This window comes from Labrus bergylta, chromosome 21 (genome assembly GCF_963930695.1).
Source record: "Labrus bergylta chromosome 21, fLabBer1.1, whole genome shotgun sequence".
Classification (NCBI taxonomy): Eukaryota; Metazoa; Chordata; class Actinopteri; order Labriformes; family Labridae; genus Labrus; species Labrus bergylta.
The window spans coordinates 17,818,757-18,091,144 of NC_089215.1; the positions used below are offsets into that span (position 1 = coordinate 17,818,757).

Here is a 272,388-nt window from a genome sequence, read left to right on the forward strand (position 1 = left end):
CTCTACCTTGACAGTGAGGATCCAGCCGAGTGGACCACTGACGGAGATCGAACTTCTCTCTCTCTTGACGGTGAGGATCCAGCTGAGTGGACCACTGACGGAGATCGAGCTTCTCTCTCTCTTGACAGTGAGGATCCAGCTGAGTGGACCACTGACGGAGATCGAGCTTCTCTCTCTCTTGACGGTGAGGATCCAGCTGAGTGGACCACTGATGGAAATCGAGCTTCTCTCTCTTGACAGTGAGGATCCAGCTGAGTGGACCACTGACGGAGATCGAGCTTCTCTCTCTCCCCTGACCACTTATGGAGATCGAGCTTCTCTCTCTCTTGACGGTGAGGATCCAGCTGAGTGGACGACTGATGGAGATCGAGCTTCTCTCTCTCCCCTAACAGTGAGGATCCAGCTGAGTGGACGACTGATGGAGATCGAGCTTCTCTCTCTCTTGACAGTGAGGATCCAGCTGAGTGGACGACTGATGGAGATCGAGCTTCTCTCTCTCTTGACAGTGAGGATCCAGCTGAGTGGTCCTCTGATGGAGATCGAGCTTCTCTCTCTCTTGACAGTGAGGATCCAGCTGAGTGGACGACTGACGGAGATCGAGCGTGTCTCTCTCTTGACAGTGAGGATCCAGCTGAGTGGACCACTGACGGAGATCGAGCTTCACTCTCTGTGGACAGTGAAGATCCAGCTGAGTGGACCACTGACGGAGATCGAGCTTCCCTCTCTCCTGACAGTGAGGATCCAGCTTAGAGGACGACTGACGGAGATCGAGCTTCTCTCTCTCTTGACAGTGAGGATCCAGCTGAGTGGACCACTGACGGAGATCGAGCTTCTCTCTCTCTTGACGGTGAGGGTCCAGCTGAGTGGACGACTGACGGAGATCGAGCTTCTCTCTCTCTTGACAGTGAGGATCCAGCTGAGTGGACCACTGACGGAGATCGAGCTTCTCTCTCTCTTGACAGTGAGGATCCAGCTGAGTGGACCACTGACGGAGATCGAGCTTCTCTCTCTCTTGACAGTGAGGATCCAGCTGAGTGGACGACTGACGGAGATCGAGCTTCTCTCTCTCTTTACAGTGAGGATCCAGCTGAGTGTACCACTGACGGAGATCGAGCTTCTCTCTCTCTTGACAGTGAGGATCCAGCTTAGTGGACCACTGACGGAGATCGAGCTTCTCTCTCTCTTGACAGTGAGGATCCAGCTGAGTGGACGACTGATGGAGATCGAGCTTCTCTCTCTACCTTGACAGTGAGGATCCAGCCGAGTGGACGACTGACGGAGATCGAGCTTCTCTCTACCTTGACAGTGAGGATCCAGCCGAGTGGACAACTGACGGAGATCGAACTTCTCTCTCTCTTGACGGTGAGGATCCAGCTGAGTGGACCACTGACGGAGATCGAGCTTCTCTCTCTACCTTGACAGTGAGGATCCAGCTGAGTGGACCACTGACGGAGATCGAGCTTCTCTCTCTCTTGACGGTGAGGATCCAGCTGAGTGGACCACTGATGGAAATCGAGCTTCTCTCTCTTGACAGTGAGGATCCAGCTGAGTGGACCACTGACGGAGATCGAGCTTCTCTCTCTCCCCTGACCACTTATGGAGATCGAGCTTCTCTCTCTCTTGACGGTGAGGATCCAGCTGAGTGGACGACTGATGGAGATCGAGCTTCTCTCTCTCCCCTAACAGTGAGGATCCAGCTGAGTGGACGACTGATGGAGATCGAGCTTCTCTCTTTCTTGACGGTGAGGGTCCAGCTGAGTGGACGACTGACGGAGATCGAGCTTCTCTCTCTCTTGACGGTGAGGATCCAGCTGAGTGGACCACTGACGGAGATCGAGCTTCTCTCTCTCTGGACAGTGAGGATCCAGCTGAGTGGACCACTGACGGAGATCGAGCTTCTCTCTCTCTTGACAGTGAGGATCCAGCTGAGTGGACGACTGACGGAGATCGAGCTTCTCTCTCTCTTGACAGTGAGGATCCAGCTGAGTGTACCACTGACGGAGATCGAGCTTCTCTCTCTCTTGACAGTGAGGATCCAGCTGAGTGGACCACTGACGGAGATCGAGCTTCTCTCTCTCTTGACAGTGAGGATCCAGCTGAGTGGACGACTGATGGAGATCGAGCTTCTCTCTCTACCTTGACAGTGAGGATCCAGCTGAGTGGACGACTGACGGAGATCGAGCTTCTCTCTACCTTGACAGTGAGGATCCAGCCGAGTGGACAACTGACGGAGATCGAACTTCTCTCTCTCTTGACGGTGAGGATCCAGCTGAGTGGACCACTGACGGAGATCGAGCTTCTCTCTCTACCTTGACAGTGAGGATCCAGCTGAGTGGACCACTGACGGAGATCGAGCTTCTCTCTCTCTTGACGGTGAGGATCCAGCTGAGTGGACCACTGATGGAAATCGAGCTTCTCTCTCTTGACAGTGAGGATCCAGCTGAGTGGACCACTGACGGAGATCGAGCTTCTCTCTCTCCCCTGACCACTTATGGAGATCGAGCTTCTCTCTCTCTTGACGGTGAGGATCCAGCTGAGTGGACGACTGATGGAGATCGAGCTTCTCTCTCTCCCCTAACAGTGAGGATCCAGCTGAGTGGACGACTGATGGAGATCGAGCTTCTCTCTCTCTTGACAGTGAGGATCCAGCTGAGTGGACGACTGATGGAGATCGAGCTTCTCTCTCTCTTGACAGTGAGGATCCAGCTGAGTGGTCCTCTGATGGAGATCGAGCTTCTCTCTCTCTTGACAGTGAGGATCCAGCTGAGTGGACGACTGACGGAGATCGAGCGTGTCTCTCTCTTGACAGTGAGGATCCAGCTGAGTGGACCACTGACGGAGATCGAGCTTCACTCTCTCTGGACAGTGAAGATCCAGCTGAGTGGACCACTGACGGAGATCGAGCTTCTCTCTCTCTTGACAGTGAGGATCCAGCTGAGTGGACCACTGATGGAGATTGAGCTTCTCTCTCTCTTGATGGTGAGGGTCCAGCTGAGTGGACGACTGACGGAGATCGAGCTTCTCTCTCTACCTTGACAGTGAGGATCCAGCTGAGTGGACCACTGACGGAGATCGAGCTTCTCTCTCTCTTGACGGTGAGGATCCAGCTGAGTGGACCACTGATGGAAATCGAGCTTCTCTCTCTTGACAGTGAGGATCCAGCTGAGTGGACCACTGACGGAGATCGAGCTTCTCTCTCTCCCCTGACCACTTATGGAGATCGAGCTTCTCTCTCTCTTGACGGTGAGGATCCAGCTGAGTGGACGACTGATGGAGATCGAGCTTCTCTCTCTCCCCTAACAGTGAGGATCCAGCTGAGTGGACGACTGATGGAGATCGAGCTTCTCTCTCTCTTGACGGTGAGGGTCCAGCTGAGTGGACGACTGACGGAGATCGAGCTTCTCTCTCTCTTGACGGTGAGGATCCAGCTGAGTGGACCACTGACGGAGATCGAGCTTCTCTCTCTCTGGACAGTGAGGATCCAGCTGAGTGGACCACTGACGGAGATCGAGCTTCTCTCTCTCTTGACAGTGAGGATCCAGCTGAGTGGACCACTGACGGAGATCGAGCTTCTCTCTCTCTTGACAGTGAGGATCCAGCTGAGTGGACCACTGACGGAGATCGAGCTTCTCTCTCTCTTGACAGTGAGGATCCAGCTGAGTGGACGACTGATGGAGATCGAGCTTCTCTCTCTACCTTGACAGTGAGGATCCAGCTGAGTGGACGACTGACGGAGATCGAGCTTCTCTGTACCTTGACAGTGAGGATCCAGCCGAGTGGACAACTGACGGAGATCGAACTTCTCTCTCTCTTGACGGTGAGGATCCAGCTGAGTGGACCACTGACGGAGATCGAGCTTCTCTCTCTACCTTGACAGTGAGGATCCAGCTGAGTGGACCACTGACGGAGATCGAGCTTCTCTCTCTCTTGACGGTGAGGATCCAGCTGAGTGGACCACTGATGGAAATCGAGCTTCTCTCTCTTGACAGTGAGGATCCAGCTGAGTGGACCACTGACGGAGATCGAGCTTCTCTCTCTCCCCTGACCACTTATGGAGATCGAGCTTCTCTCTCTCTTGACGGTGAGGATCCAGCTGAGTGGACGACTGATGGAGATCGAGCTTCTCTCTCTCCCCTAACAGTGAGGATCCAGCTGAGTGGACGACTGATGGAGATCGAGCTTCTCTCTCTCTTGACAGTGAGGATCCAGCTGAGTGGACGACTGATGGAGATCGAGCTTCTCTCTCTCTTGACAGTGAGGATCCAGCTGAGTGGTCCTCTGATGGAGATCGAGCTTCTCTCTCTCTTGACAGTGAGGATCCAGCTGAGTGGACGACTGACGGAGATCGAGCGTGTCTCTCTCTTGACAGTGAGGATCCAGCTGAGTGGACCACTGACGGAGATCGAGCTTCACTCTCTCTGGACAGTGAAGATCCAGCTGAGTGGACCACTGACGGAGATCGAGCTTCTCTCTCTCTTGACAGTGAGGATCCAGCTGAGTGGACCACTGATGGAGATTGAGCTTCTCTCTCTCTTGATGGTGAGGGTCCAGCTGAGTGGACGACTGACGGAGATCGAGCTTCTCTCTCTCTGGACAGTGAGGATCCAGCTGAGTGGACCACTGACGGAGATCGAGCTTCTCTCTCTCTTGACGGTGAGGATCCAGCTGAGTGGACCACTGATGGAAATCGAGCTTCTCTCTCTTGACAGTGAGGATCCAGCTGAGTGGACCACTGACGGAGATCGAGCTTCTCTCTCTCCCCTGACCACTTATGGAGATCGAGCTTCTCTCTCTCTTGACGGTGAGGATCCAGCTGAGTGGACGACTGATGGAGATCGAGCTTCTCTCTCTCCCCTAACAGTGAGGATCCAGCTGAGTGGACGACTGATGGAGATCGAGCTTCTCTCTCTCTTGACGGTGAGGGTCCAGCTGAGTGGACGACTGACGGAGATCGAGCTTCTCTCTCTCTTGACGGTGAGGATCCAGCTGAGTGGACCACTGACGGAGATCGAGCTTCTCTCTCTCTGGACAGTGAGGATCCAGCTGAGTGGACCACTGACGGAGATCGAGCTTCTCTCTCTCTTGACAGTGAGGATCCAGCTGAGTGGACGACTGACGGAGATCGAGCTTCTCTCTCTCTTGACAGTGAGGATCCAGCTGAGTGTACCACTGACGGAGATCGAGCTTCTCTCTCTCTTGACAGTGAGGATCCAGCTGAGTGGACCACTGACGGAGATCGAGCTTCTCTCTCTCTTGACAGTGAGGATCCAGCTGAGTGGACGACTGATGGAGATCGAGCTTCTCTCTCTACCTTGACAGTGAGGATCCAGCTGAGTGGACGACTGACGGAGATCGAGCTTCTCTCTACCTTGACAGTGAGGATCCAGCCGAGTGGACAACTGACGGAGATCGAACTTCTCTCTCTCTTGACGGTGAGGATCCAGCTGAGTGGACCACTGACGGAGATCGAGCTTCTCTCTCTACCTTGACAGTGAGGATCCAGCTGAGTGGACCACTGACGGAGATCGAGCTTCTCTCTCTCTTGACGGTGAGGATCCAGCTGAGTGGACCACTGATGGAAATCGAGCTTCTCTCTCTTGACAGTGAGGATCCAGCTGAGTGGACCACTGACGGAGATCGAGCTTCTCTCTCTCTTGACAGTGAGGATCCAGCTGAGTGGACGACTGACGGAGATCGAGCTTCTCTCTCTCTTGACAGTGAGGATCCAGCTGAGTGTACCACTGACGGAGATCGAGCTTCTCTCTCTCTTGACAGTGAGGATCCAGCTGAGTGGACCACTGACGGAGATCGAGCTTCTCTCTCTCTTGACAGTGAGGATCCAGCTGAGTGGACGACTGATGGAGATCGAGCTTCTCTCTCTACCTTGACAGTGAGGATCCAGCTGAGTGGACGACTGACGGAGATCGAGCTTCTCTCTACCTTGACAGTGAGGATCCAGCCGAGTGGACAACTGACGGAGATCGAACTTCTCTCTCTCTTGACGGTGAGGATCCAGCTGAGTGGACCACTGACGGAGATCGAGCTTCTCTCTCTACCTTGACAGTGAGGATCCAGCTGAGTGGACCACTGACGGAGATCGAGCTTCTCTCTCTCTTGACGGTGAGGATCCAGCTGAGTGGACCACTGATGGAAATCGAGCTTCTCTCTCTTGACAGTGAGGATCCAGCTGAGTGGACCACTGACGGAGATCGAGCTTCTCTCTCTCCCCTGACCACTTATGGAGATCGAGCTTCTCTCTCTCTTGACGGTGAGGATCCAGCTGAGTGGACGACTGATGGAGATCGAGCTTCTCTCTCTCTTGACAGTGAGGATCCAGCTGAGTGGACGACTGATGGAGATCGAGCTTCTCTCTCTCTTGACAGTGAGGATCCAGCTGAGTGGTCCTCTGATGGAGATCGAGCTTCTCTCTCTCTTGACAGTGAGGATCCAGCTGAGTGGACGACTGACGGAGATCGAGCGTGTCTCTCTCTTGACAGTGAGGATCCAGCTGAGTGGACCACTGACGGAGATCGAGCTTCACTCTCTCTGGACAGTGAAGATCCAGCTGAGTGGACCACTGACGGAGATCGAGCTTCTCTCTCTCTTGACAGTGAGGATCCAGCTGAGTGGACCACTGATGGAGATTGAGCTTCTCTCTCTCTTGATGGTGAGGGTCCAGCTGAGTGGACGACTGACGGAGATCGAGCTTCTCTCTCTCTGGACAGTGAGGATCCAGCTGAGTGGACCACTGACGGAGATCGAGCTTCTCTCTCTCTTGACAGTGAGGATCCAGCTGAGTGGACGACTGACGGAGATCGAGTTTCTCTCTCTCTTGACAGTGAGGATCCAGCTGAGTGGACCACTGACGGAGATCGAGCTTCTCTCTCTCTCTTGACTGTGAGGATCCAGCTGAGTGGACGACTGATGGAGATCGAGCTTCTCTCTCTCTTGACAGTGAGGATCCAGCTGAGTGGACGACTGACGGAGATCGATCTTCTCTCTCTTGACAGTGAGGATCCAGCTGAGTGGACCACTGACGGAGATCGAGCTTCTCTCTCTACCTTGACAGTGAGGATCCAGCTGAGTGGACCACTGACGGAGATCGAGCTTCTCTCTCTCTTGACGGTGAGGATCCAGCTGAGTGGACGACTGATGGAGATCGAGCTTCTCTCTCTCTTGACGGTGAGGATCCAGCTGAGTGGACGACTGACGGAGATCGAGCTTCTCTCTCTACCTTGACGGTGAGGATCCAGCTGAGTGGACCACTGACGGAGATCGAGCTTCTCTATCTACCTTGACAGTGAGGATCCAGCTGAGTGGACCACTGATGGAGATCGAGCTTCTCTCTCTCTTGACGGTGAGGGTCCAGCTGAGTGGACGATTGATGGAGATCGAGCTTCTCTCTCTCTTGACGGTGAGGGTCCAGCTGAGTGGACGACTGACGGAGATCGAGCTTCTCTCTCTTCACAGTGAGGATCCAGCTGAGTGGACCACTGACGGAGATCGAGCTTCACTCTCTCTGGACAGTGAGGATCCAGCTGAGTGGACCACTGACGGAGATCGAGCTTCTGTCTCTCCCCTGACCACTTATGGAGATCAAGCTTCTCTCTCTCTTGACGGTGAGGGTCCAGCTGAGTGGACCACTGATGGAGATCGAGCTTCTCTCTCTCTTGACGGTGAGGGTCCAGCTGAGTGGACCACTGATGGAGATCGAGCTTCTCTCTCTGTTGACGGTGAGGTTCCAGCTGAGTGGACCACTGATGGAGATCGAGCTTCTCTCTCTCTTGACGGTGAGGATCCAGCTGAGTGGACCACTGACGGAGATCGAGCTTCTCTCTCTCTTGACAGTGAGGATCCAGCTGAGTGGACGACTGATGGAGATCGAGCTTCTCTCTCTCCCCTAACAGTGAGGATCCAGCTGAGTGGACCACTGATGGAGATCGAGCTTCTCTCTCTCCCCTAACAGTGAGGATCCAGCTGAGTGGACCACTGATGGAGATCGAGCTTCTCTCTCTCCCTTAACAGTGAGGATCCAGCTGAGTGGACGACTGATGGAGATCGAGCTTCTCTCTCTCACCTGACCACTTATGGATCCAGCTGAGTGGACCACTGATGGAGATCGAGCTTCTCTCTCTCCCCTAACAGTGAGGATCCAGCTGAGTGGACGACTGACGGAGATCGAGCTTCTCTCTCTCTTGAAGGTGAGGATCCAGCTGAGTGGACGACTGACGGAGATCGAGCGTCTCTCTCTCTTGACGGTGAGGATCCAGCTGAGTGGACGACTGACGGAGATCGAGCTTCTCTCTACCTTGACAGTGAGGATCCAGCCGAGTGGACAACTGACGGAGATCGAACTTCTCTCTCTCTTGACGGTGAGGATCCAGCTGAGTGGACCACTGACGGAGATCGAGCTTCTCTCTCTACCTTGACAGTGAGGATCCAGCTGAGTGGACCACTGACGGAGATCGAGCTTCTCTCTCTCTTGACGGTGAGGATCCAGCTGAGTGGACCACTGATGGAAATCGAGCTTCTCTCTCTTGACAGTGAGGATCCAGCTGAGTGGACCACTGACGGAGATCGAGCTTCTCTCTCTCCCCTGACCACTTATGGAGATCGAGCTTCTCTCTCTCTTGACGGTGAGGATCCAGCTGAGTGGACGACTGATGGAGATCGAGCTTCTCTCTCTCTTGACAGTGAGGATCCAGCTGAGTGGACGACTGATGGAGATCGAGCTTCTCTCTCTCTTGACAGTGAGGATCCAGCTGAGTGGTCCTCTGATGGAGATCGAGCTTCTCTCTCTCTTGACAGTGAGGATCCAGCTGAGTGGACGACTGACGGAGATCGAGCGTGTCTCTCTCTTGACAGTGAGGATCCAGCTGAGTGGACCACTGACGGAGATCGAGCTTCACTCTCTCTGGACAGTGAAGATCCAGCTGAGTGGACCACTGACGGAGATCGAGCTTCTCTCTCTCTTGACAGTGAGGATCCAGCTGAGTGGACCACTGATGGAGATTGAGCTTCTCTCTCTCTTGATGGTGAGGGTCCAGCTGAGTGGACGACTGACGGAGATCGAGCTTCTCTCTCTCTGGACAGTGAGGATCCAGCTGAGTGGACCACTGACGGAGATCGAGCTTCTCTCTCTCTTGACAGTGAGGATCCAGCTGAGTGGACGACTGACGGAGATCGAGTTTCTCTCTCTCTTGACAGTGAGGATCCAGCTGAGTGGACCACTGACGGAGATCGAGCTTCTCTCTCTCTCTTGACTGTGAGGATCCAGCTGAGTGGACGACTGATGGAGATCGAGCTTCTCTCTCTCTTGACAGTGAGGATCCAGCTGAGTGGACGACTGACGGAGATCGATCTTCTCTCTCTTGACAGTGAGGATCCAGCTGAGTGGACCACTGACGGAGATCGAGCTTCTCTCTCTACCTTGACAGTGAGGATCCAGCTGAGTGGACCACTGACGGAGATCGAGCTTCTCTCTCTCTTGACGGTGAGGATCCAGCTGAGTGGACGACTGATGGAGATCGAGCTTCTCTCTCTCTTGACGGTGAGGATCCAGCTGAGTGGACGACTGACGGAGATCGAGCTTCTCTCTCTACCTTGACGGTGAGGATCCAGCTGAGTGGACCACTGACGGAGATCGAGCTTCTCTATCTACCTTGACAGTGAGGATCCAGCTGAGTGGACCACTGATGGAGATCGAGCTTCTCTCTCTCTTGACGGTGAGGGTCCAGCTGAGTGGACGATTGATGGAGATCGAGCTTCTCTCTCTCTTGACGGTGAGGGTCCAGCTGAGTGGACGACTGACGGAGATCGAGCTTCTCTCTCTTCACAGTGAGGATCCAGCTGAGTGGACCACTGACGGAGATCGAGCTTCACTCTCTCTGGACAGTGAGGATCCAGCTGAGTGGACCACTGACGGAGATCGAGCTTCTGTCTCTCCCCTGACCACTTATGGAGATCAAGCTTCTCTCTCTCTTGACGGTGAGGGTCCAGCTGAGTGGACCACTGATGGAGATCGAGCTTCTCTCTCTCTTGACGGTGAGGGTCCAGCTGAGTGGACCACTGATGGAGATCGAGCTTCTCTCTCTGTTGACGGTGAGGTTCCAGCTGAGTGGACCACTGATGGAGATCGAGCTTCTCTCTCTCTTGACGGTGAGGATCCAGCTGAGTGGACCACTGACGGAGATCGAGCTTCTCTCTCTCTTGACAGTGAGGATCCAGCTGAGTGGACGACTGATGGAGATCGAGCTTCTCTCTCTCCCCTAACAGTGAGGATCCAGCTGAGTGGACCACTGATGGAGATCGAGCTTCTCTCTCTCCCCTAACAGTGAGGATCCAGCTGAGTGGACCACTGATGGAGATCGAGCTTCTCTCTCTCCCTTAACAGTGAGGATCCAGCTGAGTGGACGACTGATGGAGATCGAGCTTCTCTCTCTCACCTGACCACTTATGGATCCAGCTGAGTGGACCACTGATGGAGATCGAGCTTCTCTCTCTCCCCTAACAGTGAGGATCCAGCTGAGTGGACGACTGACGGAGATCGAGCTTCTCTCTCTCTTGAAGGTGAGGATCCAGCTGAGTGGACGACTGACGGAGATCGAGCGTCTCTCTCTCTTGACGGTGAGGATCCAGCTGAGTGGACCACTGACGGAGATCGAGCTTCTCTCTCTCTTGACGGTGAGGATCCAGCTGAGTGGACCACTGACGGAGATCGAGCTTCTCTCTCTCTTGACGGTGAGGATCCAGCTGAGTGGACCACTGACGGAGATCGAGCTTCTCTCTCTCTTGACGGTGAGGATCCAGCTGAGTGGACCACTGACGGAGATCGAGCTTCTCTCTCTCTTGACGGTGAGGATCCAGCTGAGTGGACCACTGACGGAGATCGAGCTTCTCTCTCTCTTGACGGTGAGGATCCAGCTGAGTGTACCACTGACGGAGATCGAGCTTCTCTCTCTCCCCTAACAGTGAAGATCCAGCTGAGTTGACCACTGACGGAGATCGAGCTTCTCTCTCTCTTGACAATGGGGAACCAGTTGTGTGGACCACTGACGGAGATCGAACTTCTCTCTCTCTTGACAGTGAGGATCCAGCTTAGTGGACCACTGACGGAGATCGAGCTTCTCTCTCTCTTGACAGTGAGGATCCAGCTGAGTGGACCACTGAAGGAGATCGAGCTTCTCTCTCTCTTGATGGTGAGGATCCAGCTGAGTGGACCACTGACGGAGATCGAGCTTCTCTCTCTCTTGACGGTGAGGATCCAGCTGAGTGGACGACTGACGGAGATCGAGCTTCTCTCTCTCTTGACGGTGAGGATCCAGCTGAGTGTACCACTGACGGAGATCGAGCTTCTCTCTCTCCCCTAACAGTGAAGATCCAGCTGAGATGACCACTGACGGAGATCGAGCTTCTCTCTCTCTTGACAATGGGGAACCAGTTGTGTGGACCACTGACGGAGATCGAGCTTCTCTCTCTCTTGACAGTGAGGATCCAGCTGAGTGGACCACTGACGGAGATCGAGCTTCTCTCTCTCTTGACGGTGAGGATCCAGCTGAGTGGACGACTGACGGAGATCGAGCTTCTCTCTCTCTTGACGGTGAGGATCCAGCTGAGTGGACGACTGACGGAGATCGAGCTTCTCTCTCTCTTGACGGTGAGGATCCAGCTGAGTGGACCACTGATGGAGATCGAGCTTCTCTCTCTCTTGACGGTGAGGATCCAGGTGAGTGGACGACTGACGGAGATCGAGCTTCTCTCTCTCTTGACGGTGAGGATCCAGCTGAGTGGACCACTGATGGAGATCGAGCTTCTCTCTCTCTTGACGGTGAGGATCCAGGTGAGTGGACGACTGATGGAGATCGAGCTTCTCTCTCTCCCCTAACAGTGAGGATCCAGCTGAGTGGACCACTGATGGAGATCAAGCTTCTCTCTCTCCCCTAACAGTGAGGATCCAGCTGAGTGGACCACTGATGGAGATCGAGCTTCTCTCTCTCCCCTAACAGTGAGGATCCAGCTGAGTGGACGACTGATGGAGATCGAGCTTCTCTCTCTCCCCTGACCACTTATGGATCCAGCTGAGTGGACCACTGATGGAGATCGAGCTTCTCTCTCTCCCCTAACAGTGAGGATCCAGCTGAGTGGACGACTGACGGAGATCGAGCTTCTCTCTCTCTTGAAGGTGAGGATCCAGCTGAGTGGACGACTGATGGAGATCGAGCGTCTCTCTCTCTTGACAGTGAGGATCCAGCTGAGTGGACCACTGACGGAGATCGAGCTTCTCTCTCTCTTGACGGTGAGGATCCAGCTGAGTGGACCACTGACGGAGATCGAGCTTCTCTCTCTCTTGACGGTGAGGATCCAGCTGAGTGGACCACTGACGGAGATCGAGCTTCTCTCTCTCTTAATGGTGAGGATCCAGCTGAGTGGACCACTGACGGAGATCGAGCTTCTCTCTCTCTTGACGGTGAGGATCCAGCTGAGTGGACGACTGACGGAGATCGAGCTTCTCTCTCTCTTGACGGTGAGGATCCAGCTGAGTGTACCACTGACGGAGATCGAGCTTCTCTCTCTCCCCTAACAGTGAAGATCCAGCTGAGTTGACCACTGACGGAGATCGAGCTTCTCTCTCTCCCCTAACAGTGAAGATCCAGCTGAGTTGACCACTGACGGAGATCGAGCTTCTCTCTCTCTTGACAGTGAGGATCCAGCTGAGTGGACCACTGACGGAGATCGAGCTTCTCTCTCTCTTGACAGTGAGGATCCAGCTGAGTGTACCACTGACGGAGATCGAGCTTCTCTCTCTCTTGACAGTGAGGATCCAGCTTAGTGGACCACTGACGGAGATCGAGCTTCTCTCTCTCTTGACGGTGAGGATCCAGCTGAGTGGACGACTGACGGAGATCGAGCTTCTCTCTCTCTTGACGGTGAGGATCCAGCTGAGTGGACCACTGATGGAGATCGAGCTTCTCTCTCTCTTGACGGTGAGGATCCAGCTGAGTGGACGACTGACGGAGATCGAGCTTCTCTCTCTACCTTGACGGTGAGGATCCAGCTGAGTGGACGACTGACGGAGATCGAGCTTCTCTCTCTACCTTGACAGTGAGGATCCAGCTGAGTGGACCACTGATGGAGATCGAGCTTCTCTCTCTACCTTGACAGTGAGGATCCAGCTGAGTGGACCACTGATGGAGATCGAGCTTCTCTCTCTCTTGACGGTGAGGGTCCAGCTGAGTGGACGACTGATGGAGATCGAGCTTCTCTCTTGACGGTGAGGGTCCAGCTGAGTGGACCACTGACGGAGATCGAGCTTCTCTCTCTCTTGACGGTGAGGATCCAGCTGAGTGGACGACTGACGGAGATCGAGCTTCTCTCTCTCTTGACGGTGAGGATCCAGCTGAGTATACCACTGACGGAGATCGAGCTTCACTGTCTCAAGACAATGAGGATCCAGCTGAGTGGACCACTGATGGAGATCGAGCTTCTCTCTCTGGACAGTCAGGATCCAGCTGAGTGGACCACTGATGGAGATCGAGCTTCTCTCTCTCCCCTAACAGTGAGGATCCAGCTGAGTGGACTACTTATGGAGATCGAGCTTCTCTCTCTCAAGACAATGAGGATCCAGCTGAGTGGACCACTGATGGAGATCGAGCTTCTCTCTCTCTGGACAGTGAGGATCCAGCTGAGTGGACGACTGATGGAGATCGAGCTTCTCTCTCTCTTTACAGTGAGGATCCAGCTGAGTGGACCACTTATGGAGATCGAGCTTCTCTCTCTCTTGACGGTGAGGATCCAGCTGAGTGGACGACTGACGGAGATCGAGCTTCTCTCTCTCTTGACGGTGAGGATCCAGCTGAGTGTACCACTGACGGAGATCGAGCTTCACTGTCTCAAGACAATGAGGATCCAGCTGAGTGGACCACTGATGGAGATCGAGCTTCTCTCTCTGGACAGTCAGGATCCAGCTGAGTGGACCACTGATGGAGATCGAGCTTCTCTCTCTCCCCTATCAGTGAGGATCCAGCTGAGTGGACTACTTATGGAGATCGAGCTTCTCTCTCTCAAGACAATGAGGATCCAGCTGAGTGGACCACTGATGGAGATCGAGCTTCTCTCTCTCTGGACAGTGAGGATCCAGCTGAGTGGACCACTGATGGAGATCGAGCTTCTCTCTCTCTTGACAGTGAGGATCCAGCTGAGTGGACCACTGATGGAGATCGAGCTTCTCTCTCTCTTGACAGTGAGGATCCAGCTGAGTGGACCACTGATGGAGATCGAGCTTCTCTCTCTCTTGACAGTGATGATCCAGCTGAGTGGACCACTGATGGAGATCGAGCTTCTCTCTCTCTTGACAGTGAGGATCCAGCTGAGTGGACCACTTATGGAGATCGAGCTTCTCTCTCTCAAGACAATGAGGATCCAGCTGAGTGGACCACTGATGGAGATCGAGCTTCTCTCTCTCTTGAAAATAAGGATCCACCTGAGTGGACCACTGATGGAGATCGAGCTTCTCTCTCTCTTGACAGTGAGGATCCAGCTGAGTGGACCACTGATGGACATCGAGCTTCTCTCTCTCCCCTAACATTGAGGATCCAGCTGAGTGGACCACTGATGGAGATCGAGCTTCTCTCTCTCTGGACAGTGAGGATCCAGCTGAGTGGACCACTGATGGAGATCAAGCTTCTCTCTCTCCCCTAACATTGAGGATCCAGCTGAGTGGACCACTGATGGAGATCGAGCTTCTCTCTCTCCCCTAACAGTGAGGATCCAGCTGAGTGGACAACTTATGGAGATCGAGCTTCACTCTCTCAAGACAATGAGGATCCAGCTGAGTGTACCACTGATGGAGATCAAGCTTCTCTCTCTCTTGACAGTGAGGATCCAGATGAGTGGACCACTGATGGAGATCAAGCTTCTCTCTCTCTTGACAGTGAGGATCCAGCTGAGTGGACGACTGATGGAGATCGAGCTTCTCTCTCTCTTGACAGTGAGGATCCAGATGAGTGTACCACTGATGGAGATCGAGCTTCTCTCTCTCTTGACAGTGAGGATCCAGATGAGTGGACCACTGATGGAGATCGAGCTTCTCTCTCTCTTGACAGTGAGGATCCAGCTGAGTGGACCACTGATGGAGATCGAGCTTCTCTCTCTCTTTAAAGTGAGGATCCAGCTGAGTGGACCACTGATGGAGATCGAGCTTCTCTCTCTCTTGACAGTGAGGATCCAGCTGAGTGGACCACTGATGGAGATCGAGCTGCTCTCTCTCTTGACAGTGAGGATCCAGCTGAGTGGACCACTGATGGAGATCGAGCTTCTCTCTCTCTTGACAGTGAGGATCCAGCTGAGTGGACCACTGATGGAGATGGAGCTTCTCTCTCTCTTGACAGTGAGGATCCAGCTGAGTGGACCACTGATGGAGATCGAGCTTCTCTCTCTCCCCTAACAGTGAGGATCCAGCTGAGTGGACCACTTATGGAGATCGAGCTTTTCTCTCTCTTGACAATGAGGATCCAGCTGAGTGGACCACTGATGGAGATCGAGCTTCTCTCTCTCAAGACAGTGAGGATCCAGCTTAGTGGACCACTGATGGAGATCGAGCTTCTCTCTCTCTTGACAGTGAGGATCCAGCTGAGTGGACCACTGATGGAGATCGAGCTTCTCTCTCTCTTGACAGTGAGGTTCCAGCTGAGTGGACCACTGATGGAGATCGAGCTTCTCTCTCTCTTGACAGTGAGGATCCAGCTGAGTGGACCACTGATGGAGATGGAGCTTCTCTCTCTCTTGACAGTGAGGATCCAGCTGAGTGGACCACTGATGGAGATCGAGCTTCTCTCTCTCAAGACAGTGAGGATCCAGCTTAGTGGATCACTGATGGAGATCGAGCTTCTCTCTCTCTTGACAGTGAGCATCCAGCTGAGAGGACCACTGATGGAGATCGAGCTTCTCTCTCTCTTGAAAATGAGGATCCAGCTGAGTGGACCACTGATGTAGATCGAGCTTCTCTCTCTCAAGACAATGAGGATCCTGGTCTAAGAACTTGGTCTGCCCTTAGCCACGCCTTTTGCCCAGATCAGGAAGTTCTCTCCCCAACATGCACGTAACTCAAAAGAAAGAAATGATTAGTACAAGTGAATTGAGTGTTTACACACCATTGTATAAACTGTTTACCCACCAAATTATAACAACAAGGACTTTAAAGGAGGCCAATTTAATCTAACTTTCAATGAACAAGATGAAAAATAAGGTATGAACTCAAAAAACAGCCCTGATACAATTCTTCTCCTTTTTAAAAAAAAAATGGCATGTGGCAACTAGCTTTTAAGGTGCATTACCGCCACCTAATATGCTGGAGTGTGGGCCAGAATACCTATGACTATTACATAAATAAAAATGTACACAAAAATAAAAAATAAAAATAAAAAAAATATTTTAACTAGTCTAGTTTCTTTCAGAAATTTAAACAAGGCTGTATATTTCCCTTCCTCTTTATTCAACACATTTCTAAGACTCATTATTTTCTAGGTAGGTGTGGCATACGGTGTAAAAGCGCTTTGAGTAGTCAGAAGACTTCAAAAGAGCTATACAAGCTCAAGTCCATTTCCCAAGTCCATTTTTCTGTCTTCCAAAAGTTTTTCTATTATTTCCCCATTTCTATCAGCTTGTTCCCCTCCCACAATGTGCTAAGCGAGTTAAAATCTCCTCTCCAAACAATATGGTGTTTAAAGGGATACTTCACCCGTTGAAACATGAATCTGTATTGACATTGGGTCATATATGTAGTAGAAATGTGAAATAAATGTTGAAGTTGGTGCCTTCTTGGCTGAGAAAAGGCAGAAAGTGTCTTTTTGGCTCATGTGGATGAAAGACACCAAATTCCAGAATGCACAACACCGCAGGTCACTCCCACTAAGGTCCTCTATTTCAGAATCAGTATTAGGAATATTTTATTAATCACAGAGGGAAATTTAATCGTTGCAGTTGCTCTAAAATATACAATATAGCAGTAGAAATATAGTAATAAAAACATTTACAGACATATTGTGCCACGCCTTTTGCCTAGATCAGGAAGTTCCCTCCCCCAACATCCAGGTAACTGAAATGAGTGTTTAGTCTTACAATGTATAAACTGTGTGCAGTAAATTTAAACAATGCATGACTAAATACAAAAATAAACTCATAATAAATCCAATTAAGTGTGTCAGCTGTTTGTGTGGTTGACTGCAAAATAATCATGTGCTGGTGAACAATGAGGTGAGAATGTGGGTGAGTGATATTATCCCTGTGTGGCTCAGGCCATCACAAAATCTCTAAAATAAAATTCAACAAACTTCCTTTGTGATTGTGTCTATGTTGACCTAAAATCTCCAGGTCATAGAATAGAGTTTCAATCTGTGAACAGGAACACACAATGTTCAATATTTTGACCATAGATCTATAACACATGGTGAGAGTTAATAAACCATCTTTTGACTTAAAAAATAAATATTCTGCCCTCGAACCAACGGCACTGTTTTGAACTTTGGGGCATTGACTTGTTATCCATAATCCAAGAGATGAAGTCAGTATAAAAAACACATTACATCACACTCTGAAGAATCGAAACATGGAGGGTTATAACTCCAACAAACTGAAACTGTCGACCCAACTATAGTAACTAAAATATGAATTGTAATGATGACAAAGTAACTTAATAAGTGTTTGATCTTTGGACTCTTTAGTGATTGTATGACTTATGAGTTCATGTTCACTCTTTCTCACAAGGTTTAAACAAAGTGGGTTTATATGTGCACTATGTCACGATGTTACACAGGAGTCAATAATCAAATGGTCTGATCAAAAAGTATGAGAAAACACGAGGGAAGGAATAAGACCAAGTGGTACATCTGGGAAACTGCCTAACACACTTCAGATTTCCAAATACTATCAAACCTTATTTACTGCATACTGATACAGCATACTACGTTGCTGATTATTTCCCGTTACGATGGTCGTTTCTGTCCGTCGTTTTGATCTCTGACCTGACGATTTGAAGTGTGGGAAACAGTACTCGAGGTGAATATTTCTCCTGAATCAGTACGACATCCGGGTATTTTTGGCATACTGCGGCTCTCGCATTTGTTCGTATACTTCATACTGCGTTTTTGCCAAATCAGTACGTACTGCTTAAATAGCAGGCAGTTTTGAAAACAACCACAGAGACTAAATACTGAAGGGAAGTAGAAACAACTAGACACAGGGGAAACACATCAAGTAATCACACACACAGGAGACACCTTCTTAACAGACACCTGTTAAGAAGCTGAAGATATCCCGACATGGTTAAAGAGCATCATCTTGTGCTAGCTTTGTTCAGCAGTGAGATAGCTGCAGGTATAAAAGAGTTCCTGTAGTGTTTTTGTTCTCCTTTTCGGAGCAGCAAATCGACAGCTAGAGCAGAGGAGAAGCTGAAACTCCCCGTTTAAGGGATGAGAGTGGGCGTTAAAAATAGTGCTCACCACACCCTGCAGCTGTAAAGAATAGAGATCCATCAGGTTGGATTGAGACTCTCCTATAAGTTTGCTCGCCCACTTGACAATTTGATTGAGAGCGTTTTTGTTTTGAAGAGTCAGGTTACCAAACCATGAAACAAGAGAAAAAGACAGGATTGATTCAATGAAAGCTCTGTAGGAGAGCTGTACAGAGCTCGTAATAAACAGAAGAAAGGGAACAACCAATATCAGATTCAGCAAGTTAAATAATATAGCTAAAAGCAGAATTTAAACAAAACATAGCTGAATTATTTGTATCTAATTTTGCGTACTCAAGTATAACTGAGAATTTGAAAAATGGGAACAAAACAGTCAGAAATGTCGTAAAAGAGAGATTTTTTATACATTTTTAGTTAAATCATCAATTACATACAATCCATGTGAAACGTTTTAAAATCTAATCTAAACTAAAACAATTAAAGTTACACATTATTGGAGGAATATATAATCACTAGAGAAAGAAGGCGTGGTTTAAATTGTGTACGAGGGAAAGAGATCATCTAACAAGTCAAGTCATCAAATTCAGTGCTCAGTATGTTCTTTGCATTTTCAGAGTAAGGCACATAAAGTTAGTCAGTGTGCTCTAATCAGACCACAGACGTGGCTGGGCCCTCCTCAATCGTGATTTCTTTATGTCAGTGCCTGTGTGTTGGATCAGTGGCATTAGCTTCCTTGGTAACATTCCCTTCTCGGCTGGCTCAGATCTATTTTTGTAGCTGACTGAGAGAAGTTTGTCGGGGTCAGATGCCCGGGTCAGACTTACAGTTCAGCTCAATGGGCCCGTCCATGAAGCCAACATTGCAAAAAAACAAACATAAAATGTTATAACATTTCTTAAAGAATCATTTCAAGAAGAGGGGGATTATGTTTTGAATCACACCACATTTCTCTGAGGAAACATAGAAGAAGCCAAGGTCATTAAAATGTGTTTGTGTTGCTTTGATTAGTTCGGGTGAGTATTTAGGTTTTCAAAAAAACATCGGTAATCATTATGGACTGCGTATATTTTAGCTAGTCAGAAATCAGAGGTCATGAATGTGTTTCAGGTTCAAGTGAAACATTCAGCGTTGATCTGACTCAGGAGCGACCGAGTGTTGAAACAAGTCTGTTTAAAAGTGAAACATCAGAATGTTTTCACAACCACCAACTAAACGATTTCATCTCTGTTCAAGTTTAACGATCACTGTCCGTGTGAATACGTTCTCCAGTTTCAAAATCAAAGCAAATGTTTTGGATGTTCTCGAATTCCTCAAAGTTTAGAATGCGTTCTTCCCTTTCATAGCCTGCCATGTTTTGTTTTTTTAATGAACTAATTTCTGGATTGTATCATAGAGTATCAACATTTAAAAAAAAAGAAAAACTACATATCTTCTGTGTTTTTTTTAACCAAATGCTGCATCGAGCGAACAAGACAGACCTGTACAAATTATAAAAATACACAAACTTTTCTTGTGTTTGTGTCATTTGGATAATTTGCTTAAACGAGATTAGGCTCCCCAATATTGGGTAAAAGGAAATTAATACGGTAAATAATGTAAAGAAGGTAATTGTCCAGGATATAATAATAATAATAATATAATTTTGAAACACTTAACGGCATATTACTTTAACAATTGAGTTGCTATTTCATGTTATTCTTCCGTCCTCTGTAAACCTGCTTCAGTTTCTTGGACCACATCACAGGACTCTGGTCTACTGATCAGACAAACAGCGCCCTCTTGTGGTGTCACCTGCTCACTACCGTTTAATAACAACAATAGCAGAAGAAGAACAACGGGAAGTAGGCACATTTAAACCGGAGAACAGGCGGCCAAATGGATCTACTGAGATGATATTAACTGGTTAAATTATGCATATGTGACATTTTAAGTCAGCAGAAGCAGTGTTTTGTTTTTTTAAATTGTTGCATCCAGCGTCAGGAAGCACCGCGGGGTTAAGACCAAGAAGATGTGTGCAAGATGTGAAGTGTTGACGAAGGCTGCTGAGCAAAGCAAGGGACTGAGACCATAACTTAAAAACAGAAAGGTTTCGCTTTGGCATAGAGGAGGAAGCTTTACGTCTCGGTGAGTGCAAGTCTGCGTTTGGCGCAGTTTGTTTTGATTCCGCACAAAAACAAAATGGAGGGTAGTAAGCGGTAGTAAGTTGTGTGGTGAATATGGACCTGTGCTTTGCTCTTCGTTACAACCGCGGACTTCAATGCGAATCATTTCATCAAAGGACTATCTCTTCTGCACAAAATAAAAACATTTTTAAAGGACAAGACCCAGTGAGGAGAGCCGTGGAGTAAGGAGTAACAAAGTAGACCCCCTTCAAAACACCGAATTTGTAACATTTTACCCTCCAGAATTAAGCGCTATTATTGCCCATTTAGTTGTATGCACATGAGGAGGTGTCACCTACAACCACATGCAAAGTAAAGAATTGATTAGAGGATAAGTAGGAGGAGGGTTGGGTACCACAACATGACTGACTCAGATACAGCAAGTGTTCCCGGTACCTCCGGCCTGAGCAGCGGGGCCGGGCTGGCTTTTAAGGCGGGCAGAGGAACACTCCCTGGGCGGGTCAGGAGCCTGTCCTCTGCTGCTCCACCTGGAAGACTGACATCCCTCAGGAGCAGAGACCTCACACTGGGAGGAGCCCTCAAGAAACCCAAGGTAATGAATAATAACTCAAAGGTTGACCATATGAATTTAAAGCTTGATATTAGAAATTCACAACTGCCCAAAAGGTGAGGAACTTGAATTTTGAAATTGAAATTGAAATGACTTTCAATGTTAACATCCCCAAAACAATACATCAGTGCAGCATGGGGGCTTTGTAGGCAGAAATATGGCACTCTGATACCAATCACAACATGGGAGGAGGATATAGGATGAGAAATTATAAGGAAAACACAATAAACGCATCATATCTGAGAAATTTCAAATGAATCAAAATCAGCTTTATTGACCAGGTATATACCAGCAATTTGACTGCGTACCTAAATTACAAATGAAATACTAAATAAAATAAACTAACATAATTCATTCATTTACAGGAAGTAGATAGATTGACAGTATTTACATTAAAGCAGGGTGCATAGATCAGATGAGGAGGATAAATACATAACGTGTGAGACCATAAAAAATCTGATTTTTCTAGTGATTACATTTAATATCAAACATTTAAAGGTCACATATTATCCTCCTTTTCAACAAGTTTAAATAAGTCTCAGAGTCCCCAAAACATGTCTGTGAAGTTTCTTGTTCTAAATCCACTCTGATCCTGTATTTGATCATGTCTATAAACCCCTCTATTTCAGCCCTGCTCAGAACAGGCTGTTTCTGTGTCTGTAGCTTTAAATGCAAATGAGCTGTGTCTGACCACGCCCCCTCTCTGGAAGGGCTTGGGTGGCTCTGGCTTTCTCGCTCCATGCACAAGTGTCTACAGTGATAAGGCAGACTTTTTTTTACATCAAGTCTTACCTCAGGAGACCCCTCCCGTCTGACGGGGATAGTCTCCCTCGCTATGAGGAGCATATAGAATAGAATAGAATAGAATAGAATTACTTTATTGATCCCAAACTGGGAAATTGTGGCGTTACAGCAGCAGGTTGTCCAAACACACAATATTAGCAAAAAACACAATATTATCTAATCTAAACACAATATAATATTAAATACAAAGTAAATAAGCACTAAAAATATCAAAACTAAGAATGAGAATATATACAACCAGGATTTAACTTAGCATTACTAGTCTTAAATAGGAAGATTAAATATGAAAGATTAAATGTAAATGTGCAAAAACAGAGTTGTAAATGGACAGTATTGACATAGGGAGCTGTGCAATCAGTGATACTCTAAGTTAAAGGCAATCAGTGTGAAACAGCTTAACTGAGACATGCTTTTATTTGTCAAAACGTACAGCAACACCAGGCCCGTAAAAGGGACGAGGCTTTAAAATGGGATGAGCCTTTATTTGAAGTTTTACGGTAACGCTGTTTGTATTTCTGTCTTTTCAAAGAAAACTTTTGAGCCAAACATCCACACTGTGAGGAAAAGCAAAGACGAGTAAGTGACCTTCATTAAAACATTTAAAGTCTCCTTTTTATTGAAGGTTTTGAAAACTGAATGTCTGTACCATATGTTTTTGAGTTACTATGCATTTCCCATACATCCTCAGGTTAAAGGAGGAGGTCCGTGCGCCTCCAAAAAAGGAGAGAAGAGAGAGGGACGAGAGGAGGAGAGAGAACAGGGGGAGGAGGAGAGAGAGGCCTCCCACCATACAGTCTCACTCCATCTTTGAACAGGGCCCTGCAGACACCATACGCAAAACAGGTGCGCAGACGTTTCTCGCTTTCCCTGGAGTGGACTGAACGTTCAGTTAAATTATGAACCCGTCGTTCTGTTCTGTTCAGGCTGGCGTGGTGCTGTTGACCCGTACGACTCCACCAGCTCTCCTGTGTGCAAACTGGTGAAGAAGGAGAGGACCGAGTCTGAGGACGATGACGATGAGATTCTTTCCAAACTACAGAGAGATGATGTAGGTATCTCCTGCTGTGTGCTTGACTTAAGAGGAAAGATTCTAGTTTAGTCAGATAGCAGACATTAAACTTCGATCCGATTTTAGTCCAAACCAAACGACCAAACAATTGATGCCACTGCAACAAAACTAAAAGTCCTAGTCACCCATTATTGGGTAATCTCTTGTTTTTAAAAACATAAAATTGCATGTAATCAAAAAGTTGAAGATGTGTTTGTGCAATTTAGAAACAGTGCTCTCTCTCTCTCTCTCTCTCTCTCTCTCTCTCTCTCTCTCTCTCTCTCTCTCTCTCTTAGTGGCAGCTTTTGGTTATAAATACCACTGAAGAGCTAAAGTTTTGTTTTCCTTCTATGATTGGCGCTGATATTACTAGGTTTATTCATCAGTCAAATATCATTTCATTTGAGTTTCATTGTATGACACTAGCAGTTTTCATTCACCAGCAGAGGGCGCTACATGGATCACAGCAAGCATTATTACTCTCCAGAGGGTCAAGCAGTGACGCAAAAACAATCCCATATCGGTCGGGCCCTGATAATAATCACCCATAGCTTAACAATGTTCTTATGTAATGTTTTATTTTCCTACCACAGTTCATCGATGATCCAGGTCTGAGGAACGAACCAAAGCTGAAACCCATCCAACTGCCCCTCTGTCAGTCCGTCATATCCTCGTCAACATGTGAGTAAAGCACCTCTTACTACTGCCGCCTGACACACTTCATACTGTGTATGTTGCAGTTCGAGCTCGGATTCATTTTGCGTTTGTTTGTTTTGTTGGCAGGTCCTGAGAACCCTCCACTGTTCAGACCTCCGCCCTGCAGAGCTCAGAGTCGGTCAGCCCGCTTGGCAGCAGAGTTTCCCAAACAAGAGCAGCCCCCTCTGGCAGAGTTGCTGCAGGATCTGAGCCTTTCTGGCAGAGAGGAGCTCTTCTTTATGCAGTTACCGGACTGCATGCCTGGCAGAGCGTCGGGACAGAAGGGGGACTCTGCACTTGGATCTACCGCAGAGAAAGCTGCCAAAAAGGAAGGCAAGGCTGAGGACAAGAGGCCTGCATATCTACAAGCACAAGTGGGTAAACCAAATAAAAACTAAAGCCTGGCATACACTGTACGTCTGTAGAAACAAGTATTCAATAGAAAACTCTAACAGACGGAGGTTGAAGGTTGATCTGTGCATTTCAGTTGTCTCATTTGTTCGGCTCTAATAGACTAATAGGCCTGCAGATATTTCCTGCCAGTGTTTCTCTCCTGATAGAAGGGGGAAGATAGATTAAACAGGCATGCCTTCGGTTGTCATGGTGATTTATGACTTTGTGTGTCAGTTTGTGCAGGTAAAGTCAGTGTGGAAAGTCCCATATTCAGGAAATCAGCTCATCGCTCTGCTCTCACCGTACGAGTGTGTAGTTGCCTTATAGATATTTAATAGGACAAAAGATTAAATAGTGTGTGTGTGTGTGTGCGTGTGCGTGTGTGTGTGCCCTCAGGAAGCTGCTGGGAAGGAGAGCTGTCCAGTGCTGTCACAGTTCCCAGAGGGGTTTCTGGGTAAACTGCAGATCAGGAGGTCGGGGAAGGTGGAGCTGAAGCTGGGAGACGTCGTCATGGATGTCTCAGAGGGAGCTGCTTTCTCCTTCCTGCAGGTACTGTGCGTGTGCGTGTGTGCGTGTGTGCGTGCGTGCGTGCGTGTGTGCTGGGTATCTGTACATGTCACTTTGTGCAATAAAAGTAAACTTCAGTCAGACAGGAGAATGTGGAGTGATAAAAAACTCTTCTCATTCTTGATTTTGGTAAACCAGTTGATCAGTCTGTTAAAGGTTTCCAACACAAGTTTTTAGAGCCTAAGGTGTCAATCATATTACGTCCAAGCTCCAAAGATATTCAGTATCTGACAAACTTCCTGTCAGCTATGGCTGTCCTGTAAATCAACAAATATTGTCAACAACAGTAGAATTTGGTTCCTATATATACTGAGAACAAAAAATTGAGCGTAGTGTTAGCTCAGGCAGGCCACGGAGTCACTCTCTGCTATCATGCTAGTGTTTTTGATAACAGCTGATCTCATGCCAGCTGATTTGCTACAAAGCATCCTAATGGCTAAACCACTAACAGCACCCAGCTGCTCTAGCCTGCCTACTCTTTGCTGCTCCCTCTGCCTCCACCCAAACCCTCCTCCCCCCAGCTCCTCCTATGTATGGCTATTGGCATTTATTCCTTCTCTGTTTTAGTTTTTGCTGCTCCTCTCCCTGCCTTGGGGCTTTCCTTGTCTGGATAGGAAGGGTGCCTAATGCTTTCCACGTAAGCAGGTGGAAGGGCAGGAAGATCCCAGAACAGAGCCATATACCGCCAAATCTAAATAACTGCAAAAAAAAGTATATTTATTGACAAAAAAACTGACTGAAAAAAACATTTGAGGTACACCTAGTGGGTATGTCTGTTTGGATTATTCTCCCATTGATTTAAAGAATACTTAATATGGAAAGAGACAACTCGCACCGCTTTGAATAGAACCGTTAAATGCAGAATCAGTGGGTGGGTTTGTGGAACAGCCTGAACATAAAACTCAAAAATGAAAATGTTAAAAAAATGATTTTTTTGGGTCAAATAAAGCCAAACAAACTGTGAAACACCACAAAAATATCATATCCACCCACCCTCTATAAAAGTATTTAAGTGCAGATAAAGCAGATATAAACATGTTTACAAAGAGGAGTTGATTTTTTTTAATGAATTCCAGTTTCATCATTACAATATTCACATACTGACAATCTGTCCTTCTCTCTGCTGCAGCAACTGGTGTCAGTGAATCTGTCTGACGGTCGGACCGGGGACATGATGGTGTTGGGGAACGTCAACCACAAGCTGGTTCTATCTCCGGACTTTCAGGCTCTACTGAGACAATCTTCAACACAGAAACAACAAGGACCCTGATTCATGCCACAAGACTTTACCCCCCCCTTCAAGACGTTACACACTCTGTGATGTAACCATTTCTTTAAACGATGATGTTATTACTGATGCGGTAAAGGTTACTGCACAAACTCATGAACGTGGAGGGGAAATGACAGCTAGTCTTAAATCTGTTGACTTCAACTGTGAGGTTAATAAGGCAGCTATGTGACCCTCGGTATCTCACCTGTTTGATTATCTTCACCCTTAAAATGTTGCCGTTTTGTACGAAAATCTTATTAAGCTTTTCAGAGAAGATATATATTTTAGAACTATACAAATCGTGTTTAATACGTGTTAAAGAGCACTGATAACCCGCTACCAGAGGTCAGATTCTTTACTGAGACTCTGTCCCTATCAGAGACTGTATATAAGAAGTGGACGTTACCTATTTGTTTCAAAGGTGAAGCTTATTTCAGAAGTGCCTTAAACGTGCATTCATTTTATTGGCCATTAGGGGGCGCCTCAACTGGTTAGAAAAATAAGTATTTTTAACTTCTGAAAACTGTTATCTAATAAGTTTATGTAGACTGTTTCCTAAGTCTTCAGTAAAAGTTAATGAGCGTTTTGTTAATGATGGGTGATAAAGCAGAGTACATTTTAACGTGTGGTCACTTGTTATTTACAGCTACCTCAGCGTCCTGTCGACAAGGCGTAGGGGAGACAAAATTAATCTGTTTTATAGATTCTGGTTCAAAGAAAAAGGTGAAGCCAACTAAATGCTAAACTCATGGCTTCAAAATGGTAATCCAAAAACAAAGACGGACTCTTCTTATCTACAGTCTATGGTCTCTACAGACAGAACATCAGCCTTCGGTAATAATCTGATTTAAGTTACGCTCTGACCCCTTCAATACTTTTAGATACCACATGTTTTAAAACAATACAATCCATGATTGACGGTACAAAGAAGTGCCAATGTTTTTTTGCTAATGCTAACATGTGTCCCTAGTCCGTCCACAAACCCCCCAATTATGAGAAAAGTCCATCCTCTCTCTGTCTTTTGCCTGCTCCACTTTTCAGAAAATGTGCTCAAACAGGCCGTTTGGAGATTTTCCCTTTGTGACATCACAAAGGGCAGTAAGCCCTCCCCCAGGTGGGTGACGCTCCCACAGCTAGGTGTTTGTGAAGTGATCCCCCCCCCTCTGTACCATCTTCAGAGATAGTAACAGGAAGCGAGACGGTTTCAGCGGAGCCAGCAGGGGGAGTGCAGCACAGTGTGTATGTGCATGTGTGACTGTGTGTAAACGTGGTGCTCCCGCTGTGCCCCACTCAAACACAATGTGAATTAACAGACTGGGACACCAATATTACAGTCTGAAAAGCACTATACTGTATTGGGTGTGTAGGATTTCTACGTCAGTGGCCGTGGTTTGGAAACAGGTATCGATACAATTTTAACATGCATCACATCAGAGTCTTAAAATAACCTCTAATACCATCCAAACACAACAACACAACCGTTATCATGTTACTGAAGATCCATTATTTGTTCCAGCATAGAAATGAGCGACTGTGTTTTGTGCTTTAATATCCAAATCCTCACACGTCTTAGTGTAACAGACTGAAGCTCCCTTTTATTCACATTGTATATAAAGGTTTGGTTTGTTAAGTGGTTTTGATGTTTATTCCTCGACTGCTCAACAACTAACTGCACTGATGTACAGCTTGAATTTGTAACTTTTGTATCATTTAGCAGACTTCAATAAAATGCTATTTTTAATACGTCTGTGTCATGTTCTTCTTTGTGATCCTGCATGTTTCTCTTATCATAATCCGGTTCTTTTTCTTCAGAGAGCCACTGAACTGTCACAGCAGCTGTTATTCCAGATGTTGCCAACCTCCAGTTGTTTTTTTCATGCTCAAGGGAAATTTCAAGTAAAGTAGCATAATATATGTTCAGTTAGGACAGAGAGGAGTAAAGGTGGTTAAGTATGGTGCTTAATCATAACCTGGAAATAGCAACAACAAAAAAAAGGCTGATATATAATCAGGCATCAGGAGCTATCTGTACAATTCATATATGAATTTCATACATATGAAGTTTATACATATTCTGTGTTTTATATGATAAAGTCGTAATATCGTAATAGATCATTGAGACAACTGTAGAGAACATGGTATCCTTGTGGAGCTACTAAGAGAGGGAGAGGAAATAAGGATGACTGTAAGAGTTTATTCTCTTTTATTTAGGTAATAAGTAATATGATTATATATTTGTGAATGTATCTGGTTCCATGTTTCATGAGAGGGGGAGTAAATAGAGTTTGACATTTGCTCTAAACTTAGTAATGTTTCAAAGGTTTGTAAAAGCCAGAACCTGAGTTTGTGGAAGCCCTTTCAATAAAGTAGCAACTGATGAAGCAGTCAGAAGATATCGACAAATTTAACATCCCCATAATTGGGATTTCTTTTGCATATCTTGCATGTAGCCTAATAATCATTCTTTGCTCCTGACAAACACTTCCTGTATTGTTCCTCTTAAAGTCAAATATCCTCAAACTTGCAATTCATCACCATCATATTCTTCTCATCTCTGTTGTTTGAGGTTCGTGAATTCCTGTACTACGGTGCTATAAATGCTGCTGTAATGCCGTGAATTGTCACATGACAAAGCAAACCCCCAGAAAAAAATGTAATAAAAAACATTGAACACTAACAAGACCGTGTAGATTTGGGAAATTCAAAATAAGTGTTTTTATGATCTTAAACTTTTAAAATCTAATTCAAGACTTATACTGAACACTTTCTTCATCATGAAGAGGGAAGTGATTCTTCATACATCAGGACCGGAGAGAATCTGCATTTAGGATCATTAAGAGAAATTCAGTTAGCGTCATTTGTTTCACAAATATTTCATGAGGGTAAACAATAAGTTGGAAGAAGCCACGCTGGGAACAAAAAGAACGTTTTATTATCCGCTATAACAGTTTGTTTTGTTTTTACAGCTGATAACAGAAAAAAAGCAACTCATACAAAGCTCGACCAGTACCATGCAAAATTCTTAAAAATACAAAAAAAGTCAGTCAAAATGTGATTGATGTCCTGAAAGACAAACGGTCACTTATTCACAGTTCAGGGGTGTTGCAACAGGACAAGCTTACGCTGAACTTAAGGATGAAAGGTTCGACTAGTTGATCCTGGCTGCATGATGGGAATCCATGATTCTATCTGCTCTGTAGAGCAAGTGCGGTCTGAACCTTTACATCCAGGGATACTGAGCCGCTGCCCTGTGGAGAGAATACTTACACAGCCAACACACACTTTCTAGATGCTGGTATTTACTTATTATTTCTTCATGACCCCAAAATACATCTTGTGTTTGCTAAAAACTAGCATCAAGCTATTTAGGGAAACGCCTGGACCTTCTTTGCATATGTGAGGAGTTCTTGAGATGTTTTTTCTCCAGTAGGAACTTGTGTGCTCGAAGCTGAGAGCCACAAACCCAGATTACCTCCTGACCTTTTCTCTGCATTAACACCCAAAATAGAAAAGGTTTGATATTTTTGGGATGGAAACCGTTAAATGTTATTTTCTTGAACGTTTTTACAGTGGTTAAACCCAGATCTATGAAACAAAAAAAAAAATAGATACAAAATGGTTATCAGTGCCTTCTACATTCACGTTAACACTTCTCCCTTACATTTCATCAGGTCACTTGTTTTCTTAACCAATCAAACAGAGCCAGTGTGTGTTTATGTTGACTGTATTAATCTTGCTTTCAGGTTTTGTTTTCTTTGTCTGATTAGATTTCACTGAATGAGGCATTAACAGGGAGTTGTAGTTTTATCTGTCTGAATTTGGTAAAAGCTTTGTCTCCGTGTAACCTCCAGCTGGGATCCAGGTGGAAACAGGTGGAGCGTCGCCCTGCGTCATCTCAACTTTCCTCTAGCTGTCAGTCAAACACTTCTTCTCTCTAAACTCAGTAGACTTTAACACGTTACTTCTTCTTTGTTGTCCTGACAGTTTTTGCGGTGCTACTTTTGCTTGTCTTCCTTGTCGTGTTGGACTTCGCTGCAGCCTTCTGCGCTGGCTTAGCCTGAGCCGTAGCTTTCTTCTTCGCTGGCTTGCTTTGAGCGGTGGCCTTTCTCTGGGCGGACAGCGTCTGCTCTCGGATCACGTCCTCTCGTCCGATGTCCACCATGTGCTCCTCCCACGACTTCATCTCGTTCTTGTAGCGGACTTTGTCGTCCTCGGCCAGCTGCGTGTAGACCTGAGACGGAGAACAAACAGGAGGGGGGGGGGATGAATACTGAACTTCTAATTACCGGTAACCGTGTGCACAGCTGGGTGAAGGCCATTGTCAAAATGTTCGATTCTTTTCAACACCAACCACATGCTGTAAAGCAATACTATATCCATGACTTTTACCATAACGTTATGCCTGCTGGAGCATGTGGTTGGTATCCGAGAGCATCAAGAATTTTGACAACCTTGATAGTACCATCGCTAATGAACTGGCAGTCATCAAATCTACCAAAAGCTACCACAAGTAAGAGAGAGAGAGAGAGAGAGAGAAGCGGTGGGCGAGTTAAATACAAACAAACTAAAGAGAGCAAGCGACGCTAAGTAAAGGTTTGGTTCTGCTGAAGTTTCGCTCCTCTTCCTGCCTGGTGTGTCTCTGCTCCGCCCCCTCCGTCACAGCCACACCACCACAAACACTTCTCATCCACAGGTGGGCAAATGCTGATGTTGTGTAAAGTCATTTAGGCATTTCGTAAAGTGCTCGAGTTATGTTGTTGTCTGTTGCAGACGAGACAGAGAGCAGAGGAGAGAGACAGTAATGTCACCAGGTACATTTATTTAAGTTCAAACCTCTCTCCCTCTGCTCAACGATTGAAGTTATAAAATGTCCAAAATAAGATTCATGAGACAAGTTTTACTCGTTAGTATCTAAATTCCCGTATGGTGAAAACTCTTGGCCCGACCTGTTTCTGATGATTGAACAGATTCCTCCAGTCGTCCCTCAGTGACTTCATCTTGTCCTGAAGAGACAACAACAACAAAACAATAACATTAATGACCAGAATGAAGAGCTACAGACTGTACTAAACAGCTACAGGGTCGTGTGCAGTGTTATCAGTCGTGACGTCATATAAAGCGCAGGAGGAGAGAAACTAAGCTTTCTGCTCTGGTGTTGATATTTGACCTCACAGGGATTAAAGCAGGAACCTTTCACATCATCAGCTTTATCGTTTATCGTCGTATAGTTGACTGCTTTTGAGTATTTTTAGTGAGTGCTGCATCAGGGTGTGATTTTTACTCCACCTTATGAACAAAACAATAAACTGTCCCTTTAAATGTTACGTCATTGCGCTGTGTGTGTTTCTGACCTGGATTGTTTTTCCTCTGGCTTCCTCAAAGTGCTCCGACATGAAAATGTTGAACGAGGATCGTGGACGTTTCGGCTTCCCAAGGTTGGTTAACTCCTGGGACACACACACATACACAGGGAGGATTTATTAAACACTGTGAAAGATGAAGTGATCAAGTTCAGTGCTTAGACAGCTGATTGGGTCTTTAACAATAAAAAGAAAAAGTCACGTTTAACGACAATAAAAAGACACATTGCATGTGAAAACATTTAGCAAACAGTAGCCATGTTCAAATGTGGAAAATTCCTTCAATCTAATTGGAGATTCCAACTTCACTGTTTACATGGACGCCAGATGAAGTGATGTGATTATGATGTGCTCGTAAATGCATCAAAAGAAGCTATAAGTTTATTTTCTCTTAACATACATAAAACCATGCATACCTGTGACCTATAGATTGTATTAAAAAGAGTATTATCGAGGCGCTGGTGGCGCAGTGGTTAGTGCGTGCGCCCCATGTATCAATAAACAGGAGCAGGCAGGTCAGCAGGAGGACCTTAAGACATGTGCAGCTGAAGAGAGGGGCAGACATGCTCGGTAAGAATAGTTTATCCCCGACCAGGAAATCACAATCTGTTCCAAGTGCGTACCTGAATATTGATACCAACACCCCTCTCGTTCGGAATAACAATTCTTTCTGAATGAGCCTGATCAGATCAGTCTTCTATTACTTGTGTCCATGTGAACATACAGTAGCTACATGGAGAGTTGTAATATAATGTCGATTCAATGCATTTCTAAGAGCACAGAAATAAAAATGAATCGTGAAGCTCTTGACAAAACTTATCCAGGCTATTTTTTTTTTTTTTTTTTTTTACATTCTCTCTCACCCTCTTTTTGCGAATGGCCCTCCTCTTGGCCAGTTTCTGCTTCTTCTCCAGGGTTTGTTGCTGGAGCTGTGCTGGAGTCAGCTGGGCCTGGTAATGCTGAAGGTCCATTTTAAACTGTTCCCTGGCCCGAAGAGAGGCGTCCTCAAAAGGCTACAAGGAAGAGAGAGAGAGCCAGAAGAAAAAAAAAGACTGACAAAACTGTTTGCCAACAGAAGATAGGTTACTTAGCTAGTACCACTTCATACACTCAAAGCTAAATCAAAGTTAAATATAAAGGTTATAAAGTTCATACTGTTTGATAGTAAAAGACTGTTATACCCGTTTCTGCTCTGGGCTCAGGGTCCTCCACTGCTGGGCGATCTTCCTGATGATGTCCACTGATTTGACCTCTAAAGGCAACAAATATAGCATCATCATTGTCTACTATTTGGAGGAGTACCTAAAAAATACAGTCCAAGAGCCACACACCCTTACTACTTTAAAAGAGAAGACTAAAGCCCTTTTCATATATGTACTCCTGAAAATATCTAGATAACTTCAGGACTGCTCCTGATATTCTCTTGACCTAGTCGTTCACATTATGCTCCTCACAGCAGGAGACTATCTCAGTCAGAGGGGAAGGGGAGGGGGGCATGGGGTCTCCTGAAGTAAGACGTGATGTAAAAAAAAAAAAAGACACAGAAGTAGCGGAGGAAGCAGCTAAATCCGCTATGAGATGATATAATGAGGATATCTGCTTTTATATCAATGCTACGTGTAGCTCAACTGAATCCCAACATCAACAAAAGAGCGGAGAACAACAAACAGGCAAACAGAAAACGTAATGCAGCCGTTTAATTACGTGCACGGAGACCGTAGCGGTCACATGCATGAAAAATGTGGATGTTTGCGTTCACACGTGCAGCTCCTCCAGGAAATATCAGAAGTATTTCTGGAGTTTTTCTGCAAGTGTGAAAGCCCTAATATAGTGTTTTCACACTTAAAATAAAACTCTTCGAACTTTACTGAGATTTTTTTTTCCGTCAGTGCCCGAGTTAAATTTTCTACATGAAATCATGGTGAGCTGATGTTTGAACACAGCAGGTAAAGACACCACAAGCGAGCAGGCGGGGGTGATAATGTGACCGACCAGTGCGACCATCGTGTATACATATAGAAGCTGCCTCCTGCTCTTTTCTGCAAGCAAATACTCTTTTCAAGTCATTTCTTGATACTTTAAATATGTCTTATTACATATTGATATAAAAGCCTTCGTCGGCCACTTCCTCGTCATGTTCTGCCTCAGCTAAGTGTGCGATGAGATTTTTTTTCACACTGCCTGCTTACAGCAGAACAACGTGTTGAAGCTTTACCTGGGTGTTGTCTCGTCACAACTGGCTGCTGTTGCAGAACAAATCTCATGTATCCATTCAGAGGTCTCTTTGGAGGCCCACTGGCTTGAGAACTAAGACACTTCACGTGGTTGAAGAATGAAGTCTGGAAGACACTGGTACACCTGCAGTGGACACACACACACACGCAAACACAAAATATAAATCAGATCATCCATTACTTCCAAAAGAGAGCCAAACATAAACTTTCAGAGGAGTGATTCTAGAGATGAAATGGTTGATCAAAAAAAAATAATACACAAATAAGCATTTACTGTGATACTCGAGGATTCTCGATATGTCCAGAAACAACCTCCCATTCACTTATTCTTAGGAGAATTACTACAGCTTGTAAATTAGTTTAAATACCCGGGGGTCATCCTGGATTCTTCACTCTCTTTCAAGAGCCACCGTCAAATTTAACCTGTATCATTTTAATGCAATTAGGACATCTCTGAAACCTGTTGAATCTCAGTATAAAGTCCTGCGTGTGCTGGCACCGCCTCCGCTAAATGATGACTTCAAACAGAAAGCAATCAGTCACTCTCCAACTAGAACCACCAGAGCCACTGCTAGAGGTGACTTTGACCTTTGTTCTCCTTAGAAGATCCACATTTTGTCAAAAATGTTTTGTCGTTCAAAGGGAGAGCATTATGGTACAGTTAATCACTCTCAGTCGGTGGAATTCTCCACCTTAGCCACTTTCAAGGGTCATCTGAAGCTGTGGTTCAGAACAAACCAGATCTGTGACCGTGTCCTATCATCTGTTCAATAGTATGTGCATAGTGCATACGCATGTCTGTATAAAAAAATGGTGCAATAGGGCTATGTGCAATCACACCAGCACTTTAAAGTTACAGGGAAAATGTGCAATCTACATCTTTACCTTATAATCATGTGCCATATAGGGCCCAACCGATATGAGATTTTGGGGCTGATGCCGAAATGAATATTGGGGAGTAAAAAATATCTTTCTTAGATCTATGTTCAATCTGTAGAGATAGATATAGATATACATGTTTATTGCGTTGAGCGCTCAAATGCAGATCAAACACTTGTGGAAAAGATATACAGTGTAAGGTAGAAGATGGTCACTCAACTGGAAAGTGACAGTGCATGTACGTGTGCATCAGTGCTTGACACTGTGGAGAGTGATAATGCTTGTTGTATGGCACACTCTACTGGTGAAAGAGAAGAGCTAGATTAATACAATGATGCTCAAATTAAATGATATGTGACTGGTGAATAAGTCTAGTGATATCAGTGCATATTGGAGATAAAAATGAGGCAATACTGATAGTCACTGGATAAGCTAATATTGGCCGATATTATCGACTGGCTGATTAATCAGTCGGGCTTTAATAATCCAGAAATGAAATACTCTGGTGACTTTAACTCTGAACGTCGCTTCATCCTGGTTTGTTTTTGTCAAAACTGCACAGCCACATTTTAATATGCAAGTAATAGTTCATGTTGTTGTTTGGTTTTTGCTCGTCAATGTGGTTCTATGTACATTTAATTATGTGTGTACAACCAGCCTGCCAAAGGACAACAGATGGAAATTAGACTACGGCTACAATCTGATATATTTACATGTTTATGTTCAATGTCCTTATTTATATTCTAAATATATGTCACACTACTTTATGCAAAAGTTGTTTAAAAAAATACTTCACTATCTGTTCCCTGCTACTATGGATGATTAACTACTGTTTTAGTTGTATTATTTTTATCATCATTTATTATATTTGGGTTATGACCTTGACTTCAAACAAAAAACTAAAAATGTACATCACATGGACTACAACATTATCAGCAGATCCACAGATAAAACAATAAATTCCTATTTTCTCCCCCTCACATTTATACTAGTCAACAAATTAGATTAAAAAAAAAAAAAAAAAAAATCTACGATCATTATAGGAAAGACATGTTTTCTGAATCTAGGCATCAAAAAGTGTCTTAAATTGACTGAACATTTGGCTGAAAGTCACAGAATAATTCACCAACCTTCTCATTCACATATACACATTTACAAAATGCTAAATCTTGTATAGCATTAAAGGTTATTTCTCAAGACACAGATACGTGTGAACTTGGAGGAATGCAACATGAGAACATGCAAAAGCTAGCTCTCCTTGTCAGCATGAGCTAAAGCTACATAGTAAGTCATGTTGTTACCTCGTCAGGGTGCTGGTGCTGGAGAACACATTGAAGGACTTCGTCAACAAGCTAAAGCTCGCTGACATGAAGCTGAACGGAGCCATGTCGGCCTTCAGGAACTTTAAAAGCCTTCAAAGCGAACAAACGAAAGACAAAAGATCTGTCCCAGGAAATACAGTCTTGTTATATTCATGCATGGGACGGTTTTAAATGAAGCCGAGTGTCTCTCCCCCTTTTTGCTTGTTGACATGCAGGCGCTGCAAAAGGCGCCTTGAGTCCCTCCCGGTGCATTGTGGGATAAGGTCTTCGTCCGTCTCACTTCCGTTTCCGCTTCAGATTGCTTCTGTTTCTTTATTTTTCCATGTAGTAAAAACAATCAGGGAAAATTAATTAGACAGTAAATGATAACAGATTAACACAATTATTTATTAACGTAAAACAGGAACAGAATTAATCAAATAACTTTGCCATAGGTTTTGCTAAGTAATGTGCAGCCACCAGGGGGCGCCATCGTCATCTGTTTCCCTTTAGTTACTTTATTACCATATACAGTCTCTGTCTGTCATCCATTGTGCGGAAATGTCATCCCAGCCTGTCTTCTTCCGTCCACAATAATATACAAGAAAAAGCCTACATGTGTGACGTGATTAAAACCAAATTGGTGTTTGTTTGGGATGGTTTTGTCAGGTCAAAGTGGGGTCACAAACAAAACAAGTTTGGGAGCCACTGGACCGTAAAGCGATACAAAAAATGTTTCAGTGAGTAGCTTGTTTTCTTGTGTAACAAACCACTTTTTATTTACATGATTAAGGAGAAATATGTTTAAATATCTGCCATATGACATATAATTTCAGCACTGATAGACTTCTGTTTTTTTGTTCCCAAAATGGGGGTTGAAAGACACTGAGAGGGGGGGGACAAGATATTCTTTACAAAAATCAAATTGAAAAAATTATTTAAAATAGCATATTTTACCCATTATTGTGAAAAATGAATACAAAAAGTAGTTCAATTTAAAATAAAAAAAATAGTCGTTAAGTTAGATTTATGCTGAAATATAAGCAATGTGTAAAAAAAACCTTTAAAGTGTAAGTTTGCACATGACTGCAACAATGCAGCACTCTGCACACATATCACACAGACATCACACAGTGTGTCTGTTTATCAAATTGTATGTTCTCAGTGCTACAGTATAAACATGGCGGTTATTTGTGATCTCCTTCTAGCATTTATTACAATAAATTATTATTATTATACAGAACGAGAAGCAGGTAAACCCTGCTTTTATTATAGTCATGGTTTTGTCTTGCTCGGCAGTTTCAGCAGACGGCTGTTCATCGTGAGTCTGGTTCTGCTCGAGGTTTCTGCCTCTTAAAGACAGTTTTTTCTCTCCACTGTAACTTTGCTTAAAGCTGCTTAATGCTCATGATGGATTAACGTTGGGTCTTTGTAGATAATATCGCCTGCTCTTTTGTAAAGCGTCTTAAGATAAGATATGTTATGAATTGGAACTATACAAATAAAAGATTCACTGATTGAATGTTGTGCCGGTAAACTCTCTTCGTCTGTACTTTTCCAACGTTTTATATTTTAACATATACCACTGATATTTTGAGTATTTTCAGTTTTAGTTCCAGGAAAATTATTTAATTTCCTGTTAAGCCATTTTTAAAGTTTATTTTTGTTATTCATGTCAGATTCTAACATTTAATGCTTTCCACCGTAAACTAGGCGGTAATAACTGAATCAGACCAGATTAATACTGAACAACACGATGACTACATCACCTCATGTCAACTGAAGACGTTTGCATAAATATATGAACGGCTTTTCAATTCATAATTGAGCTAGACCCTTATGTGATGATTAAGAAAACAACGTACCAGTCTTGAATTCAGTATAAAAGGTGCCACACAGGACTCAAAGACACGAGTAAGAGACTGTTTACACAAGAGCAACAAAAGAAGGATTTTTTACCTTTTTTTTTTTTTTTACTTTCTTTAGAATGATCGCTCTACAAACAGACTGAGACCAAACAGAGGAACATACTTAACCCTTAAATAAATTATATGTTGGATCTTTTTGCCTGTGTAATGGACTTTTCTAGTCTTCTGATTACTCAAAGCGCTTTTACAACGCATATCACACCTACACATTCACACACTGATGACAGAGGTTGCTATGTGACCATCAGAAGTAACTAATCGTGGGGCGCTGGTGGTTAGAGCGCACGCCCCAGGTATGGAGGCTGTAGTCCTCGAGGCAGGCGGCCCGGGTTCAAATCCAACCTGTGTCTCCTTTCCTGCATGTCGTTCCCCAATCTCTCTCTCTCTCTCCCTGATTTCCGACTCTATCCACTGTCATATATCTCTAATAAAGGCACAAAATGCCCAAAAATAAATCTTGAAAAAAAAGGGAAAAAAAAGAAGTAACTAATCCGATACGCTGCCAACGAAGCAACTTTGGGTTAAGTGTCTTGCTCAAGGACACATCCTTGATTGATCGTGATTGGTAGACGACCGAGCCACTGAGCCACAGCCGCCTCCTGTGTAAAGCCAACTAAAATAAAACAACAACATGAGAGTTATCCTCAAAGGGAAAGAGAACATCAGTTTAATGACAGATTAATGTGACGACGATAGAAATGAAACAAAGTTAAACAATAATAGAGTTCCAGAGGATTTTTTTTATACTATACAATGAATCATTAATAATATTGTTAATAAAAACAATGATAATAACAATAATAAGAGATGAAGAACACAGTAATACATTACTTTTCATTGCTCCTGTTTTTTTTTTTTCCCATTTCAGCTTTAACAGTACATTGTTCTTTATATTCGACCTGCTACAAGATGCAAAAAGTACTCGACAGAAACCTCGATCGCCCACTAACATGAAGGGAAGGGTGAAGATGGGTTATTAAAAAGGGGGGAATGTTTGAGTTTAGTTTGATGGACATGTGTCAGGATGACAGGCTTGTACTGTGTGTTTTTGACACATTTCAGTAATTCATTATGTTCCGAACCGACCCGAGTCCGACTTGTGACGATCCCAGACTTTCAACCTTCGATATGATACTAGTCAAATTCAAACAATATCCATACCTGTTCCAGTATCAGAAACAAATACCAACGTTATAGGAATCAAAGATTGTGTCTTTTCTTGCTTTTTAAATTACCAAAAAATTGCGAGCAAACTCCTGCACTCTGTCTGAATTGCACAAATGCATAAGCAAAGTGACAGCACCAAAACATCGACGATGTACTCGTGCGTTTTAGACCGTTAAAAACATGACTGAAGATCTGTAGTTGTGTCGCTTTTTTACACTATCACTATCCTTTACTACGTTATAGTAAAAGGAGATTCTGTTGTTTGTACACATATTGTATTGAAACATTTCAAAGTTTAAAAACTGGGACAACCTTAAACCTGGTGGGGGGGGAGGAGAGATATCCACATGTGGAGCTGCAGCTTGTTCAACATATATGATAGCATGCTGCGCTCTTAATCAGCTCCTTTATAAAAGAAAAAGGCTTATTGCTGACACGTCCCATGATGTGATTTCAGTCCCAGCATTCACCGGCTCAAATAAAGATTACATGAATTAATTTGTTAATGAATGTGTGTTATTCATGAACATTTCCTTGATGCAAAAACAGCGTGACAGAATTTCAGAATGTCACTGAGTCAATTCAACGACCTTGGACCATCTTTGCTCACTTGGAAAACGCAGACTGATCTATACGTCATGGACTTGTTATAATGTTGATGACAGTTAGGTTGAAGTTACCTTACATTACTTAATGATTCCTGACTTTAATTGACAGTGTGTTGTGACTTTAAGAAAGGAAGGAAAAAGAAAAAAAAGATCTCCGTATGCTTTTTTTTTTTTTTTTTTCCCTATGTTGGAATCTTTTTTTCTTTACATGGCATACTTGCTGGTCCAGTCTTTTGCTATTCTGTTGTATCTGAGGACAGAAAAGAAAAAGAGAGAGGGTTTAGTCAGGAGATCATAAGCTACGAACAACATGTTTCAGAAAAGATAAATGATGACTGATCCTAACACCGTGTCCTAACCGCACATTAGATATTGCGTCGCATCGCGCATGATCTCACACTGGCTGTCCACACTGCATCCGTTAAATATTTCAGTCTCTGCTCTGTGAATTTCAGTTTCCCCTTGTTAACAATATGACATATTGTCTTGTGCTTTTACACTGAAGGTGTACAAACGGATGTGTGTTGCTTTGTATGGAGGATTGACTCAAATCACAACACTCAAAGGCTCGTTAATAAACGTCTCGGTTAGCCGGAAAACAGTTTCTCTCCGATATTGACAAAAGTCAAAGGTCAACATTTCATCACAATGTGGATATCATTTAATACACTGTTATCTCCACTCAGTTGAACAAGCTCTGTTGAATGAGAAATCAAGTGTCAGTGCCTTGCAGAGCCCTCCCCTTCCGGCCCCGCCCCCCTTAAACGCAACAATTCTCGCGCCCCATTCACCCCTGCCTCGCGTCTCGTGCGACTTAGGGCAAAGGATTATGGGATGCTTGGCGAGCAGGCGCTTGCACCAGATGCGAGGGAAGGGGTGGGACAAAAGTTCAACTTCGGTGAACAATATTCAAATGAGTAAGATGCGAGCTGCGGGATCCGCCATTTGATTGGCTATTCTGGATTTCCCGTGATTGACAGGAGAGGCTTTTTCCCCCCAGCATTTAAAGCGGAAACAACATGGCAGCATTTTCTTAACATAACAATATACATAAACAGTGCGCTGAAATCTCATCCTGAAAGCATTTGGTGCGTGAGATTTGTAATGCAGTATCTGAATCTTGACCCATTTAGCCTAAAAAAAAAAAAAAAGGTTTGTTTGAGCTTCATGGTGAATGCTCTGCGGTGATTGACAGCTGCTTTTTCGCGCCATGGTTCACGCCCACAAGAAGCAGGGAGACTAGGCGACAAGCGAGGTCGTGCGTGAAATTTCGCGACTTGTCGTATGCAGTGGGACCACACCGTCGCTGACACTCACACGACGCGTTGTGCGCTGTTAGGACAGGCTGTGAGGAGGGGAGGCGTGTATGCCCATTTTGCAGCAGCACAAAGACAGAATGAGATAAGAGGATGAAACAATAGATAATCAAAGGACAAAATAACAAGGTATCCTTCACTTGAAGTTGAGATTTAGATCATTTTGGTCGATAAAGCCCAAAAGGAGGCAGTGTGAGCGTGAACTCACCTGAGTTTGTCGTTCTTGTAGATTTGTGCTATGTCTGGAACTAAGGGGTCGTCTGGGTTGGGATCACAAAGCAGTGAACATATAGACAAAAGAACTGTAAAAAAAAAAAACAACAAACAAAGGAGTTAAAAAGATCACCATGGTGATCAGATGGATCAATGGAGCCACACAGATGAGATTATTTGTGTATTAGTTACACTCTGAGAGCGGGTAACACGATGATGTAACGATGCACTGATGTTACCTTTAGACACTGTTAGTGCTGGAGACCACTGTGACCGCAGGATGTCCAAACAGATGCTCCCATTGCTGTTTATGTTTGGGTGATAAATCTTTGTTGTGAATGCTACCTGTAAAAAAAGAAAAAAAAGAAAAATTGTTCACACTGGTGTGTAAACGGTACACAAGTTGCACCTCCACTGATACTGTAGTAGTGATCTACTCAAACACCATCTGTTCTCTGCAGCCTACAACCTCCCTTAACTCTGTCCTCCATCGGCCTCCCATCATTTTGCTACCTGTCTCATTTAAGTTTTTGTCTGGTCCCTCCACCATGTAAAGCGTCCTTGGGTCCCTTGAAAGACGCTATATTAACCCAATCAATTATCATTATTATCATCCATATATTTAAAACGGTGAAGTGAGGTGTAGAGCTCAGTGCGTTACTTTTCCTCTTGTGGTCACTTCATGTTGTATTGCTCCTTACAAAGATTAGAAACATTGAAGTACTGTTTTTAATGCCAGTTTGAAAGAAAAACTAAATTACATAAGGTCACTTTTTACTAAATAGATTTTTTACTTTTTAAATATACTAAAAAAACAAGTTTAAGAAGGGGATATAACCCTGAATGTTGTTTATAAGATTTAAGAGGTTATTGGTACAAAGTCACTGAATATTCTGAACTCTAGTTGGCAAAGAATATGTGGGTACAAGATACGATCCACAGGTTACAAAAATTGAGCCCGACCAATTTATCGGCCAGCAAATAATATCGGCAGATATTAGCATATCCAGTGACTATCAGTATTGGCTAATTTTATAGAAGATATTACTAGATTTATTCACCAGACAAATAGCATTTAATCTGAATTTCATTGTATCACACTAGCTGTACTCTTTCACCAGCAGAGGGTGCTATATGGATTATAAAAAGCATTAGCACACTCCAGAGTGTCAAGAGGTGAATCAGGTACATGCTCAGTGACATTCCAGTTGAGTGACCATCTTGTCTTCATTATATATCATTTCCTTATGTGCTTGATAACTGCATTTGTGAGATCAACACAAAAAAAAGTGTGTATCTATCTTTACCTACGGATTGAACATAGATCTAAGAGAGATATGGGTCGATATTGGATCAGAACTGAAGAAAGTGGATCTGTGCATCAGTAATTAGAAGCTGAATTTGACCTTCTTGTTTAATGACTGTTATGGATTCTGAGCGGGAAAAAACTCCCTCTGCTTTCCAAAACATCATCAATCAAAATAATGCATTGTACAATTTGTCAGGTATTTTACATAACTTATAAGAACAAATATGTTTTCCTCCTGACTTTATGAATGACAGAACAACGCTTTGAGTGGCTAAAGCAGCTCGTACCTTTGGTGGCTTAAATGGGTAGTCGGTGGGGAAGTGGATTGTGAGGAAGAACACTCCTCCTTGGTAAGGACTGTCACCCTGACAGAAAGACATGAGACACATTGCTGTTAGTTGAAAGGGTACCAAAATATAGAAGCAAAATACAGGGTGAGAGTTCTGTCACACTCCTCACTCTGCGTTACACAAATCATTCAGTAATGTGAGGGGATGCAAAACCAATGCAAATTTAAACAAACTCATCCCAGCTGTGATCTTAAAGGTATATACACTAAGTGAATACACTATACTGAAAGCTTAAAGTGATGCTGGGATACTCACCGGACCCATTATGGTCGCCTGCCAGTGAAACACTAGAAAGAGAGACACAGGAGAACGTAAGCAGCACACCTCGCACAAGCTGATGCCTCTGTCCTGCTTTCTCTATGCAAAGAACAAGTGAAGCTAGCGTCTCTGACTTAGAGCAGGTACACCTCCTGTCACTGCTCCTGGACTGATAACCCGCCCAACCGACTGCATGTTCTCTTCTCACACCAACTGAAGACTTGATTATTGTCCTCGCAGTAAACTCCTTGCTCATATTTACGACTGACCAGCCGTAGATTTGCAATTGCAATAAGTCACAGCAGAACTGTCTTTGCAGTCGTTTTCAAAGTGTCAGCAGGAAGTAGACGTTGCAGTCAGTATTGATTACAATTACTGAAGTATTATGTTCTACGTTTGTTGTTTTCTCTGCTGTACAGATAAAAACATGATCCTAAAACATGAGGCACACACCTAACTGTGAGTATGGTGCCTCTTAACATCTACATTTGAGAGGGGACAGATGGAAACTAAATGCTTTCCTTCATCACGTATTTGGACGTTCACACTGATTCTGCGACGGTGGTATTGGTGTCCCAGTCTGTGAATGCACATTGCATAGCGTCGTGAAAGTACGGCACAGCAGGAGCTCCACATACACACACAGTCACACACCGCTGCGCTCCGTCGCTGGCTCAGCTGATCCTGTCTCGCCCCTGTAACGCCTCTGTTACTACCTTCAGAGGCGGTACAGGGAAGGGAACACCTCGCCCCCCCCCCCCCCATTACGCCCAAAAGTCACAGGGACGTAAATATTGTGCCTTGAAACGGCAATAAGAATAGGGCTTAAGAATGCAAAGCTTCACAAAGCGTTGTTGTGGTATTTGGGTTAAAAATAGCAACAACAGCAAATTATGAAAGCATGTAACAATGACGAGGTATGAAAAGATGCTAATCATACTCAGGAAGGTTATTTTTACCTCTTTACTGAAGATTTCATTAAATACTTTCTCAATTTTACAAAAAGAGCCAAAAAACATTCGACACAAGAAAGACCTGCAATAAACTGCTTAAAGAAGTATTAAGAGTGCTGTTTTCAGCCTAAACTCTGAGCATCCTGCTTATCAAACCAGATGAAACAATCAACCTGAAACTTTCATGTTCCTGTCTCTAAATTTAGCACAGCGTGTATTTGTACAATGTCTTATCAGACACGGCTTGCAGAATCAGTGACTTCTTTTAAATCTCTTCTTAAAACCCACTCATATAGACTTTTATCTCTGTTGATTGAGTCCAGTTCCCTTTAACTTCTTCTATTGCTTTATGTTTTCACTGCCTTTTCTCTGTCTAATGCTTCAGCTGATTTTATTGTTATTTCAATTTATAGCTAATATCCCCCTCTTATCGTTTTGATCTCCTTCTCAATCAACTTTAAGATATCTCATATAGCCACTTCCTATTGTTTCTTACTCAGGTGTCTCACCCGTGGGTTGCTTTGTTGTCGAGGTGTTTTGCTGTTGTTTAGGTTCTTGCGTTTCGTTGTCATGTATGCTTGCGTAGTGTCAAAACACTTTGTAAACCCTTGTTTTTCAAAGTGCTATACATATAAAGTTATTAATATTTGTTAGATGTGTGTCAATTATTGGGAAAACTGGATGAACGCCTTTTAAAAACTTTTTTGTCATGATTTGTTCATAATAACGACATATTTAAACCATAAAAGGCGCAGACAGTGGGACGCAAACATGTCAGAAAACATCCTGGAGTAAAATTGTGACATGAAGAGTGTGTGTGTGTGTGTGTGTGTGTGTGTGTGTGTGTGTGTGTGTGTGTGTGTGTGTGTGTGTGTGTGTGTGTGTGTGTGTGTGTGTGTGTGTGTGTGTGTGTGTGTGTGTGTGTGTGTGTCTACTCACAGTCATCCCCCACTGGCCCAGCAGAGCACTGAGCTGGAGGGTCTTTCTGCAGGTCCTGTAGTTCCTGTTTAACAAGGCATAACGACTGTTATCAGTTTGTTAAGAAAGGGACGAACACAGTTTCACTGAAGCAACAACTTGAGTTTGCAGTAGTAAACTCATTTGGTTTGGTAAGTCAAAGTGACTCATTTAGTTCATTTTCAAAAGTGTTTGGTTTCCCTAAATCTGAGTGTATTCCTCAGTGGATCGTCTAATAAAGGAGACTCTGCTTTGGACTTCTTTTTTGTCAAATGTCTGCCACTCATGTAGAAAAAAAAGCCTTGTAGTTCTTATTCTCCACGACCTTCGCTGATTTTAGAACCACAATAAAAACATCAATATATTAGTTTTTGTAATGTTTTTATGGCCTTCATTTGTTGGTAATAATCTAAAACTGTATTAATACTGATGGACACTTTAAATAGTAACCTCTGCCATCAGTGTATGAGTGGGTTGACGTGACCTGCGGTGTAAAAAGCACTTTGAGATCTATTGAAGTCATTTAGGTCGGATATCGGACTGGCCACGCCGATCCACATCACAGATCAAGAAAGATGTTTTGGCACTTTAACCGTTCTCAGCTCGCACAGTCTCACTTTGAAGACGTTCAGACTAAACTGTACGAAATGCCCACAAAATTGTATCCATGACGACCAAAAGGAAAGTGTTTTAAGTTATAGGATCCTTATGCCTCTGCTGTTATTCTCAACAATAAAGAACGGCTGTTGCAGTGAATTCTGTGTAGGACATGGTCATTATCTAAAATCAATAATGATATGTATCGTATCGTGGGGTTGTGGGAAATAGCCAGCCCTGCTTCCTTTGGAGGCGGCTTAGTTGTAGAGTCTCTCTTCTCTCAACCAGGTCGGGGGTTCGATCCCCAGCTCCTGCAGCCACATGTCCGATGTGACCTTGGGCAAGACACTAAATCCCCAAGTTGCTCCCCCTGCTTAGATGGCGGTGTTAAGGCATATGAATGTGTGTGAATGGGATTAGTAACTTCTGATGGTAGCTTTTACATAGTGTGTGAATGGGCAGGTGTGACAGGTGTAAAAGCGCTTTGAGTAGTATTATAAAAGAAATCGTTTTAACTTCTGCCATTAACAAACAGATCAACGATAAAAATGTCTGTCAGCAAGTACGCTTCAGCGTGTTAGAAAGGTTTTCTCAATTACTTTTTTTTAAGTTAGTTTTGGAAACAGTTCTTCACAGTTTTTAGTGAGTTATTGTTTTCATTTTAGTTTCAGTCAACAAAGTTTTACACATCTTGATTTTTGTTATTTTTCGCAACGATAATAACCTTACCCTTGTCTACCTCCTTAACCATGAATCTTGGAAGGTTTTTTTTTCCCTGTGAGCTCATAAAACAGTTTTAAAGCATGAAATATACAGCAAGGAGTCAGAAGAACGAGAAGGAAACTTAAATGATCAACACGACAGGTTAGGGCTGATGATAAATAAGAATTAGCAGCATCAGGTAAAGAAGGTGTGCAGACTTGAGAGGAACAGTGAGTTAATAGAAAACGAGTGGCTTCATTGTGATATTGGTCTTTAGATATACTTCCACTATTAGAGGACATCCCTGCTTGATGTACTTGTCCACTGTAGCCTGCTCTTTCCCTCCTCTACAGTTCCCTTCCTCCTGTTACTTCCGGGTTAGAAAAGGAGTGGCGTGAGTTAAAAGAGCTTTTCTCGATCCTCTCTTAAAGCTACACCCAAAATGAACCATTCAAGGAGTGCATGACTTATTGCGTAATAAAACTATATCTCATACCCATAAAAAAAAAAAACAATGGCCTAGTTGTTAAGAAAATGCCTGACACTGTCCTGGTGTCACTTATAATAAACAATCAGGGCTGTTATGTTTGTTTGTTTGTTTGACAGCTCAACATCGAATAAACAGACAAAACAGTGAGAAATAGAGGTAGTGAGTCTCTAACATCAACATGAGAATAATACAACGTCGGTGGGAGTTATCTGGTTACAAAGAGAGACGTAATAAAGAGCACATACGGAGTGGTTACAAAGCTATCTTTGGCTACATGTTAGCAAGCTAGCACGAAACTTTGAAGTTGTCATTCTCTGATTATTTTCTGTCCTTGTAGGTGTCAGCAGGTATCTTGTTTCTAAAAACGTTTCAAAGTCCCCCCGAAGTTGTTCTTCACCGGGGATGGCGTTGAATTTAAGGTAAATAAGCGGTTTAAGTGTGTGTGTGTGTTTGTGTGTGTGTGTGTGTGTGTGTGTGTAAGGAAATGGGATTCTTACGTTAGCCTATGCTAGGCCAGTTAGCTACCGTAGCTAAGCAGAGAAACTCACCTTGTTTATTCTCTTCAGTGCCATGTTGACTGCTGCAGTTAGATCCTTCAATAACTCGCGTCGCTCTGTGTTTCAGTTTTAATATTATTGCCGGTAAGGTCAATGATTTTAGTTGGTTCCCTGAGTACTTCGACAGCCGGGGATGTGTTTGTGTTTTTATAAAAACCCCTTTTGTTTCCGCTTTCTTATTTACGGTCATTCGTCCGCGGTGCATCATGGGAAAGGTAGTTCTGGGTATTTCAACTGGGTGTAACGAATAATGCCGTACTTCAATGAATTAAAACTGGTTTGATTGGTGTCAATTATTTCAGGATTCATTAGATGACTAATTGCGGTTTCTGTGCATTTAGCAGCACAATAACAAACGTATCCAACAATGCAATGCTATAAATAAAAAATAAAAGAAAAACTTTTCTAAAATGACAAGGCCTACATATTGTGTTAAATTAAAAACATCACCTGAGTTGGCAATTTATCTGGCGGCCTATTTCACTCTTATTAAGCTATATCTTATTTACATAGACCTGAAGTAGGCTATGCAAATTTCATTTTAAGTAATTTCATAGTTTTTTTTTGTATGTTGTTATTTGTCATTGTTGTGTCATTATTTAATATAAAGGATGAAGGAGGAGATTTGTTGTAATAATGTGAATATTAGAAAAGGGGAGAAGAAGCCAGGCTTGGGAACTGGAGACTCTATTTTACACAAAGGTGTTTCTCTGACTGGTATCCTTTCCAGAGTACGCTGCCTCTTACGAGATGTCCACTGGGGCATGCTCTGTACCCTATGCATGGAGAACTGATTGATTTTATGTATTAGCTTTTACATCTTAGTTCCAAATTTATTGTGATAATTTAGAAATTAATGTCTCATTATTGGTGTTTAAAAATAATAGAAAGAAGGTAGCACTTAGAGATATGAGCCTCTAAATTGATGTTATATAATACAGACAGTAATCATGTGGCCAATCAGAATAGTGATAGTGTAATTTAGGCCTACAGCATACACTCCATAATTATGTTGTTACAACGAAGAGAACAGCACTTCATTCCACTGTAAACAGAGTTGCAATCTGTTTACAAATCCCACTATTTCTGTTTATGGAGCTTTATGGGAGCGATAGCACAAACTTCCAAAAAGATAAGTGTAATTGTTGGCGCCATTGGGGACAAGGACTTGTCTGGAAATTTCCCAAGGGTGGGTTATTTGATTGCAAAACCCTCAAATAATTTTTTTATGTTAATGCATTCCAGATCTTGCTCGTCACTTCATTTTAACAAATTCTCACATTTTCATGAAACAAACAGGTCTTTGTTTTTTAAGCACATCCGAATGGGGCACAACCTACTGTATCAAACAATGAAATGTATAAAAGGGGCTTTCAATGTGAGGGACAAAGTTGTCTGGTGTGTTTGATGGTGGTTGAACCCAAGAACCACTGGAACAGCAATATCCACAAAATCTTTCCCAGGGCTCCATTGTTAATCAGGCTCCCTCAGCCGCACAAATGCCTGCTGGTATTCTACTCCCAAATGGAATTTCACTGCCCTTTGAGGCCCGACGTCCCATTGATAATCCCATTCCTACCGTTGTGTCACTGTCCAGTGATTGACTATTATTTCCTCTTTACAAACCTTTTGAGGCATGTGACCTAAGGCAAGCCCACCAATTGGCATCCCATTTTGCTCAGAAGCCACAAATTATTGTTCCCACCTCTGTCTGCTGCAAAACAGGACTTCTGCTGCAGGTCTTTGTGGTACATGGGTTTCCTATGTGTTAGTTGTTGTTGTTGCTCTGTTTGCATCCTTCTCCTTCTTCCTGCATCTCCCTCTATCCTGCTTTCCACGCCCCTCCAGGCCAATTTGTGAACTTGTATTGTCATATTGTAAATAGACACCAACGAGGAGAGGGAGCAAGGAACGATAAGATCTCTTAAGAATCTCTTTACTATAGTTGACTACTGTTGTAAACCACTATATTTGTTTTAATCGGGACTCAGAAGTACATATCGCCCACATTAAAAAAGGACAATAATAACAGATAAACAAATAAACATTGCCGAAGGGGGAGGCAGAAATCAAAGCACAAAAAAAGAAACAGTTTCAGTGGAGTTATTACAGAATGAGCAGTTTGTGTTTGTGTTGATGTTGTGTTTATACCGCTGAAGGTAAAATGTGTGAACCCCAAAAGAAGGGGACCATTGGGACCCCCAATGTCCCTTGAGTTGGTTAAGTCACAATGTGCACTGCCACGGCCACACACATGCACTACGCCTTTCCAAACACTGGTATTCCAAAAGAACAATACAACAACAAAACTATTTCCATGTATAGACTTTAGCACTGAGTGGAAACACAAAGCTTAATAAATAGACACACAGGTGTTTTCATTTATGTTTAAAGTGCAGCAGACAGCTATACTGTTGCTGTCATGTGCAATTAAGTTTAAATTAATAACAATTTCATTTCACTAAATGACATGGTTACATTTGAAATAGATAGATTTTAACAATAATGCGCAACTTAAATACGATTTTAAATTTGTATTATTTTGTTGTGGTGTGTTAGGAAGGCACCTCGCAACCCCCCCCCCCCCCCCCCCCCACTGTGGGAACCACTGAACTTGGCAACAGCTCTGCCGTAAAGGAAACAAGGGTCATTTTACGACGCTATATGGCAAGTGTCGCAAAAGTGTGGGAGGCTTTGGGCGCTGTTCGTTACGTAGAAGCAGCAGCCGCCTACACTGACCTGGATATTATTGCTGAAGAGGACAATACCGATCTCTTTAAATATCATGGATTATGGGACCATAATACATCGTGTATGTGCATGTTTACAGCGGCTAGAAGGCAATGGTAGGGCAAACGTGAGGTCCCTCTGCCCTGGTGACGAGAGGAAGGGACTTGCTTGGGAACGTATTGGACAATATCGATAAGTAAGCAATCAAAACCTTGACCGTAAAGCTTATTTCTGCAATTTAAAGGATTTCGGGTCTCGGTTTACACAGCCTGCGTCTGTGACTGCTCCCTTTAACTGGGTATCACGTCTGAGTGGGTCGTAACATCATTACACGGAGACTACACTTCTCTGAAGTGAGGAAGAAGTAGAGCTGCGTCAGGCTAACTCAACCGCGCTACACATAAAACAGGAAGTTTGTTGGTTTCGCCTTCAAGATAAGACACTTAATACATCGGTTTGACTTTTAATAATGGAAGCTGGTGTTGGTTAAAGCCCCTGACACCCGGAGGAAACATTCGTAGCCTTTTTAGTAGCACCAAGAGTCACTTTCTCTTTAAGAACCGCGGAACTCTTAAGTATAAACAGTTCTCCGTTGGTTTTATTGTGGAAGGTGAGAGCGGAAGTCGTGCTCTGGTCTGCCAGCATTTGACACAGGTTGGGAGAGGGATGTGGCCAGGGTGTATTTATGCTGCTGTTCAAGATATGAAAATCATTGAATTAGCGCTGCTCCGGGAGCCCTGCTTCACCACAGGACACGACGGGGGTGACAACTGTGTTGCTGTCCGTCAGTGCAGTCGTTGTCGGCGGTCGGAAACAGTGGACACGACCGAGGCTGCTGCTGCTGCTGTGCTGGTTTCGTCTGGACTGGACCATTTCCATGAAGGCTTCTCAACCTCACGCCAAAACAATTCACGTGCGGGGCTGTACTCTGTGCTTAGTTACGCAATAAAAGTATGTGAAACTATGCGGTCACATTGTTGACTTTTTTTTTTTTGTACAAAGACTGTGGTTTTACCTTTTTTTTTAAAATTTAATACACATGTCAACAACTCAGCGTCAAGTGATGATGGAGCCCTCTCTAGCACTCGGCAGACTGGAGCTGACCCCCAGTTCAGCCGCTGTCGGGGTCAGTTTGACCCCGCGGCTGTCCGGCGGGCCCCCAGCGAAAGAGAAATGCGGTCAGGGGCCACAAGGACAGGCTCACCTGAACGGCTGCGTCCCGCTGTCACATCAGGTTGCGGGTCACAAGTATGGAGTGGATAAAGTGGGTGAGTACACCTGTCTTCTTTCTTTCTTTTTTTATAATAGCCTATAGGAATAAACATTGTTTCGGGGGGAAATTAAACAAACAGATGGATACAACTTTCACAAACTTGGAGCAAGAAAGTTATAGTTAATAGGCAAAGCATGGGCAGTTACAGGAATCCAAACAGACCACACTTACAACTTTCTCAATCATTTAAAGGTAACCCCTTATGACACAAAACATGACTCCCATCATTTAAATTCTGATTTACACATTGGGCTTGAATATGGGTTGTTGCCCATAGACAGTAGCTGTCTCAGTACATTATATGAATTGTCTCTGCCTTAGAATAATCCCCCAAGCAGTTTCATATCATTCATTCATTCTTATCACTCAAACTGCTTGTCTTACACCCATGATTATTTATTGGAAAAGATAGTGGGAGGCATTTCCCTTCCTTGAATATGAAAGCAAAAGTCAAAATGTGGCTTTTATTTGGATTGTCACAATATCATAATTTCAAACTTATATAGGCCTACTAGTAAAAATCGAATGGTATAGACATGTTTGGACAACAAAAAATAATATTCACCCAAATATGTAGTTTTTTTTTTTTTCAAATAATAAATCTTCAAAAACATCTTAGCTGCTTACCTTGCTGTCAACAATTGGATATTTTGTAGCGTAATAGAAGTTTGACTCTTTTTGAGAGCATCATGCTATAGAGGTAGGCTTCATACACCTGTGTCAATTACAATTCTATCCTACAACTATGTCTTCAAACAAACAGGCATTCATTTTGTTTTTATGACCACGACCTCTCCGCTCCACTCTCTCTCTCTCTCTCTCTCTCTCTCTCTCTCTCTCTCTCTCTCTCTCGCTCTCTCTATAGTCTAACGCATATAGGACACCATGGCATTATCAAAGCATTCATTGTGTGTTATCAGGTGAGGTGTTGACCTGATTTGATTGTGTATGATACACTCAGCAGCTGGTGTTAGTTGCAGTATCGGCTGATCAGTCGGTCACCTTGATGAGCCTATACTGTAAGACCCATTTTTACGTTGTGGACAGCACGCAGTCAGCCAGCCAGGACAAACCTGTTAGTTTCTGTTAGACCTGACAGGGAGTGGAAACCCAGTGTTTTCTTTGTTGTAATCCAATTGTTGGTGTCTTTGCATTTAGCTCATCTTTATACAAATTGTTGATTGTGCTAGGTTTATATAGGCAAAATGAATAATAGTCATGAAAGGTTTTCTATAATAATCAATCAAAATATCTAACTTTATGACAGTTTGACGAGTACTCTTGTAATGACAAAAGGTTGACAAAGACAGCAGATTTAGAATATCTATTAATGCCAATTGAAAATAAAAAGTTGATATGATCAAAAAAAAAGCCCTAAAAATACAAACAGTCTCATGTTACTAAAAATATATGTGAGTTCAGGCTTTATCCCCAGGGTGTATAAAACATGGACATAGTCTCAGTCATGGCACTCACAAGTTTCTGCAGGTGACTTTTAAAGCTCAACGATGGCACTCTGCCATATTGGAAATACTGTTTCAAACTAACTTTCAGTCAACAGCAAGAGGGAAAGAGGTGCAGCTGAGGTGGCGCCATTAGCCTCCTGGCAAACAGCTTCTACATATCCCCTTATCAGTCGACTCAGCCCTGCCCATGATTATGCATGTTTATGAGTAGCTCTTATAGTCAATATAGCCCAGTGTTAATCTTCACACCATTTTCTAATTTAGTCATAGTCTCCTGACGACAATGTCCTTTATATTTAGACAGATATTTGTCATTTTTTTATTGATTACATTTAGTCAATTAGTCACTGACTAAAATTGCTGTTAGGTGGGGGTTGTTTCTGTTTGTATAAATCCAATGAAGAAATCGTGAAACAGACTGTAGATTATAACACCATTTAATCGGCCGAGGTCAGACAACTTCATCAAACAAGCATGCTTCTAAATCACTTGACTGACAAAGTGCTGACAAAGTAACAGTGTTCACAGTGCTGCTTATATTCTGTCAAAAAGGTGCAACCCACAAATTCCTTTCTATTTGGGTGCATCACCATAAAACAATGAAGATGACATGACACTGATTTGTATACGTAACAGATGTAGACTAAGCTTTTATTTTTATTATCAGAAGCTTCAGGGGGCGGGGCTTCACAGAACTGCAGGGCGAGAGGCTCCAGGGGGCGGGGCTTCACAGACCTGCAGGCGAGAGGCTGCACATTGTTGCATTCACCACACACGCACACCTTTGATGAAGTCTGCTATGGTTTACAATGATTTTGGAACAGCTGAGGGGGAACGTGATAATCCTCACTTGTAATGTAGTTTTCATTTTGTCACATTTTCGTCAATTAGATGAAATAATATTGTTTATCAAATCGTCAAATAGGGGAGCTTCGTCTCGTCGTTGTCATAGTTGACTAATTTAAAAAGACATTCGTCGATTAATATTTTTGTCATTTATTTAGTTGACGAGATTAACACTGATATAGCCTAATATAATCAACTCAACACAACCCCCATACAATGTGCGACAATAAAGACTTGAACTATTGACACCACATTAGTGTGTTTGCTGTAATCTTGTTCATTTTGCTGTAAAAAGTTACATTGGTTTAAATGGGATTTATAGGTTTTTTTCAGCCAACCTCCAGTGGGCACTCGAGGAACTGCAGTTTTTAGCACTTAGCATTGGCTTCATATTTCATCACCAGACGTTTCTGCTTGGTTTAATGTCAGGATTACTTAACAATCTTTATGTTAGTAGCTGAATTATCCACAGGCATTTCCCTTCTCTAAAGACCCGACCAACCTGCTGACCAAAACCAGTAAAAACACTGCTTAAAGCCCTTGCACTGCCTGCTAGCTTAGCTGTGGCTTACATTATCTCAGTTTGGTTCTATCCTAATTGACAGACATCTGAAATCCATCGTTTGGTCACATTAAGGAGTTAGACATGAACAACACTTTCAAAGGAATATGGCGATTGGACTTGGAATAGTAAGAACATTTTCAGTTTTAAATGTTTTCATGCTAGTTCTGCACGCTAAAAAACATTTTGTCCACATCTAGTAAAAAAATCTCCAAACTGCAGCATTGTTTTTTAAAGGCTTATTTTTTGGCTCTTTGTTTCTTTATTTAAAGATAGGACAGTTGATAGAGTCAGAAATCTAGGCGACAGAGAGAGGGGGACGACATATGGGAAAGGAGCCACAGGTTGGATTGAACCTGGGCCGTCCGCTTGGAGGACCACAAGCGGGGTGCGTCCTAACCACAAAGCTACCAGCGCCCCCTTCAGCATTGATTTTGGCTGATATTTTATCACAATGTAGAAATCAATTTAAAGGAACAATATGTAAAATCTTATTAGAATATTACACTAAAATATACTTTAGTTAAATATTGACTAAACCTATGTTATACTGTATATATTTTTGTTGCTAAAATATTTCCTGTGAAATATTCCAGCAGTTATCCAAAGGAATCTGGAATTTTGTAGTTGTAGCGTGACGTGTCTTGGATACATTAGCTAGTCGGTAAACATATTCTCTTCCTCAGGTCTGTTTCGCCCGTTCGTCTTGACTACGGTCAACATGGAGTTTTTCGTCCATCGGGGATGGTGTGGAGTAGCAGACAGACTCACTCCCAGAATTTCTCGTCTGCCTTGACGCAATCTTTTGTCATTGTTTTGATTGAGCGTCCCCTGGTGGTGGAATTTATATTCTGTGCAAGTGTGCATTTAATCACATAGCTCAGGTCCAAACAGACTGGATGAAGACGTATCATAGCATAACTTTCTTTTCATGGCTCGTTAATAGATGTGTTGGAAGTGTCCATCGACATCGACGTGCAGCATTCTTTGGCACCATGATCCAATAATGCATCTCGTTCATTGCGTCTCAAACTAAAGTTCAGGGAGATGTGGACAAAGTGGTAAGACTCTGCGCTCTGTTAGAGGTGTCCCAAAGTCAGGTGTGGTCCAAAGCATACTGTCCTGTGTGATGAATCATAGTTATTATGTATTTTGTTCATCCATCTGCTAATCTTGAAATATTGCAAAAGAGGTCTGAAATAACCACACATAGTCATGCAAGATCACGCACACCATGTGAGTGCACGGCTTTACCCCCCAACACGTCAGACTGTCTGAATCAGATAAAACCGATGTGTGTAAACTTTATGTTAAATGCCATCCAAGCAACAATCATATTAAATGCTTATTCATAGTTAATTCATTCTTTGATGAATGGATTTGTCATTTGGTCTGTAAAATGTCAGCATATGGGAAAAATGTTAATAAGGGATACCAAGAACATGACATGTCATCTTTAAATGTCTTCCTTCGATACCAACCAAAGACATTTGTTTTATTGTCATAGAGGAGAAAGAAAATCATAATGTTCACATTTAAGTAGCTGAAATTAGAGACCTGACTTTTTTTTTTTAAATAATAAATTAAATATCGAGTTAAAGATTGAGTCAGTAGCTTTTTCTTAAAAATTAAAATAGACAAAAGTAATGTTGCTCAATCATCCCTGCCTCCATATATGTTTGAGAAATAGTCAATGTGTTTGCCGAGGATTTAAATAAAATAAATGATGAATGATGAGTCACAGCAGCTCAAGGAAACAAACATGTTACATTAGCATCAGAAATTTAATGTGAAAAGCTAAAGAAATTAATTGGCTGAAATGCTTTTTTTTTTTTTTTTTTTTTTTTTAAGCTGCTGTTGTTTTTTCCCCTTTAAAAGTTACTTAGATACTTTATTGCAAATGATGCCATCTTTTTGCTTACCCTGTTGTCACTCAGTAGCAACTGAGTTTTTTGGGGTAGTGTTGTTTTGAGCATAAAAACGAGTAGAGTAGAAAGAAAAGGTAAAAATGTCTCCTTTTAATTAACGAAATGAGTTCAATGATTGCCAGAAGCTCTTTGATAATCAGTAACACACAAGTATTTTTTCAAGCAAACATGTTGGACATAAGACAAAGAAAGAGGCCTTTACTGAAGCAGTGCTACAGGCTGTTTGACATTAAGATGTAATGACCTTATCTCAGTCCCTCCTTGGGCTTGGTAGTGAACAATCATTAACATCGGCTACATAAGATCAAGCCAACAGGAAGAGGATGGTGGTATTGACACAGTGTAAGGACTCCATGGCAGTGGTGGAACAAGCTCAGGAATCCTGTTTAGCTTGTACTGCTGCTGTGCTGACTGAGAATGATCCTGCTCACTCCTCCTCCCACGGCCCTGTTTCTCCTGGCCCTCGGGCTACTCCTGCACTAAAGGTCTTTGTTTGAATGTATATTAGTGATGTGTAGGATATCAACAGCTAAAGCTGTCAAGGGTAGTCAGAGCAGGGGTGAATATAAACACTTCAACCAAGCCCCCATTCGGTGGCCAAGTAGATATTTGATTGTCAAAATTAAACCTTTGATGTCAAACAAAATCTCCAAAAATGTAGTTTGACTTGAGATTGAGTTTGGAGCTGGTTATGAAACATTGTGGTGCCTTTGTTTCAAAGCAAATAAGATATATAGTAACTTTTAAGACCTGTACAATCTACATGGTAGGTGTCAGAGAAGTACACTACAGAAAAAAGCCTTTTGTTTTTAACATTATTCACATAAAATATTCATGATCAGTGATACATGTGAATGTGTAATTATGAAAAGTACACTTTAGCATGGTTTTCTAACATTAACATGTGTCCCTAGTCTGTCTACAAACCCTCAAATTATGAGTCCAACCTCTCCGGCTTTTGCCTGAAAAATGTGTGCTCAAACAGGCCTGTTTGGAAATTTTCCCTTCATGACATCACAAAGGGCAGTAACCCCTCCCCCAGGTGGGTGACACTCCCACAGCTAGGTGTTTATTCTGCCCTCTGAGTCTGCCTTTCCACTTTGAACAATTAGGCATGGAGTGGGAAGCCAGAGTCACCCAAGCCCTTCTAGAGGGGCGTGGTCAGACACAGATCATTTGCATTTGAAGGTACAGACACAGAAACAGCCTGTTCTGAACTAGAAATAGAGGGGTTTATAGGCATGATAAAATACAGGATCAGAGTAGATTTATAACAAGAAACTTCAGACATGGGTTGGGGACCTTTTGAAACATATTTAGACTTGTTGAAAAGGAGGATAATATGTGACCTTTAAAAACAGCAGGATGACTGTTTTGTCAGAAAGCTACTTCCACATCAAGTACAGGACAATAACACTTACGACTTTGTCCACAGGGGTCATCGAGGTCAACACAGACCTACAGTTCCTCACAAGTCCTTTATATTAAGGATAACAACTGCTTGACACAGAATGAAGCTGCTTGGACAAATAATATGTTATTGGATCATATATCTGGTTCAAACAGGAACTTATACAGCATACAGCAGATTTAAAAAAAAATAGTCCTCATAAAACACCTCAATGATTGCCTTAAAGCAACAATATGTAACTTGTCCACCTTTAATAGTTTCAAAGGTCGATTTAATAGCACAGTAACCTTCAACAGGGAGAATGGCGTCTCTCTCATTTCCACAGGTTGGTCTGATCACCTGTTTACTTCAGTATGTAACTTTGGTAGTGGGCTGAGGTAATCTTGCGGGGAGAGCGTACAATAGCGTCGGCAATAGTTCACACACAAGCCTTCAGTTATAAAAAGAAACCAGTTAGCCCGTCTCTGTACGGTTTGAAACTATGGTTGAGCATAAGAGGAAGTGGACGGTGACAGATGAAGCTAAAAAGAGAAAATGAGAGGGTGACCAAGCAAGAAGAAGAGTGTATCCCCCAAGCAGATATTATTCATAAGGGATTGCGACGCTGTATGCTATCCCTTATGACATGTGTATGGCCTCACTCATTTTTATCTGAAGAAAGATGGTCAACACAACAACAAATCAACCAAAATAAGACAAGACAACTACATAATTGTTAACGATTATCAGCAAATGAAAACATCTGTTTAGAGCTCAAATAATGACCATCAATGTTCTAATAATGACTCACAGTAACCAAGACCTGTCAGATGAACATTTGCATGTTTCCATACAAAATGTAAAGTTGACCTGCATTCATGTCTCTCTTTCACACCATCAGTTCATCATCCAGTGTCTCATCACGTCAGCTGACCGTGTGTGTTTGTGTGTGTTACACAAGTGACACACTTGTACTGGGCAGCCTGACTAACTGGCACAGTGATCTGACTGACTGACTGACTGACTGGCTTTAATGATTCATTTAACGTGTCATCGGTTGAGTTTCTGTCGGTAACTCACTGATCATTAACTTGTTTGAATCCACACTCAGGTTTGCAGCAGCGCCCTTTGAGATTCACATGTCTACATATCTTAGATCGTATCCTATCCAATCGATTTCCACCCCTCATTGTATAAAGCTCTGTTATTACCTTACGTACCAGGTTTTGAAAAGTGTTACGTTTTGAAAACAAGTTCACCACATTAGTTGCCCAGTTGGGCTTAAGTAGCAGCAACCTCTGCTCGCCTTTGCTCTGCCAGGAAAATGTCCTGTATGTAAAATATCTACTGAATTAAATCATTAAATGGCCGTACTATATCATCAGACATTAAGGATAACATGCTTTGTTGAAATGCTGGCTTCTCTGACAATGAAGTAGTCAGTATGTCCTCCTCCTAGGTTTAGATTCTGGTCCTGAATGGTCTGTATTTGTTTTGACCAGAAAAGGTAGGCGGTTTTAAAGCACCCCCACACGGCCGTTTTGCCCCTTGCCCTCGTTTAGCCAGGCAAATTGCAAAACCAACAGGTGTTACAGATATTACTGATTCTACCTGACAGAAAAAAGCCTCAGCATTTTTCTAATAAGCTCCACGAGCAGAAATGTGGTAAATCCAGTAGATGCTTTTTTTTTTTTTTAAATGGAGAGAGGCTGAAACGCAGAAAAATTTCAAGACCGATGCAGAGCTTGCTAAACACAGAAGCTTCAGTGTCCGCGACATGGCAACCTGCGTGTACATGGACTCTAGGGAGGAGGAGGCGGGTGGAGACAGCTCTCTTCAATGTTATGAATTTGAACTTTAGTACCCACTTTGAACACCAGGTGTCAGAGTTACATATCCTTACAGGTCCTTTAATCCTCTTTGGCTTTCTCTCTAGTAGACTGTAAAAATTCCATAAAGATGAGATTTGCCAAAATGGGAATCACTTGTCTTCAACCTAAACCTAAATGTATCCTATGTAAACACATAAACTGTAACGAGTATGGACTATACCTGCTCTTTTCGTAAAGGATCTTGAGATAAAATTGTTTATTAATTGGAGCTACCCAAATACAGATTGATTGGTTGATTGATTGACAGATGAAGCACTTCAGTGTGATTTCTCTGAGCAGCAAAGCCCAACCAGTTTATCATTTTCATGGACATATCACAGATAAATGTGGCGTATCTGTTTTCACCAAAAGTAAACACTTTTTAAGAATATATATAACTCAGAAAACAATGCTGAGGATATTTAAGAAATGGTGTTCACCCAGTTCATCCAGCAGAGTGGCCTCCAACTTTATATGTCTGCAGCACATGTAGCAACTTAGCAGATGATGGTCTGTTGGAGAACTATGCTCCTGTGCTGCTTTGCATCAGTGCATCAACTCCTACAAACATGTATTTTTCTGCCGCTGAACATTGTACTTCATGGTCCTCCTTATCAATCATCTTTGATGTATTTCCCTCCGCTAATCAATATAATATTGTGTGTGTGTGTGATGAGAGTGTGTTTCTACATCTGTGTGTTCTTAGAGGAATCTAGAGATCAGCCAAAGAGCAGACTAATCCTCTCCATCTGTACTCAGCTGTGGTCAGCATGCGATGATGTAACAGGACACTTCTCGTTTCCGCTTAAATACTGGAAAAGAGGATGGATGGAACAAGCTCAGGGCTACATTTCGGGGGCATCTTCCTTCTTTAAATGAACCTTCAATACAAATTTCAATACAAAAGAATGAATGGGATGTAACTTATAAAAGTGCTCACTATAATTCTTCAATAAAATACAGGAGGATAGAAGTAGTACATAAATATCACTTCAAATTTGGATGTGATTTGGCGAAAAGACATCACATTTTGCCAGGTCTGTCTGCAGGATGAAACATGCAAACATCATTTGGGGTGCTTCACTGCTATATGATCTTAAAAGTCATGTCATTTCTCTTCACCCTTTTTTATTTTATTTTTTTTACTTGTGTTAATATGCTCATGATGGGCAATTGCTTATTCTCCTGCATTTCTCATTTGTCTCCCTCCTCCACCACCTCTTTTTATCTTCCTCCTCTTCATCCTCCTTTTCTTTCCTTAAAAAAAAAGCCCAGACTCACTTCAGTGCAGTGGCTATATTTGTCAGTATTCTTTCCCTTAACATCTCTCTTCCCACCGTGTCTTTGCCTGACTCCTACGTAGCTCCCGGTAAAGCTCTGTTGAGGCCTGCACCTAATCATAATTATCAGTTAATAACAACATGAACCGCTTGAAAAATACTGCAAAAAATGTTCATACTCACTTTCCAGAATACCAAGTGTCAGCATATAAAAAAAGAGTAAAAGAATAAGAAGAAAAAGAATAAAAGCCTTATTTAGCCTCAACAGCTATCATCCTTCCTGTGCTTGAACTGTGTGCTAATGTTGTGTGGTTTCTTTTTTGGCAGGTATTTTACAGCATCCGGATGGAACAGTCCTGAAGCAGCTTCAGCCTCCGCCCAGAGGTCCCAGAGAGATGCAGTTTTATAGCATGGTAATAAACATTTGTTTCCTTTATACTCATGAAACAAAAACATGCACAAGGGGTCATTTCAACAGGAACACAAACATGTCTCTCTTATGATATAAATATGAGTGATCATGGGGGAAAGTCAGATAATAGTAACTATGATTGTGTATTGGTTACTGTATGAAACGTATGACACGACTAACATGTCTAACAGGTTTTACATTGCTATACTGTAATCAGGGTGGTATATGTAGTCTTTAATAGTGTTTGCCATAGACTGTCTTAAACAGCAGTTTGAATTCACATTTAGGGAATGGGTAAAGATGTATTCTTAATATAAGATGTCAGACGCTCTATATGGTGCTGCTGTGTGATCACATGTGCGTGCTGCTTCAGAGCTTCAGTCTTTGATTTGGAGCTTAGCAGCTCCGTCAGCCTCAGCAACTCTCATACACACAGGAATGAGTCATGGCAGCACGTCAGCCTGTCTCTGATCACACACACACACACACACACACACACACACACACTCTCACTCATGTCAGCTAGTGCTGCTTGATTATGAGTAGATAGAGCCAGAAATTTGGCAGAGAGAATGGGGAACGCAATGCATGGAGCGACAGGCCGTACCCTCCACACATGGGGCATGCGAACCAACCACTAGGCCACAGTCGCCCCTACAGTCATATTTTTAACCCAAAGCTGTTGCTGATCAAAGAGAGAGGGCAGAAGTGGTCCATTCAAATTCAAAGGTTGGCAAATAATGACCTTCATGGAGTCTTTTTGGCATACTGTTTGATAAAGATGTAGCTTTTCTGACCCTTTCAGACGGAGAGCAGAGACAAAAAAAACTGCATGAAATACCTTAAAATGTGTTTTTGCAACTAAGACTGTGTGCAGGAGTTTGCTTGCAAATAATTGAAATAAATGAAAACATTACGCCTTAAGTATTGTCCAATACTACACCTCTCATTTCTGTGGCTGGGAATCTTTGGGTGTATCTATTTTTGAGACAAAATGATTCTGGATTCATGATTCAAAGTCTATTTTTGAATTAGTACATACTTCCAGATCTATACTCTAGTAATCTGTGAGACTGGCTGAATTTCTTGCTGCTCCATTTTTCACTCTACTGAGTTCAAGAGCTAGCGTTAGCACTCAGCAGGGAGTGGCTGATTAGCTCATTGATATTCATAATGATATTTTTTGGATAAAAGAAGAAATTTCAAGACAACAAAGGATCTTTACTGTGACACTTTACAGAGAAAATCATGAACATCATATTTAAGGAGCTGGAAGCAGAACCAGCAGATGTTTGAGTTTTTCTTTTTGAATGGTGACTGAATGGTTCAATTGTTCAAAAGATGTGTTATACATTTTTTAATTGGCTAATCATGATTAGGAGTAATTGTTGCAGGTCAAAGGTTGGGTAAGTTGATGATGATGATGATGTAAATGGTTCTGTTTGTGTCTCAGGTGTACTCCGAGGACTGCTGTGATCCATGCCTTCTGGAGCTCCAGAACCATCTGCCCAAGTACTACGGCACCTGGTCTTCTCCAGACAGCCCGAATGGTAAGAGTCGGAACACCTTTCTAGTCCAAGCAGATTATCCATCCATTATCTGTACCGCTTTTCCCATTAGGGGTCGCGGGGGGGCTGGAGCCGATCCCAGCTGTCATTGGGCGAGAGGCGGGGTTACACCCTGGACTGTTTGCCAGTCAATCACATGGCTGACATGTAGAGACAGACAACCAGCCTCACTCATATTTTAGAGTGGACTGTGGGAGGAAGTTGGAGTACCAGAAAAGGACCCACACATGCAGAGGCAGAACATGCAAACTGCACACAGACAGGTCCGCCCGTCCCTGTCCGACAGGGATTCCAACCAGGAACCTCCCCGCTGTGAGGTAACAGCGCTTACCACTTGTGTTCTTTAAGGAGATGTAGCACTGTGAAGCCCAAAAAAAGACAAAAGACAAATACAAATGTTCAAAAACATATTGAATGGTATGAAAGAAATGAGAAAAACAGCTCTACTCAAACGGAATTAGGCTCATAGTACTTTCAAAAAGTACTTCCACTAGGTGTGGTGCCCCGACAAGGGGGGGCCAAGACACACCATGAAAAAGTCATGTTTTAATATAAATGACAACAACTATATGCATTTACATAAACAAACATTTCTGTGTCTTTCCTGTAGAGATAGGACAGTGGACAGAGTCAGAAATCAGGGAGATAGAAAGTGGGGACGGATATGCGGCAAAGGATCCACAGGTCTGACTCCTGGGCGGCCCTCTTGGAGAACCACAGCCTCCACTACACTACCAGCACCCCTCTGTGCTGGTAGTGTAGTGGAGGCATCATTTTTTACTAGGGATGTAACGATTCACTCATATCACTATACAATATGATTCTCTCCCCGCTTGTCGTGTGGTTTGGGTCTTTTAATGAACAAGGGGAAGTGATTGAAGCTTCTCATTGTGGTGTGGATTAAATGCTGCATCATGTTGGTTGTATTATTTGTGTAGTTCCCTGTCTTCTTGTAATATTTGCACACAGTTTTTGTCTCATCTTGTTATGTTATCTTCTCACCTCTTTCATTTTCTGTCTTGGGGAAGCCAAAATGCTTCCACACCTCCGATTTATCCCGATTTTTACGATGAATCTTTACGTCCCTATTTTTTATAAAAAGAAATTCAACATCAGTGTCTTCTGAATGAGTTAGTAATCACTCTTCTCGTCTTGTGTCTGTTGTCACCGTCTCAGACTTGTACCTGAAACTGGAGGATGTGACGCGGCGCTTCGTCAAACCGTGCATCATGGACGTGAAGTTGGGCCAGCGGAGCTACGACCCGTTTGCCTCGCAGGAGAAACGTGAACAGCAGATCCGAAAGTACCCGCTGATGGAGGAGATCGGCTTCCTGGTCCTCGGCATGAGGGTGAGTTTGACCTGTCGAGGATTATCCATCTCAAACCTTTATGTTGCTGTTTATCTCTGAGTAAGCTGGTGGACTTTAAACTTGGAAAGTATGATTGGATACTTGATGATAACAGCAAGATATCCATGTTCGCAAGCCCTTTATAACCATAATGCCTCTTACTGAATGTTTAATTCAAACAGGTTCATGTTTTAAGACTCTGAAGGTGCAGCTGCTGAACTGCTGCCAGATACAGTCAAGTATAAATGTAATGTCGGGCACAGTCTCAGTCCTCTGCAACAACTTCAACCATAGTTATAATACGACTTCAGAGGAGTGGTGTTTTTAGGAGTTTCAGCTACTAATTAAGATCAATTTAACAACAAATGTGTGCATAAGATGCAGCAAAGGGCCGAGTTTCGGATTCATAACCATGGCCGCTGAGATGAGCACTACAGCCTCTGTACAACATATCTGCTAGGCTTTACGGCGGCTGTTGCTCAGTTGGAAGGTTGAGGGTTCGATCCCCATGTCCGATATGCCCTTGGGCAAGACACTTGACCCCAAATTGCTCCTGCTGCTTCATTAGCGGTGTATGACTGTGTATGAATGGTTACTATATTATTAGTTACTTCTGATGGTCTCACTACATAGATGGTTCTGCCATCATTGTGTGAATGTGTAGGTGTGACATGCGGTTTAACTAAAAACACTTGGAGTAGTTAGAAGACTAGAAAAGCGCTATACAAGCTCAAGTCTGTTTACCATTTACAGCACCCGTTTAACAGAATATTTTAAGAAACAAAAGAGGTCATTCCAGGAATTATTTGCTGAATTTCAACCCAGGGATTAATCAAGTATTTCTGATTCTGCAAAGGTCGATTCATGAAATGGAAATGTCCAGAATAAGATTAACATATATTGTTTTTTAGTTATTTTGATTTCTATTTCACAGATTCACTATTTTCCTTAAGATATCAACAGCTTTTGCCTGGCATTTTCAACCAATGAAAAAATAACATCAGGTTGTCAAAACAAGTTAATCAAAGCTGGTTATTCTACATCCATGTGCATCCTGTCGCCCTCTAAAAGAACATTTACATTTTTTAATTATTTTTGTAATGCTGCCAATCGAAGCTTTAAACCCCTGATATGACCTGAGAGTATCACAGTAGTCTCTGAGATTTTCAGTTTCATCAACATCACTATCTAAAGCAGAATGAGTGAACACAGCGGCGGTGATTCATCACACGGCCCACCGATGAAAATCCTTGATCTAGCTTGAATGCCGCAGAACTAAATCTGAGAGAAACCCTCCAGCTGTAGTGACTCATCACAGAAGTAAGAAATCATACACATCACATATGCTGTGAGGTTGGGCTGTCACTATACCAGAATGTTCGACCGCTTGTTAACGGCTGTTTCACAGTAATGAACAACGAGTGCTCTTAAATGTCAGTAACTGTAACGGCTGTATTGAATTGAAGTAACTCATTCGGTACTAGTTACTGCAGATAGCAGTGGTGTTAAACTAACGCGTTACTGTTTCAGTACCACGGCAACAAGGATAAAGGTCCTAGACACCAGATATTTAGACATTTCTTGTTCTCAATGAACAAAATCTGCAAACAAACTCCCACACACTTTCTAAAAGGCACAAAAACCTTGGCAACATTTACTGAAACATTTCCAATGTTTTGTGCTTTTTAGAAAGTGTGCAGGAGTTTCACTGCAACTTTTTTTTTTGTAATCAATTTTTTGTTTAGAAATGTACAATCATATATTACAACTGTTTTCCCCTTTACCTCCCCCCACCCCCCTAGAGCACATACATGTATAAAAGTGCACATGTGCAAACATCAGGATCAATCAAACTTCCAAACCTTCCCCCCATCCCCATCCACCCTGTGGCGACCGCACATACATCCCCACCCCGGATCTCTCAAGGAAAACATAGATAATAAAAACGCATTTCAGGTCAAGCACGCCGCACACTGTCCTTAACTGTATTGTAGGCTACATCCCATGCTTTGAGGGTCTTAAGGCTGGCCCCATGCATTCGGGCCACAGACCATTCCATCTGAACACTTTCAAGAAGAGAGTTGGCCCAATGTTGCCAGGTGAAGGAATGTGCGGTTTTCACTGCAACTTTTGATGGATTCATTCCTCGTCAACGCTCAAGTCTTATAAAATAGATGTTGGATATTAAATGTCTTGATTCTATCAAACATTGAAATAGCAGAGATTGCATCATTTTAAAGCACAAGGTATTGAACAACATTACCGTGTGGACCAACATGACATATGACATAATGGCTCAATGGTTAACCCTTGTGATCTGTGAAGTGTATTCAGGTTATTGACTGAACTTAGTTTTCCAATTCCTCCTTCCACACACAAACAGACACAAAACGTTCATGTCAGCAGTAAGTAGCTGTTGTTTATCTGAAGGAGTGTGTTGACTCTCTGGAGACTCCTCTCCCTGGCTGCAGGCTGTGGAGGAGTAAACACGCATCATGTCAGCGCCTCATTAGTTTGTTTTACAGGAAGGAACTGAAGAAGCTCTTCTCAAACATCCAAACCTTTTATCACTTTGATCAGTTTCCATTGCAAGCTGCTGTCAGCATCATCTTCAGTAATTGTGCTGGTTGAAGTTTCCTGTCTGCAAACAGAAGACACCCAGCTAATGACCTGTTTTCTGATTGAGATCCGGGGTTTTTCAGGAAGTCCAGTGTTTGGATGAAGTATAAATTCAGTCATCTCTTTTAAAGGACAGAAATGGGCTTGATTTTGAATACTTACTTTTTAAATTAGTTGTTTTTTTAAGGTAACCGAGTGTAGCATCTACTGAAGGCCCTGACACACCAAGGAGATCGTACGCCGTTAGTCCTAGTTGGACTGAAAGTGCATCTTATAACTCACAGTCTTTCTAATGTCTGTTATTCTTTATTTTTTACCCAACACCTATGCAACAACATTTCCTGATCTAATATCAATCCAAAGAGCAGTTCTTCTTCCCAATGAATCGTCACCATTTAACCTGAGGGTAGCTAGCTTGCACAAAACACAGCGAACACAGAGCTGCTTCCAAAAGGTCAAATGTACACATGCATTTTTTACATACAATCGTTTTTTATCCACTGGGATAAGTTCTGACTTTCGCTATGTGTTTCTTGTGAATGGTCATATTGTGATATGATGAACTTGTCATTCATTGCACAGCCCTCCACAGCAGCTTATCTCTGCTGTAATGGAGTTGATTGTGGGAGGGGTGTTATGGCATAGTAAAGACATTGAGTGTTTGTCCTGACAGGCCTGGTGGTGTTTGTCTAACCCACCCTCAGTACAGATGAGTGTACTTAGTGGCTGTGTGTCTACACCCTTTGTAAACGCATCGTAAATGTACCTTACACTTCTGGACATATGTGCGTGTGATTGCTATGGAAATGAGCTGAGGTAAATTTCCAAAAGGTAAAATTCATATTTGATCTGTGTTAAAGTTCAATGGACGTCTTTCAGGCCTCACTCTATAGAAAGCAAACACTCAGGAGGGTTTTGTCTGACTCTTTGACAGGAACTACATTCCTGAGTTTTAGCTGAATGGATGCTATGATGAAACCTACTTTTCAATGTGTGGGTATAAAGGCGCAGTAACACTAGGCAAAGTTGTCCTGTACCTAGCTTTAGCATGATTTACCCCCTCCCCCCCCCCCCCGCTGGCCTGCACTCACACTGCTCCAGGACTAACGGGGTCTGAGTACAGTCTCTGTCTTGTACATAATGTCGTAATACATTTAACATTTATTTATTATCATGGTCTTTGAACTCTTCCCTGGCTGATAATGGACTAAGCAGCTTCAGGCGATCATCAATCTCAGCGGCTCTCTGATTGGATGATGACAAACTGAGGCAGTCTCTTTGGTTGTGTATATACATACTGTACATGGAAATGTTTTCTTTCTGCCATTATACCTGATGAAGGTCGGTTAGACCGAAACGTTGTACAATCAAATAAGAGCCTTTTTAATAGTCTTGGACTTGAAGCCGCACAAATGTACGTTATACTTATACACAGAGCCTGACTGATGTGGGATTTATTTTGAGTGTTCAGAGTTTAGAGGGGTAGGCCGTTCCTCTTAGTCCCACTTTAACTGGATTTAATTAGATTTTATGTATTTTCAACATAATTCATACCATAGTCTGTTTCATTGATTGACATCTAATCCTATTCTATTCTACTTTATGGATTAGCTTTCAGTGTGTTATAATTTTTTATAGCTTTATTGATTAGCGTATGGTATTTTGTTATTATAATAATTGTCTAATGATGATTAAAGCAGTTAATAAGAGTTAAAGGAAACCAATAATTGTTCAATGTCACTTTAGCCCAAGTTTAAGAACAAAGACATCAGGAGTACGTTGGGTTCTTTTGTAACAAAGGGTTCAAACCAGAACATGGCCCTGAGCGAGGAAAAACTCCCGTCCTAATCTCAGCTGTGTGTTTAGATACAGAGGAAACTAATTAGTGGACATGATCCTCCTGATGGAGGGCTGATAGCAGCTGACTCTCAGTCTTCTGCACTGAGCTGGTATCATGCTGCAGCTTAACCTGCAGGAGACTCTCAGACCCACTTTAATGTCATGTGGGGGCAGAAGTGGGCGTGATGTTTAACAAGTGAGAAAAAAAAACAGATTTATTTTTCATTTGCACTCAGTTTACAACAAATGATCCTAAACTGTTTTGACACGTTATTTATTTAAAGGCTTTATATGCGATTTCTTTTTGATCCAGCAGATGTCGCCCTTGAGCATTGTGGGTTAGCATGCTAATGCTAGTGATCTTTATTATGCTCGTATCTTCACACTGCATGTAAATTTACCTGAAATGAGCGTGATCTAGAAACACAGTTAAGCAGTGAGTACAGTATGTTGTTCTTCTTTTCTCTAGTCCCTCAATTAAACAACTTTTATATGTGAAGGGAGGAGAGAGTCAGCCGGCCGTCCCAGAGGATATACTTTCTATTACATTTAAGTGTGAAAAATTGCATATAAAGCCTTTAAAGGGACAGCACCTTAACATGAATGTTGTTGTTTTTCAGGTGTACAAGGTGTGCAGTGACACGTTTGACTCGTACGACCAGCACTACGGGAGGGGACTTGTGAAGGACACCATCAAAGATGGTACGTGTGATATTATTTGTCCTTTCACAATCAACCTTTTGTGTTTAGATTTTAGGGTTTAATTTTCTTTTCATGTATAAAAGTTCATGAAGAGTTTTTGGGTTTGTAAAATTTGGGCCAAAATCTGCTCAGAAGAATTCAGCCCTAACTCTTTAATTCAAACATAAAGCTACAAACCTGTATTCTATATTATCGCCAGCAGAGGGCAGCAACACTACTTGTAAAAAGAAGTTGGATTGTATGATACTACTAACCCAAATCACACTTATTTTATTCCCTAAAAAACACTTTATGAATAAGTTCAGAGTACTAATGCAGGTTACAGAATGAGTAGAGAGGTTACAGTAAGAGTAATAAGTAATCGAGACAAGCATCAAGATATACAATCCAAAAAACAGTCTTATCAAGATACATATAAAGAAAAAGAAAAGTTAGGTGAGCAAATTGAGCTCGTCAGTGGCATCAGACTGGAAGCAAATGAAATCCTCCCTGTCCTTAAATATGGCTCCAAAGAACAAAGATGCTATGCTTGGGGCTTCAGAATGATTTGATGTTACGGTGTCATTAGCTGTCCTAACATGGACGACATATAACTAGAATATTTGCCTGATCAGAATAAGAATGCTTCATGTTCAGTTTTTTTATTGGTCAGGGTAGCTAAAGAGAGACAGGAAATGTGTTCAGGGAGAATGGGGGGGGGGGCGACGACGACGACAAGGGCCGAGACCGCTGCAACGAGGACTGCAGCCTCTGTACAGAGGACGCACAACATAACCGCTAGGCTATCTGGCGCCCCTTTATGCTTCATGTTAACACCTCACTCGTAAGAGACTAGTCCGGTCCGCCCATTCAGATAGAAACACTTGATCTGACTGCTCCTGATTGCTGATACGATTACTGTTACTGTACATGTCTGCCCCAAGTTTAAACACTGAGGGAGCAAAGCAAAGCCGGTACTTTTTTTATACTGGAGACATTAAAAGATCTCTGGATTACTACATGCAGGAGTATAGAAGAGAAAAAAACATTCTTTTAAGTAAACAATGAAGGTCCATTTTAGAGAAATGAAAGGAAAAAGTTCAATGACAGACATCCTGAAACACAGACAAGAGAGAGGAGGAGAATGAAGTCTCTGGCCAACAGCAAGGGGGCGACAAAGGGGCAATATGTGGAGGCGTGCAGCATTGATTGTTTTTAAAACAGGCAGCTTTTTCTCCTGCAGATTAGACCTGCCGGATAACTGTGGGTTTATGTAAATGTTTTTATTCTGAGGAAATGCTTGATGCATGTATTAACAGGATATTTTATTCAGGGTACGTGAAACAGTGAAGTTTGAATCTCTAATCAGAATGCTTTTAACATGGTGAAGTATAAACATACGTCGTCTTCTTATGTGTTATCTTTGGTTTTATGGATATCTTAAATGTTCACAAGCTTCATCGTTTGCATGCCCGGAGAGGAGCAGCCAATAGGACAGAAGGTTTTATTCCTCTTCTCTCCTCTCCTGCAGGCCTGGCAAAATTTTTCCGTAACGGTGTCAATCTGAGGAGGGACGCCGTGTCGGCCAGCATCCGCAGAGTGCAGCAGATCCTCCGCTGGTTCGAGTCCCAGCAGCAGCTCACCTTTTACGCCAGCTCCCTTCTCTTCGTCTATGAGGGTCTCCCCTCCTCTCGCTCCCCATGCTCCCTCCCCTCCCCTCTCAGCACGCCTTCCATCAGCCCAACTGCAGAGAAAACCAGCAAGCTGACATCAGCGGCCGACAGCGGCGTGGTCGTCGAGGGGACGGCGAGACAGGACGGGGCGGGGCAAGATGAGGAAGTAGCCGAGTACAACAACAACAACATTCAGGCGCCTATGCCCTGGGATTACAGCCTGGCCACCATCTACGCCAACCACACGAAAGGGGGCCACCATCACTGTGCTAAGGGTCATCTCCATGGCAACAGCGGAGCAAGTGACACCATGGAGACGACAGTGAGCGCGGACTGTGGAGATAAAACGTCGGCACTGTGTGAAGAAGACAACTCGGCGTGGAAACGGACAGGCGAGTCGCGGCAGGCGCCAAACGGAAACGGAAACAAATCCCGACTGGAAGGGTCGGACGAGGACGGAGAGAAGGAGGACAGTAGCAGGAGGAGAACAGGGGAGGAGATACTGAAAGGAGAAGGAGGTGACACAACAGAGGGGAGCGGAGGAGAGGCGGAGGTGGAGGTCAGGATGATCGACTTTGCCCACGTTTTCCAGAGCGAGAGCCCCGATCACGGATACGTCTACGGCCTCAAAAACCTGCTGACGGTGCTGGAGCAGATCCTCTGCGACTCCGCCTAGAGCTCCCCCTCCTCCCCCCTCCCTCTCCTCACCTGCTCCCCATTTCTCCCCTCTGCCCCCACCATCCACCCTCCCCCCCACCCCCCTCGCCTCCTATCAAACCTCACTCCTGTCTTTTCAAGAAACTTTCAGAGAGGAGAGGGAAGAATCAAAGAAGTGAATATTAAACTAGAACCGTCATCGTCATCATCATCATCTCACCTGGTTTGATGGTCTGTCAGTCGTGTGTGTGTGTGTGTGTGTGTGTGTGTGTGTGTGTGTGTGTGTGTGTGTGTGTGTGTGTGTGTGTTTGTGTGTGTTTGTGTGTATGTGTGGACACGGCAGAAACTGACTGCTGTGTTTTTACCTGTGATCAGCAGAACTACATGATGCACTAATCGATTCATGAAGGCATTTGGACCCTCGGCTTGAACACAACATCTTCAGCTGCATGATTTACAGAAGCTCAGACAAACTCTACAAATTCTCAGATCTATAGTCAACTTCAAATGCAATTGAAGAAAATGCTGTTTGACAAAAAGCTGCTAGGTTTCTGCTTAAATTTGACACAAATGTACTTATTTTAAACCCCTTTTTTTTATTTTATCGTGTACTCTTTGTCTCTAAAGAACACCGACCTCCATTCAAATTTAAAGTACAGAGACAGATTGAAAAAGAAACTGGAGTTTAGAATCATCGTCTCCATCATCCAACCAATGAAGCCATCGTTGAATAGTTCAATCAGTGTTTTCACTGGGATCCTCTCTAGGTTTTCTCTGCACATATTTTCTGTAAGTGTTTGAGCTTTGAGTAAATTCAAGAAACGCTGAAAATGTTGTGTTTAAGTCGGGTTTCCATCTTGTTTTTTTTTTTTTTTTTTTTTTTTTAAAGTTTAAACCACTGTCTACAGGTATCTAACTCAGGTAACTTTACTGTAAGAAAACATTACTACTTATTATCCTCTCAGCAAGCCGGTCGTCACGCTGCGTTGGTTGTTCAGCTCTAAGCGATCGTTTTTCATTTTTGTCTTAATCCGTGTATTTGATCTCATCGTCGACCTTATCTCGTAAATGTTGAGTGTTGAACCGCTTGACCCTTGACCCCGTGACCTTACATGTTGTGTTATGTTTTAACCATGGTGCACATGTTTAGCTGCCAAATCTTCTCCTGTCTGAAGCTCGTGCTCTTTGCTGTGTTTGGTGCAGTCATTCGGTGCCCCCCCCCCCCCAGGCTCCACACCTTGCCCTCGTTTTAGGAACAGGATTATACCTTGTACTTCCATTCTTTCCTTTAAGTCAGAGGCTACATTGCTCATGATTGGTGGCCATTGCTTTGACAATAACGACGTGTTATGATATGATTTTAAGTTATTATTATTATTATTATTATTATTATTATGTAATTCATTGATTATTAGCTCGGCCGGAATATGAAAATCAACAGTTTCCCTGTTAAATTCTTTTATTTAATTTTAAATGACAGAAGTGACATGTGATACTGTGATAGGCTAACTCGTGTTAGCGTGACATGAACTAATATGACCGAACTTTGCAAAGGGTGTTTGATTGTAAAGACATGTTTGCTGCTTTAACGGGAGTCGACTGACCGACTCACCCGAGAGTGACAGAATGCTAAAGTGAGTAAGACAGCAACTGAATGGTTTCTTTATTCTTTTAGATTTTTTTTTTTTTTACTTGGAGCAGATAATCAGGCGCTTTCTCTTATAAGAGACATCAGTTATCTATTTTCAAGTGGTAACAACTGCTTAATGTTGCTTTTTTCAACATTTTGTTTAATAGTAGGGTCGACTAAATGTTTGAGGCTGACGCACAGACTGACGCTGAAGATTTCTAGTTTGCTTTTATAAAAATGTGAAACTGTCCTAAACCCAAAGCTTTAAAATAGAAACCATCAACTCAACGATAAGAAGTGGATGTAGCCCGAGGTCTGAGAAGCAAAGCCAAAGCTGAAGTGCCTTTTATTGGCCAGCAGGGGGAGATCAGAAGAAAATGAGCCTCCTTCTCCCGTGATTTATTACCTCAGTATCGTTTTTTAATTAGTCTCAGTCTTCAATAAAGACAAGGAGTCTTTATTACAGAAGACCTGAGCAGACATGCATCCACACGTTTAACTTAAACTCTGTTCCCCCGTGATAGTGACTCATTTAGCCGAAGGACCCAAGACGATCTCCAGCCAAATTTTCAGATATTTTTCAACCCATCCGATTTAATTCATGAAAGTTTATGCAGGTTGGACGTCAGACGGTACAAACCGGGACAGAACAAAGAAACGGATCAATACAAACGTGTTTGAACAGCTCTTTTGGGTCCCGACCCACCGGTTGAGAACCCCTGTGTTAACCCCTTTTGATTGAGTGATTTCTACCCCAGATATCTAAAATACAATCTGGATACGATTCAGGAGAACTAACACACCCTCTGAGGAGTCGGCTGCTCTTTTTTTGTTTAATGCCCGTTTATTGAAAAAAGAGAGGTCACATTTCAAATCGAAGTAACTGTGAATTTTAAAAGCACCTTGTTGTCAAGCTAGCGCCTTCTTAGCACTTTTATTCTCGTCGTCTAACCTCAGTCACTGCTGGCTAAAAAAAAAAAACCAAGATGGCAACGGTAAAAAAAAAAAAAAAAAAAGCCAAACTGGAAGCTTCAGTCAAACCAATAGGTGAACTCATGGTTTCTATGTCCACTTCTTATACACAGACTTTGGTTAAAATCAGTGATCTTCATTTAGCTGTGAAGACCCAAGGATAGACAAATGGTTTCCTTGCATTCGTGCCCTTTTCATTTCATCCAGACCAAATAGATTCTCAACGAAAGAAGGTGTAAATGTTTTTATGAAATGACTCTTCAATGAAACGTCCACTGAAGACCAGGACAGCTTGAATACAGAAGACAGCGTGACAGCATTTAGGACGTAATAACCCGTCCTCATGTCAGTCTGATGTGCAGTCAGCCTAAATGTTAGTCCACCCCTACATTCATTCAGCAGCTGAAATGCTTTGTCTCACATATTAGAGATGATAAAAACAGACATTTTAAGGATTTTTATCTCGGCCTACAACGTTATCTTCAGATCTTTGTTTGTAATGTTTTTCATGTATCCTGCTAAACTGCTCAGCCGTTGCTTTGAACGCCCCTCGCGTCTCTCCACACTAACACTGGAGCTGCTTTTGAAATGTGGTGCTCCAGTTGGCCACTTTGATTCTAACCGATAATATGCACAGGCCTCTTCAGTGTATGTAGCTTGTAAGATATTATGAATATAATGAACAATAAGTGACTCCTGATCTTTTTGTAAATTAACCTCGGATTAGATGTTCTATGATTTGTACGGAAACCAAAAGAGACGATGAACTATAAGAATATCATATTTTTCTCTAACGTTGCTTTATATAAACGTGATTCTTTGTTTTTGAATTAATCGATATGAAAAAGGATGTTTACAGGAATTAGAGGACAGACTCTTTTTATGTTTTTGTTTTATTTTTGAAATCACTGCCTTACGTTCTGTGGATGTCTCCATGTCGTCTCTGTTTTTTAAAATGTTGATTTATGATCATTCCGGCAGCTTTGTGAATCTCCTCTCTGGGTTTTAAGCCTGTTGTTGTTGTTTTTTCTTCTCTCTCAGCTAACTCACAAAAAACCATATCATGCAAAACTGTGTACAGGGCATTGGTTTGATGACTGGCCGACTCATGATGATGCATCTCGTCTCTTTAAACTCCTCTGATCAGTCTGCTTTACTGAAACGTTTGATTTCAGGGAAGGTGGGCCCTTTTACAAACATCCACAGCTCGCTCAAGGCACAGCAACACAAAGTGAGTGGATACAAGTCCGCCACTCAGGAAATAGAAGTGTTACATGGCATATATTTTTTATAATATATTTTGTAAAGGATACATTTATCATAACGGAAACTCTGTTGAAGTACTAAAGTATTCCAAAGGCCACCTTTTGGGATAGATGATCAAAAGTGTGCACTTGACTGCCTAACCACAGTGAGATGGATAGACTAACAATGGCCGCCCGGGGAGAAAAAGAAGTCTAAATCATCAAACCGATAATATGCAAACAGTTAACAAAAATACATGAACGAGTAATTTGGTAATTCAGACCTTTGTTGATTAAAGCTAATGTAACAGAAGTGCTCCAGCCCAAAAAATATTGTCAAATTATAATTTCACATTAAAGGCAAACAAAACTAGACTTAGCATGTTGCAGGTTGTTCTTCAAAGTCATCAAAGAGTTCCACGGCCCACCTCCTCTGCCATCACAACGTCTCAGTACAATGTCTGGATGCACCTTGTACTCGTACTGGAAACCAACATGAGGCCGTCACATTGATGGTTCTGTCACTTTACTGAACACGCTGCATCCCGTCAGGAAGGAGCACACTGAGCATGTGCAGTCCAGATGTTCTCAGCAGATGTTCAACTGTGCTTCTGACCTTTTTCCACTGCTGATGGTTAAGATGCAAAAGTGTCCGGTTGACTCTTTGTTGCCTCTTTGGCTCCATGTTGCTTTTATGCTCTATACTCGTTTTGTTTACATTGCAGTTGCTCTCTTTACGACCACGAGGGTTTAAGTCAGAACAAGATTTATTTTCTGTCTCTCTGAACAGGTTTTTTAAATGTTGTTTTGATTTGTCCCTTTTGATCTCATTAATAAATGTAATTTTTTTCTCATGTGATTTCAAACCGGTCTCACTCATCCTGCAGAACCAGAGAGGGCGTGGCATGTTTTCAGCCACAGATGGATGTACTGAACATTACTGCAGGCCCTTTCAAAGCGTTACCAGAGCGTTCAGAAACATGTCCTAATCAGTTCTATTCAACCAACTCTTTTCTTTCCAGGGTCATATCAGCTCAGGTTCAAGCAGCCCATTAAAAATAAAAATAACTTCATTCATATATCACCTTTAAAGACGGATGCTTACAACGTGCTTTTATAGAGAAAGAAAAGGCAGGAACTCAGGACAATAACAGAATAAACATCAACAGCCAGGCCGAACAGAACAATGCACACAATTATTGTCAATGCAAATACAAGGAATAAGAAAGATACAACAGTCAGGTCTCAAAGGGCAGTTAAAGCTGTGAAGCAGTACAATTAAAGAAAATTCAATCAAAGATAAAAAGTCAGCAAGAAGACGACATCACATCACAGGGAAATTAAAACAGAAATGACGATAAAAAGGGGCGACTTCATTGTAGCTTGTTACGAAGAGTTTATAAAGACCGACCAAGGCATTACTCTTAGAAAAAAGATAGATATATATTTCTTAATGGTCAGAAAAACATGGTAAATTGTATTGTGCATAATGTTCAACACTAATAAGTGTCCCTAGTCTGTCTACAAAACCCCCAGTTATAAGAAAAGTACATCCTCTCCGTCTTCTGCCTGCTCCACTTTTCAGAAAATGTGTCCTCAAACAGGCCGTTTGGAGATTTTCTCTTTGTGACATCACAAAGGGCAGTAACCCCTCCCCCAGGTGGATGACACTCCCACAGCTAGGTTCTGCCCTCTGAGTCTGCTTTCTCACAGTAAACAATTGACCAAGGTGCAGGACAGTCCGAGCCACCCAAGCGCTTCCAGAGGGGGCGTGGTCAGACACAGCTCATTTACATTTAAAGCTACAGACACAGAAACAGCCTGTTCTGACCAGGGCTGAAATAAAGAGGTTTATAGGCATGATCAAATACAGGATCAGAGTGGATTTAGAACAAGTAACTTTACAGACATGTTTTGGTGAGCTCTGAGACTTATTTAAACTTTTTGAAAAGGAGGATAATATGTGACCTTTAAAGGAGTTCTTCCCGCATTAAACTATCTCCTGAAGTAGGTGCGTAGTCTACATAAAATTCTGCCCACTACTCTGAATGAAAACACCTGATGAAGGTACAGAGGGATTGAAACTTTGTGATCTTTACAAATAAATTAGGGATGCCGAGCAAAGAGTAGTGTGCAGGATGTTTTTCTTTTAAATGAGTGGAGAATATTTAAAAAATGGAGGATGGTTAAATTATTTTTTTTAAAGCTGTTTAGACCTTTTTTTGTACATGAATGACTATGCAAAGGTATACAGAAGGCTATTTCTGAAACAAAAAAACTCCATTAAGAATATTTAAGATCATTATACACATTGTAGTGGGTTCATTGTGAGGCTCTGTAATGTGTGCAGCAGACCATGCTGAGAGTATTGTTACCTGTGGAGTTGTCCAAAGATGCTCCTACAAAGAAGCCATGTTTGTATGTGAAGAAAAATCATATTGGACATACATTTTTAAAACCCCATGGGATGCTTTGAAAACATGGACAGCAGTAATGTGAGTACATCGTCTGAGACGTTGGTGTCTGTTTGATCTTTCAGCTGCATTTATGTCAAATCGAAGAGGAACAGTTCAAATCCTTGAGTGTTTATAAGAAGTGGACAAAGTCTCTTTGATTTAGAAATGAAGCCAATGATGAAGTGCCTTAAACCTGCATAATCTCTGATGGCCAGCAGGGGGCGACTTGTTGCAAATAGAAGTAAGATATTTTCTTTTTTTTTAAAAGGTGGTGATTAAACAACCCTATTTGTAGTTTATTTCTTACCTCAGTAAAATGGTCCCATTAAAACTAATAAGGTGGTGGTGGTGGTGTAGTGGTCAGTGCTGTTGCCTCACAGTGGGCGGCTGTGGCTCAGTAGTAGAGTCGTCTTCTCTTAACCGGAAGGTCAGGGGTTCAATCCCCAGCTCCTGCAGCAACATGTCTGATGTGTCCTTGGGCAAGACACTTAACCTCAAATTGCTCCCGCTGCTTTGCGTATGAATGGGATTAGTTACTGCTGATGCTCTCCCTACATAGCATGGGAATGGGTGTGAATGTGTAGGTGCGGTGTAAAAGCACTTTGATTAGTCAGAAAACTAGAAATAAGACTATAAAAGCTGAAGTCCATTTACCAAGTGGAGTTGGCATGCGTGGGTTCTCTGGGGTACTCCCACTGTCCAAAGACATGCTCGTTAGGTTAATTGGAGACTCTAAATTCCCTGTAGGTGTGAATGTGAGTGTGGCTGTTTGTTTGTCTGTATATATATATATGTCAGCCGTGTGTTTAACTGGCGACCAGTCCAGGGTGTACAGATCACCCGATCACAGCTGGGATAAAAAAAAAAAAAGAAGCTATATATAAATGAAGAACTAATTCCCAAACTCAAGGCTACGTCCACTTCTTATATTCAGTCTCTGGTTCAAACAAGCTCACACACTGAATCAGACCTGCCACTGCATCTGTCTGATTAACTTGAGCTTCATTCATTAAGATTTTTTTTTTTTTTTTAACAAAAATTATATTTTTATAGTTCACAAAAAAAGCCCCTTCTCTGATTAGCTGTGATATCCTCCTATACTCTTCTTCTGGGTGATCCCCCTCTGTGTCTTTAATGTGACGCCTGAGGGAAACGGTGTGTAGGTGGAGTTTGAAGAGGAACTGAGCCCGGTGCAGTGCGCTCCGCTTCGCTGAGCCCTGTAACAGAATCTGAGCTCTGAAAACTTCTCATAGTGGATTTTGAGGCGTGTTTGATTTTTGATATGCTGGATTTAACATGTCTTATAAATGAGCCTGAAACAGAACAGGAAATATCATCAGTGTACATAAGGAGAGGAACTGAAACTGTCTAAGTCCCTCCACAACTATAAACCTGATACTCATTATTTTTTCAATAATAAAAATATTAATCAAACTGTTTGATGAGTCCTCTTGTGTTCTGCTTTCTTCCACTTGTAAATGGTAAATGGAGCACTTTTCTAGTCTTCTGTCTACTCAAGGCGCTTCTACAGCGCAGGTCACACCTACCCATTCACACACTGATGGTACTATGTAAAGAAAATCATCTTATATGCAAATATAAAGAATAAGAAAGATACAACAGGCATGTCTCCAAAGGCAGTTAAAGCACAAAACAATACAATTAAAGAAAACATTTAAAAAGTAACAGAAATGATGAGAACATTATATGCATCAAAGAAGAAAATGACATCACATCACAAAAAAAAAATGATGATGGTAGTGATAGATATTTAAATAAATATAAAAAAGCAAGAGAAGACTAGAACAGAAGAAGGATTAGAAATTGATAAAAGATTAAGAGCAATAAAATGAACAAAAGAAGATTAATGAAAAAAAGCATTTAAAAAGATCTGTAAAAGAGAGTTTTAAGAAGTGATTTAAAAGATGTCACTGAATCTGCACACCTTATTTCCTCAGGCGGGTCGTTCCAAAGTGTGACCGGGCTCGAGCTCACGTTAACTAGCAGTAATGAAAGGCAGCTGGGCTCCGTCCAGCACAGATCCAAACAAAGTAAGGACGGTTCAGGAGCAATTGGGACTTTAAAAGCCATTAAAAAGGAGGCAAAGTGTTGTTTAAAGATGACATAGTGTTAGCAGATTGGTTTTCAGTGAGTGTTTTGGTAGGCAGCTGCTTTCCCTCTTGACAAACCATTACATCGTCTGTCAATCAGGTCAGCTACGCACCTTATTGTGAAACAATGTGTCTGTTGTCTATTATCTTTATACACATTTGCATAATACAAACTAGCTCCATCTCAAAAGCTCCATCAGTGAAATGCTGCTCATTAACAGCTAATTAATGCACCAGTGTTGAAAAATGAAATGCTTGTCTGTTTTAAGACTTTAACTTTTGGTGCATCAAACAGATTTTGCTCATCATACTACTGAAGGATTTTAAATGTTTGGCTTTTCCTCTAAAGCTCCTGTGAAGAACTTTTCAATTTCAGCGGCCCCTAAAACAAAAACTCTGATCCTGCTTTCTTTTAAGAGTAACATTTACCAATCTTTGACGTGGAAAAAGTAAAAAAGACAGCTTCTTCAGCGTGCTGTAAATTACTTCAGTTTAGTTGCTGATATTCTCTTTGCATTTAGAAGTCATATAGAACCATCAATTTTAATTCAGTCTGTATTATGACCAGCCAAACACTCCTCATAGAAGCTTTAAGTATTTCTTATCACACTTTTAGATTGAAAATTCTCTGTGAGGAAAATATTTGTTATTTCAGGGTTATGGCCAGTTAAAGGAGCCGATATGTGTCTTGATTAAACCTATATGAAATTGAAATGTGCAACTTGTGTTTGCATCTGTGAATTTTTCATCCAGATGCCCCCGTTTCCTCACCACAGCCCAAACAAGAGCATGATGGGAAACTGTAAATTCGGAGTGTAAATGGTTGCCTGCCTCTTACATAAATCGGTGTAATGTGCGAGTTCTCCGCTCTGTAAACGGAGCAGGTAATTGTTTGGCGCATTCATAGAAAGTGAGTGAGCGTGGTGATGACGTGCATGACATTCCACTGAGTTCAGTGATGGCATATGCTTTTCTACTCGCCTGAACATTGCGTCCCAGTGTTTATTTGATGTTGCAGAAACCCAGTTTTTGTCATTCGGTTTTCTGCATGACTTTTGACCTTATCAGGTGTACCCTGCATCTCAAGCATGCTTTTACACTCTCCATCAGAACCCAGAAGATATTGTGTTCCTGAGATTGATCAAAGCAAAAAGTCACAGATGACCACTATAGTGTATTGTCGAGCTGAAACAAAAGGATTACAATTTGCAAAAGATAGCCGATATATATAGACAATATGAAAATACCACATTACTCTGAACTAAGGTTGTCACGATACCAGATTTTTAAAGCTCAACACTTGTAAGTGTATATTCTTGTAAAAATCAAATGATATTAATACCTCTTTGGATACCAAGGCTATAAATAATAGAAGTACTCTGTACCCAATATTGGGTAATTTCTTGTTTTTAATAACAGCCAATTTCTTCACCCTGTCAAAATAAAATGACTGAATATCTGTTGTTTTCACTTGGTACTTTGTAGTACGGTGGATCATATATGTATTGTATTTGGTGATGCTCTGCTGTTTGTACAGCAGAAGGTGCTGGGAATAACAACAATGGAATCAGAGCGCACTCTGCTGGACACACTACTGTTGTTATCAATGACATTGTTTTCTACATTAGATAATATTCATTTAAAAAAAAGCAATATTGTAATAGACCAATACTGGTAGATACTATGAGCTGATAGAAAGGGGCGTGTCCAGGCTCTTTTGACTGGGTTGTCCCAACTGGGGCACTGATGAGGATGGCATGAAGTTTGTGTTCATAGACCAAGAGGCAACCTCCAGTGTTGGGGCTAAATGAAGCCATTGTGAAACTGCAGTACAGTTCGACAGTACTACAGTTCGTCAAGAGTCTGCTTGAGGTTGCAGAAGCACTGGACGTCACATACACACTCATTAAAAAAAAAAAAAAGCCTTTTTTTTACAGCAGAAATTAACATGTTTACAGCCTTGTGCAAAAAAACCCCGAAATTGATCTGATTTGAGCACACACTGTAGGGGGGGCGGTAAATTTTTGGATAACTCATTCATTTCGATTTTATGAAGGATTAGCGTTGTTCACAATAAGACATGTAGCTGACCTGATTGACAGGTTGGGCTGGATGTAACGGTTTTCCAAGAGGCTCAAAACCCGCCTCAGCTCCAGCTCTAAACTTGTCATTAGGTTGTCTGAAATTTAAAACGAGTCCGCATTTTCAGCATGGTGACCGCCGCCAATGGGACTCCAGCGCCCCCTGCAGTATCAGATGGGTGATGTCACTCAGGCTTAGTCCATTCAGATTTACAACCTACAGCATCTACACACCAATAAATAGCTACTATTTACCCTTTCTATCTCCACTAATCAAATGTACTTTAACCACTCATGTTAAACTATCATAACACATATGAATGATGCCCATGACGAGGCACAAAGCCAATCACAGTTAATGATTTTGAGGGGGGCCCATGCCACCCCTCTGAATCCACTCCTGCTGATAGATATAAAGTTTGAGTTCCTGTCTTCTAGCCTCCAGCCCTAACATGCACAGGAGTGCAAGAGCTGTAATGGATACATGTAGTAGTTACCAGGTTGATTTCTACGGCGGCACATTGCATTCACCAAAGAAAAATAATTAGACACATTATCTCCTAATTACGAGACCAGGATCTCATAATTATGAGTTCAGGATTTTGTAATTATGAGATCCTGATCTCATGCACACAAAGCAAACACACGCAACACAGAGCTAGAGAATAAAATAATTGTATTAGCCACATAGCCGTAAGACTTTTATGACATGCCTGAGATTAAGAATCACAGTTCAGTTGAACATAATACATTTAAAAAAACATTTGTACAAAAGGACACAAATATTGTGCATCATGAAGTGTTGGTTGGCACATTGTGAACGTAAGATGTAGTGACCGCTAAAACAAAGAAATAATCATAATCCTGGCAAAGTATTTTAATTGTTCTTTACTAAAACTATATCTGTAAAAAAAAAAAAAGAAATATCTCATCTACACAACAGTAAACAGAAGATTATAGGGGCCATGCTAATAAAAACATAAGAGGAGAATCAAATCATAATGTCAAGAAAAACAGTAAAAAATCTCAGTGATATGTTCAGAGATAAGGGAAAATATGATGCCAAAAACCTTTGATTTGTTTTGCATTTTAGGAACAAAGTTAAATTGCTGAGAATAAAATAAAAGTCCCAACAATTATTTCTTGTATGACTTCCTCACTTACACGGCATTAATATTGAAAGTTATCAACATTTTGTTTATATTTAGACTGAAAATAAAGAACAATGTCCTCCTTTTACTTCCTTAATTTACAAATGCAATGTGACTCTTAAAAATCGACATTTTTCCCCGAATATGACATCTATGAATCCATACAAAAATATATTTTTTAAGTTTGAAAAATCCTGTAGCAACAAGGCAAAAAAAATATCATCTAAGGTGCACCATGAGCCATTTTGTTCAGAGAATCATATTTCCTAAAACCTTAAAAAATGTTGCTGCGTCATGGTCCAGTCTCACTGAACAAATCAGCATTGAATTTCAAGTTAAGTAGAAAATTGCTATGAAAGATCAAACACATCCATACTGCTTGGTAGTTATTACTTTTACCAATTAATCAGCCGGCTGATAATTTCGGCCGATACTAGCATTTCCAGTATCGGCTAATTTTATCACAGATGTGTGCCGGTATATCATTGTATTACACTAGCATTTCTCTTTCGTTCTGTTACCAGGAGAGTGTGCTATATGGATTACAGCAAGCATTATCACTCTCCAGAGTGTTAAGCGGTGATGCATGTACAAACATGCGCAGTTACTTTCAAGTTGAGTGACCATCTTTTCTACAAGTGTTTGATAACTGCATTTGAGGGAACAACGCAAAACATGTACCAGTATATATCTAAATCTATATGTATCCATCTGTACAGATTGAAGATAAATCTAAGAAAGATATCAGCCGATATATCGTTATCCTAATATCGATATCGGCACCAAATATCTCGGGCCCTAGTGTTTACAAGGCACACACCACTGTCAATTATTCTGCCAAGAAAAATACACAATTTTCCCGATTAAAGACACTATGCAACATTCTGGACATTAATATGGCAAAAATCTAATATACACTATAGCGGCTTTCCTGAAGATGAAGCCGCTGAGAGGCTAAGGTTGGGCCTAATATATCTGTCCGACGCGCTTCCAAAAAATACTGTGATACGTAAAAATAAATTTGACTTTTTTTTAAAGGTAAAAAAGATAATCAACTTAACTTATAATAACGTGCATTAACTCATAATCACAGTGAACTAGAAACAATAGCAGTCAACAAAAAATAAGGCAAACCCAGCTGACCCCCTCTCTTCCACTGAGAACAAAAAATGAACAGGTGAGTTAAATCAACACATCTCCGACCATACCCATGTGACCCGACATCCCCCCACTCAACACAATCCTGATAAATGATATAATAATCAATAACCCAAAACACCAATATATAACAGACTACCTCAACCCTAAATAAATACCACAAAAGACAATTATATCCATCCATGGCTCCAACATACACTACACATTTATTGTGGAGTAAAGACATGTTGGAGCTGAGCTTGGAGGAGAGCATTTGTTTGGATGTGAAAATTGTCTCTGGAAGTAGCATAGCAGTCTTTAACTTCAAACTGATGACTGACATGACAGTTTTCAAAACTGCAATGCCCACCTGACGTGTTGTTAATTGTGTCGTTGCTTCTTTGCAAGCAACAGCACAGTTAACTGCAGTTTCTCATACTGCATTGGCTTCATTATTCAACAATAGATGTTGCGGCTTGGTGGAAACTGCTTTACAATGCCCCCTCTCATCCTATCTATTGATGCTTGGCTTGGCCAACCATCTTTCTTTCCTTTTCTTATATTACAAAAAAATGTATGGGTATATTTGGTCATTGTGAATGTTAAATGAAATCCTTCTTTTTCCCTCCAACATGCAGAACTATCCATAATTGACTACAAGTGCAAAACAGATTGTTCCTGTTAACCCAGGCCGTAAAATGTTCTATATCAAAAAATGTTTTGGAATAGCCATGAAGAACCGGAGGGGAAAAGGTGGGGGACGACATTCTTCTTGCTGCAACTTGTTTTTCGACATGATTTTACAAAGCATAGTCCCTGCTCACTATAGCGTCTTTAAGGCCTGTGGGTAGTACTTGAGGAATATCTTGTGGGCTATCTCGTAAGTGTCTCCTTGAGGCTTGGTTGGGTATTTTCGGCTATTGTAAATGAATCCCCGTTCTACCTGGAAAACTGCCTGGTTGAAGGTGTCCTGTTTGAACGGTTGTCCGCTGTCCAGACACTCTACCAGGGTGTGAACAAACAGCCCCCATCGTTGGGCATAGTAGTCCTCCATGAGGCCTCCCCACTCTTTGTTAGCATAGTCAATTATCTCACCACTGGGACCCCATAGAGTAAGCTGATTCCTGGCGTTCATGTCATAAAGCTCTGCCTCCTTGTCATCTATGGCTAAAGATCGAGCCCGGTCCAGCCATGTGCCCAACAGGAAGTTGGGGTCACTGTTCAGTAAACGATTAAGCTCAGGTAAGAGATCATAAACCAGAACCCCGCCTGCAGTCAGAAGCTCTGGCAGCTTCTGGTTGTGGTAGGCCGCCACGATATCCTTGTAATAGGATGTTGTCAGGACTTGTAGGACCTGCCGAGTCACATCCACGAGATCATACCTAAAGGTCTCCTTGGAGATGAGAGATGGAGCTGCCTCAATCATCATTTTCCAGGCTTTGTACAAGTCAGCAGGGTCATACCAAAGGTCAGTATTCATACGAAAGGAAGGCCGGCGTACCAGTGGGCTATGGTTGTGATTCCGGTAATGAGGCACTGTGCAGTTGTAAACACTTGATAACAAAAGCCTCCATGCCGTGGTCAAGTTGTTATGAGAGCTGCCATAGCGGCGTACTGCATACAGCGACACCCAACTGGACAAGTTGACTGGCTCCTTGCGCCAAGCCAGCTCCGTCATCAACTCGTACATCAAAGGATTCTGTTCAATTCCCTCAGGTGTCATACCGAGACCCACAAGAGTGGAGTTTGGGAAATGTAAGGCTTTGAAGGGCCCTGAATTGACACTCTCCACTGTTCCAAAGAACCCACTGTTGCCCCCAAAGTTTTGCAACATGCACCAGATGAAGGGCTGTCCATAGAAAGACTCGGTGTAGGAGAAAATTGGCTCGGTCTCTGCAAACAGGTCCAGCACGATCATTCTTCCGAGGGGCACCCCGTGTAACAAGGCCTGAATCCGGGCTGGCTTCCAAAACACTGCATCACTGAAGAACAGCCAGCCTTGCATCAGCCAAATTGCCTGAGGATCAACTGGGGAGACAAAAAAAAAAAAGAGATTTGAGTGAGGGACAAGAAGGTGACGGTTTTGAAAATGAAGGCCAGCAGGGAGCATGAGGGAATGGGGGTATGTTTGTGTAATAGAGTTGGACAACAGGTCATCCAAGGGGAATCTAACTAGGGCAATTATTGCACTTGTTGCCCAGAATAACAGCATTCACACAGGCACTGTTAGTTTTAAAACAGGATGTTAGACACCCAGGCACTGACCTGCCGTCATCGAGGCAAAGACTGATCGACTGACTGCAGACAAGTAGGCCAGGTCAGATGAAGGTGGAGTCATCTCATTGAAGGTGTCGGTGTTGTAGATGTGATCTGTTCCAAACTGCTTTACCACCTGCGACAGATAGAGGGAACCTATGTGGAGGAAAAGTGGGTCCCGAGGGTCTAAGATGTAGGAGCATGACAAGCTGCAGTTGAAATGAGCCCAAGGCCCCAGTCGGGTAACATTGGCTTCTGGATACAACCTAAAAATAATAATACAAGCAACACTTCAGAGACGGCTTTGACCATAAATTCTGTGTTCAACTGTAGCACTGCTGTATCTTCTCAAGCAGGTTAGCTTAAACATATACTAGGTGAACTGAGATATCTTCAGGTTAAGGTGAGCTAAAATTAGTTCTCACAAAGTTGTGTTGGACAATGTCAAAGACAAGAACTGTTTCTTCCTGTTCTGTATGGTCGCACTTGGAGTTGAGGTAGAAAGTCTGCAACATGGTTGAATGGGGGAACAGTTCACATTTTCAGACAGTCTCTAAATGACAACATTTCAGACACTTCTGCGGAAGGATCATTACCGGTTGAGATCCCCGCACCCGAGGCCGCGTGGCCCCTCGGTGCTGGCGGCGGCTCATCACTCAGAAAAAACTCTCCCATAGCAGACAGTAGTTATGTGCAGAATTAAAAAAGAACGCCTAATGCTGTTAGTAGAGAGTTATGGCAGTAGCCAATTACCAAGGCTATAGCCCCGACTAGTGACTGCCAGCTGCACAACAGCTTAGACACAACATTAGACTGACATGATCGCCTGAATTAGTACAACTTAATTACTTTAGCAGACTAGTAAATCGGGTGCCAACTATCGAGGGCAACAGTGTTAATAATTTAGTCGACTAATGGTGCACATCCCTACCAATTGCCCTACACATTATGTATCATTATGTAAATAGAGCCAATTTTCAGTTGTTCACCTGAGGATTCCCTTGGGAATATTCCCAGAAAAGGCTGGCAGCACAGGAATCATGCCAAAGGACCTCATACGCTCCAGGATTTTAAACTGTAAAAAGACAGAAAATGTCATGTGGAAGGATTTTTTTCAGAGCATGGAAGTTTTATTAGAAACGTTTCAAGATTTTAAATCCTATGGGGTTTTGATTACTTGGCCAACTTGGGTATTAGTGGTTTGTTGCGGCAATATCACTGTGTCTCAAGAGATCAGCAATTACGTTTGAAAATGTAAAGTTATCACAAACAATTGGAATGACAACCGATTCTAATGGCTTAAGTTTAGGTTTGTTCTCTCAGTGTTTGATTCTAACAAAGTAAAAAATGTCATAGTGCGATTAAATGTGTTGACAAGCATAGAGGTTTCATTACTTGGAGTAAGAGCTGGTTCACATGCCAAGACTGTGGTAGAGGCCCACCAAACTTGAACATGTTTCCCATTCGGTTCCAGGCAAGAAACGTGGGGCCAGAGAAGAACTCCTCGATCTCTGACTGGTTCAGCCCAAGAGCTCGATAAACCTAAAGGTATGTAACAAGTGACTGAGTTGTTGTTGCACATCATCATTTCATCATTTTAAAAGTAAGATCTGTTACAGAATATGTAGAGATGGGTTCGTACCTCTTGCCACAGGGCTTCTTGGCCGGTAAAGGCCAGTGGAAGATTGATTCCATTGAGTGCCATCCAGTCGATCTCCCTCTCCCATCTAGGCCAGTCCCACCACACAGAGGAATAGCTAAATGTGCAGACGTTCTGGTAATACCGGAATCTAGATATGAACCACAAATATAGTTATATGATGAATGAAATAAGAACAAAAAGAAATGATACTGTAAGAGCCCAATCAATGGATTTATCAAGTTGATGTGGGCCTAGGACAGATGTGTCACTGTAGTATGATATTACAGAAGACCATGGGGATAAAGAAATGTAGTTGCAGGCAGAGAACACTCAGACTCCATTGACTAATAATTTTTGTTGATTCCCAACCTTTTTCTTTGGAGTTACTTGTATCCAAGAAACATTGGATACCCCCCCAAGGACCCACACGGAAAAAAGCGATCCATTTCTGTCAAAAATGGTAAATCACAATACACCTACTCTCACTTGGTCTTACCAGAAGACCTTCGTATGAAACTATTCAACTGTTTTTTAATCATTATTTTAGTTCATGTGCATATCTTATTTTGACAACCTCAGAGCAGAGAAAGCCTTGCGCCCCCCTTGAGATCTTTGGTTCCCCCCCAGGGGGTTCCGGACCCCACGTTGAGAACCAATGGTAGAGTACCACCAGTGGTGGTCGACACTACAATTGGTTCTCAACATAATAATGTTACATATTCCTTTATATGTTACCACCAACAGGGCGGCAGGGACCTATGTAGGAGTAGGTATCTGATTTGACCCTTCCTGCTATTTCGTGGTGAATTTTTCTGAATATTTTGTGCTTCCTTCTGACATCGAATCAATCCGACCTTTTGCAGGAATTTTAATTGGGGCTTGCATGAAGTATTCCAGATAAAGTTTGGGTTTGGCAGTTGGAGTTCACATACAGCCCCCCCTGAATATTTTCACGTGTTTTGTGTACGTTTGAAACACAAAGGAGTTCCCTGAGAGAAATAAAGTTCAGCCAGGACCTCTTTGTCAAAGAAAGAATACTTTATTTGAAGTTATTCAAATTTGGCGGTATGGCTCGGTTCAGGGATGCTTAGTCAGAAATGGCACACATTACTGCCCTTCCCATGCATTCAAGGAAAACCCCACTGCTCGGAGAGGAGCAGCCAAAACCTCGACAGAGCAGGCATCAGTGACAACATCATGACACTGATTTAGTCTGACACAGCATAACGGGAGGTGCAGAGGGAGCAATAAAGAGTAGGTAGGCTAGAACCGCTTAAATAAGGCGGCATGACTGCAATTAGCCAATTGGAAGCTTAGAGGCAAATCAGCTGGCCATCAACTGATGAAACACTGGCAAGAAAGCAGAGCATTACTCTGTGGTGTTCCCATACTATGCTACAGAGAACATCTCATCTGACCGATGAACAGCGGTCACTCTGGAATCTCCCAGGAAGCGCTGGAACTAGGGGTGTGAACGGTTACACGACGTCATTTGTTTCGTGTACACGTTTAACCTTTTTTTTTTTTATTAATAAAAATAAAAATAAAAGTAGACCACAATCACGCTATACAACCAATGGAGGGTGCGGCCGTTTTTAGAAAGATTCCTCCGCATCACTGCCGCCACTCAAAGTTGTCAGACAGATACAATTGTGCTTTATAAAGTTGGCTATATAAGTAAAACAGAAAACTTGCCATAGAATTTGTAAAAACAAATACCTGTATGTATTTATTTTAGGCCTATAACAAGGCTATGACAAAACAACTACCATGATGAGTATGAAATCTCTATTTTTTAAAAAGGACAAGAGACAAAGGATTTCTGCGTTAGTTTCTTTTCCTCCGCTTAGTAATATGCTTAAATTCAGTGGGTAGTCTCGTCTGATCTGAGGTCGTAGTCGAATGGGCCTGACCTTCGGGACTGCGCAATCCCCCCTACCCGGACGAAGCGGAATAGGGCGGAAGGGCAGCTAGGGGTGTACACGTGTAACAGGTTAGTAAATCATAACCGTTTAGGAAAAATCAGTAAACGAAAACCATTTATTTTTTAATTTATTTTTTAATTTTCTTTATTATTTTAAAATGTTTTAGAGACACGCATTCAATCATCTCTGATCGAAAATAACACATACTATTTATTTAGAGATGAATAAAGCTACAAATGTTCCACTTTGACAACATCACTGCGCTCACAAATGCACGTGATAAATGTTAGATAACTGGGCATTACGTCACGTAACAAGTAAGTTTCACTTTTGACTTGTGATGGCAGCCAAGACTACTCAGCGAAGTGCGGCGAGGAAGAGCCGCACTCCTGGGGATTGACTCTGGTTTTGGGCGATTATTTGGACGTGCCTGTGCGGGTTCTGGCTTTCCATGTCGCCCTTTCGCAGCTGCGGTAACCGGTTGAATGCTAGTCTGTGAGCCTCTCTCACCCCACCTCTTCAGAGGGGGGTGAGAGCAGACCTCTCAGTACCTCTGGATAGATACACTCACCAAAAGTAAGTACGTTTATTATACTTCCATAAGGAGGGTAAACTGTGAACTTTTTACCTCTGAAATAATTGTTGGTATGCTCAGGTGGAGAATCTATTCTCTCTTTCTTTAGCTCCAATTCATGACAAATGTTATCTCCAGGCACTCTAATAAGCAGGTTAAAGACTTTACTCTTTGTTATATTACAGAGACCCAATGTTAATCCATCATGAGCACAGCACTAAACCACATTTAGAAAAGTTACAGTGGCAGGAAAAAACTTCCTTTTAACAGGCAGAAATCTTGGGCAGAACCAGGCTCACGATGAACAGCCATACGCTGAAACTTTGCCAGGTTTGAAAAAAAAAATGAGGATAGAGGGAGGTGCATCCTCCTCTGCTGTAGCAGAGGAGAATTATTACAACTAAATGAAATGCCTGATCTGAGTGACATTCACTCTGCGTTTGCTCTATGTTTAACCATTGAGACACGCAACGTAAAAGGTACAGCAACACCACTTAGACAAACCGAACGCAGACAACACACAGTTTATTGTCTTTCTGGTCAGATTTAAGAAAAAGAAAAGAAAATCCAACAGCTGACTCCAGAGCAAAAGCAGCGAGTAACGAGAATATACATCGAAATGGAGTGAAGTCGAAAGTACGATATTTATCATTAAAATGTAGTTGAGTGAAAGAATAAGAAAGAAATAACACTCAAGGGAAGCACAGACACTCAAAAAAATAAACTTAAAGGAAGAACGCTTACATGAATGTCATGCAAGCGTTTTTAGATCATGGTCATTACGTGTAAATTTACATGCAATGTGAAGCTACGAGCAAACTAAAGAGCGCTACTATTAGCTTGCTAACACAACAAGGCAGCTTGAGATGAGGAGAATTTGGACTGCAGCTTGCGCTTAGTGCTTAATTATGGTGCGTTCCAATTTGATAACTCCTTTATGCAAACGAAAAGGGAGGGGTTGGAGGTGTGCCGCTGTAAGAGAGCGGAGGATTCAGTATAGTAAAGGTGTCTCCAAACAGAAGTTTGTTTGTTTCATGCTGGTGCTCAAGGGCGACATCTGCTGGAGCAATAAGTTGCACATTCCAGCTAGAAAACTTGGTAAAAACTTTGACCAATGTCTGCCTTGAGGTGCCAATCTGATGAACCAATCACGGCCTCCCTGTCTCTCTACCCCTGGGCCAACACTCAAAGCATGAGCTGAGGTCAGCTTCTGGACCAATGGCGCTTGTGCATGTAAGTGAGAGGCGTGGCTTTTGAGGGAGCACAGAGGGGAGGGGCTGGGTGCAGACGGGGCACTGAGGGAATGCTACTTTCAAAATCAGAAAAGTTTTTCGAATGTGACCGACCCTGCCTTTAAGTAAAGTACTCAAGTACATTTACTTTGTTACTGTCCACCACTGCACTTTATATTGAAGACATTTAGCTGAAATTTGTCAGTGAAGCTGTCATATAACTTCAGCTGGTTGAAAACATAAACCTCTCCATACTTGCTATAAGAGTATTAGTCATGGGAAAACTAAACCGTGCTACTGTATGCTTGCCGTGGCTTTTTCAATCTAGCCACTGTGCACATCACATAACTGAAGTGAGCCGATGCGGCTCTAATGCACAACAGATAATTGAAAAGAAGGGTCTTTTAAAGGGCCAGGCCGTGTTACAAGTGTCCATAGTGCTCAGAGTAAACAATGAAAAATAATGTGTGACAACGCTCCATTTATCATGCACCCATGAGTTTGGCTGTGTTGTGTTGCAGTGGAGGGGGGTGGAGGGGTGGGGGGGTAGCTGGGGTATGCCCACTAAACACTGCCATCATAGAAATCAAACACAACATGCCATAGATTCATGTTCTGTACGTTTGTTTGTACTCTCTCTCCCAAAATATAAGTACTTTGTATATTCGCTGAGCAACATTAAAAAAAAGAATGCTCCTTGCTGCTGATACAAACTATCTCCCCGTCAACGACCATGACACGCTGTCATGGTCGTTCAGTAATTCTAACAGGACTAATAGAGACTGTGTAGTGAAGCTCTGAAGCTGCCGCTGAGAGGAGCTGGCACACATCCAGTGTACAGCAGTGTGAAACAGGTTTGGTGGGAAAAGAACATTGAACAACATACATTGCTGATGTACAGAAATGTGCACCGTCAGGTAATTCAACAGAGAAATTCCAAAGGTCATACAACAGAAGTCAGAAAGAAACAACAGACACACTGATCTTCTTTGCCTTTGACTAGAGAAAGCTTTTTTACTGGTTTGAAATAAAATGCATTCATTTGTTGTTTGGATTTTTAAAAGAATTTAAATGAACATTGACTTTGGTGGGTTGTTATTAATTAATAGCATGTGTTTTACAAAACATTTCATAAACCTCTTTCAAAATAAAACTTTTTATTTAAAAAAAAAAATGTTTCCAGATATTTTACTTCAGTTTCAGAAGCACTTCCTCAAAGGAAAAAAAAAAATCATGTGCATCACTGAGTTAATAGTTTCATTTACAGAAGCCCTGAGCCAGTGGTTCCCGAAGTGGGGGTCAAGCAACCAATAGGGGGGTCGTGAGAGACGATCCAAAAAAAATAAGATTTAAAATACTTTAAAATGGTCGTAAAATTGTTGTAAAAATATCTGAAAAAAGTTTGCACATGGCAGCAGCAACGTATGTGTCTGCTGATCTTTTTACACACACACTTATTTTGGGGGTTGCGAGCAGATTAGTTTGTGAACGCCTGCCCTAAGCGGACATACCGTACATCCATACATCTTATTTTACTCCGTTCCCCCATGACAATAAGTAAACGCTGGGTGTATTCTTGAGATCTCAACCTATTTATTGTGTCTTCTTAGGACAGTGGTGTCCAAACTTTTTTTCTTGAGGGCCAAAATTGTCGTGTTAGAATCGCTCGCGGGCCACAGGTTTTGTTTTTTAAAATATAGTTGAAAAAATAGTAAGGCTTTGTAGATCAGAATCAAAAGGCTCGCTAAAGAAGCCCTTTAATAAAAGGAAATCAAATATTTTGATTTCTTCGTTCTACTTTATTTGTTTTTTTTTCTCAGAATCAGGCCTGTAACGTGGTTCATTTGTTTGGAAAAGCTTTCTGCATTTAGCTCAGGTCATTAAATGTTTAAACAACAGTCCGCTTGTTTGCAAAAACAAAGTTTACAAAAAAATGTGAAAAATAGTAAAAGCTGTAGATTTAAAAAAACAACAACATATGTAACTGAACATTCTCTATTTTAGGAATATTGTTCAGCCCTTGTTAACATGAAAAAGAAAAATAAGATAATGTGCCAAACTTAATCAAGGCATCGGGCCAAAATCTTCTGATTCTTCATTTGAAGTCACGGGCTGCAAAAAATCCCCTCATGGGCGGCAAATGGCCCTTGGGCCGCACTTTGGACCCCCCTGTCTTAGGATAACAACGATGGTTTCCCCGTGATAATGAGTTAATTTCTCAAGATCTCTGGAAAATGTGTTAAATCAACTCATAATCATGCTGCACGGTGGAGCAGTGGTTAGCGCTGTAGCCTCACAGCGAGGAGGTTCCTGGTTCGAATTCTCATGGGACAGGGCCTCTCTGTGTTCTCCCTTTGCATGCGTTGGTTCTCTCCGGGTACTCCGGCTTCCTCCCACAGTCCAAAGACATGCTCGTTAGATTAATTGGTGACTCTAAATTGCCCGTAGGAGTGAATGTGAGTGTGGCTGTCTACAGTATTTGTGTCAGCCCTGTGATTGACCAGGTTGTACTCATGGGCATTTGCTCCAGACCCCCCCCCCCCTGCGACCCCAAACGGGAAAAAGCAGTATAGATAATGGATGGATGGAAGTCATGATCATGTCAAATCTGGAATTTTTATCCTGAGAAATTAGGACAAATAAGTTGAGATCACGAGAAAATAACCCAAATTTACTTTATTTCTTTTAATCACGGAAAGCAGAGAAAAATTAAATGTATGTAGGCCTATGAATGTCCTCTTAGGGCTTCCGTAGATATAATCTATCCGCTGCAGAGAGGTTACTTTTTCTTTTCTATAGCCTATACCAGGGATGGGCAACTTTGGGGACAGCAAGGGCCACATTCATTTAATTCTCACTGCCAGAGGGCCAAATTAAACGATTGCAGTCAATCATATCTCAAATTAACTCAACATATACCAGTGATCAAATATCATTATGGACATATTTCTGGTTTTCACGACTTCATGGCAGATTTCGTCATGTTTTTCTTCATGTTTCCAATTAACTGATGTGTAAAAAAATGAACCTGAGGGCCACGTTGAGGGTTGATGGGGGCCGCATGTGGCCCCCGGGTCGCCAGTTGCCAACCCCTGGCCTATACAATGAATCCTTAACTGAAAAGAATAAAAAAAAGTAAGTTTGCATATCGTCAGTGAACATGAATGATAGTTTATTAACTAAGAGAAACTCAGCTTGGTGTAAGCCGAATTAAAAAGCAGCAGCTGCTGGTTCTGTGCATGGAGGGTAACTGTCCCGGTGTAGTCCCGGTGTGACACTGACCTGTGCTGGGTGTTGATACGCAAAACGCCGGTGAGCCTCGGCAGGGGACGGGGGAGGTCCAGCTGGTCCCCGGACCAGGAAACATGGCAGTTGCAGAAATATTTCAAATAGTTGTAAATCCCAGAAGCCACGGCCACTCCCGAGCTGCCAGTCGCGAATATCTTATTGTTTCTAGTGGACCTAAGCTCACACACATCCAGGCTGTCATTGGAAAGGCTCCTGTTGACTAACACTATGAACTCCGTGGATCTGTTCCCGAGAAGACGCTTCAGCAGCTCCACCACTGCTCTCCCCTGAACCTTGTTGCTGGCTTTCGGTTTTATGTGGTCCAGAGAAGGAAACTTACAGTAGGCGGCCACGACTAGACACAGCACGACGAGCAGAACCGGGCTACTTCTGGGTGACATTTTCAATCCCGAGTCAAACGGGGGGCCAGTTTCCCACCGGAGCGCAGGTTTAAAAACAACTTAAATTGTCCATTTGCAGACAACCAGGAAGCGGGGGTTCACACAAGGGCTGCGGTCCAATCAGAGCCCGAGAGCGGCTGTCTCGAGCAGAAGTCACAGCCAATCAGACGATGCACTTTCTATAAAACCTATTCTTTACGTCATGTGATTATTCTGTCACATGCTGGTAAGGTTACAGAAGCAGTTTGAGTTCAGACATGAGAAAGGTTGTTGTAATAAAACACTTTAACATCAGTGCACCACTGTGGAAATGATTCACTGATTTGCTTGTAAACCTACAGACCTTGTTATGTTCCAGTGACTCACAGATAACACAAACCTTGTTTACAGTAATATTCAACCAAGGTACAACAAACAAAACATGTTTACTGTAGAGGCTGCTATCTACTCATTGCCAAAAGCACCCAAATCTGATATGGTCAAAAGTTCCAAAGTTGCTCAACAGTGAATTAAAGTGTTGAGTAATTCACAAAAAACACACAACAGCTCATAGCACACCGGACCACAGACTCTCTATTATTATGGACAATGCTCTTAGTCTTTTTCTGTTGGATAAAGTAAAGCAGAAATGCCCCTGAATGGGAGCTGACATATTGTGCTGGTGATGTATTTTGGAGCCAGATAATGTGCAGATTGAATATGGCTAGTGGAACCACATATTTGACGTCCCGCCCCTTCCTTTAACCAATGCACACATTTAACATACCGATAAAAAGTCCCTCAGGTTGACACTGTCCAACATATCAGATTCTTGTGCTGGTTTCAAACAGACACTCCTGTCTGTGGAAAGTTCAATGACTGGTTTGTTAGTTTTTGATATGTTTCCTCTCACCTTTCCCTAAACTCTTTGCTAATCCTGTTACTGTAGCAACGCTGCAGGAGCTGCATTTGTCTGTAAATCCTGACGTAACATCCGCTATATTTTTGGGGGTCAAACAACGAATTCAAACAAAGACACTCCAAAAAAATAGATTAACATGAAGCTGAAAGGTAATCTGTAGAATTTTTACACTAAAATATCTAGATTCATTTAAAATTGACTAAACCTGTTATATATTTTTGTCTTGTTTCTTACTTACATCACCTCAAATATTTCCAACAGTTATCAAAGCCAGAGACATCCTGAATGTTATAAATGTAACAAGACGTTTCATGACATTAACATTCACATGATATCTTCATTATGACCTTGCTCCACTTAAGATTAAATCAGTCTGAATTATTTAATTACATTTTTCATTAAATCAGGATTTTGCCTACGAGGCCGGATCTTGCTCTTATAGATGTGAGCTTTCAGGACAGAAACACACACACACACACACACACACACACACACACACACACACACACACACCTTTAATCAACAGTCAAATTGAGTCATGAAGAATAAACATTGATGCAATGGGCCAGAACGTCCTCCACCTCCCTTAAAATCTCCATAAATAAAAAAAAAAGTCGATCAGGGGACAATCATTCCAGGTTCAGGTTTGAAGAAACTGTCCGACATCCCGGCCCAGAAAACATGAAACAGTTACTGATCTTACTGGCTGTACTCTGCGCTGGTCATGCTGAAGAAAAAGGTGAGCGATTACACACTGCAGTTATTCAGACAGACCTAGTTGATCTTAAAATGGAGTGTTTGATGGAGACGTCAACAAAGCTCTTCATCTCTTTAGTGTAATCTTTCGTCTGGAGTTTGTAGTGGTTGTCAGTTGGATAACATTCATTAGAAATCTATTTTTAATCTTTTCTGCAACCCCATAAAATATCGTAATTATAGCAAAAATGTGTCACGTTAAAAGACAATTTAGCCTTTGCCTTAAATTATTTACGGTATGGGTAAAGTGTGCTTTTAATTCTTTTATTAGCTGAATTTTTCTTTAAATTCTCAAAATTTTTTGAATATTACCAGCTTGACATTGTTGTGATACCAGAATTTTAAACTTCTGTAAAAATCAAATATTGATACCTGTGTTCGATGCCATGGCAACAAAAACAGGCCTTACAAGTTGGGACCAAAAACTGCATTCAATGTCCTGCAACCGATTTAAATTACACAATCACATTCGCTAAGTTAAGGGTTAGGGTAGTAGTTTTGCAATCCAGACAGTGCTCTCTCTCTTTCAATCAGTGCGGCTCATGGATATAAATATGACTGAAGATCTGAGTTGTTTTTTTTAAAGTTCTGTATTGTATCTTGTTATATTAAAGTTATATAAAAAGTATCAGAAATGTTGATAACCTTAATTGTCCCACTACCATCAGTCCTAAACACGTGTCATCTCTTGCTCATTTGCAGATCTTTCAGGGAAGGTTTTTACTTTCCCAGTTCAAAGTGCAACTTCTTCTGTTCAGCTCATTGCCAACGTTGAGCAGCCCCTCACCGTTTTGACCATGTGCATGAGGTTTTTCTCGTCACTTACCCGAGCTCAGTCGCTGTTCTCACTGGACATCCCGTCTCAATCTAACGCCTTCCTGCTCTTCAAGCTGTCTGTGGGTGTGTACAGACTGCACGTCAATGGGGCTACACTCAAAATAAGTGGACTGCCCGATGACATCAATGAATGGAACTCTGTCTGCTGGACGTGGGACTCCACCAGTGGCTTGACAGCTCTGTGGGTCAACGAAAAGCGCAGTCCTCGGGCAATCATGGGTGCCAAAGTATCTCTCACAGGGGTTCCCAGCATCATTTTGGGTCAAGATCAAGATACTTATGGTGGAGGCTTTGACCAGAGTCAGTCCTTTGTTGGGGAAATTTCAGATGTCCACATGTGGGACAAAGTCATCTCTCCGTGTGAAATTAGGTTTTATATGGATGGTAGCGGCTTCACCCCCGGTAACCTTCTCAACTGGAAGAACCTAAGGTTCTCCACCACGGGCACTGTGTACGAGGAACAAAGCGACTTCAATAAGCTGTCATGTTTTTAGCTTATTTAACTGGCAACTAGAATGCAAAGCTAAACCAAATAAGTGGAATCGAAGCTTAGTCCAAGGGCAACTGGTGGACGGAGCTAGAGATCCGCAGAGGCTTACATTTCTATCTCTGTCCACCAGTTAGTTTAGTACTGAAGAAGCCTTTCGGAGGAGAGGTGAAACATGCTCAAGATCTTCAACTTAGTCCAGTTGCCTTTGGATTAAGCTTCGATTTACCATGACGACCTGGATAAATGAGAACCAACATAGACAAACAAGTGACGACCGCCTGTTTTAAATCTTTCATGTCTCTAATTCAGCCTTGAACACATTGTTTACAAAATAAAAGTCTTCCAGTAACTTGGCACAGCAATGTTTTAATTGTCTTTTTTGTTTTGTTTTTAAAACTATTGAAAAATATATTTATTCACGTCTAAATGTAAATAATGAAGAAAATAGACTGATTCACTTTTGCTCTGAACCTCTTTTCTACGGAAGCGCATTGCATTCACCAAAGAAAATGCATCTGCCAATCAGGATATTTAGCAATAAACAATAAAAGTTGATTCTGACTCGTAAATCTTTAATGTGACTTTGAGTTTTCTTGAGGTTCAATGTGTTAACTTTCATTCTGGGTGAGTTGTGTTTTCTAAGGGATTAGACATTAATTGGTGAGCCTGGTGGTAGCACAGTGTGAATCACAACAGCACTAAATTCTCTTGTATGGAAAGTACCGCCCCTTTCCTTTTTTTTTTTTTACATGCCATGGGCTCTTCATCACTAATAAGTAGAAAACATTATTTTAACTGCTCTAGTAGAGCAAGAAGCTACAAGATCGGGTCCATTGGCTGCAAATAAAGATTCAGGGCAAGAGCACCCAATTAAAAGTACATCCACTAAAAAGTACAACATTTTTTCCCTGAAAGGGTCAGATTTTTATTCCAAGTATCTCCCAATATTACAGAGGGGATGCCTACTAAGATTTGATTTGATGGCTCCTTTCAGAGCCATCAAACTTTATTTAAAAAAAACCCAGTGATTTTACCACATAAACAAATAAGTCTGAGCTCAACCGCTGGCTTGATCTCAGATTGGTTAGTGGTTAGTATGCACTTCCCATGTACAGAGGCTCCAGGCAGGCGGCCCAGTCTGGAGTCTGACTTGCAGCTACTTGTATGTAATTTCCCCACTCTCTGTCTCCCCGATTTCTGACTCTATCCACTGTCCTAATCTCTTAACTAAAGGCATACAAACACATAATAATCAAGAAGAGAGATGCAGTGGTAAATGAGCGATTCTGATGTTCTACAAAGTTAAATTGTTGGTTTTTGTTAATGCAGTCTGGAGGTTGTACAGGCAAGGAGCACTTTCTCTGAAGGGATCCTTTCTGGAATGTTGAAAGACACTTAGAATAATCAATCAATCTTTTTTTGCACAGCCCTAATTCATCGCAATTATTATCGCAAGACACTTTACAAAAGAGCAGGTAAAAGACCTTACTCTTTGCTATATTATTTACAAAGACCCAACATGACTCCACCATGAGCACAGCACTAAGCAACATTTAGCAAAGTTACAGCGGCAGGAATAACTGTCTTTAGTCAGGCAGAAACCTCGAGCAGGACCAGACTCATGATGAAAACACGTCTGCTGAGACTGTGATGGGCTTAGAAAGAGGAACAGAGCAACAACAACAATGAACAAAAATGATTCATAGCTACAATGCTAATACTATTGTGAGACTGTCAGTGGTTAAAACAAGCACAATTCTATTGAATTTTTCAAACAATATAACAGTTAAAAGACACAACCAAAAGGACTAAAATCAACCGCGACAAAAAAACAAACCAAAACAGACAATCAAATTAAAACCATAAAAGGCAAATAAAATAGGACATAAAAAACCACATTTCCTCATCATGCTCACTTCAAGGTTTTATTAATCTGCCAGAGTCCATTCAATTTAAATCTCAGCCTGAATGGGAATGTCCAGTGCTCGTATTCAGTCCAGAGGGCTTCCAATTCAGGTAAGAGAATCCTTTTGACAATAAATCAAGACTCTCTGCAGGGAGGTAGTCCATGAGTGGTTGCCAAGTGATCAAGAATAACTGTCCATTGCCCTTCAGCACTGCACTAATCCTCTCGTGTGGAAGTACACATTGTAACAGTGGGAGGTTTGTCCTTGATCCACCTCAACAGTATACATTTTCTTGCCAAAAGTAACAGTTTATCCAGCAATTTAAATTGAAGAGAGGGGAGAGACACAAACTTCGATGGCAGGCCAAGTAGGAAGAGGCCGGGATCCTTGGTTACTTTAGTTTTGAATATGCCACTAAGCTCTTTTGCTTTACAGGACCAGAACTGTGATATGTATTTACACTGCCAAAGATGAATATAGTCCCCTCTCTCTCTGAGACATTTCAGACATTGTGGTGACAGGCCGGGGTCCATCTAATTCCAGATGGAAGGTGTTATGTATAATCTATGAAGAATTTTATATTGAGTTTCCCTCAGTCTATTTCAAGAAAACACATTTTTGATACAATTCAAAGCTTCTTGCCAGTCGTCTTCTATGTACTCATTATCTAGGTCCCTTTCCCATTTACGCTGGACATTAAACAAGCTTATTGGACAAGTGTCTTGTAACAAGTAGTATAAGGAGGAAATAAAATGGGTGGAGTTCTTGCAGTTAATAAGAAAGGATTCTGGGGTACTTAATTTAGGGATTTAGTGTTGAGGGAGGGGAGACTCAGCTCCCTAATAAAGTGACGAATCTGCAAGTACCCCAAAAAATGCTCCTTGGGAAGGCCATACTGAAGTTGAAGTTGCTGAAAAGACATGAGAATACCATCTTTAAATAAATCTCCACTAATCTTAATGCCTCTGGACTTCCAAAACTCCAAAATTGAGCTGCTAATAGCTGGGATGAAGTCAGCATTCCCACAGATAGGTGTCAGCATAGAGACCAAATCCTTCCTCCCAGAGAAACTAACGTTATCCCTGCCACACAGAATTGTAAACTATCAGGTTAGCTTGGACCTCTTTCGCAACGTTTTGCCTTTTGCAGTTAATCAGGCCCCACATACATAAAGGCGAGCAGGCCCAGGAATCGATGCAGAAGGTTGAGTCAAGATATGAGCGAAGCCAACCCCAAATTATCCGAGAATGGCAGGCCCAGTTATAAAAAAGTTTTTTGGGCAGGCCAAGACCACCAGCATTGGTTGGCATTTGTAGAATCTTAATTTTTTCCCTCAGCTTCTTACCATAAAACAAGCACTTTTAAAGTACATACTTTTAGTCATATTTGATGGCTGATGGCTGAAGTAATCTTCTGAACAATTTCAAAGGTTTTTGTCATTTAGAACATTAAAAGGGGCTTTGTGTTTTTCAATGTTCATTTTGGATCCTCACAGCGAGAGGGTTCCTGGTTCAAATCCCTGCCAGGGCTTCTATGTGTGGAGTTCTCCCCATGCATGCATGGGTTCTCACATTGGTGGTTCAGGATGTAAAATGACTGGTGGTAATAAAGGGAGCACTTTCTCTGGATCCTTTCTGTTATGTTCAAAGACAACTGGACTAACTATCTGAGCCTGTCAGAGGACAGACTTTTCATTCAGTGGCTGCCAGCTGAAGTAATCTACGAGAGCAATTACAAACGGTTATGTTGGGCGCCCCATGTGCAGAGGGAATTAGTCCTCGTCCCAGCAGCCGTGGGTTCAAATTCAAAGTGGTGCTTTGCTGCAGGGGTCATCTCCTGCTCTCTCCTCCAAACATTTCCTGTCTGTCTTCAGCTGTCCTATCCAATTCAGGCAAAAAGACCCCAAAAAGACCTGTTTCTTAATTTTTTTAGTTTTAAGTTTTTGACACAAACCTGCTTTTATTTTGAATAAAAATAAGGAACCTGTTGGATTTCACTTTTGAGTTTTTTTAAATTAGAAATGAGACATTCAAAGAATACAGATGTGTCGTTTCTTCCATCACCCAGACTACAGGGAGACTCTGCTGTCTGTTCGGGGGCTTATGTGTGCCTGAAGACGTCGGCATTAACGTGTTAATGCTCACAGACCTATACATTATATTTAGATGAGAACGCAGATGTAGCCTACTTAAGGGTCTCTGTTTTGAGATCAAGCAGTGACTATCACAGTAAATTCAAAACTTGTTTCACTGTATTTTTGTTGAACAAAGAGTCTGAGAAGTTGACTTAAGGTTTTTTGTTCAGTATTTTATCTTCACAGCCTGTTGAGCATCCCAAATAAGACCACAGTTATCATGAATAAACTGAGATAGTGCTTGAATCGTATATGAAACATATTTTGTTGGCTCTGTTGCTCTCTCTTTTTTTTTTTCTTTCTCTTTTGTGACCCTGAATATAAAAAAATGCAGCGTCACTTGAGCCCATAATTCACAACATTAACGTATGTTAGAACTTTTTTATACTTTGAATACTTCAACAGCCACCCCCCGGTTTGTCCCCATCCCTCTTTCAAGGAAAATGTTCTTGCCTCAGTACCTTTGCTTAATGTGGCATACTGCTCATGATGGATTAATGTTGGGTCTTAAATAATATAGCAAAGAGTACGGTCTTTTACCTTCTTTTTGTAAAGTCTCTTGAGATAACATTTGTTACAAATTGGCGCTATACAAAGAGAAACAACATCTGCGATTAGTTCATGTAGCCACAGGAGCGTGACGGTGTTGATAGAAATGATTTGGCCATTCAAATTGAATTGTGATCATATTTAAGACTCTTAATCTTAAACTTAATCTGGTGGACCGGTAAACCCCACAGATGTGTTTAATGATTTTATCTGTTAGGCTATAAGGTTCAAATAATGACCAAACATCACTTAAAAAGTTACTAACATCTGTATTTTAAACTCAACTTAACAAAGTCAATAAGCAGTTATGGACTGTGTGAGACCAAATAATAGCACCAAAGACTGAACATGTTGCTGTATGACTGTGTAATACAGGGAATGACTGTAAACAATACAGTTTACAATATGGAACAAATACGATACTCAAGCACTCTCAATAAACAGACACAGATGTACAATCCCAATCGCATGACTTCAGGCTACGTAACATGTGAACAAAGACATTGAACAAATCTTTCTCTTACAAAAAGTTAAAATCCCAGGCAATAAACTCAGTTAGGTTCAGTTGAAAACACTCGAGGGTTTGACTGCTGGAGTCGAGATGGAGCAGCAGCAGGTTTTGGCTCTTCTTACATGATGACTTTAGCTTTACTGTTTTCTGAACTCCCCGCTCAGCATGTGAGCAGCTTAGCTTTTTATTTAGACTCCGGCTCAGAGGTTTAACTCACAGCTGTGTGCCTATTTAAACCTGACTGCTGTGTCAAAATGATGGTGAATGAGGGAAACTCAACGTTATCCTGCTGAATGTTTAATATGAAATGGTACTTAAAGCTCCTGTGAAGAACTTTCAGGTCGGATCAATACCGACGCCCCCTGTGGACAAAGCACTATTTATTATCTCTTCGCTCATCTTGTCCTGAACATCATGTGCAAGTTGTGTTTTCTAAAGAAAGGTCCCCCAACAAGGCCATTGGACGCCACTCCAGTTGCCAGGCAAACGACCAACCAACAGGTGTTGCAGCGATAGAAGTGTGTAAGAGAACTGATTCTACATTACCTAAAGAGCTTCTGCATTTTTCTAATAAGCCTCACAAACACTGCATATGCTTTTGAAAAATAGACCAATTCAAAGCTGGCTAAACACTGAAGCTTCAGGTCTGCGACATGGGAACCAACGTACACATCCACTCTTGGGAAGACGGCTGACTTCAATGTTTTGAATTTGGACTTCAGTACCAATTTCAAACGCTAGGTGTCAAGAGCTACATATTGCTCCTTTAATCACTTTGTATGACACTGACCCCGGTGGCAGCGGTTACAGGCATTAAAAATTACTATCTTGTTTACTTTTGGTCCTATGGAGCAGCGGTTCTCAACTAGTGGGTCAGGACCATAGACTGTAGGGTCAGGACCCAAAGTGGGTCAGGGTACCAGTTTCAGTGGGTAGGGAACGTGTGCCTGGACAAATGAACAGTGAAAAAAGTCTATGAAGTGCTTTTTAAACATGTTTGTTTTGTTCCGTTTTAATATTCTGTCACAGTTTTTACACCATCTGAGGTCAAAGTCAAACCTCATAATTTAAAAGAGAAAGATGTGGCCTGTTTAATTTAAACCTCATATGAATCAGGTGTGCAGCATGTTTAAAGGTATCCTGCAGTGTATTTACATTGACTTTTTGTCACCACCACAATGTGTGCGAACTCAGAATTGCGACCCTTGCATTTATTTTATTAATCCTTTTGAAACCTGCATTGTTCACATCCCTGCAGCAGTCTTCTTCCTCGTCTTTGCTGATTCCTCTTGGAAGGTTGAAAAGTTGAAATTCAGGTCTGCTGACCTCTGGTGGATTCTTTAACGGGGCACTATGGCTGTCACAATACCAGATACCGGTTTGGATACCACAGCAACAAAAATAGAAGTCCTAAGCATCAATTAGGGGTTCATTTCTTGTTTTATAATAACCAAAGAATGTGGAAGAAAACCCCTGCTCCCTGTCTAAACTCCAAAAATCCTAAAGTTTCATAACATAACCACCAGTAGTTTCACCAATATGTGTGATGATCTGTCAATTTTCCCAACACTATCAATGGTTTAGAAAAAAGAAAATGCGTTGTTTTAAAACGGTTGGTGGATGTTTTAAAAATGTTGACACCTCATTGGACACAGCAGCCGGGTTTAACTGAATCACAGGTGAAGTTTGAACTCAGAACACACAGAGCATTTGTTTTATTTATAACAACGCAGATTTAATCCTGTTCTGTAGCCACATCTAAGCTTTTTTTTTTCTTAATACAGAGCAATAATAAAACCAATGTGCCTGACTGGAAGACAAGAGTGTTGTTTAATGGTTGCCTCTCTCGTTGTACTTTCTCTCAGTCAGTCTGTATAACAACCATGTCCTCAAAGCAGCTGACTCAAATACTGTTTGTCTTCACAGTGGCTAATGTTCAGTAAAACATACATGATCTCATTTGAGGATGTAGCAGAAACTAATAACATCACATGACAAATATTCACTGTAATACAAGGGGATTCAGGTTGTTGACATTCAGCTGCAATAACTGACGTTGTAACTGTGTGGACGGAAATCTTTTTTTTTTAAAAACATTGAAAACAAAGCTTGTGTGTCTTCTGTGCATTTTTATACAAAAGTCTCCCAGTTCCAGCTGAATGCTCTTTAGGCACGTTTGAATAAGGGTTTACATAAAACATAACATCAAAATCACTTCCGGGACACATACATAGGCAAGAAGAGGGCTATTAAAAAACCAGACCTGTATCTCCCAGAGCTCCTGTAGGAAGCTAAAACTGAGGCGGAATAGAGACTCCTGAAGTGCATCATGCTAAGGTCGCAGATAAATGACGGGACATCTTGCTGTGGGGACAGTCCAGTAGGGATTTCAGGTGTGTGTTTGTGTCCGGACCTGAAGGTTTGCAGCAGGTTTTTATTTTTTTCGGGTTCAGGACTGCTGACTGCTCCACTGGTTGGCCATCGGCCGGCGGAGCAGCTCCTCGACGTGGCGTGCCACGTCCATGGTGTCGTCCAGGTCAAAGTCTCCGTCTGCGTCCAGCATCGTGTCAGGTCTGAGGGGGACAACAACAGAGCGGGAAGGTTAGAAAGATCATGAGAACACACAACATTCATAACATCTCGGACATGCACAAAACAACTTAGGCTCCCCCTTAATATTCAAAAATTTCAAAAAGTTGATAGGACCCTGAATTTACAACTAAGGACTTAAGTCAAATCTTTTTGCCGTGTCATTGTACATACAGAAATGCAAGAGGAATAACATGGTAGGGCTGTGTCTACAGAATTCAATACACCCAGAGGATTTTCCTGAGCAGGAATACAGAGCGGAGGAAATACGGCGTGTAGAGAAGCAAGAGACCGCTGCAGCAGAGGGTGAAGCAACACCAGTCAGTGAGGAGAGAGAGGAAGAAGAGCCAGCCTCGAGTGCTGGTATATCCTGTAGAGAATGTCATCGGAGTGGCCTTGGCTTGCAACAAGCCTAGGGCATTCTGAGTGTTGAAGTGTTTTAGCCCTTTGGGCAGAAGGGAATGACGAAGCCCTTTTCCTGGAGTTTTGCTGGCTATGTAGCATCAGTTTCAAAAAGTGTTTCACCTTTCTACTGCACAGATGATCGTGTTTTATTAAAGTCTATCTTCCCCCGTGACAAATGTCTTCCTGAAGATTGTTACATAATGTTACATAGTCCACCTTAAAGTTAAAGGGGCAATATGTAACTGACACCTAGTGTTTAAAATGGGTACTGCAGTCAAAATTCTTAACATTGTAGAGAGCTGTCTCCCCCCGCCCCCTCCTTCCTAGAGTCGATGTGCACGCAGGTTTCCATGCCGCGGAAGCTTCAGTGTTTAGCCAGCTCTGCATCCGTCTTGAAACCTTTCTGTGTTCTAACCACATTTCTGCTCGTGGAGCTTATTAGAAAAATGCTGAGGCTTTTTAGGTCGAGTAGAATCAGTTAAGTCTAAACCAGTTTGCTTGCCTGCTTCATCCCTGCAACACCTGTTTGTTTGCCGTTTGCCTGGAAACCTGAGGGGCGTCCAAAATGGCCGTGTGGGGATGCCTTAGAATCACCTACTTATCTGGTTAAAACAAAAACAGATCATCCGGAACGGAATCTAAACGGACGACATACTGGCTGCTGCGTTGTCAGAGAAGCCAACACTTCAACAAAGCATGTCTCCTTAATGTCTGATGATATAGTAATGTCATTTTGTGATTTCATTTAGTATATATCTTACATATTGATTCGTTAATAAATGAAATAAAGGAGAGTACTTACATAGGAAAGACACTAAAGTTGTTGGGGTGGCTGACAGAGGGAGACGCTGTCTGGTCCATGAATGCAGGCGTTCCTCCACTGGGTTCAGGGTTCTGGATTGTGAATCTACAAAGAGACACGAGCCTCACTTTACTTCAGCAGTTAATATGATGTCTGCTACAGCTCTACCGACTGGACACATCTGATAATAACTTGTATATGGAGAATACTCATGTCTATATGGCTGGTGATGTTAAAAACAATCAATTCCTTCATTGAATGCCAGGTGAGCTTACCAGTTAACTCTTACTGGTGAAACTGGACACTGGCCGTTTATCATGGTACATGGTATTTACCAAGAACATCTCTGGTCACTGTATATGCACTTCTACAACTCTGATTACTTTATTGTATTGACACCTCTACCATCTGGATTATATTCTAGATATTTCTTCTTCTAATGTAGTGCGCTCAAGCGGCCACACTTCCAGTGTTGAAAACTGAAGCAGATGCGGAAGTGCCAAAAAACTGCAGTTCTTCAAGTGTCCACTTGAGGCTGGCTGCAGATGCACCCAAAGTCACATACACACCCATTCAAAAAAAAGACAGTTTTTTTACAGCAGAAATTAACATGTTTACAGCCTGGTTCAAAAAACAAAATAGGACTGATTAGTTTTTGTCTTCATCGGCACACACTGTAATGGGGGTGATTCAGAAAAAAGATTTAATCTGTTTTGATTTTAAGCAGGATACGAGTTATTCTTAGTTATGTGCGTGTCTGACCTAATATCGGGCAGGTGGGCGAACACAAGAATTTACCTTATTGACACTGTAACCGTTCTGATATGACATAGCACTGTATGGGAGCTAAAATGCTGTTTTGATGTGGGGAAGACAATGTGGAAGAAAAAGGAAAACATTGCTGTTCCTCGAGTGTCCACTACTTATCTGCTCTGATTTGATCAAGCCTAAGAGTTATTCATAAATGTATTTAATTATAGGTGTGGCTGATTTGACTGAAACATGGACACGTTGTTGCAGTTAGCCAGGAAGCTTAATGCCTGCCTCAGCTCCACCTCTTCGCCCATTTCTAGATTGATAGAAAGTTAGTGTGAGATATCATTTCCAATATGGCGCCCACCATCATAAGGCTTCAAAACGCTGCTTTTAGAAACTAATGGGTGATGTCACTGCGACTACGTCCATATTTTATACAGTGTATGGCTGTAACTGAGGTGTTGTATGGCCAAATTCACCATCCATTGTTGTTAATGATTTGTAAGTTTCTCTTTAAATGTACGATTGAACACAGTGACATGATGACAGCATGTGAGCCTTGAATCATCAGTGTGGCTGCTGCTGTGTCATTATAGTGAATTCATCCCAGAGTCCTGTTATTACATCAAAATAATCAAACAGTGTGACAGACCCAGATATTTAAAAATGACTAAAGGTTGAATTATATACTAGACAGTGCAGAATAAGACATCTGCCTACTACATTAGTGAATTATTTCCCTTTTTTTTTTTAGTTTCACTGCCCTTTTTCTGGTTTTCTGAACAAATTTAACTTTAGCGCCTTCTTTTTTTTCCAGCTCTGTGCATCTGAAATGATTTAAGTTTTCTTTAGCAGCTTAAAAAAAACACAAAAGAACAACTTACTCTGGCACAACTTGTTTGATCTGTGGTTTTACGTATCCATCCACTGCTTTAGCTGCAAGAAAGACGAGCAGCATTAAAAGAATACACCTCAGAGTTATTTTAATGATAGTCTTACCTTTGCAATGGATTCAGACGCCTGCAATGACTTCACAGAGTAGTGTAAATACAGAGTTAAGAAACCATCTCTGAGGAGAAACATCTGATTTTTAGACGAGGCAGTAAAGCCTTGAATACAAACACGTACAGAGTGGAGGGGTGTAGTACTTGGCGAAGACCTCGTCCTTGGGCCGGTCGGGGTACAGAAACAGAAGGTGGTTCAGGTCGCTGATGCGGTCTGCCAGGGAGCGAATGGAGAAGTCCTTGGTTGTATAAGGCAACAGATTCCAGACCAGCCTCTCACCTTTCCAAGAGACAGGAAGAACCAACAGTTACATTCACCGTACTGATACACTCGTTCAGAGAATCACACTTATAAAACAAAGAGCTGAACTGATTCAGCTTTCAGAATCGCTCTCCTTAAGAGCACTGTCTGCAGTTTGATACCTGGTTTGTTGGGGTTCTCAGCCACCCAGGCGATGGTGATGCCTCCGATTTCTGAGTCGCTGAACCGCAGCAGGAAGGTGCCGTTGGGTTTGGACAGCAGCATGTCCTGTGCCTGCTGCTTGTTAACGAAACCCAAGATGGCCCTGCACACAAACACCATCGTCAGTCAGTGCATCTTCTTTGTCACAGTGCCATGGCTGAGTCACCAAAACTTGAGTTGAGTCTTGAGTCCCGACTGCTCAAATCTGAATTGAGTCACCAAAGATGAATCAGAGTAAATCCAAGTTGAGTCCCCATTGTTTGAGTCCTAGTCCAAGATGAGTCCAAGTCCTTAAAGGTGCACTGTGGAGTTTTGGTGGTGAAATTTTAAAGTGGGAGAAGTGAAACAATTCTATGCTATATTTTCTGAACTAAATACACAAACTTTACTCAAAGGAAAAAAGGGTCATTGGAACACTGTTTGGAGCGGAAAAGCGACCAGGAGAGTTTCAGTCTCGCTGTTGAGGACCTCCCCCTTATAACTTCTCACGTAGCATTTTATCTTCAAACAGTGCTCCAGGGAACAAATGTTCCTCTGAGGACAGTTTGTGTAGAGTTATGAACATACCACAGAAACTGTACACTTCTCCAACTTTTACATTTCTCTACCAAAACTCCATAGTGCAGTCTAACAAATCTAAGATGGGCTTCAGTTTAGTTGATTTGATGATGGAAAATGCTTCTTAGCTGAGCTTTATCTTTCCGTCAGTCCTCCGTATTAGAGGTTGTGATAACATTCAAACTTAAAGCCAAATTATCATTTCATTACAATTAAGTGAAGCAGTTGCAAGCCATCAGCTGTTTTTTTTTATCCTGTTTTATTGATGTATGAATGTCTCCTTCAACTATCTATAAATGATTAGAGAAGCTGTTTACAGGAACTGATAGATGTCGACCCCCCACTCCAAGCTCAATAAATCATCAGGGCCCTACACAAACAATAACACAGTCTTTAACCCCTATAGTCTATAGGGGAGCGCACACACAAGCAAAAAGCAATGGAGCATGTTGCTAGGTGACCGAAACAATAGTCAGGAAAATAACTACTTTTTGGATGCACAGTATGTTTGTATCCGTCCACTATTCAGTAGAAAGCCTTGACCTTTCTTCTGCTGAGGAGGAGGAGACGAGCAGCACAGGAGGAGAAGGGGGTGTTCATGAAATCCTCCGGGCTCGACAGGACTTTAGGCTCGCCCAGGAGCTGCAGCTCTGTAACGAACGCTTCACAAGCACGACACACATTTCTGCTGCTGTTTTAAACACACCTGGTACGCCCAAACTGTCGGACGTTTCTTTTCAATCTAGAGATTTCTCTCAGATAGGTAGGTCTGTAAACCAGATCTCAGGAGAGTGGGACATCTTTTGTTTTGATCGGATCTCCCCTCCTATTGGACGTGCGGGGGGTGACGTCACAGAGCGCTGCGCCCATTTTTTTTTAAACGGCAAGCGAAACCTTGCGCAGATACGCTCAACACAACGACAATGAATGGGTTTGACAGCGGCATGAATCGCCCACCGCGTCCTATCGGAAAGGCCCTTAAGTCCGAGTCATCGGTGCTCGAGTCACAGTCAAGTCTCCGGTCCTTAAAATAAGAACTCAGGTTTGAGTCCTAGACTTGAGTACTACAACACTGCTCTTTAATATCATGCTAACATCAGGAGTTTTTAACTTGTGCTTTTTTGTTATATGCAATACATGAACCCACTCTTCAAAGCTGAAAAAAAACACAGGACTTCATGTTGTCACAAAGAAACCCACAGCGCCCTAGAAACAATTCTTCTACTTTATGTTTGAGTTATCTAGACCCTTTATTTTCAGAGCGGAAGATGTGAATCAGACCGTTTCCTTTTCTGTCTTATCTGTTAGGTGCTCATCAAGGTTGCAGAGTTTCCCCTAAGATCTTGACGAGAGTTTACAAAAGTCAGAGAGCTTTTTACACTTCCCTGTGACCTTCTTTCTCCACCGCACGATGAAATGAAACTCATCTGAACCAGCCACTGACGACTGAATATTTTCTCTTCACTTTTATTTTCAATAGCTGCAGCTTCACCTTCCTGCATCAAGTGTTTGCTGTTGTCTAAATTGACATAATTAAATGAGTTCCAGTGGAAAAACAAGTCATTACCCATCATTCCAATGAGGCTTGAGATGTTTCTTCATGAGCTCCACGACGCCATCAAACCACTGCCAGAAGGTGAAGTTGCGTCCAGGTAAGCTCTCCTGTAAAATATCAACACGTTTAATATGTTCAGTATGTGCACATGCACACAGGCAGTTTTCTTATTTATTGATCTGTGTATGTGTGTGCGTGTGTGTGTGTGTGTGTGTTTCTGAGCGTGAGACAGCAGGCCTCACCCGGTTAAACTGGGCCCAGGATATAGGCATGTTGCGGTATTCCTCAGGGTTGTTGCCGCTGCTTGTGAAAGCCTTCTGTGCCAGGAACACCAGGTTATCCTCCGACAGGCCACGCCCGCTGTGCATCTCGGCCTTGTACTTCATGTCGAGGGCCTCGCACAGCTGCGGCCACAGCACCTTGTCTGGCACGATGAACGGCACCCTGCCCTGTGAAGAGGAGACGTGTAGAAAACATGAGATAAAAAGCAACGCTATGCATTTCAAAACCAGATCATCTATTCATTATTAGGCCTCTAATTGTTTGATTAATGCCAGATATGGTGAGATGCAACATTTGAAGATCGTATCAAAACATAAAAACAGTCCTTTGAGCCGTAATAAGCATAAAAAAATATGTTCAGTATAACAAATGAAAACACAGCCAGGCAGCAGACATTCAGCAATCACTCATCTGTTGTTATCTTTGTCGTTTCACATTTTAAACGAATCCCATAAAAACAACAATTTTTCCTTTTCTAATGACCACTGCAAAGATTATTTGATCAATCAATGGTTGATTGAGGGATTATTAATTAGCAACACTTTCAATAATCCCACAACAATTTCAATCCTGTTAAAGACCGTCTGGTTCTGGTATCCTCTCCTGAATATAAGCAGGACGCAGAGATTAGTTTTCTTGGATTGTTTTCATACTAGGTGTAATGACGAAATGAGCTGAAACATAAAGTCTTAAAGGTATAACAAAGATTCATGCAAACTAACACAGAAGTTTATTGTGGTGTTGAACAGAAATAAAAGGCTTGCACTGAGGATGTTGCGTCAGGTATTAATCAGCACTGCACTGCTTTAAGGCCCTGACACACACCAAGCAGACAGTAAAGAACTAGTGGTGACGAAGGACTCCTGTGGCGTCGCCTCTTGTCTTGGCCAAAGAGTTGCACTAGAACACACCACAAAGACTACAGCCGACAGCCAACCACTACGTACGTTCTGCGCATGTGTGAGAGGAAATAACTCTCCATGTCAGCAGGCAGCTAGTCCGTTGTTATGATACAAGAAGACCATTTTCACACCGCTGTCGGTCATCACTTGTATTATTGGTAGTCTACTAATCGAGAATAATGTCTGATAAAAGTTGAAAATGGCGCTGGCGTTGTCAGCCCTTGGTCTTTTAGTGGAAAAAGAAAAGAAGAGGCGGAGGAGACAAATAAGGAGAAACCACACTAATGGGTGAAAACATGGATACTACAGTGGCATGCTCAAGGGGCTTTCCTGAACCTGTGAGGAGAGCTGGAGATAAATGAAACCTCCAAACAGCCAATCAGAGAGATCCTTTCACCAACCTCGCCGATTCGAATCGGCCAAAAAAGAGCAGACAGGAAGAAACGGAGCCGGATACACCGCAAAAACTAGGGCGACAACTGCTCAGCGACAGTCCAACTAGTACCGGCGGCCGTTGATCTCCTGTCTGTCAGGGCCTTTAGAGGTATAAAACATTGGATTTGTCTACCCACTAGAGACAGAGAAACACCTCTCGTGGAATGGCACCGCACTCCAAAAGTGCACAGGACGACCAGCTGCCTGATATGCCTCTCTAAACACGCCCACAATCCAGTGGGACAATAGCTGCTTGGAGAGAGCTCAAACTCTCTTATAACCACAGGCAGCTGTGTTTCATCAGGCAATCAAGCCTTCATTAAAACCAAGCCTTTGGGATTTGCCAACTACTTTCTAATTGATTTATTTCCAAATTTACATCTAAAGGTCTTTTTGGATGGTAGAATTGTTTTTATAGTTCTAGGAACTGCTGGAACCCGCCCCCTTTTTTAGTGATTCCGCAACGCAGGAACTATGATCTATTTTAGTTTAGTAGAACCCCGTTTAGAGGAACATTTTTAGCTCTTGCTTCAGAGCAGGTTCTCTTCCAGCACCATGGTGTGGTGAATGCAGACAGACAAAAAAAAAAGTCCCCTTGGTGCATCAAAGTCAACCCACCGGCTCAGCGAAGGCGTTGTCCCACAGGACTGTAGCTGTAGCATTGTTGTCCTGACTGCCGTGAACGATGACCACCACAGGTAGAGATAAAGTCTGCAGGATACACACAGCAGCACAAGAACAGAAGTCATTCAAGTAAACCATTACCAGAAGCGTGAAAATCACAGATTTAATATCTGATGTGATTACTTTGACGTGGAAGACCAGCTCGTTTCCCCCGACGCTGAACTGCGACTCAAACAGAACTGTGAACTTCTCCTCCGTCACCGACTCTGCACCGCGGCGGTCTGAACGCTTGATCCGCTTCAGTGACTGCAGAAAAAAAAAAGAAACACAACAAAGACTTAAGGACACGACATGTGAGCAGAGACAGGACACACTGCCCATGTTTTATTTCTGTACAGTGCAGCTGAGTGTTGGAATATGCTGTAGACAAATCATGTGACCAGTATGTGTGTAGCTGCCATGACTGTGGCTGCTGTTAGAAAAAAAAACCACTCAGGAATCTGTTTCATATTTGTGATGAAGGGCTTTGTGTAATCAGTTCACAGCTGCATTTAATCATCACAAACAAGTTGCATTAGCAAATATTTTCATACTGACCCTTATAGGATGCATATGTATATATATATAAAAAAAACAATTATAGTGATTTCACACTGGCAGAAAACTCCTGAAAAACTCCAGGAGGAGCTGCATGTGTGAACGCAAACAGACACATTTTTCACTCAGACTTCACTCGGAGTTTCTCCTGCCGGACCCCTACTATTTTTTCCGCAGCAAGTCCGAGTGAGCTGATGTGAGAACGCAGCGGGATATTCTCCAGAGAATTCACCTCGAGCCAATAGGAGGGCGAGTGACTTTTAAATACTGAGACTGCTGAATGGTGCATAGAGTGTCTGCACACGACCACTACGACCTCAGTGCAAGTTATTAAACCGCTGCATTATGTTTTCTGTTCTTCAGTACGTTGTTCTCCGCTCTTTTGTTGATAGTGTGATTCCATTTAACTACACATAGCATTGATATAAAGGCAAATATTCGTATAGGGCCCCGACCCCCCCTCCTGTCTGACAGAAATGGTCTGCCGCTGTGAGGAGCATAATGTGAACAGACAGGTCAGGAGAATATCCGGAGCAGTCCTCCTGAAGTTATCTAGATATTTTCAGGAATGCATATGTGAAAACGGCTTTACTGACAGAATTGCTAAGCCTCCTATTCATTTTGATGATATAAAAATTCAATGTATTTCAAATCTAGAATCAAAATCACCACCCCGCTGCTGGATACATTCATGATTTCAAATATGTCTTAAAAACCTGACTATACAGATTGTGAAATGATGGATGTGTGTGGTGGTGTAAGAGAGGGTTGTAAAAAAGGGAAGGCGGGGGTTTCCTAAGCTGTCATATACCTTCCTCTTTTCATGAGATTTGTCACTGTGGTGCGGCTCAAGCTGTCTACTACAATCATCACGCTTTCGTAATGTAGAGCCTCGAATATGATATGTAGATAATTGATATCAGCCAATGCGTGGGTACACTTTATAAATCATAAACAAAAAACTCCTGAAGACACATCCAGGGGTGTGTCCAGAGGGGTGGCATGGGCCCCCTTGAAATCTGATCAGCCACCCCAGAATCCAAATCTATCATTGGCTATTTGTCTAAGCAGAGGCAGGACTTAAATAAGAATCCAATATTTTGTCTGTTTTCAACAGGCTTATCTTAATAAGTTCAGTTGTTAATAATTACTTTGCTCTTTTGATTAAAATTCCCAAGAAAAACCTCGGACACAGTCCAACTTCCAATGGATTTAATTGCCAATAAATTTATTTTTACAAGTTAGAGTTTGCATGCAATTTTCTAAGTACTAAATACTCAATTATGACTTTTGACATACATTTCTGTTTTTCAGTCCATAAAGAATCAAGCTAAAAAGAATTATATGTTGCCAAATTGTTTTATTAATATATCATGAGTGGGCTGGGGAGAAAGGTAAAACAAAAGTTGAATTTATTTGCGTGCGTGTGCCCACAAACGTCATGCCATGACGGTACTGACTGCTTAAGTCAGTACCCCAGGTGGGCACCCCGGTTTAAAAAGTCTGGACACATCTGCAAGCTGTTCTGTCAGTGTGGCTGCTTTGGACAGTAGTAACACCTCCTCTTGTGTGAATTGGCAGAAGGCAGTACATGCTGAGGACAGTAAGTGGAATAGAGGAAAATACTCTAATTCTCTGCTGCCCATACTGCCTGGGAGAGCTCAAACAGGATGTCATGTTGTTATGCTTACTGAACTGCTGAGCTCTTATCACACAAACAAGAGCAGGCCATAGTGGTGGTTAACACTTGATGATCAGTAATGTGTCATTCTCAGCTCCTGAAAGATAAAAAAGAAATCCTTCAGATCTTACCATGTTTCTGAAGTGAGCGCTGAGGGTGCCTGTGGCCTGGTGATACTCCATCACACAGTTGTTGTTGAGGATCTCTCCACTGCTTTCACTATGAGGGACAAAAACAGATACGATGATGATTAATAACTACTTGAATATGCCGACGAAACTGACGATTTCTATTGTGTTCAGCAAAGTCCATAACCTGCAGTTTCTGTGCAGCTGTGGTGCTTTTAGTAACATGCCCTTTGTGTAGTTTGCTCTCCTACAGGCTACAGTACAGTAGTTGAGCTCTATTGTGGACTATTGTGAAAGTTGTGTAGAGAACCACTTCCCTCATATCTTGCTGGCCACTTGTTGACTTTTAGTCTTTCATTTAAACCAGCGCTCTACAAACTGTCTTCACTGAACTGAATACCACCGTTTGCATTAAATGCATCATAATGACAGAGAACAGATGGTATAAAGTTGTGATGCTAGCCTTGCCAGCGTTGCTATGTGTCTCAGCACAGCTTGCAATACACAATGAATGGGAGTTAATTTTTGCTTCAATTTCTTCATGTCGTGTGCAGTGTGTGATGGTGAGGGCTGCACTCAGTGTTTTACACTGGTAGGTAACACCAGTATGTAGGATACAATCAAAAGTGCGTCTGATAGATACAGCAGATTTTACAGAACTTATTGTTATTTTAATATCAAAGCAGAGGCTCAAATTCCTGATTACTAATGACGAGTGCAAAAAAAATGGCTGATTATGAGTCTGCCTGCATTCCTCACCTGTGTGTGCTCTCATTCTTCAGCAGAGCTTTGGCCTGCTGCTCGCTGACGATCACAGCCTTAACCTGAGGTGGGTTCATGTGGACGTTGAGCTTCCCGCCCACCAGAAGGCGCACTGTGGCTGCGAACTTGGTCTGGGTCTTTAACACTTGAGGCGGCTGCTTTTCAATGATGAAGGTACTGAAAAGAGAAGAGAAGACGGCAACACGATGGCCGGTCAAGTATTTTATCTCAAGAGGATCTGAGTTTTATCTCACAAGAGGATCTGAGTGGAAATTGATGGTTAACCACAAGCTCGGTGTTTGATGATGTAGATTCGACTTTATTGTCCCATATGGGAAATTCTTCTTCACAGCACTGTACAGATTTGACAGAAATCAACAAATAGTGACAGCACAGAGAAAAACAACAGTATACATGCACACAATACTAAAGCCCGACCGATTTATCGGCGAACTGATAATATCAGTGACTATCGGTATCAGATAATTTGATCACAGATATGCGGTGATATTACTACATTTCATTTGAGTGTCATTGTATTAAACTTGCAGTTCTCTTTAACCAGCAGAATGTGTGCTGTATGGATTACAACAAGCACTATCACCCTCCTTCATGCGGTGATGCACGAACATGCAAATAGTTATTTTCTTGTTGAGTGACCATCTTGTCTTCATTATAAATCTTTTCCCCAAGTGTTTGATAACTGCAGTTGAGGGATAAATAAATGTGTAAATCTATATCTATCTATCTCTCTCTGCAGATCCAACATAGATCTAAGAAAGATATCGGCCAGTAATCAGTATTGGATTTTTTTTCTCCCCAAAATTATTGATATCAGGTATCGGCACCAAATATTTCACATCAGTCGGGCCCTACACATTAAACACACAAAAAACACACGGCTAATGTGTTGTTCCTTTTTACATCTGTTTTGTAATCGGTGTGTCATGATGGATGTCGATCTTGCTGGCTGCAAACTAATCTACCTAAGGGTACAAATAAAGTCACCCGAACCTGAACCTGATTCCTACTGTTAAGGCCAGTAATGGCTTCAGGGATCAGGCTTTTCTGCACCCTCGCCCAGATAGCAGAAGCGGGAGGTGCTGACTTAGTGGGTGTTGTTATGTCCTGTTCTATTGTGGTCGCAACACGTGTGATGGCTAAACTGTTCAATGCTGTGCGGTTTGGTGTGGAGAGAGCAACTATTTTGGCAGCCATGTTGGTAAAGCGTGTAAGTTTGAGCTGATTTAGTGACTGTGAGCATTACACGAAAAGCACTCAAATCCAAAAACTAGTAAAGGCAAAGTGGATTTAATCCCTCTCATTGTCAATGCACCCTGACAAATACAAATTAAAAAAAAAAAAAAAGAATTTCAAATGAAGCCTTGTGTCTGTTTGTGTTGCTGCCTGTTGAGGTTGAATCTAAGCTGGACCAGGTTATGTCACATGCAGAGTGAACATGCAGAGAAGAGTGAAACTGAAGCCTCACTTTATTCAGTTATTGTGCAATGGGATACTGGTATTATTCTGTGGTTTAGACGTGCAAGTACACTGCACACTGAGTCTCCGATAAGTGTTTCACAATCAGCACAGAAATGTGAACAAGTACAGAAAAAACCATGCTTCTTACCTAGTGACCAAGGCGGAGATGATATCAGTGATGTCAGCGTTGAGTTTGCTCAGCAGTTCTTCCATGGGGCCCGGCAGAGGAAGCTGCTGGGTTAGATGTTCACAGCGTCGGATCTGCTGTCGGTTCTGCCAAATCAGGTCAGCCAGCTTCTCGCACCTGGTGGAGAGAGAGAGAGGGGGTGGATAGAGGACAAAGTGAGACTGTGTTGAGGACATCTACAGATGAATAAAGTTCTATCACAGACAAAATCATAAATTAGCGAGTTTGCAAAAAAAAAAAAAAGTATCATGCAGGCTAAAATAATTCAAATATCATAAATACCAGGACTGGAGGACATCCAGCGCCCCCTCATGAGGACCCCCGTTCCCAGCCAGCTGCTGCCTCCTCTTCCATTGGATGAGCTCCTCATCGAGGATCAGAGTCTGCTGCTTCCTCAGCAAGGCCAGAGTCTTCTGGTGTTGTTCTGACAGATCCTGCAAACACACCAACAGCCCAACCCTCAGAAACATTTTCAAATGCGAGACTTGAGTAACACGTGGTGATATAGCAAACGATCATATCATGATACATTATTCTACATTTGTCATCATCATAAAACCTACAGTTAGCAGTGATAAAAGCTTTTGATTTTGGCCTCGTCTTGTGTGATTGTGTGATTGTGTGATTGTGTGTGTGTGTGTGTGTGTGTGTGTGTGTGTGTGTGTGTGTGTGTGTGTGTGTGTGTGTGTGTGTGTGTGTGTGTGTGTCATGTCTTCATACAAGCCTGTATTTCTGTAGTGTGCTGGCCTCTCTGGTGAGCCAGGCCTCCACAGTGGCCCTCTTGCTCTGCAGGGTGGTCTCCCGCTGGGTGCGCTCAGCAGGAGGCAGAGAGGAAAGGCTGCTCAGCTGGGCTGTTAGCACAGGACGCAGGAGAGAGAGAGAGAGAGAGAAAGAGAAAGAGAGAGAGAAAGAGAGAGAAAGAGAGACAGGACTTCTTTAGAATGTGATTTCTGCAAGCAGTGCTGAAACTCAGCTCTGACGTCATTACGCCGAAGCTGTGTGATACTGGTGTCCAAGTGTGGGACTTTTTACATTGCTTTACAGCTTTGTGGATGCATGAGAAGCACGCCCTGTAAACAAGACACACACTCAGGCCCTGTTTACGCCTGGCATCAACATCCATCCTGGGTAATAAGATAACAAGTGGATAGCACATTTACACATTGCAAAAACAATTCTTGACAATTACCAATGCATCTCCCTGACCACTTGACAAAACGGGATAAGAGGGTAAACCTGGGCGATAAAGCCTAAAGTCAGAGTTTCTGTGTCACCAAGCTGGCTCTGTTTGAACCTGACTAGATCACCATGGTTACCGCTGTTGCCTCACAGCAAGGAGGTTCCTATAAACCCTGTCGGACAGGGGCTCCCTGGACTGTTTGCCCTTACCTCCCGCCCAATAGCAGGTGGGATTGTCAGTTTAACGTGGCTGCTTTTACAAGGAATACCCAGATAATTCTATGTATTATCACATATTTAATAAATTACGTTACTTCTGTGTAAGAGGCTAGCTGACCGTATTAATGGAACATGCACTTGAGCTTGTATAGCTCTTTTCTAGTCTTCTGACAACTCCAAGAGCTTTTACACCGCATGTCACACCTACACATTCACACACTGATGGCAGAGGCTTCTATGTAAAGTGACCATCAGAAGTAACTAATCCCATTCATACACATGTATGCGCGGCTGATGAAGCAGCAGGAGCAACTTCAGGTTAAGTGTCTTGCCCGAAGAAACCTGGACATGTGACTGCAGGAGCTGGGGATCGAACCCCGACCGTCCAGTTGAGAGATAACAACCACTGAGCAACTGCCTAAATCATATGTATCGTTGTTCAAGTTTAAGAGTAGTACTGTGTGTGTTTGTAATAGAAATAAACAAATAGCTCAGACGGTTTATCTAACAATGAAAACCAAACTATTAATAATAACTTTTCTGCAGTGTCCCTCTCCTTCCGTGCAGCAGTGAGCTGTTTCACAGTAATAACTCTCATTATTTCAGTTTGACAGAAGCAGACAGTCGGTGATTGCTGATTTATGTGGCGGAGGAAGAACCAAATGGCGCACTTAATGGCCCCTCTTATGTGAGCACGCACACAGCCTGAAGCAGAAAGCCTGAACTAACATGTTCATGAACAGCTTCGTCGTACCTGATGTCTCTTATCAGATTTTACTGGAGCTCACTCCAAGAGATGCCTCGGTATGTTGAGCTCGCTTCGTGGTACACCCCTCTCGGCCAGAATGATGTTGAGTGACGGACGATTTGGGAGCGTCCCTGTTGTTTCTGATTAACTGCTCAATATTTCTCATTTCATCCCATTCAAATGCAAATGTAGCTGAGGCATTATCAAGGGGTATGTAAGGTCAAATCACGGCCCGTATTGATGAGGTGAGAGAGTGCTTTTTATTTTTCAATATCCTGAACATGGAGAGAGCACATGGAGGCGGACGAGAGATGTGACCCAAGAGGAGTTCATCACAGTTTAGAATAGTGCAGCTGTTAATATAACACAGATCTTATGAGAAGTTTAGAGCCACAGAAAGTGTCATTGAGCCTGGATGTCACACGATGTGCAAAGTTCAGGAATGAATAAATGCCATTTCTTTTAGTATTCCATCTTGTTGATGTTTATTTGTCCCATTTGAGAAGATTCTTCTCTCTTTGGCTGGACTTTGGTGAATGGAGGATTTTTGTCACTCTCCACCTCTGCCTAGTGTCTGACAGTGAAGAGGTTCTCTGAATATTTGTAACTATGCTTGAGCATGGTACAGGGCAAATGGGCCTCATGTGAGTGCGCCCCAAAAGTGCAGATGGGAGTGTGCCGGGTGGCTGAGACAGGCAACGGGGAGCCAGGTTATGGAGGGCTTTATAGGTGATAATTAACAGTTTGAAGTGGATAAGCTGGGGGGTGGGGAGCCAGAGGTGGTAACGGGTTTCGAGAGTGTGTGAGAAGACAAGCGGCAGAATTCTGCATATTAATTATTATAAGTGTGTATGATTTTCCTCTGTTGACTGAGGTGTGGCTGATCTCCTTGCCGTTTAAATTTCTGTATACTGTAGAGGATTCTGTCTGTTAAGGTGGTTCAAAAGGTTTTTAATGTTGCCATCCGATATGCCAACATTTACTGTGCAAACTTCACAAATAAAGGTGTATGTGCCTTGTCAGTTTGGGCAAACCCAAACCAGTTCCATATTACTGAGATCAACTTCATTTCAAGGAGTAACTCTTCAGTTTTTTTTGTTTTTTTTCCCCCCCAGTCGTCCCTCCCACTTCAATGTGAATCCCTCCCTATGATTGGTTGAACTCTGTGTCAGTAGGAGGCACAAAATGGACTAGCAAATAGTGTCATGTGGCTGAGAAAAAAATCTTTGTATGCATCAGGGTACTATCAAAGAACTGCGTGTGTGTGTGTGTGTGTGTGTGTGTGTGTGTGTGTGTGTGTGTGTGTGTGTGTGTGTGTGTGTGTGTGTGTGTGTGTGTGTGTGTGTGTGTCTTCGTCCTCACCCTGGATGCGCAGGCTCTCCTGGTACTGGATGATGAAGTACTCCTGGCTGTGCTGCAGTTTCCTCATTTCATTCTCAGTTTCCTGTGTGGCCAGACGGAGCTCCTCAAAGGTCTGGTTGATCTGCTGGTGGCGCTGTGACAGGCTGTCCATGGCCTGCCCACCACTCCCACAGCTGGCCTGCACACAAAACATGCAAAAGGATCCAGATGTTGCTTTTATGCTTCTTTGTTTTTTTTTTCTTTCTATGTATAACAGTGACACATTATGTATTGTTGTGAGATAATTACTACCAGCTTTGTTACTTAGCTCTTCCTTTGATGTAGATTTCAATCCTGTATTCAAATTAAACGAGTATGCACACACACATCTAAACTAAATAAGACAGACAACAATAAAACTGAGAAATTGAAGTGATTGAACTCTGCAGGGATCTAATGTCCTCACCATCAGAAACTGTTTTCTAAAGAACCCTATGCAAAACTTCTTTGACGTGATGAATCACACCGTTTCCTCTCGGCTTCATTTGAATCAAACACATCAAACTACCGGGGGGGACAAAAACAAACCCATTGTAAATATGAATAGATGAAGCCTGAGTGACATCACCCAACTATTACTACATACTTCCTTGCTTGAAATGCTAACTTTAAGTCAATCCAACGTCAGGATGAGAGCTGGAGCTGAGTTGGGTTTTATAAGCCTCTTGACAAACCTTATTGTGAATAACGCTTATCCTTAAAAAAAGATGAATAATCAACAAGTTAACCACCTGATCGAGGCATGAGCGAATCAGACGTATTTGGTTTTTGAACCAGGCTGTAAACATGTTTACTTTTGCTGTAAAAACTGGCGTTTTTGGATGGGTGTTAAGCCGTTTTCACATATGCACTCCGGATAATATCTATATATTTACAGGAGGACTTCTCCAGAGATTCTCCCGACCTAGCCGTTCACATATGCTCCTCACAGCGGCAGACTTTCCTTGTCAGAGGGGAGGGGGCTCGGGGGATTTCCCGAGGTAAGACGTGACGTAAATAAACAACGCGGAAGTAGCGGCCGAAGAAACAGAGTCCGCTACACGATGTTATAATGAGAATATTTGCCTTTATATCAATGCTATGTGTAAACCAATGGAATGACAACATCCACAGAAGAGCGGAGAACAACATACTGTCGAACGGAAAACATAATGCAGCCGTTTAATTACGTGCACGGAGATCGTAGTGGTCACGTGCAGACACTTTATGCAGTCACTGTATATAAACGCCATTCTCTTTCTATTCTCTGTCTCTATACGTCAGCTCTGTGATTGACCAGGGTGCAACCCCGCCTCTCGCCCAATGACAGCTGGGATCAGTTTCAGCGCCTCCACGACCCAGAACGGGAAAAGCGGTAAAGATAATGGATGGATAGATTAATTGAATGTCCACTGATATCGTTAATTTACTATCCTATAATGCAGTGCTTCAACAGCATGTTATCTCGTCCTGTGTTCTGCTACATGACAGTGAACATGGCGCCCTGCTGTGTGCCGGACGTTTCATTTTATTCAACTTGAATTGTTTTGCTTTGAGACAGAGAAACACTCCTTTATAACTTACATTCGTAGCTTCCTGAACCAGCCTCTGCTCCGAGTGCAGGATGTGCTTTATGCATCTCACCAGCTCCAAAGGACATCGATCATAGGTGCTCTGCAGAGATTTCACACAGACAAAAATGAAAGAGGTCACTTTTTGGCACATTAAGCAGAATTACAGTCATTTCCTGTAGACATACCCTTTACCTCTTGCATAACTCTCACATTAACCACTGACACAAAAAAAAATCAGCTTTTTATTGACTAGTCTTCGGTCAGGAATACTTCCCCAAAAGTAGGTTAGATTAGAGTATGCACTCACAGGGACACCACCCAATCATTCATAAAGGGAAAAAGTTAAATCCAATACCATATTAACAATTATGCCAATGTCAGAGCTCTTTCTGTTCAACTAACTGCAATGGCTCTGCTCATATTGACTTTTTTTAAAGCTGTTTTGCACACATGCACTCAAATTTCTAGAAACTTTAGGACAGTCTGCCCCTGACCTCAGGAAGCAGAAAAGCTCCTGCTATAATGACCTACTGTAATATGCTTTTACATCAACACAGAGGTAATTGGATGTTTTCACAGCCTAACTATGGATAACACGTATCGTTCATCAAAACGGATGCATTATTAAAAAAAAAATGTTTTTTGAAGCAGGCTGTAAACATGTTGTTTCTACTGAAACAACAGGCTTTTTTGGCTGTGGTGTGTATGTGACTTCCGGGGCTCATGAAGCCAGCCTCAAGCGGACCCTCAAAGAACTGCAGGATTTTGCACTTCCGCATTGGCTTCATTTTTCAACACCAGATGTTGCCGCTTGAAATTTCCCTGCGACTGCAAACTGAGCACGTGGGGAGGGGGGCCTTAAAGAGACAGCAACTAAAAATGAACCGTTTCAGGCAGAGGCTGAAATGAGGGAAGTTACTGTCGCTATTATCAGATAAATAAGGAGGTTTTTTGAGCTACACATCTCACAAGGCAACTCAATAGGTGTCCCATACTGACATGATTATTGGTGAAAGTGAGTATAATAGATCTCCTTTAAACATTACAATGGAGATCTGTTACGCATTTGTGTTATTCAATTGTAACACAATACAATATAAAGTCATCAGTAGTCAACCATTGGACAGAATACACGAGTGAGTGTAAGAGAGAAACACCTTTATATCAAAGGAAAGGTAAGTATTAGTTGGCTGGTACCTTGAGCTGGTTAGCATAGTGACCCAGTTTGATCTTGAGCAGGAAGCCGTCCTCTCCCCCCTGAAGCGTGGCTTTCTTCTGCAGCTCGGTCACCAGGTTGTCCAGCAGACGCTTGGCTTTGGCCTCCTCTGCCGGGTTGTCCAACTCCACTGAATCCCTGTAAATGGCATTAACACAAATCTAGATTATCAACCAATGCAAAGAAAATGTAAAACTCACTTTCGCTCAAACGTCTAGCTGTTGATTGAGTTTTTTTTAATTGACTCATTAAGGTAGGATTTCTTATAAAAGGGTTTCCCATGAAAATCCTCGGCTGTGTGTGTTGGCCCTGCAAGTCTAATCCCTCATTATGAACGTATATATTTAAATATCTCTCAATAGTGCTGCTGACACCAATCCAACCAAACGACGGAGTGGAATCAGTCCATTCATGAGGTCCACTCATGATCAGTGGATTGCCCCACTTGCATCTGTTTCCCTCTCCCAATATATGTTTGTTGACTGTTTTCATCAGCAGTATGACAAGGATGCACAAGAAACGCAGCTCATGTTTTGGCAGTTTTAACCCTCAGACTTGGACCTTTGCTAGACTGTCATCCCCCCACTCTCTCCTCCCGCCAATTTGTCTCTCTTCAGCTGTTGGATCCATTAAAAAAAAGTTTGTTCACAAAAAGGGAGGGAAACCAGGCACTCCAAAGAAAATTCTTTGCTATAATGGCTCAATCATCTAAAAAGGCAGCATGTATCGACCACAGAGGTCTTCATCAGGGCTGACAAACAAACATTTGTGGTGTGGCCACACCTATATGTCAACGACGACCAATGAGAATCAGTCACATTAACCAAAGAAAGAGAAGAAAGATGGAAGTCTTCAACCTTTTCGTAGAAGACTTTATATCATAGTTTGTATCCCAATGTGCTCCAGACTGGTGCATCATTCATCTTTATAGTGTACTAAATTCTCTACTGGAGGGGGGAAGGGGGGTCATGTTCTTGTTTACCCCTAGAGTGTCTCAGTTATTGCTCAACAAGGCTTGCTAAACCCTGTTGGAAACCCTGTTCTTGGCTCTTGTAAGGCTGGCACTCGACATAATGGTGCCGCACAGCATAAACATGGTTAGAATTTCGATGCCCTCCTCCCACGTGGCCTCACAGCCACAGAGGTGGACTGCGATAGAGATAATAGTCGCAACTACAAAATACAGGATGACATGGTTATAGGTTAAGTGTAGATCCAGAGTTCAGAAGATATAAGGTAACTGACAGAGTGATAGAATCTGGAAACAGAATCAAAAAGAAGCTTTTTAAATCCATCAAACGGATGCTTTATGGATATCCTGGTTTGAATGACGATTTGGATTTTGTCAGGCCTTCTGTTGCTGATTTCCTCTTTCTCACAGACCTATAAAGGCAATTGTATCTTTGTGTTTTTTAGGTATTTATTGTATTGTTGACATGTGTATTAATGTCCACGTTCATTTGGTGCTGATTAGTTTTCAACTTGCTTAAACTTCAAATTCCTCTGGTTTGACTGCTTTTGGCTGTAGTTGACAGAGGTGTGGCCAAACCACAATAGTCGATTGGTAAGCCTTGTTGTAGACTTTTGCTGCATTCAGGTGCTCCTCAGATGGTCCCTGTTTCCGAGTTGGGAAGTCGTTCTTCCGACTTCAGTGTGTTCACGTAATTTTAGTTCGGAAAGTTTGAATGTTAAAACAACAACAACAAACAGTGTGGAAGAAGAAGACGTGTGAATGTCTCTGTTACAAGTCATGTTTGAGTAAAGAGTTGATGTGCAATACGCGAGTTTATCAAAAGTATCTTAACATTAACAAAACATATTTTGCCCCCCATGTCATGACGCATATGACTTCACCTTGGCAAGTCGGGAACCTACTTCTTTCCCGAGTTGATTCAAGTTGTTCGGACTTGAGCAGGTGTTCATGAGCATTTTTACAACGTGGAAACTGGTTTTTCGAATGTGTCTGACACCACATGATCAAACAATTTCACCTGTCTCTTATTCCTTTGACTGCCAACGATTGGCTGTAGTTATTATAGGTGAGGCCAAACCACAAATGTTTGCAAGCCCTGATGAAGACCTGTATGGTTGAAACTTGTTGGCTATTTTATGATTTAGCTATTGTAAGAAAGGCCATTTAAGCATTTCCTTCCTCAGTTTGACATTGTTTTCATGCTTGGGCTGCCTGGTAGACACCGACATTGAGACTTCAGAGTTCTAATGAAGAGCGAGGTTCTATTGCATACCAGAGCTGGCTCTCAATCCACTGGCTCAGGTAGTGTCGCACCTCGATGGGGAAGTGCTGGCCGTACAACGCCTGCATCTGGTGCAGCGCCTCACCCTGCAGCTGCTGGGCCTGGATCCACATTGCCATGGTGCTCCTGTGGCAGCAGAAAGATGGCAACAGTCTTTAAATTAATGCTACATGTAATTGGACATTTTCAAAGTATCAACAAAATGATCATAAAAGAATACACAGACAAGCAGCGAACATGATGAAGCAGGTTCATTACACCAGTCAGTCGAGCGTTATGAATGTCATCGCCCAGTCCCAACCTTAAAAAAAAACCTGGTGAGGTGTTCAGCGTAAGTTACCATGGTGATCTACCCTCGTAAGATGTGAACCAGTTTCGTAGACATGAAAAGCCAGAGTTAAATGTACAAAATGTAGAATCTTTTTAGAATGTTTAGAGAGCGGCCATGACCGACACAACAGTTTATCGTTGCCATAGAAACACTAGATGTAACGTCAAACACCGCACAGCTACTGAAAGCTACTGTGCTGTTAAATACTGTGTTGCCCTGAAGTGGCCTCGCTGACCTTTCAAGCATTCTTAACAGAAAATACAATTAGTGGTGGCTGTGCTACAGAAAGAGCTGAAACTAGCTAAACCAACAACTTTGAGCTGGCTGTTCCACTAGTCCTCCCCCAGCTGATGTTCAGTCACAGGAAAATGAAATGAATGAAATGGGACTTGGACTGAACAAGCAGCAACAGGAAATCAGAGATGGCTGGGCCAAAATGAGAGAGACCTCGCTCCATCACAGGAACCTCGATCAAGATATTGTTCCGTGCTCTGGGCGGACGGAACACGAAACGAGAGGAGCAATCTGTGTTTACATCAGCCATGCTTGGTTTGAAGAGTTGGATGCGGCAATGGCAACCACAATAATTTCTGTTTCAGCAATAGTATGTTCCGAAAAATGTTCAGAGGTCCAGCAGCTGATATCAGCAGCAGACGTCTGTGATTGTAAATGGACATAAAACTGGACAATCAAAAACAGTAATGGACTTTAAATTAGCCCTTGATATAGGAAGCAGGGAGTTTCAACAACAAAAAAAAGTTCTATTTGAAGAATAGGTGCATAATAAGGTAAACCCTTTGAGACCGACACAAGGTTCTTGATAAGAGTGATCTACAGAGGCTAAACTTTAAAATCGACACTTATTGCACTAAAATGGAGCTTCCCCTTTCATTAGCTGTCAGGAGTACGTCACTTCCTACTTAAATTATGGCCATCAGAATACTGTGCAAGTCTCCGAATTCAGAAGGATGGTTCTCAAGAATGTCTGTTTAACTCAAACAGGCATTCAGTTACGGCAAGTGCAAAGAACTCTCTCCAATTAGAAAGGAAGGACAGTTTACAAATAGGTCGGTCATTGCAGAGAGTGAGGGGGTTAAAGCTGGGCTTTTCTCAAAATGTCAGGTATAGAGCAAACGTAGAGCAGGTATACATACATAGAACATACATAGAACAGACATAGAACAGACATAGAACAGGCATAGAACAGGCATAGAACAGGCATAGAACAGACATAGAAAGGACATAGAACAGACATAGAACAGACATAGAACAGGCATAGAACAGGCATAGAAAGGACATAGAACAGACATAGAACAGACATAGAACAGGCATAGAAAGGACATAGAACAGGCATAGAACATGCATAGAACAGGCATAGAAAGGACATAGAACAGACAGAACAGACATAAAACAGACATAGAACAGACATCGAACAGGCAGAACAGGCATAGAACAGACAGAACAGGCATAGAACAGACAGAACAGACAGAACAGGCATAGAACAGACATAGAACATGCATAGAACAGCAATAGAACAGGCAGAGAGCAGACATAGAACAGACATAGAACAGCAATAGAACAGACATAGAGCAGACATAGAACAGACATAGAGCAGACATAGAGCAGACATAGAACAGACATAGAACAGACATAGAACAGACATAGAGCAAACATCACTCAGATCAGGCAGTTCATTTAGTGGTGCCGGTTATGATGGCTAAAGCAGAGAAGGACGATATCTTCAGCCCATGTTTGAAATTAGATTGTTTTCTCACTGTGTGAGAAAAAGGCCGCCTGTTTTTTTCCCCTGCTCATCAGGTATTTTTGGTTTTAACTATTATGGTTCCTTTTATCGTGGAGCTGCAAAACTGGAAACCTGAATGTGAATTTAAAAAATGTAAATAATGATTTTCTCAAAAAAACACAACATAGCAGAATGCGTGGACTCTTGACTACACTCACACATTGTGAAAATACAAATTATTTTGAGATGTCTTTTGTTAAAGTAGTTTGGGTACTTTAACTTTCACTTGTATTGGGAGTGATAGGCTATTTGACCAGGAGTATCTCAACTTTAACTCAATTATTGAAGCTGTATACTTTGTGCATCACTGCAAATTGGTGCATGTGGGGCTTAAAATCTGCAAACTTGAAAAAAATAAAATAAAAAGAAATGTTCGACTCAACAGAAAGACAAGTTTGCGTTAGTTCAGTGATAAGAAAGTGTGCAAGCAAATGACACAATGACACATGACTTTCATTTAGACAAAGTATGCAATGTAGTCACTCAGTAAGAAAAGAGAGACATGTAACAGTAGTGTTGTATTTGTTACACAGTCGTTTGTGTGCAGGTCGTTTTCAGGCTAAACGAGAAAAGCGGAACACGTTCAGTCTGCAGCTTTCTCTTTCGACAACTTGGAGAAATAGCTTCGCTTGCTTTACATTGACATATGCTCCATGGGACACAGAGGGTTTTTTTTTTTAAGCAGCAAACTTGCAAATGGCGAAGTGTGAGCGGCGACGAACAGATGCAACGCTACACATGTGGACTGTGAAGGTTATGAATTATTACATGTTGGACTGTGATGAGACGGTGCAACATCAGCTAGCTAGCGAAGGTTAAGGTTAAAGCAGGCTAGCACAGATCGACCAAAACTTCACTTTTGTCAGCCACAAGTAGTAAACAGCTCGTTTACGATGACTTACCTTTAAAAAGACTGCAGTGAATCATACAGAAACCCCATGAACGAGCGGAGGACGGCACGCAAACACACACACACAACTTTTACACCTTACACAGGTTAGTAATCCTACATGTCACATCGCAAACAACTTTAACGCCTTCTGGTTTTTGGTAAAGCAGCTGTTGTTGTTCAGCATCAAGCTACTAATGAACTACAAAACACAGCTACCGGTTATGAATTTCAAAATAAAACAATACATTATAATCACTGTTGTTTGTAAACAAACGAAGACTAATATCGCGTTGTTGGCTGACCGTAAATAATACATAATACATCAATTAATTTGCTTAAGGGACATATTTTCATTTTTCGCTCAATAAAAGTGGAATTGTAACAACAGTCATCACAGCGTTTTTTCAATTTTGTAAAAGACACTGGGCATTTCCGGTCTTATTCATGATAACTTCCGCTAGCTTGCTAGCTCTCGTATTTCCGCTAACAGCCCCACCTCTGATGATGAATCACAATGCTGGAAGCAACAGTTTAAAAACATGTAGCCTACACATTTAGAAACAACACTTCACCTGTTTTTGCTCCTAATGCATGGAAATAAGTGCATGATTAGCTATGAGCAGATCAATAAATAGGATATATACTTAACAACAAGATCTTATTGTTTTGGAGTCATTTTAAGACAGAAACATGAAATTCCTTGATAACAATATCTGATTTTAACATTGAGTAATAATATATAGGCTACATAAGTGTTGGTTTGCTGGATCCCATCCAGTGTTGAATCTTAAAGATGTGTTACAAGTAAATATTGATTAAATAAAGTTATCATAAAAAGGAAAGTATAAGCTTTAATGTTGTTTTATTGAAGATAAATCCCAACAGTCTTGGCGACTTTTCTATTTTTCAGTCCCTCTAATGAAGTACATCTTCATTTCATTTTTGACTTGGTGGATGTTGGATGTCTCTTTTAGGTCTGTCTACATTTATGGATTAAGGACAACAAAGTGGAAGTTTAAAAAAAAGAAAACTTCAACTCCAACTTTATTGTCCCCTTGGCGAAATTTGTTTTGAAGCCAGGTGAATTAAAAAGTATTTTACATCGCATAAATAGATAAAATAAGATCGATATAAATTAGAATTAAATGGTTTTCAAAAAACAAAACAAGAAACTCAATGACAATGAATCAAAGTATTTTTTGGAGCAAATTGACTTGTGGGGAGGCTGTAGCTCAGTCTGTAAGGTTGGAACCGGAGGGTCACCGGTTCAAGTCCTGGTGCAAACCAGGTCTTGAAATTGGTCTGGTAGCTGGAGAGGTGCCAGTTAATTTCCTGAGCACTGCCTAGCGCTTACTGAGGGCAGCTCCTTCACGCTGACATCTTTCCATGAATGCATGTCCATGGGATTTATTTGTGCATGTGTAGATTTCAGCCTGCGTGAACCTCTCAATACCAGAGTGTAAAATAGAATTTCCCCACATAGAAAGTATATCTTCCTCTTTTTTCTTTTGCTCTTTTTTCCTCTGCCTCATTACAGCAACATTTTAAAGCCAAATAGCAACAGCATGCATGTAGATCAATGTAACATGAGCTGTAAATTTAATCTGAGCAATAGGCAGACTTTTTTGGCAAATTAAATATATATTGAAAAAAAAAATTAAACAAAAAGCCCCACTGAATTTGGCATTAAACATATATAATGTTGTGTAATCAACAGGGGTCCTTGTGTCCCTTTTTTATGTTTCAGGATCAAATAAATAAAAAGACAGAAACTGTGAACCAAATAGCTTTTATTAATTAAATCATTAGTGGTTAAGCAATGAAACATTAAACAGGAAACAAAACCAAAGCAAGGAAACATTGAAGTGTGAACTACATTTTGTGCTTCGCTGTTTGGGGGCCTCAGCACGGCTGCATGTTGTTGCTGCTCTGACAGACATAGCTCCTCCTCTCTGAATGGCTGAGCATTAAACCACGATAAGAAAGTTATTTTCTTAAACGTGCCAAAAAAAAACCCTGCAATATTTCATCACTGTAAGTGTGTCGATATCACATACTGCGCATAAAATCTGTGCACACATCAAAATAATTGGGCCCGAGAAGCTGTTTCTAAAAGAAGAAGAGGTGCAGGCAGCAGAAGGCGAGAGGCTCTCATTGTAAATAAATCATAATGCATGATGATCTGCACAGGCAGTGATTCACATTATATACATAACAAAAGAACAAATAAAACTGTGATGTCTTTGAGATAGGAACTAAACTTTGTAAGATACTGTGGCAATGTCGTGGTCTTTGGTAACGGTCAATTTTATTTTTTTTCCACCCAAATGTTTTTCTTTCTCTTTAATTGACTGCTGATCTATGCAGGTGAAACTCCCCATCAGCCACTTCAATGTCCCGCTACACTTACCAGAATGTGTTTGGATAGATGCATATGCAAATTGATCTCGAATGTGCTTTGAAAATGCAGTCAGAGCAGAACATTCAAGAATGTCAAACATTAGTTCCTGAATTAATTCTCGCAAGGCACTCATAATATACCACGAGGCGTGGCGGCTATATAAAACACATTTATACATCTTGTTACGCACTAAAAAAAAATGTGACATCAATGTGGACATCTTCTAATATAAAGATCAATTGAAAGAGAGCAGTTAAGAGATCAGGTGAAATGCACCTCTAATCTGCAGCAGAGATCATTAGAGTGAGATGACTGGACACTAGAGGGCAGCGTCACACCGCAGCAATAACATACACACTTTTTGGGAAACTTTGTTCTTGCACATGGACTGGACCAGAGAGTACACAGTGTTGATAGGAAGATTAAGGTTTGTAATACATGCTGAAAGAATTGGTCCTTAAATCTGTTTATAAATGAAAAACATCTTTAAATAGCACATAAAACATTTAAAGGAGATCATAGTGTGAAAACGAGCAGTGAGTGAAATGTAATGGACCTATGAATGAGCTGTCTCGGCTCTGTGTTTTGCAGACCTTCATCTTCATTGGTTCTGGTTAGTCTTTGGTGGAAACCGGCGGTAAAATGTAACAAAAGCATGAAACAAAGAGAGCGGAAAGGACGACTGTGAGGCTACGTTCTGTCACAGGAAAAGGAGATGACATCGGCCTTGTGTAAATGGTGATCACATAAAAAAATCAGACAAAAAAAACATTAAACTGTGAGCTCCAAAACTAGAAGTTACAACCGAATCGATGTGCTTCTAATGATGTGTCAAGGCAGAGTAAGATAACACTTGTTTAAACAGCTGAGCAATGAATGCATGGAGAGGAAATGGTTCATGTGTGTGTGTGAAATGTAAAAAATATTAAAATACAAGGAATTTCTGAAAGAAGCGTGAACATGTAACAAATCATTTTCAACAAATGCAATGATCAGAATGATGATGATGCGTGTCCATATTCTCATGCCACTATTTACGAGTGGTTAGCACTTTGAAAAAATGAACGCTGACAAGTTACATTTTCTTACAAGGGTATTGGTGGTCACCTCTTCATAAGGGTTATCAGCCCTGTCATTAGCCCCCCCTCCCTCCCCAAAGTAGTCCCACCCACAAAAAAGTTGTTCTCTGATTCCTCATCCCATATTCTTCGTCCTCTTTCAGTTTTCATGAACATCTTTTTCATCCAATCACAAAAGGACTCTAATCAGCCCCTTGAAGTGCTTTCACAAATACCAGAAGAATTTTATTCAGCCTTTCGGAAAAAAAATAAAATAGCCCAACCTTAAGATGCTAAGTGATAACCTTTTTATTCATCTTAAATCTCTTTGTATTTTTGGCCATCGCTCCTTTAAAAAATAAACAACACTGTGTTGACCAAGGTAACTTGCTGAGATCTGAGAATGCAAATGTTCGGAGTCAGCTGCTGACTCCTGCTCTCTTTGCAACGTGCACAGTTCATCTAATCTTAATATTGCAATTTTGAGTGCAGCATTAGAAGCTGTTAAAGAAACAATGGCACATTATTGACTTAAAAAAAATATTGATATGTCAAATGTGTTAGGAAACAGATGTCTGTTAGGGTATCGAAACCTAAGGTGTCTTAGCATGCATTAGGAGTCTTGTATTTGTCCGTAACAGGAACCTCCATTGTTGAGAAAGAAAGCCAATGAAGTGCAAAAACTGCAGTTCCTCGAGCGTCCACTTGAGCTGGCTGCAAAAGCAAACCAATCCCCATTATGTTTAAATATCCATTTGTACAGCAGAAATCAAAATGTTTATAGCCTGGTTTGAAGAACACGTTCAGTCACCCATTTCTTTATTGGGTGACATTTTTAATCTGCTTTATTATAGGGTAAAGAGTTGTGCAGAAATATTATTAATAAGGGGGTTATTTTGATTGAAAGGTGGCTGTAATGTGGCTGTAGGCAAGGAGGCTTTAAGCCAGTCTCAGCTTGACCTCTTTGTCTGTTTTTAGATGATCATAAATTGTTTTCATGAATTGGTCTTAAAGGGGTAGTTTGGTATTTTTTGAGCAGGCGGAGGAACAGTGTGGCAAAGTAATGTTAAAGTGAAGTGGCTTGCTGACGGAAAATTAAATCACCAGGAATTTTCTCAAGCTAGACCACATTTACCCCAACCTAGTTTTATAGCTTGTTTTTTCTTTAACATTAGCAAAATTATGCCGTGCAAACAGCCCCCGTCTTTAAAGCCATTTAGCCTAGCTTGTGTGCAGGCACTCCGGCCAGTCTCTCTTTAAAGGGGCTGCCACGCTGACCAGCAACTCCTGAGGCTGATATATTGACTATTGGCACGTACATCATCCAAAGTCACTTCAAAAATACAGAACTATCCCTTTAAAGCATGATCCAACATGAGGTCCTTTAATCGTGTAACATTCCTTAACAGCATATTTTAATTGGCACACATCTGTCCTGAAGCTTTCCTGACCAAAAGGGTTCTTTGGCACTTCCTTTGGCTAGTCTGGACGTGAGAATAACCTGTCGAATAAGGCAAGAGCCATGTTCTCAGATCTCAGCAAAAACGTAATTTCAAAACACAAGTCATCATTATTTAAAGGAATGGCGGCCAAAATCTGAAAGATCAAACGGTTCTTTTAAAAAGAACTTCAGGGTTGGTGCAAAGGATTATTTCAGGGATGTTGGCAAATCTCTTCTTCGTTACATCTAGTCGCTGTCTCTATCTCTGTCTTCATGCTCATGCAGGACTTCTTGGTCATCCTCTTCATCCTCCTCAGCCTCTTCCTCGTCCCCTCCTCCGTTCATCATCTCCATCTCCACCTCCTCTCCCGCCTCCTCGACCTCCTCATCCACCCCGCTGAAGTGCTCCTCTGGGCACACTTCCACCATCTCGGTGCCTTGTTGGACGACCTCAACCTCGCCTTCCCGGATTTTCTTGACGTGGAAGGTGAAGGGGGGCACCTTGTACACGGCCATCTCGGACCGGGCGTAAACCACATGGTCAGGCGTAAAGGCCTTCTTCACCTTGTCACGGGATGTCTGCATCTTCTGCTTGCGCTCTTGGTTGACGCTGATGCGGTTTCCGAGCTTGCCCATCTTCTTCTCGATGTTGTGACGAGTCTTCTCCAGGTTCTGCTTGGTCTTCTGCCTGGTCTTCTCTATATTCTCCTTGGTTTTCTGCCTGGTCTTCTCCAGATTATCTTTTGTCTTCTGCTTCGTCTGCTCCAGGTTGTCCTTGGCTTTTTGTTTGGTCTTCTCCAGGTTCTGTTTGGTCTTGGCTTTGGTCTTATCCATCTTCTCCTTTGAGAAAACCGTCTTCAGGGTCTGCACGCGCTGCAGGCTGCTGCGTTTGATGCGTTCGGCACGGGTCTCTAAAATGACCTCCTCGGCCACCTCTCCCTCCTCATCAGACGAGAGGTCTATGTGGGGTTTGTCTTCCTTTTCTCCTCCCTCCTCTGCCAGCTCCTCGTCAGCTTCCTTGAGCTCTAGCAGGCTGCCTCCCCTGCTCCCAGACACCGATTCAGAAACCTTCATTGATTTGGACACGTTGAGTTTGGAGGGAACCTTCACTTCATCCTGTAAAGAGAAGAACACAAAGACTGTCAGTGCAAGTTCATGTTAACCTGGCTGAAAATCAGGTTGGACAAATATTATAACTGTCCAATGAGACCAAGACCGATCTGTGCCCAATAGTTATGGTAAGAAGGCAGACTCAGAGCTCTGAACAAACACCTATCTGTGGGAGTGTCACCCACCTGGGGGAGGGGTTGCTGCCCTTTGTGATGTCACAAATTATTTTTTCCAAACGGCCTGTTTGAGCACACATTTTCTGAAAAATGGAGCAGGAAAAAAAAAGATGAATGGACTTTTCTCGTAACTGTTGGGTTTGTAGAGAGACTAGAGACGCATTATTAGTGTTAGAAAAACATGGTAAAGTGTATTATGTATAATATGTGGCCTTTAAAATAAAGGACATTTTCTCATTCTAAAACATCCAAATGTATGGAACATTTTGACAACCTTACTTTTGAAAAGTCTCCTAATACTGTAAGTGAAGACTTTGAAATGTTTGGATTAAATTTGAAAGTGTAGCGTTTACTGTTGAATATGTTTAATATTTACGATTTCACCACAGAAAAATCTGGCGAGATAATCTAAAAAAATCTGGACTTTTCTGAAGATTGTGAAAAATGGGACGATCAAGCCAATTATCTTGCAGTGTGTGTGAGTTTGTACATTTGACTTGTGTACACAAGACATAGCTCAATACAACTGGTTCATTTGTTTTGATGAAGTGTAAGCAAAGTGATGCGAGTAGCTCTGTAACATAGGCAGAGTGTTGACAGGGTTAGAATAAGGGATTGGTTACTTGATGGTTTAAAGTTGGCACCAGATGGATATTTGGGATAGTATGATTGGCAGAAGAATGGAATGCCGACTATTATGAAATGCACGTGCGTCTATTTGTACAATTTTCCTTCCTCATCCAGTCTGCACAGGCACACACAGGCAAAACAAGGTGATGAACATGACTCGCCAGGCATTAGAGGCCAGCCTAAACAGATATGTGTGCTGATTACTTTTGGCAGAGAAGAGACTAAGAGTAATCTGTAACAAGACTCCAGGTGTAACTCATGTATGTCATACCAAAGACAGAGAAATGACAGAGAGAAAATATGTGCAGAGGAATGGAAAACGTGGACATGGAAAAAGACGGGGAGGGGCTTTGATAGAGCTCTGAGCAAAGTGCTGAAGAGTTACACAGTGCAGCCACATTCTGAGAGAGAAACTGTGCATATCATTCTCCTCAAAACACACACACACACACACACACAGGTGAGGAGAGAGCTTAAAGGTGTTCCAATCAGGATCAGGGTGAGTCAAAGTTACGGGATTTTATTGTGTTTTTCCCTGCGAGTTTACACACGCTCTGATTCTGAACAATGAATCAGCTTCATGCAGAGACAGCAGGAGAGACATGACACGACTGTGAGACCCTGATCTACTTCAGTTCTCTTGTAGTAATAGATAAAAAAACAACGTGTATGTTTACCTTCGCCTGCACTACAGGTGCGTACACCTGGACAAACAAAGTCAAAGTCACTGTTAAAGTCACATAAATACCAAGTGATGCTCAAAAAAGGCCATGAGGAAAGTTCAAAGGCATGAGCTGAGTGAAGCACACCAAGTAGGAGGTCTAGTCCAAGCCCTGACTTTGTCTTTAAAGTCCTAATCAAGACATCATGAGCAATGACCCTATTGGTAGCACAACCCTCAGTATTGGTGCTTTCGCACATGCACAAAACTTCAGAAAAGTTTTCAGGAGTAAAAACAGCTTCAGTTCCATTTTACTGCACAATAATTAACTGCAGTTTTTCAATGGGGTGAACCATTTACAATTCTAACCACCCCTCAGGGAAAATTAGCCTCACTAGATGCAAGGATCTAAGAATAGCCATTTTATCATTCTCATAGTTATGAGCTTTGAAGCCTCCAGGGCCCACAGGTTTGGATTTGGGTGTTTACTTTTCTTACATAATTGTTCAGCTCAGCACAGTTTCACACCTTCAGTACAGAACACCATCCACAGAGCGGACTCGCCCCTGATCCCGGCCCACCCTGTCACAACATTCCTGCACAGCAACACCGAAAGCTTCTTCTCCTACGATTTGTCAGCCCTCATATCAACCTTTTCACTCATCGTTTCCAACTTGTATATCCTGATGAGGGAGCCTTTTCTTTTCCTTTTCCCTCATGTGCCCCCTTCACCTCTGTAATGCAATGCTCCGGCTTGCTAATGATGGGATGGAAGAAAGGGGGAGGGGGGGGGGGGGTTTCTTCCTCTTTCCATCACGGCAAATCCTTGTCCAATCGGGCTCCCCAGTGTCTGCACGAGGGCCAAAAACTTGTTGTACGTATTGTCTTTTCCTCTCCCTCTACACAGCTTTTATGTTTCATGGTCAAAACAGGAACACAGCCGAGCCAGAACAAAGGGGCAAAGGGGAGGGGGGAGGGGGGTAAAGCGTGGAAATGGGAGACGTTTTTTTTTCCTCCACTGTTGTCTGAATCGAGTAACAACACAAGTGGAATGATGCTTCAGAGTCTTGGAAAAACCATCTGCTCAGCAGGAAGATGATAGCATCAAAGTGTTGGAAGGTGGAGGTATGAGCGTGGAGGGGCGGTAGAGGGGTTGGGGGGGTGGGGTCTCCTTTCTATTGTGTTCTGCAGCAGTGTGATGGAGGTTTTATGACGGTATTGTACTGCAGTATCTTGGGTAAACTTGACCTTGGATGAAGGATTTGGGCTTTCCTGAACAGCTGTATGGACAAGGCGGGGCTGCTGGAAAATACCTGCACAGCTCAAATGTATTACATCTTGTTTCGATCTCAAGGACAATGCAGTGGGTGTTGAAAATCGCTTAAGCACTGTGTGGTCCAAGTTTGATACGGACAAAGTGTTTGTCACAGGAGTCCTTGTTAACGACTTGAACGTTTGCACGCTTTTTCTTACAGGATATATCATTTCTTTCGAGGGACAGAGGAGTGTCCTGCTTATTTTTGAAAGCTATAGTTGTCATTTAGTTTGAATCATAACGGTAATTTTTTTTCTTCAGGTGACAAGAATGACTTACATGTAAGAGGAATGCTTCAAGACCGTCAGAGGGGCTGAGGGTGAGGGGTGGGGGTAGCTTGGATCTGTCCAAAATCAATTGAAGTCCAACACCATACCTCTAAAACTCAAATATACACTGGGAAGAACCTGGGAAATAAAAATAACCTTCAAGCGGTCCAGGTTCAAATCCGACCTGTGGCTCCTTTCCTGCAATTCATTCCCCACTCTCTCTCTCACCCATTTCTGACTCTATCCACCGTCCTATCTCTCAAATAAAAGCCCAAAAAGCCTCAAAATAAATCTTTAAATAAATAAAAAAGAACACAGGGCAAATTCTTCACGTTACTTGTGGAAATGTTTTGTTAACCCAGTCAAAAAAAGTTCCCGTTTTAAATGATTTAAATAGTTTATTGCAGTAGCAGAACACTGTTTGTGCTTGGCATCTAGGCTCCGACCTCATCACTCCCAAGATTTATTTAAAAATGCAGAAATTATTGGAGTGATGAGATAATATCTTAAACCGCCTGAGTCGGAGCACACAGGTTGATGCTGGTGAGGTGCCGGTGGGGTTGGAAGTAAGAGCGCAGTACATGTGCAAGACAGAGCAGCGGGAAGAGGCTGGAAATATTGCAGTTTGAAAAAAAAAGACCTCCCATTTGAGATGACATGTTTGTCAGGTAGTTGTGGACAACGATGCACGTCTGTGTCAAGTCAGTGCAGCTCGAGTTATGGTGCCTGAACTAGTTCGCAAGCATCGCTCCATTGGTGCAAATTTCAAAACACATTGTCGTTGATCAAATTTCCAAAACAAACAACTTGCCATATTTCCAAATTGAACAGAAGGTGATCCATCTTGGTCTTACATTGGAATGAGATGTTTCTAAGATAGGCAAGTTAGAAAGATGGACACATTGGAAACCAGAACATAAAACATATCAAATTAAACGGGAGGCAGGACAAGGCGCTAAGAGGACGGTGCAGCAACAGCGTTCAGTGCTAGAATGATGATATTTTTATCAGTGATATGTGTAATTGCTTGTTTTCACCGTATCATTTAACAAGAGGTAAAGAACACTGAGATTTTTAGAATGCTTTTGTAACTTGTAACTTTAATAATGACGTCTGTCTAGACTGCTCACTTATCTCTGCAGAGCCCGGACAAACAGCTAACTGTGAATGCCTGGGAAACCCTCACCCGTCACAAGCTAATGTGTTTGCGTTGGAAATATTCAGCTGATGTCGGTGTGCTGGAGGGAATTCTGTGCTGCGTGCATGTTTGTGTGTGTCCGCAGTACATGGAAAGAGTTTAGAGGGAAGTTCAGGCATTCACCTTAGTGTGTTGACTTCCTGACCCTCCTAATTTAATGGGACATTGTTCTTCCCTGAGGCTGCTGCGCCTTCGACAGGAAGGTACACTCAGAGCCATGGAAAATAGATGAATGAGGTATGTAATGGTTCTGTGAGTAAGTGTGTCTGTGTGTTTGTGTGTGTGTGTGTGTGTGTGTGTGTGTGTGTGTGTGTGTGTGTGTGTGGGACTGAGACTCTATGTTGCCTTTAGCTCTTGAAAAACATACACAAGGATGTACGTAGTTTTCGTATCTGGTTAGCTCTTAAATTACAAAGTAATTGTTGAGAGGAAAGTTGGTTTGAAAACACACTGAACTATAATGTGTATTTGTGTGTGTGTGTGTGTGCGTGTGTGTGTTTGAGTGTGTGTCTGAGTGAGAGCGAGAGAGAGAGAGAGAGAGAGAGAGAGAGAGAGATGGTTAAAGCGATAATGCGTCAGGGAAATATTTGTCTTGTGATTTGTTTCATCACAATGTTGATCTACTCTTTTTTCTCTTTTTCTTTTGTTGTGTATATGCGTGTGCATGTGATTGTGCGCGCGCGTGTGTGTGTGTGTGTGTGTGTGTGTGTGTGTGTGTGTGTGTGCGCGTGTGTGTGTGTCTCAAGTGCACACAGAGGGATAAAAGCTCATCTTTTCCCTCTTACAGTATAACACACCTCACAGGTTCCCTCTAATGATCCTGGTAACAGATAGAGGACTTTATCTTCTGGGGCGTGTAATAACTGGTGCATGTTTGGAGCAAACTGGAACATAACTTGTGTAATATTTCTGTAATTAGTAACCCAGGAGGAGCAAAACATTTTGAGTTGTCCTGAAGATTTCATCACAATTATTCAACTGAATACCTTTATCGAAACTCACTCAACAGTTGAGTTATATACAAGCTCCTCTAGTTTGAATTTATTTCAGTTGCTATGGGGCTATACTGTAGATTTTTCCTGAATAGGTACACATCCAAGTATTTTTGGCATATTGTGGATCTCGCATTTGTTTGTATACTGCAAATTGCATACTGCATTTTGGCCCAGTCAGTACATACTACCTGCAGCAGCTGGTTTCAAAAACAGCCTCTGTCTGGCTTGAGTAGAGTCATAGACATACCTGGACACTCGTCTCTTAACAGGCATCAAGTAGCTTAAATGTTCAATCATAACCAGTAGCGCTGCCCGTTGAGTAGTCATGAAGACCATGAGGGGACTTGGTGTTTTTTCTTTTGTCCGTTCAATTTCTGCTCTTCACGGAAAATGACACAAAGAAAACTTGCAGAAGAATTATAGAAATGAAGGATAATGGGATGACAGGCCGTTTGAAGACAGTCTTTTAACTCTATCATGACTGTCGGTGAAAAAAAGTCAGTTGTAATTCGACTCTTTGGCCTAAAGCACTGTGCAGTTAGGAGTGGCACTTTTTCAGAAATGAGCAGGATGTACCATTTTATATTTTATACCACATGATGAACAAAGACACAAGAACATGAGCCTGATTCAGACTGATACAGAAGTTTGATGTTTTTTTTATGTCTTAAGCAGCCAATTCCACTTCATCTGACAGACATCTGTGCTGGGTACAGATATATAATATAATATCATATAATATGTATATGTATATAAAAGCTCAGACAGAAGCCCCTCACTGTGTATGCATGTGTGTGTTTTTGTTTGTGCGTCTGCGTCAGTTGCTGAGATCAGCTCGCTGCTGCTCTGTGTTGTCAGCACAACTCAATGTCTGTCTTTCATGATGATTGTGCACGCATGGTGACTTCTGACTCTGCTGCAGCTCAGCAGGAACATGAAGCCTGAACACGGACAATGTTTTCAAGAGTAACTAAACCCCCAAATCCCTTTTTTTTCCAGCTGAAATTGTATGTATGTATATAGCTATTAAGCAGTGCTGTTGAACAATCCGGGTCCAAATCTCAACATCTAAGCACAAAGTATTTAATAATGCATAATTAAGTGAAAAGGTCTACTGCAATATAACTTTTCTATTGGCTGATCTGGAGGAATGTGATGTATGTGATATTTCTTGTGAAATATTTTTGAAAGTGTTTGAAGCTCTTCCTTCTCCTGGATGAAACATTATTAATACATTTTTTTCAGATTTATTCTTCTTCTTCTTATTATTATTATTCTTATATATATCAGTTGTGTCAGGAGAAGATTGAACTCCTGCAGCTTTCAACCAGCGGCGTTACCATGGCAGCAACAACAATGCCTGAATGGTTACCTCACCCATGTGTGTGTGTGCCAACACTTCCTGTATCCCCGACTGAAAACTCTTCATTATGTTTTTTTTATTTTTATAATCAAAATCTCCATTGAAGTACATCCTGTCATTGGTATGATAAGGGTTTTTTTTCCTTCTGTGAGTGTTTTGAATAAAGTGTACTCGTAAAAATCCTGCCAGAATGAACCAATTTAACTGCCTCCACTGGCAGTCAACAACATTTAGTTGTACTTGTGTCTCCATGGTAACAGTGGTGAGCCTAATGGGAACTATAATGTTGTTCAGATGAAAGGAAAAAAACACAGACGAGTCACAGAGAAGCCCTACTGTGACGCCAGAGTGTGTGTGTGTGTGTGTGTGTGTGTGTGTGTGTGTGTGTGTGTGTGTGTGTGTGTGTGTGTGTGTGTGTGTGTGCGTGTCTTTGTGTGTGAGAGACAGAGAGAAAGAGTAATGAATGTATAAGTATGTACAAAAGTGCAATTCTTTGACTGTGTCTTTCTGGGAGTCTGTATGTGTGTGTTTATGCGGGTTTGTGGACACCGTGGAAGCTTTCCACTCGGAGCCCACACTGTAACCACTCATGTGGAGGAGGAGAGAGAGAGTAATCCCGTCGTAACACACCCCTCTCTGTTTCTCTTTTCCTGCCTAAACTCAAACTCCAGAGAACTCCCCTACTGCTGTGGAAAAGCCAGATGCATACACACATATACACACACAACCACACACTGAGGGGATTTTCCAGTAAATCCAGGAAAACAGGGAATCCTCACGCTACGGCCGCTGATATAAAGAGGAACTGAGACGCTCTGAGAGGCAAATGAGGACACTGAGGCTTCTTTTTTCTGGAGCTCGTGAATGACACAAACCAGCTCACTTAAGAGGGGAAAATAAGCTCACCACAAGGTCCGTTAAGTAGCAGCTCTCGAGCGTTTTATCAAATCAAACGAGCTTCATTAGCCCATGCAGTTTGGCATGTTGACCTGAAAATGTGTTAGCATTAGACCATCAGCCAACGTGTGAATTTCACCTCTAAGGATTCTGTGCCTTTCAGAAGGAACTTGAACTGGACTTTTCCATATAAAAAAATCTGCTAAAGTTGGTGTATGTTGACTCAGTTAAGTGTGATTCATCACTCTGTGATACATAAATGAAGTGATGGGACATTATTGCACCACATTTTCCACTCAGGAAATGAATGTTTAGGATATATCATATGACTTTCTTTTTTTCATTTTCACAGATTCCAAGAAGAGTATTCCTCCGTTCAAACATTCAAACAGCTTTACTGATGGACAGACTATAATAACAAAAAAATCATTCTGAAAGATGTTAACTCCATTTTTCAGTTATTCAGGCAAAAGCGAGTACTATTAAACGTAATTCTCTATTGAGCAACATCAGTCCGTCTTTCAGCCCAAAAGAACCTTTTGTTGTAATGTTGATTTTTTTCCGGCTAATTAAAGTTGATTGTCTAAAACATATGCTGTATATAAAGATGGATGACACAACAGATCCCCTAAAGTGAAGCCAAAATGTTTAGCCCTCCCCCTACTGACTGGCTGCAGTATAGGTCATAAGCTCCGCCTCCTCCATGTTAACAGATGAGACATTGGTCAAACTATTATATTAAAAGTATAAAAGTAAAGCACACCAAAATCTTAGATAAAAACTTTTTTATATTACCCAAACGTTTCAAGCAAAGTCCTTCGTCAGTGGCTTCACTGTGGTGTGCTTTCCTGAAATACTTTCGATATTCTTTGGTTGAGGATTCAGCACCCACATACGTTTCTGAGGGTGAGCATGTTTGTTTAGTTTGCTTTCAAACTATTAAATCAAAATACACAACAAATACCTTTTTTTCAAACATGGATTCTGTCATTATTTAACCAATGGGGAAGTCAAGCTAATACAGCAAGGTTATAAATACAAGGCTGTGACAAAGCTTTGTAAAGATGGAGGTTGCCTGTGTTGCATTTAGGATTTTTTCCCCCCCGCATTAAGCTCTGCCTCCCGTGCTGTGATTGGCTAGTGCCTCAGAGCTCTGACAAAATAGGAAAGAAAATTAATGAAACCAAGATGTGTTACCTCGGAAGTCACTGTCTGTGTTTTGTGTTAAAACAGAGAAGAAACCTTTGGTGTTTAAAAATGAAGCCAAAGTGGAAGTGCAAAAAAACTGCAGTTCATTGAGTGTCCACTTAAGGCTGGCTGCAAAAGCAAAGTCTCATGTTAAATTACCCATTGTTACAGCAGATTTTAACATGTTTTCAGCCGGGTTCAAAAACTGTCTGCCAGTAGGTTAAAGCCTACTTTACTCTAATGCTTTGCCTGGTAGATCGAAAGTAAGGTTAAGATAGCTTATTCAATATGCCAACCGTCATATTTTGGCTTCATAATGCCACTTCAGAAACGTATGGATTTACGTTCCTGAGATTACATACAGGTTTTGTCTACACCAAATGTTAACTCATCCTAATTCACATGCTTGCTTACAACGCTGTTTTTTTTTTATTAAGAAACTTGACGACACTATCAAGAAACACACAGCTCCAGCCATGGCGTCTTCTATCTTATTATTGTTGTCGATGTATGCACGGTTGCTATACCAACCGACGGCCTGCTGTCGTCTCTCAGGGTTCATATTGATGTGGAAGGTATGTATCCTCAGGAAAGTTCCCAGAGGGCCGTTCTTCTCAGAGACTCCACAAGACTGATTGGTCCAAAAACGGCTAGACTGCTCAATACTGCATTCTTATTAAAACTAAATCTGCCTGCTGATTTATCATTCTCCAAACGCCCACTCTGTCCTAGACTGTCTGCTTGGTGTGATTGATGTGTAGGCATGCTTTGGTCTGACCAGCCTTAGGACTGTGCATGTGTGTGTGTTTTATTCTGATGTGAGAGCCATGGGAAAGAGTGTCACGGTCACACACAGCATAAAACTCTGGGGAGAGAACTCCCTGCTCTCCTCTATTTTTCCACTCGTCCCCTTTAATCATAGAGAGGGAGAGATTTCTATATAAAGTGATGGCATGCTGCACGTCCCTGAGGGGGGAGAGAGAGGGATGAGTCACCCGGCCAGTTGTTAAACTGAGCTCAGAAACTTTTGTTTCTTCCTTTCATTCTCTTTTTTTCTTTTCTCTATTTCACCTCTTTCCATTCATTTTTAATTCTTTCCCCTTTCTCTCTCTCTCTCTCTCTCTCTCTACCTTCTGTGGTTTCCTTACAGTCATTTTTAGGAGTAAACTTAGATCCTCAGATCACTGAGGAATGAGACAGATCAGCGTCACAGCTCCATGGAAACCAAACAAATACTCCATGCCACTCGTGTGCCAAATCTCACTTGTTTCACTGAATTTTTGGAGTCCTTGACCCATGGCATGAAAAAACAGGATGGACAGTTTACTCAAAGGGCACTGACTGAAAACAAAATCCTGAAGGTAGATTAGTTGTATTGAAGTAAGATGAAGATATAGACTTTTTATGATGTATCCATAACAAAGAAGAAACAGAACTTCATTTGTGCAAAAAAACGACACAAAGCCTTGTGTCCACTGGTGTATATACTGTAAAGGTGTTGTTCACACTCTCTACCTTGTTAACACAAAACAGTTTAAACACCTTTTTATTTGCATTGAGTGGCTTAAGGCTATACAGCGTTCCAGGCTAATAAAGCACAAATGATTCATTTTACACTCAGTGTGTCCCCAGATCAACTGTCTGTGTCTGCAAATCATAAATACAGGAAACTGATAAAAAGGGTTGTGATTCTTTTCTTAATGTTTCAAACAGCTTGCTATGAGGTACTCCAGTCACTTGTTGCATACATTTAAACTTAATAAAGTGATCAAAAAAGCTACTTTGCGTTCAGAAAACACATTTTAAGCTCAAACTGAAAAAGTGTTCAGTGTTAAAAATTGAAGCCAGTTCCTTGAGTCTCTCATTAACACCATATGGCTATTTATATAGCAGGATTAAACACGTTTACATGAATGATTATGAAGACATACTTTGTTAATCCCAAGGGGGAACAGCCACTTGGGGCAGGTGTGGCTCAGTCGGTCGTCTCTCAACCGGAGGATCAGGGGTTCGATCCCCAGTGATCCGCAGCCACATACTGATTGGTCCTGCCGCTCGGCCAGCAGTGCATAAATGTATTTGTTATACTGATGACATATTACATAGCAGCCTCTGCCATTGCTTTATTAGTACACATTGTACGGGAGGGGAATATTTTTGTAACGCATCTCTTTTGATGTTATTAAGGAGTAGATGTATTCCTAAATTAGCATATTTTTGGGGGGCGTGGCTGAGTTGACTGACACGTCGTAGCTACTTACCAGGAAGCTAAAGGCCCGCATGAACTCCAACTCTTTGTCTGTTTCCAGATTGATTAAAAGTTAGGTTGAGAAAGTATTTCCTATGTGGCGACCGCCTTTGGTGGGCTTTCTATCACCTCTTCATAAAAAAAAAAAACGTCACTAAGACTACATCAATGTTTTATAGATTGGAAGCAGGGGGGAAACAGCTAGCTTGGCTCAGCTCCAATAAGAAAGTTGTTTGTTTGGCCTGTCCCCGTTTCATGCTGGAACTAGTGACTGATCCAGGTGCACTGACTGTGTGCAGCTTCCTGAAGACTTGTCATCACAGTGAGGTTGCCAGGTTTGCTTCCATTGTCTCTAAAAGATGGAAAAACTGATGTTCTGCCAGGAGTAAACCAAGGTGGCGAACAAGAGCTTAACAATGAACATCTTAATCTGCAATGTTTCTGGAATACAATGTTCTCAAGCCTTTATGCTAAGCTAACTACTTTCCTGAAATTCATCCATGAGATTCATTGAGGACTGTTCCTTTAAACGAGCTTCATCATGTCCATCATCTTCCCTCCTGGTAACGGCTCTCTATATTGTGTTGTTTTGTGGCCAACATGTGACAACAATATTTCCTACAGCGCTTAAAGGCAGCACAACATGTTTCTTTGTGTACTCAGGACGAGGAGCAATCAGGCCACGACAGTTTGCACAAACTGCTCCTCTGTTCAACATGGGAGCTTTGTGAGGACGGTTCATGAATCTAGCTCAGATGAGGATTTTCTTGAAGAGTTTCCAGGGCTGCAGACACATGTGTTTGAGGCAGCTCTGTGCGGCGCTCACTCTCACTCCTTTCCTGCTTTCACAACAAGACACAGCTTGCCATTGTTGACTATCACTGGAGTGTCTTTTTTACGACATACTTTGGTTTGTGGGTATTCTAATCAAGTACTTTCATGTAGGAGCGAACAGCAACGCACACACATACTATGTAAATGTGCTTCCATTGTCGTGAGTAAACAGTGAGCCCCGTCATTAATAATTCCTTCTGAGAATGATAACATCAAAATGGAAACTATGACCCATTCCAGAGCCATGACCAAATGCAAACTCCAAAAAAATAACGTACAAAACTGCATTTTACTCGCACACTAGCCGTGTCTCCTTCCTCTTCGGTGGGTCTGTGTACAGTTCCCCACGCTCCACTAACACAGACTTGCACAGCCAGGGATGACAGCGCTGGTTTCCATGGCCACTCTGTGTTACTCTTTCCAATAACAATGGAGGAGGTCGGTGTTTACGGAGAGATTTATGGAGCTGCAGGAGAAGTGGTGTATTCCTCTGCTGTTTGCTCCTGTCCAGTGCAGCGCAGCTTTAAGCTAACAGGAATGTAAAGGCCACTGATTGTCAAAGTGGTGTGAAAGGTGAGGCAGGGGTGCAACGATTTTGTATAGCACACAAAATGCAGGAGAGAAGGGTGAAAGTAAAGGGGTAATAATCAAACTGCAGAGGCTGTGATATCTGAAACTGTAAAGAATGAGACCAGCTTGTATTCGTATTGACACTGTTACTGAATCAAATTTAAGTCTCCAAAGCTGGAGGTTCTGATCTGGCTTGAACTCAGCAGCAGCCTGATAACAAAAGAAACTAAACACAGAATTGTGTGGCTCATTGAGGAAGAATGCAACACCTCCAGAAATTCAACAAATTGGGTGTTTTGGACTCTCCAATGGAACAAGTTAAAGACCTGAAAGAGCCGGTTACAGCAAGCAAGGCAGAAACACAGACGCTGAAAATGACTGTTTCCAATTTGAACACACTGAGGGATAAGAAGGGGAGAAACCAATACAATAATGGAAACCGCTGTGGTCCAAAAATGTACATTTTAAAAAACCAACACAGCCAAAAGAAATGTTGCCAAAACATTTTTCTCATTAAATTACAAACATGAAAAAATATGCGTCATTAAAATGCAAAGACAGCTATTTTGCAACACAGCCCAATTAATTGAAAAGTCCCTCCCCTGATAAGGCAAATAGCCAATCATAGTTTAGAATTTTGGGGTGGCACCTGGGTGGGGGGGGGGGGGGCAACCCATTTCAAAGAGGGGCCCATGTCATCCTGGGCCTGCCCCTCTGGACACAACATGATGAAGAAGAGAAGAGGTTACTCTCCAGTCCCCTAATGGCCCGTCGGCAGGACAACATGTCCCTACACTGAAAAATTAATTCAACAAAGAGGTAGAAAAAATGCAGTCCTTACATTGGCCACTTGAGGCTGTTTCCAAATACAATATTTCCCCATAAAGGTGATAATAGCCCAGCTTTACAGCAAAGAGAAACATAGATAAAATGTTATTCTTTGGCTACCTTCCCCCTCCATGAAAACTGTGAGTCTTTTATATTACTTGTCCATTTAAGTTTAAAGGCTTAAAGAATTGAACAATCAGGGTCATGACCAGTTTGAGTGACATGTGAATGATTCTAGAGGTCTACTCGTATCACCTCAGCTAATTAGGTCACTGAGCTTGACCCATTAAACATTAAAGTCTGATACTTCATAAGATGAAGGGGAATATTAGACTGACCGACGGACATTGCAAGCCTCTCAGAACAGGGATAGATAACAGGAAACAGCATGATGGAGAACTTCTGGAGCACGGTCAATTCAGCAATTTTAAATTGGTGCAAACAGATTTGTCAAATTGCTTGCACACTATTCTTCAATTTTCTTTAAATGGGTACTGCAGTCCAAATTAAAAAAAATGCCCCCTCCTCACTTGAGTCCATGTGCACACAGTTTGCCATGTCGGGCTCACGGAAGCTTCAGTTTTTAACCAGTTTAGTAGGTCTTGAAAAACTAACCTCTATCAATTTTTTTGCAAACCATCTACAAATGTTTTCCTAGTTTCACCACGTTTGTGATCATGGATCTTATTAGAAAAAGGTCAAGGCTTTTAAGGTCGGGTAGATTCAGTTCTATCTGAACCAGTTCACTTGCCCGCTTTCATCGTTGCAATACTTGTTGGTTTGCCGTTTTCCTGGCAAACCGAGGCGCAAAGGAGAAGAACAGCCGTGTGTGGGTGCTGTAAAACTGATTAACTTCTCTGGTCCAGACCATTCAGGACCAGAACCTAAACTTAGAAGGAGGACATACTGGCTGCTGCGTAGTTGTCAGAGAAGCCAGCACTTTAACACAGAATGTTTACTTAATGTCTGAGGATACAGTAAGGTCATTTTATGATTTCATTTAGTAGACATGTTACAGATTGGACCTTCATACATAGTGAATGCAAAATTGGTTATGATAGTTAAAATATTTAAGATAGTGGTCTCTCTATGAAGATACATTTTAAACTAAACAAAGGAAATGATCTTAAAAAAACAAGACAGTGAAGTTCGGTTCTAAGCTAATGACGTTCATGTCATCGTAAAACGAGGATGATTTTAGTGACTTATAACAAAGATTCCTCTGTTCAGGCCTAATAAAGTCAACATAACCATGAAGGGAATTCAAAAGGGGAATCTTATGACTGAGAGGATCACATGAGGATACAGTGTAATAAACTAATGTTTTTAATAAGCAGAGCTGTTGACTCTGAGTCATGGTCATCTGACTCATGTGGAAACGCTTCTGCAGAGAAAATAAAAATGATAATTTGAGGGTTAAACAAAGCCTTGAGAACAGTGTTTTTTCTTTATTAATGTCAAGTGAGCAGCATTGGAGCAAAAGTTCTTACAGCTGAGAACTCATGGCAGTATGTTAGATCAATAGCTTTTAAAATGTGTTTCTTTATACAAAGGTGTCAAAGGAGAGCAGTGGGACAAAACTTTGGCGTGTCTGTTAGAGTTCTTTCTGTGTTGAGGTAAAACATGGCATGAATGGGAAACAAGCTCAATGGATGGGGCACATTGACTGCATCTTATTCTTGCACAACATGGGTTTAATTTGAAGGCCAGTATGTTTTGTCCCATGTTCATTTTCTGAAAAGCTTAACGCGCTGCTCATCTTCTCCAAATATTTGACCAATAATCCTCAAGTGTGTGGGCTCAATAAGAGTATTTTGCTGCTCCTGAGTGAGTTGTAGCTTCTCTGATCTGGAATAGTAAATATCAACGCGAGTGATCAGATCGGGAAGCGTCACCAACTAGATGTTGTGCCCTTTTACAGCTCACAAGCGTAGCAGCAAACATAAACACAACTGAGCCCTAAGCAAAGTGGGATATTGAAGAAGAAGAGCAGCTTAGTCATAGACACTGATCGTCCTATACAATAGTTTTTTCTTCTGAAGTGACGTTTGAACGAGCAAGTTTCTTTGAGATCTTGTGCCTTTGAAATCGGCACTTTGACATCTTCACTACAAATGGCAGGTGTTTGGTCTCGCAGTCTCAGGCCGAATCATTTAGTGTGTGTGTTTGGAGGATTATAATGTCTAATCAGTTGAAACTGTCCTCATGTCTGTGGTCTGCCATTTTTTGGAAATCGTTTAAGGTCTGAAAATCTGTTCTGAATGTCAGCAGATGGGTCGTTCTGCCACGGATTTCTTTAAAGCAAACAGGAAGACTTCTCCTAAAGGCCCCTTCCTTCTCACAATCAAACAAGTATGTGATAGTCTCTATTTTTAGATGCCTCTCTTCTCTCCATAAGCCCTCTGTAACCGCCCTGACCGAACGTACTGTACTGTACCAAGGCTTTAACCACCCTGCTAAAAAGCTCTGCTCCCAGCTGAAACAATGTTTCACACAATCTGTCCTGTAAACGGAGTGGAGAACAGAGATTCTGCCTCAAATGTCCATATATGGAGCTGCTTCGACCTGTGCGACCAGAATGGCTTCACTCCTGATGAATTTATATGCTAAACATTACTGGGATAAGTGCACTCAGGCAGTGAAGTCTACAGAGTTGCAGATCTGGTTTGAATCTTTTAAATATTCAGAATACCTCATTTGTTAACCATTTGGATCAGACTGTGAACACAGTGAAATAAGATGGCATTTTGAAAAGGTGTTTTGGGTTAGTGTTATACAAAACGGGGAAGAGACAAATCTGTTCTGACAGATTGTTTGTGAGATGTTCTTTGTACTGTCCAAAATACTAAAATGCTCAAAGGTCAGGAGAAACAGTGAGAAGACAGACGCTGTGGTAAGGAGGGGAAAAAAATACAGATTTACAGTTTCATCATGAGTGGCTGCAACTTTGGTGGATTAGTCAATTTCTCCAGGCGAGAGGGTTTATTATACGATTAGATGGCATTACAGCTAAATGATGATAGCCTCTACTGTTTCTTCTTTTATATAAAGTTCATCACCAACCACTGACAGTTTAAGCTTTGATCAATGGTTAGAGTTGCCAGAAATTCAAAGACCAATACAGGGATGCCAAAGCACTGCAAAAATTCCAATCTGTGTAATCTGTCCGTCACATTTGTCTTATTTCTAGGCAAAAACTTCTCATTACATGAATTACAAGCCACATGAATTTGAAAAAAGTCCAAATAAACATCTTATTTTTAAGATATTACGAAGGAATAAGAAGGCCTAGATTGTTTTTAATGAGTGAAAAAAATCTGCCAATAGGGCAAGCTAAACTTCTTGATAAGTTTCTTAAAGAGGACATATTATACCCCTTTTCCACCTTTTCAAACAGTCCCCTGTGGTCTAAATGAAACATCTGTGCTGTGCTTTGGTCAGAATATAACATGAATCATGCTCTAGGCTGGGGGTGGAGTCCATGGTGGAGATACCAATGGAGGGGAGTTTTTTTTTTACCAGAATCCCACTGTGATGTCACAAGGAGAGCAAATTTGAAACGGAGCATTTTTCTCTGTGTTGTAAGACTTGTGCAGACCACAAACAAAGGACTGGATGGATTTATTTCACATTTTGTGGGTCGGTAGACACTCAGGTTACCCAAATAAATGTTCAAAAACACTGTAAAAGTGGATTTTTCACCATATGTCCCCTTTAAAATTAGATGTAATGTCTTATTTCAAGAAACTTTGGTAAAGTAAAATTTGCTTGCAAATTAACAGTTTTACTTAAAACAAGCATTTCAGGCCTTATTTTTGGTGAGTAATATCTCAAAATACAATGTTTATCTAGACTTGTCAGGTAATCGTGGCTTATAAAAAGTAAATAAGATATTTTTGAATAGAAATGAGGTTAATTCACTTGGCTTAGATTTGAGTTTTTGCAGTGTATACATTCATGAACACTGACATGAAGCGCTTATGCATGTCTCAAGCAACAACTTTGGCTGAAGTGGAAATACTGCAGTTCCCTGAGTGTCCACTTGAGGTTGACTGCAAAAGCCAAGAAATCAAATTAAATATTAAATTGGTCATTTTCAAAGCAGAAATACACAGTCTGATTCAAATAAATAAATTAGGATATCAAAATCAAATTTTTCATTCGTACTGTGGACATCACTGAGACTACATCCATAGTTTATATAGTCATTGGCATGCCCCTTTGGCATCTTCAAATAGCTTTGTGCAGTTTTTGTACCAATAAACTAAAAAGAATCCAATGAAAGTAGAGGGAGGAAAATGAAGGAGTAGGGATGGCACGTCTCGGGCGGGGCAGGGTGAGGAGGACAAGATGTGGAGTGAATTATCCATGTGGGTTGAGGAACGGTGGAGAGGGAGGAACAGGGCTGTGACTGGTTCCACATGAGGAGGGGAAGGAGAAGAAGGAGGAGGTTAGCCTGGAGAGCTGTGGATGCCTGCGCTATGAATCAGCTGTCTAAATATGGGCCCTGCTCTTCATCTCAACACACCCATCCACTCCCCCGTACAAAGAGGATGGACATGTCCTCTTCTTACAGTTTATCTCTGACTCTCAGTCTCCCACGTCCATTATTCCACTCTCAGGTCAGTCAGACACAACATGCACAGACACGCTCATGGACGGGGGCAAAAGAACAACAAGTGGGTATTAACCTGGTCATCTCTGCCAAGGTTCCCGGGCCTCTTTGGTTGATAGATTAAATTCTCACATGGTTATAAAGTTGCCCGACATGCCATTAGACCACGTCTGAAGACAAAAGAGTTTAACCACTCCCAATGTTTACCATCATTGAAAAAGATGCAATGAAGTGCACAAATGTGAATTTTCAGACATTAAGGACCCTTTAAAGATACAATATGTCCAATTCTATTAGAATTTTATACTAAAATATCTACATTCATCCAAAAATTGACTAATCCTAGGTTTCATTTTTGTTGTTGTTGAGTACTTACAGGATGTTTGAAGCCCAAACGTTGCTATATTAGAATTGTTAACTCCACCTATCAATCTAGTAACACAACAAGAGGTGAATCTGAGGAGTGTGTAACGCTTTCTTGCAACAGCTACAATGCACAGACCTGTCAGTCAATTTAACCACACCTCCAATTATGCACATTTATGAATAAATTCTAGGCTAAATGAAACCAAAACCTAAAAGTTATAGAAGCAATGTAACACCGTTACTTTTTAACTGATAAAGAAATTAATTAAAGTGACCAAAACAGTTCTTTGAAGCAGGCTGTAAAACAATGGCATTTTATTCTGAGACCAGATGGGAATGCTTGATTTTTGCAGCAAGCCTCCATTTTTTTTTTTTTTGGTGTTGAAGAAACTTTACTATAACAAAATAGTAATACATTCTAATGATTTCTGCATTTTGATAACAATCTGAGCATTTCATGGGGAAATCAAGCACATTTAAAGGTCACATATTATGCAAAATACACGTTACCATGTTTTTCAAACATTAAAATGTGTCTCTGGTCTGTCTATAAACACCACAAGTATGAGAAAAGTCCACCCTCTCTGTCTTTTGCCTGCTCCACTTTTCAGTAAATGTGTGCTCAAACAGGCAGTTTGATTTTCCCTTCATGACATCACAAAGGGCAGTAATCCCTCCTCCAGGTGGGTGACACTCCCACAACTAAGGTGTTTGTTTTGCCCTCTGAGTCTGCCTTCTCACTGTAAACAATTGGGCATAATGCAAGAAAGCTCAAGAAACCAAAACCCTGCCAGAGGGGCGTGGTCAGACACAGTTCATTTACATTTAAAGCTACAGACACAGAAACAGCCTGTTCTGAGCAGGGCTGAAATAGAGGGGATTATAGACATGATCAAATACAGGATCAGAGTTGATTGATAACAAGAAACTTCACAGACATGTTTCATGGAGCTCTGAGACTTATTCAAACTTGTCAAAAAGGAGGATAATATGTGTCCTTTAATTTACTTGGAAATGGCCCATTGGCCCTGAAAATTAGGGCAGCAATTACAGCTCATTTAACATCCAAAACAGTCTACTGAAATAATTCCATAACTTTTTTTTTTCAGGTAATCCTCAGTAGAGGGAGTTGGTGCTAATTCTCTGTACCGTAATAAGAAAAAATGGATCGCTTTCTGCTTTTTCATTACACACACACACACACACACACACACACACACACACACACACACACACACACACACACACACACACACACAGTGCCCACTCGTGCAGTGCGTTAGACTAGTCATGCTCAAGGTACGTTCAGTAAGCTCTGTTTTTTGGCAGCATATGGCTTCAGCTGTCAAGGAGCTGAACACAGACGCAGGGGAGTATATCTCAGGCTACACACAGACAGACACACACCCACACTCACACACACCCACAGTGACACAGACACACACGCTCCCAGAGGAGGACAGCTGCTGTTCATGCTAACAGGGAGACACATACTTCCCACTGATGTGCTGACAGAGCTGCGCTGATTGGGTTCCTCTTACACATCACACAGTAGCCTGAGCTGCATACCAGCAGCATTATGGCCTATTGTCTGCACTGTTGATATTAAACACAGATGTTTTTTTGTTTCCTTGAGGGAAATCTGATATCCGATATTCTGATATCTATACTAAGGTTGAAAAAAACTCCCTAACGTAAGTTGTAATGTTAAACAGAGTCTGCTGCATTGCATTGTTTAACCTTATAGAAGAGCAGGAAGCTGTGTCACATTTAACATATGTGGCCTTGATGACACTATTGTTTCATAAAGATGAACAAAGTCATAAATCCCGTCAGTCGGAGCCTTGTTAGGACCACACTTGTGAAGGGGCCCCGGGAGGGAGTGGAGCGAAGACTAGCGGGGCGACTAATAAAGCAGAGATTAAACACCCGACGCTGCACTACAAAGCCCTCGTGCTGCGTCCTCCCTGTGTGAGCGAGCCCTCTCTGACAGTAAACACCCCTCGGTTACAGCGTGCTTTTATTATCAGCATGCGCACCGCTGGGCCACGGCTTCTTTACTGGACCATTTCCACTTTATTCTGATTTGACTTGAGAGAGATATAAGGCAAGATCTTGAGAAAACAACCATAATGTTCTCGGTATCTCAGGAAAACGGAGTAAAATAAAATGTATTGATGCATGCCCTCCCAGGGCTTCCATACCTGTGTACAAATACACTTACACTGCAACAACACTGTGTTTAAACGGTCTCTTAGTGGCCTTGATTGGAGCCTGCATGGACATATAAAATGACAGTTGACTCCTAACAAAGGCCAAGTATTTATCTGTTGACACATTGTTTTTGTAATCCTAATAACAGTGTTACAGTTCACTGGGGGAGCCGCTGGAGCTTTTCCTCCGTCTACTGCTGATTTCGAAAGAGTCTGCTCTTTAAGGGGCAGCAGGGAAGCACAGAAAATTGAAAACAGAACAACACATTGTGTTTTTTTGCTGTTTTAATGAAGACGAATCTGACGTTATGTCATTGCTGGCAGCCATTAACAAAGCCAGTGTTTTGAGTTAGCGGGAGAGCCGGAGATCGGCATTTCAGGGGGGAGTTTCTGTTGCCACAGGGCCCCGAGCTGTTGGCTAACACCGGCAAAATCTGAACCAGTTCTGTTTTTTCACTATGTGTTGCTTCGAGTAGTGGAAAAACCTGCAGCCCTCAGCTTCCAGACTTTATTATGTACTAATTAAAATGTTGATTTATGACCCTTTCAGTATTGAGAAATGTACAGTCATGGAATTCCTTGTGAAGTGATGATGGAGATTTGCTCTTTTCTTGCTGATAGCTCTGCCCCGCTCATCTGTGGGTCATTAAAATCTTGTGCTGGTGCGTCAGGAAGGGGAAGCCAAATATATTGTGTAAGAAAGTTAAAATTGTAAAACCATTCACAGGCAGCGTGCTCTGCCTAAGATGGCGCTCTCTTTGGACTCCTGCGCAGCTATTAGAGCGAGAGTCTGGAAGAAGAGAGAGAGAGTGAGGTCGCTCCAAGCCATGAAGTCTGAGTCAGGGGTGGAAACTGTGAATGTTCTCGTACCACTGTGCAAAAAGCTGCAAGCTATTACACATCACAGTGCAGCCTCACAGGCTAAAAAAAGAAACAGGGCTCCCCTCAACTCCCCTCTAAGAAAGAAAAAAAAAAACGTTGCTGTGTGTCTTCACACATGAAGCATCTGCCTCCTCGCTGCTACCACTCCTCGGCCTCACGTAAGGACCTTGAGCGTGCTTGTGGTATTTTCCATCTTTGTTTAAAAAAAATGGAAAGAGTGAAAATGACTTTCCAAATGGGTTCCCCATGACTTGGGCAGCCACACTCTGTGCTCACATGTGAAGGCTTGTGTTCTCTAGGCCTATACATAGTGTGCTTTTTTGGAGGGGAGATATCTGGGAGCCACCTGTGGTGCATACTGAGGGCTGAACCAATGCACTGTAGATGTAGGGTGGGGCAGGAGGGGTGTACAACAACATCTGGAAGGATATCAGGCGCAGACAAACACACATGATCGCTGCTCTTTTTTGGTCTTACAACTGAATAAATGATGCCTTTATATGCGAAACCAGAAATGTATTAACAACATGTTTGTTGGTTGATGCTGCATGAAGATGACGTTGAACTGGAAAGGATTCAGTTACTGTCTTATAAAGATGGTATCAGAAAATCATACACGTACCAAACGGTTAAAAAGGAGTAGCTGTGTGAGTAATGTTTCCGGTCATTGTCTCCACTGTTTGGACGAGTATCAGCACTCTTTTGATTTCATATATTAAATTGTCTATATGTGTTTAGCACCTAACATGGTTCATGTGTAATCTACATGTTCATACTTTTAATAAACTTTATTTCTCTTTTGCTACATGCATTTTTCTTTTTTATACACTGTAAAAAAAAAAAACATTGTTTGAGCTTTTTTTTTTTAAAGTTAGCCTTCAAATCTTGAGTTGACTTAATTGAGATGAAAAGTTGGGATCAATGTGTATTCATTCTAAACAAAAAGAAAACGTCCTTGTCAAATTAACTTATACTTGCAATCTTTCAGTTAACTCAACCTGAATTGAATGTTTAGTTGTTTTTTAACACGTTTACTTTTCAATTATTGGTAAGCTGTTCTGTGAACCTGGGATGTTCTAACTGTGACTCGACAATGGTAACGGCTCTATTTAGCAACTTTGTATAATGTCATCTTAATTGTCTTTTTTTGATTTGGATCTACATTATCATAAGGGGAATCATTTGACTGAGATTTTTAATTTCAATAAAGCCTTTTGTATAGATTGGAACACTTTACATTAGTTGATGCGACATAAACAGAAAATATTGTATAAGTCATTCAGAAGATGAATTATAAATTACCATGATGGTTTTTACAGTGTACAATGAGTAAAATATTCAAACGTGTTTGTGTGTATCTGTGATTCAATTTTTTTCCAGGCTTTAAGTTACATCTGATCACAATCGCTTACTATAAAAGTGTGTATGGTTCATTCTGCACATGCATCGGTCCTAATTGTAGGGTTGGTGTAGATATGATGGTAGTTTGTCATCAGAAAGTCCCCACCCTGTGTGTGGTCAGGTTTTCAGTACAGGAACACTTACGTTAAATGTTAGGGGTCAAATAACTGAAGAAATCTATTTATCATTAATAGGTGAGTAATAGTAACTTTTTATATTTGAACATTTTTAGAAGCATTCAAGCTGCAGCACCTGAACAGAAAAAATAGATTGCATATCGTTTTTTTCCCCATTCGTTGTGATTCTAACCAGGATGCTGCACATTTTCTTGAAATCAAACGTAAGACTTTTTAAGAACCTTTTAAGACCCCCCAAAAAAGGAAAATGTATATGATTCTTGCACCTCATGTCGTTCTTTTCAGACTCCATGTTGGACTAAATGGCTTTGATTCCAAATGTCCCAATTTTCAAGCTTTTTTTTTGTGTCATCTCATAATCATTGTTTGCCCCTGCCAACCATTTCCTGTAATTCCAAAATACTTTTTTAAGGTTACGTGGAAACCCTGTGCAATGAAAAAGACAAAAAAAAACAAAAAAACAAGTGATCCTTTCTATGTATTAATTCTCATTGTACAGTCTTGTGGAAAGCATCACTTTCTTGAGTGGCATCTTTTCAGTTCTGCAGCTTCAGTGAGGAGAGACGGCACAGCCTGTCACTTGGGCACTTGCCAGCAAAAACTTTGAGGTAACGTTCAACCACGCCCTGAAATCATCTTGCATCTCAGCAAAGTGAGGAAAAACGAATTTGGCAAACCAACTCCTTCCTTTTCCCGCATATTAAGCCCACACTGGATTTTGTTAGCCAGCGGGTTTTCTTTTGCAAATGGATGCAAAATCGACCAGACGTTCCCTGACTTCAAAGAACCTGTGGGCCACACCCATCCCTACAGTGATAAGGTGGAATTGCCACACACACACACACACACACACACAACCTTACTCCTCAGCCTCGATTCACTCATTTATACACAAAAACACTCCCTCACCTGGTAGATCATGACTTTAAAGTTGCGTCTCTTGAGCAGCTCGGCCTCGTTGTTCTCCAGCTTCTTGATCTGGCCTCCTTGCTTCTCCAGGGTGGCCCGCACCGTCTTCACGTTGACGCTCACCTTTCGCACCTTCTCCATCATCTTGTTGACGCTGTTGGACGTGGTGCTGTGGCTCTTGGACAGTTTGGTCAGCTCGCCTTGGATGCTGGTCACCGACCGCTCCATGTCCTGCTGCCTGGCCTCCAGCCCGTTCTGGGTCACCTGGATCTTGTCCACCGCCCCGATGATCTTATCGAGCAGAGTCAGCACCATGACTCCGTTCACCTGTTGGTCCCCTTTCGACTCCTCTTCCTTTTCCTCCACGGCGTCCCCCTCCGTGCCCATGAGGGACAGCTCTCTCTTGGCTGCAGCCAGAGTATCGTCTTCATCATCTGAGGGGGGAAGGTTGACCTCATCGTCTGAGACCTCTGTGAGGGTATGTGGCTCGAACATGCCACTTGAGGACTCCAGTGCTTCCATGGCTGCCATATCAGTGGGCTTTTTTTAGTGTACAAAAAGCTTTTTCAACCTTCTTTACTTTCTGGATTCGACTCTCTGCTCTCTCACCTGCTTCTCCGATTCTTCTCTCCTTGAACTGTTGTGTTCGTTCCCTTCTACTTCTAACTTCCCTTATCTCTCTCCAGCACACATGCACTCTGTCTCTCAGTCTCTCCTGTCCACTTCAAATCCCTGGATTCAGGCCAGTGTGCAGGGGAAGCCAAGCGATGCTGGATGTTACAACATGAGAGTTAGGATGTGAATGCCACACCAGGCAGAGAAACCCTCCAGTCAAGCTCCAACCGGCAGAGTTTTTTCCCCTCTCGCCCCCCCTCCCCTTTTTCCATGGGACTCTCCTCCTCTCTCTCCTCAGACTCCTCCCTTTTCCACTCCCTTAATACACACACACATCAACGGGACTCCACCTACGGCAGCACAGGTTCAGCCCCACGATGATTCACTAACACACCCCTCTGGTTGAGCCGTGTCCCATCAGCATGGTTGGAATAGTTAGCAGAGCTGCACTGATCTGCTTGTATACAAGCTCAGGCACAGCAGAGGGAGGAATGTCAGGCAGGATCTGTTTCCACTCCTCTTTCTTTTCGATGCACAGTACGTACAGTCAAATGAGGGCAGGGCTGCACTTATTGTGGAGGAAAGGCTGAGATTAGAGACAGAATTTGACTTTGATTTATGACGGAGTGGTCTTGCTCTTAAACAACTGCAGCGTGTGTTTGGTTTTGCTCGTGGTCTAAAGGACTCTGGCTGCACGGTTTTGAATAAGATGGAGCCTTGATGTCTGATGTGGCTCAGATGAATGGATTATATCACTTTCATATAAACAGGGAACAGATTTAAGATTGATTTTTATCTTCAGTTTTAACTCGGAAAACACAAGATCTTACATTTCTAATGAAGCGACTCAACAGCATCTTTTGTTAGACGCTTGTCTGACAGATGAAAATAAACACTTTCCAGTGTTTTCAAACTGGGCCTTTTTTTCAAACTATTACATTTGCAAGCTCCACCTGTTGACATCATGGTCAGGTGTACACTTTTCACAGTCTTTCTACATCTTGTACTGAGACACCAGCCGCATGCAGACTGTCGTTTCAAGGCGGGATATTTACGTCCCTGTGACGTTTCAGCTTCAATATGAATGATGCGGAGGCGTAATGAGGGGGCGAAGTGATCCCCCCCTCTTTGCCTTCTTGGGAGGCAGTAACAGAGGTGTTACAGGGATGAGAAGGGATCGACAGAGGCAGCGTTGAAGAACAGTGCTGTGTGTGTGCAGCTGCGTCGTGCTCTCATGCTTCCTCAACAGCATAACACAAAATGAATTCACAGACTCCAATGTTACCCTGTTGCAGAATCAAAATGGATGTCTTGACGCAATGATGGCAGAGATTCCTTACGCCACTGTTGCAGAATTTAACTATAAAAAAGGATACAGAAAACATTACCAAATTTGCAGGAAGTTGGTGTGCTGAGGGTGCTGCAGCACCCCTTAAAATCAAGTACAATTAAAACCACAAGTTTATAAAAAAGTTATTTTTTAATTTTAATTTTTTTTTTTAGATGTGAACATGTAGTACACTGATATTTGTGATAGTTTTTTTGTGTGTTTGCTGTAGTAATATGTCACTTGTTTATAATACTTCCTGCAGAGTGATACATGTCACAGCAGGTTGGAGCTTTTCCCTCGTTGCTCACACATCGATGTGTGTCCGGGAGCTTTGCCAGTCAAAGTAATCAAAGATGTCTGAACATCCTGTCAGAAAGAGCAGCAATGATTGTTTTCTAGAATTTTTAAGTTGATTGATATTTTTTAGCCTATCTGTATAGGCTACCATTAACTCTGAAAGTGAGAAGCATGCAACCCATGTGCGGAGGCTATAGTCCTTCAAGTGGACGGCCCAGGTTCGAATCTGACCTGTGGCTTCTTTCCCGCATGTCCTTCCCCACTCTCTCTCTCTCTCTCCAAATTCGGACTATCAACTGTCTCATCAAATAAGTCATATAAAGCCCCCAAATAAACCTTTACAGTTCACTTTTACAACTCCTAAAACAAAAAACAGCAACATTAGAGAGGGAGGGAGAGAGGGAGAGAGGGAGAGGGAGAGAGAGAGAGAGAGAGAGAGAGGGAGAGAGGGAGAGAGGGACAGGGAGAGGGAGAGGGAGAGAGAGAGAGAGAGAGGGGGCGAGGGAGAGAGAGAGAGAGAGAGAGAGGGGGAAAGGGAGAGAGAGAGGGGGAGAGGGTGAGGGCGCTCATGGACGAGAGACATTGAGGCAGCGTGTTATTACTCACAAAAGTGGAGGGCCAAGAATCAAAGACGTCATTTGATCCTCTTTGCTAATGAAACTGAGTTTACCAGTGAAGTGTGTGAACAACACTGCCGACTTCAGTCTCTGTGAACTGACTGATGCTGTCTAAATAGTGCACGTTCATGTTCAATCCCCCCGTCACCTTCACTGCTCTGTTTGTTATAAACTATGAACTGGTCAGGCCTTATCTGTGGGATTTTAAAGTGTGGAGTTTTTGGATGTTTTATCACCAGTGTATGACTTTAGAGGTGACAATTATATTGGGATGTCATGATCATTCTGCCTGTAATAATTCAACTTAAAGGTTTATACAGTTATACATCTATCATTGGTAGCGCTATGTTTTAAATCAGTGGTACTCAATGCTTTTTGCTTCCTAGAGGTAAAAGGTCAGGATCAAAAAGCTGCAAGAGATACAGAAGTGTGCAATCCATTGCATTTTTTTTTCTTTTCAAGGAGCAACAAGTGACATCCTATTTTTAGTCCATGTGTATCTCGGTGGCTTCTGCACAGCAAGCAAACACATGACAATCACATGAAACATACGTATGCATACAAATTATGGAGGCCACATGGCAGCCTGGAATATCTCTGAGCATGTGTTTCTCGTAGAAGTCTGCCACAGTAATTTATGTACATTAAGGGAGCTCCAAGCTACTAAAATTGCTTACTGGCAGCCAGCCAGTGTCCTGGTTTAAACTCTGCACCCTGTCGAACTGAGAGGGGGTGAAAATCCACTGTGGATGTTTGTACGAGGAAAATTTTCGACAGGATCTTGTTCGTTCTGACTCAACACTTGGCCAGTTGTGGACTATTCCACCACATCTGGTAGGCCTTAATCACAGGACATTTGGAGCAGTAGTTTGAGTGCCATACTGTACATGGTACTAATAAACCATTAACAGTCACAAGCAACTTATAGGCAGAACCTAAAGTACACCATAATCATCTTATATGAGCTTGATATTGTACAGACAGTAAAAATAAGTGGGAGGGGAGGGGGGGATTCACCAAAACATAAATCATTTATGAATTAAAAAACATATGTTGCTATGATAAGTATTTCAATTAAAAATAATGGATGACATGTTTGTGTCTACTTTGAAAGCTGTAACCAGTATTGGCTTGTTTTAGGTTTTCTAATGAGCAACTCTTAAAGTATTCAATGTTTAGTCCCTCATCTGGTTTGGTTAAAAAAAACGAATCATCACTTGAATGACAAATCGAATTCCTGCCAATGGTTCTGTTATCTACCTTGTGACTTTCTTTGTTGTCATCACAGAGAAAATACAAGTGAAGGTATCATATTTGTCTTCCTCTATACTACCACTGTCCTCCTCAGATCAGATCAGCTAACTGGGAAGAAGCGGTCTGTGACGGTGACTCATAGAAAACCATAAAGTGGGGCCGTCTCTGGAAACTGAGCTCTTTGGTCTGCCATCTCTGACTTATTATGGTGGTGCCGTGGTTTCAATTTGACAGATGTAAAGGTGGGATAATCTTTAAATATTTGGGGGCAGCAAGAGCTCAGTGAGGTCGGTACACTAGGGACTTATAGGAACTGGACTTCACTGAACTTCATGTAGCTGTGAGAAGCAATGTTAGGAAATGATTTATTACCTGGAGAGTTGCCTGTTGGCATCAGATATTCCCTTTATCAAGGCACCTAACCCCTTACAGCTTGGGGCGCTCATTCATTTGCAGCCCCCTCATTCTGACATGTGCACATACAGTATATATGCCTTTATAACATGTTCAATAAGAGAAAAAATCTGAATTTACCCTCAGGGATTAACATATTATTTCTTCTTCTTCGTCTTATTCAAACCTGCGGCCCACTGAAAAATTCACATTTTTTAAATTCATTACAAGAGTAACATATGGTACATTGGTCCCTTTCATTTTAGTTTCTTTACTTATGGGCCTCTAATAAAGTATGTGATATGTGCTGTCAGTGAAGAGGAGGTACATTAGAAAAATGTGGCCTTTGTGTGTTTTTCTACAGTCCTTTAAAGAATAAATGTATTCATTGTGTATGTCAGGGTCATGTTACTTTACCATATCGTAGCTTGTAATCCTAGATAAACATCTAGCCCATGTCAAATTCAGGGCCCTTTAATACGGACTTCCGGTATGGATTTTCAAATTTAAATACTGTGACGCTTCTGCGAGCATTATTTGAAGCAATTCAAAGCTACAAGGAGTTAGCTGTATACTATGCTTTATTTTTTTAGATGCACTGGTATCATTATAAGAAAAATGGTCGGTAAAATTTGCGACATCACCGTTAAGAAAATGCAACACGCTTTTATTGTGAAGTCAGTCGTCCTTTGGTATGTTGTAGGTGGAGTGTTTCTAACTTGACGCACCGCCCTGCAGGACCACAGCATCCCGCATCCAGGAGGGTTTCACAGGAAAAGGTGAACTGCTGGTTTCACGGGTGAGCAAATAGACATTTAAAATGTTTTCATTATCTTTTATTAGCGCGGTGTTTTATTGAGAAAAAAAAAAAGAAAAACCCACAGTAGCCTACTGTACACGATATTTTTTCGCCGGGGGGGGGGGGGAGGGCTGTGTAATATGACACCGACACCTGCTTCTGTCACGACTATCGTTGATAAATTATGAATGAATTACGTAAGAAATTACAAATGTGTGCGACAAATATTGAACCAATAGGTCTTGTGTGTTTACATGTAGCGTCTCGTTTATAAGAGCGGACATGTTGGGTGTGTTAGAGGAGGAGACAGATGCTCACACTGAGCTGCAGGCCGGACTCCAGCAGCATCATGGCGTCCTTGAGCAGTGAAGGGCAGAGCTGCAGGAGCAGGAAGGATGCTGCGACACCAGAGATGCTCGTCCGCTTACACACAACTTGCCAACCCGGGGAATTAAAGTATCCTCTATTTTCTATTGTAGAAATGTACACAAAGTTGATACTGAGGCGTTGAGGTCGTCTATCCTTAGCCAATAGCCGCCATCCTCTTCCGTATTCAGCTTCAGCATATTGTGTCCTACAGTAGCTGCCTTTTCATAATAAAACCAGTGGTGGACAAACTACAGAACTTAATTACTGAAGTCAAAGCAAAGATACTCCTGGTCAAATATGACTCCAATACAAGTGAATGTCAAATTGAATTGCTGAGTTGAAGTACTGGACTCCTTGCTTTTTTTTTTTTTTACCGTAAAACTTCAAGTAAAAGCACATCCTATTTGAGGCCCAGTCCCTGTTACTAGCCTGGTGTTGCCACACATTTTAATCAGGAGAAAAAAAGTGAATCAAGAAAATGATTTATTGCAATGGATAACATGGAAATGTGACTTGACAGAAGGTCTTCTGCGCTTGGACTCTATAGGGGGGTTGATTTGTTTGGAGAAGAAGTCCCCCCCCCCCCCGCCCCCCACCTCCCTCATGGAGTCTAGACACTGGTGGTGGTGTTGAAGCTGATGACTAGTTGAGAACGGATGAGTGAAGAATTGATGGATGATGATTCTGCGGAGATGGTGATGGCGGGGCGGAGGAGCGAGACGAAACATCGGCATGAAGGAACTAATGCAGAGAAAGAATCATATTTAAAAGGGGAGCAGAGCGATGATGCAGACAGTGAAGATTAGGGGTGTGGCAAAGATCTCATCCGACGTGATCTCACGATATTTAAAGTCAATGTTTTTCTCATCGAGGTGAAAATTGTCAGTACACATGCAGAGCAGCAGCCATCATGATGGAGTCTAATGATGAACTGGAGATTAGCATAGAGGATGCCCCCCCCCCCCGCCAAAATCGTGTGTGTTGCAACTAGAGGAGAAAAGGCTCACAACTGATTGGTGATCAGTTCGAATCAGCTTCTGAACCCAATATCGTGTATCGTCTTGTCTCGTGACCTGAGTGTGTCGTCACACCCCTAGTGAAGATATTTCAAATATAATTCTAACACTTTCCCCCCTCCTATCCCAGGTGCAGCTTTTCTTTGTTGTAGCTGAGACAGACTGAGGTTCTCATCATGGGGGAACTGTTCAGGAGCGAGGAGATGACCCTCGCCCAGCTCTTTCTCCAGTCTGAGGCAGCCTACTGCTGCGTCAGCGAGCTGGGAGAACTGGGCATGGTCCAGTTCAGAGATGTGAGTATGAGTGTTTGAACTCCCTTAGTGTCCTCAATCTTAAAAACTAAAGTCAGGGATAAAGGTGAGAGGTCTGAGATTACATGCGGTATGAATGAATCAAATCATGAATTGTTTTTTCATTCCTTGTTACTCTTATTCATTGTTTGAAAAACACTTGTTTCTTTCCCGCGCAGCTAAACCCAGATGTAAACGTGTTCCAGCGCAAATTTGTGAATGAAGTGAGGAGATGTGAGGAGATGGACAGGAAACTGAGTAAGTCAAAACTTCCGACTCATGATCTGTGCAGCTGCAGTTTTTGATAATATGTTTATTTTTAATGTGTGCGTTTCTATTACAGATGCACCGATCCACTTGTTTTCAGTTCCCATCTGATTCAGATTTATTTATTTTTCATAACTGTGTCATTGTTGTGGTTGGTATCATTCAAAGGCTTTATTTAAAGTGCAAACACATCAAAACAAATTTGTACAAATTGAATTTATTCCAACGAAATGAATTTCAACATTGTGCTCTCTGCACGTACAAACAGGAAGCAGCAACAACTGTACGGTTTTCAAATTAAAACTATTAAACTGAAGTGTAAGAATCTCTAGTTTCTATGCGATAATAATCCACTTTCTTATTTTAACACAAAGCTAGTTTTTCCTTGTAAGATATTGAATATTGATATTGACGTTTTCTCTCTGCTGAACAGGGTTTGTGGAGAAGGAGATAAAGAAAGCTAGCATCCCAACTGTGGACACTGGAGAGAACCCGGAGGTGCCTTTTCCTCGGGACATGATCGATCTAGAGGTAATCAATCTGCAATCATCGTGCATCATCATCAGTCGCATTATACATTTGAAATGCCTATAGTCAGACCCTCAACAGTACAATGCTTACTGTACACAGGCCTTTAAACGCTATCATGTGTTAAGTTGAGTTATTGGCTAAATGTCAAAGCATTGTTATTAGCAGAATCTCAAACGGTCTGCTCAGAAATGAATCAATCAGACTAAGTGTGTCTGACGGATGTGACCAACAGGCCACATTTGAGAAACTGGAGAACGAACTGAAGGAGATCAACACAAACCAGGAAGCCCTGAAGAAGAACTTCCTGGAGCTGACGGAGCTCAAACACATCCTCCGACGAACACAGCAGTTCTTTGATGAGGTTTGCTTATTTTGGCTTCTCAGACAGAGACACACACACACACACACACACACACACACACACACACACACACACACACACACACACACACACACACAACAACAATGCATAATTGATCTATGTTTCCTGTAAATAGTGTAACAAAAGTCTTTCTGATTTCTTGGTCAGATGGAGGATCCCAACCTGCTGGAGGAGTCATCAGCCCTGATGGAGGGCAGCGAGGGGGGCCGGGGAGCCCCTCTCAGACTGGGGTAGGTTCTGAAAATTGCCTCATATTCTCTGATATACATTCTCTGCAGATACAAAACATGAACTGCACATGAAAACATGCTTTTGTGTTCAGTAGGCTCTTATCAACAACAGACCTGTGGAGTCAAAATATTGTTTTGATTATATTATGTGATTGAATGTAAATCTCCTAACAGTAACACTGACGGTAATTGAAAATGACTTAGAGTCAAGCCACCATCTCCGGTGTTAAAAAAATGAGCCAGTGCAAAGAAAGTGTAGTTCCTTGAGTGTCCACATGGCAAAGGCCACCTTTGCCTGTTAATTGATTGATTGAAAGTTAGCCAGCTATAAATGGAGGCCATCATTCAGCTTCAAAACCCCTCTTGAGAAAACCTCCACAGTCAAGCCTTTATTTTATCCTTTTGATTGGAATTTTGAAAATACAAACTACTGTTTGAAAAAGGATTAACCATTCTTTCATCTGAATTTAACAGAAAAATATATCTAATTAAACTAATAACTAACTAACTAAACTTTGACAACGTTTACATTGCGAGACATAATTTACAGTAAGAAAATACAACACAAAGAAAAGGACAACATCAATTATTCCTATATCAACATTTGTCAGACTGAAATGTATCCAATGTAATTATAAATGAGAGTGTATTGATGCATATCTTGGAGCAATGTCAGACCTAGATTTGTAAAACTAAAAGTATATTTAGAAGAATCTATCATCGTTGGCTTGTTTGTTTGTTCTTGTTCACGTCACAAACAAAAGAGGGAACCTACACATGAAGACACAGCTCTACAAATGATCAAATACCACAGTCTATCTTTAACGACTGTCTGTCTTCTTTAAATAATTCATTTTGCTGCTGCATGTAATTGGTCTTCTTGTACATTCGTGTTATTAATTATCACTGTGTTGGTTGTCACTACCATCAACCAAAAGCCAGTCCTATGAAATCACACAAGAGGCCGACTCTGTACCGTCTTCGATCTGTTTGTTTCTTTGTGATCTGCTCTGAGCTCAGGACTGTGTGCTGTCTGTGCAGGTTTGTGGCTGGAGTGATCAGCAGGGAGAGGATTCCCACCTTTGAGAGGATGCTGTGGAGGGTGTGTCGCGGCAACGTCTTCTTAAGGAAGGCGGAGATCGAGGACCCTCTGGAGGACCCCGCCACGGTCAGCGAACACAACAAACGAGGACACAGAGAAACATAAACAAAGAGGCACGGTCACTGATTCCTTCTTTTCTTTTACAACAGGGAGACCAGGTCCACAAATCAGTGTTCATCATCTTCTTCCAAGGTGACCAGCTGAAGAACAGGGTGAAGAAGATCTGTGAGGGGTGGGTGTCAAAGATGATGATGCATCAAATTAATATATGAGCAAATTCATTGCATTTTTTGCCTATCTTGTCCCAAAACATTACATAGTCAAATCCATGAAGTAACCTCTTTAACATTTGCACAAAGGAGACATGAGGAGAAGTAGAATTAAGTTTGTGATGCCGTAATGATGGTTGTTTATTTCCAGGTTCCGCGCCTCCCTCTACCCGTGTCCAGAGACCCCGGGGGAGAGGAAGGAGATGCTGGCTGGAGTCAACAGCCGCATCGACGATCTCCAGATGGTACGTTTGTCTCTACAGTGGATGTTTGCGTCCAAGTACCGGCCACACACACATTCAAAAAATAAAGATAGTTTAAACGCACTCTTTGAAGGATGTTACCCTCTGAACTGGGACTCAGTGATGGTGTTCTATCATCAGCTTCGACAGCTTTTGCGACACAGTTATGCCCTGTGGAAGTTATGCTTTCAGCCCGCTCAATTTCTGGGCACATTAGCATGAGCAGTGCACTTCTGTTTTCTTTTTTTTAAAAGGCCTTTGTACTCTTTGTTACAACGCTGCAAAATAAGAAAATTCATCAGAGACTTTGCACAACAGGTGGAAGTTTAGTTCAGGCGGACCCTCCTCGATATAATTTATTTCCTATCAAAATGACAATAGTTCCAATGCAGCAGGCAGGCATTAGTTCTTATCTGTGAAAGACCTTTGTACAGGCTCATAGTGTTGTGGTTCCCAAAGTTTGTCCTTATTAAGCCTGGAAAAAAAAAAGCCCTGGTTCTGCTTGAGAGGTCTGCCGGAGTCTGAGCCTGCCAACCAGATGTAATTAATTACTCTGGACTACAATAGAGTATTTTACTGAGGTTTACAAAGAAAATCAAGTTCTGGGGACAAACATGGAAGGAGCCTGCCAGGCAGTACAGCACGCTGCACGATAAATAAATGTATCATGTTTGTGAACACACCAAATGGTGCTCGTTCTATTTGTTGATCTTATATCATATTCATCTAACAAAAGGCATGACCATAGAAAAAACAAGTTACATCATACAGAAGGAAGGGAACAAAAAAGTGAAGAATAAGCTTGTGATTAATTAAATATTGACTACATCACTGCTGTAGGTGCTGAATCAAACAGAGGACCACCGTCAGCGAGTGCTGCAGGCCGCCTCAAAGACGATGCGGGTGTGGTTCATCAAGGTGAGGAAGATGAAGGCCATCTACCACACTCTCAACCTCTGCAACATCGACGTCACCCAGAAGTGTCTGATTGCTGAGGTGTGGTGTCCCGTCTCGGACCTGGACTCCATCCAGTTCGCTCTGCGCAGAGGGACGGTGAGTTTTTTTTTCTTCTTCTTTGTTCTGGTTATGTTTGAAGTCTTTCTGACTGATCAAGCATTTAAAAATCTTGTCAATTTTGTATCGTAGTAGTGTGATGTTGAAAAATGTAATGTGCTACACGCCTGGAATGTTACACGCCAAGCTGTTATTTCACTGCCTTTTGATCGGTCAGCAACCAAAGAGAGTGAACATTTCACAGAGAAAATGGGCTATGAATGAATGTTATATGCTAAACATTTCTTTGAAAACTGATTTACTTACGTCAGACAAAAGCTTACATTAGCATTCAACCTCTTCCCAGCTAGCATTAGCATTTGACAATGTTGACAGAAAAAGGAAAGCTACAAAATTGTCTGTTATTACGGAAAACTAAGCAAGCAGACAGTAATATAAAGATGACAAAAGTCAATACTTATATAACTTGGTGTGATTTAGCTGTGGGTACCTAATTCTTCTCACCTTCCCGGCCCGGTTCTACGAGGGTGTAAAAGGTTGCATAAGCACCCTTATTATCCATTTCTGCACCCTCAATTGAGTGGACACAAAAAAATAAGGATTATTTTTTTCTTACAATAAGTAATGAAGGCTTTCAAATGACAGCAGTGACTCTGATCATGTTTATTCCATTCATGATCTGATGGTCATGACAGGTGCACGTGACCTGTCTATTCACCGGGGACCACATGAAGTCATTTTGATCTAGAACTGGGCCTGCACCTTCTGTTGGTTTCTATACATTTTCTAGGTTTATAAGATTTGCAAACCTGGAATACTTCTGTGCATTTTCCAAACAGCGTTCAAGACATCGAATGATCGTGGTTTTTTTTGGGGGGGGGGAAGGTAAACCGCCCTTTAGGCTGTGCAAATAAATGAGGCTGCACATTAGATAGAGTTCCTACACACTAAAGTGTAAAAACTACACAACTAACTTCATCTGTTGCTGCTAGTTCATGACCAATGGTGAACAATATTTAGGCCAGCTGTACAGAAAAAGTGTTTCTTCTTGCTGTTAAGACAACGAGCATAGCCCAACAAAACATCAATATATTCAGAGTACAGAATTCAGCCTGAGAGATGTTTGAGGAGCTCAGATGTTCGGGGGGAGCTGGAGAAGATGCATCAAAAGGGGTCAGTTACTGTTGTTCGGTTATCTGATTAGGATGCCTCCTGGACGCCTCCCTTTGGAGGTTTTCCGGGCACGCCCAACTGGGAGGAGACCCCTGGGCAGACCCAGAGTTCACTGGAGGGATTATATATCCCGTCTAGCTTGGGAACGCCTCGGAATCCCCCAGAAGGAGCTGGAAAACGTTGCTGGTGAGAGGAAGTTTGGGTTGACTTTTACAGCGCTTGCTGTCACCGCAGCCCGACCTTGTATAAGTGGAAGAAAATGGATGTAAGGAGGGATGGTACAGAATTCATTTCATTTGGACTTTAAAAAAGACGTATGTCAAACTGGTTAAAGACTGACGCACCAAACCAGAAGAAACGTGTCTATCATATACGTTATCCTCGTTATGGAGGATCTAACACACAGGTTGAAAAAATTAAGGAAGATCATTTTGCCAAAGGCTGGGGGAAATGCTTAACATATAACACAGAACAAAAAAGGGACATAAGCCACATATTATACAATAATGTCATCTTCATCCAACCAACAGGCGCAGTGTATTTGTGACACTTTGTTTGTTTAATATCTGTAAAGGCATTTTTCTGTAAAGGTAAAATCAAATCAGTGTCATTTGGATGTTTCGATAATATATGTGGTAAACCAACTGAGTGTTTTATTTGACAGGAGAAGAGCGGGTCTACGGTGCCATCCATCCTCAACAGGATGCAGACCAAGCAAACTCCACCTACCTTCAACAAAACCAACAAGTTCACATCAGGCTTCCAAAACATCGTTGACGCCTACGGCATCGGGAACTACCGGGAAATAAATCCAGGTAATCTTAAAAAGAATTACTCAACTTGTTATTTCTCTCTCAGGCTCTCCTGTTTGAAATGTCTCCATGGCATGAGTGCTGTTTGAGTCGTTTGGGTTGTTGTTTGACATCCTCCATAATGTGTGCTACAGCGCCATACACCATCATCACTTTCCCCTTCCTGTTTGCCGTGATGTTCGGCGACATGGGTCACGGCCTGCTGATGACCTGTGCTGCCCTCTACCTGGTCATCCGGGAGAGTCGCCTCGTGGCCCAGAAGAGTGACAACGAGGTGCAGTATGAGATAAACCACCTCCCAGTTTACAAATCAGAAAACAAACAACATATAACACAAGGTGTTGTGTGTCCCTGTAGATGTTCAACATGGTGTTCGCTGGTCGCTACATCATCCTGCTGATGGGGCTCTTCTCCATATACACAGGCGTCATTTACAATGACTGCTTCTCCAAGTCGCTCAACATGTTCGGCTCTGGATGGAGCGTCAGACCCATGTTTGGCCCCAAAGGAGCCAACTGGACGTAAGTCAACAACTCCTCTACTGTCTCTGTTCACCAGCTGGGGGCAACTGCACTGGTTGCAGAAACAGAAGAAGAGGAAGATATACTTTTTAAAATTCTGCCAGGGGAAATTCAATTTTACACTCTGTTGTTGAACGTTCTACACACACATAGGTTGAAATACACACACATGCACAAACAGGATCCGATGGACATGCACTGATGGAGAGATGTTAGAGTGAAGGGGCTGCACACAGTGAGCGCTCCTGAGCTGGTGGGAGAGCTTGATCAAGGGCACCTCGGCAGTGCTCAGGAAGTGAACTGGCATCTCTCCAGCTACCAGACTAATTTTCAGATTTGGTCCACACCAGACTTGTACCGGGGACCCTTTGGTTCTAACCCAAATCCCTTCAAACTGAACTTCTGCCGCAACAGGTCTAATTGTATAAAGGTCTGGCAGAAACCTGTACCTGTCATCCTGGAGAGAGGTGCAGCAAAGCGTTTTAATTGTGTAAATAATCTTTATTGTCTCATTCCCTGTTTCTCTGCCCCAGGTTCGAGACACTTGATGGAAACGCAGTTCTTCAGTTAGACCCAGCTGTCCCCGGTGTGTTCAACGGGCCTTACCCACTCGGAATAGATCCGGTAAACGCTCTTCACTCGCTAAACAAACCATAAAAAATAAACCCAAATAAAAAGCTCACAGATGTTGTCTCAGTTGCAAACTTGACCTTTTAGCATGTAAATGTACGAACCGTGCAGAATATAGAAGTTCCAGGAAAAGACCCAAAACGACAGTGAATGTTTCAGCAGGGATTCTTTTTATATCACAGGTGTTAAATACTTTCTTCCTTTGTTTCATACAGCTCCATTGTTGTTCAAAAACTATTAAAATCACATCAGTGAGCCACATTGTTCATTGGGTTACACATTCCTTCATCACACTGAACACTCATAGACTGTACTGTCGTCGTTGTTTTTACTTGAACCTACCAACACCATCAACCAGATACTCATTAGAACACAACGTGGACAAATGCACGTCCATAGATAGATCTGTTTGTTTCAATAAATACTTTAGTGAAGCTCTTATTGAGATATTTTTCAAACCACTAACAATCTAAAGATTTTGTGCCTTCAATGGAGAGATAGGACAGGATGGATAGAGTTGTAAATCAGGGAGAGAGAGTGGGGAATGACATGCGGGAAAGGAGCCACAGGTTGGATTTGAACCTGGGACCAAAACCTCCATACATGGGGCGTGCGCACTAACCACTGCGCCACCAGCACACCTAACAATCTATTTTGAAGCTGTTTTAAATGTTTGTCCTCAGTAGTGAAATGGCTGATTAAAAGAATAAAGAGGTTTATGACGTTTAGCTTCCCACATATTTTCATTTACAGTGGTGGAACTTAATGGAGATCCATTATGTTTAGCCATATTTAAATTTATACATATATGGCTATGATGTTGGATTTCCTTAATCAACCTCAGCAAAGTTTTTTTATACAGCTTGATAGACAGATATACAGTTGTTGGTGTACTTCCCGTATGTGGTTTCCTGCTGCTCTGAATGAAATGTAACAAGAACTTTGGGAGACTTGTCCAGAACCCGACCTCATGTTCTGCCGACATATTAGAGCAAAACATGGAGCAAAGATGTAGGACACGCCCACCCGGAAGCTCACTCATGCAGAGCTGGCCAATCGCAAAAAAAGTGGGCACATGGGCAGGTGGGCCTTAAAGAGACAGCAGCTGAAATGAACCGGTTTTAGCTTCACATCCCGCCACACTACTAGATAGCTGTCCCAGACTGTCATAATTTATTGTGAAAGTCAGTATAATAGTTCTCCTTTAAACAAAAATTAAGTATTTAATGTTGGTTTTTAACTGTGTGCGTTATCTCTGCAGATCTGGAACGTTGCCACAAACAAGCTGACCTTCCTGAACTCCTTCAAGATGAAGATGTCCGTGGTCCTGGGAGTCATCCACATGATCTTTGGAGTGTCTCTCAGTCTTTTCAACCACCTGTAAGTTATGAATATTTACACTTTCACTTGAAGGTGTCATTCATTTTTTTAAAGACTAGTAGCAGTTATTATTTTGTTTTTACTAAGATTGTCATTTATTGTAATCTTTTATAAAGAGTTAGCCTAAGTTCTGCTGGCTGACCCCTAGTATTTAGTATTTTTTCAGAGTGAGATGATGTGGGTCTAAATAATTAAACTTGAGCGAGTTAATTAGCTGCGATCGGTGCACGAACAAAGACTTTCTGCATGTGACAGTTGTGATCTCAGTGCACATAATGTAACAGCTGCATTGAGTTTTCTTTTCTCCAGTATGTTTTTTGCCGCTCTTTTGTTGATATTGTGATTCCATCAAGCTACACATAACCTGCTGCACAATTGGCGTAGTGGTTAGTAAGCACGCCCCTTGTACTAAGACTGTGGTCCTCCAGGCAGACGGCCCAGGTCCAGATATTACCTGTGACTACTTTCCTGCATGTCGTTCCCCTTCCTTTTGTCCACCTTTATTACAAAAGCACTAAAGATCTTACTGTTTACAGGGGGAAACTGAAATTCACAAAGCAAGGAATTATATATTTATTGGATGAAGTGTGGACAGCGAGCGTCCGATGCTCTGTGATGTGTTGCCATATCTACCGCTCGCCTGTCGTTAGGACACTGTGTGAGCTGTGTGTGCTGCCTGAGCTCTTACAATAATTAACATTTGTTTTTATTTTGCTTCCCGTTCCCGTTATCTGCTGGTTGATTACATGTTTCCTGCAGGCCTTCACTACCCACACGGTTCAGTTCCTATAGAAAAGTTGACGTCTGTGTTGTTGACTGATGATGTTGCCCCTCAGGTACTTCAAGAAGCCACTGAACATCTTCCTGGGCTTCATCCCAGAGATCGTCTTCATGTCCAGCCTGTTCGGATACCTCATTCTGCTCGTCTTCATCAAGTGGACGGCCTATGACGTCTTCACCTCCAAGGACGCTCCCAGTCTGCTCATCCACTTCATCAACATGTGTCTCTTTAACTACAATGACCCCACTAACAAGCCCCTCTACGCAGGACAGGTGCTCCCCCCTCCCTCACTCTTCTTCCCTGCTGCCTCTTCTTCCTTCTTACCACCTCTCTCTTTACACTAGCATGGTTGAAGCCTGGTTTAGAGTTTCACAGCAGCTCATTTTAATACTAACTAAATATTGTATATTTCCATTTTGGAGGAGTTCCGTGTTAGCTACAGAGAAGCAGCTTTTGATGCTCCTGCAGGAGTTCTCAGATATGTAGCTTGAACACAGGTCAGTGCTTCTGATGACTGTAGCCTCCTTAACTCTGACAGACACAGTGCAGTAGCAAAGCATTGATTGATGCATTGATGTGTGCATCATTTATTTGGCTGTCCTGCAGCACACTTGAAGTGAAATCAACAAGGAGTTATTAAAGGAAACTCCCAAAATGCTTTGCAAACCCAAGGCATTGTGACATTAAACATGTATTCAAAAGAAGCACTTATCTTATTAACAAATTATTGTTCTAAAAATGTTAAATCAAACTGATATCAGGAAGATATTTTGCCCATGTTAAAGGCTGAACTTGACTATTAGCCACCAAAGCATCACTTTACAAACAGTTTCATGTTCCCTTCCACAACATCTCTAAACGTTGAAGGTTGCAGTAAATGTTTTCCTAGCTGGTTTCTTTACTCTCAGCTCAATTTTAACTCACCCCTTCTGTATGTCGAGCTTTTAGTAGCTAAACAAAAGCATGTGCGGTTCACAGCTGACTCAACCAACCCTACCCTGAATATTTTTGGAGTTGTGCTCGCTGTTCCTGATTTAAGTGAGGGATAGCTTTTCCTCTCTTTTACTTTGTGCTGTTGGTGCATCATAAAGTATAAGCCCTGTCAACAGTTCATTAAACGTTTCATTATGTTGTTTACATGATCAGCTCTTATCAGGAAAAGAAGTACAGAACACAGGAGAATGTTAAAGTCAGCCAAAGGGAGGAGCAGTGTTTTCTGTACTCAGTATTTTGTTCAAGTTGTTGCCAGATGAAGTTAAAGGTCACATATTAAGCAGAATACACTTTACCATGTTGTTCTTATGCTAATATGTGTCCCTAGTCTGTCTACAAACCCCCCAATTATGAGAAAAGTCCATCCTCTCCGTCTTTTGCCTGCTCCACTTTTCAGAAAATGTTTGCTTCCCTTTGTGACATCACAAAGGGCAGTAACCCCTGCCCCAGGTGGGTGACACTCCCACAGCTAGGTGTTTGTTCTGCCCTCTGAGTCCACCTCACCGTAAAAAAATGCGCATGGAGCTAGAAAGCTAGAGCCAACCAAGAACTTACAGAGAGGGGCGTGGTCAAACACATTACTCATTTACATTTAAAGGTACAGACACAGAAACAGCCTTTTCTGATCAAGGCTGAAATAGAGGCATGATAAATTACAGGATCAGAGTGGATTTAGAAACTTCACAGACATGTTTTGGGCCTCAGAGACTTATTTAAACTGGTTAAAAAGGAGGATAATACGTGACCTTTAAAGATTGAAGCCACAGAAAACACTCTTACAGAACAGTTTGCCCTGCCGCAGTCAGTGTGCAGCTTCAGCTCACTGATACATCGAATATATCTGTCATGTCCTAAGATCAGAATTTTACTGTTTAGCTATAACAAATGGCTGCATCAATGTATCAAGAAAAGCAAAGAAAAAGAGAACCGTGTGTTTTTGTGTTCTCGCAGTGACATGTAGTATCTTCTGACCACTGCTGCACATCACCAACTCTGTTGTTAACCTCTCTCTGTTTGAATCTGTAGATGGGGATCCAGATTTTGTTGGTGCTGATTGCCCTTGCATGTGTACCCTGTATGCTGATTGTGAAAACTATGGTGCTTCGGCGTCAGCATCTGTGGAAAAAGCACCTGGTATGTGATTCTGACCCGACCCTTGACCTTACTTCTGATGAATAACAATTATAACCTTTTTTTTTCTCACTCCTATTCTGCCATTCATTTCAATGCACATTGTATCGTGTAATGTGGTTGGTTGTGCTGCCATGTAAAATGCTTAAAGCTCGCCTTGGAAACGCTCGCATTTTGATGGGAAATAATCTTGATATTCAAACTGAGGGCACCCTAACAGCCTCGTAATCCACCCGTTCTTATCCGAAACATGTCAATCACATTGATAGGAATAACTTGAATTGCCTGAAGAAGCAGCGTGCAGCTCTCAGTGCTTGAAAAAAAAAAAACTACACCAATCAGAAGGATAAAATGAGAAGATTCAATAAGATTAATTCGCTGTTGTCGTATTCCTGCACAGTAGCTTGGCCCGTGGCCTCAGGCTTAAATGATCCAGTGAACACCATTAACACTTGTTTGAACCAAAAACATGATAATAAAATATGCAACTTCCATTTATATGGAACAGTTACAGTTGCATCTAAGTGGTCTAAGACTTTGAGTCTAAATTTTAGACTCAAAGTCAGTGACAAAGAAGCCACAGACTTTACTATATTTAGTGTGTTTCTCAAGAACAACCACAAAATATAAAAAAGACTAATATGTACAAGATTAAATAAGACAGCAGTCAGATGAGGATAGTAATAAAAGCAGGAGTAAGTCAGACCCTCTTGTGTGCGATGAATCTTCTCATTTCTAACAATGTTTGTATGTAGCTACAGTGTTTAGTTATTATGAAATCGATTATATAACTAACATATATTACACAAATAACATGAAGAGAGTGAAGTTAAGTTGGCTAACACATCCTACATAAACTACAAAGAATTCAAATTCTTTCTATAAGTCAACTTTTTTTTTGTTTTGAATCAAACGCTGGACAGGAGTTATATTTTTTATTTATTAGTCTCGACATCAGTGAATAAATGTCTTTCAGCATTTGATTTGCTGCTACCTTTTATTTTTGAAATTGTCAGCCTTTTTTGTCTCTTTTTTTTTTTGACGAGTGACGATGTTGATCATTTTGGAATAACAGCCGTCCCTCTTCTGTGCTGGGTGCCCTGTGTTATGTAACAAATCAAAGTCAATGAAGAAGAAAGCGTTCAATCCAAGGCTTGCTTTAAGCTAGACACAGCTCTTGTGGCTTCTGTATCTAGTCCCAGAAGAGGGAAGAAACCCCTGCAGAGAATCTAGAGCAGTCTTTAGAGAAAACAGGCGTGTCCTCATCATCCACTGGACTCACCCAACAGGGCACGCAGAAGTTCGGAGGGGTGCGGGTGGGCAATGGGCCCACGGAGGACGAGGCTGGCATCATGGACCACGACCAGCTCTCGCAGCACTCAGAGGAGGGAGACGAGGTGAGCCCACCACAAATCACCATGCACAGTTTTTAACAAGATCCTGATAGTAAATATGCTTTCAACATGAACTACAGTACTTAAACTATCCTCTTGTAATCTGTGTGTTCAAGGTGAGCTGAGATAGTAAAAGATTTTAAACTTATCAGCGGTTAAAGTCTGTGTAAAGCAATAAGGAATATGTATTTTAAGTTTTTTATACGTCAAGGCTCTGTTATTAACCACCAGTCCAAATTTAATGACTGAAAGAAATCACTAAGTGTTCAAAATTAAGTTTTAATTTCATGAGAAATTGGGCTGTGATGTCAGCTCTGGAGTGCTGTGGGCGTGTCCCTTGAATACACCAAAACCACGCCCACTCACAGGAAAGAAGCGCCAAAACGACAAATTCTTCAACTTCTGGCATCAAGGGAAGAGAGAATGAGAACGTGAGCTCGAGAATTGACTGTAACGTTGAAACTTGTGATAGCTCGTGATTCAGCGGGATTATGCTAAGGAACTCCAGTGCGCCATCGAGCCTCCCTTTAGCTCTACCCAAAACAAACCTGAGAATAAAAGTGAGGGAACATTTTCTACCAGATTAAATCTATTATCCAGGCAAACATAGTTGTTAATGTTTTATTAAAAGTATGTTTTGTGTTTTGAGACCGATTCCTGATTTTGCTTCACACAGACTTTAAGTTTTTATGTCCATCTGAGTAAAAGTGAAGTTAGCTTTACCATTTAAGATTGAACTGTTTTAAAGTGTCCCATTTGAAGTTTGTCATCTTTATTCGATATACTATAATCTGTTGTGTTTAGGTCAAAAAGTAAAGTTCGGCTTATTGTAGTTCCAGCGACAGAAACAAATAATCAATTTTAAAATGTTCTGCCTCAGCTCATTCACCTGCACATCAGAGAGCGTAGTGTTGTCTCCTGTGTAGTAATAAGAGATGTGGGTAATGTGGGCACAACAGTGTGCAGAGAGAAGGAGCGAGAGCAGGGATGGAGAGGAGCAGATAAGAAGTGGATTTTCCATTTCAGAAACATAAACAGCGAGGTGGTTTTCATGGGAAACAGCGAGTGGAATTTATGAAGGAAAAAAATCCACCCCGTTTTCTTTCTGTGACTCATAGTTTTGGTGTCTCCCAGGTTTCCCGCACAATAAATCTCTCAGTGTTTATCCTCTGATAACAAATTGCATAACTGTAACGTGATAAGACTGCTTTATTTTAGCATTATTCAAAGCATATGAAACGCGACACAGACAGAACATATCAACTGGGATATGCAATGTGATATCTTATTGAAGTATCAGGCTCTGTTTTTTGTTGTAAATCGTCATACATGCAGCTTATTAAAGAATTTAAAGAAATGCTGCCGTGGTCGAAGTGGATAGGATCCACATCCAATTCAAGGTGTAGAGTTTGCTTTAGAGTTCTGGACCTTAGACCTGAACCTTACTTTATCCCAGTGTAACCTTAAAAAGACAGGTGAGGATCATTTCAAGTTTATCTTGATGTAGAACTAAAAAAGGCTGGCACTGATGGCCTAGCGGTTAGGTCACTCCCCACGTACAGAGGCTATAGTCCTCCAAGCGGGCAGCCAGGGTTCAAGTCGGACCTGCGGCTCCTTTCCTAGCATATCATTTACCACTTTCTTTCTCCCTTTGCGGATTTCCTACTCTATTCACTGTCCTATCAAATTAAAGGCAAAAAGCCCAAAAATTAATGGAAGGAAATATTTGGTCAATTTAGAAACACAGTTTGAAACGAGTTCTCGTCTAATTTCTGCCCAAAGCTTCCATTGACACCTTAAACACGGTACATTTATCAAAAGAACTAATGAAGTTTTGTGCCTGGTGAAATAAACTGCAAAAGCAGATTCAGAAAGCATCATCTGGTTGAATGAAGTTCTTTAAATTCAGCCACTAACCTTTGACCTTTTATCTACTTTAAAGCACTCAGAGGAAGAGCCGGTAAGAAGCTGTGTCTGGTATCTTCGTACTGTAGCATGTCTGGATGCTGTCTTGCCTTTCCTGTCGGTGTATTAAGTAACAAGTGGTGGTTTTGTTTGTTTGAACTCTGATCGCTCCGTCTAAACATCCCGTACTCCCAAACTGTGCTCCCTTCAGTACAAGGCATGTTTATGTGTGGTATTTTAAATGTGTGTGTGTGTGTGTGTGTGTTTGTCTTTGTGAGAGAATGTGAAATGCTAATTTATTTACAATGTATTTTACAAGTGTGAAAAAATGTATGATAATGAAAATGAGTGTTTTATTTAAATGCTTGAATCTTGAATGCAAGTGAAACTTTATGACGTCCTGGCAGGTGTCTTTTTATGTGTACTATATGACACACATAGATTTCCATCATGTTTTCTTAAAGGTCACATGGTATGCAAAATACACTTTATCAAGGTTTTCTCACACTAATGTGTCTCTAGTCCGTCTATAAACCTGCCAATTAAGAGAAAAGTCCATCCTCTCCGTCTTCTGCCTGCTCCACTTTTCAGAAAATGTGTGCTCAAACAGGTTGTTTGAAGATTTTCCCTTTGTGACATCACAAAGGGCAGTAACCCCTCCCCCAGGTGGGTGACACTCCCACAGCTAGGTGTTTGTTCTGCTCTCTGAATCTACCTTATCACTGTAAACAATCGGGCATGGAGCGAGAAAGCCAGAGCCACCCCAAGCCCTTCCAGAGAGGGGCGTGGTCAGACACCGCTCATTTACATATTTAAAGGTACAGACACAGAAACGGCCTGTTCTGAGCAGGGCTGAAATAGAGAGGTTTATAGACATGATCAAATACAGAATCAGAGTGGATTTAGAAAGAAGAAAGAAACTTCACAGACATGTGTTGTGGAGCTCTGAGACTGATTGTGGAAAAGGGGTCTAATATGTGACCTTTTGTACTTTTCGATACTGTCATCATTAAAATAATGCAGACTTAAATATTTCAAAACACATATCAAAGTATCAAACATTTTGACAACCCTACCTGGAGTACCTGAAACATGACATTTCTAATCAGAGCCTCTGGTCTCTGTTTGTTTGAGCCAGTACAGCATGTTAGCCGGTGTTGTTTTCATTAGCTCCTCTGGCAGAGACTCTTTGAATTGAAACAATAACTGCTACTTCCATGAACTCTGTTTCATGGGTCCAAGGACAAAAGACAAGCATGGAAAGAGGAAACCGGACCCGTGCCAAGCCAAACCGTACAAGAACAGCTCGGAGCAATACGCTCCCATGTTTCCCCCTCCCTGCCCATTACATACAGGAAAGGCTAGTCTTGCTCCAGGAAGGAGAGTATGGAGGAACTGTGTTGGCTTTACAATACACAAACATGTTTCTGCTGTGTGATCCTGCAGAAGGAAAAACAGACACAGACTCAAACAATCCAAACCACTTTGTAGCATATGAGAGCTACAGTAAAGTCTGTGACAGGGGTCGAAGGAGTCAAAGCGGTCACTTATTAAGATGATGGAAACCCTTACCACTGTTTATATCATTTTAACATTACAATTGTTATTAGTGGTCACATATTAAAAGGCATGGTTAGGTGATAATCATCTCCCGGTGTTAAACAGAAATGGTTTGTTTTACATTCCTGAGTAGATAAACTATGATGATGCATGTGAAAACACTAAACTGTAAATTCTGTTGTTTTAGCTTCCCCCCCGTCACACACACTTAATGAAAACACAATGTGTTGTATATATTGTTTATTAATAATGCATATGCTCTGCAATGTTTCACAAACACAATCAAAATGATGCAGATATGATTCTTAGAGAGAGAGTTGCTGTCTATTTATTTCACTTTAACTTGTCAACACTCGGCCTGTTATTTTGATTCTTGTAACCTTCAGACATTTAAAAACAAAGAGACACTGAGCTGCAGCAAGGATTTAGGTCTTTGGAAGCTTGACTACACCCGCTAAGACAGTTTGACATTTTTCTGAGGCTGTGCTACTGTGAGCGGCAGAGAGAGAACTGAATTTCCCCCTTGGGATTAATAAAGTATTTCTGATTCTGAGAAGCGTTTGCATTGAATTGCAGATGAAACACTGAAGTGTGTTTCCCCCAATACAATGCTTTAGTTAGTCTGTGTAGGTTATGCAGCATTTACAATCTTACCTACAGTAACCGGGTCTGCACGATGAGAAAAAGATGCACTGTGTGATAATGTTTAATGTTGCCATAACATTGTATGACGTGAGAAGAAACACAAAACACAAATGTAAGAGTGCATATTAGCTGTCACTCACAGTTTCTATGTCTACCTGAGTTTACAACATGTCCCTCCTAAATCCAAAATGAATTAAAAAAGTAATTGTATTTAGGAAAGTAATGCACGCTCTCTTACTTGCAGTAAACTAACTGGCAAAGTGTCTGGACCAAATGTTGCAAGTTAGACCATGCAGGAGTTTGCGTGCAAATTGTTAAGGACTTGAAACATAAATCTTCTTGTTGTGTTAGTAAAAATAATGCTAATGTATTCATTATCTTGTGTTATCTTTTGTCGATGTAATTGGTGAGGTTAGAAAGCGTAGGTTTATATTTATTTGTGTGTTTGTGCGCACATCACACTTCAGGACACCCCTGCAGAAGTCAGGGGCCTCCCCAGTCAATAAAGTTCCGGACACACCCTTGAACATGAGAGAGAATTGCATAAAAATTTATGGGACAAATCCAGACTTTTGTAATGTGTGGTTTTATTTGCAATAATGATGAAATTGTGATTAATTGTTTGCAGCCTTAGTCTCTCTGGCTCTGAGGGGGAGGGAAGCTGTATGGTTGAAGACATTATGTTTTCATGTTGCTCTGGAAAATCTTCACATTTGGCATAAAACTCCACTTGGATCCAAAGGATGACCTGATTCCATTTGGTGATCAAAAAGACAAAAGTCACTCTGGTTTTATTAATCATGTGTTGGCAATAGTAGATTCACTAAAGAGGACACAATTTTACATGGATGTCAACTTCTCTTTGACATAATTTTGTGCAGGAAATCATTTTTCCCAGCATGATTTCTCAGAAGTACCTAAAGGGAATGCCTTTAAACTTTTTGCACAAACACCACCTGGACTCAATGATTCATTTTGCAATCTTCTGTGTTCACTCTAAATGTTTTGGTTGGATCTTGCTGAACTTGATTTCTTCAACTAACCTTCTTTCTTGTGAAGTACAGGTTAGCAACCGTTGTGATGATTCCCATTACAGTGGTTTGTCAGCTTTGTTCTGTGACAAAAAAAAGTACATGTAAACAGGGCATTGAAGACCTGTTCGTAAGAACTAAAACAAATAACAAGGCTGTTTCCATAACCATGCTGTGTGCGCTCACCATCATGTCTCTCCACGACAGTTTGACTTTGGTGACGTCGCTGTCCACCAGGCCATCCACACAATAGAGTACTGTCTGGGATGCATCTCAAACACAGCTTCATACCTGCGTCTCTGGGCCCTCAGCTTGGCTCATGCACGTGAGTTAAAGCACTGCATACACACACAGACACAAGAATGCTCATATCTTCTTACTGTTAGTTCTGAGGTGTAAACCCTGTTGTCATTGTACTTTTTGTTTTCATTTGTGTACAGAGCTGTCAGAAGTGCTCTGGACCATGGTGATGCACCTTGGTCTCTCGTCGAGGAGTGGGGGCGGGTTCTTCGGCCTGTCCATCATCTTCGGGGCCTTTGCCACCCTCACCGTTGCCATCCTGCTCGTCATGGAGGGGCTGTCAGCATTCCTGCACGCCCTGCGTCTGCACTGGTAAGACTCACACACATACACACACACACACACACACACACACACACACACACACACACACACACACACACACACACACACACACACACACACACACACACACACACACATTGAAGACGTACCAACACACATGCAACCTCCATGTACACGATGCATTCACTCACTCGTTTAACATGCACAGTGCACATGTAGAGAGTGAATCCTCTCATATGTCAACACACTGAATCCCTCACTGTTAGTAAACACACACACACACACACACACACACACCGAAAAGTCATTCTTCAGCTAAATCTGCAGCTGTACATGTACATGAGGAATGCTAGCACATGAAACATTACGGACACAGAGTGTTTGAGCGTACGGGACTCCAGATAACCTCACACCCTTCAGCTCCATCGCCTCCTAGCACCGCCTCCACCCTGCTGATCCATCCTGCACAGATGTAAACTACACTGACGTGCAGGGAAGTCGATCATTATGGAATACAAACATCATGCCGTTTAGGAAAGACATGGATTATCAAAAGCACACTGGTGAGATTACCACACTGAGAGACAGGCATGTAGTAATTACTTGTATGTGTATCATAGATCCTATTAATGCATACATAGTTATCTCAGTGACAATGTGTTGAGATGTGGATTCAGAACATGTACTTAAGAGCCGGGGGTTAATGGTAAAAGTAATGATGATTAATGTTCAGAATCCCAAGAGGTAAACACCCCCCGCCCCCTTCAGCACAAAATAGATAATGATATGCATCTTGTGGTTTATAAAATGACACACATGTACAAACAGGACCCTGTGGACAAGCATTAGTGGAGAGATGTCAGAGTGGGGCTGCTACCCGGGGACGGCAGAGCTGTTGGGGGGGTCAGATGCCTTGCTCAAGGACACCTCAGCAGTACTCTGGAAAGTATGCTATGGTGCAGCTGTGGCTCAGTTGGTAGAGTCAGTCGTCTCTTAACCAAAAGGTCGGGGTTCAAGCCCAGCACCTGCACCCACATGTCCGATGTGTCCTTGGGCAAGACTCTTAACTCAAGGTTGATCCTGCTGCTTTGTTAGTTGCCTTTGAACGTGTCTGAATGGGATTAGTTACTTCTGATGGTCACTCTACACAGCAGCCTCTGCCATCAGTGTGTGAATGTGTAGGTGTGACATGTGGCGCTTTGAGTAGTCAGAAGACTAGAAAAGTGCTACACAAGATCAGGTCCATTTACCAAAGTGACCCGGCACCTCTCCACCAACCAGACCAACTTCCACACTTTGGTCCGCTACGACCCGCTGGTTCCCAACCCAAGTCCTCACAGACTGAGCTACTGCTGTCCGCCTAACTGTTGTGTGTTTCTCTGTAGGAAGTCAACGAGGGGGGTCAATGTTAACCGCGGGGGCCCAAGGGGAGCGGCGGAGGAAGGAAAATCAAGATTTTCCTGTTTTTAAATGGTCCTTAACACCAAATACAATCAATCAATAACATTGATTTATTGCTCATCCCTAAAATAAGCTGAAACACGCCGGTTTATCACAGTAATATGAATATTGAATTTAAGGCATATCCTTTAGATATTATGTGATTGATCGAACTGGCCTCATGCCTGGTATTGATTCATAACTGCTTACATGCATTCTTCATCTGCATCATAGAGCTCTAAACACATTTTTTTAAACCTACAGTAACTAGTGTTATTATCTGTATTCACTCTGACCATGTTCCTGCTGTGAACACAGGGCCTTATGTAACAGTGATGAGATGGATAAACTGAGAGAGAGGGACCTCGTGTTTTTTTTCTTCTTCCTTTTAAATATGCGCCCAGCTGTTTTTTTTTTGTTTTTTTTATCGAGACTGTGCTATTCTTCAAAGGAGTATCTACAGTATGTGTTATGTAGTCCCACATATCTGCAGTACATATGGGCTGGCTGTATGCTCCAGGCTTAAGGTCATATTGTACCAAGATGGATGAAGACCAGACGACTATGGAAGAAACTGTAATCGGCTATTAGACACGTAAGACTGAAGAGCTGAAGATAGACTCTGAACGATGAACCTTTCCCTGCAGATCAGCAGCTGAAGAACCTTTATTTATGGAAAGTCAATTTATTTATCAACTTAAACAAGAAGAGGCATCAAGAAGAGTTGATCCTGCTGCTTTGTTTGCGGTGTATGAATTTGTATGAATGGTGTTAGTTACTTCTGATGGTCACTTTACATAGCAGCCTATGACATCATTGTGTGAATGTGTAGGTGTGACCTGCGGTGTAAAAGCACTTTGAGTAGTCAGAAGACTAGAAAAGTGCTTTACAAGTTCAAGTTCATTTACCAAGTCCAGTCCATTCTGTTTGACAGATGTTACATATACAGACCTGTGAGGCTGCTATCAATGACCTTTGAACCAGTTTAAAAATGCTACTCTTTAAACGATTTGTCATTTTGGATACAGAGTCAATAATAATCTCTCAGTAGATACTGTTTGATAATATTTCGGACAAAATCTGATTAAAGTTTAAAGGCTGTGGCGGAGTTGGTAGAGCCAGTCGTCTGAAGGTCAGGGCTTCAAGCCCAGATTTCAGATGTCTCTTTTTATTCCATTTTATTCTGATGTAAAGAACAGTGTGAAGGTCTGTTTTGGTCTTCTTTGTCCAAAATGTGCATAAAGACAGAGCAGATGCAGGATATGGCACTCTGGTCGGTCTCTCTTTTTAAATGAAAAAATGTAAACACCAACCTAAGCTATAGAAGTACCAGGCTGGGTCTCAGCTTTGATCCTGGGGAAGATTCAGGAAGTCAAATGACTTGGAACAGGGAGACAAACACGATTAAAGCCGTCTGGACGTTTTTGCAGACACGAGCATGTTGTTGGTACGAGACATTTTATGGGGTGAATCCCCAGTCTTGTCCTTCAAACACTCAAAAACATTTTTTATCATCTTTATTAATAAGTATTTGACACGCTGATGTAGATCGGAGGTTTGCTCTAAAACAGCTCAGGCTCTGTTGTGCGTCGCTTTTTAAAAAGTGAGGTGCTTCATTAATACAGCAGCAGCGTGTCGGCTCAGCAGGTCTCCGCTAAGGTTAAAAAGAGTATTTCTCACAGCGTCGAGTGAATGGAAATGTTCAAAGTAAACAGTCGTCAATCGTGACGCTCTGCTCTCCTGTGAACTCTTCACACACACATGCTGATGAGTTCTCTGCACACAAGATCACACACACACAAACACCAGAGTTAGTCGAGTGTAACGTGTGCTAGGTAGGTACGAGCATCCCCCCCCCCCCCCCCCCCCTTCCACAGCTGTGTGGAGAGACAGATAAGAGGATTTCTCTCCTCTCTTTAAGTGTTGCCCTCTCGCAGCTCGGCAGGCCAAATATTTGCCACGGCTGGGAGACATTCCTGGGCACTCCCCGTGCTCGATGAGGCCAGGAACCAGCAGGAACCGAAAAATCTGCTCCTATTGTTTTCCTCCTAAATGAAGTCATCAGAGGTTGTCACGTTAGAAGAATTATAGTAAACCTCACTGTGGGTACAGATGGGATAATTAGAGGGAGAACAGCAGATCATTGAAAAGATGCAGTGCAGTACTTTGATAAAGAGGCCTCAGAAGTCTTCTTCTGAACCTGGTCTGTATAACTTTGAACAGCTGCTTTAACTCTGATTGCATAAAGTGATCTTTCAGCAAGAAAGTCATACTGCATTTTTGTACTGAACAGTTTTATGCTCATAAAATGCTCCTTTTCATTTAAAGATATCTATCCCAATCATTGTATTTTACATCAGTTTCTTGGGAAAATGGGCACTGGTTTAGCTCAGTTGGTAGAGCAGGCGCCCTGTGTACAGGCCTTATTTCTCTTTGCACCCGTCCAGGTGGGGCGTCTGCACTTTTTTGATTGGGGTAGCCCACCTGGGGCACTGACTTATGCAGGGGTGGCATGAAGTTTGTGCATTCACCCAAATTCATTTTATATGCGTACCCTTTCTTTCCCCATTAATGATCTGTATTTGTAAGTTAGTGCAACTTCTTCTTTGCTTGATTCTTTGAGGACTCAAAACGAAGATGAAACAAAGTCATGGAGCGCTGCGCCCAAGTAGAAAATGTTTTAACTTCTGTTCAGTGCGCACAAAGTTAAAACTAGGTGCTGCTGTGCTCAGCTCAGCGGGGCACAGATACGCTCTTACGCCGCGCAACACATGGACAATGAAAGGGTTTGAGAGCAGCGTGTAGCGCCCACGGCGTCCTATCTGAAAAGCCCTTAGCAGGTTAGTCAACCAAACTTACACATCCCTCGCCGTGACAACACCCACTTTGATCGTCTTGAAATCGTTGCTGTGAAAACGACACATAAACTTTCCCCGCTGTATGTATTCTAGTACTTTTACTCAAGATGGATTTGTTTACACTCCCAATGAATTGCATGTTAAAAAATTATCATGCCAACTTTTCTAGCATAGACTGATGGTCATTGAGCGCATCCAGGAGGGGCTTAGAAGGAGCAATATTAAATCTGTGTATTAACTCGTACTAAATACATTTCCACCTTTAGCCTCTTTTAAATAACAGTAATAGGTCCTCTGTGATCCGACGCACCAGGCATCCCAAAGAACATGATCTTTGAAAAAGGTCATTTTCAGTTTTCATTGAACATCATTTCTGAATGAGCCGACAGCACACAGTATCGGTGGAGATATGAGCAGGGGGGTCAGATACAGGCTGCTCAAGACTCTCAGCAGCCATATTTGGTCACGTAGCACTCTGAGCTTGAGCAGACCATCAGACTGTACTGTTCTTAAATGTCCCATCCAATGACTCTCACACTTCCTCTCTGCGTACTGATGTCACCTCTGTGAGTTTGTCAAGCTCAAGTCTGGAACACTTTTCTAAGAAGAAGACTGAATACATGATTAAAGATGCAATATCTTTTCCCTCAGTGTGGTCTAAAGATATACACATCATAATTATTTATTTATTTACTTATTCTCTATGGGTGTGATGTGATCACTATGTTGTATACTTTTTGGATTATTCAGTGTGAGAGTCTGACTTCAGGTCACCAGGGGAATGTAAATGAAGAATGACTGGAAGCTGATTCATGATGTTTTGAACATTCCACAAAATAAACTCTGCAGCCTTTTAGTGTGTTCCTTCACCTGTGAGAGTCAGTTATATTTGAATCTCTATTTACATATTCTTCATAAAAATGTAGAATCTGTACATGAGGGTCTGGATTTTCAGCATACGAAGTATTATAGGTTTCCGTTTGTAGTGCATTTGTAGTCCGAGCTCTGTTGACCAATTACGTGTCAGCAGGCTTTGATGTGTGCAGGAGAAACAGTTATCCTCTCGAATGCCTAACCAGCTATCACGGATGCTATTCTGACAATCATTACTTTGTCTGAATAAACAAATTGTCAGAAAAATAGTTCTCTTCTCGATCAACATTTTACACTTGAGCCACAAACCTGTTGGCTCAATGTCACAATGACAATCAGAGTTTAGATTCCCTGACTCCCTTGAATGCATCAGAAAGCATCTACCTGACCTCCATTCAACAAAACGAGCATTTTAAAAGTTGTTTTCTTCTCCTCTTGATGTCAGACCTGGCACAGCTTGACTTTTTATTTTTCTAAATTAGTTTATTTTTGGGCTCTTATGGCTGTAGAGAGCCAGAGTGAAGCATCAGTATGACCTCTGCTGTGTGAGTGATGGCCGTAAAATGATGGCTCTACTTGTCATTTATTAGTTGAAGGAAGAATGTGCAACTTTTTGATCCATGAGATGTCGCACTTGAGCACCAGCATGAAAGCAAAACAAACTCATCCGCTCTCCTCCAGCGACGCTGCGCTCGAGGGACGACAAGGAGAGACTGCTCAGAGAACCCGAGTGACCTTGTTGGGTGTAAGGGATTAAAAAGTTATGATAAATAAGAAGTGACTTAAAAGTGACTTAACAACAAGTAATAGCGTTTTAAAATGGATTCTAAAATCTACAGGGAGCAAGTGAAGGGGGGCGAGTACTTATATACAGGAACTAACGGGTCTGATGCTCAAAGTTTCCAAGAGGTCAAACTGTTCTGATCTGTCAATGAGTCTCTGAGAGAGCTCCACTGTTGTGTGGGAGGATTTGACTTTGACTGGCTTTAAAGGAATGTGCCCTGCCTTAAAAACAACACAGCTAAAAGATTTGATCAACCCGGGTGGTTTTGAGTCCTCACAAGAACTAGATTCATATCTATGAAAGTGCAACAGTTCAGTTTTTATACCGTACATTCAAACTCAACTTTTATTATAGTGAACATCCGTAATCTGCAGTGTGACTTTTTTTTAATGTCTTTGTTTATGTTTGGAATTCTGTTCAGACAATTATTTTTTAATTGTAATCACCATCAGGTTAACGAAACAGTACAATTCTTTGGTTGATGACAAATACCTGCAGATATAATGACATCCTCATCCTCAGTTAAGTGCAGATAATTAAAGCATTATGTACCCAAAACTAAGACAATGGCTGTATTCAAAGCCGCCTGCTCTATATTACTATCTAACATAGTGTGCTGTATGTTCTGCATACTGCCATACGTTCAACAGCTGTATATAGTATGACTTGGTGTTATTTTGAAGGCCCATTTGGGGATTTTATATCAGGTGAATACAGGGGGTTGTGTCAGGTCTTTTATACTTTCTGGTGGAATTGTGGATACTTCAACACTTTTAGATACCACGTGTTTAAGAATGATACAATCTCAGTATCTTTTATTCACTCACTATGATTCAATGAAAGAGAGAGAGAGAGCAGGGGGTGGAGCATTCACAGTCACCGATTGGCTAATACAGATTTTTCTCGAGTCCTTTTTTTGAACGTTCATGTCTCTTACCAACACACAGAGCAGAGGAGGGGATGCTGTGGAAATGCACTTCAACATACGCAACATCCTGATAGGACTGATATAAAGCGTAAACACTGATATTATTTTCATTGTGTGATCTATTTGTACTAATCTCTCCCTGCTTGTCGTCCTTCTTCAGGGTGGAGTTCCAGAACAAGTTCTACTGCGGTCAGGGCTTCAAGTTCGTCCCCTTCTCGTTTGAGAGCATCCTGGAGGGACGTTTTGACGAGTGATCAGCCCCCCCCCCCCCCCCCCACCCCCCCCCCCCCCCCCGACTCTGTGTTAGTGTTTGTGTGTGTGCATGAGCCCAAGTGCAGCCCTCTGACACCCTCTAGTGGTCATTTGTGAAACTGTTATTGTGTGTGAGCTAAACTGTGGTCTGTGTAAAGAGGTTTCTTTTTTTTCCAGTGTACATGTGCCAAGCTGTGCTCATACTGGAGCTTCTATTGCTGCGGCACAGTACCATCTCTGTACTGTGAATACTGCTTTGTTAACATCTCCTCTGCCAGCTTTCCCTCCAACAAATCCATCACTAAATACGACTGGCGAGCTCTGAGTTCATAGAGATGAATCAGGGTGGAAGGCAGAAAGCGTTTAACCTTAATGCGGTGGCACCTCAAATTAAAAAGTGTACACTTGTGTAAGATTGGGGGGGGGGGGGTGGGGGAGGGGGCTCTGAAGCAGGTCTCCTCGGTTGTGTCTGGTGGTCAGATCAACAAACCGTGTCCTGTGAAGTTATCCTGTCTATCTGTGCAGCTTGGTGCCGTGTGGCAGTGGAAAAAACCTTTAAAGATTCATCAGGCTTGTGATTTAAAAACTGTCAGAGCAGCTTTACATTTCTCCTGTGAAATCAGAGTCAACAGAAAATCCCCGTGTTCACTCCAAGCTCTTGGTGTTTCTCCATGTTAGTGCTGAGTGGTAACGTGTTGTTGTAAGCTCATGATTTCACCTTTTTGATGTTACCTGAAAGTCACACTAGAAGTACGACTGACAGTGTTTGCACAGAAGTCATCTGAACATCTGACAGTGTGTAGAATCTATGGATCAAATGGATGTATTGATCTGACAATGAAATAATAAACAAAGATCCGAGCTGTTTGACAGATATCAGACGTGTCGGTCGCAGCCTCCCTGTCATCTTATGCCGATTTGTTTACCTCTGTGCTGTGACCTTTGACCCCTCTGTGCTCATTCGGTGTGAATCGTTGTTGTGAACCACTTGAAGAGCTGATAACTGATCGGTACTAAATGTGTGAAATCACCTCCAGCTGCTTCAGAAATGTGAGAGGAGTTGTTGACTACATCCTTTGTTTCTGATAAACTAATCAATCGACATATCTGAGGAATCATTTTGAAATAAAATGTGCAATATTATCAACCGCCTCTCATCCAAATGTAACTGTGGTGTTGATTTGAAGTAGGTTCTGAAACTGGTGTTTGATTTGAACGAAGGTGCAGAAACTTCAGTTATTGATATCGTTCTTGGAGTGTTGTGACAACACATGCAGCTGATGTCAGTCAGTGACTGTTTACGTGGAAGATGATGTGCCCGTGATCAATAAAAACAACCCAGGGGAATACTCTTGTGTCATTTATTTATTCATTCAGTCATGCTTTACACCTTTTTTTGTGACCAACTTTTTATTTATTTGTATTTTGTTAGGCAAAGGTTGCAGGTGTACATTATCTTGTAAGTTTAGTCAGTATTAATACATAAATGTACATCAATGTGGCTATCAATAGATGAATGAATCCATCTTCTGATGGTCACTTTGAATAGAAACCTCTGCCATCTGTGTGTAAATGTGTTATCAAGTCCATTTACCATTTATCATTCATTCGGTACTGTTAGTCTTTTGAGGATTTTGATAAAGAGTCTTAAAGGAACATGGACTATAAGCAAAAGTTAGAGGTGCACTGGGCAGGTGTTTGATTTAATTATACTCATATTTCGAAAGGGTACAAACGTTTTTGCATTTTGTGAATCTCTTAAAGATACAACAGTGTGTGTTATTATAGAGAAATCATTTTTAAAGATACATAAAAATATATTTTACTACAAAAGAGGATTAGGGCAAGACACAAGTAGCCTAATACATAATGATAGGAGCAAGATTTGCTTACCATTATAGGCTATACACCACGAGAAAAAAAGTCGAAATTTAGATAAAGCACTCGAAAAAACAAAGTCGGAATGTAAGAAGTGAGGTCGAAATATAATGTCTTACATTAAGTCAAAATGTTGAGAAAAAAAAGTAAAAAATGAAGTGGGGAAAAAAGTTGAAATGATGAAAAAACCTGAAATGTTGAGATAAAAAAGTCGACATTTAAAGAATAAATGTCGAAAGGATGAGGGAAAGGGTATAACATGAAAAATGAATGTAAAGCATAATAAAGGAAATAAACATCTTCTTATTTGTTCCCGTGATTATTACCGTATTTTAGTCTTCTATGTCACGCCTTTATTTTGAAGAAAATGACCGGAAACGCGATGCTAACAGAGTTAGCTTGACAACACTATCGAAAGTGTTTTGTGGGATATTTATCTGGTAAATTAGTTGAAGCGGTCGCTCGCGGTGGAAGTAAAAGGTAACTTTCTCGGATTTGTGTGTTTAGAAACTACCGAAACTCTCATTTAAAGAGATAAGTAGCTCCGGTCGGCGGGAGAAGAACGACGAAAACGAGTCCGGTCGGAACAAAAAGCCAGTTGTTCACCGGTTAGCCGAAGTTAACTCAACACCGTCGATACTTCTTGTTTATTTAGATTTACGTGTTTTCGTGGAAACTGCATGTCTTCTTACAGTTCCCGAGTGGCATAAAAGGTTCATGTCTGGAGGAACGAAGTGAAATGTGGCCTCTGAAAGTTGATGGTAAGTTTATTTTCCGAGCTTTAAACTCCACCTGGAAATCTTTAATTTTAAGAGTTTATTGTTGAGTCACACTTTGACTTCAGCCTCTCAAAGAACAAGAAGAGATTCATCTGCTTTAAAAGTAAAATACTTCTAAATACTTTTATAACTTTGTTAACCAAAACTCTACTTTAGTGACAGCTTCTTTTAAAAACAATGCTGCACACCTTTAAACAGGGGCCAAACGTAAACGTGTGAATAGCAGTATAATGAGAAATGCATGGTCAATTACACCTAAGCCGAATTAAACAGTGTGCCTCATAGACCATTATACGAGTTTAAAATTAAATGGAAAGTAACACTGCATGTCAAAAAAAATTGATGCAAGTTATTTTCTGACTAAATTAGCACAGTGGTTTGGTACCAGAAAAAAAAACACCAGGCAGGGAGGCTGCTGTTTTTCTGCTCCTCGTCTGCTTTACTTCAGCCTGGATTTTAATCTCGCTCTCAGAGGCCATTTAAACACTGGTATCATTTTTAATTTCCCTTTTTAATCCCTTAATGTTTTTTTATTTGGAATTTATACAAAAGTGCTTTGTTTTCTGGGAGAGAACTAAAACTATTACTTACTATTTCTATTCTAGGGTTGGACGATATTGGGGGGGAAAAGGGACATTGTGATATTTTTTTCTATCTGCAATATATATTTGGAATTTGGATCTGAAATAATAAAGTCTTTATATTGAAATAATGATATGAACTTAGTGTGATAAAGAAACTGATACTAAATAATATGCATTTAACCTTTAGCTAAAGCTATTAGCAAAATGTTTCTTGTGAATCTCAAATAAATTGAGCCTTTTTCTTTTTACCACTACATCTCCAACAATGACTCAGAGGGGTAGCTGATAGCTGACTTGAGTTCCATCAGACTGCATGAAAATGGCAAGAGTGTGAAATGTAGACATGCTGAGTGAGTAAGCAGTGCTTGTTTGCATTGATGTTTCATATTTATTGCGATGAATTCAGACATTTGAGGTAGGTTTATTATGAAAGCTTTTATGGCGCAGGCTCAAGAAGAACAAAATAAAACAGGAAAGGGTAAGGATAAGTCTGTTATTATGGCTCAAGCAGCACCTTGCCATGAAACAATGCACTGGTGTAAAGCAGAGGGAAGCTCATTGGGGGACATGCAGTATTGACTTTATTTCAAAGTACCTTGAAGAATGCCGTTCCTGTGCCTTTGTTGTGAAGAAGCAATCAAAGAGCAGCAAATGAAGCATGAAACTCCCTCTTGTCTCAAGTGACTGTTTGACCCCCAGCAGTGAGCTTCATGCCATATGGCCTTTCTAACAACCAGAGCCTCTCTCTCCACTTTTACAGAAAGGCCTGTACTGCAGCTTGTGTCGGCACTCTGCTCTGTCTGCCATGTTGAATTCATCGAAATCTTCCTCTGTTTTCTTGCAGGATTTCATGTAATGGTGTGAGGATGAGACAGGGTGGTGCTGGCTGCAGCCCTGGAGGCTGATGAAGCCGCTCCATCGGCTGGTCAGGATGCACATAGCTTCAGTGGGTGTCAGCAAGTTCTGCTTCCTGCTCTCCCTTGCTTTCTGCGGCCTCCTGCTCCTTCTCATCCCCGCCCTCCAGCCCTCTGCACGCCAGGTGGATCTGCCTCATCCCCGGCCTCAAGTCAGACCTTCACAGACGGGCCAATTGCACCATGTCGGACTCCGAGCAGGGTCTAATCATGACGAGGAAACAGACTCTACAAGAGGGCTCAAAAGGAGCTCAGCAGGGCAGGGGGAATCCATCGATACTGACGTTATCAGGAAGGAAAAACCCGATCCCAAGAGGGGGACGGACCCCAAAACAGGTGCTCTTCTCGTAAGAAAGCCTAATGGACTTTCACGATCAAGGACTCAGGACCCGTTGCAGTTAAAAGACATTTTTATCGCGGTGAAAACTACCAAAAAGTACCACAAGTCCAGACTGGGGCTGCTGACTCAGACCTGGGTTTCCCAAGCTCAAGAACAGGTGAGTAGAGCTGCAGCTTTACCTTCTCAGGCATTTTGTGTTTCTCTCTTTTCTTTAAAAACATCTGTGTGTGATGTCTTTGACTTGTTTTCAAGTTTAATAGATCAAATAATCATCTAAAAAAGAATAATTAGATTAGTAAATGCAGTATGTAACTCCCTCCTGATACACGACTACTTCACTGTATGTGTAGAGTAACAACAACATCAGCAGTGAGCAGGAGGAGGTAAACATTTTAGTTAGTTCTTCTTAAAGGGCAGTTCACTCCCATTTGTTAAGTGGTGGCAGAGTGTAGCTCACTGCTGTTGCCCAGGTCTTTCTTTTTCATACAAAACAACCCGTGACTCATATTCATGATGTAATGTTATACAAGCTCAGACACATTTATCCAAACTGACTGACTTGTAGTAAATGGAGAACGTCAAGGACATAACTTATTCCCAATCGGCAACCTCCGGTGTTGAGAAATGAAGCCAACGTGGAAGTGCAAAATCCTGCAGTTCGTCAAGAGACCGCTTGAGGCTGGCTCCAGGAGCCCCTCAAAGTTGCAGACACACTGCAGCCAAAAAAGCCGCCTTTACAGCACAAATAAACATGTTTACAGCCTGGTACAAAAAACACATCAGTCTGATAAGTTATTGTCATCATTGGCACATAGTGTCATTTTGATTTTATTAAGAATAATATACCTCCAACCAAGGAACACTATAATATTGAACCACACAGACTTTGACACAAGACAAATAAATCATTTTAAATTATGAGATTTAGGAAATGCATCGGCTCCGAAACCTTTGTTACCCAAGACCCAAACCACCCAATCCGTCTGCCACTGGGTGTGGTACATGAGCTCCACGCCCCCCAATAAATTCACAACTTGTGGTCAGCGATGCTATCAGCTGGATACTGACAGCAGCTCAAAACATTCCGAGCTCGTCTCTTGCATAAACGCATTCCTGCTGCATGTCCTTGTTGACTTTAAGTGGAACCACAGGACGTTTATAAGAAAATAAATCTTGACTTCGCCCCTTATCTGCTCGGCCAGAAGCCCCTCTATCATACCAAGTTGTTTATTGAGGTCATTTGGGAATTATTTAACAGATACACCATATGTAGCCTTTGCTCTGGCGCTAATAGTTCACATTTTATTTTGTGTTTGAACCCCAGAACCCTGCCAATAAAACAGTTTTCTTTAGCCTAATAATCCTGTTATAGTCCTGACGGCATGTTTACAAAGGATGCTTTTAACCACGTCTCCTGAGGTAAGACGTGATGTAAAAACAAAAGACACTGAAGTAGTGGACGAAGCAACAGAGTCTGCTACACGACGCTATAATGAGAACATTTGCCTTTATATCAAAGGAAATTTCAAAGGAAATAGTTGATACTTTGAATTTGAAGACATTTCAGTAAAGGCTGCTGTATGATTGTGATAATGCCCCTCAAATTGTGAGTTATGCTGACTTTGTGTTTGTCAGATTTTTCGCCTTCCAAACATAATTAGCAGTTCGTCAGCTATCGTCTTCCTGTGATCTTTCACAACACAAAGGTGATTCATGGTTTAACGTTTTGAGTGGATCGAGCAGGTAAACCTTGTTCTAATTGAACTCACAGGCGTACTGCACTGAGTGCGAACAAGAGAGCTAATAATAATTTCCAGGTACAAATAAGCATTAAAAAAAATCAAATAAAAAAAGATAAATAGAGCAATAGTTGTTATTCAGATTGATTCCCCCATTTTATAAAGTAAAGTATGATTGTTTACATTTGAAGCCATGCAGAAAAAGACTTGAGAGGTTTATGTCATTCAAATTAAGACAAGAAGTACTGAAAACACACACTCCTACACATAACTAGCTCTATTCAGACCGCTGTTTCAAGCTGTGATAATAATGCTTTTGACTTTTTGCCATTGATATGAATGTCACACAGGCGTCATCGTGATCCCCCCCCCTCTGTACCATCTTCATAGATAGTAACTGAGGCGCTACAGGGTGTATGTGAAGCTCCCGCTGTGCCATGCTTCTCCAACGCAAAAACACAATATAATGGCGGCTGAGCTTAGTTTTTTTTAATTTTTTTTAGAAACGCCGTATGAAAAGAGCTACCGTCTCTACGCCTGCAGTTCACAACATCAGACCATCATTGGTGACTGACCAAATAGGTTTAAAAGACGATGTCTCATAATTACCTAAGGTTGCGTTCACACTGCAAAGCCTAAATACAAAATTCAGATGGTTCGCCAATTATTTGTTTTGTTTGGCTGTTCACGTTTCTTTTTGAAGACATGTATTCATGAAAGCCATCACAGATAATCAGACTTTTTGGGACATTTCAGAGCATTGTAGTAAGGTTGTTGACAGAAAAACAAGTTTTATTTTTGTAGAGGGACCGTACAGTATTATATAAGTTGCCATTTGATGCATGTTACCAGGGTTAGCTTAGAGCTAGTTTACATCTGCAGTCATCATCTACACAGATGTATAGAGCTGTCTTGACTCTGGAAAGCTATGGAGTTTTGAAATGGAAAATGTGCACGAACACTGAAGTATTTACTCCATCACCGAACTTCCAATACCACAACTTCTTTCCCCAAGGGCGCACAAATGAGCCCTCAGAGTGGCCAGAGAGATGTCAATCAAGCGCTGGCCTGCGCGTGCCCTCAGAGCTCAGAAAAGACGTCTCATCAGATAAACTAAATGAAAACACCTGTGGGGACAGTGGAGTGTGTGTAGAATTTAGAGCTCTGACTTCATGTAATCTGAATCGCTGTGCTTATTCTAATGACGCGCAGCTGTGAGGCCAACCTTTGCAGAAACCATACTTTGAAAACAAGTGTTGACAGACCAGGAGGAATATCTCCTCCTCCTACTTCAGAAGATGTAGAACTTGGAATAGAGTGTGTGCTATGTTTACTTGAAGAAGGAAGACTCTGCTACATTTTACACATAATTTCAGCAGAAATCAAGTATAACCTCTGTAAACGTCTCTCTGAGTCATGACTGTCTACACTGAGCGAGAAGCTCGAGTCCTGCTAGCTTTACTGTTGTCAGAGCTGTGTTTACATCATGTTTACAGTGTTTTTAGATGACGATCATTACGTGTTAATTTATGTGCAATATGAAGCTATGAGTTAACTAAAGTCTGCTAACAATGGACAATTCTGTCCGTTGCATGTGCTTAATGGTGCTTAATTATGGTGTGTTCCATTTGATAAATCCTTCATGTGAACGCGAGTGGAGAGGGGTTGGAGGTGTGTGGCTGGAGGAGAGCAGAGGCTTAAGAATAGCGGAGGTGTCGCCAAACAGCAGTTTGTTTTGGTGTTCAAGGGCCACATCTACTGGATCAAAAAGTCACACGTTCTTCCTTTAAATGAAAAAGGGATTATTACATTGGTAGTCGAATACTTTTGATCTAGTGAAAGGCTACTATCTTTAAGAAGTCTTAAGTTGAAATTGAATAAAATTGACGAAATGATTAACTCCGTTTAAAAGGAGTCGTTAAAACTCAGTCGACTTTTCATGGCTAGTTTTCACACTGTGGTTTTAAGTAGTCCTAACTACCATCTATAAAGTCTTAAGTATCCGACACAGAGAGCACTGTGACCGGCTCTGTGTTGAGAGCTATTTAAGCAATTAGTAAGTCCTTCTGCAGGACAAAGAGCCCTTTAGTGTGGAGAGACGGAGGTTTAACTGCAGAAACACGCCGCCCTACTTCACTTAGAAATGTCCCGGTGAGAGAGGATGGAGGAGCTCCAGTTCAGCTTGTGCTCCCAGTACCAGCAGCTCAGCTCAGCTCTGAGTCCAGGTCAGCTGTCGAGAGAGCTCCACTGTGGGTCTGTTCTGTGTTAGCTGTCAACTTGAGCTGCCCATTTAATGTTTTTACACCTGGAGCCATTTGAGGGCAGGCCTGTAAAATAAAAAGCTGCTTAAACCAGCCAGTATTTAGTGTAAGTGTGTGGGTGTAGCTCTTCCCCTGCAGCAGTCAGAGGTGTCCTCTTATAAAGAGACAGACTGCTGTTAGTCTATTAGTCGAGTTAAACGTACTCTTTGACTGTGTCATTATATGGTGTGTGAAGGTTAAAGTGTGTCTGCAGGGCGCTGAGGACGCTGTGCATGTCCGTCTGTGCCTTCTGCACAGCATGACAGACTGAAAGGTCAGAGACAGCTAGACTCTGTCAGTGTACTCTTTGGTAGAACCTGACTGATATGGCATTTCTCATAGATGTATGGCAGCAGATGTAGAGGACATTAAAACTGGAACGGAAAAAGATCTTTTTTATATTCATCATGTACGCTAGGTTGGCCATCAATGTGGTTCTGCGAAGGTTCTCAGAAGGACATTGTTTAAGGGGTTGTTTTTTTAAATTTTGTTTTTATTAAATGTTTTAATTGTGGTCATTATGAAATCTAAAAAGTAACCCTTTACATGCCAATTTGTTTCACATAATTAACTTTTTTTTCCACAATATGTTTAAAAAAACATACTAACATACTAAAAGGCAATGTGATTATTCTACTATTATTATTCCTGTTAATAATAGGCATCAGCAATAATTCAGTCTGTTTCATGACTAGTCAGCAGCTAATCACAGGAGCTTTAAATTGAAGCTGACAACCATCAGGCCTGCAGTGCAGAAATCTCTGTTGATGAGCAGGTATGACACAAGTTCTCATTAATGGAGACAATGACACATTTTGTTTTCAATCAATACACAAACTCATTTATTACAGCACACTTAAGTGTAGACATTCAGTTCCTTTCCACAGGACGGTAAGAGATCACTTAATCTATTGTTAAAGAACAATCTCTTCTGTACATCCTCTGTCATAAAGAGGCAACATTTACAAAGTCAGTACAGGGTGGGAAAGATTAAAGGGCAAAGGGAGATTGTTAGTGAGAAAATACTAAGGGACTACACTGTCTGCAATCAGTATGTCAATAATACAAAAATAAATAGTTGAGTATTTCTAAAACAACTGTGTTGTTAATATTTTGTAAAGGTCTCAATTCATTCTCATCCTGGGTTCAGGTCAGGTTTTAATCTATGCGGTGCAAATTCATTATTTCACAATATTAATGTTTCTGTACATGTACATTTAAACCATTGAAAATGTACCATGTTAAAATGATTTCTTCATTCAAGATCCGTATTTTTATGTAGGCTGTTTAAACAAAGACAAACTCCTTGACATCATGTCAATAATTACTTCCATAAAATAAGATTTCAAAATTCAAATTACACTTACGGCATCCAAACAGATTTCATTATGCACAAATAATATTTCAATATTTTCAGTTGGATATTTTTGTCATTTCCACAGTCCTAGGAAACAGTCTCTATGTGCACCAATATGGCATATGACACCAGATTGCCAAGAGCTATTGACATGCATGAAACCAAACTGATTTAAACCACCCAAATACTGACAAGTTCAGTTAAAAACAAAATCCTAAATTCAGATTAAACACCCTGAAGCGTGTTAAAAACATGTAAATGGAAAACAGTCTTTCCTCTTGAGAATGCATCTATTTTTTGATGATAACTTCATCCAAGTATTACAAAAGAAAAATAGCCTGGAACACACTATACTGAAAAGAGGGTAGGGACTCATTTACTATACTGTCTCTATCTGTGCATTTGCCAGTGTTTTGTTTTATTAGTGCATGCAGCTTGACACTTTATACCTCATGAAACTCAGTGCTGAACTGTAACTTCTGAACATATTTAATGGGACTCCTTGAGTTGAGCTTATCTCTCTCTGACATCCACAGAATTCCTCCATGCTTCCTCACAAATGCATTTATTAGTTTTCCTTTTTCCAATTAAGTATAATCTAGAAATAATTTTAAGGCCAGAGAATGCCCTATAGTAATTTTATAGTCACCTTTTGACTCTGTGATATAGAACTGTTTATGTTAAGATTATTTAACTTGTTTAGTATTTTCAGAGTCTGAAAATTGCTTAATGAACCCTGGTTTAAAAAATTTACAGTTAGATATAAGTAAGATAAGATAATACATGTAATATTTACTGTACATTCACTTAGTTTATAATTAAAATGTCAACTATGAACTTAAAACAAACAAGATAATTTATGGCACACAAATATTTTTTATTTAAGATTTTAAAAATGGAAAAAGTGAAGAGGGTGGTGTTGAGGGGTTTGGGTTGGTGGGGCAGACGAGGAGGCGCTTGTGGGTCTCTGAGGCTTCTGGAGGAATGATTGGTTGTCCATTCATAGATGCCCCATGCAGGAACACTGGAAACACAGAGGAGTCCTGCCCTGTGAAAAATATTCATAAGACATGTGTTAGTGTGGACATAGTATTACAACCTTTGCATGATATCTTTACCTATAATAAAAATAATTCACATATGTAAAGTCATCTTAAGTTTATCAGCACTTACTTTGCTGTGTGACAGCAAGGTGCCCATCGCTCTCCAGCTGGTCCTGTAGTCATCCATCCTTCACATCTGCTCTGGAGTAAACACGTCTTCTGTTGCCATGGAAATCTTGGGTGTCGAGTCTTGGCCTTCTCCATCGTCTCGTCTTGTGGGGGGGGTTGGTACATCTGAGAAGCAAACAAACAACAGTATAACTAAGTGGCTAAAGACAAAATTAGTTTTTTATTTAAAAAGAAAAGTGGATATGAACATTAGATTCCTAATGTTAGACAGTATAAACTTACCTCTGTCTGCTAGTCACCCTACACCTAATTTATAAAACATGGTTACGTGCAACACAGTGAGGACAATAAACAGTGTTTAATTACCTGTGCATGGAATTATCAGTCGTCTTTTAGAAACTATTGCTATTAAATATTACCTTACCTTTGTCTGGTATAGCCACCTGGACCGTATATATAGACAAATACACAACAACAAAGTAAGAAAGAAAGAGTAACTATCTGTGAGTCTGCACTATTCCAGAAGTTGATTTAAACTATCAAAAAACGTGCCTAATGCTTGTACAGTACTTGCCAGACATTTGGAAAGGTTTTTGGGGCTTTGAAAAGTCCTGCCAGACACAAAGATTCCAGTTTTCACTTCCTGGAGGAATCAGGGCTGTCATCCAAATCCACAGGGGGATACTCCCAGAATCCTCTTCTACTGTAGGAACATGAGGTGGATGGAGCGGAGTCCATGTAGCTCTCCTCCCTGCTCCTCTTGGTGGAGGAGCTGAGGCCTGAGGTTGAGGGAGCACTCTCCTCGTAGCATTCCTCACAGTCACACCTGGGCCTCTTACTACTTACCTGCTCTGTGAGGATCTCCTCCCTGCTCCTCTTGGTGGAGGAGCTGAGGCCTGAGGTTGAGGGAGCACTATCTTCTGATCTTGAAGGTGAGGTAGGATCTTCTTCCTGTGGATGTCGGAGAGTCAGCAGCTGAGGAGGAGCATCAGGAACAGGAGGAGACACCTGCTGCCATCTCTGGTAGAAATCCTCCGGTAACTGCTGGTCCAAAAGGGAGAGAGATCTGTTGTCCTCCTCTTCATCTTCATCCTCGAGGTCCTCTTCAGAGTCATACATGGATTCATACCCAGAATCCTCCCTGAACCAGCCTGAGAAGTCCTCCTCGCCCTCATCCTCGGTCGCCTGTTCCCTCTCGTCCTCGCTCTCCTCTTCACTCTCCTCTCCATACCCCTCATAGCACTCCTCTTCGCTCTCCTCTTCGATCACGTCATCCTCATCTTCATCCTCAGAGGACACTGGAGGAATGTCCCCTGGTCTGGCTTCCTCTTCTACTGCAGAGGAGGAATCAGGGTTGTCATCCAAAGCAGAATCGCTGTCATCAACCACAGAGGGATACTCCCAGAATCCTCTTCTTCTGTAGGAGCCTAAGGTGGATGGAGTGGAGTCCATGTAGCTCTCCTCCCTGCTCCTCTTGGTGGAGGAGCTGAGGCCTGAGGTTGAGGGAGCACTCTCCTCGTAGCATTCCTCACAGTCACACCTGGGCCTCTTACTACTTACCTGCTCTGTGAGGATCTCCTCCCTGCTCCTCTTGGTGGAGGAGCTGAGGCCTGAGGTTGAGGGAGCACTATCTTCTGATCTTGAAGGTGAGGTAGGATCTTCTTCCTGTGGATGTCGGAGAGTCAGCAGCTGAGGAGGAGCATCAGGAACAGGAGGAGACACCTGCTGCCATCTCTGGTAGAAATCCTCCGGTAACTGCTGGTCCAAAAGGGAGAGAGATCTGTTGTCCTCCTCTTCATCTTCATCCTCGAGGTCCTCTTCAGAGTCATACATGGATTCATACCCAGAATCCTCCCTGAACCAGCCTGAGAAGTCCTCCTCGCCCTCGTCCTCGGTCGCCTGTTCCCTCTCGTCCTCGCTCTCCTCTTCACTCTCCTCTCCATACCCCTCATAGCACTCCTCTTCGCTCTCCTCTTCGATCACGTCATCCTCATCTTCATCCTCAGAGGACACTGGAGGAATGTCCCCTGGTCTGGCTTCCTCTTCTACTGCAGAGGAGGAATCAGGGTTGTCATCCAAAGCAGAATCGCTGTCATCAACCACAGAGGGATACTCCCAGAATCCTCTTCTTCTGTAGGAGCCTAAGGTGGATGGAGTGGAGTCCATGTAGCTCTCCTCCCTGCTCCTCTTGGTGGAGGAGCTGAGGCCTGAGGTTGAGGGAGCACTCTCCTCGTAGCATTCCTCACAGTCACACCTGGGCCTCTTCCCACTTACCTGCTCTGTGAGGATCTCCTCCCTGCTCCTCTTGGTGGAGGAGCTGAGGCCTGAGGTTGAGGGAGCACTATCTTCTGATCTTGAAGGTGAGGTAGGATCTTCTTCCTGTGAATGTCGGACAGTCAGCAGCTGAGGAGGAGCATCAGGAACAGGAGGAGACACCTGCTGCCATCTCTGGTAGAAATCCTCCGGTAACTGCTGGTCCAAAAGGGAGAGAGATCTGTTGTCCTCCTCTTCATCTTCATCCTCGAGGTCCTCTTCAGAGTCATACATGGATTCATACCCAGAATCCTCCCTGAACCAGCCTGAGAAGTCCTCCTCGCCCTCGTCCTCGGTCGCCTGTTCCCTCTCGTCCTCGCTCTCCTCTTCACTCTCCTCTCCATACCCCTCATAGCACTCCTCTTCGCTCTCCTCTTCGATCACGTCATCCTCATCTTCATCCTCAGAGGACACTGGAGGAATGTCCCCTGGTCTGGCTTCCTCTTCTACTGCAGAGGAGGAATCAGGGTTGTCATCCAAAGCAGAATCGCTGTCATCAACCACAGAGGGATACTCCCAGAATCCTCTTCTTCTGTAGGAGCCTAAGGTGGATGGAGTGGAGTCCATGTAGCTCTCCTCCCTGCTCCTCTTGGTGGAGGAGCTGAGGCCTGAGGTTGAGGGAGCACTCTCCTCGTAGCATTCCTCACAGTCACACCTGGGCCTCTTCCCACTTACCTGCTCTGTGAGGATCTCCTCCCTGCTCCTCTTGGTGGAGGAGCTGAGGCCTGAGGTTGAGGGAGCACTATCTTCTGATCTTGAAGGTGAGGTAGGATCTTCTTCCTGTGAATGTCGGACAGTCAGCAGCTGAGGAGGAGCATCAGGAACAGGAGGAGACACCTGCTGCCATCTCTGGTAGAAATCCTCCGGTAACTGCTGGTCCAAAGGGGAGAGAGATCTGTTGTCCTCCTCTTCATCTTCATCCTCGAGGTCCTCTTCAGAGTCATACATGGATTCATACCCAGAATCCTCACTGAGCGAGTCTGAAGAGTCGTCCTCGTCCTCGGTCTCCTCTTCACTCTCCTCTTCGTTCTCCTCTTCCTGCTCCTCTTCGCTCACCTCATCCTCATCTTCATCCTCAGAGGACACTGGAGGAATGTTCCCTGGTCTACCTACCTCTTCCTCTGCTTCCATGTCATCCGAAATCCAGATTACTTCCTCCTCATCACCAGAGGACACTGAACAAATGTCCACTGGTATACCTACCTCTACCTGGTCCTCCTCCTCCTCCTCGTCATCCAAGACCCAGATGACTTCCTCTCCATCACCAGAGGACACTGGGGGAGTGTCCTCTGGTATACCTACCTCTACCTCAGAATCATCGTCCTCCACGATCCTGATGCTGATCATCTCGGGGAGGCCGTCTGCTACAGGACGTACCACTGAGGGAGACAAAAATAAAGCATCAGTATACCTGATTTCAAAATGTAACAACCTCTGATTAAATAACAACATCTGTGTAAAGTTAGCACTGCATTTGTCTGTATACTGACTAAGATTGCAGCCTAAACAATCCCAAACCAGCCACAAACCTTAGGCCCTTTAACAGTAATACAAAATATTGCGACGCTCTACTTTGATGATTTTTTTAAGCTGCGTTCATGCAACACTTGATGAAAGTCATACTTTTTTTCTGCTGGAAAAAACATACATACAAGGATGTTGATGTGTGTGTGTGTATGTGTGTGTATATATATATATATATATATATACACACATATATATACATATACGTCAGAAGACCCAGGTTATAAACTAGAAATTTACAATTTGGTCATTTTTTTTAAAGCCTTTTATAGATTAGTCCTGTTTTACTGGTGTATTTACATACATGATGGATAAACAAACATAACACTGACAAATGTTACAATTCTAGGATTTTCTAAAAATAGTCAAAGTAAAGTCTACTTAGAAGAATCTCCAACCAGCGCAGAGCTCGGTATTATATAGAAGGGACTATTTTAAGGGTAGCTGGTTTGCCTGAGTTAGCAAATATTTTTGTATCAAAATTGCGTATGATGATAGGCCACTGTATCAAATTTGATTTAATAAAAAACGCAATTGAAAGCATGAATTATGACATTGAACTCAAATATAGTAGGCCTAAATGAGTATAAAACCCATGATCGTAATTTGATGTAATGAGAACAGCTTGAAAATAAAAGCACAAGATAATTCAATATTATCTCCACATCAAAACAAATGTACCGAATGTCCAATCCTCAGATAACAACGTGCCTAGTTACTGACGTTCTGACGTCATGGATCTCGCTAACGACGGTCTCCATGGTGCAAAACAAAATAATATATTTAGCATTTTACGAAATTTGGCCTGGTCGCCATCTTTTTCAGATAATTTATATTTAATTTCTTAACAAAATTGTTGCTCTTAAACAAAAATAACAGTATTTCAAATCACCCCGACACTTCCTAATTAATGCCACAATTGGCGCGCTAAGTATTCAGACATTACAGCGATCAAAACGTTTTTTTACACAGGAAAAACAGTGAGAAAATCAAAGTTCACCAAACATTAGTTTTTTCATTGAGGCCTAATAACATCACGAGAGCTCTCGACTTTAAATCTCACATTTAAAAAAAAAAGGTTTGACTGATAAAATGTTAGAGCGTTTATGGAGATTAATAAATTAATCAGTGAAATGTCAATGGTAAAAAAAAAAAAAGGTCACATTTGACATACCTCCACCGCTGTCAGACAAGTGTTGGGCGGACAGGTGCTCCTTGTCCATCACCGGTCCGCTGAAGGCGATCTCCGAGCTCTTCGGTGACCCCGATAGGTGTCCCACTGAGTCCAAGAAGTTCTTTTCTTTCCTGTTGTTTTAGAAGAAGTGTACTTGTAGAAGATATTGATGCAGCGCTTTTAAATAGTTAGCTTTCCAGCAAGGTCTTGCAAAAAGGTCAACTCTCGTCAAAGTTCAATTGCAAAAGGGGAAAGTTGAACGGTGTGCGGCCCTTATATAGCCTCGGTTGGTTGTTACCATGGTGTTTGATGACGCGCGTGCGTGCGCGCGTGCGTGCGTGCGTGAGTGCGTGTAAAACTAGTCGGGAGATGCGTCAGGCTCAACGCCGGTATCCGCAACCGACTTTAGTCTGGATGTGAGGAGACGGTCGTTACGCATGGCGGAGATGATTGTTTTTTATTTGCACGAGCTGCTCTTCGTGGCTCACTCCACAAGAAGCTTTGTTATTATTAGTCAAACTTTTGTTTTACATCAGTGAAAACAGGAGAAATTGGTAAGAAGTGTGGACTGAACCGAAGACCGTCATGATGCGTGCGCAGTGCAGCGGTGTGCCTGTCGTCAAGTCCCGTAGCTCTGATTCTGGCAACTTGTGAGCAAATAAAAGTAAAGAAATATCGCTCCTTTTGAAAACCTGCATTCTGTGTCACCTCTCTCAGGTGTTCAGTCTGTTTGCTGATTAGCGTAATGCAGGAGCAGCTCGTGCGCTCTGCCACTCGTCTTTTTTATGATTACTCCCTGCTGAGAAGATAATTCAAAGTGCCCCGTTTAATTAATATTCGTATCATGATATCAACCTTTACGTTGCTCATTTTACATATGTTTACATCTATTTGATTCAAAACGATTCTGGATTCAAAGTCTATTTTTGAATGAGTACATACTTCAGGATCTACTCCAGTCATTTGTGAGACTGGCTGAGTTTTTGCTGCTCCATTTGGCATTCTTCTGAGTTAAAGAGCTAACCTGAGCACTGAGCAGGGAGTGACTGATTGGCCAAAACAAAACAAAAAAAACGTTTTTTGGAAGTTATTAATCTATTTAAAATCTCAGAAGATGAGAATCTTGATAGAATCTCGATTTTTTTTTTTTTTTCATGAATACATTTTTCCCACCTCTGTTGTTTAGGTTATAGATATAAGACTTATTTTTCAACAACAGCCTGATAACATTACAGAGAACTAAAGAACAGCTCAACCCTCTGCCACATACTATGTACTAAAATGCTGTGTAATAATGTTATTCTACAAGCTAGTTAGCTTCATCAATAAATACCAATTCTAGTGCTGACAGCCACCTTTTAAGCCTTAATACGTTGTAACATTATAGCAGACGGTGCTGAGAGTCGGTATGAACCATGAGTCAAATCATTTTTTCAGCATATCTGAATTTCAACATCATTCCATGTTTTACTCTGGGAATTTATGAATTTGTGTTCTATAAATGAAAAGGAATTTTCAATTCATCGCCCACTCTAGCAGGGAGTATTTTAAATTATCAGAGCAAACTCTGCTGGAAAAAACATGTTATAAACATCATTTCTAAACCATCCAAAGCGTTCATTTCAACGTATCATGCTCTTAAAAAGGTTTTTATATTTGAGCTGGTGGAAGAAGAAAAAACAAGAAAATCTGATTTGATTTAGCAGAGAAAAGCGCAGGTCAGGGGCGCCGGATGGCCTAGCGGTTATGACCCACACCCCTCACCGAAGTGACCCGTGGGTTCAAATCCATTTTCTGCATATCATCCCTCACTCTCTCAACATTTCCTCTCTCTCTTTTTGGGCGGTCCTATCCAATAAAGGAAAATATCACCCAAAGATATAACTTCATAAAAGAGAGTCCCCATATTTAGTCTTTGAGGCTGAAAACTCAGTTCGACTTGGTTTGAACTCTAGATGTTACTCCACTGCAGAATCAAAAAAGGTTAAAAGAGGATACCATCGATGTTCTATTTAACCGCACTTTTGCATAACCTCTCACAATAAACACACATGTCCTCAATCACGAGTGTAAACAATGGAGCCCTTCATGGTGTCGCAGTATGAGGGCACACGTGTTTGTATCTTTGCTGAACAAACACTTTTGTGTGTTTTTTTTGTTTCAGACCTTCATATTCACTGACGGTGAGGACAAAGAGCTGCAGAAGAGAACGGGTAAGGAGCGGGACCAGAGTGATTCTTCAGATGTTTCCTCTTTTGTTTTGTCTTTAGTAACTTAATGGGTGGGGACACCGCCTCCGTTATATATGCACATATACTCTCACAGTGTTTAAGGTCAGATTGATATTGAGGTCACGATTATTAAACATGACTGCTCATTGATTTTCCAACATCTGCATTATATAAATTTATTGGCAAAGTAATTGTTTAATCTAGATTATCTTTTTTTATGATCATGGGAAGCCAAAATTGTCATTGAAATTGAAACTGGATTAATTGCCCGGTCCTGGGTCAGACTGTCTTTATCGCAGCCTGTGGTCACAGCATCAGGGTCGGGTCAGCTGTAGCAGTTAGAGATGATAATCTCTGGCACAGAAAACATGAATTCTTTCAAACTTCTTCTAAGCCTCTAAAACCATTTTGGTTATCCATTCCTCAGCGCACATGTGTTTAAATTCATTAAAATACTGAATCAAAACAAATTAAAGGAATATACTAAATGAAAACTGTTGTTTAAAAGAGAGGATGGGGTGTCCAGTTGTTGTAGACATCTGGTTGCTACTTGCTCAGTTTTCCTCCACCTCACTAAGCTCTCTAGCTGCTGCAGCCGAGCCGAGGAGTCAGGTTTTGATTGCACCATCATGTAAAAAGAAGGATGTTTTCGTTCCTGTATTGTGGGAAGGCTGTATTGAAAATGCTAACACAACCTAACCTTCAATTCATCTATTAACAGGCAGACAATGAAGTTTATGCAGACCTAAAGCCCCTTGGCAACCAGCTGCAACGTGTCCACCTGATTTATCATCTCAGTCTGTACTCCCTGTACAGATTTAACCAATCATTTTATTTTTTTCTGCTGTAAGAATTGATATCTTAATATGGGAATTCATGGCTTCGTAGCCAGCCTCAAGTGGACACTCAAGGAACTGCAGTGAGTTGTAAATTCTGCCGCCAAGGTGATCTCTATCAAAACAATAACAAAAGATGACGTCGAAGCTGGCGGGGAATCATGCTTCATTTATTTTAACACTGGTGGTTTCCCACTTGGTTAAAACTTTGTAGTCAAGGGAGGCCACTATAATATTTTTAAAATTACATAATAATATTTCTTGCATTAGCTCATGTTTGCTCTGCTTGTATGTTGACACAGTGAAATGAGTCAAAGGGAGTTGGAATCTCTCATCTCCAGGGAATATTGATTTTAGAACAGTCTGTCTGTTTACAGCATGACTGAGCTAAACTCTGCTTTTCTCTCTTTTTTTCCAGGAGCTAACATCATCAACACTAACTGCTCAGCAGCTCACACCCGACAGGCTCTGTGCTGCAAGATGTCCGTGGAGTACGACAAGTTCATCGAGTCGCAGAAGAAGTGAGTGAACAAAGATCTGAACCCGGTCTAAACGCATGAAATCAACCAGTTCAGCAGTTACTAATGGAGATGTCTGTGTTTGTGTTGCAGGTGGTTCTGTCACGTTGATGATGATAACTACGTGGTCCTGCCCAGCCTGCTGCGCCTGCTCTCCACCTACCACCACAGCCAGGACGTGTACCTGGGCCGGCCCAGTCTGGATCATCCTATCGAGGCTGCAGAGAGGGTCAAGAGTGACGGATCGGTAAGTCAACGTTGTTTCTGGCTCCTCTGACAAATACACCAAATACATCCTCTGGTTTATATTGAATTCACCTCTCATGGCTGGCTCGCTTTTCTGTTTTTTCTGTCTTTTCTCAGGTGTCTGTCAAGTTCTGGTTTGCCACAGGTGGAGCAGGTTTCTGTATCAGCAGAGGGTTGGCACTGAAAATGAGCCCATGGGCCAGGTAGGTCACAGACTCCCCTGGTGTGATCCAAACTGTTGTACCCTCTGAGTCCAGGGTACTCACCCTGTTTATAATGTTAGAAAAACATTTTCTTTCCATGACTATGATCAGAATGAGAATCCTCTTCGTAAGCTCTCGAGTATCTAAAGAATAAGAAGAATGTTTTTAGGTAACCGTCAGAGAATGTGCCTGGACTTGTTGTAGTCAGCTGAGACACAAATAATCAAAGTAATGAGAACAGCTGTTGTAGTTTGTATTTATTTTGAGCTGCCAGAGAAATGGCAGCCCCCTCTGCCTAACCCATTCTCTTATTTCTTAAACGTTTCAACAAAAACTGGCGGACCGAATATAAAACAATAATCTGTCCCAGATGATGGTCAAAGGGAATCACACAAAACAAAGTGGTCATAATGCTGCACCTCTGGCTCAGGTTGTGATTTTGTAATGCTCAGTAAAGAGATCTGTTGGTGTTGAAATGTGTTTTTAATTTGTCCATCATGTAAATAAAACACTTTAAAATCCTTAATAGGTTTGATTCAGACAGTTATGTTTACAAAAAACTCTAAAAGTGCTCTTCATTAATTTATACTGGAACAGAAGGAGAGGTGAGATTAGAAGTTACTGCTTTGACAAAGTCTAAAAACACTCAGAAGTGCGCCCTCTGGTTTCAGTTTGGGGAATTTCATCAGCACAGCGGAGAAGATTCGGCTACCGGACGACTGCACCATCGGCTACATCATCGAAGCGCTGCTGGAGGTGACGCTGACACACACACACCTGTTCCACTCTCACCTGGAGAACCTACAGAAGCTGCCAACGGACACCGTGCTGGACCAGGTGAGTGTGTGTGCGTGGACAGTACTTTAGTGTTTAACACTAATGATCGCGAGAAAGCAGGAAAAGTCGACATATTCCGAGAAATGCGGCTGTGGAAGAAATTCTCATGTTCATATTTATGACCATTTAAAGACTCGATACTTCCATACTGTATGTCACTATTATAAGAACGATTGTCTCATCATCTGCTGGGTGTATTTTGTGTTTCTGTGTAACAGGTGACTCTGAGCTACGGAGGTTTTGAGAACAGGAGAAATGTGGTCAGCATAGTTGGAGGTTTTACGCTTTACGAGGACCCCACGAGGTAAGCTTCTTCACCGCTCTTTTGTGTGGCATGTAATAAACAATATCCCCTTTTGACTCGCAGACAGGGATCTGATTGTGAGTGCATAATGTATAAATGTCTTTAATAAAGGTCTTTACGAGGCCTTAGCAGCCTTCTCAGCACCCTCACATGGTCCTGTGATATTCATATGTTAGTTCTGATCCTTGGTGATTGTTGATATCCAACAAGACAGGAGAATCATTCTCCTCCTACGAAGGTCTCAAAAATCATATTTCTGTTGGCTCGACGGTGGATATCGTGCATTCACCGTTGGATAGTTTGTGTCCAAACGTAACATGACTACATGTCTACACATAGTCTTGTTTTTGTGTAATTAAATCAATCACATCAATAGTATCGTGCAAGTTCTCAGTTGTTAATAAACAAAATCCAATACAGCTTAAACTTTATTGTTGATGCACGGAGCAGCCATGTTGGAATTCAACACCGACTACTGAAGTTGCTTCAAGCTTCCGAGGCGGAGATCTGACTTCAAGGGGTGTTCCTGAAGTTCCTGAATGTCTGATTTCGGAGATCAAATGGAACGAACGATACAGCCACGCAGTATAGCGGGGAGAAGAGGCCTATTAAACGGAGCTGCAGCCCGGACTAGTGGCGGGAGGGCTGTATTACAGCTTAGAGACATTAAACCAGCATTGAGGGCCAACATCAATAACCATTTACTGACTTGTAATTCTGGTGCTCACTAGCAAGGGACTAGCAAGTACTAAGACACATCATTTAAACACACCTCGCAGTTTGATCAGTTGTTGATTTTTTTTTTTTTCTCTAAACAGATTTAGTGAAGGTTTACACTTTCAGTGCTTTAATTGAATATGACCCTAACCGTCATTTCCCCCTCTCCTGCAGGTTTAAGACAGTCCACTGCCTCCTGTATGCAGACACTGACTGGTGTCCAAAGCTCAAAGCTCGCCACAAACACTGAAAGCCTCTGTGTTCTTACCCTGCAGCACCGGTACTTCAAAACCTCTCTGTCTCTCTCATAGACTATCCAAATCAGTTTCACCTCAAGCTTCATGGACGCTCTGAGCAAGTGTGAGCGAGAGATACGAGACGAATGGATCAAACGCATCATGTCAATAATTATTAGAGCCAAAGAAAGACTTTTCTCAGCTTGAGGGGTGAACGCTGATGACACCGTTTCTACTCAGAGTTGATCATTAACATTAAGAACACAGAAACACAACAGTCTCTGTGTTGGTCACAGACTCTGTGATGACATGAAGTATTATTACATGTGTTGTATTATGTTCAGTCTCTCGCCATGATGAGCTTAATTGGGAGAAAGTGGTCATGTCAACCTTCTTGTTTTCTTCGGTTACACTTTGATTCTTGCAGCTTTTCTGTTCACTCCACATTGACATCCGAGAGTTCAACATGTGTAGCGAGAGTTTTGAGGCTGTTCTGGATGGGGATTTGTAAACTCTGATAAGATTCAAGTAAAAATCAAATGACATCGATACCCGTTTTGTTAACACAGCAACGGCAATAGAAGCCCCGGGCGCCCAGTATTTGCCACATTTACCAAGAAATGACCAAACTCCTTCCAATTTCTAAATTGCACAAATATGTTGGCAATGTTTTTGTGCAATTCTGACACTGCTCTCTCTCTCTTTCACCCTTGACTGAGTGTTTTACAAGCTGAATTCTGGACATTTTTAACTTGACCGTTTGAGTAGCGAAATGTGCTTGCATGATGTAATGGAGGTAGGCATGTTCCTGAAAGACAAAAGAGTTATTCACTAATTATAAACACCAAAAACCTGCAGAGGAGCTAAATGGACTCGTCTGCCGTCACAGGCAGGACATGTAATGTCTGAAGCTGTCCTCTTCTTATCAAACACAGGGGGCTGCCTTTAGAGACCCTGCCTTTACAATCATAAACTTTTATTCAATGAGTACTGGTTGTGAAATTCAACACCTGCCTCTTCCACTGAGTAGAGAACCACTTCCTGCTTATGCTTAAATGAAGGGCCCGAGCAGTATTACTTAAACATACTCTGATAAAGAGTGTGTCGTGAAGATGTCTTTATTTCCCTGTCAGCCTTAAACCAATGACTCTCACTGTTTCAAAGGTCATTTTACAACTTAAGAGTTCAGTTATTTTCTCATGATACAATAAAAGGAGAACTTTTTAAAGGGATAGTTTTTTGAAATGGGGTTGGTTTGAGTTCATGTCAACATTAAGTGTATTAGCCACAGGAGATAGAGATGGGGCAAATCTTACCGAGTAATTTAGCTAATTCTAAGAAAAACCAACCCTAAACTGATGAGTCAGTGTAATCTGTCTTTAGAAAAATGTTTGTGCTTTACTTTACCTTCAGAGAGCAACTTTGTTCCTCCGCTGGCAGCGCACTGATCAGCTGTTCGGGTCGGCAGCTTTGAAAAAGACAACACATCGGGGCGCCGGTAGCCGAGCTGTTGTGCATGGGCTCCATGTGCAGAGGCTGGAGTCCTCACAGGTTGGCGGCCCGGGTTCGAGTCTGACTATCTCTCTCTCCCTATTTTTTGACTCTATCCACTGTCCTGTCTCTCAAATAAAGGCCCCAAATTGATCTAAAGAAAGAAAGAGACGACAAATACAAACAAAAATAAACGAGCAGTTTTGTTACCGTGCCGGTACTTCATCAGGTTTCTCTATCCCCTGTGGGTAATAACCTTAATGTATCTTATACAACCCCACTCCAAGAAAAACTGAACTATCCTTTAAAAGAACTCTCATTCAGATGAATTTATTACAAAATGATCACAGAAGAGATTGAAAGAAATCCTCCGTTGAGAGTTTATTTTAGTCTGTTGTCATTTTTCGGATGCCTTCACATTTTGAGATGAAGACCTTCTCCTTCTTTTACCTTGTTTTTTACAGGCTCATCTGTCTGGTTTTGCACTACTTTGCTCGATTCCTGTTTGTTACTGTGCTGGTGTAAATATGATAAAAGGTCGTCAGGTCTTCTTTCTTTGTGTAGGTTTTAGTTTGAGCTCTACGTACCCGACTTTTTAAAGCAGAGCTGCTCTGTGGAGAGGTGATGACTTTGTTGGAGCCGAATACATCAAAACAACATTTTCTTTATTCTGTTTTTTTTGGGATATTCATGTCTTCCATAAAAAATAAAAAAGCTCTTATATATTTTATTGTTTAAAAATGAGGATAGTTCTTATTTTGGCTCTAATAAACTTTTTATTCTGTTTCCACCAGCATCAGTATTTCTGTCTGTAAAGTATTTGAGTTAAACTTCTGTCCCTGTCCCACACCAGACGAGAATCCAAACCCCTGAGTCTGTCCCACTGCAGGCCAGTGGAGGAGACTGAGTGACATGTTTTTTTTTTTGGTTTTTTTTGCAAATCATCAACCACTGATGTATTATTCTGTTGTTTTATAAGAATAAACTTTTTCTGCGTCCTTGAACATTTGACTGTTTTATTGTTGACATGTTCCACACGGGGGATTCAAACAGGAAACACTGTCAACAAAACATTACTTTGGCAGCATTATATTCATGCAAAGAGAATGACATCATGTAAAAGTGGGATGACGTGTCTTACAGATTTATAGAAACTTGTTTCACCAAACCTCCTGGGAGCTGTCTGTGTACAATCAATCAGACCCCGTTAGACAGGATGCTGAGCTCACTGTGGGCTAAACACTGACGTATATGTGGATATGATACAAGAGATGAGATGCTGAATGACTGCTCCGATGTCACAAAGTGGCTCCATGACCCACTTTGGGTCCAGACCCACAAGTTAGGAACCACTGAAATAGAACAGAGATTACACATTACTGATATTTTTTACTTGCTTTGTATTGTCTTGTTGCACATCGGTATGCTGACAATAAAGCTTTTTATTCTGAGTAAATTAGGCTAATTATAATACTAGAAAGAAAATAGGAATTATTGTAATTAAATTAAATAATTGATATTGCAAAACAACATTGATTTATTAAATAAAATCATGCTCATTGAGACATCAGTCTGTAAAATTAAAAAGGCGTTTTTAAATGTTGCTGGTGTCTCTGATCACTGTTTCAAAGTGTTACATGTACCCCTGGTCTCCCCTTTGAATCGTTTTGGTGTTTTGGGGCTATTTAAAGTAAATGACAGTTTAACACACAGTCCACGGTGCTTTCTGTCTGCTCACTGTGACTGTGCAGACTGACCTGGAACAAAAACAGCTTCTTCTTTTTTTCCAACTTTAGTGGAAGTTTAACCTTTGAGTTCAGCAGAACTTTGTGTTCCGCCTCCTGCAGCTTGCAGCCCGGACAGACTGACAGACAGACAGACACATCTGCCTGCAGCACATCCGGTAAGAATATGTTACACTCTTTTAGGAAACAAAACAAAGAAGCTATAAAGTTTTGGTTTTGGATATGAAGTGAAGAAGATCCAGGCGACAAGCATGAACTAGTCACGTGACTCTCCCATGTGACCTCTCTGTTGATCTCTTCCTGTAGTTTATCGTCGTCTTTTTCTTCTTCGTTTGTTTTAGCATTTCTCTACAGCTGATTTTGGACCTGACCGAACATGGAGATTTCATTTGCCGGCAAACGAGCTCTGGTCACAGGAGCAGGAAAAGGTAAAGACGTCCCTGAAATACAAAGTGCAACATGCAAACAATGACACATCAATGAAGTGTAGAGCAGAAAAAGTCCAACTTAAAGAAAAAAAATATATAGATGTAGTTTAACAAACCGAAAGCTACTGCAAAACAAATAAAGTAGGCTACAAGTTAGACTATATTGCATGTAGTTCCCAACTTCGTGTGTGTGCTGCAGGGCTGAAGAGGTGGATGTGTTTGCAGATTGATTTCTCCTTCTGTAAACTTTGCTGTGATTCCACTTCATCCAGCATGATGGGGTTTGTAGTTTGCATGGTTATGCTTTTAGACTACCTTCTGCAACACAGGTTACACAATTGTAAACAAATGCATTTGAAATGGTACAAAGGCCATCGCAGGCCAATGCAGCCAGATTTTAACTTTAGTTTCACACAATGAAATACATTTCAGTAAAGTACAGAATATAGGTAGAGCAATGCTTCCTGACGTCTGGAGGGAGAGGATACAAACAAAAAGAATCAAAGTAGATAAATCAAACCACAAGTTGAGTGTCATGGTGTGCCGGTAGCCGATAGCGGGTACAGAGGCTTAAGTCCTCTAGAGAGGACGGCCTGGGTTCAAATCTGACCTGTGGCTCCTCTCCCACATGCCATTCCCAACTCTTTTGGAGGTTTTAATTAAGTTAAGGTTTTAATTAAATTAACAGAGCATTTAGGCGCAGCATGTAACACCCACGAGTCCATTCTATAGTGACCTTAATTTAACATGTTGCCAAAACTGATCCCATATCTCTCTCATCTTTCTTCCACAGTTAATTTTTCCCAACATGTATTCATATGATGAGATTTCATCAGCCCATTCCTTCAAAGTGGGAGAGCTGGGGTCCTTCCAGTTTCGCAGTTTAATTCTTGCGGCAGTGATAAATCCAACCTTTAAAATGCTGAATTAGTTATTTGTTATGTAATAGGTACCAGTGTCTTGTCGCTAAGGAGGCAAGGTTGTGGGTGCACTGGAAGAGTGGCACCAATCCACTCCCCCAGCATCTCCAAATGATTACACAGGAATAGATGCACCAAAGCACATTCTCTCTCCCTGGTTTCTGACTCTATCCACTTCCCTCTCAAATAGAGGCATAAAATCCCCCCAAATTATTATTTTTTTGTCCGCATTTGTCATTTGTAGGCTACCCCAAAATATGTAAGAATAGGGCCCTGCCAAAAATAGGCCTCCTAGAACTCCCATTTCAATTATTACGATTTAAAAATAAATGTGAGTGAAGCTCTTGAAGTGATGAAAATGAAACGTTGCACGTTCCCTCAGAGTCTTGTTTGACAGAGAGCGAGAGAGTGGAGATTAAAGAGCTTTGTTGTTGATGCGGTGCGGGGTTTGTCGAAGCCTCAGACATGTGGAATGTGTGTGGAATGTGTGTGTGTGTGTGTCAGCTCTGGTGTCTCTAATGAGTCTTTGTGTTTATGGATGTTTGGTGTCTCAGGGATCGGCAGGGCCACAGTTCTGGCTCTGGCACGCTGCGGGGCAAAGGTCACGGCGGTCACACGCACGCAGGCCGACCTGAACAGTCTGGTGCAGGAGGTAAGAATACCTACCCCCCACCCCCCACCCCCACCCCACCCTACCCTTCAGCTCTGACCTCTCCATATTCTCTTCTGTTTTATCTCTCCAATTGTTCTCTCAACTCATCATGTGACGTGTACTTCTGAATCAGCCTGCTCTTCTTCTCCACGTCCAGTGATGAAGCCCAAGAGTTGAATTTTTATTAATCCGAGATAAAAACAGACTTAAACTTTGAAGTGTAATGTGATGATGGTACAGTTGAGAGAGGTGCTAAAGTTTGTTCTTGATCTTAATTTAGTAGTGATTTAGTTGTGTGTGCGCTCACAATTAACAATCTCTTCATGCAGATTTCTTTACCTAGAACAACCAACGAGTCAATGACTGACTTAAGACACAATTTATGATCAGTTCTCAGAAGCATCCATTATAACAGTGATTCCCAAAGTGGGGCAGGGGACCCCTATGGGGCCTGGAGTTATGACAACAGGGGGGCCCGACGAGGCTTAACTAAAACAATGCAGATCTTTTTGCACTGCTAACAAAGCATAGCTAACTTTGTGAGAGGACTTCCAGGTGAATGTAAGGCTGGAACTGAATCTACACCAGACGAAACAAATGAGGAAGTTTCACTTTTAATGTCATCCTCTATAAAAGTGGCTCGTTAGTTTTTTTCAGTTTAGTCGTCACACATTGAAGTTGCTATTCGGTACTTTTTGCAGAAGATGTTTGAGAGAAATTCTAAAAATATAAGAATTTATCGGCGAAGAGCGTGACTGACGGTGTGTTTAGTGTATGACGATATATGTGGATGTGTACCCTCACATATTTATTACAGGCCTGCATGACATATCTGATTCTGATTGGCCAACTACACACTACGCATCAATGGCACACCGTTGTTAGGAAGAACAAACCGTTACTATGAAGAGCAGATAGTTGCTAGGACACAGCTTTTATCACTGGAGGGCTGGCTGTAATCAAATCAGTTTGCAGTTTCAAATCTGTTTGACTGGCAAACCGAGGGGCGTCCAAAACGGTCGTGTGGGGTGCCTTAAAACAGAGCCAACCTTCTCTGGTCAGAACAAGAACAGACAGGAACCGAAACTTAGAAGGAGGACGTACTGGCATGTTATCCTTAATGTCTGATGATATACTGCGGTCATTTTATGATTTGATTCAGTAGATATATTACATATCACGCCTTTAAATAGAAGAAAAGTTGTAAGAGAGAAGAAAGTTGTCGATTCTTATTCCAACTTCTTTTTGAATGGTTTTTGTTTCTATAACTGTAAAATAAATGTCTTCGCTGTTGTTTTCTGTTATCTGCACCAACGTGTGTGTTGTTGGCTCTTCCTCTCACAGTGTGCGTCTGTAACCCCGGTGTGTGTGGACCTGGCAGACTGGGGGGCCACGGAGGCGGCCCTGCAGGACGTTGGCCCCATCGATCTGCTGGTGAACAACGCTGCCTATGCCGGCTTACAGCCATTTCTGGAGGTCACACCTGACCAGTTTGACCAGTAAGAAATATGACAGGATACTACAAACCAGAAAAGAAAAAAGTACATCAAATATGCTTTACATACAGTTTGAGTCAGAGCTTACATTTGAATGATGCTTTGACCTGTTCTGTTTATTCTCTTCACCTCCAGGTCGTTTAATGTGAATGTGAAAGCTGTGCTGCACGTCTCTCAGGTGAAGTAACACCTCTGTCACTCTACTCATGCTCAGCACTCTATTCTTTATCTTTTTAGTGTTTGTTGGCTAATTTATAGATTATGTTTAAATACTTCCAGCAACTTTGATGAAATCTGGCAGCAGCAAAAATTTAACCCATAACTCAAAATGTCCACATAATCAGCGCGAGTATGTGGACATTTTGGAGACCAGTTTTCTGATTTCTCCTGACGTAGACTTTAACCTTGATGGTATTTTAATGTGTTGTTCGAACAGATAGTAGCTCGTGGTATGAAGGCCAGAGGGTCCGGAGGCTCCATCGTCAACGTGTCCAGTCAGGCCTCACAGTGCGCCCTCAGAGACCACTCTGTCTACTGTGAGTAACACACAGAACATTCACAGGAAAGGCAAGGTTCCACTTTGTTAACTGATGAGGTGTTCACACGTCATGTTTAATTGAGTATGGACTGTAAACAAGTAGTGTTAAAAAAACATCTTTGTTTTAAAAGTGAAGCCCATGCAGAGGTCAGTTTGATGTATAAACTAAAATAAACATTCATGTTCTCATCCACAGTTTGAACTCTTTCCCATAAAGCACGATGTTCAAATGGTCCCATTTATAGAGCTTTCACCCTCGCACCAAACTCCTGAAAACCTTCCTGAAGTTTTTGGGTTGAGCTACAATAAACCATACTTTTTACGCCATGTCTTGCCTCATGAGACCGCCCCTCCTGTTCTTGTTCAGGTTCCACTAAAGGAGCTCTGGACATGCTGACTAAAGTGATGGCTCTGGAGCTCGGACCCTACCAGGTATCCTCACACTGACACAGCGTGGACACTAACATCACCACTTGGACCATACTGTGGCAAGATTTATGTACATCAGGGAGATTAAATCTGAGTGATTACAATTTCAAGAGTATTAGTTATATGCTGGCATTCTGACTCTAACCTAACGATTTTGCTGAGGTATAAATCAGGAGAAAATCGACTTCAAGATCTGTTCTCGTTTCAGAACTCTCAGCAGATGAGTCATTTCATACACCTCTTCTCTCAGCTGCACATGTTTTTAAAAAAAACCTGATAAACTAAAACGTATACTTTATTTTCAGTTTATTATTTAAGTCAAAAGTTAAAGAAAAAAGGAAGTTTGATTGCTTAGAAATGAATGTATTACTCATTTTTAACAACTAACCCATCCCATTTAAGAGACATGAAGAGTGGTGTCATTGCTGTTACTTGTAATGTGACATCTTAAAGCATTTCCCACGATGCCCGAGTTCTCATTCCTGCTGTGATTTAAGAGTGATTCAGTGAGTTAAATGTTATCATGTAAAACAGAGTGTAAATAAAGAATACACTGAGGTGTTTAATGACACAGAATGGATGTTAATGGTGCTGGTGTTGTGTTGTGATCAGATCCGTGTGAACACTGTGAACCCCACCGTGGTGATGACCGAGATGGGTCGTTTGGGCTGGAGTGACCCTGAAAAGTCCAAGACCATGATGTCCCGCATCCCCCTGGGCCGCTTTGCAGGTCAGACACCTCAGGCTTTTTAAACCGGACCTACTACTGAGTGAAAGACACAGCTCATTAGCATTTAAAGGTACAGACACAGAAACAGCCTGTTCTGAGCAGGGCTGAAATAGAGGGGTTTATAGACATGATCACCCACATGTTTTGGGGACCTCTGAGATTTATCTAAAATGGTTGAAAAGGCGGATAATATGTGACCTTTAACCATTACCGTGCATTAAATCCGAACAATTCTCACCAAGCTTTCATTTTTAAAATATGCTTACTTCACGGAGGAGCTCTGTAAGTGCATCTGATTCTTAAAGTAGACCAAGATCTTCCTTTTGTGAAGCACTTGAAAAGCTTCCATTGATGCAGACTGGGGAATCACAGCACTATGCACTTACATCGTGTTTCAATGGATAAATCTTTTTTTTTTTTTTAAGTTGAGGTCGCCCTCATCTTCACATGACAAATGGAGAAAGTCCTCAAACTGTCGTGCGTCCTCAGAGAGTTCATACGGGGTAGCTGACAGGGAGACGGATGGTTTATTGAGATTCAGGAATGTTGATTCATGGTTGCGAAACAATGGAGCAGCTCTTCCCCCACGCCTGTGTTCTGTGGAGGGATTAATATGTCCTCTTGTGTCTGGTGGGAGAACTGTGTTCTGGGTGGGCTAAAAAAAAAATTGCGATGAGTCATCCGTTTTCTTGATTGTTTATATTATTTACAGTTATAATCTCGAGCAGCAGCCAATCAAATTAAAAGTCTGTTTTATTGCCAGCATGGCCGTTATCCATGGACTGTATTTATTTTAATAGTGAAGCAAAAATATTTAGAACTCCCTGTAGTGACTGGCTGCACTGTAAGTCATTTTTAATTGTTTAATATAATTTTATTTGCACAATAAATCATATTGACACAAGTAACTAAATTAGAAACTAAACAGTGCAGGAAGAGGCAAAAAACTCCAAGAGCTTATTTGAGGCCTCCGCCTAAATAATGTTAAAATATCACTAATACGGCTGTTAGATTTCAATACTTAATCGCGATTAATCATAATTTCAATCACATGTTGGAAATTCCATTATTTCCCGTTCAAAAATAAAATTGTTAGGCTTTTGTTTTGAAGTTATTAATGAAAAGCTTAATGGAAGGGTAACAAAGTAAAATGTTTGGTGTCGTAAGGTTGATATTACTTTGGACTCGTCAGCTGTGAGAGGGTTTGAAATGTGAAATGAGACATTCAAAGATGCAGCAGGGTGGTTCTTTTCCATTATTGTTATTATTGTTTTCCATTATTGTTATTGTGCAGTGTCTACAGGGAGACACCGAGGAGGATTATATGCGGTCCGCCTGAAGGGACAAAATAGAATGTGATTAATCAGGATTTAAAAAGAATGAATGCATTATGAATCAATTCATTTTGATTAACTAGATAATGCTTACAGCCCTAATCATAAAAAAACACATAATTTAAATACAGAAAGTAACATGTAGAGGAATATATTGACAGTATTGTTTTATATAATCTACGTACATACAGCAACATAAACTCCCCATCCTCCACATTAACAGATATGACATGGGTCAAATGTTTTTTGTCCTTAAACCCGGTGTCTGTTCAGGTCTTCCTTTTTAATTAGTTGTTTGATGTTTTAAAATGGTATGAAATGCCATGACTGACAGCTCTGCTGACAAATGCAGCTCCTGCTGTGCTGTGTTTATTTATCAGAGGAGAGGAGGGAGGGCGAGAGGAACACTAATGAACACTAACACTCCAGTCATCAAATGATCCAAAACTGTGACTGTCTGCTACAAATCAACACAAGAATCTGTTCCTGTGGGATGATTTATCTGAGAGTTAAATGTGTGTTCTGGTCAGTAGAAGTTGCTTCATCAGCTGATCTCAAACGCACAGACTTTGGCTTCAAATCTATCGACATGTCAGAACGTGTCTCGAGGGTATTTTGGCGTCATCTTTGAACAACAGGAGGAGGTGGAGATACAGCAGTGCATGCACACAGCTACCCTTTTATCTATAATTGAATGTCTATTGTGTGTGTGTGTGTGTGTGTGTGTGTGTGTGTGTGTGTGTGTGTGTGTGTGTGTGTGTGTGTGTGTGTGTGTGTGTGTGTGTGTGTGTGTGTGTGTGTGTGTGTGTGTGTGTGTGTGTGTGTGTGTGTGTGTGTGTGTGTGTGTGTGTGTGTGTGTGTGTGTGTGTGTGTGTGTGCGCGCGCGTGTGTGTGTGTGTGTGTGTGCAGAGGTAGAGGACGTGGTGAACAGTATTTTATTCCTGCTGAGTGATAAGAGCAACATGACTAATGGAGTCTCTCTGCTGGTGGACGGCGGCTTCCTCTCCTGCTGACCGGCCTCGTCTCAGCACATCATCGTGTCTGCAGTGTGAAAAAAAAAGTACTTCCTGTCCTATCACATCTATGTACACATTTATAGTCATTAAACTTGACTTAACTGGAATTTGTTATGGTTATTTCTCCTTTTTAATGTGCTATTAATGTAAAAATGTTTTTTTTATTTTATTGTTGATTAAGAGCTCAATAACATTTGTCATGCAGGTTGTTTTTTGACTGATTGCTATTGAAAAAGCATGCAGAAAAAAGCTGAGGTCCAAGCTGTAACTCACATTTACTGAATTAAATCATAAAATGATCTTACTATATGATCAGACATTAATGAAACATGTTATGCTGAAGTGATGGCTCCTCTGTCAACAATGTAGCAGCCAGTGTGTCCTCTCTCTACGTTTCGATTCTGGTCCTGAATGTTTGTTTTTGTTTGGACCAGAGAAGTAAGCGGTTTTCAGGCATCCCCACACAGCCGTTTTTAGACGCCCCTCGGTTTGCAAACGACAAACCAACAGGTGTTGCAGCGATGGAAGCAGGCAAGTTAACTGGTTCAGATATAATTGTTTCTACCCGACCTCAAAAGCCTCTGCGTTTAATAATCTCCATGAGCAGATAACTAGGATAAATATTGGAGATGCTTTTTTAATAATGGCGAGAGGTTAGAAAACAGAAAGGTTGAAAGACTGATGCATAGCTGGCTAAACACTGAAGCTTCCGTGTCCACGTCATGGCAACCTGAGTGTACACCGACTCTAGGGAGGAGGGGACGGGGGGAGACAGCTCTCGTCAATGTTTTGAATTTGGACTGCAGTATGATTTTTAAATGCTAACAATGACAAAGTGGGAACAATTACTTCTTGTCAAGTGTTCATATACTTTGATATTTAAATGTATAAATATGTCTTCATCAAATGTAATCAGTAGATTCAGAGAATGTTTTGTTCACTATCTTGAATAAAATTAAACATTAAAGGCAGTGAGGGTAACATATGTTGCATTCCTAATAAGTAAAACATTTTCATTGTTATTATAGATGTATGTTGGGATAGTTAAAAATATATACTGAATGTAAAACCCAGTTTCTAAAAAGATGGGACTTTGTGTTAAATGCAAATCAGAACAGAATGTGATGATTTTTTGGTTAACCTCCCAATAATAAAACTATAAAATAAGTTGGTCTCCCTAAATTCCTCAAACACTTACAGAGTTGTAAACATGACCTGGTAACAACTTTTTTTTATCCTTAGGCTGGCAATCGAATTCAAAATAGACATTACATTTTCAAAAAACAATCAATATTTCCCAGCTTTAACATTTGGCATGTTGTCTTTTTTTATATCTGCTCTTGGCAATCTGTACCGTGCCCAAGCATGTTTAGAAAATCATCTCATTCTGTTTTTATTTACATTTGACACAGGGTCCCAACCCAAGAATTGGGTTTGTACATTTAGACTTAAGACTTTATTGTCCCCATGGGGAATTTTTGTTTCTTTCCAACAGACAATTCCCACCAAGGAACATAACATCACACACAAATCACAGAGTATAACACAAACAATGCCAAACAACAATCAAAGGTTCCCACTCTGGCCTGTTCAGCGAGGTCTTTTTTTTCAGGGAAGCTATAACAGCAGGGATCAGGCGTTCCCCAAGGCGAGCCCTTCTGCACCTCGGTGCTCTGTACCTCCGTCCTGAGGGAAGTGGGGTGAGGTATTCAGTCGATGTGTGATGTCCTGTTCTATTGAGGTTGCAATGCGTGTGATGGCCCTGTTGTTGAGTTCTGTTTGGTTGGGTGTGGGGAGACCGATTATTCTGGCAGCTGTGGTTGTAATGTGTATGAGTTTGGCCCTGTTTGTTTTTAACAGATAACACGTTGGAGAAGCAGGTGGAACAGTACATCAGGATGGGCTGGATCATGCTCTCATATAGCAGCAGCAGCAGGGGCGTGTCCAGACTTTTTTGACTGGGGTGGCCCACCTGGAGCACTGACTTATCCAGGGGTGGCCTGAAGTTTGTGGGCATACACACCTTTCTATATCCACCAATGATGTGTACTTATTAACACAATTTGGCAACATGTAAAACTTATTAGCTTGATTCTTAAGGGACTCAAAAACAAAAATATCAAAAGTCATAATTGAATGTACTAAATTCTATGCAAACTTGCAAAAATGTATTAGCAAGTAAGTTAATTGCAAGTTAGATGGTGTGTATTAGTTTTGGCTTTTATTTATTTAAAACTGAAAGTACTAACAAAAAATATACCACATTAAGACGTAAAGAAAACGACCAAAAGGCTGCTGAAAACAGCCAGAATAGTTGACTTAAATCTCGCCAATGAAAAGGCAAATAGCCAATTATAGATTTGGGGTGGCCAATAAGATTTCAAAGGGGGCCCATGCCACCCCTGGACACCCCACTGGACATGCCCCATAAGAAACAGGAGGACATATGGGGGGGGGGGGGGGGACGGACGACATACAATGAAGGCTGTACAACAAAGAGTGAAATACTTACAACCACTTACCATTAAATACATACAGGAGTTAACGTTAATTTAGTCATCATTTTCTCGTTTATTGAATAGTATTTAGCAAGAGCTTGACTTTCACCTGCTGCCACTGATTCACTTTGATTCTTTTATGTTTACAAAGAGGTTGATGTGCAAGAAAGAGAGAGAGAGGAGTGTAAGTGAAGAACAAACCACAGCAGAGCGCAGACTTCCTTACATATACATTTGTATTTAGTATACAAAAAATTGAAATATTTCACCACACAGACATGTGAAGTAATAAAAAATAAGACAAACAGTTGGAACAAGTATACAAGTCATCTTACATTACATACATACATGGCCAATGCATTTCATCATACAGCCTCTCCTAAGAATTACAGTGGGTCAAATAACCAGAGAACTTCCATGCAATAGTAGATTAGAATTTTTCGCTGCGTTTCTCAGCTACATTTGGACACCTCAGCTAGTAGGCAGGACCACAACACACGAGTCGACCACACACTTTTTGCTATGCCAACCAAAGACAGCGTGACGGAGTGGACTGCAGTGCTGCGTCTCGCCACACGGGGGAGACAGACACACTGCAGGCCTGCAACCATACAGAAATGCATTTTCATAAAGGTGCAATCTGCACTGTTTGCCCTGCGACAAACTCCACAAAGATTGGCCCCCTTTATTGTACACTGTTAGCAACACTTCTAACTTCAACATGAGCGACTATAATCCCTTTAGTTTGAATTGTTTTTAGTTTTTAAAAGCTAAATATTCAGGTACATGTAGATAGATATTCATAACGCATTCCTTTTCTAAGGATTATTCTGTACATCACTAGATGTCATTAATATCCATTTTTTCTTTCTGTGTGTCCACAGATTATTGAAAAGGCTTGTGTATTACTACAATACAATATGAAATTGTACCAAAAACTGGACACTAAAAAACTTGGCTTAAAACAATACTGTCATTATGCACCCCCCCCCAAACTGTCGAACGGAGCCTTCTCACTGATACTGACATGTGCTCATCCACATACACACACACACACACACACAAACACTTTCACACTCCAGTGTTTGTAAATACGCCTGTGACACACACACACACACACACACACGCACACACACATCCACACACACACACACACACCCAGTCACACACAGAGGAACAGAGACAAGATCTAAACAATGGGATAAATTAAGACAGAATATTTTTAGACCCATGCAAGCTCCTCCGCCCACACCAGGCAGAACTCAGGCAGCAAGGTTGTACAAGCCCCCACGTTTGGCATGCTCGTCCGTCACATGTTCACAGTTAGATGAAGTTACCCAAAGACACTTTGACTGAGATCAGATGTTTTTTGTTTTTTTTGTTTTTTTTGTTTTTGGGTGTGAAAACCTTATTAGAGGAACCAGCAGGCCCCGCAGAGGGTCGCAGCAGTGAAGGGAACTTGACCAAAAAAAGATCTGATTTCAAGGTTGAATCACCACTTCTCACGCCCCGGTGGTCGACAGTCTTTTATCATATTATCGTATTTGTAGATTTATAATGGAGTAGTTTTCAGCTGCACATCAGAGTCTTGGACTGAGCAGACTCCTCTAAAGGTCAGGCTAAAGGCTCTGGTTTGACAAAGTGACTCGACCTGATGCATGATGAGATTCGTCTTCACATTATCAAGAATGAGCCTTCGCACTTTTACTGAAGGTCATTTAAGCACAAAGGATTTATGCTAAGAGAGGTTAAAATCATCCGCTCTTACTTTATGCTCATAAAATCCTTTAAAGATGAATTTGTTTATAGTTTTGTCAATCTATACTTTCAGTAACAATAACATTGGACTCATTAAAGTAACTGCTTGAACGTCTAAACCGATGGAACACAAAACGTAATTATCCTGAATCAGTTTTTTTTTTTTCTGTGGTCAAAGTGAATTGAGCAGAAAATCCAGTGAGAAGTACATTTTGAGCATAGACTGCAAAAAGAAGTGGACATTATGTTCTGGTTCTGAGAAGAGAAGAAAAGAGTGTCTTCAACCTGCATGCTCTTTAATGGCCACTAGGGGACAAGTTGACTGGTTGCAATTACAAATCCTACTCTGTTCTTGGGGATCTAAACCTTCTTCTTACTTGATTTATCACCTCAGTAAATATTTTCCATATGAGTTTTGTGGTCTTAATCTGTAGTTCTAAGTCTTTCCAATACAAAAAGATGATCGATGTTGGATATTTTGTTCAATTTTGGACTAAAACAGAAATTATTAAACAGGGCGTGCTTTGAGAAAGCAAACAAAAAAATGTTAGGCTTTTTTTTTTTTTTTAAGAGCTCAGTTTATCGATTGGCGTGTGGTTTCAAATTAGCGTCCCAATTCATCTCAGAGTTACGTCAATAAAGGATGGTATTAAACAAGTGCTAGCGTTAGCTGCTAACATAGCATTCTCTAGTGCGTTAAACTTCATGTGCCTCATAATTACCGTCCACTCATGGCTCCGAACAACCAGGATGGATGCAGTTGGAATACTGACAACAACAGAAGGGTGTTCAGCAGCTGCCGTGTCAGCATGGAGGCGTAGCGTGAGTATCGACCCGTTCATCAAAATATGGAGACTTTCGACATTAAAGAAGCTACGAAGATGTCAAATTCCGGCCTTCAAATCTGGAGTCCCAAGAACCCGTTAAGAGTGAAATGTCCAGTTCTTATTTACAGTCTATGACTTTGACATGTAGCCCCTCGCTAAGAAGGCTTGCTATGACTCATCAGGTGTTGTTGAGAACAACATAAATACTGAATGAAACAAGGATGAGAAAAAAAAACAGTCCTGGTTTAGTAAAACGCGTCATATCCCTTTAATATCAGGTATAATCTGTTGTCCAAGAACTGAATTATTCCCATTAAAGACTGAACTTGTGAAATGTTTAAAGTAGTGGTAGGTTTTTCTGTCTTTTATGTCAGGTTTGTGTGTACATGCTGATCACAGATCGGGAGCTGAGGGTAACTTCAGACCTGAAGGCGATTTTCACAGTTCACTTTCTACTTAGTCAACACTGCATTAAATCAAGCAAGCATGGCTGAGAAAGAAGAGATGTTGTGGTATGAAGACAAGTAATAGAAACCTTTGTCAGCCCTCATGGCAACTTGTAGTTCTATGAGTACAAAGTAGGTGGACAGTAAATGTCTTTCACAGAGAACCTATGAACCTATTTGGTAATGGTAAAAAAATCCAATTAAGTATTGGTTCTGGTCACCAATATCGCTTTGAAAAAACATCAATATAAAGAAAGCAATCTCAGCAGTGCACACTCACTCTCGCTAGTTTTCTTTCTCATCCTCTCAGAGAAGTAGTGGTTGTTGTTCATGGTGATGTTGTGAAGTGTTTAAGCAGTGTTTCCTCCTCAGAACATGGTGCACCTTTTTCCCCTCTTCTTCACGGGTGGAGGGCAGAGCACGGCTCGGATGGCCTCGTCGAATACCGTCTTCAGGCCTCGCTGGGTCAGCGCGGAGCACTCCAGGTACTTCACTGCCCCTGTGGAAGGAGGAATGCATGATGGAACATTTTTCACACTACTTCTAACGGGTACTCCCTAAAAACACAGGGTCGATTCATTAAAGGATTGCGTGACTTTTGCAACCGCTTAACCTGTGCAGATGACTGAAAAACACGCACATCCAAACCGTAAAGCACAAGCAAAGGCTTGAAGATGTACTATGTAGATTTGGAGAAGTGAAACAATTCTATGCTCTATTTCATTGTCTAAATACACAAACTTTATTCAAAGGGAAAAATGTGTCCCTGCACACTGTTTGGAGCTTAAAAGTGACCAGGAGAGTTACGCTTTCACTGTGGCGGGCCCCCCCACCATAACTTCTCATGTACCATTTCATCGTCAAACTGTGTTACAGGGACCAAATTTCACTCTGTGGACAGTTTGTGTATTGAGTTATGAACATATACCACAGAATCTGTACATGTATCCAACTTTCACATTTCTCTACTGAAACTCCAATGAAATTAAAAATACATTTTCCCAGTTTTAATCCAAATGTTCATTCATCTGCCAAATATATTAACAAATCATTTTTATTTCTAATAGATAATCATTTTGAACATTACATTTCAATATCAAAGGTCTGATGACTCAGCCTGCACTCAGAGGCGTTTATTCATTTTTCAACCAATAAAAAAACCTTTGTTGAAGCTAACGATCCAATCAAATCTATCCTATAGCCCCTGTAATGTCCCGCCTTCTATCTTGTTATTGGTTATATCCCATTTCAGTTGAAATGAGGTCACAACTTTAAATGTGCCCCAAACTGCGCCACAGCGCAAAAAGCTTCTCTGTGTGTCGGTGCTTTTTGCACATATTCAAATGAGCCACTATGCAGTCATTTAGGGGGGGCTGGCCCCCTTTCTATGCAAATCACTTCATTGCAAATAAAATGTCTCATTCAGAAACAGCACTAACATACATACACAGTTAGGGTGAAATCAAATACATTCACTGAGAGTTGGTGGTAACTGCGCCACAATATATTAGGGGACATCACACCAAACTTTCCAGTGATCATGACAAAAATTTCACCTCTGTATAACTTGATCACAAGTTATCTGGTAAAACTGTGCCTAAAAATAAATCACCTTTAAGCCTGTGGCTGGCACACTTATGGGCAGCGGGATGGGAGTGTTTTTATATGTTGATGGAATTGAGTTCAGTCAGCACAAGGGACAGCTTTTCACAGATATCCCGTCATATAACAGGTAACAATATGTCCAATATCTGCATTAAAATGCCCAAGTCAATTTGGTGATGACGCTTTATTTTTTTGTAATGTTTACTTGGACATTTTGAGTTAAGATATAAAAAATAATACTTAGTTAGTTTTAGGAAAAGTTGAAGTTTTCATTTTCAGAGGACAGTGTTTCCCAGTTGAAACAGAAAACCTTTTACTGTGAGAGTTACGGACCTCTCCTAAGCGTCTGCTGTAAATCCTGCAAAACATCCATCACAAAGAGTGGTGTGTTTTTAGAAAGCCTAACGCTCAAGCACAGCGAGGATCAATTTGAGATGTCTAAAAACAGTCTCAGGGCCTCAGAATACTTCACATTTAGGGATTGTTGGAGTCTTTTATACTATATGAAACACCTTCCTGATATTGGATTCATACAATTGTGCACGTGGCACGCACAGCCTCACCGATCTCTCTGGCCATGGCCAGGCCTTGCGGGTAGGTGATGGGGGAGAGCTTCTTGTCTCTCAGCCTTTCGATGGTGTCCTTGTCATCTCGCAGGTCCAGCTTGGTGCCCACCAGGATGATGGGTGTGTTGGGGCAGTGGTGTCTCACCTCAGGGTACCACTGGGGCACCGCGCACACAAACATACACATGAACGTATGCATCAACAAAGGGCGATCGGTGAGAGAGGAGAGGGAGAGCAGTTAGCGCCTCAACATGATGACATTCAACAAACTCTGAGCGGTGGAAACTAGAAGTAGATTTGAATAGATCAGTGTGAATGGAAGCAACAGTGGTATGGAACCAAAACATCCTCAGGCACTCAGAAACCCCCCGATCACATGAGATGATGAGAGAATCCCGTCAGACCAGAAGCATTCAGACTCTGCAGAGCGATGTCAGACCTTTCAAGAAAAGTGTGATTTCATCTGTGAGCGTCTCATGATGCTCAGCAGACCAAACCACAGCGGTTGTCCCCTCCATCCCTCTGCAGAGTGTTTGACTCGTTCAGACCTCGCCTCACAACGTGTCTCTGTACCGACGCCCTGCAGGGTGTCAGTCGAAAGCCGGACCGTTCTAAGTCGAGGTCAGAAAGGTTTCAGGTCAGCGCTGTGATAAGCCAGGTTGGAGCAAAAGATGTGCCTCCTTGTGGTCAGACTCGGCGTGGAAGGGGGGGGGGGGTACGAGAGGGGGGAGGTGCTCAGTCAGCGTACTGACCTTAGCTCGGACGTTCTCAAAGGAGGCCGGACTGACCAGGGAGAAGCATATCAAGAACACATCCTGGGAGAGAATCAGAGAGACGGCTAGTTGAGATCCAGATCGACGTGTGTGTCTGTGTGCGTTTGTGTGTGTGTGTGTCATCCCTTTGCTGAACGCAATGACAGTTAAAGACACAAACACTTCTTTATGGGACTGTAGATCTTACATGTAGTCAGCTAGATATGATTAATTAGTTAAATACACTGCTCTCTTTATAAATGTGATGTCCATTGATTTCCTATCCCTGATCAAATAAAATGTAATTTAGTGGTGTCGGAAAAATCTTTGCAAAGTTTCTTAAATAATCCTGACATATATGATACCTTTGTTTCATCAATCAACATGTGTGTTCAACATATGTCATTGTATGCGATAATCTCTTGGGTCTGTAATCCAACTGCAGTAAGAAAAAAAAAGAAAACCGTGTGTGTGTGTGTGTGTGTGTGTGTGTGTGTGTGTGTGTGTATGTGTGTGTGTGTGTGTGTGTGTGTGTGTTCTGGGGGGAAAGGGTTTGAATACCGTCTGTGGGTAAGACAGTGGTCTGAGCCTATCGTAGTCCTCCTGTCCTGCTGTATCCCAAAGGCCCAGATTCACTGGTTTCCCATCCACCATCACATTGGCGGAGTAGTTGTCAAAGCTGCAGGAAGGCGGATATCAAACTGAGTGAAACGATTTTAAGTGAGAGAGTATGCAAATGTCTGCAGAGGATCCGTCCTTACTACCACATACTAAGGAAACACGATGACAAATGAGTTAAAAACAACCGTGAAGTCAGGTCTGCATTTGAAAAGATGGCTAAAAATCAACCTTGAATCTAAAATGTTTTGTTTTGTTTCCACACTTAAAAGCAGGGTTGGTAACTCAGTACAGCTAACAAGGTTTGAAAAGTAACATTTACATCTAGACCAAGCATTAAAACCGCCTGTGCTTTAAAATGAAGCCAATGCAGAACTGCAAAAAAAACTGCAGTTCCTCAAGTCTCCACTGGAGGCTGCCTCGAAAAGACCCAAAGTCCCATACACACCATATTAAAATGTCCATAGTTTGGAGTCTGGTGCAATAACAATGACTTGGTCTGTTTGGTTAATGTCTTTTCAGCACACACTGTACTGGGGTGACTTTTTTTATATACGCGCTCGTTTCCATTTTATTTAAGTGATATGCATAATAAGGGGATGTTTGTCAGGAGGCTTAAGGCCCGCCTCAGCTCCAGCTCTGTGCATGTTGTTAGGGTTGACCGAAAGTTTGATCGAGTCAGTATTTCCGATATGACGACCGCCATGGATAGATGTTGAACACCTCCAGGGGTGGTGAAGCGCTTTGCTTGCGGGCTAGTGCATGGCAAGGGTAGAAAACACACAGGGAGCCAGGGAGACATTTGATTGGCCCTTCCCATCTGGACCTCACGGCAGTGATAGGTCGGAGTTTTTACAAGGATTAGAGCAGCGAGAGATGACGGCTTGTTTTAATGGTGTCTGTCGGGCTGTGAAGATAATTTCAATAATAAATAAAAAATAGTGTAGTACTGGATAAAACTACCAACCCTACATTCAAGAATGAACTATTTAGCAAACATATGAATTAAGAAAAATTTGTTAAGATTTATCAAGCAAATTAAATACCTGAAAAAGGTAAAAGAGTTTTACAAAATCATAATTTTTCAGCAGCTCTGTTAACTGCGATGTAATAATGTTTACTGTGGTTTAATTCAGTGATAACAGATTCAGAGCTGCAACAGTATAAACAGTATGACAAAATCTGACTCAAAGTCTCGTGTTTTATGTTTTTAACGATCAATTTGGTACAGTCCTTTAAGATGAAATCACTGTTTATATCAGATAACTGTTTGAGCATGTGCAGTGTGTGGTGCTACTCACACGGTGGGGATGTATTCACCGGGGAAGGCATTTGTGGTGTAGCTAATCAGCAGACAGGTCTTACCCACAGCCCTGAGGAAGAGGAGGAGGAGGAGGAGGAGGAGGAGGAGGAGGAGGAGGAGAGGGACAGCAGATTATACAGAATTTATAATACAGTTCAACAAACTATTTGTGTACAGAATGAGTGTGACTCTGTGGATGCATGAATGTTTGTGAGAGTTCAAAAGCAGGCTGTGAGTCCCTCTCACTGTTCCACTGTGCCACACAGACACTGGCCTACATTCATGTTGCCTGAGGGACATAGTATCCCCTCTATGATACCCCCACCCTCCCCCCACACACTCACACTGACACACTCACATGCACAGGCCCGGACCTACCACTCCTGCCCACATAAAGTACTCATAACACCCCCCCCACACACACTCCTCCTGTACTGCTGCAGTGTCCTGACAAAAGCTGCAGGGAGCCACACAGATAGGTGGTGGCATGGATGGGTATTGGCTGCGTGCTCATGCATGAGGTAATGAGCAGTTTTGTGTGCATGTTGTCATGGATACCACCATTGGTGGTGACACACACACAGTGCCAATATGTGTGGAGGGACCCATTAGGCTGATTTGAGGTCAGTGAGGGAGTTTCACTGGTTGGGATGAAGCACATGACTGAGAGCAATAAAAGACCAGAAGGAAGGCCATGAATTAATGTGGGCCCAACCGTTTTCAATTCTGTTTTCCTTTTTAAGTATAAAAGAAAAGGCTATCACGATTAAATAAAAGGCACGCCTTTGTGATTTGGCATGACACGTCCATAAAACTACAGGGCTACTGAGACAGTTTAAAGGAAAATTTGACTAAATCAATGCAGCAGAAGCCGATATAATCGGTGCAAAAAACCTGCAGAAGTGGAAGTGCAGGATTCAGACGGGGGATTTGAATGGGGAAGGGGGTGGCAGTAGCTCAGTCCGCAGGGACTTGGGTTATGAACCGGAGTAAAATAAATAATGATGTCGACGCCCACTTCTTAGAAACACTCGATGGCTGTGAGCACTTTGGACCAGAACAGTAAAACAATGGTGCTGAATTCTTCAAAAACTGACCCAGAATCCATAACTAATACATATGAGAAACTGTAGTGTGCATGTTGTACTGAAGTGTGGTACCTTACGATACGTGATATGTAAGAAGTGGCCCATGATAGCAAAATGATCGCTATTTGGTATCAGCGATTTGATAATTGTATCACACCAGTCAGGACGAGGATGTACTGCTATTAAATGACCAGTTTTCTACACTTAACTGTCCCTCTTTATTAGCCTACCCAAGATTCAACGAGGAAAGTTTCATGTCCTTACAACTCCTGATCTCCTCTAACTCTATGAAAACTCTGTCTTTTCAAGAAACTACCCTGGACGCTAATTTTCCGCAGGCAACATAAATGGATAAAATTATACAAAACTAACTGTGGGAGTGGTGTGAGTTCAAGAAAATAACCGTAAGAAGAGTTTCAGAGATTTATCAAAGCCTAACGATACAAATGGTCTTTGAATACATGTTGAAGACTGCTAGCTAGCAGCTGCTCATATGTGTGCATGCCTTTGGATATTTGAACTTGTCATAGTAGGAAACCATTAGAAGAACCCAGTAAATCATTCTAGTGTGCCAGTAAATCAGTGTGAACGGAAAGGGAAAGAGAAAAAGGCCAATGTGTTGTTTACTGGTACAGGTACAATGTTACATATAGCCAGGCTTAAAAATATTCTCTCTACAGGCAGCAACTTCCAAGGCTTACAGCAACATTAATTAACGTTTCCTCCTTAAAAAAGTAGTATCAAAGGTCACTTTAATAGCACAATAACTTTCAACCAGGATAAATGACATCTATCATGTCCACAGCACGGCCCAACGCCTGTTTAATGATGTATGTAACTTTAGCAGCAGGCCGAGGTCATCTCACAAGAAGTGCGTTCGGCTTCACGGCACTAGTTCCCACACAAACCTTCATTTATCAAAAAAGTAGGCCAGTAAGCCCGTCTCAGAACGGTTTGGTACAATGGCTGAGGCTATGAGGAAGAGGACAGTGACAAATGAAGCTAAGGAGAGAAAAGGAGAGATAGACTGAACGAGAAGCAGAGTGTACATCTCTACAGATATTATTCATTGCAGATTGCATTGTAACGTTATGGGTGTCGTCGTCGGCTCATGTTTAGCAGCTTTACCCGTTGCAGAACGCCATCTAACCCAAGTTATGTCTCAGGTTTGCATAAATTAAATAAATAAATCCATTTTATGTCCAAAAAGTTGTTTCATTCCTTGTTGATCTTCAAGTTAGCTTTACAAGTTTGGAACCTACCACAACTAGCATAAGAAATGACCCTCGCCAATGTAGCCATTTAGCCACAACCTATAGACGTCATGGTAACAGTTGAATACACACACACATACTCGACATGCTAACAGTGCAAATGGGCTGTAGATGCTAGCAGAGTCGTATTTACTTATGAGTAAACAAACATGACGTTCAAGCTAAATGTGGCTAGCTGTTAGCAGGTACGACTATTACAGGAAACATTTAGGTCTAACTCCTTTCCTTGTCAGCTGGATTGTGGTTTATTTTACAGGACACGTTGTAATATAACTTCATGCTTTGCATTTATTGTCATCACCATGGTTATGTCTGTTATGCTTCCTGCTTCAGTCAGCTTGCTTCCTTATTGGCTTTTGTTCCGTTCCATGTGACAACTCACAGAGTCGGTGCTCGGTCGTCCTCGGTGTTCTCCCAACAAACACAACAGGATTTCTGATCGTAAATAATGAACACTTTTAATAATTAGGATTTCAAATTGGGGCGGCCCCGATCGCCTTCTGAGCAGATCGGAGAGGTTAAAATCACTCTTATCACACCTCACACCACAGGAGAATCTGACAAGATCATTTTTGGAACATCTGATAATCGGGCCTTTGCTGACTTTGGTCAGAAGGGGGAATCGGGCCGAATACCTTGTAGTGTATACCCCACTTAAGAGGTGTTGGCGTAACAGCACTATGTGCGTCCTAAGACAGTGCAGTAGGCGCCAAAGTGCTCCAAACTAATTTCTTACAGATTGTTGCTTTAATTATAAGGCAACGACAGAAGTGCCATAAGATTGCTGTTCTTTAAATGGCCACATAGCCGATACCATCAGTCACCAAATATGCTAATATCGGCTGATTTTATCGGCTGGCCGATTAATCGGTCAGACACCAATAAACAACCCAAAAATAAATCTTACATAAATAGAAGTTATAGATAGTTTTATACCTTCAGCCAAAACTCCACTGCACATGGTCAAAATGCAAATAAGTCAATGAGAAGAAAAAAAACCTACTCCTCACTTACACATTTACTACATCAGTAAACATTTTCCTCATGACTTAAAAGTCTCAACCACTAGTGTCAAATCTACTTCAAAACAGCATTATGTTCATTTTGTAAAAAAGGAACTAGTCAGAGTAAAATAGATGATAAAGCGGGATATGCTTGAGGGTGTGGCTATCTTTTGACTGACAAGTCAATCTGAAAAAATGTCTTGCTCAGAGTTTGTTTGTGCTAAAAGACACTCTGAGGGGGCTGCGGTAGTCTATTGGTAAGAGCGGACACCCCATGTATGAAGGCTATAGTCCTCCAAGCGGGCAGCTCAGGTTTGAATCAGACCTGTGGCTCCTGTGCCACATGTCATTCCCCACTGTCATTGACCACTAGTTCCAATATACTGTCCTATCTCAACAATAAAGGCACTCAAAAAGGCCCAACTGATACGTCTGAGGAGTCTGCTCAGTTGTTATGTTCTGAGTCATTTTTATATATTTCGCCAACAGAAAAAGCAATCTGTATGAATATGATAGTTCTAATGAATTTGTAGCAGCAGATAATAACTTAGTGTTTGCAAACCCCACCAACTCTAAATAAGGTCACCTCTGGCTCCAAAACAACCAGATGGCTACAATTAAAATGTCCATTGTAAGGCTTGTATTAAATTTCCTGTAGAGTGTCATTTACATCAATTAAAACAATTTGTGTGCTCTCTTCTGCACCTTGTACCTCTTAAACACACAACTCTTTCAAACTCAACAAAAGCCCAGTTTGCAGGCTTTTTTTTTTGTTCCCAAGCCTGATGACATCACTGAGGTTGTTTTTCAGACCTCAGACAGCTCCCTCCAGAGCAGGACTCAACATTACTAATTGCAGAATTTTAATTTCACATTTTTGTGCACATTTTTGACCACAACATCGATTTCCTTTTTTTTTTTGTATCAATCTACTTCACTGCATAGAAGGATTTGAGTTACAAAGTTTTTAGAGTTCCTACATTAATCAAAATGAGAATAATACCAATTAGGCTATTAAAAAAACTGCATAGTAGCATTTAACCAGCAGTCAAAAAAGACTGGCATTTTAATTAAGACAGAAATGTGACTCTATTCTAAAGCCTGTTTTTTTTTTTAATATAGGCTATCTAAGCATTGACAAAAATGGGAGGGATCTAATCTACAGCTAGCGATGATATCATTATTAGGTAACAGAAATGAGGAACACCCTGCAACATATTTTATCACATGAAGAGGTTTGGATGCAGTAAGAAAGGCACAGTGTGAGCAGAACTAGGGCAGCGGGGCCTGTTTGCCACTGACAGGGCCACAAATTCCTAAGCGTGCATCAGCACTTCAGCCTGCCTCCAGTGGCCTACGAGGCGTGTAGGTGTTCCCGGATAGCATCCCGAGGCGAATCGCTCAAGCAGTCTCACCGAACCGGAGAGATGCCACGGTGTGATAATTGCAATCCTACTGCAGATATCAGAGGGAATCGACCGTCTGCAAGGGGGAACAGACGGCGGAAAAAGCAGGGCGAGCGACAGATCGGGTGAGCCCCAGCCCATTTTCCTACATAGCATCCTCCCATCATCCATCCATCCGTGGACTCTCCACTGAATCCCCGTTAAAAAAAACAAAAAAAACGCTGCTGCAGCCGTGTGTGTGTGCGTGTGTGTGTGTGCTCTTACCCGTCGCCCACCACCACACATTTGATCGCCTGCATTTGGACCGCAGCTGGACGCTTTCAGGGAGCCGGTGTTGGTGCTTCAGTAGATCCGACAGTGTGCACTGAGGTCTCGGATGAGAGCAGCGGGCCAGTCCGCTCGGCGATGGAGCCGCAGTGAAAGGGGGTCGAGGACGAGCAGCGCCGAGCGATGACGGAAACTACCGAGCGGATTTAAAGGGACAGCGTCCGAGCAGACCATGGGAGGACTCACTTCCGTCTACGCTTAATTTCTTTAAGAACATATTAGACCCATTCTGAGATTTAGTCTGACATTTTCCAAGAATAGAAATAGAAATAGAATCGAAATCTTTTTACAGAGTAAAACAAAATGTTAATTGATAGATACTTTTATCCTTCTTAACAGGAAATTACACTTTCACCACAACTATTCATGTTCGGTATACCCCATGCGACAGTGAACATGGAAACATTAAGGCTAATAAATCTCTAAATACATAGGAATGTGCACATTAACATATATATGTAATTTCTTATATTTTTCCAACCAAACTGATGAAATATTGTGCAGTTTGGACCTCAGAATGTACAAAACATGTGACAGAACAAAGAAAATGAATAAAACTTACATTTAAAATGAGCTTTAAAGGGTTTTTGACACATTTGTTTTCCAGGCACACATTCGCTAAGCACAGAAAAAAACGTTCCTATGATCCAAAGTCACTATTTTAAATACTAACCGAAATGGGCTACCTTGAAATGCAAAGGAAACTACCATCAGCCTGTTGTAACACAGCCAAAATGGATGATTTGAAAACGTAAGTCCCGCTTCTGACAAGGCAAACAGGCAACATAGTTCAGGATTTTGGGGTGGCCAATAAGATTTCAAGGGGGGCCATAGCCACCCCCTGGCTACACCACTGATAATAAAGTGCAGAAACACGAAAGGACAGATAAATGTTTCACAGGTTTTGAATTTCATTGATCTGTCTTGACAGTAGATGATCTTTGGCTGTATTTTCAACACCCAGTGACCTCATACATCCCCAACCCACCCCACCCTGAACACTCTTAATATGCTAAAACATTTTATATGAAATTGTAATCCAGATCAACCCAAATCAACCACACATCTAAGAGAATAGCATTTGTTTCACTCATAAACACATTTAACTGAACAAAAGAAAACTCATCAAAAACAGAGCAAAACAGGAAAAGATAAAAAAAAGAAAAGAAAAGAAAAACCTGAATTGCATGTCATACAATGTCAAGATCCCACTTTCCAAGCCCTTTCACTGTCTCATGAGTCTGGATCTGCCTCTTTAAAGCAGTTTTTATTTGCCACTGTAACTTACTTTGCTGAGTGCTAATGGTGGATTCATGTTGGATCTTTGTAAATAAAAAAACAAAGTGTATGATCTGCTCTCTTTGTTAAGTCCCTTGACAAAACATTTGCCATGAATTGGCACTTCACAAAAAAAGGTTGATTGATAAGAATTAACTAAATTTAGCATCGAGCGCCGTCTGCTTTTTCAGTGACGACAGTTTAAACTTTTATCTTTTGTCACTGACCTGCAATTCCTGTTTATTTCTCTCTCTTCTATTTTTATTTGGATATAATATTATCTAAGCTGCACCATTGTTAGTCAAAAGGTTTGTTTTGTGTTTGTGCATGAAGACTGACCATCCAGTATCTGTTTGCAACACATCATGTTGATTTAAAATTCACCTGAGCCTGCATCTGTGACCTACCTGTTCTGACTTTTGGATAGAAATAGATTAAGGGACTATAATAACACCATGTTCTGGGAGATGTACAGTAGTGGAGGATGTTAATGTGGTTTTTAAGCTTATTTTCTGAGTTTTTCTTTGTAGACTTGTCAAGAAAAATGTTGTGGACCACCTGAGGCAAATGATATATGTACAGGCCTATCACATCCACATCCATGCATGTTGAGATCTGTTCTGTGATAATGTCTGTTGTTCATCCTCTGGATCTCTGCGCCTTTCAGTTGCAGCTTCTCCAGCATGCAGCATGATTTGTCCAGGAGCGTCTCTCTGTGGTCACTGTGGAGTACTGCAGGACAGCAACACAGACAAAGGGAGGTAATGATATGCAGCAGAACAAAATGTTATTAAAGGTTTAAAAAATGAGGCATTTCTGAAGTCTAATGTCTGACCTGGTTTAATGATACATTTTAAACTAAAGTGTCTTTTTCAACACAAAAGTTTAGAACTAGTGTTTTAATTAAAACTCTGATTGAACTTCAACTTTGTGAGTGCATTAAAAAAAAGACTTTAGGTTCAGTCAACATGGACATAAACAACCTTCAACAGTGCAGCTGCTGCAGCCAGAGCGTGCTCCCTGATGACGTCATGTTAGTAGTAAAACCTCAAAGTCTTTATGAATGAATACACCTCTCGCCCGGGTGCGGTGGCGCGCGCCTGTAATCCAAGTTACCGGGAGGCTGAGGCTGGAGGATCGTTTGAGCTCAGGAGCTCTGAGCTGCAGCGGACTATGTCGATCGGGTGTCCACACTAAGTTCGGTATCGATATGGTGCTCCTGGGGGAGCCCGGGACCACCAGGTCGTCTAAAGAGGGGTGCACCGGCCCAGGTCGGAAACGGAGCAGGTCAAAGCCCCCGTGCCGCTCAGTAGTGGGATCGCGCCTGTGAATAGACGTTGGAGTGCAGCCTGAGTAATACAGCGAGACCCAGTCTTTTGACACTCTGCATACTGACAAACAAACACACGATCAACAACAACAGTGTCTACATGTTACAACAGCGTCAGCAGCACTGCTTCTGCTGCTTCTTGTTTCCATCTAAACCTGCACAAAGCTGCTGTGTTTGTTTGTCCTACAGCGCCTCCACCTGGTGGAGAGGAGCAATGACCATCAGTCAATCACACAGAACACATCCTCTAAAATAACAGAGTTTTTCATTTGATGAAAGAAGTTCATGGAGAGGTTAAAATCCACCATGAATGACCATCACACACAAGAACTGTATACTTCTAAAGTAGAAGGAAACTCTTGCCCTTCAGCCACTTCACAAACAGTGTTAATCTTCACACCATTTTCTAATTTAGTTATAGTCATAGTATGCTGACGAAAATGTCCTTCATATTTAGTCAGATATTAGTCATTTGTTATTGATTTAATTAAGTCAATTAGTCACTGAGTAAAATTGCACATCATTTTAGTTGACGAAAATGGAAGATATTTTAGTCAACAAAATCAGACGCAAGCTTTTATTTGTATTATAAGATGCTCCAGGGGGCAGGGCGTCACAGACCTGCAGGCTCCCAACAGAATTCACATTGCTGTCTTTCTCGATCATTTCATGCATTGTAATCTGTTGATTGTTTATCCTTCAGACGTTCCTGCTCTGTGCATGTTGAGATCTCACAGTGAAGACATCTGTTCTGTGATCATGTCTTTGAGATGAGCCCTGAATGTAGGATGGTGCTCTGTTGAACTTAACTGATCTCTGCCTCTTTTAGTTGCAGCTTCTCCAGCATGCAGCATGGTTTGTCCAGGAGCGTCTCTCTGTGGTCACTGTGGAGTACTGCAGGACAGCAACACACAGGTAAAGGGAGATAATGATATGCAGTAGTACAAAATGTCATTACAGATTTAAAAGGTACACAGAGCCCTAAGAAAGATCAACCCTCGCAAGGCAGCAGGACCAGACAACATCCCTGGGCAGGCCCTCAGAGCATGTGCTGATGAGCTGGCTGATGTTCTCACCTCCATCTTCAACCTTTCCTTCAGACAGAGCACCGTTCCCTCATGTTTCAAGACCACAACCATCGTCCCCCTTCCCAAGAAGAGCCCACCCACCTGCCTGAATGCAGGCCAATGGCACCCACCCCAATCAACACAAAGTGTTTGTAGAGAGTGGTACTAGCCCACATCCAGAGCAGCATACCGGACAACCTGGACCCCCTGCAGTATGCCTACCGGCCCAACAGATCCACCTCAGATGCAATCGCTAATGAACTACACTATTCTCTCTCGCACCTGGAAAACAAAGACTCCTACACCAGGATACTCTGTGTTGACTACAGCTCCGCTTTCAACGTGGTCATCCCCCACAAACTCACCCACAAACTGTCTACACTTGGCCTGCACCCCGCCCTCTGTGACTGGCTCCTAGACTTCTTGACTGGCAGGCCCCAGTCTGTCAGGATTGGTAATAGGACTTCAGCCAGCATTATTACGAACATTGGCACTCCACAGGGATGCGTCCTCAGCCCCATCCTCTACACCCTGTTCACCCACGACTGTGTCGCCTCCCACAAAGACAACATCCTCCTGAAGTTCACGAATGACACCGCAGTGATAGGACGTATCACTGGCGGGGACGAAGCGGCCTACAGGAGGGAGGTGGCCAGCCTGGTGTCATGGTGTGATGACAACAACCTCACCCTCAACACGGACAAGACGAAGGAGATAATAGTGGACATGAAAAAGGAGAGGAGACCTCATCGGCCACTGTTCATCCGGGAACTTGAGGTGGAGCGGGTGAGCAGCTTTAAATACCTGGGCGTCCACATCAGTGAGGACCTCACTTGGACACTCAACACTACGCAGCTCGTCAAGAAGGCACGACAGCGGCTGTCCCCCAAGATCCTTGTCAACTTCTATAGCTGCATTATTGAGAGCATCTTGACCAGCTGTATCACCATGTGGTACGGCAGGACCACTGCTATGGACCACAGACGCCTGCAGAGAGTGGTGAAGTCTGCTGAGAGGATCACTAAGACTCCAATGCCCTCTCTGCAGAGCGTCTACCACCGCAGAGTCCACAGGAGAGCTGCCTCCATCCTCAAAGACCCCACCCACCCCCAGCACGGACTGTTCATACTCCTACCCTCAGGCCGGAGGTACAGAAGTGTTAAATGCAGGACCTCCATACTCAAGAACTCTTTCTTTCCCACTGCCGTCCGACTCCTAAACAACTGACAGGAGTGTAACAATCACAAACTACATTATGCTCAATTTGCACATATTACACTCATTTTCTGCACAGTTTAAATTTTCTATTTGCACTCTACAGCCTTCAAATTGTCTTTTTTTAAAAATATATTTTGTATATTTGTATATATTATTATTGTTTTTATTATCATTATTATTTTTTGGCTGTGTTTAATTTTAATATTTTATTGCTTATATTCATTGTGGACAGCAAAGAAAGAATTTCATTGTACAGGGAAACATGTTTCCTACTGTCCACATGACAATAAACATTTTGAATTGAATTGAATTGAAAAAATGAGGCATTTCTGAAGTCTAATGTCTGACCTGGCTAGATTTTAAACTAAAGTGTCTTTTTTTTATCACAAAAGTTTAGAACTAGTGTTTTAATTAAACCTCTGATTGAGCTTCAACTTTGTGAGTGCATTAAAAAAAGACCTTAGGTTCAGTCAACATGGACATAAATAATCTTCAACAGTGCAGCTTCTGCAGCCAGAGTGCTCCCTGATGACGTCATGTTAGTAGTAAAACCTCAAAGTCTTTATGAATGATGACACCTCTCGCCGGGTGCGGTGGCGCGCGCCTGTAATCCAAGTTACCGGGAGGCTGAGGCTGGAGGATCGTTTGAGCTCAGGAGCTCTGAGCTGCAGCGGACTATGTCGATCGGGTGTCCACACTAAGTTCGGTATCGATATGGTGCTCCTGGGGGAGCCCGGGACCACCAGGTCGTCTAAAGAGGGGTGCACCGGCCCAGGTCGGAAACGGAGCAGGTCAAAGCCCCCGTGCCGCTCAGTAGTGGGATCGCGCCTGTGAATAGACGTTGGAGTGCAGCCTGAGTAATACAGCGAGACCCAGTCTTTTGACACTCTGCATACTGACAAACAAACACACGGTCAACAACAACAGTGTCTACATGTTACAACAGCGTCAGCAGCACTGCTTCTGCTGCTTCTTGTTTCCATCTAAACCTGCACAAAGCTGCTGTGTTTGTTTGTCCTACAGCGCCTCCACCTGGTGGAGAGGAGCAATGACCATCAGTCAATCACACAGAACACATCCTCTAAAATAACAGAGTTTTTCATTTGATGAAAGAAGTTCATGGAGAGGTTAAAATCCACCATGAATGACCATCACACACAAGAACTGTATACTTCTAAAGTAGAAGGAAACTCTTGCCCTTCATCCACTCCACAAATGGAGGTCGGTGCTCTGAGAATTACTTGAGAAATACAAAAAATAATTCAGTGGATACCTTCTTCAAGACAGGAAACAAGTTGTCTACTTCTGTTTTTTTTATCTGGAGGTTTTAAAAAAATTAGACCTTATGAGTAAATAAACAAACTGAGAATTATTCTTGACTTGTCAAGAAAAAAGTTGTGGACCATCCAAAGCAAATGATATCTATATCACATTCACATCCAAAAACCTTTGGTTTCTTGAACTGGTGGTCTGACTCTTAGAACTAGAGGCAGCTCTGTCACATCTTGCCAAAGTCAGAGACCACAAAACATAACTGAGTCCTCTCCCACCCTGAAACATTGTTTATGAGGCTGACAGCAGAGGGGAAGAAACTGTTCTTGTGGTGTGAGGTTTTGGTCTTGATGGACTGCAGCCTCTGCAGGGGAAAATGCAAGCGATGTGATGTAGTTCTCAGATGAAGAAAGGTTGGTATAACGTCACAGTCAGATCGTTGCAGTTTCAAAGTGACTTTCTTTGTGACTTTATATGTGCGGGTAGGCTCTGTGAAGATAAACTGAGGTAACCAGATGTTTTAAGAACAGCCAAACCAAAATGTGACCAGGATGCTGACATCATGTAAGAATACGTAATGGATTTGTTAATATACACCGTTCAGGTGGCGCATGCTGTAAAGCAGGACATAGTACTGTTTGTTAACTTTGTTTTAGTGAGATCTCATGCGATCATGCATACATTTTATTTTATTTTCTCGCAAGTGGCGTGTATAGTTCCCATTATACAATCATAAGTGGCCGTGGACATTTACATCTGAAAAGCAAGGCAATAGAAATGTTCAGGTAGCTTTTCTAAGATCAACCCAGCAGTCTCCTGTCATGTGAATCAACCAGTGACTCAATGTTTGTTTTGAAATAGATCGTCACTGTTTCAAAGTATTTATTTGTCAAAATGGGTAGTGGTGTAGAGGTCTGTTATGTTGTGGTCAGTAAGACCATAGCCTTGAGAAAAAACCTTTATAGGCCTATGTGCGGGTATTTGAAGATTAACCGAGGTAACCAGTTGATGTAGAAGCAGCCAAACTAAATTGTGACCAGGAGTCTGACATCATAAACGAATACGTAATGGATTTGGTAAAGTGTCACTGTTCAGGTGGCGCATGCTGTAAGGCAGGACACAGGGTGTTCATTTTGTTTTAGTGAGGTCGAATCCAGCCCGGCGCGATCGTGAACATGGATTATATTTTCTTTATTTTGTATTTTTCTTAGGTGGCTGGGATGTAGTGCTCACTCATACAATCATATTTACCGCAGTAGATATGAGTTGCGACTTGGAATCAGTTAAATTATAACCTTAATCATTCTGGCATTCAGAGAGTCTAACCTGGATATGAGGAAGGACTTCAGGTCCCACCTGGGCCACACAGAATGACATGTGAGCCCACATGGAGTCCTGGGTGATGTGGGTTCACTCCGAGCGCTTCAGTTTCCTAAAACAGAAACAAGTCATTTGAAAAATAATCACAATAAAAAATGACAATACATTTGAAGAAAGAACCATCTCTGTTTTAATACATTTCTTCAGATTATTTCTAATATGTATTTGTGTCTTCATTTCATTTCTGTTCTGACTCTGTCCATGGTTCTGGTGTCTGTTCTCTATCACTTGCATTGTTTCTGTTTTTTATCATCACTTTATAAAGTAAACGCTGGGAAATGTCATGATATTTTATGGTCCAAACCACAAATGAATTAAAGATAATAATAAAACAGGAATGTTCATGAATTTCATTGAAGGGGACAAACAAACAAACAAAAAGGCAAACAGACATGAAGACAACACCTCACACTTTGTCCATCATGACTTGTTGATCAGTGTACATAAAAACAAACAATTCAGGTGGAAGCCTTTAAAAAAAGTAAGTATTGCACTATGGTAATAAGTAGATGGAAATTTGGTATTTAAGCTGAAATGAACTGTATTTTAGTCCTTTGGTGGACTTTTCTAGTCCCAGTAACCCTTTAACCTTAATCACATGCTTTTCATGAACTTTTGAATCCAAGTGTCAGATTCTTAAATGTCATTTTTATGGCTGTGTACTGCTGCTGACCTCTAGTGGTCAAAGACAGAACTGTCTGAGAGTCTCAACTTCTTTCTTCTTGTTTCTTCGGGGTCCTGCTCAGGTGTGGGAGGATTTCGGGGAGGCTATAGAGAAGGACTTTCGGATCACCTCAAGGAAGTTCTGGCAAACTGTTCTCCGGCTCAGGAAGGGAAAGCAGGGCTTGCCCTGGGCTGTTATCAACAGGGATAGAGAACTGCTGACCCGGACTTGGGACATCGTGGGGTGGTGGAAGGAATACTTTGAGGAACTCCTGAACCCAACCAACACACCCTCTGAAGGGGAGGCAGAGTCTGAAGATCTGGGGTGAACCTTACCACTAACCTTAGCAGAGGTCACTGAGAAAGCGCCTCAGTGGCACCAGGTGTGGGTGAGAGTTTCCCTAAGATGCTAAAGGTTCTGGACATTGTTAGGCTGTCTTGGCTGATGCGTCTCTTCAATGTCACGTTGAGGTCTGGGACAATGCCTGTGGGGTGGCAGATCCCATTTATAGAAAGGGGGACCGAGGTTGTGCTCTATTTATCAGGGAATCGCACTTCTCAGCCTCCTGGGGAAAGCCTTGAAGCAGACTTATGACTGTGTTGCTCGGGGGGTCGTGTGGGGACACTGCATGAATATGAGGTCCCGGTTTGGTATTTTTCAAACTTTGGTATGACCAAAGTGGGAGCTGTGTCTGCATCCTGGACACAAAGTCAGACATGTTGCCTGTGTGTGTTGGCCTTTACCAGGGTCTCCCCTTGTCACCAATTATTTCTGTGATTTTCATGGACTGGATCACAAGTTGTAGCCGGGGGGAGGACGGTTCTCAACATATCCTCTCTTCTTTTTGCAGAAGATGTGGTTGTGTTTGCTTTTTCATGCTGGGACCTCCACAAGGCATTGGGGCAGTTTGAAGCGGCTGGGATGAGGTTCAGCACCTCAGGGTCTAAGGATGTGGTTCTCTGTTGGAAAAAGTGGATTGCTTCCTCCAGGTGGGGAGTGATTATTTGCCCCCAAGTGAAGGAGTTTAAGTGTGTCAGTGTTGTTCAAGAGTGAGGGTAAGATGGACCGTGAGATTGACAGACGGATTGACTCAGTGTATATGGGGGCGTTGTACCGAACTGACGTAGTGAAGAGGGAACTGAGACTCAAGGGAGAGCTCTCGATTTACCGATCTTCATTCCAACCCTCTGTGGTCACGCCATAGACTGTAAAAAGATGCATTATGGGTAGTCACTGAAAAAGTGGCTGGTACTCCTTCACATCTAAAGGAGACAGTTGAGGTGATTCGGGCGTCTGATTGGGTCTCCTGGACGCCTTTCTGTGGAGGTTTTTACGGGCATGCCCGACCGGGAGAACCCCCTGGGGTAGACCCAGAGCTCACTGGAGGGATATCCTGTCAGTCCTGGGAACGCCTCAGAATCCCCCAGGAGGAGCTGGAAAATGTTGAAGGGGAGAAGGAAGTCTGGGTTTTGTTTTTTATTGTTACTGTATGCTTTTCTGCGTCTTAACTATGTTTTGTTTAGTTGTTTTTTAATTTGGTAATATTTTAGCATTATTTAGGTGGAGGCTTCAAATAAGCTCATTGAGTTTTCTGCCTCTTCCTGCACTAAATGTTGTCTATTTTGTTATTTGTTTTTTTCCCTTACTGTGCAAATAAATAAATAAATAAAAAGAAAAATGATAAAAATGTACTTCGCCTGTTGCCACAGCGACCCGACCTCGATAAGGAATAAAATGTAGATAGATGGATGGATGGGTGATTTTTTTTATATGTGCGCTGATATGAAAACAAAACATTTGACAAAATATTTAATGGAGAAACCGCCATTAGGATCATTTAGATATGGTGTCATCATGAAAGCTGTCCAGCAGAGGGCGCTCCTGATCCACAGTGAACAATACTGTACTTTCTTTTTTTTTCTCCCTCTATAACCCTTATTAATCTGTGTTGCTCAATTGAATTTAAGTCTTACTTTTTTATATATTTAATCTCTAAAGTGTTTTCTGTTTTTATGTAGGACACAAAGGAGAGAAAGGTTTGATGAAAGGTGAGATTGATGATTTGACAGAGTTCAGTATTCAGAGTTCTTCCTCCAGGTGATATATTCAGTATAAAACACAGAGCTTTACTTCAGAAACAGAACTGAGCCTTTGACCTTTGACCTCAGAGTTCTTACTGTCCTTTAACTTACAAATATTTGAACTCTTAGGTCAGAGTGTTGAAGTTAAAATAACACACTCAAACAGTTCTGTTTTTGGCCACCAGAGGACAGCAGAGCACAGATATTCAATAGTTTGATGTTATTGTTCAAGAATCAGACACTGATTAAGTCAAATCTTTTTATTTATTCCTTTTTACAATAGTAACAAGAAATGCAAGAGAAACTTGATGGTGAGAGAGCCGATGGAACGCTGTTGAAAGTGTTTGTGTCCAATCATCGTCTCAGAAAAACAAAACGAGACTAGATAAGAAAATAGATATAAATATCAATATAAACACATATATACATATAAACAGATATTAACAAAGTGTGTCAGGATCCAGCAGCTGGACCAGAACAGGATCCTGAACCGTCTCATCCTGAGGAGAAAAGAGATTTAGTTTAAATCAAACATTTAGTCAATCTGTAAAAACAGGACAGAGTTGATCAGTCAGTCAGAGAACATTTGATCAAAGCTCTGCTGGCTCACCTTCGACTCTTTGGAGTCATCTGACATCAGACTCTGCTGAGATGATTGTCCTGAATTCATACCCTCCTGTACAGGAAACATTAATAAGAGAGACTTTAATAAATCATTGAACATAAAACAGATTGAAAGTAAAGAGAGTTTAAAACATACCTGGTAGTAGAGTACTGCTGCTATGACTTCTGGAATAAGACATTAGAAATAAAAATCAAATAAATGATGAGACAGACAATAATATCTATAAAATAAACATGATCATGTTTCATTGTCACAGTGGAGACCTTACCTGAGATTATAAGTCTTATTATCCACCATGCGAGATAACAAACTAAAAGTACAGAGAATAAAGACATCACAACAACGAAGTTAATCAGTACAGTCCTGTGTAACAGTAGTCCTCCACACTGAGCGTCCTCTGTCTCAGTTCCTGGTCTCAGCAGCTCTCGACCCTTTGATTCACATCTGTAATGATAGAGGGACAGTTATTACAGGAACATCTGGAGAGTCCATGTGTGATGTGAAGCTTCACTCACTGTGTGTGATTCTGACAAGATGGAAACGTCCCGTTTGAAAATGTTCCATCAGAGCAGATCGAGCAGACGGTGTCTGTGGAGGAAGTTCCTGCAGGAAATACAGAACACATGAGACTATTTCACAGAGGTTGTTTTAGACATGAACACAGTCCCTCTATCACCGTCCACCATACGTGTTAATGAAGAGTTCTTCAGATGTCAGCTAACAGGAGGAGTTAACAAACTGGTGGAGGTTGTGTTTTCATCACGTCTTTGTACGTTCTTATTGATTCCATGACGGGGTAAGAATGGCGTCCCAGTCTGTGAGTTCACATTGAACTCAAACTGTCTGTGTGATGAAGTGAAATGTGTTTAACTAACCGTGTTCTGTGATGTATTCTCCTGGTTTACAGCATCTGTGTTTCCTTGCTTCCACACAGTCGTCCTTTCTAGAGTCTGAGCAGTAAAATCCTTCCAGAGGTTCACAAACTGTGTCTGATACTATCGTACACGACGTCTTCATCTTCAGACCAGAACCTGTCGACACAAACACAGAGGTTATTTATGAACTACTGTACTTCTGCTCTACTGAAGAACAGTTTGGTGTAAGGAAATAACAAGTATTCAGACGATCATCTCTGTGTTTGAGGCTCAAACTCAAACTAACTGAAGGTTAGAAAGCTGGTTTTAGAGTGAAGACTGTTTAGTAACATGTTCTGATCTTTATTTAGTTTGATAATAATGTCAGAGATCTACCTTCATCACAGCTTTTACAGTTGTAGCAGACTGGACGAGAAGTCAGATGGTCCATAAAGGTTCCTTCAGGGCAGGGCTTACAGAGAGTACTTCTGAAGTCTGTGCAGTCTGCATAAACTCGACCTCCTGTTTGAAACAACAACAAGACATAGAGTGGGCGAAAAAAGGAGGAACAGGAAGACGGTAAGTGGAACAGAGGACGATAATATATAATGAATATGTTTAAAGGTAATTGTAAAGGTAAATGTTCTTTAAATGTATATGTTGAAAACAATACAAATATTAAACAGCTTTTGCATGTTTTTAGTTAGTCACAGGTTATTTATTTAAAATAGGGACATTGAAACTAACCTGATAAACTTTAATTAAAGATTCTTTAACATTCATGAGGATCTTACCAGCTGGACACATAGGACAGCATCCACCAGGTGTCTCATAACTGTATGGACCACATGTCAGAGTTTGACCTGTGGAGACGTTCATCAGGAGACTCTGTGAAGAGAAAGAGAAATGTTCTCACTGAAGACAAAGTGTACATGAATACAGAGAGAAATCTAAAATCATCATCCAGTCCATGAAGAGAGAAGGGGGAAAGAGTTCAAATCTTCACATCTGAAGTTTGTCTGTTTGTGTGAAGAAGAATCATTCACAACAAATATTTACACAGATAGAAATGCTGAAGAGGAGAAATCTAAAACCTGAATCAGTGCTCAGATAATTCAATAAGATCATTTACCAGAAACACTGCAGCTGATCCAGGTCTCATTCTCTCTGTAACAGAAGACCAGCACAGATTCCTCATCTGTTTGAACCAACGCAGATTTAAGACCAAGAGAAATGTAACTCCAAACCAGGACAGGTAACACACTCCCAGAGAAAAGTGTTTTCAGCTTCCTGCAGTCAGAGAGAGATCACCATCTTCATCATCATCATCATCATCTTCATGACAGACGCAGATTGTTCACCAGGTGTAAATAGTCTCAGACATAAATGGAAATTAAATAAAGTTAATTATGAACTGGATCTTACCATGTGGACACACAGCACAGCATCCACCAGGTGTCTCATACTCGTATGGACCACATGTCAGAGTTTGACCTGTGGAGACGTTCAGCAGGAGAATCTGTGATGAGAAATAGAAATGTTCTCACTGAAGACAAAGTGTACATGAATACTACCTGATGATGATAAATCTGTTTAATATTTCACAGAGTAAAAACAGTGTGAAGTCCAAACCATGACTACGATATTATCAGGATACTGGAGTCAAGATACGATATTATCAGGATGCTGGAGTCAAGATACGATATTATCAGGATGCTGGAGTCAAGATACGATATTATCAGGATACTGGAGTCAAGTGTAACAAGTGTATTAAAAAGCAACTGATTTTGCAAAAGGACCCTCTCCTTAATCAAAAAGGTCGAACTACAAAGTTATTTATCCCCATTGAATAAATGGGAATGGTTTAAATATGATGTTAGAAAAATTGGCATTCAATGAATACAGAGGGATACCTATTTACCTTTGAAGAATTTACAACAAATGATCTAAAGTAACATGTCATATTCTCTGTGTGTACCTTTCTTGCCTTGTTTAAAAGTTGGTGAAGTTGATCTGTTTGATAGACGGTGAAACAGTCTTTAAACAGAAAAACAAGAGACCTTGAGAAAATTGTGTTTTTCTTTTTAATCTGTCATGTCCAGTTACTCCTACGCTCAAAGAAACACATTTTAAAGTTGCATGTACAATCGACCCAGTTTGTGATTTTTTTACACAAAAGGCTCCATTTTGAAGTAGATGCCTGTGCTTTTTGCTCCTCAGAGGTAGGAACCTTGGAACATTTACTTGTTGACTGCTCATACAGTAAAACATTTTGGGCTGATATCCACAGCTGGTTGTCTTTAAAGATTGATAACATTCCTACATTTTCTGACAAAGATATCCTCTATTATATTCAGACATTGTTAACCTTGTTATAATTTTGGGTAAATTTATACTAATTTATAAAATATATGGAAAATAGAATAGAAAGGCCAAAAAACTTGATTTGGATATATCTAAAGTCTTGCTCTTTAAATGTACCAAATGTATAGAGTTATGAACATATACCACTGAATGTGTACATTTCTCCAACTTTCACATTTCTCTATCAAAAACCCACAGAGCATTTTTAAACATTCCAGCACTGAAAGTTTCAATCAACATTGTCCAAACTTTATATTTCAATGTGTCATTTACCAATCTATCATCAAACTAGAATGAAGTCAATCATGGTGTACTTATGGAAGAAAATATATATAATTATTGTTTTCTCCAAGAAAACTGTTTTTTTAAAAATTGTAAACACCTCATTTTGAAAAAGGGAAGTTACCGTGGACTCGCAGAATTATTCTCACGAGACCGCTGCAAGTTCAGACAGCCTGAGTGTCTCAGGATCCTCTGTGTTCATTTAGTGATCATTAGAGGATTTATAACATTTCACATCAGAAGAGTTTTAACTTTAAAACAACGAAGATTCACTTTTAAAATTGTTCTCCAATGTTGTTTAGTCTTTAATAAAATATGGTAAGAAAAACACGTGCACACATACCTTAATGCACCAAATGGCTTCACTGACAATTTAACTTTCGTTTTTCAGCCCTTCAAAATAAAAGCATTAAAAGTAGAACCATCCAATAGTATCTGTCTGCAGTCTGAGAAATCATGAAGAAAACATGCTCAACTCCTTTTCAACGTCAAACTACATTTTTATTTTAATTGCCACAAGGACGTTTCGAGCAGATGCTCTTCTTCAGCGTGTAAACAGGCAATGTTGTCAAATATACACAGGTGGGACGAATTTATACTTGTCTACATTAGAACATGTTTATTTATGAAACACATGACTCCAGCCATATCAAAGCTGTCGTATCCTCCAAAGCGTAAAGAAAGAGTCCTGCAGCCAGTCTCTGCAGACGGGTGGATGGAGCTGAGAGTAAATTAAAAAAAAAAAAGATATTTATTTTGATACACAAAATTTCATCAAAAATACAAAAATTACTCAATCTTAGAGTGTAATAAACCCAAATAACTTCAGTAAGATGACATAATTCTCTATAAAGCGTCTGCTAAGTGAATTGTAGTTAGTGGTGGTAGTAACATGGGTAGTAACCAATAATGTAAATTAAGAACTAACAACACCTGGGGGCAGTGTTGCCAGATCTCGCAAGAGAAACAAGCAACCAGCTCTATGGAAACAAGCCCAAAACAAGCGACCTGGCTCCTCAAATAAATAAAATGAAGCCCAACAGGTGACCTAACTTACCACATAGTGTAAAAGAGAGGTCACTTGATAGCAGTATATATATATACATATATATTTATTTGTTTGTTTGTCTTGTCTCATTTTGATTTGAAACGGTGAAATCGATGTCAGTAAGCCTCATGGATTTTTTTTGCTTTTCAGTGCCAGCATCATCAGCATGCTGTATTATGGTCGGATCCAGTCTCTTTCTCTCTCTTTATTATATTTTTTTCCATTTAGCCAAAACATTTAGGCTAATGACTTACCGTATTTTCCGCACTATAAGGCGCACTTAAAAGCCTTTAATTTTCTCAAAAAACGACAGTGCGCCTTATAATCCGGAGCGCCTTATATATGGATCAATTGGTTAATTGGTTGATCCATACTGGTTGTACACGGCGCTCAGTGACACTGACTCGGATAATGACGAGAGGGAGCCGGGCATGTTGGATGCCGTACTCGCCCAACTGTTCAATTCGGACACTGAAGAAGAAGAATTCGAGGGATTCGTGGATGGGGAATGAACTGAAAAAGTGAGCTTTACGTGTTATACGTAACTGAACAATGTTGAGTTATGCACTAACGCAGGGGTGCCCAACCTTTTTTGAACCAAGATCTACTTTTAAAGTTACCAGTCTGCCGAGATCTACCAGTCCACATAGTGAGCCATAGCCTTTACCAACAGCCTACAAACGCATTTAATACTCACACAACAAACAGAAAATAATAAATGAGAGTTCTGTAAAAAATAATGCAGACTACAGACTACAGCAGGCTGCTGTGAGATGATTTTGCTTTTGTTAAATTAGCTGCAGACACGGTGAGAGTGAACGGAGTAAAGTCCAACCGACTGTTTGACCGGGTCACGTGTGTTCCCACCTCGGTCCGTACGGATCACGGATCAACTGTGTGCTGTAGCACTAAAAGTAAAAAGTAAAAAGGTTCGCGTGGTGGCTGGCGCTCCAGTGCAAGTGTGTGTGTGTGTGTGTGTGTGTGTGTGTGTGTGTGTGTGTGCGTGTGCGTTTGCGCTGTTTGTTGGTGTGTCTCGTCCCCCGCGATGCTCACAGTCATGACAGCAGAGAGGAGCAGAGAAAAGTAGCTGCAGCTTCATCAAATGCGCTTAATACTCGTAGCATAGTTTCTATATATGACTTTTTGGTAAAACATTTACCCCCCCCCCCCCGGTTTTACCTGCACGTCATTGCGCATGCCTGCACTCTCTCTCTTGCGCGCTCTCTCTCTCTCTCTATCTCCGCCGCTCGCTCTCTCATGCACGCAGCAATTTCATGAATAAATGAAAAATTAAATACACACAGGTCGGAAGTATACTTGGGCTCCCAACACAGGTATCGTGTGTGGGAAACAGTGCAATGAGATGAAATTGAATATTGAACATCTCGCGATGGACTGAGAATCAGTCAGCGATCTACCTGTCGATCACGATCGACTGTTTGGGCACCCCTGCACTAACGTTTGAATTAGCGGTATCAGACTGTGTTTCTTTTACGTGTTTACAACTGAACAAGGCTGGGAGATATTGTGAATATGCACATTAACGTTTGAACAACGTTGAGTTATTGTGAATGCACTACGTATAAAACTACGTTTTGAGAGTTAAGAGAAACGTCAAAGAAATAATTTATTATTTGGGGAAATCGTCTTATGTACTTTTGTTTTTGTAGTTTTATACGTTACGTTTTATACGTATTTATATTTATATATTCACAATATCTCCCAGCCTTGTTCAGTTGTAAACACGTTCTATTCTATGCGCCTTATAATCCAGTGCGCCCTATATATGCAAACAGTTCTAAAATAGGCCATTCATTGAAGGTGCGCCTTATAATCCGGTGCGCCTTATAGTGCGGAAAATACGGTAAATTGGATTTGTTGGTGTAGCCGGTCTGGCTTGACACTGTGTGTGCTACGAAAGGTTCTCTGTTGTGCTGTGTGGATGAGATGAAGACCAAGGACTCTGTTACCAGCTGGAGCAGGTTTATTTTCACACCTGTGTAAAATAAAATACATTCAGTACACACCTCTCCTCAGCGGGGTCTTGGGCCGTCTGACACAATGCATGGGTGTGCTGTGGCATCCATTTTTAAATAAGAACAAAAACAAAATAAAAAGCTTCTGACGCTTCAGCGTGGCCACAGAGCCCGGGCATCCACGACTACTGATTTGCCTATTTTCTCTGGTCATCTGCTAAATGCAACATGTGCTACAATGAAATCTCTGTCATTCATGGGAACAGGAAAAGACACATCTGTCATAGACAACAAAATCTTAACAACTTGTCTCTGCTTAAGAAAGCCTCTTCTACCACCCTTCATTTACTTTTGGCCTCTGGAACTGTCAATCTGCTGTGAATAAAACTGAATTCATCCAAGCACTTGCAAAAATGTCAGACATTCAGGCACTTGCCCCTTGTCCAGGCACTGAAACCTGGATCCGCCCAGAAAATACAATCACACCAGCTGCTCTTTCTGTTGACACAGTGTTCTCACACACACCCCGCTCTGTTGGATGTGGAGGTGGTACAGGTATCCTAATTTCTAATACCTGGAAATTCAATGAACTCTTCCCACTGAGCAACAACTCCTCATTTGAATATCACACAATCCTGGTTACTGCTCCTATTAAAATGTACATTGCTATCATTTACCGCCCACCAGGGTGTAATCTGAATGATTTTGTTGTAGAACTGGACATGCTACTCTCAGAAATCCCTGATATGGAACACCACTGATTGTAATGGGAGACATAAATATACACACTGATAAAGCCCAGGCAACAGACTTCCTTGCTCTCCTATCCTCACGCAGGTTCCAACTCCTCCTACCCACAAAGCTGGCAACACTCTTGATTTAATTCTGAATCGGAACTGCTCGACAGCAAACCTGACTGTCACCCCTCTGCATCTATTAGACCACTTCTTTATTCAATTCACAATCTCCTTGCCGGAACTCCCTCAGGCACACCCACAAATGGTGTCATACCACCAAAACATGCGATCGCTCAGGCCAGCTCAGCTGTCTAACGAGGTAATGGCTGCCATGCCTGCCTAAAAGGTCTTTACCGCACTCTCTACAGACGAGGCTACAGACATACTCTGCTCCACACTAGCCTCATCTCTGAACAAGCTCTGCCCTCTGGTGTCCAAACCCACTGGCAAAACCCACCCTAGCCCATGGCTCACGGAAGTCATCAAGTCAGCAAAGAGCACGGCTGAGGTCAGCAGAGAGAAAATGGCAAAAATCCAAACAGTCCGCTGACCTCAATGACTATAAGCAAAGACTTGTCTCATTTTCCTCCAGCCTGAAAATGGCCAAGACAACATATTATCAGAACAAGATATGCAATGCCACAGATACAAGAAAAATGTTTTCTGCTTTTAACTCACTGCTTCAACCACCTCCTCCTCCACCCTCCGATCTGTTCACACCAGACATGTTTGCCTCGAATTTTGCTGAAAAGGTTGCAACCATCAGTAACCAGTTTTCTGAGCCTGACCAACTTAGCCCAAAGGCACCAACCAAAAGTTCCTCACTCGACTCATTCTCCTCTCTGACTGAGGATGAAGTCTCTAAGCTTGTGCTAGACTCTCGACCCACCACCTGTCCTCTGAACCCAATACCATCAAGCCTCCTGCAGACCATCTCCGCTTAATGCTGCACTTAAGCATATCATCAACTCCTCTCTGTCAACGGGTGTGTTCCCCACCGCATTCAAGCAAGCTCGGGTCACCCCTCTGCTCAAAAAACCCACACTTAAACCCAGCCCAGGTTGAAAACTACAGATCGTTTTCTCTTCTGCCCTTTCTGCTAGACCTGTCTGCTGCCTTTGACACAGTCAACCATCAAATTCTCCTATCCACGCTCTCTGAACTTGGCATCTCAGGATCTGCCCTCTGCTGGTTCCTGTCCTACCTCTCTGGGCGATCCTTTAGAGTGTCGTGGGAGGGAGAAGTGTCCAAAGCGCACAGCTTATCCACAGGGGTACCTCAAGGGTCAGTGCTTGGTCCCCTTCTCTTCTCCATATATACAAGCTCACTTGGTTCAATAATCTGCTCTCATGGCTTCTCATACCACTGCTATGCTGATGATACCCAGCTCTTCCTATCATTCCCACCAGATGATGATACAGTCTCTGCAAGAATCTCATCATGCCTTGCTGATATCTCTAAATGGATGAATGAACGGCACCTTCAACTCAATCTTTCAAAGACTGAGCTCCTTGTCATCCCAGCCAGTCCCTCTATGCAACCACAGATCAATATCCAGCTTGGAACAACCAAACTCATGCCCGCAAAGTCTGCCCGGAACCTGGGTGTCATGATTGATGACCAGCTAACTTTAAGGTTCAAGTAACCTCGATTGCCCGGTCACGTCGATTTGCCCTGTACAACATCAGGAAGATCAAACCTTACCGGTCAGAACACGCTACACAGTTCCTGGTACAGGCTCTTGTGATATCACGCATCGACTATTGCAACTCTCTACTGGCAGGTCTTCCTACATGCACTATCAAACCTCTGCAAATGATACAAAATGCAGCAGCACGACTGGTCTTCAACCTTCCTAAAAGAGCACGTCACTCCGCTGTTCATCGCTTTACACTTGCTCCCAGTTACTGCTCGCATCAAATTTAAAACTCTGCTGCTCGCTTACAAAACAGTGACAAAAACGGCTCCTCCTTACTTTAACTCTCTCATCCAGGTCTACACTCCCTCCCGCCCACTACGCTTTGCCAATGTCTGATCCAACCTTCACAACAGGGTCCTAAGTCTCTGACTAGACTCTTCTCCTCTGTTGCCCCCTGGTGGTAGAATGAACTTCCAAACTCCATTCGATCTGCAGAGTCCCTCTGCACCTTTAAGAAAAAGCTAAAGACCCAGCTCTTTCATAAATACCTACTAACTTAATGATGATGGTCTCGATATCATTGATGATAATTATGTTTGTGACGATTGTTTTTGTTTGATAACGATGACTTATAAGATGGTTTCTATACTGATTAGAGCTCTCAAGAACGGCCATCAATGTTGTGCTTTGCCTCTGTGCAATGCCTGTCAGCACCTGTGTGTCCAATCGGACTCAAAGCTGATCGTTTGCTCTGACTGACATTGTTCCCTTTTTTTCTAGATCCTTGCTTGTGTTGTACTTACTCTCTGATGTACGTCGCTTTGGATAAAAGCATCTGCTAAGTGAATTGTAGAATTGTAGAATTGTAGATCAGTGGAGAGGGGTCGACCGTTGTCCCACATATTCTTGAAAAGGTCTCAAAAAGAGAGCAGCAGAAACCAAAAAGTTTTGGGCCTGTCTAGAACATATGTAACAAAGTGGCAGGAGCCTGTTTACAACAATCACATGTTGGGTCAAGATCTGTTTTAAACTTAGCTAGTTTATCTTTAGACCAATGCAAACGATGTACAACTTTAAACTGAATTACAGCGTGCCGAAGACATATCGAGGAGGAATAAATCCTTTGTATGACTTGATGCCAAACTGCCTCTGCAATTACCTCACCCAGGTCCGCCTCCCACTTATTCTTAAGGCTCTCCAGACCAGTAACATTGTGTGAGTTGAGCAATGTATAAATCTTGCTTATAATATGTTTGGTGTCCAATTTAGCAGGGAAACCGGCGGGCATTGAGGGAAGTAATAAGAGTTAGATGACACAAAATTCCTGAGTTGCAAATAGCTGTAAAAATGTGACTTGTGAATCTTAAACTTATTTGATAACTGATCAAAAGATGCAAACGTGTTATAAATATAGAGGTCATCTAATGTGCTCATTCCCAGATTTGACCATGTATCAAAAGCCTCATCCATTACAGATGGAGCAAACATATGATCTTTAGATAATGGAGCAGCACGTGACATATCATGAAGGTTAAAGGAACGTCTAAATTGGTTCCAAATTTTAACTGAATGAATAACATTAGGATTTGACGTAAAGACTGGCATTGGTTGCTTAAATGGGAGTTTAGAACAGAGTGAAGCCATCAAAGAGGAAGATCCAATGGATGATGCCTCCAAAACCGTCCAGCTGGGGTTAGTGACCTCACTCCTCGTCCAAGAGATAGATAGATAGATACTGTATTGATCCCGAGGGAAATTCAAAGCATCCAGTAGCAGGTTACAGACGTACATGACATGAAACATTTGTTACAAATTAAACCGCAAAACCGAACCCCACCCCCATACATATATATTAATTCAAAAAAAGATTTAAAGAATACCCCTAGATGAAACAAACTTAAACTGTGCAATTAAAAACAGATTCATACAAGAAATGTACATAACCTGTGCAGGGATAAAATATATATGTGCAATTTAAACAAGAACCTATAAACAGTTGAGGGAAAAATCTGTAATTAGACCTGAATATAAAATAATAAAAAGTGTTGACCTTCTGAAGTTGTGTTGTTTATATATGTACAGCAATGTTTAAAAAAGCAGATAGTGCCAAGTTATCAAAAACAGACATTAAATAACGGGCAGTGCAAACATTAAATTAAAGGTGCTATTTAAGTAATTGAGGTGATCATTAAAGTGTCCAACTAGAGGCTGACTCTTGGGACAGCTGTGCAGATGGGAAATGGAAAAAGGAAGATTTTAGTCCAAGTGTGTGCTTTCCCCTGTCCATAACCGTGAGGTGTTGTACAGACGTATGGCCAGGGGGACAAAAGAGTTCTTAAGACTGTCTGTGGAACAGGATTGTGACAGCAGTCTGCCACTGAACTCACTCCTCTGCCTGCTGAAGGTGCTGTGCAGAGGGTGGTGGCTCTGACAAATCTCTGATATTGGCTGACCAGTAATAGTGCATGAAATTAGGAAGTGCCATTCCACCTTGAGTGCCTCTGCAATATATTCTTATTTATCCTAGGCTATTTTTTGCATTTCTGAAGTCTAATGTCTGACCTGGCTTCACTTGAAAAGTGTTTTTTTTATCACAAAAGTTTAGAACTAGTGTTTTAATTAAACCTCTGATTGAGCTTCAACTTTGTGAGTGCATTAAAAAAAGACCTTAGCTTCAGTCAACATGGACATAAATAATCTTCAACAGTGCAGCTGCTGCAGCCAGAGCTTGCTCCCTGATGACGTCATGTTAGTAGTAAAACCTCAAAGTCTTTATGAATGAAGACACCTCTCGCCGGGTGCGGTGGCGCGCGCCTGTAAACCAAGTTACCGGGAGGCTGAGGCTGGAGGATCGTTTGAGCTCAGGAGCTCTGAGCTGCAGCGGACTATGTCGATCGGTTGTCCACACTAAGTTCGGTATCGATATGGTGCTCCTGGGGGAGCCCGGGACCACCAGGTCGTCTAAAGAGGGGTGCACCGGCCCAGGTCGGAAACGGAGCAGGTCAAAGCCCCCGTGCCGCTCAGTAGTGGGATCGCGCCTGTGAATAGACGTTGGAGTGCAGCCTGAGTAATACAGCGAGACCCAGTCTTTTGACACTCTGCATACTGACAAACAAACACACGATCAACAACAACAGTGTCTACATGTTACAACAGCGTCAGCAGCACTGCTTCTGCTGCTTCTTGTTTCCATCTAAACCTGCACAAAGCTGCTGTGTTTGTTTGTCCTACAGCGCCTCCACCTGGTGGAGAGGAGCAATGACCATCAGTCAATCACACAGAACACATCCTCTAAAATAACAGAGTTTTTCATTTGATGAAAGAAGTTCATGGAGAGGTTAAAATCCACCATGAATGACCATCACACACAAGAACTGTATACTTCTAAAGTAGAAGGAAACTCTTGCCCTTCATCCACTCCACAAATGGAGGTCGGTGCTCTGAGAATGACTTGAGAAATACAAAAAATAATTCAGTGGATACCTTCTTCAAGACAGGAAACAAGTTGTCTACTTCTGTTTTTTTTATCTGGAGGTTTGAAAAAAATAAGACATTATGAGTAAACAAACTGAGAATTATTCTTGACTTGTCAGAAAAAAGTTGTGGACCATCCAAAGCAAATGATATCTATATCACATTCACATCCAAAAACCTTTGGTTTGGTGAACTGGTGGTCTGATTCTTAGAACTAGAGGCAGCTCTGTCACATTTTGCCAAAGTTAGAGACCACAAAACATAACTGAGTCCTCTCCCACCCTGAAACATTGTTCATGAGGCTGACAGCAGAGGGGAAGAAACTGTTCTTGTGGTGTGAGGTTTTGGTCTTGATGGACTGCAGCCTCTGCAGGGGAAAATGCAAGCGATGTGATGTAGTTCACTTTCATGTGTTGAAAGTAGCTCTCAGATGAAGAAAGGTTGGTATAACGTCACAGTCAGATCGTTGCGGTTTCAAAGTGACTTTCTTTGTGACTTTATATGTGCGGGTAGGCTCTGTGAAGATAAACCGAGTTAACCAGATGTTTTAAGAGCAGCCAAACCAAAATGTGACCAGGATGCTAACATCATGTAGGAATACGTAAAGGATTTGTTAAAGTACACCGTTCAGGTGGCGCATGCTCTAAGGCAGGACATGTTTGTTTAGTGAGATCGAATCCAGCTCGGCACGATCATGCATAAATTTTATTTTATTTTATTTTCTCGCAAGTGGTATAGTGCCCATTATACAATCATAAGTGGCCGTGGACATTTACATCTGAAAAGCAAGGCAATAGAAATGTTCAGGTAGCTTTTCTAAGATCAACCCAGCAGTCTCCTGTCATGTGAATCAACCAGTGACTCAATGTTTGTTTTGAAATAGATCGTCACTGTTTCAAAGTATTTATTTGTCAAAATGGGTAGTGGTGTAGAGGTCTGTTATGTTGTGGTCAGTAAGACCATAGCCTTGAGAAAAAACCTTTATAGGCCTATGTGCGGGTATTTGAAGATTAACCGAGGTAACCAGTTGATGTAGAAGCAGCCAAACTAAAATGTGACCAGGAGGCTGACATCATAAACGAATACGTAATGGATTTGGTAAAGTGTCACTGTTCAGGTGGCGCACGCTGTAAGGCAGGACACAGGGTGTTCATTTTGTTTTAGTGAGGTCGAATCCAGCCCGGCGCGATCGTGAACATGGATTATATTTTCTTTAGTTTGTATTTTTCTTAGGTGGCTGGGATGTAGTGCTCACTCATACAATCATATTTACCGCAGTAGATATGAGTTGTGACTTGGAATCAGTTAAATTATAACCTTAATCATTCTGGCATTCAGAGGGTCTAACCTGGATATGAGGAAGGACTTCAGGTCCCACCAGGGCCACACAGGAGGACGACATGTGAGCCCACATGGAGTCCTGGGTGGTGTGGGTTCACTCCGAGCGCTTCAGTTTCCTAAAACAGAAACAAGTCATTTGAAAAATAATCACAATAAAAAATTACAATACATTTGAAGAAAGAATCATCTTTGTTTTAATACATTTCTTCAGATTATTTCTAATATGTATTTGTGTCTCACATTTCATTTCTGTTCTGACTCTGTCCATGGTTCTGGTGTCTGCTCTCTATCACTTGCATTGTTTCTGTTTTTTATCATCACTTTATAAAGTAAACGCTGGGAAATGTCATGATATTTTATGGTCCAAACTACAAATGAATTAAAGATAATAATAAAACAGGAATGTTCATGAATTTCATTGAAGGGGACAAACAAACAAACAAAAAGGCAAACAGACATGAAGACAACACCTCACACTTTGTCCATCATGACTTGTTGATCAGTGTACATAAAAACAAACAATTCAGGTGGAAGCCTTTAAAAAAAGTAAGTATTGCACTATGGTAATAAGTAGATGGAAATTTGGTATTTAATCTGAACTGAACTGTATTTTAGTCCTTTGGTGGACTTTTCTAGTCCCAGTAACCCTTTAACCTTAATCACATGCTTTTCATGAACTTTTGAATCCAAGTGTCAGATTCTTAAATGTCAGTTTTATGGCTGTGTACTGCTGCTGACCTCTAGTGGTCAAAGACAGAACTGTCTGAGAGTCTCAACTTCTTTCTTCTTGTTTCTTCGGGGTCCTCCTCAGGTGTGGGAGGATTTCGGGGAGGCTACAGAGAAGGACTTTCAGATCACCTCAAGGAAGTTCTGGCAAACTGTTCTCCGGCTCAGGAAGGGAAAGCAGGGCTTGCCCTGGGCTGTTATCAACAGGGATAGAGAACTGCTGACCCGGACTTGGGACATCGTGGGGTGGTGGAAGGAATACTTTGAGGAACTCCTGAACCCAACCAACACATGCTCTGAAGGGGAGGCAGAGTCTGAAGATCTGGGGTGAACCTTACCACTAACCTTTGCAGAGGTCACTGAGAAAGCGCCTCAGTGGCACCAGGTGTGGGTGAGAGTTTCCCTAAGATGCTAAAGGTTCTGGACATTGTTAGGCTGTCTTGGCTGATGCGTCTCTTCAATGTCACGTTGAGGTCTGGGACAATGCCTGTGGGGTGGCAGATCCCATTTATAGAAAGGGGGACCGAGGTTGTGCTCTATTTATCAGGGAATCGCACTTCTCAGCCTCCTGGGGAAAGTCTAATCGAACCGTGGATATAGGAAGCCTTGAAGAAGACTTATGACCATGTTGCTCGGGGGGTCGTGTGGGGACACTGCATGAATATGAGGTCCCGGTTTGGTATTTTTCAAACTTTGGTATGACCAAAGTGGGAGCTGTGTCTGCATCCTGGACACAAAGTCAGACATGTTGCCTGTGTGTGTTGGCCTTTACCAGGGTCTCCCCTTGTCACCAATTATTTCTGTGATTTTCATGGACTGGATCACAAGTTGTAGCCGGGGGGAGGACGGTTCTCAACATATCCTCTCTTCTTTTTGCAGAAGATGTGGTTGTGTTTGCTTTTTCATGCTGGGACCTCCACAAGGCATTGGGGCAGTTTGAAGCGGCTGGGATGAGGTTCAGCACCTCAGGGTCTAAGGATGTGGTTCTCTGTTGGAAAAAGTGGATTGCTTCCTCCAGGTGGGGAGTGATTATTTGCCCCCAAGTGAAGGAGTTTAAGTGTGTCAGTGTTGTTCAAGAGTGAGGGTAAGATGGACCATGAGATAGACAGACGGATTGACTCAGCGTATATGGGGGCGTTGTACCGAACTGTTGTAGTGAAGAGGGAACTGAGACTCAAGGGAGAGCTCTCGATTTACCGATCTTCATTCCAACCCTCTGTGGTCACGCCATAGACTGTAAAAAGATGCATTATGGGTAGTCACTGAAAAAGTGGCTGGTACTCCTTCACATCTAAAGGAGACAGTTGAGGTGATTCGGGCGTCTGATTGGGTCTCCTGGACGCCTTTCTGTGGAGGTTTTTACGGGCATGCCCGACCGGGAGAACCCCCTGGGGTAGACCCAGAGCTCACTGGAGGGATATCCTTTCAGTCCTGGGAACGCCTCAGAATCCCCCAGGAGGAGCTGGAAAATGTTGAAGGGGAGAAGGAAGTCTGGGTTTTGTTTTTTATTGTTACTGTATGCTTTTCTGCGTCTTAACTATGTTTTGTTTAGTTGTTTTTTAATTTGGTAATATTTTAGCATTATTTAGGTGGAGGCTTCAAATAAGCTCATTGAGTTTTCTGCCTCTTCCTGCACTAAATGTTGTCTATTCTGTTATTTGTTTTTTTCCCTTACTGTGCAAATAAATAAATAAATAAAAAGAAAAATGATAAAAATGTACTTCGCCTGTTGCCACAGCGACCCGACCTCGATAAGGAAGAAAATGTAGATAGATGGATGGATGGGTGATTTTTTTTATATATGCGCTGATATGAAAACAAAACATTTGACAAAATATTTAATGGAGAAACCGCCATTAGGATCATTTAGATATGGTGTCATCATGAAGGCTGTCCAGCAGAGGGCGCTCCTGATCCACAGTGAACAATACTGTACTTTCTTTTTTTTTCTCCCTCTATAACCCTTATTAATCTGTGTTGCTCAATTGAATTTAAGTCTTACTTTTTTATATATTTAATCTCTAAAGTGTTTTATGTTTTTATGTAGGACACAAAGGAGAGAAAGGTTTGATGAAAGGTGAGATTGATGATTTGACAGAGTTCAGTATTCAGAGTTCTTCCTCCAGGTGATATATTCAGTATAAAACACAGAGCTTTACTTCAGAAACAGAACTGAGCCTTTGACCTTTGACCTCAGAGTTCTTACTGTCCTTTAACTTACAAATATTTGAACTCTTAGGTCAGAGTGTTGAAGTTAAAATAACAGACACTCAAACAGTTCTGTTTTTGACCACCAGAGGACAGCAGAGCACAGATATTCAATAGTTTGATGTTATTGTTCAAGAATCAGACACTGATTAAGTCAAATCTTTTTATTTATTCCTTTTTACAATAGTAACAAGAAATGCAAGAGAAACTTGATGGTGAGAGAGCCGATGGAACGCTGTTGAAAGTGTTTGTACCAATCATCGTCTCAGAAAAACAAAACGAGACTAGATAAGAAAATAGATATAAATATAAATATAAACACATATATACATATAAACAGATATTAACAAAGTGTGTCAGGATCCAGCAGCTGGACCAGAACAGGATCCTGAACCGTGAGAGAGAAAAGAGATTTAGTTTAAATCAAACATTTAGTCAATCTGTAAAAACAGGACAGAGTTGATCAGTCAGTCAGAGAACATTTGATCAAAGCTCTGCTGGCTCACCTTCGACTCTTTGGAGTCATCTGACATCAGACTCTGCTGAGATGATTGTCCTGAATTCATACCCTCCTGTACAGAAAACATTAATAAGAGAGACTTTAATAAATCATTGAACATAAAACAGATTGAAAGTAAAGAGAGTTTAAAACATACCTGGTAGTAGAGTACTGCTGCTATGACTTCTGGAATAAGACATTAGAAATAAAAATCAAATAAATGATGAGACAGACCATAATATCTATAAAATAAACATGATCATGTTTCATTGTCACAGTGGAGACCTTACCTGAGATTATAAGTCTTATTATCCACCATCCGAGACAACAAACTAAAAGTACAGAGAATAAAGACAACACAACAACAACAACGAAGTTAATCAGTACAGTCCTGTGTAACAGTAGTCCTCCACACTGAGCGTCCTCTGTCTCAGTTCCTGCTCTCAGCAGCTCTCGACCCTTTGATTCACATCTGTAATGATAGAGGGACAGTTATTACAGGAACATCTGGAGAGTCCATGTGTGATGTGAAGCTTCACTCACTGTGTGTGATTCTGACAAGATGGAAACGTCCCGTTTGAAAATGTTCCATCAGAGCAGATCGAGCAGACGGTGTCTGTGGAGGAAGTTCCTGCAGGAAATACAGAACACATGAGACTATTTCACAGAGGTTGTTTTAGACATGAACACAGTCCCTCTATCACCGTCCACCATACGTGTTAATGAAGAGTTCTTCAGATGTCAGCTAACAGGAGGAGTTAACAAACTGGTGGAGGTTGTGTTTTCATCACGTCTTTGTACGTTCTTATTGATTCCATGACGGGGTAAGAATGGCGTCCCAGTCTGTGAGTTCACATTGAACTCAAACTGTCTGTGTGAGATGAAGTGAAATGTGTTTAACTAACCGTGTTCTGTGATGTATTCTCCTGGTTTACAGCATCTGTGTTTCCTTGCTTCCACACAGTCGTCCTTTCTAGAGTCTGAGCAGTAAAATCCTTCCAGAGGTTCACAAACTGTGTCTGATACTATCGTACACGACGTCTTCATCTTCAGACCAGAACCTGTCGACACAAACACAGAGGTTATTTATGAACTACTGTACTTCTGCTCTACTGAAGAACAGTTTGGTGTAAGGAAATAACAAGTATTCAGACGATCATCTCTGTGTTTGAGGCTCAAACTCAAACTAACTGAAGGTTAGAAAGCTGGTTTTAGAGTGAAGACTGTTTAGTAACATGTTCTGATCTTTATTTAGTTTGATAATAATGTCAGAGATCTACCTTCATCACAGCTTTTACAGTTGTAGCAGACTGGACGAGAAGTCAGATGGTCCATAAAGGTTCCTTCAGGGCAGGGCTTACAGAGAGTACTTCTGAAGTCTGTGCAGTCTGCATAAACTCGACCTCCTGTTTGAAACAACAACAAGACATGGAGTGGGCGAAAAAAGGAGGAACAGGAAGACGGTAAGTGGAACAGAGGACGATAATATATAATGAATATGTTTAAAGGTAATTGTAAAGGTAAATGTTCTTTAAATGTATATGTTGAAAACAATACAAATATTAAACAGCTTTTGCATGTTTTTAGTTAGTCACAGGTTATTTATTTAAAATAGGGACATTGAAACTAACCTGATAAACTTTAATTAAAGATTCTTTAACATTCATGAGGATCTTACCAGCTGGACACATAGGACAGCATCCACCAGGTGTCTCATAACTGTATGGACCACATGTCAGAGTTTGACCTGTGGAGACGTTCATCAGGAGACTCTGTGAAGAGAAAGAGAAATGTTCTCACTGAAGACAAAGTGTACATGAATACAGAGAGAAATCTAAAATCATCATCCAGTCCATGAAGAGAGAAGGGGGAAAGAGTTCAAATCTTCACATCTGAAGTTTGTCTGTTTGTGTGAAGAAGAATCATTCACAACAAATATTTACACAGATAGAAATGCTGAAGAGGAGAAATCTAAAACCTGAATCAGTGCTCAGATAATTCAATAAGATCATTTACCAGAAACACTGCAGCTGATCCAGGTCTCATTCTCTCTGTAACAGAAGACCAGCACAGATTCCTCATCTGTTTGAACCAACGCAGATTTAAGACCAAGAGAAATGTAACTCCAAACCAGGACAGGTAACACACTCCCAGAGAAAAGTGTTTTCAGCTTCCTGCAGTCAGAGAGAGATCACCATCTTCATCATCATCATCATCATCTTCATGACAGACGCAGATTGTTCACCAGGTGTAAATAGTCTCAGACATAAATGGAAATTAAATAAAGTTAATTATGAACTGGATCTTACCATGTGGACACACAGCACAGCATCCACCAGGTGTCTCATACTCGTATGGACCACATGTCAGAGTTTGACCTGTGGAGACGTTCAGCAGGAGAATCTGTGATGAGAAATAGAAATGTTCTCACTGAAGACAAAGTGTACATGAATACTACCTGATGATGATAAATCTGTTTAATATTTCACAGAGTAAAAACAGTGTGAAGTCCAAACCATGAATACGATACTATCAGGATACTGGAGTCAAGATACGATATTATCAGGATGCTGGAGTCAAGATACGATATTATCAGGATGCTGGAGTCAAGATACGATATTATCAGGATACTGGAGTCAAGTGTAACAAGTGTATTAAAAAGCAACTGATTTTGCAAAAGGACCCTCTCCTTAATCAAAAAGGTCGAACTACAAAGTTATTTATCCCCATTGAATAAATGGGAATGGTTTAAATATGATGTTAGAAAAATTGGCATTCAATGAATACAGAGGGATACCTATTTACCTTTGAAGAATTTACAACAAATGGTCTAAAGTAACATGTCATATTCTCTGTGTGTACCTTTCTTGCCTTGTTTAAAAGTTGGTGAAGTTGATCTGTTTGATAGACGGTGAAACAGTCTTTAAACAGAAAAACAAGAGACCTTGAGAAAATTGTGTTTTTCTTTTTAATCTGTCATGTCCAGTTACTCCTACGCTCAAAGAAACACATTTTAAAGTTGCATGTACAATCGACCCAGTTTGTGATTTTTTTACACAAAAGGCTCCATTTTGAAGTAGATCCCTGTGCTTTTTGCTCCTCAGAGGTAGGAACCTTGGAACATTTACTTGTTGACTGCTCATACAGTAAAACATTTTGGGCTGATATCCACAGCTGGT

At 41.9% G+C, this 272,388-nt stretch overlaps 14 protein-coding genes and 1 long non-coding RNA gene across 25 annotated transcripts in view; 6 read left to right on the forward strand and 9 right to left on the reverse strand.

Moving 5' to 3' along the window:
• The first annotated feature begins 20,255 nt into the window (after positions 1-20,255).
• Positions 20,256-27,720, forward strand: zgc:171971 (uncharacterized protein LOC569690 homolog). The gene is made up of 8 exons (XM_020651301.3): positions 20,256-21,181; positions 22,533-22,579; positions 22,692-22,846; positions 22,927-23,051; positions 23,645-23,732; positions 23,835-24,121; positions 24,537-24,689; positions 25,837-27,720. Exons 1-8 carry the CDS (start codon positions 20,990-20,992, stop codon positions 25,975-25,977), a joined length of 1,188 nt encoding a protein of 395 aa, XP_020506957.1. The 5' UTR covers positions 20,256-20,989; the 3' UTR covers positions 25,978-27,720.
• Positions 27,721-28,886: 1,166 nt separating this feature from the next.
• Positions 28,887-36,031, reverse strand: tfam (transcription factor A, mitochondrial). Its single transcript, XM_020651300.3, has 7 exons — positions 35,752-36,031; positions 33,553-33,695; positions 32,519-32,589; positions 32,201-32,350; positions 31,329-31,424; positions 30,924-30,980; positions 28,887-30,208 (listed from the first exon to the last, which is right to left on the reverse strand). Exons 1-7 carry the CDS (start codon positions 35,835-35,837, stop codon positions 29,936-29,938), a joined length of 876 nt encoding a protein of 291 aa, XP_020506956.1. The 5' UTR covers positions 35,838-36,031; the 3' UTR covers positions 28,887-29,935.
• Positions 36,032-38,317: 2,286 nt separating this feature from the next.
• ube2d1b (ubiquitin-conjugating enzyme E2D 1b) lies at positions 38,318-47,340 on the reverse strand. Its single transcript, XM_020651297.3, has 7 exons — positions 47,148-47,340; positions 44,793-44,856; positions 42,898-42,929; positions 42,580-42,657; positions 41,223-41,328; positions 40,979-41,072; positions 38,318-39,704 (listed from the first exon to the last, which is right to left on the reverse strand). The coding sequence occupies exons 1-7, from the start codon at positions 47,169-47,171 to the stop codon at positions 39,659-39,661; spliced, it is 444 nt and encodes a 147-aa protein (XP_020506953.1). The 5' UTR covers positions 47,172-47,340; the 3' UTR covers positions 38,318-39,658.
• A 2,499-nt stretch (positions 47,341-49,839) lies between these two features.
• Positions 49,840-79,041, forward strand: ipmkb (inositol polyphosphate multikinase b). The gene is made up of 7 exons (XM_020651296.3): positions 49,840-50,837; positions 50,941-51,154; positions 60,830-60,915; positions 62,368-62,464; positions 63,659-63,831; positions 68,910-68,991; positions 70,502-79,041. Exons 1-7 carry the CDS (start codon positions 50,553-50,555, stop codon positions 71,317-71,319), a joined length of 1,755 nt encoding a protein of 584 aa, XP_020506952.2. The 5' UTR covers positions 49,840-50,552; the 3' UTR covers positions 71,320-79,041.
• On the reverse strand, positions 62,706-63,791 carry LOC114921163 (uncharacterized). The gene is made up of 3 exons (XR_003809460.2): positions 63,667-63,791; positions 63,485-63,567; positions 62,706-62,841 (listed from the first exon to the last, which is right to left on the reverse strand). It is a non-coding gene; the product is annotated as an uncharacterized lncRNA (long non-coding RNA).
• A 3,412-nt stretch (positions 79,042-82,453) lies between the features above and the next one.
• On the reverse strand, positions 82,454-95,554 carry naglu (N-acetylglucosaminidase, alpha). The gene is made up of 6 exons (XM_020651288.3): positions 94,994-95,554; positions 87,981-88,128; positions 87,734-87,880; positions 87,328-87,413; positions 86,348-86,604; positions 82,454-86,110 (listed from the first exon to the last, which is right to left on the reverse strand). The coding sequence occupies exons 1-6, from the start codon at positions 95,398-95,400 to the stop codon at positions 84,906-84,908; spliced, it is 2,250 nt and encodes a 749-aa protein (XP_020506944.2). The 5' UTR covers positions 95,401-95,554; the 3' UTR covers positions 82,454-84,905.
• A 996-nt stretch (positions 95,555-96,550) lies between these two features.
• LOC109996945 (C-reactive protein-like) lies at positions 96,551-98,906 on the forward strand. Its single transcript, XM_020651286.3, has 2 exons — positions 96,551-97,040; positions 97,760-98,906. Exons 1-2 carry the CDS (start codon positions 96,857-96,859, stop codon positions 98,386-98,388), a joined length of 813 nt encoding a protein of 270 aa, XP_020506942.2. The 5' UTR covers positions 96,551-96,856; the 3' UTR covers positions 98,389-98,906.
• A 6,259-nt stretch (positions 98,907-105,165) lies between these two features.
• LOC109996950 (signal transducer and activator of transcription 5B-like) lies at positions 105,166-130,487 on the reverse strand. 2 transcript variants are annotated; one of them, XR_010664920.1, is made up of 20 exons: positions 130,306-130,487; positions 127,260-127,394; positions 124,995-125,151; positions 123,808-123,897; positions 122,206-122,383; positions 119,418-119,548; positions 118,980-119,131; positions 118,659-118,814; positions 117,026-117,205; positions 116,270-116,357; positions 114,044-114,166; positions 113,855-113,947; positions 111,860-112,066; positions 111,630-111,724; positions 109,465-109,607; positions 109,166-109,321; positions 108,922-108,973; positions 107,282-107,386; positions 106,982-107,081; positions 105,923-106,058 (listed from the first exon to the last, which is right to left on the reverse strand). XR_010664920.1 is itself a non-coding variant. In XM_020651293.3 (19 exons), exons 2-19 carry the CDS (start codon positions 127,385-127,387, stop codon positions 105,935-105,937), a joined length of 2,358 nt encoding a protein of 785 aa, XP_020506949.2. In that variant the 5' UTR covers positions 127,388-127,394; positions 130,306-130,486; the 3' UTR covers positions 105,166-105,934. The 2 variants fall into 2 exon arrangements, 1 of the variants encoding a protein (XP_020506949.2); XM_020651293.3 differs by lacking the exon at positions 106,982-107,081 and having other exon boundaries at positions 105,166-106,058; positions 130,306-130,486.
• A 1,581-nt stretch (positions 130,488-132,068) lies between these two features.
• On the reverse strand, positions 132,069-160,844 carry LOC109996949 (caveolae-associated protein 1). The gene is made up of 2 exons (XM_020651292.3): positions 160,001-160,844; positions 132,069-136,311 (listed from the first exon to the last, which is right to left on the reverse strand). The coding sequence occupies exons 1-2, from the start codon at positions 160,529-160,531 to the stop codon at positions 135,442-135,444; spliced, it is 1,401 nt and encodes a 466-aa protein (XP_020506948.2). The 5' UTR covers positions 160,532-160,844; the 3' UTR covers positions 132,069-135,441.
• Positions 160,845-165,214: 4,370 nt separating this feature from the next.
• Positions 165,215-194,042, forward strand: LOC109996948 (V-type proton ATPase 116 kDa subunit a 1). 2 transcript variants are annotated; one of them, XM_020651290.2, is made up of 22 exons: positions 165,215-165,305; positions 166,821-166,983; positions 167,160-167,238; positions 167,681-167,778; positions 168,011-168,139; positions 168,308-168,390; positions 169,432-169,558; positions 169,642-169,724; positions 169,913-170,006; positions 170,844-171,056; positions 172,855-173,005; positions 173,137-173,276; positions 173,360-173,523; positions 174,057-174,147; positions 175,415-175,533; positions 176,370-176,586; positions 178,334-178,441; positions 179,635-179,835; positions 181,775-181,792; positions 185,181-185,298; positions 185,414-185,585; positions 192,602-194,042. In XM_020651290.2, the coding sequence occupies exons 2-22, from the start codon at positions 166,867-166,869 to the stop codon at positions 192,693-192,695; spliced, it is 2,616 nt and encodes an 871-aa protein (XP_020506946.1). In that variant the 5' UTR covers positions 165,215-165,305; positions 166,821-166,866; the 3' UTR covers positions 192,696-194,042. The 2 variants fall into 2 exon arrangements, with proteins under 2 accessions (XP_020506946.1, XP_020506947.1); XM_020651291.2 differs by having other exon boundaries at positions 179,728-179,835.
• Positions 194,043-194,965: 923 nt separating this feature from the next.
• rfng (RFNG O-fucosylpeptide 3-beta-N-acetylglucosaminyltransferase) lies at positions 194,966-217,390 on the forward strand. Of its 2 annotated transcripts, XM_020651285.3 has the most exons (10): positions 194,966-195,332; positions 196,779-197,345; positions 210,932-210,980; positions 212,253-212,355; positions 212,446-212,599; positions 212,716-212,801; positions 213,473-213,638; positions 213,857-213,942; positions 214,834-214,939; positions 216,309-217,390. In XM_020651285.3, exons 2-9 carry the CDS (start codon positions 196,839-196,841, stop codon positions 214,907-214,909), a joined length of 1,227 nt encoding a protein of 408 aa, XP_020506941.1. In that variant the 5' UTR covers positions 194,966-195,332; positions 196,779-196,838; the 3' UTR covers positions 214,910-214,939; positions 216,309-217,390. The 2 variants fall into 2 exon arrangements, with proteins under 2 accessions (XP_020506941.1, XP_020506940.1); XM_020651284.3 differs by having other exon boundaries at positions 214,834-217,390.
• Positions 217,391-218,150: 760 nt separating this feature from the next.
• On the forward strand, positions 218,151-225,781 carry dcxr (dicarbonyl/L-xylulose reductase). 3 transcript variants are annotated; one of them, XM_065950055.1, is made up of 9 exons: positions 218,151-218,289; positions 218,473-218,559; positions 220,034-220,131; positions 221,476-221,630; positions 221,763-221,805; positions 222,064-222,163; positions 222,533-222,597; positions 223,207-223,394; positions 225,568-225,781. In XM_065950055.1, the coding sequence occupies exons 2-8, from the start codon at positions 218,508-218,510 to the stop codon at positions 223,345-223,347; spliced, it is 654 nt and encodes a 217-aa protein (XP_065806127.1). In that variant the 5' UTR covers positions 218,151-218,289; positions 218,473-218,507; the 3' UTR covers positions 223,348-223,394; positions 225,568-225,781. The 3 variants fall into 3 exon arrangements, with proteins under 3 accessions (XP_065806127.1, XP_020506955.1, XP_029136495.1); XM_020651299.3 differs by having other exon boundaries at positions 218,154-218,289; positions 223,207-223,324; XM_029280662.2 differs by lacking the exon at positions 218,151-218,289 and having other exon boundaries at positions 218,355-218,559; positions 223,207-223,324.
• A 2,609-nt stretch (positions 225,782-228,390) lies between these two features.
• Positions 228,391-241,443, reverse strand: rac3b (Rac family small GTPase 3b). Its single transcript, XM_020651289.3, has 6 exons — positions 241,084-241,443; positions 236,046-236,117; positions 234,688-234,805; positions 234,127-234,189; positions 233,372-233,531; positions 228,391-231,702 (listed from the first exon to the last, which is right to left on the reverse strand). Exons 1-6 carry the CDS (start codon positions 241,116-241,118, stop codon positions 231,572-231,574), a joined length of 579 nt encoding a protein of 192 aa, XP_020506945.1. The 5' UTR covers positions 241,119-241,443; the 3' UTR covers positions 228,391-231,571.
• Positions 241,444-251,681: 10,238 nt separating this feature from the next.
• LOC109978539 (tumor necrosis factor receptor superfamily member 5-like) lies at positions 251,682-255,931 on the reverse strand. Of its 3 annotated transcripts, XM_065950050.1 has the most exons (10): positions 255,905-255,931; positions 254,341-254,434; positions 254,048-254,205; positions 253,710-253,803; positions 253,312-253,437; positions 252,937-253,092; positions 252,577-252,664; positions 252,330-252,505; positions 252,047-252,225; positions 251,682-251,936 (listed from the first exon to the last, which is right to left on the reverse strand). In XM_065950050.1, the coding sequence occupies exons 3-10, from the start codon at positions 254,111-254,113 to the stop codon at positions 251,877-251,879; spliced, it is 945 nt and encodes a 314-aa protein (XP_065806122.1). In that variant the 5' UTR covers positions 254,114-254,205; positions 254,341-254,434; positions 255,905-255,931; the 3' UTR covers positions 251,682-251,876. The 3 variants fall into 3 exon arrangements, with proteins under 3 accessions (XP_065806122.1, XP_020483533.2, XP_065806121.1); XM_020627877.2 differs by lacking the exons at positions 254,341-254,434; positions 255,905-255,931 and having other exon boundaries at positions 252,047-252,112; positions 252,197-252,225; positions 254,048-254,329; XM_065950049.1 differs by lacking the exons at positions 254,341-254,434; positions 255,905-255,931 and having other exon boundaries at positions 254,048-254,329.
• Positions 255,932-268,859: 12,928 nt separating this feature from the next.
• The window catches only part of LOC136177288 (tumor necrosis factor receptor superfamily member 5-like), a 4,234-nt gene continuing 705 nt past the window's right edge, over positions 268,860-272,388 (reverse strand). For 2 of the 4 annotated variants that reach the window (XM_065949823.1, XM_065949824.1), the window contains exons 2-10: positions 271,519-271,612; positions 271,226-271,383; positions 270,888-270,981; positions 270,490-270,615; positions 270,115-270,270; positions 269,753-269,840; positions 269,500-269,681; positions 269,217-269,395; positions 268,860-269,098 (exon numbers count right to left, since the gene is read on the reverse strand). In XM_065949823.1, the coding sequence (XP_065805895.1) occupies positions 269,054-269,098; positions 269,217-269,395; positions 269,500-269,681; positions 269,753-269,840; positions 270,115-270,270; positions 270,490-270,615; positions 270,888-270,981; positions 271,226-271,291 (936 nt within the window). In that variant the 5' untranslated portion in view covers positions 271,292-271,383; positions 271,519-271,612 and the 3' untranslated portion in view covers positions 268,860-269,053. The other 2 variants (XM_065949825.1, XM_065949822.1) reach the window with 2 other exon arrangements.

Excerpts from the sequence above, each read along its gene's own strand:
- naglu (XM_020651288.3), bottom strand. The coding sequence starts at position 95,400 with ATGTCACCCAGAAGTAGCCCGGTTCTGCTCGTCGTGCTGTGTCTAGTC. Across the intron at positions 87,881-87,980 it reads AAGAAGCCCTGTGGCAAGAG|GTTTATCGAGCTCTTGGGCT; the intron begins GTACGAACCCAT and ends ACATACCTTTAG. Across the intron at positions 87,414-87,733 it reads TGAACCAGCTCTTACTCCAA|TTTAAAATCCTGGAGCGTAT; the intron begins GTAATGAAACCT and ends GTCTTTTTACAG.
- zgc:171971 (XM_020651301.3), top strand. The coding sequence starts at position 20,990 with ATGACTGACTCAGATACAGCAAGTGTTCCCGGTACCTCCGGCCTGAGC. Across the intron at positions 22,847-22,926 it reads AGACACCATACGCAAAACAG|GCTGGCGTGGTGCTGTTGAC; the intron begins GTGCGCAGACGT and ends TGTTCTGTTCAG. Across the intron at positions 24,690-25,836 it reads CTGCTTTCTCCTTCCTGCAG|CAACTGGTGTCAGTGAATCT; the intron begins GTACTGTGCGTG and ends TCTCTGCTGCAG.
- LOC109996945 (XM_020651286.3), top strand. The coding sequence starts at position 96,857 with ATGCAATGGGCCAGAACGTCCTCCACCTCCCTTAAAATCTCCATAAAT. Across the intron at positions 97,041-97,759 it reads TGGTCATGCTGAAGAAAAAG|ATCTTTCAGGGAAGGTTTTT; the intron begins GTGAGCGATTAC and ends GCTCATTTGCAG.
- tfam (XM_020651300.3), bottom strand. The coding sequence starts at position 35,837 with ATGGCTCCGTTCAGCTTCATGTCAGCGAGCTTTAGCTTGTTGACGAAG. Across the intron at positions 33,696-35,751 it reads AGCACCAGCACCCTGACGAG|GTGTACCAGTGTCTTCCAGA; the intron begins GTAACAACATGA and ends TGTCCACTGCAG. Across the intron at positions 31,425-32,200 it reads GGGCCATTCGCAAAAAGAGG|GAGTTAACCAACCTTGGGAA; the intron begins GTGAGAGAGAAT and ends TGTGTGTCCCAG.
- LOC109996948 (XM_020651290.2), top strand. The coding sequence starts at position 166,867 with ATGGGGGAACTGTTCAGGAGCGAGGAGATGACCCTCGCCCAGCTCTTT. Across the intron at positions 168,391-169,431 it reads GGAGCCCCTCTCAGACTGGG|GTTTGTGGCTGGAGTGATCA; the intron begins GTAGGTTCTGAA and ends CTGTCTGTGCAG. Across the intron at positions 173,524-174,056 it reads CCCAAAGGAGCCAACTGGAC|GTTCGAGACACTTGATGGAA; the intron begins GTAAGTCAACAA and ends TCTCTGCCCCAG.
- rfng (XM_020651284.3), top strand. The coding sequence starts at position 196,839 with ATGAAGCCGCTCCATCGGCTGGTCAGGATGCACATAGCTTCAGTGGGT. Across the intron at positions 212,600-212,715 it reads GGGTCAAGAGTGACGGATCG|GTGTCTGTCAAGTTCTGGTT; the intron begins GTAAGTCAACGT and ends GTCTTTTCTCAG. Across the intron at positions 212,802-213,472 it reads AAAATGAGCCCATGGGCCAG|TTTGGGGAATTTCATCAGCA; the intron begins GTAGGTCACAGA and ends CTCTGGTTTCAG.
- LOC109996949 (XM_020651292.3), bottom strand. The coding sequence starts at position 160,531 with ATGGCAGCCATGGAAGCACTGGAGTCCTCAAGTGGCATGTTCGAGCCA. Across the intron at positions 136,312-160,000 it reads TTAAAGTCATGATCTACCAG|GATGAAGTGAAGGTTCCCTC; the intron begins GTGAGGGAGTGT and ends TTCTCTTTACAG.
- LOC109996950 (XM_020651293.3), bottom strand. The coding sequence starts at position 127,387 with ATGGCAATGTGGATCCAGGCCCAGCAGCTGCAGGGTGAGGCGCTGCAC. Across the intron at positions 111,725-111,859 it reads CCTGGGCCCAGTTTAACCGG|GAGAGCTTACCTGGACGCAA; the intron begins GTGAGGCCTGCT and ends GATATTTTACAG. Across the intron at positions 106,059-107,281 it reads AACTTTAGTGTCTTTCCTAT|ACCTGACACGATGCTGGACG; the intron begins GTAAGTACTCTC and ends TGTCCCCCTCAG.
- ipmkb (XM_020651296.3), top strand. The coding sequence starts at position 50,553 with ATGTGGCCAGGGTGTATTTATGCTGCTGTTCAAGATATGAAAATCATT. Across the intron at positions 50,838-50,940 it reads TGCTTAGTTACGCAATAAAA|CGTCAAGTGATGATGGAGCC; the intron begins GTATGTGAAACT and ends TCAACAACTCAG. Across the intron at positions 63,832-68,909 it reads TCCTGGTCCTCGGCATGAGG|GTGTACAAGGTGTGCAGTGA; the intron begins GTGAGTTTGACC and ends GTTGTTTTTCAG.
- ube2d1b (XM_020651297.3), bottom strand. The coding sequence starts at position 47,171 with ATGGCACTGAAGAGAATAAACAAG. Across the intron at positions 42,930-44,792 it reads TGGGCCAGTGGGGGATGACT|TGTTTCACTGGCAGGCGACC; the intron begins GTGAGTAGACAC and ends CTCTCTTTCTAG. Across the intron at positions 39,705-40,978 it reads TACAAGAACGACAAACTCAG|ATACAACAGAATAGCAAAAG; the intron begins GTGAGTTCACGC and ends TTCTGTCCTCAG.
- LOC109978539 (XM_065950050.1), bottom strand. The coding sequence starts at position 254,113 with ATGAGGAATCTGTGCTGGTCTTCTGTTACAGAGAGAATGAGACCTGGA. Across the intron at positions 253,438-253,709 it reads CTGTCCTATGTGTCCAGCTG|GAGGTCGAGTTTATGCAGAC; the intron begins GTAAGATCCTCA and ends TGTTTCAAACAG. Across the intron at positions 252,665-252,936 it reads AGAATACATCACAGAACACG|GAACTTCCTCCACAGACACC; the intron begins GTTAGTTAAACA and ends TATTTCCTGCAG.
- dcxr (XM_020651299.3), top strand. The coding sequence starts at position 218,508 with ATGGAGATTTCATTTGCCGGCAAACGAGCTCTGGTCACAGGAGCAGGA. Across the intron at positions 218,560-220,033 it reads GGTCACAGGAGCAGGAAAAG|GGATCGGCAGGGCCACAGTT; the intron begins GTAAAGACGTCC and ends TTGGTGTCTCAG. Across the intron at positions 223,325-225,567 it reads CCCCCTGGGCCGCTTTGCAG|AGGTAGAGGACGTGGTGAAC; the intron begins GTCAGACACCTC and ends GTGTGTGTGCAG.
- rac3b (XM_020651289.3), bottom strand. The coding sequence starts at position 241,118 with ATGCAGGCGATCAAATGTGTGGTGGTGGGCGACGG. Across the intron at positions 234,806-236,045 it reads GGTGAATACATCCCCACCGT|CTTTGACAACTACTCCGCCA; the intron begins GTGAGTAGCACC and ends GCCTTCCTGCAG. Across the intron at positions 233,532-234,126 it reads TTGAGAACGTCCGAGCTAAG|TGGTACCCTGAGGTGAGACA; the intron begins GTCAGTACGCTG and ends GCGGTGCCCCAG.